The sequence below is a fragment of the Ursus americanus genome, chromosome 18, assembly GCF_024610735.1.
Source record: "Ursus americanus isolate L20-20 chromosome 18, mUrsAme1.1.p, whole genome shotgun sequence".
NCBI classification, from domain to species: domain Eukaryota; kingdom Metazoa; phylum Chordata; class Mammalia; order Carnivora; family Ursidae; genus Ursus; species Ursus americanus.
This window is the reverse complement of record NC_142144.1, coordinates 33,242,307-33,500,164: the sequence shown is the minus strand read 5'-3', so window position 1 is coordinate 33,500,164 and position 257,858 is coordinate 33,242,307. Positions and strand designations below refer to the sequence as shown.

General features: G+C 45.1%; 4 protein-coding genes and 1 long non-coding RNA gene across 12 annotated transcripts; 2 read left to right on the top strand and 3 right to left on the bottom strand.

The window, feature by feature from the left end:
- The first annotated feature begins 9,953 nt into the window (after positions 1–9,953).
- On the top strand, positions 9,954–25,399 carry POLR1E (RNA polymerase I subunit E). Its single transcript, XM_045780581.2, has 12 exons — positions 9,954–10,139; positions 10,680–10,783; positions 11,976–12,052; positions 13,623–13,708; positions 15,556–15,614; positions 16,395–16,539; positions 18,968–19,075; positions 19,675–19,771; positions 21,648–21,781; positions 22,686–22,767; positions 23,510–23,641; positions 25,053–25,399. Exons 1-12 carry the CDS (start codon positions 10,064–10,066, stop codon positions 25,210–25,212), a joined length of 1,260 nt encoding a protein of 419 aa, XP_045636537.2. The 5' UTR covers positions 9,954–10,063; the 3' UTR covers positions 25,213–25,399.
- Positions 25,400–34,768: 9,369 nt separating this feature from the next.
- On the bottom strand, positions 34,769–38,091 carry LOC148108583 (uncharacterized). Of its 2 annotated transcripts, XR_015727406.1 has the most exons (3): positions 37,961–38,091; positions 36,422–36,765; positions 34,769–36,330 (listed from the first exon to the last, which is right to left on the bottom strand). It is a non-coding gene; the product is annotated as an uncharacterized LOC148108583 (long non-coding RNA). The 2 variants fall into 2 exon arrangements; XR_015727405.1 differs by having other exon boundaries at positions 34,769–36,765.
- A 42-nt stretch (positions 38,092–38,133) lies between these two features.
- On the bottom strand, positions 38,134–87,879 carry FBXO10 (F-box protein 10). 5 transcript variants are annotated; one of them, XM_045780537.2, is made up of 12 exons: positions 87,739–87,874; positions 84,809–84,927; positions 63,289–63,879; positions 59,518–60,351; positions 55,021–55,170; positions 52,626–52,762; positions 48,621–48,691; positions 46,684–46,836; positions 45,417–45,686; positions 43,402–43,715; positions 42,119–42,300; positions 38,134–40,101 (listed from the first exon to the last, which is right to left on the bottom strand). In XM_045780537.2, the coding sequence occupies exons 2-12, from the start codon at positions 84,881–84,883 to the stop codon at positions 39,927–39,929; spliced, it is 2,952 nt and encodes a 983-aa protein (XP_045636493.1). In that variant the 5' UTR covers positions 84,884–84,927; positions 87,739–87,874; the 3' UTR covers positions 38,134–39,926. The 5 variants fall into 5 exon arrangements, with proteins under 5 accessions (XP_045636493.1, XP_045636495.1, XP_045636497.1 ...); XM_045780539.2 differs by lacking the exon at positions 87,739–87,874 and adding an exon at positions 87,370–87,728; XM_045780541.2 differs by lacking the exon at positions 87,739–87,874 and adding an exon at positions 87,370–87,728 and having other exon boundaries at positions 63,289–63,458.
- Positions 87,880–98,941: 11,062 nt separating this feature from the next.
- TOMM5 (translocase of outer mitochondrial membrane 5) lies at positions 98,942–103,527 on the bottom strand. Its single transcript, XM_045780640.2, has 2 exons — positions 103,297–103,527; positions 98,942–99,545 (listed from the first exon to the last, which is right to left on the bottom strand). The coding sequence occupies exons 1-2, from the start codon at positions 103,415–103,417 to the stop codon at positions 99,511–99,513; spliced, it is 156 nt and encodes a 51-aa protein (XP_045636596.1). The 5' UTR covers positions 103,418–103,527; the 3' UTR covers positions 98,942–99,510.
- Positions 103,528–132,440: 28,913 nt separating this feature from the next.
- FRMPD1 (FERM and PDZ domain containing 1) lies at positions 132,441–254,541 on the top strand. Of its 3 annotated transcripts, none has more exons than XM_087869555.1 (17): positions 132,441–132,570; positions 202,801–202,905; positions 218,685–218,842; positions 219,721–219,823; positions 222,908–222,953; positions 228,294–228,428; positions 230,112–230,219; positions 234,039–234,134; positions 238,970–239,095; positions 239,958–240,077; positions 240,911–241,047; positions 242,429–242,555; positions 242,695–242,790; positions 244,688–244,870; positions 246,058–246,205; positions 248,336–249,142; positions 252,036–254,541. In XM_087869555.1, the coding sequence occupies exons 2-17, from the start codon at positions 202,805–202,807 to the stop codon at positions 254,417–254,419; spliced, it is 4,875 nt and encodes a 1,624-aa protein (XP_087725681.1). In that variant the 5' UTR covers positions 132,441–132,570; positions 202,801–202,804; the 3' UTR covers positions 254,420–254,541. The 3 variants fall into 3 exon arrangements, with proteins under 3 accessions (XP_087725681.1, XP_087725680.1, XP_045636559.2); XM_087869554.1 differs by lacking the exon at positions 132,441–132,570 and adding an exon at positions 160,914–161,037; XM_045780603.2 differs by lacking the exons at positions 132,441–132,570; positions 228,294–228,428 and adding an exon at positions 160,915–161,037.
- Positions 254,542–257,858: the final 3,317 nt, after the last annotated feature.

Below are 257,858 nucleotides of genomic sequence, written 5' to 3'. Positions count from 1 at the left end.
GATTTGAAGTAAAAACTGACAGAATTTGCAGGGAGAAACAGTTCTACAATAATAGTTGGAGATTACAGTGTCCCATTCTCAATAATGGATAGGACAACCGGACAGAAGTAAGGAAATAGAAGAAGTAACACAATTAACCAACCGCATCTAGTAGACATATCCAGAATATTCTACACAACCAAAACAGCACACACATCTTCTCGAGTGCACCTGAGACATTTTCCAGGATAGACCATATGTTAGTCTACAGGTTAAGTCTCAGTAGATTTTATTCTTTGTTTTTTTAGATTTTATTTTTCTGAGATAGAGCAAGAGCAACAGAAAGAGAGCATGACCGGGGGTGGGGGCGGCAGCTGGGGAGGGTCAGAGGGAAAGGGAGAAGCAGGCTCTCCACTGAGCAGGGAGCCCAACACAGGACTTGTTCCCAGGACCCTGGGATCATGACCTGAGCCGAAGGCAGACGTTTAACCGACTGAGCCACCCAGGCGCCCCATAAGTCTCAGTAGATTTTAAAAGATAAATATTAGAAATCAATAACAGAAATAAAACTGGAAAATGTAAAATATTTGTGGAAATTAACCAACATACTCTTAAATAACCAATGGATCACATTAGAAATTCCAATGGAAATTCGAAAATACTTAGAGATGGGGTGCCTGGGTGGCTCAGTTAGTTAAATGTCTGACTTGATTTTGACTCAGTTCATGATCTTGGGGTTGTGGGAACAAGTCCTGTGTCGGGCTCAGCAGAGAGTCTGCTTGGGATTCTCTCTCTCCCTCTCCTGCTGCCCTTCCCCCTGCTTGTGCACCCTGTCTCTCATAAATAAATACATAAAATCTTAAAAAAAAAAAAAGGGGCACATGGGTGGCTCAGTTGGTTAAGTGTCTGCCCTCGGCTCAGGTCATGACCCCAAGGTCCTGGGATTGAGCCCCTCATCAGGCTCCCTGCTGAGTGGGGAATCTGCTTCTCCCTCTTCCTCTGCCTCTCCCTCTGCTCATGCTCTCTCGCTGTCTCTCAAATAAATAAAAGCTTTAAAAAGATAGAGATGAATGAAAACAAAAACATAACAGGCCGAAACATTTGGGACACAGCCAAAACAATGCTAAAGAGGGAAATTTATAGCTAAAAATACTTACATTAAAAAGCAAGAGAGATTTCAGAGGCACCTGGGTGGCTCAGTTAAGTGTTCAAGTCTTGATTTTGGCTCAGGTCATGATCTCAGTGTTGTGAGGTTGAGCCCTGCAGGAGGCTCTGCACTGGGTGTGGAGCCTGCTTAATATTCTCTCTCGCCCTCTCCCTCTGCCCCTCTCCTCTCTCTAAAAAATAAAAAACCAAGAAAGATTTCAAATTAACAAGTTTTACAATTTAAGAACTAGGAAAAAAAAAATATGGGGCACCTGGGTGGCTCAGTTGTTAAGTGTCTGCCTTTGGCTCAGGGCGTGATCCCAGGGTCCTGGGATCGAGCCCCGCATCGGGCTCCCTGTTCTGCTTGGAGCCTGCTTCTTCCTCTGCCACTCCCCCTGCTTGTGTTCCCTCTCTCAGTGGCTGTCTCTCTCTCTGTCAAAAAAATAAAATCTTAAAAAAAAATAAACTAAACTCAGAACTGCAGAAGGAAAAAACTAATAAAGGTAAATGAAATAAAGAATAGAAAAACAATAGAGAAAATTAATGAAACCCAAAACTGGTTCTTTGAAAAGATCAACAAAATTGACAAACTTTCAGCTAAATGAACTAAGAAGAAAGAAGAGACTAAAATTACTAAAATCAGAAATGAAAATGACATCACTACTAATTCTGCAGAAATAAAAAGGATTATAAGAGTATTATGAACAATTATTTGCCATCAAATTAGATAACCTAGATGAAACAGACAAATTCCTAGAAATCCAAAACCTACCAAGACTAAATCACAAAGAAATAGAAAACTCTAAATAGACTTATATCTAATAGACCTGTAGCCTGGAGGGCTCAGTCGGTTAAGCATCTGCCTTTGGCTCAGGTTACGATCCCAGGGTCCTGGATCGAGCTCCATGTCGAGCTCCCTGCTCATCAGGGAGCCTGCTTCTCCCTCTCCGTCTCCTGCTGTTCCCCCTGCTTGTGCACTCTCTCTCTGTCAAATAAATAAATAAAATCTTTTTAAAAAATTAACTCAAAATTGATCTAAGACCTAAATGTGAGACCTAAAACTATAAAACTACCAATAGAAAACATAGTAATAGGACAAAAACTTCATGACATTGGATTTTGGCAACAATATTTTGGATATGACACCAAGGGCCCAGACAAAAAAGAAAAAATAGACAAATTGGACTTTATGAAAAATTTTTAAATGTTGTGCTTCAAACACAATATCAACAAACAGGCAACCCACAGAATGGGAGAAAATATCTGCAAATCATGGATCTGATAAGGGACTAATGTCCAGAATATAGAGAAGTAAAACTCAACAACCCCAAAACAAAATAAAACAAAAAACATAATTCGAAAGTGGGCAAAAGACTTGACTAGACATTTCTCCAAAGAAGATATACAAATGGCCAATAAGCACATGAAAAGATGCTCAACACCTCTGCTTGTTAGAGAAATGTAAAACAAAGCTACAATGAGATACCACCTCACGCCCATTAGGATGGGTACTGTCCGAAAAATAAAAAATAACAAGTAAGGATGTGGAGAAACTGGAACTCTTGCACCCTATTGGTAGGAATGTAAGTTGCTGCATCCAATACGGAAAACAGTATGGCAGTTCTTGAAAAATTAAAAATAGAATTATCATATGATCCAGCAACTCTGCTTCCGGGTATATACCCCAGAGAATTGAAAACAGCATCTTACAGAGATATTCGTGCACCCATATTCATAGCAGCATTATTCATAACAGCTAAAACATGAGAGCAACCCAATGGATGAATAGATAAGCAAAACGTGGTATATACATGCAGTAGAATATTATTCGGCCTTAAAAAGGAAGGAAATTCTGACACGTGCTGCAACATGGATGAGCCTGGAGAACATTATGCTAAGCAAAATAAGCCAGTTACAAGCAAACAAATACTGTATGATTCCACTTGTATGGGGTAATTAGAATGGTCAAAATCATAGAAATGAAAAGTAGAATGGTGTTTGTCAGGGTTTGGGAGGAGGGGCAATTGGAGAATTACTGTTTAATGGATATAGAGTTTTCAGTTTTACAAGATGAAAAGAGTTATGGAGATGGATGGTGGCAATGGTTGCACAACATTATGAATGTTTAATACCACTGAACTGTGCACTTAAAAATGATTACAATACGTGGTCCCTGGGTGGCTCAGTCGGTTAGGCATCTGCCTTCAGCTTAGGTCATGATCTTGGGATCAAGCCCCACATCGGGCTCTCTGTGCAGCGGGGAGCCTGCTTCTCCCTCTGCCTGCCCCTGTGCCTGCTTGTGCTTGCTCTATGAAATAAATAAATAAATAAAATCTCTTAAAAGATTTAAAAAAAATTATTACGATAGGGGCATCTGGGTGGCTCAGTCCGTGAAACATCTGCCTTTGGCTCAGGTCATGATCCCAGGGTCATGAATGAATATAATATCAATGATATAAGCATACATGTGTACAGAGAAAAATCTAGAAATAAAGAAAGCAGAATCTTAACAATGTTTGCCTTTAGGTGGGGAAGGGATCACAAGTCACTATAATTGCATTCTTTGTATCCGCATAGGGCTCCTCGCTCAGTCGGGAGCCTCCTTCTCCCTCTGCCTCTGCCTCTGCCCCTCCCCTTGCTCATCCTCACTTGCTCTCTTGCGCTCTCTTGCGTGTGTGCTCTCTCTCCCAAAATAAAATCTTAAAAAAACTGATTATGGTGGCAAATCTTATGAGTATTTTGCCACACACACAAAATCTAATTTGGTACTGGCATATGAATAAACAGACAAATCAACGGATCAAAACAGAAGGTCCGGAATAGACATAAATATGAAAAGAATTTGCTGTATGAATAAGTTGGCATTTCAAAGCAGTGGAAGAAATATAGATTAATTTTTGAAAGAGACTGAAACTGGAAGTCTTGGAAAAATATGTTGGATATTAATCTGGCTTCTTACAACAAATTTATTGTCAAATGAATCAAATATTAAAATATTTTAAAAACTAAACTCTAGGGGCGCCTGGCTGGCTCAGTTGGTGGAGCGTGCAACTCTTGATCTCAGGGTTGGGGTTCAAGCCCCACATTGAGTGTAGAGATTACTTAAAAAAAAAATAAAATCTTAAAAAAAAAACTAAAAAAAGAAGAAAACATGGAACATGTCTATTAAAAAAAAAACTTTTAAATATAAAGACACAAATAGGTGAGAGTAAAAAGGATAGGGAAAAAAATCCTGCAAACACATCTTACGAGAAAGCCGGAGTGACTGTTAACGGCAGCTAACGTGGACTCTAGGACAAGATCTAAGAGATAAAGAAGGACAATTCAAATGATAAAAGAGTTAATTCATCAAGAAGAGATAACAAGACTGAATGAGTATGATGCTAGTAACGTAACAGAGCTTCCGAACAAAGGCAATAAAACTGACAGAACTAAAAAGAAGTTCGGAAGACTTTTAACAGTACCCGCCCTCGAGTATGCTTTTCTTTCCGTTTTTGTGTTCCTCCTAGGTAGTTCAGTCCGAAGGGCAAGAATCTTGTATTTTCATTATTATCTCCGGAAGTGCCTTGGATAGTATTGAAGACAGATGAAGATTTTAAAAGACCTGAAAAATGTTTGGAGCAAAATTTGACAGTGTGTATTAAGGATTTTTTTTTTAATGCTCCTGCTCTTCTATCTATTAATTCAAATCCTAGGGCTCCATCCAAAGGAGGACATCCAAAAACAGCAAGACAGTTTATGCTACAAAATTTCAGCACCTGAAGCTAATGTGACACTGTATGTCAACTATACTTCAATTTAAAAAATTTAAAAATGAAAATATTAAACCCCATGGGAATTGAAAATGTTTATTCTTTGTTCATTATGTGCAAACCCATAATAAAGCTTCTTCATCATAGTAAAAAAAAATAGAAGTTCACTGAAATGTTGCATGTAACTGAAAAAATTGGGAATAACCTAAACGTTCAACTAGACGATTAGATGTATAAACTCTGTGGCAATATTCAATAGATTATCATGTGAGATTTGAGAAAATGCTTACAAGATAATGTTTAAAAAATTTTAAAAGGAGGATACAAAATTGAATACAATATAAAAAATGAATACAATATCAATGATATAAGCATACATGTGTACAGAGAAAAATCTAGAAAGAAAGAAAGCAGAATCTTAACAATGTTTGCCTCTAGGTGGGGAAGGGATCACGAGTCACTATAATTGCATTCTTTGTATCCGCCGCCCCTCCAATATTGTACATCAAATATGTCTTGGTTTGATAATTTTTTAAAAATCTAATGTGTTGGGAAAAAATTAAATAACTGAACAGGCTAAATCCGACGTGATTAACAAGTCTTCATATAAAGCTCTGAATGTTTGTTTGTTTTTTTAAATGGCGGTATGATGTGATTTAGCAGAAGCAAAATCAAGAATTTTTGTTTATTGTTAACTCCAAATAAGTTAACAGTGTAAGAAGCTTAGAATACATGCACGTATTGGTTTCATTAGGAGAGGCGACTAGGCGATACCAGAAAGGAAGTGATGGATCCTTTCTGTGCTACCCAGCCCGGAACTGGAGTGTTGATCCGTGTGGGGTCCCACAGTGGTAGAGGGACCCGGATATACTGACGCGTGTCCAGCAGTGGTGACCTGGATGAGGAGACACCTAGAAACTTCGGTGTGTGACATAGCTGCGGGGCTGGAGGGAGTTGCTGAGAAGGAGAGCAGCAGATAAATGCAAAGTGTGATCAGAGTATTGAAGCTTTTGGAGGGCCCAGGGCAGAGGAGTGTGTCATGTTCTGTGTGGCTCTGGAGAGCAGGACTGGAATTACAGGGGGAAGCGACAGAAGGTAGATTCAGCTTCTTGTAAGGAGAAACCTGTCCGCGGCGAAGGTGGCCTCATAAGGAATGAGCTGTCCACGTCTACAGCGTACAAGCAGGGTATGCATCAGGGATAGGAAGGGAGAGAAAGGAAAGACAGAAGGGAGAATAGGAGAGTGAGGCAAACAGAGAAAGGAAGGAAGGAAAAAGAGAGGCAGAGGTGGAAGAAAGGGAGAGAAACGGTGAGGCAGAAGAAACGGGTGGGAGAGAGTCCACGCTGAGTTGCGGCAAGCGCTGCAGGTCCTCCCGAGCCATATCCGGAACGGCCAGCAGGTGGCGATATGACCCAAGGAAAAGAGGACGACCTCCCGCGGCCACCGCCCCCCCCCCCCCGCCCCCAGCCTTATTCTTCCCTCATTGTAAACATCCGTTCCTGCTCCTGAAAAATGAGGCTACGAGAGAACTCCAGAAGTCCTTGAATTTCCAAACTAAGCTTATAAACAAACATTTTATGGTAAATGTCGCCTGTGATTACCTGATTCTAATTTGGAAGAGGCCTTTGTCGTTTTTTTGCATTTTGGTCACTGCTGGAATAGGGCTCCCTCCGTTTGCCCCATCCCAGTTACATACACATGCGTTTATATATATATGGTGTACATGTGTTTTGAATCATTGCTAAATAACTAAGCATAGGGGCGTACGACAGTCTCCTTCCCAGTCACCCTGCCATTAACACTTTGCTTCTGCAAACAGAAACGCTGTCACTTTGAATTCTTAACTGTAATTCTGGGAGTCTGCTCTCAGTCCACGTGTGTTTTCTTCATTCTCCCACCCAGCCATAAAGCAGCCAATTCTGAGGACTTTCCTAGACTCTGTCTGGTAAAGATGTGCCTAAAAGGGAAACAATCTTTTACAACAGTGCTTCCCAACCTTGAAGTGCACACTAACCACCCAGGATTCTGAGTCAGAAGATGTGATAGGGCTGGAGATTCTGCACTGCTAGTTCCCAGATGACATTGATGCTGCTGGCCCAGGAGCCACACTTCGAGTAGCAAAGCTATACATACATGTGTCCCTATATCAGGAGGGATCAGGACACCTCTTAACTACAATTCCCTCCATGTAGCCATGCTGTCTTCTTTTCACCCTTTAACTTTGACTTAACTGCTCATGTTTTCATTCAGCCAATCAACATTTACAGAGAATCTACTGCCAGTTAATTTTAAGCACCATTAGTAAGCATCTTTGAGCTCCAGTCTCGAGGTTCCTAGGATTGGTGATGATTCAGATTGATTCCTTGACCTGTCAGTCATTCAACATTTATTGAGGATCTACTTACGTGCCAGGCACTGCTCCAGGAACTGGGGATGCAGCAGTAAAAAACCCATAAATCAGGGTGCCTGGGGGCACAGTCAGTTGGGTGTCTGATTCTTGGTTTCGGCTCAGGTCGTGATCTCAGTGTCATACTCTCAGGGTCGTGGAATTGAGCCCCATGTCTGGCTCTGTGCTCAGCACAGAGTTTACTTGAGATTCTCTCTTCCTCTCCCCCCTACCCCTCCCGCTTGTGTGCTCTGTCTCTTTCTCTCTCAAATAAATAAATCTTTAAAAAAAAAACACATAAATCTGTTTATTGCTTAACTCCCAACTTGTTTATTGTTAACCTCCAGTAAGTCTGTTTCCAATAGGGGAAGGTAAATAATCAGGCAATTAAGCTCCTTTCTCCCTCCCCCTTTTTCCTTTTCTTTTCCTGAACAACTCAATCCAAAAGCCATTCAGGGGGGTCAAGCAAAGTAGCTTTCCACTCAGAGGAATAGGGGAGCCTGCAGTGGTCTAGGGCAGGGGTGCGGGAGCCCAAGCAGGATGAGCAGGTTATTCATGTGGAAAGTGTGGCCTGGTACAGACTGTCTGAGCCCAAGCAAGGTGAGAAGGGCATCTGGGCAGGGGGACGCCCTGGTGAGGGTTGTCAGAGTCTGAGCAGGGTACGGAGGGCATCTGTAATGGTTAATTTCATGTGTCAATTTGACCGGCTTCTAGGTGCCAGAATAAACATTATTTCTGTGTGTGTTTATGGGGGTATTTCTAGATGAGATTAGCATTTGAATTAGTGGATTCAGTAAAGTAGACTGGCCTCACCAGCGTGGTAAGCATCATCCAATCCCTTGAGGTCCTGAATAGAACAAAAGGTGGAGGAAGAAGTTTTCCCATTTTTTTTTCTTGCCTCATCTGTGAGTTGGGACATCTTATCTCATCTTCTCTGGTCATTGAGCCTGAAGTTACACCATCGGCTTCCCTAGTTCTCAGGCCTTTGGACTTACACCACCAGCTTTCCTACTAGCTTACACATGGCAAATTGTGGAACTTCTCAGGCTTCGTAATTGTGTGAGCCAATTACTCATGATAATAAACCTCTCCCTCTCTCTCTAAATATATAGATAGATATAGATCTCCTACTGGTTCTGCTTCTCTGGAGAAGTCTAAACTAATACAGCATCCACATAGAGGCCAGGGCTTGGTTTAAGGTGTTAGAGCCTGAATGGGCTAATAGGCCTCCATGTCAGGTGATGGTGGTGGTGGTAGTGATGGGAGATGTGTTACTTATGGGAGGACTGATCAAATAAATATATTACCAAATAAGTATATTAAGGCTAATGGAAACCAGGTTTCTCACTGTCAGCGAAGGAAATTACAAATATGGGAGGAAGGAAAATCAGAATAAACCCTGTGGCGCTCAATTGGAATTAGAGGTCAGTATGATCTCATGGCTTTCAATATGGATTTAGATATCCTAAATTTTAGAAATACATCACTGTTAGTTGTAAAAGTGTGTTTACTTACATGTATTCCCTAATTCAGTTCATTCAGGCCTGGGAGCCGTGACATCCCCAAAGCAGTCCATACCTACTACACAGATCTTGGTATTTTTAAATACCATTCTCTACCAAAAGAAACCAGAACTCCTTGGAGAAATGGGTGATTCGAGGGTTGGGACAGGGAAACTCCAAGACAAGCTGAAATATCTTGTGCCAGAAAGTAAGGACATGTTCAAAAAAATGATGTGGACGTGTTAAAAGAACCCAGAAACCAGCTTAATGGAGTTCCTACTGGCTCAATCTGATAAAACTTGAACTTGAAAATAAGTGACAGTAGATTCTAATCTATTGAATAAAATGGGAATCTATAAGTCTAGACTGATATTAATAAATATGAGTAAATTGGTAGTGTGATGAGCAGGATGTTTACTTAGTTTCTAAGTACCTGCTCACAAAATAAGGGACAGATACAAAGGGAAATTACAAAGGGAAAAGAGTAACCACAGCGTTGAAAACTGTAAGTGGTGTAAGTGGTCAAAGTTACTATAACCAGTAATGGGACAAATCGAAATTGTGGGCCACCTAATACGCTACAGTGAGCATTATATCTGTGATATTCCTGCCAAAGACGCATAACTTGAAACTAATCACTTGAAAACAGTAGACAAATCCAGACGAGGGCCATTCTACAAAACAACTGGCCTATAATCTCTAAAATTTATAGTCAGAGTGAGGAACTGTTCTGGGTTGAAGGAAACTGAAGAGCGATGACAACTAAACGCAACCTGTGTTTTGGAACAGGTTCTTTGTGAAAACTTTACTGGGACAATTGGTGACGTCATTTGTTGAGTCCTGAAAGAAGGCAATGTGGATAAAAGAGATGAGACGACCTGAGTTCTTGCCCTTCAAAAACACCCTCCTTTGAGTCCACGTTCAAAGGTCCTGCTTTGGCCCTCCTGCTGTGGTAACTGTCCTGGTCCCACACAACCCTTTACGCGCACGCGGATTGCTGCGCCTTGGAGAGGCTGGCGGAGGAGAGGACTGGGATCCGGAGGGGGCGGAAGCCCCGCCTCTTCAACCCGAGGGGCGGGGCGAAGACTGGGCGGGGATGGCACGCCTCCGCGCTCAGGCAAGGAGCTAATAGGGGGCGGTGTCGGGTGGGGCGGAGGCACGCCGTCTCTGCACGCGCGGGGCGGTGCCGGCGAGGCCACGCCTCTTCCGTCGCTCAGCTCTGCGACCGCGTGTGGCCTGCTAACGCTTCCAGCGTCTGGTTTGTCTGAACTTTTAATCTTGGCGTCCGGACTGGCGAGATGGCGGCGGAGGTGTTGCCGAGTGCGAGGTGGCTGTACTGTGGGGAGCCCGACGAGAGCCAGAGAGCAGTACTGGGTAAAAACTGCGGAGCCGGAGCAGAGTTCCCCGTAGCTTCCTCCTTTCCGTTTGGGTGCCTCTACAGCCCTCCTACCCTTGTCGGGCCCCTTTCCCAGCTCGGCCCAGACCCCCTCCAGTCTCCTCCACTACATGGGACTTGGCCAGGACTCCTTTGTCATCCCACCACCTTTCTGTCACCACCTCCCAGCTGATGAGGACGTCCCAGGCACCCTCCTCCCCAGGGCTGTACCATTCATCCCCTCACCCACTCACACCTGCCCCGCTTCCTTCTCTCCACGGGCAGAGATTCCCGTCTCTTTAGGTATGGGATGGGCCTCAGCGCCATTCCCCTAGTTATTTTCTTCTGTCGCAGCCCTTCCCCATCTTCTCTTCCCAGCTGGATCAGGACCTCCTTCAGCCCCCTTCAGGTCAGGACCTGGGCTTCCTTACCATTCCCATTTCTTCAGTCCCTCCCTCCCAAGGACCAGTCCGGTTCCTCCCCACCATACACTGTGGGTCCTTCTACTCTCATTTCATTCTTGGGCTGCAATCTTACAGTCCAGTTCTCCAATGGGAAGCTGCAGAATCCAGGCAACATGCGTTTTACTTTGTACAAGAGCAATGACTCCACAAACCCCAGGAAGAAGAGTCAGCGGATCCTGGTAAGTGCTGCAGCGGCCAGCTGCCTCCGCTCTGCAGGTCTCTGGAGGCCTTAGAGGCCCTTAGGTGTGGGTGGATGCGGGAGGGAGTGAGTGAGAGGAGAAAAGGGAGGATAGCAGATGAGCCTTCGAAGAACTCCTGTGAGTCCTAGCAGGTTGGGGTCTGGGGACAGGCTCCATTCAGTTATGTGCGTTTGGTGAAGTTCTGGCCTTTCCTTGATTTGTTCATTCGGCAAGCGCTTATTGAGCACCCACTGTGGCCGGGCGCTGTAAGCCTCAAGGGAAACAGCTAAGTCGGACCTGGCCCCACGCTGAGGGAGCGCCTACTCTTGAGCAGGGTTTCTCAGCCTGGGCACAATGGACATTTTGACCCGATTATTCTTTGTTGTGGGCCAGACCCGTGCATCGCAGAATGTTCAGCTTCCCTGGTCTCTCACCACTAGATACCAGTAGCACCTCCTCTGTGTGGCACCCAGAATGTCAGACATTCCCAGATGTCCCCTGAGGGGGTTTGCCGGGTTGAGAACCACTGATTTAGAGAGGTGAGAACTGGTTTTGAGTTCATAACTCATACAAGCAGACAAGCTCAGAGCCTGAGCGAGGGAGAGCGAGCTCAAAGTCTCTGCTTGCCAGAAGGCCTTCCTGGGGGAGGGCGCGGCAGAGCTGAGCTCTTAAGGAAGAAGAATGGTTTGACAGCTGAGGTTTCCTATTCCAAGGGAAGAGGGTAGCAAGGACAAACATAGGGAGCTTGGCTGTGATTGAGGAGTGGATCAGCTGTTTCCATAGTCCTGCCAGCATATAAGGAGCAGTCATGGGAGGGATGGGCGACGAAGTTCAGGAAGGGCTTGGACTTTGGGCGCAGGAGGTTGCTGGCAGAACCATTTTATTGCATGCCTCTAAGTGCTGGGAGCCCCGGACCTCTCTCCCAAGGCCTGCGGTGCAGCTCTGCCAAGAACTTTTCAGACCAGCTAGAAGCCAGCACTCTCTGGGGCGTCCCTTTCAGAAGTCCTCTTGCCTTTCTCCCAGGGAGATAGTGGGACTTGGATAGTGGGGCTGGATCATCTCCCAGAGGCTCTCTGGTTCTAATCCACTGCAGTTTGGATTCTAAAGCTTTTGCAAATGTGGGAAGGAGGGACAAGATGCTTAATACCTTTCAACATCGGTTGTAGTGGTGCTTTTTCCCTTTACGTTTTAGGCAGCTGAAACAGACAGACTTTCCTATGTGGGAAACAATTTTGGGACTGGAGCTCTCAAATGCAACACTCTGTGCAGGTAGGTGTGGGGGAAGGGACACGAGAAGGGGGGATAGTGATGGTGAGCCTGGCACTGTTGTTTGCCATCTTTATTTTAGGGGCGGTGGGGGAAATCTGGAGAGGTTTACAATGTCCTTGTGTTCCCAGATCCAGGGGCCCTCACACCAGCATGCAGACATGCCTGAAAAGAGAAAAATAAGTTACATTTGTTGGATTTCCTAAAACCTCATTCATTTGTAATTTTCTTTAAGCTAAGTTTTTAGGGGCACCTGGCTGGCTCAGTCGGTGGAGCATGCGACTCTTGATCTTGGGACTGTGAGTTTGAGCCCCACATTGGGAGTAGAGATTACTTTAAAAAATCTTAAAAAATAAAATTTTTAACTGATATATAATATAACCTAACATTAGTTTCAGGTGTACAACATAACCATTAGATATTTGTGTATGTTGCAAAACGTTCTCCACAATAAGCAGTCATCCATTACCACACACAGTTACAATTTTTTTCTTGTGACGAGAACTTTTAAGATTTACTCTCTTAACAACTTTCAGATATACAATATTGTTAACTACAGTCACCATGCTGTACATTATATCCCCAAGGCTTCTTTATTTTGTAACTGAAAGTACCTTTTGACCACCTTCATTGTTTTGCAATATTCTTTATAACTGTCTTGTTCCCAAAACGCGGCCTTCTCCACTCACTTGGAGTGTGTGATCAATAGGCCAAAGCTTTCCAGAAGTTTCTGCTGAACTAACAAGAAAAGGATTTGGTAGCATCAAAGGCTCCAGGGTTTCCATACAGCTCTGCAACTGGCTTTGGGCAACTCTGCCCTTCACTAACCCCCAGGCTCCCCCTCAGTGCTTGAAGACTGTCCACCCGAACAGCTTGTAACTGTCAGGCACTGGCGTAATGCAGACAGTGTCCCTCTCATAGTATCCAACAGTGAACCACAAAAAGGCCCTTTCAAAATCCCCATGGAACCACCCTGAAAGAAGTCAGATTAATTTGTATATATATATTTTTTAAAGATTTTATTTATTGATTTGACAGAGATAGAGACAGCCAGCGAGAGAGGGAACACAAGCAGGGGAGTGGGAGAGGAAGAAGCAGGCTCATAGGGAGGAGCCTGATGTGGGGCTCGATCCCGTAATGCCAGGATCACGCCCTGAGCCGAAGGCAGCCGCTTAAGGCAGCCGCTTAACCGCTGTGCCACCCAGGCGCCCCTAATTTGTGTATGTTTAAAACTGTTAACACCGCATCATGCCTTTAGAGAATCATGCAGATTCTCTAGTTCGGGCTGGTCTTCTCCCCATAATTCCCAAAGTTTTACTTGTCTTTGCCACCATAAACTTTATGTATGCAATAAATGCTAGTGTAATTCCGGATTCTTACATCCCCAGGGGGTTTCCCACTACAGCAGCGAGCCCAAATGTAATTGGCTTACAGTTACTCAGCTGCAAGTGTGTGCTCCGCAAATGTATTGGGGCAGAAAGACCGGTGAGAACTTTATGGCAGGAAAAAGGAAGTTGTCAACAGTATGTTTTGAATACTCCATTGTCACTGGTATTGTTCCTACTTTATTCAGGCACTTTGTGGGAGTTCTGAACAAGACCTCTGGCCAGATGGAGGTGTATGATGCTGAACTGTTCAACATGCAGCCACTGTTCTCAGGTAGGGCCCAGTCAGGCAGGCTCACAAAAACACTGCATGTTTCAGGTTGGTTGGACGAGTTCGTCTTTGGTTTGTAAAACACATTTTGTAGTTATTTTTAAAAGGGCGCCTTCCGCAAATATTTATTGATGACCTACTATGCTCCAGGCACGAGTTAGGGGTTGGAGATGTAGCAAAACAGACACAGGTCCTGTCCCTGCGGCGCTGACAGATTTGAGATCAGGAAGTCGTCTTAGTTAAAGCCACTTGAGCAGTGTCAGAGCAGAATATTGGGGGCACGTCTGATACTTTTTTCATTTAAAGGCCTTTCTTAACTCTTCACTGTTCTCGTCGGAGTAGAGGTTTTAGGGTCTTAAGCAGGTGATGGGGGTTACGTATAGGTTGGACAGTAATTTTCATGTTAATGAGAAGTCTCTGCACTTTCCAGTTCAAGAGATCCATTTTTTCTCTAATCCAGCGGGAGAGCTTGCACCGCTTCTCTGCTGTGGCATCTTAGAGAACGCTCGGGGCTAGAGTGGGATCTTCCAGAATGATAGGTCAGAGGGTCAGACTCAAGGGGCTCCTGTTCCCTAAATCTTAAGTACTGAGAACCACAGTGGGGAAGGGCGTGGGTGAGGAAGGATTGTCAGGGTCATGGTGGATCTGCCTCATACCTTCCCAGGCAGTAGTTCCAGCTTTATTCCCTCAGAGCAGTGCCGGTCCTTTTAAGGATCTGAAGGACCTGGACCTACCTCCCAGAAACGTACATAATATACAAGAATATATGTGAGATTTTGCATATGATTGTAAAGGGCTCTTGAGTCCTGGAACCCATCTGGGACTTTTCCTAGGGGTCCAAACAACTTGCTTTGCGAACAATACAGCTACATCTAAGTTATCCTTCAAATGCTTTTCTGACTTCTAAGGAGGCAAAGGAAATTGTTCATTAATCTGTTGATTAAATCTGTTTTTACATGTAAAAAATGTGTAAGTAATGGTTTATTCTGGCCAGCGTATACATACACCCATGCACGCACATGCAACAGTTACTGATTCCTTACTGTATGCTACGCACTGTTCTAAGCACTTTCAATGCGTGGCATCCTTTACTTCATGTAACAACCCTCTGGTTGTTTTATCAATGATGAAACTGGCACAGACTTTGATGGGGACATACTGCTGATATGTATGTATGTTATAATACAGTATAATATAATATATGCTATAATATATTAATACATACTAATATTATTATATATTAGTAATGTTAATATAATTCATATTATAATTACATTAAGTTATATTAAGTTGTATTGTATTATGTATATTTCATTTCATCTCGTATGTATGTGACCTGGGAGTAAAACTCAGACAAGGTCACTAGAGCTTACGCTCCTGTCCCGATTGTACTAGATTGAATACTTCCTGGGAGATGAGAGAGCTTCATGGAAGTAACACATACCTCACATTTATGCCTGCTTTTAGGTCTTTTATAAGGAGGGCAAAACTATTTACTGGAAGAGCCGAGGACTTGGTTTCTAATCCCATGTTGGCCGCTGCCTGGTGAACTGACCTGGCCACATCATTTCATTGGAAGGCTGTTTCCTTATTTGTAAAACGAAGAGGTTGGACTAGATGCCTCTTCACTTGACTCCTTCATATATTCTCCACATCCTCTAACTGTATACTAAAGCCACAGACTAAATGTTCACAGGACCCATCGTGTTAAACTCTGGGAAGTCCTGAAGTAAAGAAACCTGTTTTTCTTAGATTAACCCTGAAATAAGTATGCATCACTATTATAATCTGTGGGCATTACAGCTGGCTTTTTTCCCCTCTCTGTTTTTGCTTGTTTTGTGTTTCGATAGATGAATCAATTGAGAGTGAATCGACACAAGAGAGTCAGACCAAAACTTTTAGAGAAAAGGTAAGTGTGACAGAACTGAGACATGGGACCTGAAGCACGTTCCTTCTAGGCCTTGCGTTTCTCCGGCAATAAAACGCGCTGGCTGAACACAGGCTGCTCCCGCTCATTCGGCCTGTGGTTGCCCGGACAGTCTACCCGCAGGGGCCTCTCGGCCTCACAGGGCGCCGTCCTCCCGTCTGGGGCAGCTACGCGCAGCTCCGTGCCCGTGTCTGGACCTGGTGCCCTGGGCTGCGTCGGCGTAGCGTGACACTTGGTTTTGGATTCAGTGCAAATTCAGAAAACACTGGTTGTAGCCTGGAAGCTTTCACACTAAAAGTAAACTTCAGGATTTTCAGCGTAGGCCGTTCCTCCAAAGCTCATCTCCCCCCAGACGGCAAACCGATGGAGTCTTCAGCACTGCCTGGAGCGCTGTGTTGAGAACGGCGTGAGGCTGTGTTCGGGCTCAGTGCGAAAGCGTGCGTGATTAGCGACGTCTGCTGCGGGTGTAGGGCTGGAAAATGGCAGGCTGCGCGCCAGATTTGCCAGTCCTCATTCTAGGCCAGGCTTTTCACTGTGCAAACGGCGACACCGTCGATTTGTAAACAGGCCATGACAGTTGACAAAGCGAGTACTTCAGATCTGTTAATACAACAGACCTGTGAGATAGAGAGGTATGGTTCAGCCCAGTTTACAGATGAGGTAATCCTGGCTCAGAAAGGCTGAGAGTTTCCCCGCAGTCACACAGCTAGGAGTGGTAGTGCCCAGCCTGTCCCTAGACAGACCAGATTTGTCTGTGCGCAGATGGATTCCTGCATCGAAGCCTTTGGAACCACCAAACAGAAGCGGGCTTTGAACTCCAGAAGAATGAACAGCGTTGGCAGTGAATCTCTGAACTGTGCCGTAGCTAAAGCCGCAGAGAATATTATCGATGCCAAGGGTGTGACTGGTAAGCAGTTGGACTTGGGGTAAGAGTCTGCTCATAGAGGCCGCTTCCTCTTCTCTTGAGATCTTTTACCTGCCCCACAGATGGAGATAAGGGGCATTAGAGCTGGTTTCCTTCCTGACTCTCACTGAGTGCCTCCTTGGGAACAGTCTGGAAATAGTAAGACACGTCTGCCCTCAGGGAGCTCACAGTCAAGTGGAGGAGACCACTGTGGGGACGGGTGTGTGCGCGCCATGTGCTGGGCTCCAGGGTTCCAGCTGGCGGGGCGCAGAAGGAGAAGGCCTGTCTCGGAGTCACAGGGAGGTTTTGGGCAAGAAAACTGATGTGATGATGTTGAACTGAGCCTTGAGAGACAGTGCGTCACTTTGGGATCGGTGGACCTTTTTCTGTTCCTAAACTCATCAGCAGCTTGAGCATTTAATTGTATTATTTAAAAATGTATTTATTGCTCAACCGCATTATAAGAACATAAGAGAAAGTTTACATAAGAGTAGTTTTTCTATTAAAATGGGATTTTAGGGGCACCTGGGTGGCTCAGTTGGTTAAGTGGATAACTCTTGATCTCAGCTCAGGTCTTGATCTCAGGGTCGTGATTTCAAGCCCCACATTAGCCTCCATGCTGGGCGTGGAGCTTACCTAAAAATAAATAAATAATTAAATAAATTAAATAAAATGGGATTTTAGTAATTTTTGGAAAATCTTTTCAAACCCTATGATTATATAAATATTTTCTTATGTTTTCTTTCAGTATTTTCACAATTTTACTTTTTACATTTAAATCTTAATGAAGATTTTTTTTGGCATATGGTACAGATCTAATTTTATATTTTCTAAAGGATTAGCCAGCTGTCCCCAGATCCTTCCTTTTCTTTGTAGAAGATGATTTAAAAAGCCATCGTTCTCGCTGTAGCACATTCTCTGTTCTGTTCAATTGTCCATTCTGTTCCTGTGGCAGCACCAGGCTCTTTTGCTTTCAGTAGCCTTATCTTCCAGCTTATTTTCTGATGGGGCAAATTCCTCCTTTCTTCCTTATTTTTCACAAACATTGATTAGAGTAGCCTTTTTTCCCAGGTGATCTTAAGAATTATTTTGTCAAATTCCCTCAAAATCCCATTGAGAATAAAATGGAGAGAATCAACATCTTCTTTACAATATTATGTTTTCTTATCCAGGAACATAGAAATGTGTCTCCATTTATTTGAAAGCATAAGTAATTTTTTTTTTTTTAAAGGGAACTCCAGTTCTTTTTTTTTTTTTTTTTTCAAAGATTTTATTTATTTGGCAGAGAGACAGACAGCCAGCGAGAGAGGGAACACAAGCAGGGGGAGTGGGAGAGGAAGAAGCAGGCTCCCAGCGGAGGAGCCTGATGTGGGGCTCGATCCCAGGACTCTGGGATCACGCCCTGAGCCGAAGGCAGACACTTAACAACTGAGCCACCCAGGCGCCCCAGCGTAAGTAAATTTTTGAGGTTTTTTTGTTCAGTTTACTCTCAGCTGTCAAAGGATATTTAAAAAGAAAAGAAAAAGGGGCGCCTGGGTAGCTGAGTTGGTTGAGCGTCAGACTCATGATTTAGGCTCAGGTCATGATCTCAGCGTCCTGGGATCAAGCCCCACGTTGGGCTCCCTGCTCGGAGGGAGCCTCCTTCTCCATCTGCCCCTCCCCCCACCCGTGCTCTCTCTGTCTCTCAAATAAATAAAATAAAACAAAAAAATAGAATTCACTCATTTCCCATCATTTTACCAGATGAACTATTAGAATATTCCTGTATTCCTCTCTGTCCGTGTCTATATGCTTAATTCTTACGTGGTTCTTCTTGTAGGGTCATTTACAGTTTTATTTTTTTTTTTTAAAGATTTTATTTATTTATTTGGCAGAGATAGAGATAGCCAGCGAGAGAGGGAACACAAGCAGGGGGAGTGGGAGAGGAAGAAGCAGGCTCATAGCGGAAGAGCCTGACGTGGGGCTTGATCCCATAACGTCGGGATCACGCCCTGAGCCGAAGGCAGACGCTTAACCGCTGTGCCACCCAGGCGCCCCTATTTACAGTTTTATATTCTGATTTTTTGTGTTTACTCACAGTTTGTGGACAAGTGTTCTGGAAGTTAAGCTATGAAAGTCTCTCTTCCTCACTTTCAGCTTCTCTTGTATTGTAAATATTTATTAGCACACCTGTCCCTCGCAGCTGCTGTGCGGGTTACTTGAGGGGGACCACGCTGCGTGCACCTTCTCCAGTGCCTAGTTAGCTTTGTGTCATGAGTGGACGCCGGCCTGGACCCATCAGCCTGATGGGGAGGTCAGGCCGCATTGGCAGAAGCATTCAGATTAGGAGTTTCTGGACCATTTAGAATCTTGAGCGCACAAGTTGCAGAGTATTGGGGAACCTGAATCCCAGCAGGTTGTTACCGACACCGTCTCTTCCTTTATTGAAAAGCTCTGGTCAGTGACGCCATCCATGATGACCTGCACGATGACTCCCTCTACCTTCCTCCCTGCCACGCTGATGCGACCAAGCCTGAAGACGTGTATAAATTTGAAGACCGTATCCTTGCTGCAGTAGAAGTCCTGCTTTATTTCACAAGTTGGGAGGTGCATACGTGAGTGGGCAGACAGGCTCCCGAGGATGTTGGTGGTCCCACAATGCTCCCAGAAACTACGTCCAGATCTTTGCATTTGCCCCAGCGCTGTTGCTGGGAAGTCATCTGGACTTCCTCGCTAGCTGAGGGACTAGCCCTCAGCCCCTGGGATTCAAGCCCATTCCTCAACAAAGTGCCAGATACCCTCAAGCTCTACCCCGTGGGGGTCACTCTTTATGACTAAAGTCAAAATAAGACTTTTAAGTCAGCCCTAAGTCTAGCGCAGACTGATTTGTAAAAAGTAGAGCATAGAATTTCCCTACTTGTGGGTCTAGTCAGAGGGAAAATGGCCGCAGTGGCTTTGTGATAAGCCGAGGCCGAAAAGCCCCGGCAGGGAATGGACTCTGGGCTGGGAGTCTGGGGAACCGAGTCCCTGTGCTCAGCCCCAGTGGACTATGTGGTCTTCTCCGATCTGGGCCTCAACTTTCCCATCTCTAACGGCCACTCTGAGGTGAGCAAGCTGGTTGGACGTTTTGGCCAGATTACGTTCTTGACGTGTAACTAGTTCTCTCCACCACGGAATATGAAGCTCTTCGGAGCCCATCTGAAGCTTTCAGGAATGTCTCATCAGAGGAAATCCTGAAGATGATCGAAGAGAACAGGTACCCCCCCCGCCCCTTGGGTAGATGGAGTGTCTGGGGCAGTGACGTCAGAACACGACAATAGTCAGACATGAAGCGGACCTTTGGGGTTTCTGTCAGTGAGGGCCTATGTCTTTTCAACATTTAAACATGAACAAGCCAGTGTTTTCTTGAAAATGTGTGGGCTTTCAGGCCTCTTGTCCCAAGGCTGTGGGTGGCATTCAGGGGAGAGAGACGTGGCCTCAGAGTGCATGTAGCCTGTGACGGACCAGAGGGTGGTGAGGCCTTGTGGTCTGGGGCTTGGAGCCGGAGCTGGCCCATGTCCCCAGTGTTACGCTGATAGTGATTGTCACCAGTGGGGCCCAGCCTGCAAGTAGGTCCCAGTGGAAGTGATGGTGTGCTGAGTGAGCTTTTATACATAAAGTTAAATTTATGGGGGCACCTGGGTGGCTCAGTTGGTTAAGGGTCTGACTCTTGATTTGGGCTCAGGGTCCTGAGATCCAGCCCTGCTTCGGGCTCTGCGCTCAGCAGGGAGTCTGCCTCTCTCCCTCTCTCTCCCTCTGCCCCTGCCTCCGCTTGTGCGCATGCTCTCTCTCTCAAATAATCTTTTTAAAAAATTAAATTAATTTATTTAAATACTGTATATTTTTAAAAACTCAGATTATCTCCCTTGCCTCCTTTGGCCCTTAAAGCAGCTTTTCTTTTACGATGATAGTGGAATTTTCTTGCTTTTGAGTTTTTTCTTTTAATAATTTCATCTTAAGAAAATAAAAAATTGCCAACCCTAGGTTGGGTCCCGATTTTTGAAAGTGTTTTTTTTTTTGTTGCTGTTGTTCCAAAGATACATTTCCAGGGGCGCCTGGGTGGCTCAGTCCATTAAGCGTCTGCCTTCAGCGTGAGTAGTGATCCTGGGGTCCTGGGATCAGGCCCCTTGCGGGGCTCCCTGCTCAGCGGGAAGCCTGCTTCTCCCTCTGTGCCTTGTGCTCTCTGTCAAATAGAGTCTTCTAAAGAAACAAAGGTACATTTCCAGAAAAGCTTATTGCCGGTTCTTGGTTGTCTTAATGTAACTGCGGCTCCGTAGCAGGTGCAGGAATGAGCTCTGGGCGGAGCGTCTGGAGAACTGTCCCTGAGCTCTGCCCGCCGTGCTGTGTGCTCGCCCCTTCTCTGAGCCTCAGTTTTCTTATTTGTAAAAGGAGGCTGCTGTAAGATGACCTTGAAGAGCCTTCTTATGCCTGTGAGCCCAGGGTCCTCACGGTGGTAGAACAGTCCCTAAAAATAATAGCTGACACTCACGGAGCGCTTACGTGTGCCGCGTACTGTTCTAAACGCTTTCCTTGCATTGTCTCATTTAATGCACAAATAAACACCTACACGGAGGCTACTATCTTTGTCCTAGATTTTTAGGTGAAGGTGATGTCCAGAGATGTATAGAAGATTGACAGAAACTTGCCCAGGCTGCTAAACGGCAGAGAGGGGGTTCAGACGCAGGCAGCGTGACTCAAGAGCCTGCGCCCCCGACCACCGCAGCAGGATGGGGCTGACTGTGGCCCGTGTGCCAAGTCTGGTCTGCTGCCCGTGAATACAGTTGTATTGGAACACGGCCGTGGCCATTCGTGTGTGTCATTAGTGGCTGCTCTTGCACTGCACTGGCAGCTTTGAGTAGATGCAGCAGAGACTGGACGGCCCCCAAAGCCTGGACTGTTTCTTGACCAGCCCTTGAGTGCCCTAGCACTGAACTGTGGTCCCTGTGCTACAAGGAGCGTTGGTGGGATGGCCCTTCCTCGACTCTTGAGCGCGTATCAGCTGTGGAGGATGCCCGCCGTTTTCATCTGAGAGTGTGAAGGGCTCCTGACAGAGTTGGTCTTACGCATTCCTCCCTTGCCCCCCCTTGTTTTAGCCACTGCTCCTTTGTCATAGAAGCGCTGAAGTCTTTGCCATCAGATGAGGAGAGCCGAGACCGCCAGGCGCGATGCATATGGTTTCTGGACACGCTCATCAAATTTCGAGCACAGAAAGTGATTAAGCGGAAGAGTAAGTCCATGGTAGACATTTTATTCTAGTTATTTCCAGCCTGTTATTTGTCCGTTAGACCAGCTCTGATGAGAGAGGAAAATGCAAGTGCTTGTCTAGATCTTTATTTCTGTGTAACGGTGAGCTTCCTGTGGGCACTGCTGAGAGGGCTGGCCCAGCCCCTTCCTCATCTGAAAGTGGGGACAGCCTGGGTCGTACGACTGTTCAGAGCTAACATTCTCTACTTCTCTTCTGCATTGGGCAAAGTATAGTATCCAGTCAAAGCAAATGAAAATTTTAAGGGACGGTTGGACAAGCATCTGTCCTGCGGGGAGAAAAATAGGCCTTGCTCACATGAAGGCTCGTGGCAGGGCTGTGTTGTGTCAGCTTATTTCCGACTGAGGAAGAAGAGAGTCCACCTCCCCTGGTAACCCATGTCACCCACGGCAACGGCCTCGGGTGCGTGCGCTGAACTCCTGTCTGCCCGGAGTCGGAAGCCCACCTGTGGTTTTGGGCACAAGGTGGTGCCGTCTTACGGTGCGTGAGCTCCCGAGAGTACGTTTTCAGTACTTGCTTGCTGCTTATTTTCACATTCCAGTCTCCTTTCCCTCTTCCTGGGCTTTCGCCACAGTCGGTGTTGCATCTTGCGAGTTCTGTGACTTTAGACCTCATTGGGATCTGTTTCTCCTTCTCGCCGCTGCCCCATCACAGGCATCCCTGGGGTGCGTGCGGCCTGCAGGCTGAAGCAGCCCTGAGCACATTTGCATCGGCAAGTGGCTGTCCTGTTTCCCAGGCCCCTGCTTCTCTCACCACATGGTCCTGTTCCTTGCGGTCGTGCAGCTGCTGGCCTCTCGTCGCAGCTCACAGAGGAGGTGTGGTCCGAGGGTTCGGGAACCAAATGAGCAAACTTGCCTTTGTGTCGCAGGTGCCCTGGGGCCTGGAGTCCCCCACATCATCAACACCAAGCTGCTGAAGCACTTCACTTGCTTGACCTACAACAACGGCAGGTCGGGGCTTGGCTTCGGGGCTTCTGCCTGTAAAGGAGAAAGCAGGGCCGGGTTGGGGGGGCGCCCCTGGAGCGTGGATTGGCTTCTGCGTCCGCAGACACTGCTGAGGAGGGCACCCGCTGCCCTTTACAGGGGCCTGGGGTCAAGTCCGTTAAGGAAACCCTATATATTATCTGCTCTGTCCCCCTTGGAGACGCTCACGTTAGGGGCTCTGGGAAGTCCTGGAGACTTCTTTCAAGGAACCCTTCCTAATATCCCACAGAACCCGTGTTCCGCGGGAAGGCAGTGTAGCAGGAAAGGGCAGGCCAGTGTGATGCGTTTGGGAAAAGGACCCCAAGCAGTGCATCTGGCCTTTCCTGCCCTTTGCTCGGAATGTTTCCTGCTCTGAGTGTGCTTGGAAAAATCATCAGCAACTGGGTTTGGGATGACTGTTTTCCCAGCGGCCCTGCTGAGCAGCGGGGACAGGCTCGGAGGGTCCTTGTCATTGCGAGACTCTAACTGTGCCTAGGCAAAGTATAGGTGTGCTTTCCCTGTCCCTCTTGGAGGGAACACTGGGGTTGGTTCACTGCTGCACCGGGTGTGAAGGCGGTGACAGGACCTGGAGTGGCGCTCAACTTTCTTCTCCCCAAGATGGGAAGACATTGAGTGGGCATGAGAACAGGTTTGGGTGTTTTATTTTGCTTTTGGAGTAATCATCTTAGAGTTGAATGCTGTCTCTCCTTCACTGCCACTGCTTTTGTAGCCTACGGAACTTAATTTCGGATTCTATGAAGGCGAAGATCACTGCATACGTAATCATCCTTGCTTTGCACATAAGCGACTTCCAGATTGACCTGACGGCGTTGCAGAGAGACTTGAAGCTCAGTGAGAGAAGGTGAGCACCGCAGACTCACAAGCTCCCTGCAGGGCGCTTAATGTATTTCTAGTACTACTGAAAAGCAGGACGCCCGTCTAGGGAACTGGGGAAGTGTAGTGTGGACAAGACTTGGGGCTGGGGGACAGTTGTCAGTGCATGAGTGAGTAAACGGGAGAGCGACCACACATTCTGGAGTGTCTTGTCTGTGCGAGGCACAGGGTTAAGTCTGTGATCTCCGTGATTTCCCTCAAAAACAACGGGAGAACCCTCAGTTCAGAGAAGTCACTCAGTCAGAGAAGTGACTTTCCCAGCCTCACACAACCAAGAAGGGGAATAGTTGGGCTTCAAGCCTGAGCCTTCCCACAGCATTCTTTTTTTTTTTTTTTTTTAAAGATTTTATTTATTTATTCGACAGAGATAGAGACAGCCAGCGAGAGAGGGAACACAAGCAGGGGGAGTGGGAGAGGAAGAAGCAGGCTCATAGCGGAAGAGCCTGATGTGGGGCTCGATCCCATAACACCGGGATCACGCCCTGAGCCGAAGGCAGACGCTCAACCGCGGTGCCACCCAGGCGCCCCTTCCCACAACATTCTGTCCCTGTATAACCGAGCAGTCTCTGACACTGTCCTGAGGGGTGGAGCCCGGGGCTGGAAGTTGTAAGAGAACCCAATTTCAGCTTAGCAAAGAGAACTTCCTCTGAGTCAGATGGAAGGGGCTGCCAGGTGACGTGTTGGAAGCAAGGTGGGGCTGCCATTTGTCAGGAATGTCATATGCGGGCTTCTGTGACCCAGCAGCAGGGACAGACTTGGAGGGTCCTGGGAGAGTTGGCAGAATTGGGGTCTTGGGCCCTTCAATCTAGCCTTGCTAGGAGGGATTCAGACTAAGTAGGGGGCAGAACTTCGAGGATCACGAACTGTGGGATATATTGGCCTTTGTCAGTAATTTAGGGACATCTGGTATCCAAGGCTGCTGATGGTGTTGCAAGAAAGCCTGTGAGAACACCCTTGTCTGGACTCTTCTAGCAGTCCCTGGAGGGATTATCCTGAGGGCTGTCCACAAATGGCATTCTCACAGGCAGTGAGTTTAAAAATAAAAGAGAAACAAGATACTTGGAGCCTGTAAAAGTTGTACCAAAATTCTAGCAAGTGCTCAGTCCTGGTTATCAGAAGTAAACAGTTATTAATAGTGTCTAGATAGCCTGGTTTTCTATCACTTATAATAAGGATATTTTCTAATGGTAAGACATTAAAATGAAATTGTCTTTCTGCTGGCTCACGATCTTGTTTCCGTCTCTGCTTTGCTCCTGGTGGCCGCATTGGGGATTCTTTCCGTGGCCAGGAGCGTGAATGTGCTGCTCCCTCCTGTCAAGCCTCCCTGAGCAGACCTACTGAGGACACTGTCGCCCATTTGTTCTGTGTTTGTTCCTTAGGATGATTGAGATCGCGAAAGCCATGAGGCTGAAGATCTCTAAAAGAAGCGTGTCTCTAGCAGCCGGCAGGGAGGAGGGTCACAAACTGGGCACTCTGTCCATCCCGCTGCCTCCGGCCCCGACCTTGGAACGCCAGTCGAAGCGGAGGAGAATCACCTAGAGGCGTGCTTTCCAGATAGAGCATTTTGGCCACACACAGCCACTACTTCTGTTCATTTCCATTTTTATTTTTGAAGTGAGAGGGAAAAAGAAGCCTTGCCTTGGCGTGGGTATGAAGCCAGAAGGCAGCATCTCAAGTTGTGCTTGTCCTCAGCGGAAACATAAAGCGATGGCCGTGTTGGACTTGACCTCTCTTCCTTGGTGTCGCTGTGATGACGAATGGCAGCTGGGGCCGTGGGGGGGGGGCTGGGGAAGTCAGACTCCTCAGATCTTACAGGCTGCGGCCTAGGGTGGGTCTAACGGATAAATGTTAATAAAGAGAAATGTGAAGTGCCGTGCTTGGACTGCAAGGGCCAGTGGAGTCCATGGTGAGGAGGGTGCAGCCCAGCTGGGCCGGAAGAGGAGGCCTCAGGCTTGACCGGTAGCTACCTGTGGGTCGCCTGTGCCGTGGGGCTGCCGAAGGAGGCCGGTTAGTGTGAGGCCGCCGTCACACGGTGGAGCCAAATCAGAGGAAGTGATGAGCCCCGCCGGTGGCTCTGCCTGGCTCTGGCCACACAGACGGCAGCGGGCAGCTCTGAACGCACGTTCTTGACAGAGATGAATCAGAGTGAAGGACGGAAAAATTGTTCTAGAACTCTTTAAAGGGGGATTTAATGCATGGACAGAAAGCTATAGAATTGTGAAAGGGCTGCATGCGTGGGAATCAGGAGGTGACCCCTGGACACACACTGCAGTTGCTCCCTCAGGCCAGGCGTGGACACGCCGCTCCTGCCCGACCCTGCTGCTTGGAGTCCTGAGGCCGGTGACTGGGCACCGCAGTGCTGAGTTCAGCCACCCCTGTTTTCAGTACCCACATTTCCACTCCTTCGCTGGTCAGCACAAACAGCCAAAAGATCAAGAGGCTGGCCTCTATCTTGCTTCCTTCTGTGAGCGTTTGACCCTTGAACAACCCAGGGTGAGGGACACCCACCCCTCACGTGGTCAACAATCCATGTGTCATTTTGACTCCCCCTCCCCGCCCCCGAACTTAGTAACAGCCGGCTCTTAACTGTAAGCCTTACTGGTAAACAGTGAACACATACTTTGTGCGTTACACGTATTACATACAGTGTTCTTAAAGTAAGGTGGAAAAAGATGATGTTAGGAAAATACAGTACTTTATTTATTGAAAAAAAATGCGCATGTTAAGTGGACCCATGCAGTTCAAACCCATGTTGTTCAAGAGTCAACTGTAATTTCATGATTTTCTACCAGGCACGTGTATTACTTCTATAATCCCCAGGGGAAAGTGAGTGTTATTTAGGAGGAAGAGAGAAGCTACTGGAGAGCATTGTTTGAGGTTCAGTGCGTTGAAAGCAAGATGGGCACATCGTTTATCTTGCAAATGCCAGACAGGTAGTGTTTTCATAAGGAAGAGTGGTCTTGGGTCCATTTGTGTGAGTGTATTTATAGACGTGAAAGCTTTGGGGGAAGGAAATAGATCATTTAATCTTCATCATTCCCCCATCTGTTGAGAGGGAAAATGTGTTTGAGGTTGACCTACCTCCCTGGAAGGCCTGGCGGCTGTTCACTTTAACCCGAGTCAGCTGGGCAGACCCAGCAGGAGAGCTGGCGCGGATCAGTGGGGCTTCGGCCCGTGGCCGCCTCGGGTCACCTTGGGCGTCACGTCCTGTGTTGCCCCTGGCCCGGCGGCAGCCAGGTTGCCGTCAAGAACCTGTGGGGTCTCCTCTCTGGGCTGGGACAGGTGGCCGAGGTGGGGAGATGGGAGCGGCATCTGGAGGGCTGCTGGGCCTGTGGGGCTGAAGGGAGAGGCCAGACCCCTGTCGAGGGCATGGCTGAGGCTGCCCAGGGTCCGCAGGGCAGTGGGTGCCCGGCCACTGGGGGACCGTCCAACCCCCATGGCCCGGCGACCCACTTTACTTGGGCTCACTGACGAGCTATGGGAGGGTCATTTGATACCTTCTCATGGCCAAGATCTTGGGACGGTGGCCTTTCCTCTTTAAAAAGAGCCTCGTGCTGGGAGGCCCCGGAGCAGTGTGGGCAGGAGGGGAGGGGCCGGCGTGGGGAAGAGGGGCAGATTTCTCTCCTTGGACGACTCCCCTCAGCTCTGCTCCACTGGTGAGTTGTGTTCTCATTTTGGGACATGTCCTGCTTTCTCTAGACGGTTCGCAGAAAGGGAGCTGGTTGTTTTATTTGAATTATAGTATTTTTGCCATACATTTTAAAATGTTTCCGTGGTATATTCTCGAGCACTAATTCTTTGTGAAACCTGTTTAAGTGAAGGCTCGTTCAGTCTTCACAGTTGCAATTATTTACTGTGGGTTCTTCTCCAATTGAACTTTAATTCTTTCTCATGTTTTCAGTTTCCAAATCGCAGTATCTTGAAGCATTTTCTATAGAGATGGGATAATATTTGGTTTTGGAACTAAATTGCCAACAGGTTTTCTAAATAATGAGATCATAGGACGTAAGGCCTCACCCTGGAGATTTTTCAGGTTGAGCCTCTCTCTGTGGTTCTGATGGTGCAGTGATGTCCTGAGAGGGTAGCGAGGGCTCTTTGGTTACCCAGCTGACCAGTGACAGAATCGGACTCGAACCCAGGTCTCCTAACACTCTTGTCCTTAACTCTCCAGTCTACCCTATAGGTTTTAGCGTCTGAATTACAGGTGAGAAGGAAAAATCACGGTACGATTTTGTTTTTCCGTGTGCTTTAATCTGATTAAAAATGAGTTTTCTAGCTTTAGAAATGCCTGTGTCGAGGGGCACCTGGGAGGGGGGGGCTCAGTCGGTTAAGCATCTGCCTTCGGCTCAGGTCATGATCTCAGGGTCCTGGGATCGAGCACCCTGCTTCAGACTCCCTGCTCAGTGGGGAGGCTGCTTCTCCCTCTGTCCCTCCACTTCCCGACCCCATGCGCTCTTTCTCAAGTAAATAAAATCTTAAAAAAAAAAAGGAACGCTTGTGTGGTGTACCACAGCTACTCCTCCTACCTTAAACCCCTTGATTCATGTGCCTGTCTACATGGAGGATCCTTAAAGTGTGGTCCCTATCAGCATTGCCTGGAGCTTGTTAGAAATGCAAAATCAGAGCCCCGCCCCAACCTGCAGCCACACAGACTCCGGACATAGGGCCTCACCTGTGTTGTCACCAGCTCCGCAGCTGCTCCGTAAAGTCAGAACCACCGCCTGGCAGGACTGGAATCCCACCCTCCCTGTGTTTGACGCTGGTGCAGTGACGTGCATGCCCCTGGGGATGTTAAGCCGTCTTCGCTGAAGAAGGAGCTTCTCCGTTGCTGCCAGTTTTTGATGATCACCCCCCTCCTCACTCTGCTTCCTTCCTTCCGCACAACCCACGTGCACACGCTCACACACATCCCGCAGGAGTGGAAGATCCATGGGTAAATAATGATAGTAAATAGGGGACTTGAGTAGAAACGGGTTTGTAGACCCGAGTGTCCCAAGCACTGACCAGGGTTTGTACGTTTCCAGACTTGCTGTCTCTGTAGGCACAGTGACAAATCCGACTGCTGCTGACCATATTGTACTGTTTTCTGCCATTTGTTGCTTTAGTCATTCAAAAATTGTAGTACCTTCTGTTTGCATGACATATGTTCAGTGTGAGGAGAAAATGTATTTGGGTTTATCAGGAGGTAGAGAATATGTTCAGAAATAACAAGCCAGCCGGGGATAAATATGTGAGAATCATCTCTAGTAAAAGGTTGTGAAAGCCTGGAGATGGTGGGCAGCACATGTGTTATGGAGGGCATCACGGAAGACTTCATGGAGGAGGTAGCATTGGAGTGAATTTCACAAGGAGCCAGGGTTTCGACACGGGAAGTTTGGGGATGGGTAAAGGACATCGTGGGCAGAAGTGGGAAGAAGATAAAGGCATGGCAGGGGCTCTCAGTGCATTTTGGGACCAGGGGTTATTTGAAGGTGATTAGAAGGAAATGAGTCTATTCAAGTAGGTCATTGCCAAAAGGAGGATCTTCAAACACCCCCTGGTTCTTTATCCTGAAGGCAATGGGGAGCCATTGAAGGGTTTTGGATAAGGGAAGGCATGAGCAGAGCTGTGCTTTTAGTAAAATTAATCTCCATCAGAGTATGAGGCAGACTAAGGGGGGTGAATGGGAAGTGGGGAGGCTTTGTTATTTTGAAGCTGTTTTGCAGCAGTATGTTGATACATTGAACCATCATCTTAATGTTTAATTAGGAGGTAATTGCTTTTCTTATGGTGGTCATTGGATTTTGAAATAAGCTTCCAGGGCCTAGATTATTGTCCAGGGGAACAGTTCTAATTTCATAATGAGGAATCCAAGAAAATAGAAATTGCTTAACAGAAGGGCTTTATAAGGAAACTTCCAGAACTAACTCCTTCCTTCCTTCTTTGTTTTTCGTTTCTAACATTTTCTTTCAAACAGAAGGATTTGTATTCATGTTCCTCAGTAATGACCTGGTGGTGTCAGGTCACATAAAATCTAAACAGCAAGCTGAAAGGTAGCTCTTTCTTGCTTCTTCCTCCCCCTCCTCCAAAGCTGTTTTCCCTCTGCATCGTGGGCTGAGTTTGTAAAGCACCTGAACCTGGCTCATTTCATGAGGATCTGCCTTCTTCCAGTGGTGGCTCCGGTGGGAACAGTTGTAGCAAACTGGGATGTCAGGAAGTTACAGACGTGCCGGGACTTCTAGTATTGGTCGTACAGACAAGACTGTCGCTGTTGATTATTTTCAGTAGGGCTGTGTTTCCGGGGCCTGGGCTTTGGATGGCTGGCACTGCTGGTTTTCATCATTCAGCCGGTATTTACCGAGCGTCTATTAAGCACTGAAGGATCACAGTGACTCAGGCCCCTGAGGCCCTGCTCACAGGGATCTTCTATTCCAACAGGGGATATACGTAAATAGTCGAATATAGTTTTGAGAGAGGGAAACTCTGGACAAGTGGACAAGCCACAGAGGGAAGAGCATACCAGCAGTGACAGCGACACGAGCAAAGGCTCAGTGGCAAGAGCAGAAAGGAAGAGGATCCATGGGGCTGGAACTCCCTGGAAGATGGAGCGCAGGGAGACAGAGGACAGACAGCAAAGAGGCTGGAGAGCTGAGTGCGGCTGAACAGGGGGGCCTTGAAAGGCTATAAAAAGCACGAATCTGTGAAAATAGTAGCTACCATTTACAGAATCCTTGTCACCAGGCACTGTTCTAAGCGGTTTCCATGCATTAACTCAGTCCTCACAGCAAGCTTGTGAGGCAGGTACTGTTGTTGTCCACATTGTACCACTGGGGAAACTGAGGCACCAAGGGGTCAAGGAAACCAATAGTCACAGATCTAGTAAGTGACAGAGCAGTGATATGAGCCCAGGAGGCCTGGCTCCAGAGTCTGCACCGCAGAGCCTAATCAATTATCCTAGAAGTTAAGGGGCAACATCATAGGTTTGATACAGGGTCAGATTTGCAGCTTAGAAAAATTGCTGTGGGGCACCTGGGTGGCTCAGTTAGTTAAGCAGCTGGCTCTTGGTTTCGTCTCGGGTTGGGAGCTGAGGGTCCTGGGATCGAGCCCCGAGTCTGGCTTCCCGCTCAGTGGGTAGTCTGCCCCAGGATTCTCTCTCCTTCTCTCTCTGCCACTCCCCCCGCCCGTGCTCTCTCTCTAAAATAAGTAAATCTTAAAAAAAAGAAACAGATTGTAGTGTGGTGCAGACATGGCTCGGCAGGACAGCAAGACTGAAGCAGGGACAGCGGGTGCTGCGTGACCCACGTTAGACCCACGTAGGAGCCCAAACGTGTGTGATGGCAGCAGAGGCGGAAGAAGTGGAAATGCGGGAGGTGGTCGGGGGTCACAGCAGCGGGGCTGGAGAGTGGTTGGGTTCGGAGGGAGGGTACAAAGGCTCTCAGACCAACACCCCCCGGGTCCCCGGCTGGGGGAGTGGGGTGTTCCTGGTGCTCCTCCTGGTGCCTCAGATGCGCCCCAGGGTGAGCTGGTTCGTGTCTGTCCCAGGAGAGCCCTGCAGACCTCTGAGCTCTACCAGACGGAGCATGGAGTCCAAGGTGCAGGCCTTTGACCGCTTCCAGGTCTGCAGGCAGGAGCGGAGGGAGTGGAGGGGGAAGGGACAGGGCTGCTGGTGGGCACCGGCTCACCCCTGTGCCATTCCCCTGGGAGCCTGTGTTCTGTCCTGGGAGTTTGATTCTCTTCTTAGAGACAATCTCTCTGATCCTAAGACAGGTGTCATTGTGCCCCAACAGTAATGGCATTTAAAAAGAAGTGAGTCAAGTTCACTGCCCAGACCCAGCATCCGGCAGATCAGAGTTGTTGTTTTGTATCTCCTGCCTGTCTCTGCCCAGCATCCCTTCACAGCTGTGCCCAGAGCGTAGATACGGCTTTATTGCCTATGGTTTACACCTTAGAATGCTTCCTTAGGGCTGATCTCTGGTCGCTGGGCCCTGTGGTGTCAGTGACCTACCTCTGAGCCGAGGTGGCATTTACTGACCATCCTTAGCACTGCTGCGAACGGCTGCCATCCCCCAACAGCTGGTGTGATTCCCTGCGTGGTTTGCTCTAAAGGGGGCAACTGTGCAGGAGGGAGAAGAGGGTTCTGGGCAGAATGCTTAATTAGGGCTTAATTAAGCCAGCCAGAGTGGCCTGTTGGTTGGAACCCTCGCACGGGGTCCCGATTGGCAGGCGACACCTGGCGCTCTTGGCTGTCTGACAGCCGTCAGCCGTTCCCAAGGCCCAGGCGGCGATGGGAGGACACACGCCGTCCCGCTGGCTGGCGGGAGCCGTTTTGTGGGCTCCCCGGAGCATTTTAGACGTCCCTGTCTCGTGGGCCCCACACCCTGCCTTGTCCTGGCCAGGAGTTATTTATCTAGGTGTCTCATGGGCTCTGTCACACCGGGGACTGATGAACCGGTCTCCTCGACCACGGCCAGCACCAGGCTCAGCCGCAAGAGGTGCTGGGTGAGTAGAAGGAAAGGCATTGATTTGGGACCCTTCCGTTGAGTGGAGATGGTGCAGATCCTTCAGGCTGGAGTCTGAAGACCCAGGGGCTAGACCTGAACCATGCAGAGACTGGGACCCCCAGTCCCCAGCCAGTGCCGGCTCTCTGGGAGGATGAGGACTTTCAGGGAGGACTGGAGACCTGTGTGGCCAGGACAGAGCCTGATGTCTCAGGTCATGGAGACTGGAGCTCTGTGCAGCGGGTGGGGCCCAGCTCCGGAAGCCGTTCTGTTTCTGGGCTGCCCTTGTCGTGGTTACTGTGTATCGGCGGATGGATTTGGGGATCCCGCCTTCCTTGGAGCAGCTGTGGGAGCCTTCGGTCTGAATTTCCCAGGCAGTGCACTTGCTGTGGGTTTTGTTTTTGGGGCCTGTGCTATCACACGTGCCCAGAAGCCACTGAAAGTTAGTTGCTGAGTAAGCACGTTTGATGACTCAGTGGATGGTAGAAAGCAGGTCTGGGCTTTGAGTTGAGGTTCGCCGTTTTGTGAATTACGTCCCAGTGGCTGTCCAGAGATTTTTTCTTAACCAGAGGAGGACATTTGCAAAAACCAACAAGTCTATGGGGAGGGTAAGAACTTCATACTGAATGTCAAGGGCACTAAGGACCGTGGGATCTGGTGGCGTCTGAGCGGGAAAGCCCTCCCTGACTTCGAGGCCGCCCCGGATCCTCTGTGGCTGTGCAGCAGCGAGGGCAGCAGGGGCTTGTTATCACCAGAGTCCCAAAGGCCACGTCTGTGGCCCCTTTCAGCGTGGACCTTTTGGCTGTCCTGGCCGTGTTTGGCATGGGTTGCTCACATGTCCTTTTGGTAAAATATATAGGCATAAACTGTACCTTTAAAAAACCATTTAAGAATCCGTTCACAGTGTTGTGCCACCATTACCACTATGTTCCTGAGATTTCTCATCACCCCAAAAGGAAACCTTGTACCCATGAAACAGAAACACCCTATTCCCTCCTCCCCTGAGTCCCTGGCAGCCAGTCGTCTGTGTTGTTTCTCCATGGACTTACCTAGAGATTTCATGTAAATGGAATCACACATCACGTCGCCTTCTGTGTGCGGCTTTCACTTAGCATAAGTGTTTGAGGCTCATCCAGGCACGTGACAGTACACCTGACCCTTGCACAACGAGGGAGTTAGGGGTGCCCACACTCTGTGCAGTCAATAATCCAACACCTCCCAAACTTCTCATAGCCTACTGTTGACTCGAAGCCCAAACAGGCGATTAACACATATGTTGTATGTTCTGTGTATTATGTAGTGTATTCTTACAACAAAGTAAGCCAGAGAAAGAAAAAATGTTATCAAGAAACTCATATAAAGTACATTTACAATACTGCACTCTATTTATTGAAAAAACCACATATGAGTGGACCTGTGCAGCTCAAAACTACGTTGTGCAAGGCTCGACTATACGTATGCAGGAATCTAATTTGCACCCAGAACCCTAGCAGCAAGGGAGTCTGGGAATCAGTGTCAGCTCTCCAGCCTCTAGTTACAGGAAGGCCCCCCTAGGAGACCCAAGTGGATGCTGACTGTCACCCAACCTTACCTGCCACTTGGGCAACTGGGAAGTCAGTGTCTAGAGGGCGCTGTGGGAGCACGAGCGAGACCTGGAGAGACAGGTATGGGGCCAGCGCTCAGAGTTAGAGCTTCAGTGTGCTTCTGAGGCAGTGGGAGTGGCCGAGGTCTGTGGTCCTCAGCACTGGGGAGCCAGGACCAGGGCAGGAGGGAAGAGAAAATATAGTTCTCTCTGAACATGCGACGGGAGGAAGTTCACACAGCAGCTGGGCCCACCGTGAAGGAAGACATGGTGGAAATGAGTCTTGGGGTGACTCATTTGGGACAGGTCGTCCTGGCATTTCTTGCGCTCCGGGATGCGGTTAGCAGGCTGCTTCTGAGCTGGGGGCATGCCTACCGTGCATGTTTTCCAGGCTCTGCTCGGGTGTGTCTCCTTTGCGTCTGGTCCTGGGTAGGGGCATCAATACATTCTTTGTCTCCCTCCAACAGAGGTGTGAGCAGGAAATCAAAATATCTCATTTTCTTTTAAGCTGTTATGAAAATCAAGGATGTGACTCTGCATCGGAAGAAAGAATGTCCGGGTCTGTGTCTGGGAAGAGAACTCCTGGTGGGCCTAGAGGGTAGAATGTGTTTCCATGAATGCTTTTAGATTCTGATGGGTGTGACACTGTGAGACTGAAGTTCCAGGTGTGGTGGCATCACAGCCTGTGAGCAGGACTCTGAACCACCTCTGTGCAGGTGCGGACGCGGCCTGTCTTCAGGGCTCACATGGACGCGTGGGACTGACGGGCAGACGTCTAGGACGGCATATTAATCCTTGTGTTGGCCTTCGTACAGGTGCACCTTGCCAAATGCGGGGTGTGCGTTCTCAGAGGTCTGAAAAGCACATTTCTGCACATCAAGGGGTTTGTGGATCCATCTGAGTAAGTCTTACGAGAGAGAACCTAGCCCGGTGTCTGACGTATAAGCAGTCGGTGTCTGTTGAATGAGCCCCAGTACGTGAACTGCACCTTCTTTCCAAGGCCGAGGCATTACGCAGTGGACACTGTGGAACAATGGAATCGTACTAGGTTTTATTTCTAGCCCTAAACAAACCATTTATTTACTAATACATTCACAGAGGATACCTTGATCCCACGAAGTTTTTTGCCATAATGTCTCCTGATGTCCTTTTTGAAGGGAGACTGCGGGCTAGATGCTTGTACCTGTAGTGAGATTTGGAGTCTGTGGAAGCCCTTCAACTTCTGGGTGTCGGTTAGCAGAATGAAGTCTGTTCCCTGGAGGGAAGTCTCTGCCTGGGGCCCTGACCCACTGGATGCTGTTAACAGTGATGAGGTCAAAGAAGTTATATTTAACAGCTTACAGGGGACCCCGACCTGGAAATAGCTAATTAGATAAAATTCTTTAAAGTGTCCCCTTTTAAAAGCTTTTATTTTTACATAAAGTCCTAATTAGAAAGCAGCTGCAAGAACGGCACAAAGAACTGTACCAGATTCTCCCACTGTTGATGTGCTGTCCCATTTATTATTTGCTTTATACATTGATGTATTTCTTTTTGAGCGATTTGAGAAAATTTGAGAATAGCATCGTACCCTTTCACCTGTCAGAACAGCAGTGTGTGTGTCTTAAGAACAAGGACTTTCTCTTCCACGACCACGGCACGTTCATTGATAGCAGAAACAGGACAGTGACACCATACTAGCCACTAGCGTCCGGCCGCTGTCCATCTTCAAGTCTTGCCCATCACACTGCTCTGGTCTTCATCGTCTCTGAAACAGTTCCTTGGACTTTGCTTTCTTGACCTGGCTGTTTTGAAGAGTGAGGTCAGTTATGTGTGGGCTGTCCCGCAAGTCGGGTTTGTCTGGAGTTTCCTTGTGTTTACATTCAGGATATATGTTTTTGGCAGGAATATCAGACCCGATACTGTGTTCCAAGGGCATGACATCACGGTAGAGGCCACGTGATGTTTGTCCTGTACTTGTGATGTTAACTGTTTTTACTTGTTACCGTCATGAAGTCACCATGAGTTTTAGCCTCAACTGAGGATTCTTGGTGAATCAATTACCAAGATGGCTGCAAAATGATTTTCTAACCTTATCATTTCTTATACAGAGGGAGCCTTCTTTTCTCTCCTGTTAAAAGAGTTTTCCTTCAAATGGTGATCAGGATAGACTTGGAGATTCTCATTTTAGTCTATGAACTTTGGTACTATTATTTTGATGTTCAGATTGTACCACATTTGGCCAATCTTAGTTCCTACAAACTAGCTTCTGTATCCCCATTTTAAGGGTGTTTCCTTTCTGGCCCAAGATATTCTGGCCCTCTTGTACTTTTCCTGCGCTAGCCCTGGGATCAGCCTTTGATCCAAGGAGCCCAAAGAAATGACATGAACGATGGGCCCAAACCAGGAAGTGAAGCACCATCCTGACAATTAGACAGACGGGATCTTTTAGCCACGCTCAGGCAAAAACAGTGTTCCAAGCAGGTGTTGACAGCTGTGTTAGGAGTTGCTCAGACCGCACCAGGAGGGCCGTGCCAGGCTCGACTTCACTTAAAAAGGATGCTAATCACGGTGAATTGGTACTGGAGCCCCATGGCCATAAAAGCACCATTTAAAATTCTGGACAAGGGAGAAAGAGCTAATGGGATGAGCGTGTTCAAATTGGGAGAAACTGCTTAGGGCTGGCCCATCAGGTCCCGCGGGAGCTTACCATGAGGAGAGGAGGCTTTCTCTGTGTTGTTGAAAGGAATGGGCCCCAGGCTGCAGAGGACTGGGTAGGATCGTGTGCTGTTCGAAGATACAATGCTGGCTCGTGTCTGGTCTGGCCACACCATGTCCACCATTCCCTGTACTCAGGACCTCTTCTGGACACCAGGACAGTGGCCTCAACAGGATTTGGAGACCCCAATGAAGCTGTGTTGGTCTTTGTTGTGCTTGTACACGCTCATCAGTAGGCATCCATGTTTGGGCCTGACTGGCCAGCAGGAACGCCACAGTTTAAGCTGCTTGGGTGGGGCTGGCCTGTTGTACGCTGTCCCAAGGTTAAGCCTTCACCTGTGACAACCCAGTGGAGGGGAGCCCTTAGCTACTGCAGCCTGAAAGCAGGTGACTCAAGGAAACACGGTACCCTTGGAGAATCCTATCTTCAGATCTATGATTGCTACCCAGAGAGCTGGGAGATCCTTCCTGAGATGCAGGACAGGACTCCTCCACTCTGCCTTCGGGCTCTCCCAGGCACAGCCAGACCACTGGAATGGGTCTCGAGCAATGACCAGGGTGGTGAGATGGTCTGCAAAGTGGCATGTACAAGAGGAGGCCAGGAGGAGGGCGATCCCCACAGGTATACGGCTGCTGTCTGCAAATCTCCGGAGGGTTGTCACACAGGGAAGACTTGTCCTTCGGGTGCTCCACAAGGTAGAGATGCTGGGAGTGGGGTTGGGTTTATTTCTTCATCCATCCATCTACCCATGCAACCGACACTTAGTGAGTCTTGGTCTGTGCTGGGCATAGACGATCAACAGGGCCTGATTTCACAGGGCATGGGGTTCTATGAAGTGATAATGAAGTAAGATCCTCAAGTATGGGTAGGATTTAGCCAGGGAGATAGATTTTGCCTCACTTGAGAAAACAATCAGAACAAGTTCTCTTGGGCAGGTGTGGCCTGCTAGCCCTGCCCACTCATGTGTGTCTCTGCTGTTCCTTTTTCTGCTGCCAAAGCTTTAGGCAACAGCCTTACCCACCCCTCTCCTGCCTACAAGCTCTGAACATTCGACAGTGAACTTTCACCTGCTGGGCCTTAACAAGCATCACCATTCAGAGCCTCAATCCTTCTGTAAAAAATAGGGCAGTGACCTCACCAAGTCAGTATTTGGCATGCTGTTGATGGAACATCCGACCATTTTAGTGTATCAAAATACATGAGGTTTTGCCGGTTAGGATAAACTGCAGTAGCGTATTTCCCCCAGATGTTTGGTTTCCACAAAAGTTTAGTTGCTTGTGGCATTGTATTTTCATTTTAATAGTTTTAGATGTGTATTAGAAAATACTAACTTTGCATTTAATAGTGACGTAAACATTTCTTTTTAGTACAGCAATTCTGGCAGACGTACCACACGGAGACAGGGAAACGCGGGGCGGGGAGGGTAATACGGGACGTCTGTATTACCTATCTGCTCGCTTGTTCTGTAAATCTAAAACTCTTCTAAAAATAATTTAAAAAGAGGATTTGAAGAAAAATATTAAGTACTACCTTTCTCCTCAGGTGTCATGCAGATACAGGAAAAACGAGTCCATGGTCTCAGAACGTTCTGCACACTGCGAAGTCCTCTCCTCAGGTCCTGTTAGCCCACAGCTGCAGGTGGGGGCGGGGGCCGCAATACGATCCCTGCCCCGCGGCCAGCCAGACCTTGGGGCCCCGAAGTGTGGGAATGCGCTGAATGGCTGTGACAGTCCAGGCATCGGTCTCCTTCAGCCGTGGGAGCAGTGCCTCAGGAAGGCCGAGCAGGTGCCCGCACCCAGCCGCCCGGGAACTCGAGCATTTACCCAGACCAAGGAAGGTCCCCCGAGAGGGCTTCTTTTAAAATACAGAACTTTATTTTGGTTGCAGAGATTTTCATAAGCATCTGGTTCCCAGAAAAGTCATTACAAAATAACAAGGGCAGCATTTTGCACAGCAGCTCACGTTGGGGCCACCAGACGGGGGGGGGGGGATGGGGGGGCTGGTGCTCCTGTGCCCACAGTCCTGAGGGGGAAGCCGGTGCTCCTGGCTCCCTCCAGCCACCCCCTCCACCCTGCCCAGGAGAGCAGCACCGAGGGCCTGGCAGAACCAGCCTGGGAAGCCACTGGCAAGGTGCACAACAGCGACCCCAGCAGGCTGGTGAAGACCCCGCATGAAAGGCCGAGTGGGAGGGGGGTTGTTCCGGCTGAGCCAATCCTGCGTTCAGCCCCCGTCCTCAAGCAGGTGGGATCTGAGCCCACCTGGCTCTGGAACCTTGACACATTCACAGTACAGTTCAGTACAGCCCTTTGGGAGGCCTTCCTCCCCTCAGGCTACTAACCCTATCCCAACCCTGGGCTAGGAACTGAGGACAGACTGGGAGACCTGGTCCTACCTCCGGGAGCTCACAGGCAGGTGAGTGGGACAGGGATGGACCTGGAAAACGCAAAAGCAAGGCAGAAAGTGCTCAGTACCTGAGAGGGGCAGCAGAGCCTCAGAGGGGGAAGAGCATGGTCACTGCAGGGAGGGAGCCCTGTGGAGAAGGCAGTGTCTCAGCTAAACCTCAAAGACTAGGTGGGACGTGACATGTGCAGATGGCAAGAAGGGCATGGCAAGAGGGCAGAGCGTGGGCCAAGGCACAGAGTGGGGAACCGTCGCAGGGTCAGTAAAGGCAGGCAGTTATCCATGAGAGAACACGGATACAGACGAGGGGCCCTGGGCACCTCCATCTCCACCTGTCTGGTGCCAGGAGGGGCGGCTGGTGGGGGTGTGCGTAGGACCCGAACCCTTGCGCGGCAGGCCCCGAGCCAGCATCCTCCTGAGTTTGGGAGCTCCCTGCGGGCAGAGTGGAGCCTCGAGCATCCCTGCCCCGCCCCGCCCCGCCCCTGGGCTGCTCAAAGGAGGCCTGGGTTTTCAGCTTGCCTTTCCAGAGAGGCTCCCTGCCCCCACTCACAGTCCACGTTCAAGTTGAAGGGAACCCAACTCAACTCCTCCAGCCTCTGCAGATAGCCGTGAGGGTGTGGCTGTGTCCCTGCAGGGATCGAGAGAGGCCCGGGAAAGGGGAAAATTCTGGGGCCGTCTCTTTCCACCTCACTAGAATCACCTCCTCCCTCAGGAGTCAATCTGCTTTTCCCTGACTAGAGTCTGGGTTTGGTGTATGTAAAACACTTCCCTGTCATTCACACAGAAAGACCTAATCAAAGCTTTAGTATCAACTTTTCCCAACTCTCCATAACCTCTCTAAGAGCTTGAGTGATAGAAAGCCCATCAATCTGTTTATTAGTCCCCAGGAAGCCTGGAAGCCTGTTTTCTCTGGGGTACGGTGAGTAGGAGGACCGAGAGGGGCCTAGAGCCCCTCAGATGCTGCTGCTTCCATCCTAACATTGCCTTGACCTCCTAGCTCGGCCGAACACCCCTCAGAGCCTGAGTGCAGCGTATGGGGTTGCTGCTGCCGGAGTCCGGACAGCCCTCCAGCTGCCCCACTCCGAGGCTCCCATCCTTACAGAATGGTGCAGAAGACGCTGCGGTTGCTGTGGTAACCACCTTCCACGCGGGCTGTGATCCTAGTTGCCATGGCTGTTACCTTCTGCCCACTGTGGGCTGCAGAGGGGCCTCGGAGAGAGCTTTCCAGGTGAGGCCGTGCCGGTGGGTTCACCAGGCGCCACGTATCAGACCTGGAGGTGCAAAATGACAGCCCGTGAACTGAAGCATTTGCTGAATGCCCCGCATGATCTCACCTTTGGTTCAGGATCACTGGATCCAGGTATCGGTTTTGCCTCCAAGTCCGTGAAAGCTCAAGGTGGTGGGACAGGGTGAAGTTAAGGGACAAAAGTCCTGCATTCTAGTTCCAGCTACACTTGTAATTCTGCACGTAACCATGGACCGGTTCCCCCTAGAAGCCTCAATTTCCCCCTCTCTATAAGGATCTGGAGAACATCAGTGACTTTTTCTTCTCTTTCATTCCCCCCCGACCCTACTGTATGACATGCATGTGTATAGAAGCGTTATTCATAATCACCCCAAGTTAGAAAGTTACACACCCCTTCAGTCGATGAACGGATAAGCAGTGTGGTACATCCCTATAATGGAATGCCACCCGGCAACAAAAAGAATGAGTGACATGTGACACCACGGGCAAATCTCAGGTACACGGGGCTGAGAGAAGCGAGACTGGAAAGACTACATACTGTAGGATTTCTTATTTATATGACATTCTGGAAACTGCAAATCTACAGGGGACAGAAGTTGGTGAGTTTTCAGTCCCTCAGGTTCTTCCGGAGATTATGAAGGGTCAGGAAAAGCCTTGGTCAGGGCTTTCTGTCATTTGAGTTATAAGGAACCAGCTATTAACACCAAATCCTAAATTGCTTAAGCCAGTGACAGTGTCTTCTGTGCATTTTTATGATGGTTACGTTACGAGCAGGACTGTAAAGGTGTGGATAGGTGGAAGCTGGCTACTGTAGGGTGAGTGAGAAGCCTGGAGGTATGTTCAAAGAATTGCCGGCATGTGAGTTTGGCAGCAGAGAGCGAGCCTGGAAAGGAAAATTAGGACCCCCACAGTGCACGGTGCATAATGCCAGGCTGACAAGTCTGTGCTTTCTGTATCCTGGGGTCTCCAAAGGGGCAGGAGGAAGCAGACCCCAGGGAGTCCACAATATGATCTGCTGGGATGTAGATAAGAAAAGATTAGAATTTCTATTTTTTTATACTTTATAAGTTATGAATATATAGAACATACATGAGTTCTCCTCAAAAACCATTTTTACTGAGAGTGTGTGTAATTAAAAAAAAGGAACAGAGAAAAAGGGCTGCATCAGAGGCTTCTGACCAAAACGTGACAGGGCCAGAGCTGATTCAGACAGATGAATCTGGCAGGAGGCATAGGACAGCCTGCGGGTGTGGGGCCGGGACACGAGGCAGGAGGCTGCCGCCACAGGACAGGGCTATTGGCGGTGCAGGAGTGATGGCAACGGCCGTGCAATCATGGCCTTCGTAACCATAGAGCAGAGCAGCAAGCAAGCAGAACAGAGGCCACCCTTAGACAAGTGCAACAGCAGCCCGGCAACGGGGCCACAGGTCGGGGTGAGGGGTGCCGAGACGTGAACAGGGGTGATGGCGGTTGGAAGAGGAGGGGTCGGAGTTGAGAGACCTAGTAACTGACTGAACTCTGATGTTAGGGAGAAGGTGGTCGCAGAGGTTTTGCTGCCAGAATGGAGTGGAGGGAGGGTGAGGTCACTGAAATGGGGGCCAGGGAAGGACAGGGCGTTCGGGGCAGAAGCGTGGAGCCGCTGCTGTCCACAGAGGCAGAGGTATTAAAGCAAGTGCCCGCAGCAGCGATAGCAGTTAACATTTTGGGAAGACCAGGCTGCTAGGTCCCGGGACCTGGTTTTTACCTCGAATTGGTGCCACAATGCAGACCTCGGTAACTGCATTGTAGTAAGGCTCCAGGTGGCGGGTAACTTGCCCGAGGTTCCACAGCCAGTGACTGGCAGAGCTGAGATCTGCAACCTCACACCCCAGACTCTTAAAGCCCGTTCCCTCCCAGGGAGGCGGGCACAGGGCCTCAGCACCGGCCTGACACCAAGTCCAGGCACAGGCCTGAAGAGCTGGCGGGACCGCAGGGAGCCTGGCTTCTCCAGTGACCTCACTGTGCTGCTGGAAGGCTGGTGTAGGCAGACTGCACACACTTACTTTTTCTTGAACACCAAGAACTTGTTGTTTTGCAGGATACAGTCTCGGTTGTTGGAGATCTGCTGAAAGATGGTTTTGCTGGTCTTGCCCTGGAAGATGATGTTCTCCTGCACCAGGGCCTTGGCGCGGCCCCGCACTGCGATGCCGTAGGCCCGGAACGAATGGATCCGGTTCTTTATTACCTGGGAGAGACCGTCAGAGCTTGTCATACCTCAGGGACTCCTGGACTGGTGGGGGGGGGGGCAGGTAAGGGGAACAGCAGTTATAAAACGGAGGGGAAAAAGCATGCTCGGTAGGGCAGCACTGTGGCATGGGAAATCAGGGAAGGGAGATCAAGATTAGGTGGGGAGAACCAGGGAAGGCTTCCAGAAGGAGACGATGGGTAAGCTATAGGAGCTGACCAGGTACAGAGCAGGGGACGGCTGTTCCAGGAAGAAGGAACAACATGCAAAGGCCTAGCAGAGAGGGGGGGCTGTACCACAGGCAAGGACCAGGCAACTTGACTTAGGCAACAGTGTCCCCCCTTTGCTTCCACAGTATTCAGATGTAGAGCCAAGGAATTCTTTACTCCTTGCCTAAGTCACTACCCCTGAAGCTGCAGAGCCAAAGAAAACGCTTTGGGATGGTAATTTCACAAGTGCAGGGACTGGGTCGGTTGGGCTCAACACTGAAACCCCAGCACCCAGTGCAGAGCTCTGCAGACAAAGGGAGCACAGAGCTCACTTCTGGCAGAGACACAGAGGCAGAGGAGTAGATGCAAAGCACTGTGGGAAGTGCTCTGTGAGGTGGGTGTAGGTATAAGCACCCCTGGTGTCCAGAAAAGGGGTACCTGAGACAGCCTCGGGGGTCGGGGGAGGCTTCCTGAAGAAAGTGACAGTCCAGCTGCAGGACTGAGGCAGAGAAAGGGGAGAAGGGTATGCTGGGTGTACAGGGAATTGTGTGCACAGAGGTCCTCCTCATTAAGCACCTACTGCATACCAGGTCCTGTGGGAGACTGTTCTGTTAGCAGGAGGGCTGAAAGAGCCCTGAGCTTGACCTGGAAATCACAACGATATGCCCGTGGCACCCCCACCCTGGCTCCCTGCAGGTAACTCCTGTCCCTCCTTCAGGGCTCAGTTCATGTGCCCCCTCCTGTGGGACGCCCCACCTGTGTCTCCCCAGCTGGGTTTGGGCAGGAGGAATGATGTCCCTTGTGGGGCTTCTCAGTGGACAGAGTACGAGGGCTGTCCCAGGGCTGAGCCCTGTGCTGGCACCATGTGTCATACACACGCACACATACACACCTTCGTGTCGGACCTGGGCAAGAGCTGCAGCCCGCTGCCCCGGTTGCCAATGATATCATTTTCGATGACGACGGTGCTGTCGCCCTTGGTGATGATGCCATGGCCTCTGTTGTCATAGATACCATTGCCACGGAGCTCCACCTTGCACTGGGCCTCGACCTTGACCCCACTCTGGCGGTTGCAGGAGATGCTGTTGTTGGCCACGCGGGTGAGCTGGCTGCTCTGGGCCACGGTGATGCCTCTGTCCCCGTTAGCGTGGATCACGTTGGTGATGACGTGCAGGGCCTCGCTGCTCTGGACGTACAGGCCTGAGGCTACGGGTGGAGGGGTTGGGGAGCAGGGTCAGCCCTGACAACACCAGTCAGGAAAAACCTCCATGGCATTGTGCACCCGAGAGAGGTGGGGAAGAACCAGCCACACTCAGAACCAGCCCTTGAGGGTTACATCTTTCAAGACGGATGACAAACCGAGCAGGAGAAAGCCCAGGAACATCAAGGAAACTCTGTTCCTTCTGAACTAAGTGCTCAGTAAACAGGGAAAGGTGAGGCAAGACTCCTTGGGCTCAGCGGCTCCTGTGCCCCAGGCTCTCTTCCTGTGCTTGCATGCCTCCCGTGTTGCCATCCCGCTGCTATGCGCACCTCTTGTGACGGGGCACTCGCTACCCGTACGGCTGCCCACTCCACCTCCACACAGAGCTACCTGCTGGACAGTTGCTCTGTTTTTCTTCCTGGACTGAGCTGGAATCTGCCTCCTTATTGTTTTGGGACATTTTCTTCACAAGGGAAATTCTGTAATTTTTGAATAGAAAAATTTATAAGCTAAATATCTAAAATGTGTTAGAAATTTTGGAAAGAAAATAGTGTTTGGGGTTGTATATACTTAGAGACACTATATGATTTTAGAAAAAAAGTGTAAAACTCAGCAGGCTTAGAGCTGCATGACTTGATCAGGAAGAGAGAGTGTGGGGCAGGGGGACCTGGGGGTGAAGAGGAGGGGACTCCCCAGGGGTGACATCCGCCCACCACAAGAGCAAGAGGCACTGGCCGGGCCGGAGGACGCTGTGCAGATGACAACAGGGTCACATGGGAGCCATGAGTCTGCAAGTTCCAACCCCTTGGTGCCACCTGCCTGCTGCTTCTCCTGGCCTGGTGGGGAAGAGCAAATATAAATCAAGGATCTGTGAATTTGTGTGGCTTTGCTTGTCCTACAGACAGCAGGGCCACACAGAGAAAACCCTGAACTCGTTTTCTGTTGGCTCCCTCTCCTCCTGCCCTCTGCTATTCCCAGGGCAAGAGCTCGCCAGTGCCCAGGAGCCTCCTTTTAAGAAGACTGCCTCCATCAGCCCACCACAGTGGTCCTGAATCAGCCAGGTTTGGGAGCCCGGCGGTTAGCTCAACTCTGTACATTTTTGGTTTGTTTCCCCTCAATTCAATAAACACCGAATGTCTATCAGTTTTTATCCAGTTTAAGATAACTTGTGGATTTGAAACACACTTACTCTCTGTATAAGAAAGAATAATTGCCAATTAAACCATGGTATGCCATCAACTGCAAATGCATCATGTCCTTAGATGTTAAAATGTGGACAATGCGTCTCAGAATGGATTATAAACGTGTGTGCCGGGTGTGGGATTTGATGGGGCCGGAGTGGGGTTTGGTTCTTTGTCTCACATTCATAGCCTATCAGAGTTAATGAAATAGCCACGGAAACAGATCCTGTCCCAGGCCCCCCAGTAAGTGCCAGGGGGGTGACAGGGTAAGGACAGAGGGCACATTCACAGTCGGATTTGAACTTCAAGTTGTTTGGGATGTGTGGATGGGGGAAAATGAATTTCAGGCAAGAGAAACAGCATGAGCTAGGCAGGGCTGGGGGCAGGAAAGAATGGATTTAAGTTCAGGGAAGATGATGTCCAGAGGTCTGGGCTATTGGGTGAGTGGCTGAAAGAAGTGGCCAACCAAGTGAGAAGGGTGCCTAAGGCAGTGTGAGCACAGAAGGCTCTGGAGGAGACACTTACCTCCATTGTGATTAATACTGTTAGACTCAACAAGAGCTATGGTGACAGGCCGGCGCAGCGGGTCGTCGTCCTTCTCCAGCTCGGTCTCCCAAAGGATGGCATCTCCGTCCTCGCTAAAGTTCTCCTGGGCCCCATGACCTCCAGGGAACTCCCCAGAACCATCCTTCTGGCTAAACACTGCCACTCCATACAGGCCATTGTAGCTGACATGGTTGCTGGTAACATGGGGCAGGCTGGACGACATCATCCACACACCACAGCCCTTATTAGCTGGGACAGAGAAAGGAGCTGGTCACGGATGCTGAGCAACAGGTGAGGCAGTACCTGGTATCTCCCCAAGAGGACAAGCAAAGATGGCACTGGCCTGGGAGACCGAGACCCTGGTATGCTACCGGCCTCGGACAAGTCACTGTATGGCCGGAGGCTTCTCCTTCATGCGTAAGGGGTAACAATCAGGTCAGACTCACAACCAGGATCATTCCATAGAGTGTAAAAGTGCTCTGAGAACTGTGAAGGCCACACTTCCAGGTCAGAAGCACACAAGCCCAGAGGGACAGCACCAAAGGGTCCTCAGAGTTCATCCAGCCCAACCCCATCCTGCAGAGAGATGGAGGTGGCCTCCGTCTGAGTCCCAGCCCTACCACTTCCTAGCTGTGTGACCTTGAGCAGGTTACTAAACCTGTGTCTCAGTTTGCTCATCTTTAAAATGGTGTTAATAACCATATCTACCTCAGAAGGCAGTCATGAGGATTGGATGTGATCATGCATATAAAGCAGTTAGCAAAGAACACGTTAGCTATTATTATCATTATTATTATCATTATTATTATTATTACAGATGCAGTCCAGAGAGTAAGGCTTTGCTCAAAGTCACAGCATGAGTGAGAACAGTTTCCTTTCTAGGGGTATCTAGTTCTCCCATTAGATTTCTAGTTCTTTGGATCAGGGTATGAGTTAGATGCCCATGTGTCAGAGCCTGAATGGCCCTGTCCTTACACAGCTCCCACCTTCCACTACTTTAAATGGGGATGAAGCTCTCTGCTTTGCTGATCCTGTGCATTACAAGGTGATTTGGGAGAGGCTTTTGTATTCTGAGAGGCCCATGTGGCTGTGGCCTGAGACTGATGCTGTTCTTCAGGGTGTCTTTGAGGTCCAGGGACAGGCAGTGACTTTCTCAGGATCCACCAGCTACAGATGGAACCTGGGCTTCCTGCCTCCCTGGCTGGGCTGGACCCCAGACCCCTTCCCGCAGGAACGTGCACCTCACCATAGATGGTGTTTCCTTCTATCAGTCCTTTGCCTTCATCCCCCACGACCACACCGTCTGAGTAGCCAAAGCAGATGAGGTTGCTCCTGAGGACCGGGACTCCCCCACGGCGGATGTCCACACCTCCCCACTGATTCTCACGGATGACGTTTTCTATGAAGAGGTAGAAGAGAGGGTTACAACCCAAGGGCTACCCACACTGGCCATGAGGACTGGGGCGGCTGACAGAAAGGACCTTCTGGACCAGGACGGCCAGGCTGCCCCCTGTTAGCAGTCAGCACTCCGAAACTTGCCTGGTGTTTGACTTTTTAGGGACCTGAGTGCTGTTGGCTTTCCTCAAGGGCAAGGTTTATATCTATCTTGTGTTCTCTCATATCTCTAGGATCCACTGCATCCAGTGGCCTTCATTCAGGACCAATGACTAAGCATGAACTGGCTTTAGAGTCCCTGGACCAAGGCCAGGCAGGGTTGCCTGTCCTGGGGGCTGGTTCTGGGAGGGCTGAAGCAGAATCCAGCCATTTCCCCCACCAGCCTGGGGAGGAACAAGCTGGTCCTTGTCAGCCTCAGCTCTGGACTGACCACAGCCTTCCTCTCTCTCATCTACCACCTCGCTGGGAGTGGGCCGAAGAGTCACAAGTCAGGGGGGTTTGTGCCGAGACCTTGATGCCCCCGGCACTATGGCCGGGGACTCTCAAGCTCTTGGGACTAGAGTGCAATAGCCCAGGAGACCCTGTGTGACTGGTCCCTTCCTGCCTCTGTGACCCCATCCCACCCCTTGCCCCTCTTCACCATACCCAGTCACACCCTGCTTCCCAAGCATGCTGTGTTCCACAGGCAGCCCTGCATGGAATTCTGGTTCTCTTCTCAGGCTTTGTCCTGTCACTCAGGTGTGGCTTACATGTCACCTTCTCAGAAAGGCCTGCCCTGACCACACAATCTTAAATACCCACACAGTCCCTCTATCACCTTATTTTAATTCCAGTAAATTATATTATATACAGTTTACACATTATATATTTGTATATAAAATATATCAAATATATATGAGTATATTTACATAAATATATAATAAAGTTAATAATACATAATTATTTAATCTCTAGGGCACTTATCACCCAGATACATTTCTTTTGTGTGTTTATGTGTGTGTGTGCTTTTATTTGTTTCCCCTCCTAAAATGTCAGTTCCCGACAGCAGGAGCCCAAGGGCGGCTGTTTCACAGATCTGTTTTGTTCACTGTTGTATCCCCAGCTCCTGCACACAGCGTGTGCTCAGGAAATGTCTGATGGATAAAGGACATCTGGGTTTAGTCACAGGGATTCACCGGGTCAATCCCTTATGTCCCAGGTATGGCTGTGCTCTGTGCTGAGGCTACACTCACGTACCATATAGACTTGATCCTGGTCTTAGAGAATGTGCTATCTTACAGCAGAGGAGACTGACCGTACACAGATCACTAAGAAAGTAGGATGTCCTGCAGAGCACGCCTGCCGGGTACAGTGAGTCTGTGTGCACAATGGGAGGTCAGGGCAGGCTTCCCTGAGGAAAGGACATTTAGGCTGAGACCAGAAGGATGGGCAGGAGTTGGCCAGGCAGGGGGGAAATGGGGATGGACTTCCAGAGCAGGCACAAGCCCGTACAAAAGATAGGAATTCAGTCTGTGTGCCATAAATGTTTCTGACAGTGTTATGTGAGCCATCGAGTGAGATCCTGTAAGCAGTGGGCCTGGCAAGTTGCAGACAGACACTTCCTCCCTGTCAGGCCCTCCTTGTGACAAGCAGGGCCAGTGCATGGAGCCGGCATCCCAGAGTGCTAGCCCACTATTCAGAGGTGGCCAGTCTGTCAAGGTGAAGGACTGGCTGGGGGGAGGGCCAGGGATGTTGACTTGGCTGCTGGCTGCTCGGCTGGCCACGGCTCTAGGCAGTTCCCACTCCTACCTGTGATGAGGCCTTTGCCGTTCTCGTTCACTGCTATGCCAGCTGCACGGCCCTTGAAAATGTGGTTCCCGCTAAAATGCAAGAAGAATAGAGTAAGACCAGACCGATGTCATGCGTCAAAACCAAAGCCTGCCCAAGGTGACCTCTTTCTTTTGTGGCCTTCCCCAGATGACTCAAGCCCACAGGGGCATAAAGCATTTTCTGAAATCCTAAAAGCCAGGCATTTAAAAATCGCGAGTTATCCTGGAGACAACTTGCTCCAGAACTAAACCTACAACTATGCCGTACGAGCACAACGATATTCACGCTTCTGTGGCCTCTCTTGACTGTCGCTCACATACAAACACGGTTTGAAACGCAGGTCATCTTGGTGCACAGGTGACAAGTCTGGGTAGCGGCAAGAATTCCTAGGAGACTGTGTTAAGCTTATTTGGGCATGATTTGTGTCCAAAGCCTGAATCAGATTCTCTGCGTGTAATGAGCCCACAATCATCTGTTTGTATCCAACAGCTACTCTTAACTTTTCTGTTAACCACCTATCCACTGAATGACAACATAAAATAATGATATGCCTTAAAAGAAGAAAAGCAGGCTTTTAAAAAAGGCGTTTTAAGAATACTGGACAATGTGGAAAAAAAAAATATCAGACAATGTGTAACCAACATGAAACCTCATGGGCTGGGTTAGCCACATAAGGAAGATACAGGAAAACACACTCCTGCTCAGAGAAACACACACAGTCCTCACTACCATGGAAAGGCCTTGTGAATGAAAAACCTGAGCATGCTGAAGGACATGCATTGCTTTCCAGTCTCTGCAACTTGGTTTCCTGCCTGTTAAAACAAGGCCAGTCACACCCGGACGTTAGCACAATTGGGTTATCCCTGGAAGATACATTTGCTGTTTGTTAATTTACTAACAGGAATGTTATGACCTCCTTTCTTCCTGGAAGGGTACCTGCCTCCTGTCTTAGAGGCAACTCTCCTAATTTCCATCATGTGGCTGAGGGATTTAGGTCCAAATCTTTACCTGGCTCTTTAGCCACAGGGCTAACACAGGGCCTGGCACCCCACAGAACTTCACTGAGTAGGATTTGGCTAAGTTTTCCATTTCTTAGGAAATGGCTAAGTTTTCAATTTCTTAGGGCAGGGTCCGAATGCTTTATGCCCTTGGGGAAAAAACCCAGCAAATTATGCTGGTGCTGGGGAAGCCAAATGTCAACTGCACCCATACCATGCATTTGAGTTGAACAAATGAAATCCTTGGTGAAAAACATCCCTATTTTTGCCCTTAGATCTGAAGAGTGTGCTCTGATCTGGTTACAGCTCAATCAACAGATGGTTACTGTGGGTTTTTAGAATTCATGGTCAAAGACAGTCCCTGGGCTAAGGCACGCTTCATCCATATTTCTGCGAGCTGTGCCATAGCAGCAAATGCATGGCTAGTGTGTTTTCAATATAAATCTCACTTACATCCAGAAAGAACCCATGGCCACTTGGAGAAACACGTATGTGTGTGCACAAGGGAGGGCAAAGTAAAGATAGAAGAGGTATCAGAAAACATTTAGGAAAAGGGGGCAGATGATTGTTCCAAGAACCAAGGGTAGGATGTGAACTGCGGATGAGCCTTTCTGAGCCCTGTGCTTCCTTGCAGCCAAAGCAAAAAGAGAAACACAAAAGGTTATAAAACTCTCACTGGCAAAGAAAACTGCTGTGGTTTGCCTTAACCAGGCCACTTCAGGGATCTCAAAACTAATTCTGTACCCTCCCCAGATCCCTACCCTCCATCACAAAGAAACATAAAGGGAAAAAGTACAATGTATTCTCTCAAAGAGATTCTGTTGTGTGTTCTTTTTTAAGATTTTATTTTTAAGTAATCTCTACACCAAGTGTGGGTCTGGAACTCACAGCCCCGAGATGAAGAGTCACACACTCCACCAACTGAGCCAGCCAGGCGCCCCTCAAAGAGACGCTGTTTTAAAAACCAAGACACTGATGCGACTGTAACAGTCCTTGCTCAAAACTCTTCAACTGTTGCCGCACCCACAAGGTCGAGCCCGACTTCCCAGATTGGTGTATGGCTGCCGCAACAAATTACCACAAACGTAGTGCCTTAATTAGAGCAATGCAAACTCAGTACCTTCTTGTTTAGGAGGTCAGAAGTCCACAATGGGTCCTACGGGGCTAAATCAAGCTGTCAGCAGACGTGTGTTTCTTCTAGAAGGTCTAGGGGGAATCCATTTCTTGTCTTTTCCAGCTTCTAGAGGCCGCCCAGATTTCTTGGCCTCTGGCCTCATCACTCTGACCTCTGCTTCTGTTGTCACATTTCCTCCTCCCAACTCACTGTCCTGCTTCCCTCTACGGGTCCTTGGATCACACTGGGCCTGCCTGGCCCCACTTCAAGGTTCCTCGTGAACACATCAGCAACGTCTCTTCTACCATGTACGAACACATGTTCACAGGCTCCGAGGATTAGGAAATGGATGTATGTGGACAGCCATTATTCTGCACATCCTACTCGCTGAGGTTCTGTGTTCCAGCCACACCCTGCTTTGCAGGCTGATCTACTGAACCCCTGGGCATCTCGTGGCAGACACACAGTTGTTACCATTTTTCCAGGACACACCCTGAATTTCACTGCCCTTGGGCCCAGAATACCATCTCCCCAGCCACACAATCCTACTTACCCTTTAAGCGTGACTCCATGTCAGCTCCCCTCAGGCCCCTCCCTGACCCGCTCAGCAGGGCTCGTGGCTGGCTCCTTTGGCACTTACACGAAGGCCTACTGAAGCCCTCGTTCTGGTGAGGCTTCCCTCACGGTTATTCGTGTGTCTGTCTCCAGCATGAGACTGTCAATTCTATGGAACAGAGACTGTTCCTACAAACTTTTTATATCACTGTCCCCTTACATAGGGAATAAACACGTAGATGTGTGTTAAAGGAATAACACACATACAAACACATACTCTTTAATAATGCAGAAGACGGAAAAAGAGCTCTGGGACCACTAACTGTTTTCAGTAAGCTGCCGGCACCAGTAGTGAAAAATAGATGCCTAACAGTAACAGGACTGGTTCAAAAAATAATAGAATATCAATGGAATAACAATGGAATGTTCTGAAACTTTCCAAAACTGATGAAGGCCATGCAATAACATGGAAGAATGTGTATGGAATGATCAAGGGGAAAAAACACTTCAGAATATATTTGCTGCACGTCTGTGCCAGTTATTTTCCTAAAGCGAGACCTAACAACTCGTGTCAGACGTATTCTCAAGCCATACTGGACTGTTAGCTAAGCCCTGAATCTGGTCTGTTGCCTGTGCTCATGTGGTTTCCTTTAGTAGGAAGGTCCACTCCCCATCTCTGTGACGGTCCACGTCCTACCCATATTTCAGAGTCCAACTCTCAAGCCCCCTTGGAAATGAGGCCGTCCCACATCCCCTTAGGAGAATGATTCCCTTCTTTGGTGCCACTTCGATAGCATCTGTCACAGTCTGCCGCATTCGAGCTGGGACGGCAGCTCCCCGGTGCCCGCAGTGCCCCTGTCCCCTTGCACCTACAGCTCGGCCTGCTAGTCTGTCATGGCATGTTTTGTGCTGAGGCCAGATCTTAACAGAGCATCCCAGGTAGCCACTTTCAACCGAACAGACTTGTCAGGTGAGTTAAAACCTTTATGCCATCTCTATCTTAGAGCATGTTCTCCATGCTAGAGTAAGCTCTGGGGGGGAGTGCCCTGTTTACCTTCGTTATTATTATCAGAAGTGCTCAGTAATGTCTGTTGAATAGAATGGTTATACCTCGAACTGGAAGGGCATGCAAACGAAAGCACTTGTGTTACTATGGTGGGAGCAGGGTGGAGTCTGGTCTTTGCTTGTTTTGCTATACAGTTGTGTTAGTAAACAAAAGTGTTTTCAAATGGAGGAAAGCCAGGGAGTAGGAAAGAGAGAGATCAGAGAAGAAAGAAGGGACCCTGTGTGAGGATGGTCTGGGTACAGCATACATACCTCACAACTGGATTTCCATGGTACAGGATATAAATGCCAGCTTCCTTATTCGAGAAGATTTGATTGTTCCGGATGATGCCTTTCCCATTGCCAAGGACGACAATGCCAGAACGAAGGCCGTGGTGGATCTGGTTACACTGCAAGGGAACATGAGACAGCACAGAAAACAGATCAGACCAGCCAGCAAGAAGCAGAGTGCTCAGTCGCTGCCCCACCGCAGGGCCAGGGTGAGCACAGCGGAAAAAACATCGCCACTGAAGACCCCGAGCTAGCATAAGACCACGTGACTGGACCGCGCTGCTGCCCCACTCTGCACGCACCACTGAATCCAGAGAGAGGAGCCTGCACCACACAGCCTCTTGCTCTCCACCCGCAAGGCATGCCTCTGAAAGCTGCTGAGCCTCCAGAGCCCTCCTCCTCTCCCCCAGCCGGGCCACACCACCCAGGGGCCAGCGAGCTCACCTCTCAGGGAACGGTGGCCCCCAACACAGGACAATGTTGGCCACGCATAGTCCCAAGGGGGCCACCTTCCAGGAACGGGGAGAGCCGTTCGGCTCCTATTCCTCACTTCCCACTCAGGGAGGGCCTGTGGAAAGGTGAGGCTCGGGGGAGCCAGATTGGTCCATGGGGCATGAGATCACAGAACGCGTATGTGCTACAAAGACGCTTAGATTTATTTCGAATATCTCTTTGTACGAATGGGGAAGTAGGCCCAGGGTCATACAGTGTGTGGCAGAGCCAGGTCTGAAACTTAGTTTTCGTGTTTCCCAGTTACCTGCTTTTGCACAGTGACAAAATTTTTAGATCATAATAAATGATAATAAAATTCTTTCACTCTGTTAATTTACAGCCTAAATACATTCCTGTACTTAAACCAGGAAGTTAGCGGCTTCTCTTCCAAAACGATTTCACAAAAACAAAGTTCTAGCTTGCTTGAAAATGTTCCACACTGTAAGCTCTCCTATTCTTATTCACTTTCCAGATTTTCTCCTGAAGGATTTGGCAGACTCACCCGGGCAACCACTGCCTAACAGAAATCCCTCACAGGTTGAAAAGCTGAGAGAGAGAGAAGCGTAAGCAGTGGCATTTCCATCCCCCGCCCCCTTTCACAAAGCCAGGACAGAAACATAACGCCCCCTTCCCCCTCCACCTGCTAAACTGGGCTGTCCCCTGTCCCCGGGAAGGCAAACTCCTCTCATCTCTCTAACAACAGTGGCAATCATTTCCTCAGCCAAGGCTACGCATCACATGCCAGCTGCCTGGCAGAAACGCAGTGAGAGGAGGGGTTGAAAGAGGACACTGGCTAGGCATGTCTTTTCAAATATACTTAGGAACTTTCCTTCATCTGCATTTTGCAAGGGCAGTCTATATAATGGGTAAAGAACATCAGCCCTGAGTCAGACTGCCTGTCAGCTGTCATTAGTTGTAGATTTGGGGCAACATCCTTAGTCTCTTTGTGCCTCAATATCTTCATCTATAAAATGGGGATAACAATAATTCTACCACACAGGGTTGTGAAAAGATTAAACCATAAATAAGTAGATATATACTCTCAGGGAAGCCCGGAGTAGAAAAGGCGGCTGTTCCCTCATGTCACTGGTCCCATACTCTACCATCGTTTTTTTTTTGTTTGTTTAAAGATTTTATTTATTTATTTGACAGAGACAGCCAGCGAGAGAGGGAACACAAGCAGGGGGAGTGGGAGAGGAAGAAGCAGGCTCTTAAGTGGCTTTCACATTGGTGTAAAATCAAACTCACATGACTTCACAATATCCATGAAACAAATAATCTTCAGAACTAAATATCTTAAATGTCCTTTTTATAGTGAAGAATGATCCAACTTGGTGCTTTATTTTTGATCGAGGTATCTTGTAGGGCAGATATATCTTTATTCTTATCAAACTCAAAACCAACCAGAGCCTATCAGGGCTGAGGAAGTATTCCGTGAAATTTCCCTGTCCATCCAGTCCTGTTTCTTACTGACAAGGAGACTGCAGGGAGGTGACATATTCAAAGCCACTCCTAATACATGCAGAAAGGAGGAGGCACAGAGTCGTAAGGACACACAGAGAAAAGGGCAGGAACCATCTGCAAACAGGAAGCAATATAAATTCAAGATGGCGGGGGCCTGGGTGGCTCAGTCAGTCAAGCGCCTGCCTTTGGCTCAGGTCATGATCCTGGATTCCTGGCGTCAAGCCCCTCATTGGGCTCCCTGCTCAGCGGGGAGTCTGCTCCTCCCTCTGACCCTCCCCTGTTTTGTGCTCTCTCTCAAATAAATAAAATCTTTAAAAACAAATAAATTAACTCAAGATGGCAACATTTATTTAAATAATCTCCGAAAAGGTCTGAGAACCAAGAGCCACTCTGAAAAGAGCATGAAGACAGAGAGAAGTACCAGTATGAGTGGGTTGGACTTTTTCCGGATGTCTACGCCTGCCTCCGCATTGTGGTAAATGTTGTTGCCAGCGATCAAGCCTCCACCCTCCAAGCGAAGAAAGATGCCTGACGCTCTGCAGCGGTGAATGTCATTCCTGAGCATGACAATCTAGGCAGAAAAGAGAAAGCCATTTGTTTTCTTGTCACAGGTTTTTTTAAAAAAACCACTTGGGGAACACTTGAGTCCTTTTCTTACCATCTGCTATTCCACCGGCAGGCAAGAACTGCCCCTCCCCACCTTGTGTGCTCCCAGGAGCGGAGCGAGCTCCGTGCCCTGCCTGGCTTTGCCGCGCAGGCTCCTTACCAACCGCAGTGGTTTTTTTAAAATAAAACCTGGACTGAAGCTTGGCCCTGTGCCCCGTATTCACAACTTGCGAGCAGAATAACTGGATGACGAGACAGAAGGGACCCTCAGAGAAGATGGGATTTGGTGGTCTTCAAACTCTATGTGGACTGGGGTTAAACGAAGATCTCCCCAGGTTCCAAGGGCACAGCTACAATGAATGCAATCAACTTCCCACATGTGCCTTTGCTAAAATTCACCTGCTTGAGAAAGTACCTGAGAATAACCTCCCACCTTCTCTTTCACTTTGTAAGACAAAGTCCTATTCTTGTCCATTCTGAATCTTTCCTGGGTGTACGATCCATGGGTGGAAAAACCACTGGTACTCCAAACTACGGGACAATTACAAGTACTGGTACAAGGAAGCCTCCTTTAAACAAGGTACCACAACCCAGCACACAGCTTATTTAAGGGGATGTATTGCCACTTACATTTTCTTTCCCTATTTAATAAGCATATTAAAAATTCAGAATATATTTGTATTATTTTAAGCAACTATGTATTAACAGTAAAAATATATTACGTTAGGATAAACGATATATTACACTAAAAAGTCTGGGAGAGATAAAGTAGAACAGAAGTACAGTTTCAAGGAGAAGCCTTCTGTTTAGGATACAGAAAGTTGGTAAGAGCATTCATTGCTCCCACGCTTACAAGAATAGAATCAGATAATACACAACAACACAGACTCTTTCTTGAACCCATCAGAGAACTGAGGTGGCAGGACAACCAACGAGCCTGAAATCCAAGGAAAACAGGTACTTCCCAGGAGACGAGATGCGAGCACGTGCTTGCCTGACAGATGCAGGTGCCTCACGAACCTGTAAGAACCCAGCTACGAGTTTTAGCAAACTTTTAATGGCCAAGGGTGAACTAGTGTGAGGGTGCGGAAACTCTGGGAGCAGGCGTGTCTTCACTTCTCCATGGTCCTCGCTAGGCGTTCACAGGGAAAGACTGGGGACAGCCTCCCCCATGGCGCAGGCATGGGGCAAAGCTAGCGCAGCCACTGTGGGAAAAGCACTAAGCCCCTCTTGGAGTTTTCCTCCCAACTTTCCGGCCAAACAAGCCTGACGCAGCTGGCGGAAGGGCAGCAAACTGTGTCACTCTCAAGGAAGGGAAAGAAAACCCCACCTCGGGCCCTGATCATTACAGCCCCCTCTTGCTGGGGGTGAGGCAGGACCACTGGAAAGGACCTACCTCCAAGACCCACAGACAGAGCACCTACCTAAGACTAAGGACCAACTGGTACACGACAGAAACCCTAGCACCAGGGCAGCGCCACCGTGAAAGCTGCCTACTGCTGGGAGGGCCAGGCCGTGGAGACAGCCCTCTCTGAGGAGCAGAGCAAAGCCTACGGGCAGACCAGCAGAAGGTAAAGAACATGAAGCCTAGAGTATTTGGAGCATAATGATAACAAAACTCAAACCAGCTCCATCCTCACTAGATTGACCCAAAACCTGGTCCTCTAAAGGCCTGGCAAAAGAAGAGGTATGCCCATCTCCCATCTCCACACATAAATGCAATTGACCTCAGTCTCTATACAAGATACACAAAACAGCAAGAAAAACATCAGTTTTCTTTGTGGAGCCCGAAGCAACTGGGGTCGTTCTGCCGGCCCTACTCCCCTGGGGATGTTCTAGAGGGCTGGGACGGGCGGCTTCCCTCTGGCCACCGGATCGAGGCTTTGCTCCTGGGCATGGGACCGGCTCAGCAGCCCGGCACCCCCGCCCACAGCTCCCTGTAGGAACGTCACTCAGCATATGGTTGTACCTGATGCTGGGTACTCATGAGATACATGGATTTTTTTTTTAAGTCAAAAATCCTGAATATCAGTTTCTTAGGTTCCTTGCTAGACACTTACTAAGGATTTACAGGCTGCACATTTCCTGCCCAAAGCCCTGGGGGCAATAGTTTAAAAGGGCTATAAGTAAGGCTGTGTAACTTTCCATTTCTCCTTTTCAATGACTCCCAACTCACTGCTCCAAGTCGGCCTGGCAGGGCACATTTCTCCCCAAAGCTTCAGACCCAGGTAACCAGATGGCCTCTCTGCTAGATGTTGGAAATGCCCCAAACTCAGCATCTCTGTTTCCACACCCTAACCTCTCGTGTTCCTGCTGTTGCCTCTGCCACTCAGGCCAGAAACCTAGGCCTCACACCTTTGACTGCTCCCTCCTAAAGTCCTCCCATCTACCTTTCCAGAATGCCCTGTCCCCTCTTCTCCATCTCTGGACCACAATTTTCCACTGCCCCTTACTGATCTTGCCCCCAGTCTTGTTCCCCTCCATTCCATTCCCCAGATAGCTGGCGGATGAGCTTCCCAAATACAGATCTGACCACAGTTCTCCCTGCTTTAAATCTGTCAGTGAGTTTCCCTTGCCTTCACGGCAAACTCCAATCTCTGTGGCAAGACCTCCGTGCCGCAGCTAGCTGACTCCTGCTGACTCTCTGGTCTCCTGTCGCAGCCCTCAGCTCATGCTCCGGCTGCTTGAATTATTCCTAACTCCCTGAAAGTGTGGTGTCCCTTCTTACATCTGGCCTTCAAGCACACTTCCGCTGTCTCACAGCTTCACCCTGCCAGCTCCTGTTCCTCCTGGGCAGCTCAGCCCCAGGCACTGCTCCTCCAGGAAACCCTTCCTGGAGGCTGGGCTCCTGTGCCACGCACAGCACCTCTATCACAGCGGACTGTAATAGAGCTTTTAAAAAATAAGCATAAAAATATCTGTTGAGCACTTGCTCTGTGCCACTTTATATGTATGACCTTAGCTGATCCTTATCACATCTTGGAGGCAGATAGTATCGTTAGTCCGAAGGACACATAGCTAATAAGGGGCAGAGTCAGAATTTGACTCAGAAGCCACACTCCTAATAACTATGCAAGAGGGAAGACCCTCCTGGGGGCTCAGCCAGATCCTTTCATCGTGGTACCTGAGAGCAAAACGATCACCCATCCTTTTGATCTGACCATTATCTTTTATTCCCTATATAGTAGTCTGATGTTCTTTCAGAGACCACCACCTAAAATCCTCTTTGGAAGTGGGCTGGCAAAATGCAATTAAATGTGATTGTTTAACCATTCTAGCAGCCTGCAGAGATCTGCAAGACTCACATGTGACAGGTGTACGATGCCCTTCAGCTTACTAGGTGCTCTGCCAATATTGAGGCACTGGATCCTCACAAACCCCCAGTGAGAGATGCACGGCAGGGATGCTTAGTTGCATTTTACAGAAGAGGACGGTAACACTGTGGTGAGTCAGTGCAGAGGTAAGACTCAAACCCAGGAGCTACACCACACTTTCTTCCGAAAGGCCATGGCTTTCCTTTCAGAAGCCTTTCCTGTGCTCAGTGGTTTGCAGGATCTGTGGACTATCCTGCGGCGCCCCGAAGAGCCTGCAGGGTCATGACGGCATCAGTGGCAGGACTGACTGCTCTTAGCATGAAGTCTCAATGTCTCTCAAAAGGGCTTTCCAGGCCTGGGGCGAGGTGAGCTCTGCTCACCTCCTCGCTTCATTTTCAACCACTCCTCTATCCTCAGCACACAGCCTCACACCCAGGCCCCAGCACAGAACATTCTGGCCGCCTGTAATGCCCTCACTCTGCACCCTTTCACTACACCTTTCCTTGGCTGTCCTCTACTCATCCTACACAGCTTAGACCCCTCTTCTGGGAAGGCTTCTCCAGTTTGGATCAAAGCCAGTGATCACGTGTCCCTCAATTTTCTCTCAGCCAGGCTAAAGAGCCCTTGTTCCTTCTACTAAGACCTGGGGACATGTTTGAGAAGCAGCATGACATAGTGAAAGGAGTTGGAAGACCTGGGTTCTAGTCCCAGGTCTGCCACTAACTTGCTGTGTGACCCTGAGAGAGTCACATTTCCCCTCTGAGCCTGTTTCCTCTTCTGTAAAATGAGAAGAATAGTTTCTCTCTGTACACATCAGATGACGGACATAAGGCAAGGCTGTGTTGTAAGCTGAAAAGATGATTAAAAAAAAATGCAGAACAGCCCCACCAAACCCTTCCTGTGTATAGCTGCAGGAACCTTCCCTCATTTATCAAAATCATGTTACTAATGACCCAATAAGGCCTCTTGGGTCTGCGGAGTAAACTTTACGACAGCACCTTGCTGTTATGTATACACCGCACTGCATAAGTCAGGTTCCGGAAGACGTTTCCTTCCATCTTGGCTCGGCCGTAGGAGCAAACGAAGACGCCTCCCTTTCCGTCCCGGAAGAGGCACTTGCGGATGAGGCAGCCCTGCACAGAGCTGGCCAGTGCCATGGCCTCCTTGTCCTTCTGCAGCTCCTGCTGCAGTGAGTTCAGCACTAGGCAACTGGGCAGCTGAATGGATGCTCCTGGAAGTGGTGGGCCGAGAAAGGAGCCCCCCAGTACAGGGCGTGGGCCCTGCACTTGGTAGGACAGTCTGTATGTGAGCTGGTCCTCGTCCTCATCCTCACCACTAGGACTCAGGCCTCCATCGCTGCTGTCTGGGGTCTGTGCCACCCTTTCCCCATCACTGCCCACCTCTGCCTCCTGTGAGCCAGCCTTGGAGCCTGGCTTTGGGGAGGTAGAAGCTGGGCTGGTAGGGCTTTGGCTGCCCTCAATGACAATGTCACAGGTCCTTGGGCTCCAAGCCTGGTCCCTGCTCTCCAGGTCTAGGGACATTAGAGAGTCCGAGTCCTCTGTGGGGAGAACGCTGGGTGAAGACTTGATAAGCCCTAGTAGATACTTGTAGGCCCAGTTCTTGTCTGCAGATGGGTGGCCCTCAACAGTCACAGAGTTGTTTTCACTGCCCACAAATTCACAGTTTTCCAGGACACACAGGGGCACATTGTGCAGGAAAACATGGGTGTTTTTGAAGGTGCAAAACTTCACTTGGCAGGTGCCTGGGCCATGGACCTGGATGTGCCCATTCTCAAAGTTGCAGTTGTCAAACTGGACATGACCCGATGTTGTCTGAGAAATAGAAAAGAGAAAGTGGGTGATACAGGCATAAGAATTGTTTTGCTAGTCAGTACTCTAACTGCTCTTTAAGGAGGGTGGAGCTTGGAGAGGCCATTTGTCCTGCTGATCCTGTTCTCCTCCTCCCCAAAGGGCATGTGTCAGCCCCCCCGCACAACAGGAGGCTGCTCTGCAGCAGAGGGAGGATAATTTGGAGTTGCCTGCCTTTCCCTCCTTCCAATCCTAAAGAGACTGGAAATGGATAAAGGCAAAAAAGTTCACGCTCTGCAACAGGGTCCTTCCTAAAGACCTCAAATCTCAAAGTAAATTCTCCCAATACTCAATTAGTGTCTAGTGAGAACATGAACTTTGAGGGGTGAAGATGAGGAAGAGTGAGGAAGCTGGATGCTCACAGGGATGCTGGGTGAGATGGTGTCAACACAGTAACACAAGAGGTGAACCAGCAGAGCAAGCCTCACTCCAGGATGATCAGGAATGACAGGGAGAGCCTTGAGCTTTTATAAACCCAAGAATTGGCTGGGATTTGATCACAACTTTACTGTGACCCCTGAAGGGTGAGGGAGTCCCAGCTCGGTATCTCGGTTACATGAAGAAAGTGTGAGATAGTGAGGTGTCTCACTAGGTCTCACCCCTTCAGCACACCTCCTCACCATCCTCTCTCAGCCCTGTAGCACCCCACAGAACATCGGCTTGGCATCTGAACTCAGGACAGAGCCTGGCAGAAGCTGACAGAAGACAGGCCAGGAGGGGCTGAGCCCTGCCTGGGCTGCGACAGGCAGTTGCGGAGGCCCAGCTACAGGTTCTGGGAAAGAGTCCAGCCTGTGTGGCAGTGTGTGTGTGTGTGTGTGTGTGTGTGTGTCACAGCAAAGGACAACAGGCTGTGTCCCTAAAGAGGGGGACAAGGTATGCTGCCATGGCCGGGCAGTACTGAGCAGGAGTTACGATGGGCTCTGGAGTTGGACCGCACGGGATAACTTCCAGCTCTGCCTCTTTCAAGTGTGTTACTTTGGATAGGACTTCATCTCTCCAAGGCTCTTTGTATCCAACAGGGGGCTTGCCAGCTACCAAAGCGCAAGGTAGAGAGCCAGGTACAAAGTTGGCACCCACTAAAAATTAGCTCCCATTACCTGGGGCCAGGGACGCAAAGAATGGAGACTCCTCTGGGGTGGGGAAGTGCTGAATCCCACACACCACTCACCTGAGCCCCTTAGCTCCTAGGCCTGGCTGAGAAGCCCAGCTACTCTACATTCCTGAAAAAGAACTGTTTCCGGATTTCACACTAAATTCCATCAGACGGATTTGAACCGTAAAATGAGGAAGTGTTTCATGATCCCACTGAGTAATCCAGACACATCCGCCCCTGAACAGTTTTTACATTCTCTAGCAGTGAGCACCCTGGAGATTGGCCCAGAACTTACTCACCTTAACCCCTATAAGCTCTTCCCTATGGCTAACTTAATTTTTTCTTGCTGCAATTTAAGTCTATTTCTCTTACCGGGTCCTCCCTGTAGATGAACACCAGCTCTCTGGAGAAGCAGAGCCATTGCTGGGGTTCTCCTCAGAAGTCACTGAAAACCACTGTGAAATCACTCTGGCCTTTGCATTCTACAGGCAAGGTCATCCTAGCCCCTTGTCCTGTTTTCAGTTAAAAGACGATCGCAGATGGAGTGCTAATATGGCCGGGGGCGGGGGGAGGGAGAAGGGAAGCTGAAACGAACATATTACTATAAGAGTAAAGGTCATATGAAATGTGAGGGGTCTTGAATCAAACTCTTCTTCTGGGTCTGCAGACAAGCACAGGAGTTGTTCATCAGTCCTTCTGAAACATTCTAGGCCTAAAAAGCAGGCTTTTAAGTTTCCAAGGAATCCAGCACAATGTAATTTCAAAAGTACTTAGAATTTGAGTTCTAGCCTAATTATCCACCTGAGAAAGTTACTTAGCATCTCTGAGCTTTAGTGCCCATAACTGGCAAAATGGGGATAGCATGTCTACTGTCTACTACAAAAGTTTGTTGTGGGGATCAAATGAAGTCACAGATGGAAAGTCACCTAGATTACAAATATAGGCTTTGGATCCTAGCTCTGTCCCTTACTATGTCTGAGACCTGGGTATGTCACTTAATCTTGCTGAGACTCAGTTTGCTCATCTATAAAGGGAGATGGCACTACCCCTCTTACTAATGGCTGGAAAGCATACACCAGGCACATGGTAAGTGCACCGTACGTCACTGGTCATATGATGATCATTATAAACCCAAGAGACAATGTGTTGTGACTGGTAGTAATAGTGGCAATATAATCATTACTGACTAGGTCTGCAGTCCGGATATTATAATGTGTCTAGGCAATGTAAAGCTGTAGACTCTTCTGCCAGGAGCTACCAACATGTCAATACATACTCTGCTTTGAATACAGCTGTCCTCTGTGTTCCTAGAAGGTAAGTGTTGGGCTGGTATTTCCTGACCCTCTCCCCAGTCATCCTTGGTAAAAGCCTGACTTTCTCTGACCCTTCTCCACAGGGTGGGGCTAATGTGCTAAAGGTCATTGGTCCTGCAGAGCCTCCCCTGGATTTAGCCGTCTCTAGGCATGGAGTGCTTCCTGCTTCCTGTCACCATGTGGCATACGTTGGACCTGACTTTCCCCTCAGCTACTCCACTTGTGGTGCCAGTTCATCCAGTGTAGAAGGGGAGAAATACAATGCAGTTTGGGTCTTGAGTCCTTGGCTTATTTTTTTATACAGTTTTGCCAGGAATAAAGCAGAATATTGGTCATTACTGACCCCTTATCCATTTCTCAACTGGTGCAGAACTCAGAGGAGTGTGTTATAGGAACAATGACAAAATCCTCAATTCCAAAAAGGGGTTACAAACCCACTGAGAAGAGGCCCAAGTCAGGACCGGAGAGGCCACCCATCTGGATGTGGGCACCCACCTTAAACATGAAGGGTGAGAACCAGGCCGGCATGAAGACAAGGTTGCACAGGCGTGTGGTGGAGCAGTGCTGATCGATGCTCGCGAGTAGGGCCACCTCACCCAACTTCCCGTGGCCTACGATCTCCACGGGCACCTTCAGGATGATTTCACCCTGCTCTTCATACACACCTGGAAATAGCACAATTCGGTCATACAGGCTGGCCATGGCCAAGGCACTGCCCAGGCTGTCAAACTCACGGCCTGGCCCTACGCTCAGGGTACGGCGTTCCCTCCTCCGGCGAAATAGAGAAAAGCAGACAGAGGACTCCAAGTCCAGGGCATTCTTGGTCCACGTCTTGGAGGCAAGGTAATGCTGCTTGAAGGCCTCTCTCCAAGACTCAGGCTCCACATCAGGCTGGTTGGGCCAGTTGGGGTGGCGGCATTCGGTGCATCCCAGACATAGCTGTCGCCAGCGGGTGCTGTCGAGACTGAGGATCAGTTCATACCAAGCCCTGCATACCAGGCTGCAGCGGCCCAGGTCGGGCAGGTGCAGGTAGGCTAAAATCATGCGCCATAGCTCCAGGGGGAGGCCGCCAGCCTCCATGGTCACCTGGGAGACAGACACAAAAGAGTTTTTTTGCCGACCCTGCTTATAGCTCTCCCTTCTTGAAATATTCCTTGCCTCTCCTGACCCTAAGGGTGTGCAAGTGCACAAGGCCCATCATGGGACTCCATCCTCTCAACTAGAATTCTCCTCTGGGATTTTTCTACCTGGAGTCAGCAGGGAAGACTCTTTTCTCTTGGTCAGACACTCTATGGGTATGACCCCCGAACTGCTGTCAGCCATGTTCCCCACTTTGTAGTACCAGAGCCAAGCAGAATGAAGAGATGAAAGATAAAAAATGAAAAAAAGAAAGAAAAAAAGTGATCACATGTGTATGTGTCCTGATGGTACTGATTCAAGATTCCTGGAGCTGCCCTGGAATCTTTGGTTCTTTCTTCAGTTCTATGAGGTACCTAATGACCTTCTAATAAATACCCTTCTTTGCTTAAGCTGGTTTGACTTGGGTTTCTACGACTCATCACTGAGATTTTGGACTGGTACGGAGGGAACCCACCCTTGGCTGTTACAGTTCTAGAGCTCTGGATTCCCTAGACTCCCAGGGAAGGGACCTCTATTTCGTCACACTAAGAGGAATAAGACTGAGGCAGTGAGTGTCCATCTGTCTGCCTCTCCTGTTACCAGATCAAATAATTACCACTCTTTTCCCATGTAAGGCAGCCTCAGGAAAGACTGATGCTGGATCAGAGGCTGTGGGTTTTGGTCCTGGCTCTGCTACTGGTTACCAATGCAACCCTACTATCCTAAACACCTACCCTACTGGCTGCCCAGCCATCTGCCCCCTTGCTCTCTGCTCCCGCCCCCCCCAACAATTTACCCCACATATTTAGAGAAGCAGGGCTCCCTGGTAGCTATGTCTGTAGACCAATACTACCCCAGACCCTTGGCAGCAAAGAGTTGGACTCTGGATGGCTCCAACTGGGCCACTGAGGTCTCCAGGGGAATAGGAGTTGCAATTCTAGAATCAGGTTGACTTCCTTCCTGAATGGAAGAGACTGAATGGCTTCTTCCCTAAGATATAAACTCAGGAAAAGTTGCTAGTAACCATTTTTCTCTGCAGGGGGTTAGCGTGGGCTGGGGCAGAAGAAGTTAGTCTACCTTGAGAGAAGAATGAATAAGAGACAGAAACAAACAGAGAAAAGGGCAGAAACCAGGGGCATCCCAGTTTCTCTGTAGCACTCCAGGTCATGGCTTCAGCCTATGCTCAAAACTGAGCTTTATCTTTGCCTTTTGAATTCTATCAGCTAGCTCTGTACTCCTGTGATAAATTCTTTTTGCTCAAGATGGCTTCATTGAATTACTGTTATTTATACCTAGCTAAAGCCCTCTCATTAACGACTGTCCGTTTCCCCACCTAAAACACAAGGGGACTGTGTTAGATGACCTAGAGCAACTTCCAAGTCTGAAACCCTACAAAGTCTCTAGACAACTAGAAACTAAAGTTGGAAACAGGGCAGATTCCACAACAGACTGCAATCAAGTTGTTAACCTCTTCAAGGCCTTGGTTTTCCTCTCCATTTTATGGGCATGATGATCATACCTGTCAGCTATCTGGCCAGGAAGGCTAGAAGCACAGATGTGTGATTATGTCTCAAGAATTCTGAGCTTCATCATAACAGGTCTGGCTTTAACTCTACAGATTAGTATTAGGGCCTGGGTATGTAGGCTATTCTATAGCAATCACCTAGTAAGACTTTACTCAGTCCTTGACAGCCCTGAAGAAAAGCTAGGCTCTGGACTGGTAAGCATCACAGAACAAAGGTTGGGTTCCTCGTAGCTGTGACTCCCCCACACGAACACTGCTTTATTCCCAGTGGTCTCCGTGTTACCCATGTCTCCTGCTCTTCGCCTCCTTCTTTAGCCATATCTTTTCAGGCTTTTTAAGAGAAAACTGTTCTTCTACTCCTTCTCTAACTATTCTAAGGAGGTAATTATAGCTAGGTGATCACATCCATTCCCTTGGCTTCAACTGTAAAATTCGAATCTCCAGGTCCAATAGTCTCTCTCAAGCTTTCCATACACACTCAATTGCCTGTTGAACATTTCTACTTGGATGTTCCACAGATACTAGAAACTCAGCATTATATCCAAAACTGAGCCTCAACTTCTCTATTTCAGGCCATTACAAAATAACTGAGACTAGATTCTCCCTCCTGCCATGAAAAACTATAAAGTTGGATTGAATATATACTTTCAGGCATTGAACAGTAAACTGCACAGGACCATCATCTTTGAGAGAAGGGAAACATAGCAGGGGAGCTTGTGATCGCTCTAGCTTTCATCCGTAGGTACCTTCTCATTGTGGGTAGGGAGTTGGCACACAAGCAGAGTGGCGCTCTCTAGAGATCACGCAAAGCTGGGAGATAACGGTAGTCCAGCCCAGAACAGGGAGTGTTCACACTGAGACTCAGAAAGGATATGCCACAGGAACAGATTCAAATTAGAAGAAGAAAAGCAAGCGTGACAGAATCAAAGGGTTCTGCCAGTAACTTAACTGTCTGTTAGAATACTACTTAACACTAAAAAAAAAAGTAAACAACATAATCTAGATTCCCTCAACATGCCAGCCACAAGACAGTGTGGTATGGGTATAAGGAAAATAGAGTCTAGAAACAGACCAATTTGACAAAATATCAGTGCAATTCAATGGATAAACAAAAGCCTTTTCACCAAAAGATGCTGGAAAAACTTGACATTCATATGAAAAAAAAAGAACTTCTGACATATACTATGTACAAAAATTTAAGACCTCAATACAAAAACCAAATCTATAAAGCTTTTAGAAGAAAACATAAGGGACACCTGGGTGGCTCGGTTGGTTAAGTGTCCAACTCTTGGTTTTGGCTTGGGTCATGATCCGGGGGTCACAGGATCTAGCCGCACTCAGGACTCTGTGCTCAGCAGGGAGTCTGCTTGAGATTCTCCCTTTCCCTCTGCCCTTCCCTCTCCCCAGGGAGACACACATTCTCTCTCTCTCTCTCAAATAAATAAATTTTAAAAAAGAAAAGAAAAGAAAACCTAAGAAAATATGCAACCTCAGGATAGGCAAAGATTTCTGAGAACACTAATCATAAAAGACAAAAATAATAAACCGGTCTCTCAAAATTGAAATTTTCTGCTCATCAAAAGACATCATTGAGAAAATGAAAAGACAATTGAAAGAATGGGAGTAAATATTTGCACTGTACATACAGGACAAAGGGCTTATATCCAGATTATATCAAGAAATCCTATAGCTCAATAATAAAAACCACTCAACAAAAAATAGGCAAAGGTTTGAACAGAAACCCCACAAAATAAAAACAGCCAATAGGTTCAACAGATGTTCAACATCATTACTATTCATTACTTGATTTGTATTAAAACCATGAGATAGATGTGTGCGTCACACTCACTACAATGGCTGAAATGAAAAAACACTGAAAGCATCAAAGCTTCGAGATGTGAAGCAACCAGAACTCATACATTGCTGGTAGGAGCATAAAATACTACAATCACTTTAGAAAGCCATTTAGTAGTTTCTTCTGCAATTAAACACACACCTATGCTATGACCCAGGAATTCCACTCCTAGACATTTACTCAAATAAAAATGTACATGTACACAAAGATTTATGAGAATGTTTACAGAGACTTTATTCTTTTTTTTTTTTTTAAAGATTTTATTTATTTATTCGACAGAGATAGAGACAGCCAGCGAGAGAGGGAACACAAGCAGGGGGAGTGGGAGAGGAAGAAGCAGACTCATAGTGGAGGAGCCCGATGTGGGGCTCAATCCCAGGACTCCAGGATCACGCCCTGAGCCGAAGGCAGACGCTTAACCGCCGTGCCACCCAGGCGCCCCTACAGAGACTTTATTCTTAATAGTAAGACAAACAAAAAACTGGAAACAACCCAAATGTCCATCACCAGAGGAGTAGATAAACAAATTGTGGTGTATTCGTGCAACGTGATACTATTCGGCAGTAAAAGGGGATGAACTGCTAATATATACAATAAACAGGTAAGCCACAAAAATACGTTAAGCAAAGAAACCAGTCGCAAAAGAACATATTGCAGGATTCTATATAGGTGAAGTTCAAAACCAAAATAATCTATGGTGCTAAAAATCAGAACAGCCCTTGAAGGGGTCGCGTGGAAACTTCAGAAGTGAAGGAAATGTTTACATCTTCACTGCTATGTTAGTCACATGGGTGCATGCATCTGAAAAAACTCACTGGATTGCATGCTTCTGTTCTGTGCATTTTATTGTATGCAAACTTTATCTCAAGTTACAAAATAGTGTAGATTATCATCTCTCCAGGCCTACACTACATGTGCCAGTTAATGAGACCATCATCTTCCACCTTGCCACCCCTGTCAGTAACTAGGGAAACCTCCTTGATTTCTCTTCCGCTCTCTCCCAGATATTCTCTCAAGTCGTGTGTTTCTACCTCCTTAAGCACTCTCAAATTAGTCCTTTCCTCTCTCCTCTCTCTGTCACGGAGTTGTTTCTGGCCTCACTGTCTTTAGTTTGGATTACCACAGTAGACTCTCAACTGGTCTCCCTGGAACCAGTCCTGCCTCCTCCATCCAATCCACTTCACATACAGCCACCAAGGGAAGGTTTCTAAAACCTAAATGTGGGCATGCCACTTGTCAGCTTAGAATTCCTCCATGGCTCCCCATGGCTTCCAGCATAAAACCTGTACAGATGACAGCTCATGAGCTGGTCTATTTATCTAGCTTCATCACAGTGTTCTTCCCACCTACCCTCACTCTCCCAACAGCACCTTGCTGGCGGGGCCTTTCTGCATCCTCTCTCCTCAGATATCAAGTTCCTCTTCTGGCCTCCCATAGCTACCAGAGAATAGTTCTAACACAGCCTTTTCACAGTATGAATCAAAACGGAGTACATGGAGCAAATGTATAGTGATTAGTTTTATAAGGCAAACATCCTGTTCACCACCACCGAAATCAGGAAACAGACTTTTATCAGCTACTCCAGAAGCCTCCCCATGAGCCCCATTCCAATCCTCCCCACAAAGGTGAACATATTCCCGATTCTGTAGTAATCACTTCCTTAGGTCTTTGGAGTTTTATCCCCAGTATCCATCCTTAGATTCTAGAGTTTTACTTTTGTCCTCAGGATTTTAGCTTGATATGTGTTTGGTTTTCATTCTACCCACAGGGTCCCCTTCCATCCCTCTCTTTTCTTTACAAGTTGCCTGCTGAAGAACCTCAACCATCTGACCAGTTTCTCAGTCTGAATTTTGCTGACTGCATGCTTTCTCACGGGAGAGTTCAACTTGTTGCCCTGTTGTCTGTATTTTCTGCACATTGGCAGCTGGGTCCAGAGGCTTGATCAGACTCACGTGCAATCCCTTTAGCAAGGCTACACGTGGTATTGTATGTTTTTATCAGCAAAGTCCACAAGTCTGGCTGTCTCTTTCTGACGTTAGTGTCCACTGATGCTCAATGCCTAGTTCCATTAATTCCCTGGAGGTAACAAAACGGTGATAATTCTAACTGTATCATTTGGTTGATTTCTTTGTTGAAGTAATTATATTAGGAGATGCTTCTCTTCAACTACCGTTTGGTTACCCAGTTGCACTGTACACTTAGGAAAGGCCTCTTTCATTTCCCAGGTTTCAAGACAATGAGTTGGTTCTGTTATTTTTTGAAGGTAACCAATCTGTGTTTAAAGTATTATGAATTCATGGATTTAAACCTATTTTACAGGTTTCAAGTCTTTGAAACTGCTATTCATACTAAAGCTCAAATTGAGACATTTTTGGCCTCAGTTTGGTTCCTCTGTCATTTTGACACAACCTCACTAATCTTTGATAGCTTCCTTGCCATGTGGTATGTCAAGATGTTCCTGGCTCACTTTTTACATTTCCTGCCCAGACATGGTATTAGACGTTTCTCTAAGAAAAAAATTTTTTAAAAAAGATTTTGTCAGAGAGAGCAAGAGCGCGTGCACAAGCACAAGCAGGGGGAGTGGCAGGCAGAGGAAGAAGCAGGCTCCCCGCTGAGCAAGGAACCCGATGCGAGACTTGATCCTGGGACCCTGGGATCATGACCTGAGCCAAAGGCAGACACTTAACCAACTGAACCACCCAGGTGTCCCTCTAAGAAATATTTTAAATTGAAATTTTTATTGAGATAATTGTAGATAATTGTAGGTTCATATGCAGTTAAAAGAAATAATACAGAGAAATCTCCTGCATACTTTTTCAGTTTTCCCCAGTGGTAGCATTTTGCAAAACTATAATCACATCCAGCATAGTGACATTCATACAATCTACCACCTTATTTGGATTTCTCCAGTTTTACTTGGACTCATTTTTGTGTTTGTTTGTCTTACGTTCTATACAATTTATCACCTGTTCGGGTATCCACTACCAGAGTCAAGACACTGAAAAGTTCCGACACCACAAGATCCCTCATGTTACTCTTTTATAGTCATACCTACCATCCCGATGCTTCTTCCCAGTTCTTAATCCCTGACAACCATTAATCTGTCTTCCATTTCGAAAATGGTGTCACTTCAAAGATGTCATACAAATGGAATTATACAGTACCTAACCTCTTGGGACTGGCTTTTTTTCACTGAGCATCACTCCTTGGAGATTCACTCAAGCTGTGTGCATCACTAGCTCTTTCCCTTACAACGCTGAGGAGGACTCCACGGCACGGACGTGCATACCACGTGCAGCTGCAGAACCTTGACGAAGGCATTCCCACATGTAGTTCCAACTCGTTATCAAAAATAGAATATTACTACCACCCCAGGATATTCCCTCATGACTTTTCTGTCAATTCCTACTCCAAATCCTACTCTAACCCTAAACACTGTTGTGACTTTTCCACCATAGACTAGCTTGTCTGTTCTAGAATCTCATATAAATGGAAACACGCAGTATGTATTCTTTTGTGTTAAGGCTTCTTTCACTTAGTATAACATTTTTGAGATTCATCCCTTTTTATTGCTGAGTAGTTATTTCATCGTATAATATAATGATATATCGCAGTTTTAAAAAATCACTTCTGCAAACAGAAGACTGAACTGTTTCCAGTTTGGGGCTATATCATGAATAATGCTGCTGTGAATATTCTCACACAAAAAATTCTTATACAAATCTTCAGTAAATACTTACAAGTGGAATTGCTGGGTCTTTTTTCCAAGCAAGTTGCACCATTTTACACTCTCACCAAGAATGTATAAGAAATACCATTGCTCTACAACTTCACTACCACTTGTTGCTCTTTCCAATTCTATCATTCTGGTGCGTATGTGATGGCATCTCATTTGGGTTTTAATTTTCACTTTCCTCATGACTAAAGATGTTGAACACTTTTTCACGTGTTTAATGCCATTCATGTATCTCCTTTCAGGGGTGTGTTCACATCTTCTACATTTTTTTATTGGGTTGTCTTTTTATTATTCAATTATAGGACTTTTTAATATATCCTTTGCCAGATATATGTTCTGTGAACATTTTCTCCCAGTCTGTAGCTTGTATTTTCATTTTCTTGATGGTGTCTTTTGATGAGAAGTTTTAAATTTTGATGAAGTCTAACTCACCTTTTTCAAATGATCGATCCCTTTTAACTGAGAAAGCTTTGCTAATTCCCATGTCATGAAGATATTTTATTTTCTTCTAAAAGCTTTGTGGTTTTAACTTTTATATTTTGACCTATGATCCATCATAAATTAATTTTTGTTATGGTAGAGGCAGTGGTTGAAATTAATTTTTTTATGTGAGTATTCAGTTAGCCCAGCACCACTTGTTGAAAAGAATCTCCTCTCCCCAGTTGGGTTGCTCTGCTGTCTTTGTCAAAAATCAAATGACAGTAGTGTGAGTCTATTTCTAGGCGACTTGTTCTGTTTCATGGATCTATTTGTTAATCCTTATGCTAGCACCTCACTAGCACTACATTTCTGACACTTTTCCTTTGCTTTTATGAATTGTGCTTCTGGTGTCAAGTCTAAGAACTCTTTACCTCGTTCTGGATCCTGAAGATTTTCTCCTATGTTTTTTCTTAAAGTTTTATAATTTTATCTTTCACATGCAGGTCTGTGACCCATTTTGATTAAGGTGTAAGGCTTAGTTTGAAGTTCATTTTTTGGGGGCCTATGGTTGTCCAACTGTCCCAGCACCATTTGTAGAAAAGCCTATCCTTTCTCCATTGAATTGCTTTCGCATTTTTGTCAAAAATCAGTTGAACTTATTTTTGTCCTGGTTTCTTTTAATGGAAGTAATATTTCAAGACCACGACCAGCGTATTAGGTTTAGTTCTACTAGGCTTGGTCATTGTTTCTAAGGCTTTTCAGCAGATTTCTGTGTCCTCTATTAGATTGTGGGGGTTGTTGGGGATAGGGACTCGATACTTTGATCTGGGAAGGTTCAGTACCTGGTGCTGACCCCCTTTCTCTACTCCCAACTAATCAGAGCAACAGAAAAGACAAGAAAATCATTCTAAGTGAGAGGACCCCTAGGTTACTCTAATACCAGGTCCACTCTTCCCAGATACAAGGAGAATGGGACTCTGGTTTTTCCCAGGTTCTGGATTCTTAAAGGAAATGATGCCAATAAGTAAACCAGGGGAGGTACCTACACGATTTATTATTACCCACAACTGACTTGACCAGAGTCACTGGGAAAGAAACAGGTCAGCGGAACTTCTGGTAAGATTAAGTTAACTCTTCTATATTTAACTCTCACAGAACTTCTTTCTCTCACAGCTTCCTATTTTCTACTCCACATCCCTCTCAAACTTCTTCCCAGACCTTTTGTGGCTCTGCCTCTAACTATTCTTTTCCTAATTTGAATGTTGTTCTTCTCATTATGACATCATTTGCATGAGGGAGGAGCTCTGATGCCAGGGCCACTCTGAGTGGGTTAGATGCAGTTCACTCTCAATTAGGCCCTCTCCTCCAACTCTGTTTTTTGGTTCACTTCACTTCAAAGATAATAAAAGAAATGTTATTTTGCTGTTTCCCCATAAGGTCTTGGTGACCTGTACAGGATTCTCTGAATTTAAGGACTTCATAGATCACATTTTTTCCAGCTAGTTCCAACCCTTCACACAGTCCCTTTCTTCTAACTAGCTCAGATACAGCCTCCTTCTCCCACATAATGATGCCCCCCTCTGATCATCCTTTGTCCCATTTGGTTTACATGTATCTTTCTAAATTTTTCATCTCCCTATTAAAAGGAGCTCATGTATAATATTTTTTTATTTATTTGACAGAGAGAGGGACAGCCAGCGACAGGGAACACAAGCAGGGGGAGTGGGAAAGAAGCAGGCTTCCAGTGGAGCAGGGAGCCTGATGAGGGGCTCAATCCCAGGACCCTAGGATCACGCCCCGGTGTGAAGGCAGACACTTAATGACTGAGCGACCCAGGTGCCCCTATAATACTTTTCACAGCTGTCTTTGCTTCATTTATTTTTTCCTTATTATTTTGCACTTCAATTTAAAACCACAAGAAGAACACTCTTATCCTCCTTTTAACAAGTTCCTATATGAGAGGCGTCTAGGTGGCTCAGTCGGTTGAGTATCTGACTCTTGATTTCAGCTCAGGTCATGATCTCAGGGTTGTGAGATTGAGCCCTGGGTGAGGCTCTGTGCTGGGCAGGGAGCCTGCTTAAGATTCTCTCTTTCCCTCTCCCTCTGCCCCTCTCCCTCTCTAAAAAAAACAAAAACAAAACAAGTTCTTATATGAAAATATACAAATTATCAACCACCAAAGCACCTCTTCCCGAAGGGTAAGCTCTTAAGGAGGACCTTTTGATTATTAAGAGCTTTGACTTATTTCTTAGGCTCCTTGTTCTGTCTCTACTTCCCACTTTCCAATTTATTAGCTTCTCTGACTAGAACTGTATGCTGTTCTTCCTAGGAGCCCCATATAATGTGTACTTTCTGACATGCCTTATCTATGACGTTCTTTCTTTCTACAAGGGACAACTCTGAAAGCTGTTTGAGAGCGAATCAGCTAAACTTGGGGGGACCTAAGCTGTATGGCCTTCCAGGTGAGAGACTTCCATATGGCCTTTTGTAGTTCTGCCTAGTAGGGCCTTCTCTGGGACCTACTGCTAATAATGGTCACTATTCCAATTCTCAAGAGGTTATAAGAGACCCAAATCACAACTACCCAAATCACAACTACCAATCCTGATTAACTACATCTTGCCTCACTGCTGACTTGAACCTTGCTCACTATGTAACAGTGTTCAACCCAGTCAACCTATTGTATGCGACATCCCACAGCACCCAGCACTGCCAATTTCTGTCCCAGATGAGTTTCCCAGTTACCATAGCAGTCCATCAATAAAGAATACACTGGGCCATCACAACTGAATTACAGGGAATCTTGCAAGAACCAGACACATCATTTAATACCTGCACAAAGTACATGTTTACTAAGTGTTTTTAAGTAAATGAATAGGTGGAGGTGAATGTCCACATGGCCCCCCCCCCATTTTTAGATAATTCATTTTCACAAACTTATGTTTGTGGTGTCTGGGTGGCTCAGTTGGTTAAGCGCCTGCCTTCGGCCCATGTCATGATCCCAGGGTCCTGGGATTCCTGCACCCATACAGAAACTCCCGTGTAGAAATTCTTACAGTTCTACCATGAATAAAAAATTAAAGAATAAAAATCTCTTTTATTCTTCAGTTGTTTTGCAAATATAGCTCTAATGGAGTGTGGGGGACACTGGGATGAGAAAAAATTGATAGGAAATGGACAACCTGGGATAGCAAGAATTGAGCACTACTGCAGCTTACAGAGCTCAAGAGGAAAGAATATTTTTAAACCAGACTTGGAGAGACTTCCCCTAACAGTGGTTCTTAAAGCACGGCTCTTGGTCCTCTACTTCAGAATCATCCAGGGCTTGCTCCTAGCCCCACCTCAGATCTCCAGAATGAGAATCTCTGGAGTGGAACCAATTATCTGCATGCTTACCAAGCTCCCTTGTGACTGCATGAAAAGGGCCCCCATTCCCCACTTTGATGCAGCATCCTCAATAAACCGATCTCCTCAGCTTTCAACCCTCTCAGGGATATGGCCCTCCCTGTATCATCTTAAAGTCAGAAGATCTAGACCTTAAGGCTCTAGGCTTCAGTTTCCTCAGATATACATTGGAGACCCTGGTACTACCTCAGAGGATTTCTGCAACCATGAAAAGTTCCAGTGTACACTGCGTTGGGCATTAGTGCCTTTTACCAACTATTCTCAGTTTCCCATCCCGGGTACTTGATAGGATTGCACTGACCCCTCCAGTGGCTGGGTGGGCCACATGGCTAGTATTAATCAATGAGTTTTGAGCAGAAGAGGTGTGTGCTACTTCTGCCTATGCAAGATCATCCAGAGCTCTGTTTTTCTCTGGCATAGCAACTCGCAACATTTGAGACCACGGCTACTCTGGGAGGATAAGCAGAGTCCTCATGCTAACCCAAAACAGACGCACATCAAACATAATCCTTTGTTTTGGGTTAAGGTACTACGAATTTAGGGACTGTCACTACCGTATTACCTAGTCCTTCTGGACTGATAGAGCATGTGAAACTCTAAAGGGCCCTAGTAGGAAGCTCCTGGACCCTGTGAGATGCCCATTCCATGGGACTCTGCAGCTAACTTTAGCGTACTTCCCAAAACCGAGCCAAAATCTAGCTCTTGGTTACTTCTTCAGTTGGTCTCTGTTCTGTTCCCCTGGAGCTACTGGAGTTCTGCTCTCTTATACATGTTGCATGTTGGTATAGGCCTTGGAAGCCAAACATGGAAGCTTGTATTCTGTCCACTGTAGGTTCCTCAGGAAGGAAGTGGCTTGATCAGAGCTCTAGTTCAAGGAGATCCATCCACGAGAGGTAGGTCAGGTAGAACAGTGAAAGCAGAAACTCACAACTTAGCAAATATTAAATGACAGTTTCTTTCCTTCAGGATTATGTGAGGGCCTCCAGAGGATTTGGGGCAAAGGTACCTGGTACAGAAACTACTGGAGCTTCAGTTTTCTTAGGATTCCAAGAAGCCCACCCCACAGTGGAAAGCTAAGGGTCTTGAGGCAGGCCTGTCAAGGGAAGGAAGATATGCCAGCAGAGGATTTTCCACCCTTCAGCACTTGCCTTCCTCCAAACTTGGCCACACCCCCAACTCTAGCAACACCCCATGGGCTGAATCTAGAATGAGGCTGACAATTCTACCCTTAGGACCCCTCTGAACTCAAAGAGGATTTCCTTTTATTCAGCTGTCACACTCCCTGTTGTTCCATTGGCTTTATTTACTGTATCTTTACACTAATCCATGGGGATCCATGCAGCAACAGGGATTTCTATTACCAGGTAACACTAAAAAAAAAAAAAAAAAAAAAGTATTCAAGTTTTGCCCTTCCTTTTTGCCAATGGGACCTCTGAGCTATGGAATTAAAAGTAACAAATGTCCCCTAGGGCTTGTGCACCTGGAGTGTGAGCCTGTAAAGAGCTGGAGAAACAACAGTGGGAACCTGTTTGGGATGGGAGGGAGCAGGTCCTGAGGTAGGCCTCAAGCTGTTCCCTTCGTGTGTTCCCAAGAGTGTGAGAACTCAGGGCTTCTGTGTGGACTCTCCTAACCCTCTGGGCCACCGGGTGTCCCCAGCCTCAGTGGGTGGGGCAGAGGCCACCCTCTTGGGATGTGAGTCCCATAAGACTTGGCTCTCAACAAGCAAGCTCTACTGCTTCCCAGCCTTGTGACTTGAGCAAATCCTTTAACCTCTCTGAACCTATTTTCTCATCTGTAAACAGGCTCATGATGTCTCTCCTGCTACACTTCATGAGGATTTTGAGAATTTCCAAAGAAAATTAATCATTTATTCAACAAATATTCATATATTGCTTATTATCACACTAGGCATTGTTCTAAGTACTGACAAGCAGTGAACAAGACTAAGTCCTATCTTTAGAGACAGACAATAAATTGAAAAAATAGTAACAAATGCTACAAGGAGAAAATAAAGCAGGCGAAAGGGTATGCATGCATGTGTGTGCCATTTTAGATAGGGTCGTCAAGGAAGGTCTCTGAGAAAGTGACATTTGAACAGAGACCTGAATGACATTTGAAGTCATGGGATGGGATGAGATCACTTGAGAGAAAGAGAGAGAAGTCTGATGACCAAGTCCTTGCCAGGCCAACATCTAAAGGGCATGAAACGGAAAGGATTCTGCACACGAGAAATCGGGAGTGAATACCCTTAGAGAACTGTACAGGACTCTGGTCAATGTGAGGCACTGGAAGTGAAGCTTTGCTTTGTTGTGCTGTCTAGACTCCCACTGCTTTTGAGAGAATGGTCTACTGTCCAGTTTGCTGAGCATGATGATGGGCAGGCAAGGTGGGGTCAGGACTATCTAGTGACATCTGTACAGTTCGCTTAGGTTTGTGTGAGTGGATTTGTGGGGCGGGTGGGAGGGACATGAGGGGGTGCCCAGTTACACCGTAAGGACCACCTATGTGAGAAGTGAGACAGTGTATGCAGATGCAGAGTGACCAGGTGATACAGGGTCTGAACACCCACTATGAGGAAATGCACTGTGATGAATTATACACATTCTCTGCCCTCAAGGAGCTTATCTTTTTATAAATACTACGCTTTTTTTTTTTTTTAAGATTTTATTTATTTGACAGAGATAGAGACAGCCAGTGAGAGAGGGAACACAAGCAGGGGGAGTGGGAGAGGAAGAAGCAGGCTCATAGCGGAGGAGCCTGATGTGGGGCTCGATCCCATAACGCCAGGATCACGCCCTGAGCCGAAGGCAGACGCTTAACCCCTGTGCCACCCAGGCGCCCCAATACTACGCTTTTCTTGATTTATTGTCTACCTCCCCTGAGCAAGTCCTGTAAAAGCAGAAACTTCCTACCATTGCTTTATATTATACCGAGAACTCTGCCTCGTCCATGGCAGGTGCTCAGTAAACATCTACCAAATGAATGAATAATCACCATCATCACTATCTGGTATGTTAGAATAGCTGAGGCTATTTAAACCATTAGCCACTGAATTCCTACTGTGACACAGATCCTTGTGGAATAAAAAAAGAAATGAAACCTGAGTATGTAGTCCATACTTACTACACATAAGACTGTGTGGTAAAGCACTGTGAGGCAATCAGGAACAAGATAAAGACTCTATCCTCAAGTCTGGTAGGAGACAAAGATATCTTTACCCCCTCAAAAGCCCCCAAACCACAAAACCAATGTAAGTGAAAAAGTGCTCAGTGCCATAGGAGGAAAGCCTTTGTTTGAAGAATATGAATGTGATCTCCAGGTAGGGAATTCAGCCAGTAATAATAGAAGGCAACAAAACCAGCAGCAGCTACCACTTACTCAGCGTGAATATTTGAAAGACACCATATTGAGCACTTTTCATGCATTATTTCACTCTAGTCTCTCAAAATCCCTCCAAAGCTTTGCAACTCAGAATGCTGTTCCTAGGCCCTAGGAGCTGGTTAGAAATGCCAACTCTTGGGCACCACCCCATACCTACTGGATCAACTGGCATTTTAACAAGATCACCAGGGATCTCGTGTATACATATGTTTGAGAAGCTATAATCTAAAGTATCACTGTCTTCATTTTACAAATGAAGAAACTAAGTTTGGGAGAAACTAATGTGACAAATGACTTACCCCAAATTATTCTGCTAGAGAGCAGCAGAATCCCCCTGTGAACCAGATCTGACCCCAAAGACTAGGTTTTTAACCATTAGGCCAAGCTTTATGGATGAGCTGGCCTCTGAGCTGTACTCTGATATGGGTAGGGCTGGGGCATCCAGAGAATCCAGGAAAGGGGACTGCAGGCAGAAGAAAGATTGTCAGCAAAGCCACAGGGAAAGAAACCTCTAGCCAGGCTGAGGACAACTCAGTAAGAAGCTCAGTGTGGCAGCAGCTCCAGGAGTCTGAAAGGGTCAGGAAGAAAGGCCAGCTGGATCAGTTCACAGAGCTCTCGTTAATTTTGCGGCAGTGGGGAACTGCCTTGAGTCCCAGCATAAAAGGCCCTACCCCATAATGAGAGGACGCAGATAAAAGGGACTCAATAGGCTTTTAGTTCGGGTTCCGCCTCTCCCTCACTGGCTAATCTTGAGGGCAGGGGACTTCACAACTCTGCTGTGTACATTATACAATCAGCTCCCATGTTCTTCATTGTTTACTGAAGAAAATGCACGTACTTCCTACCTAGGGGAGGCCGTATCAGTATCAAAGTGGCAGGAATTTTGCTTTTAATAAAAGAAAGGGGTGGGGGGGATTCTAGGACAGCTCAGAACTCTATCTAGATCGATGAAGGGAAAAAACATACATCCTTCCATGTTACGAAGCATACTAAACACCAGTGTAAATAACTACAAACTGAATTAACAAAGCAACTGTAACAGGTTAATTTTAGATCTTTCTTCAAATCAAAGTAAATTTCTCTAGAGTTTTGTGGATTTTAGTTTGGAAGTACGGACTAAAATACTGTAAACCAAAAAAGAGCCCTACTATTGCCCTACATACCTATGCACATACTACTGGAAATGAGACAAAATTTAAAACTTTGAAGATGACAAAAAATCTCAGCTGGGCTTTTCATCATTTCTTCAAGCCTCAGCTCTCCTCAGCCTGAAAAATAACCAGCTGTTTCTTATTTTAGCTCTGAAATTTGATGGCATAGACCAGAAGGCTGTGTTCTGATGCACGCTTGCTGCTGAGTGTTGTCGGTAGCAGTGACGGCCCTCTCTTCCTCCTTCAACGCCCTGCCCATTCATGGAGGTTCACCTACAGAGCGCACTGGTTCGGGAATCCCAAAACCTGGGTTCTAGTCCTGATTCTAATCAACTGGGTGACCTTGAGGGGGCAGGGAACGGTGTGTTGAGGGCTTACTAAATGCCAGGTGCCTTTTATAAGTCATCTCAATGAGCAATTATAACAACTTAAGAGGCAGTGGTCTTCCTATCCTCAATCCCAGGAATAAAGTTACTCTGCTTTTTATTTAGTTCATAAGTGAGACAGCTGTGGTTCCTAACCTGGACTGAGTTCGGAGCCTCTGTTCCTTCCGCTCCAACAGCCTGCCTCCTAGTTCCCTTCCTGAGCTTCTGGGGTTCTTGAACTTGTGCAATGATGGAGGAGGACCTTCTAACTTCACCATATAGACACATAAGCTCACAGATCATGAAATAAGGATGAATCTAATCCTGCAATTATTATGCATTAGAGCATGAGAGTACTCGGCCTCCTCCCAGGCATGGTCTGTGGAGGGAACACCTGATCAGGGCCGTTCTCACTACCTCGTGCCTCCCACGTGACCACACATGGCTCCCACATTTCTCCTTAATCGCTCTCAGCTTGAGGCAATTCCACACCAAGTGATTGTTACTTTACACCCCAAATTACACATTCAATGGAGTCAGACCATCCTGTGTCTCAGCTTATCTATAAAAGTGGGGATAATAATACCTTAGGGAGTTGTTATGAGGCTGAAATGAGAGGATGGCTGAAAATCACTTAACATTGTGCTTGACGCATAGTAAACACACAATAGATGGTGATGAATTCCTTCTCCCTAGGACCTTTTCCTGTCCCTAAATTCCTTTCTTTCATTGTAAAGCATCTGAACCAATCCTCCAATATCTTAGAAAAAAATTAATTATAGGCAATAATTTAGGGTTTTCTGTTGTGACTTAGGGAACAAGGAGACCACAGAGGGAGTGGAGCCACAGCCGAGCCCACTGCCCTGCTCCCTGGCCAACAATGCAGACACTGACACGAGGTCCTTAAATGACTCTAATCAAAGCTGACAAACTAGTCTACCACTAAGTGGGATGGGATAAAGAAGAGATCAAGTGGTCTAAGGTCCCCATACTGTCCAAAAGAAGAGTAGGGATATTTATCACCTCCATAATTTATCAACTTTGGTTAATTAAAATTTCAAGGGTAACCATTAAAGAAGAGCAAGTGCATAATGTCCAAACTAGAAGGAAAAAGAGCAAATGACTAAAAATATCCCAAAAGGAGGAAAGAGCTAAAACAAAACGGAGTACTAGCAGGACAAATACATTAAAAGGATATACAACATTAAGACAGATTTAATCTGAAGTACATCAGTAGTGATATTAAGTAAATATGGACTAAATTTTCCAATTAAGAGACAAAAACAGGTGATAAAAAACCAAAACCCACATGCTATTTATAAAAGACATATCTAAAACACACAGCACAGAAAGAATGAAAAGAAATGGATGGAAGAAGATATACCTTGCATAGATTAATCAAAAACAGATGCTGTAGGTACACTGGTATCAGATAAAATAGAGTTTAAGGCCTCCCCCGCCCCCAAATCAACCGACCAAACAAAAACCCACCATTCTTTAGAGATAAAAAAAGGCAACCTTATAATGATAAAAGGTTAATTCACAAGGAAAATGTAATAAGTTTATATTTGTATACACTTGATAATATGGCTCAAAGATAGAAAGCCATAAAGTAAAAGGTGAAAGAGGCAAATTCATAATCATAGTTGGATATTTTAACACATTTCTCTTTTTAATAGCTAGAATAGGCAAAAATAAACCAAAAAGGATAAACAAGATTTAATAAATCTGACCTAATGGAATACACAACACTGAATCCAGCAACTGCAGAAGTCATATTACTTTCAAGCACACATGTAACATTTATAAAAATGGACCATAAACAGAGCCCTAACAAAAATTTCAACAAATCTCAAGAGATTAAAATTATATAGAACAAGCTCATGAACCATAATCAGTTAATAAAAGATAACCAGAAAATATTCATATCTTCTAAAAATAAGAAACACATTTCTAAGATACCTATGAGTCAAAGGGGAAATCACAATGGAAATTAGAAAATATTTAGAAATAAATGGCTAAAATACCACATATCAAAACTTGTGAGCACCTACTAAGCAGTAGTTGGAGGAAAATGTGCAGCCTTAAATGGAAAGAATCAAAAAGGATACAAATGAGGGGCACTTGGGTGGTTCAGTTGGTTAAGCGTCTGCCTTCAGCTCAGGTCATGATCCCAGAGTCCTGGGATGGAGCCACACAACAGGATCCCTGCTCAGCAGGGGCCCTGCTTCTCCCTCTGCCTCCGGCTCTCCCTGCTCTCCCTGCTCTCCCTGCTCGTGCGCGCGCACTTGCACGCGCACGCTCTCTCTTTCTCAAGTAAATAAATAAAATCTTAAAAAAAAAGATACAAATGAATGAACTAAGCATCAATCTCAACAAGTTCCAGAAAATAACAACAGCAAAATATTTCCAAGGAAAGTAGAATGAAAAAAATAAAAGAGCAGAACTTAATGAAACAGAAAACCAACTTACTATGGAGAATATCAATGAAGACAAAAGTTGGCTCTTTGAAAGGAAACTCTACTGAAACTAAGGAAGAGTAAAAGGGAGAAAATGTAAAAATAAAACTGGAGCAAAAAGGGGCACATCACTACAGGTATCACAGACATTACAATAACAAGGAAATATTATAAACAATTTTATATAAATAAATGTGAAAACTTTAAAGGGACCAATTGCTGGAAAAATATCACTGAGTAAAACTAAAGGAGGAAAAACTTAAAATTGTGTTAGAACAATTAAAAACATTGAATCTGTGGTCAAAAATGACATAACAAAAGACAACGAACTTCCAGAACCAGATGGCTTTGTCACTGAATTTTCCAAACATTCAAGGGACAGAGGAGAGGAAACTAGAACGGGTGGTAGATGAGGAAGGTAATGGACATTAGTTACATTTTTGCACTGGCTGTGTCAGCAGGGATTGTAGTTTGTTCCACTAACCTTCCTCTTGTAAATTTTCCCAGAAATTGTGACCAACCAGAATCCTGGAGCTGTATCTGGGTGGCATGAACTTAACAGAAGAATGTATCTCAATGGAATGTAGAGAATACTATTGGTAACCTAACCAGAGTTTCTACTAGCCAGTACACATACCCTCCTGATAGGAGTGTCAGCTGGTAACAATGCACGAATGTCCCTTCTCTGGAAAACTGCCACCTCACCTGGTTATACCAATCTTCCCCTCCCCCCCCATCCTGCTTCCCTCATTCTCCTTTTCCTGAACACGATTTCCAATATACTACTTGAACAAGAATCCCCATTTCAGGCCCTGCCTCTACAGAATAGGATCTAAGATATAACTATTTAGGAGGGTGAAAAGAGAGTCACAGAGTAGGAGAAGATACTCACTCTTAAAACATAACTGACAAGGGACTAATAACCAAAATATATAAAGAATTTCAACAAATCAACAAGAAAAACTGAAAAACAGGCAAAAGACTTGAACAGACAATTCACAAAAGAGGCTAACCAATTAATCAATTAAAAAGTGTTCAACATTAGTAGTAACCAAGGAAAAGAAAAGTAAAACCACAGAAGATATTATTATAGACCCACAAGAAGAGTTTAAAAATTTTAAATGGACAATACTGAGTATTTGCAAGGATGTAAAGCAAATGGAACTCTGACATACTGCTGGTAGGAAAGTAAATGGGTACAATCACTTAGAAAACTGGCATTATCTAGCAAAGCAATTCCACTCTGACACATACCACCTAAGGAAGCTTCACAAACACAACGGAAAATGTCTAAGGATGTTCTTGGCTGCACTGTTCTTGGTAGTCAGAAACTATAAGCAATACAAGTATCTATAAATTATAGGACGAATAAATATATTGTGACATATATCATGAAACATCGTTAGCAATGAAAGTAAGTGTGGTAACCTCATGGATGCAGCACACAAAGCAAAAGAAGCGAACACAAAACGCACACAGTATGATTCTATGTATGAAGTTAAAAAACTAGTAAAATTACACTGCTTAGGGATGCAAATATAGGTGACAAAACTACAAAGAGAAACAAATGATTATCACGTAAATCAAGGTAGTAGTTTCTTCTGGGGAGGAGGTTATGACTTGGAAGGGGTGCTACTGAGAATTGGCAATGTTCCACTTCTTTACATGGGTGGTGGTTCCATGTATATTTCCCTTAGAATTGTTAAACTATGTATACGTTTGTGGGGTTTCCCTGCATGCACTGTTATATCTCATATTTTTAAAGTTTAAAATAAAGACAATGAGGGGTGCCTCCGTGGCTCAGTCGGTTGAGCGTCTGCCTTCAGCTCAGGTCATGATTCCGGGGTCCTGGGATCAGCCCTGTGTGGGCTTCCCTGCTCATCGGGGAATCTTCTTCTCTCTCTGCCCCTCCCCCCACTTGTGCGGGGGAGGGGGGCACCTACGCTCTCTTAAAGTCTGAGCGCTCTCTTAAAGTCTGAGCGCTTATGTACGCGCTCTGCCTTTCTCAAATAAAGTCTTAAATAAAGACAATGAAATAAGCATACTGATTACTGTTTGATTCTTAGAAAAGTTGAGAGTACTTCATTTTTAAATTAAAATCTTGCCTCTAATTCCCTAACAGAGTACATGCCATTTAAATTTGCAATAACGCCTATTTTTCCTGGGATTACAGGTGGAGAAAAGGTCTCCTGGGAACAGACATTTGCTTTGCCAAAAGTCACCAGAGGACCCCTCTTCTATATGAAAAGTTGAGTAGGCACCCAAAGTCCTAGGGTAGCTATCTGCCTTTCGAGAATCCTTAGTAGGCAGAATTCCTGGAGAGGAAGTAAAATCAATTTGCCAAAATGCCTTGGGTTAGGATTAAGAACAGATTGAGCCTCCAAATTGACAAAACGTTTGAAAATAGGGTGATCTCCTGAATGGTCTGTGGTGACCCTGACCAAGGCTGCTAGCACAAAAGGCCCCAAATCCCCCTAAAGAGAACTCACTAGAGGACTGGGGGAAACCAGCCTGGTGACATGCTCAACACACTGCCCAGAATGCAATGCTTTAAGGGAGAATGGCTAAGCATGTGAGCACAAACTAAAAAAGCTCTAACCTTGGAATCCAAGCATGGGATCAAGCTGGCAGGAACCTGGTCCAATACGGGCGTTGAGCAGCAGTGACCACACATCCTTGGAGCGTGCAGGACAGCTCTTCAATAGTGATACCATATAGCTGTGTCAGAAATAACAATGTGGGTGCCCTGCTCAGACTCTGGAATTCTCTCTCCTCTGGAGAGTGGAAGTCAGCCTGACTTCTTCGGATTGTTTGAGCCCCCAGGGAGCTTGGAAGTGGGAGACATCAGAATTCTCACCAATAAGGGCATTAAAGGACTTGGGAGATTACTTGGAAAAGTAAAGAAATTTTTGACTGCATCAGAACCCAACTGGTGAAATGAGACACACAGGTTAAACATCTGAAATAGACAAATTCTTTACCAAATATTTCTATTATCTACCTTTATATACACAATACTATGTGTATGAGTAGGAAAGTAATACATCACTAAGCTAACAGAAGGAGGGTAATGAGAGAAATTAGCAGGCATTTCAAACAAAGCCCATGATAGGTTACTTAAGAGAAGATTCATTCATTAAGGCAAACTGAAAGAACAAATGCTTCTTGTACCACCTATTACTACTCTGTGACTGAGACATGTAAAAGGAACTTGTTTTTTTACATCTTTCTTGAAGAGCATCTTAATAAGCGATATCTTCTCTCTCTCTCTCTTTCAAAGTAGTCTCCATGCCCAGCGTGGAGACCAACATGACGCTTGAACTTACGACCCTGAGATCAAGACCTGAGCAGAGATCACGAGTCAGATGCTTAATTGATGGAGCCACCCAGGCATCTCTAGTATGTGATGTCTTCTTGGTTGGCCAGGACCCTCCCTCCCACCTCTGAAAGCTCTCCCTGGTTCCTAATCTATACCTTTAGCAGAGGCCCAGATCTGCCCTTGCATGTGGTAATGCCCTCAGACTATCCCCCCAAAGATTCTGAGTTCCCTAAACCCGGGTCTATCTTTGTTTTTATCTCTGTTTCTATTTAGTCTCACTCCTCTTGTCCCTGGCACCAATACATGTTTGTTAAAGGAAAGAATGAAGGAGGAAAAAAGGAGGAAGGAATAGTATGAATGCACTGCACTGAGAGAAAAAAACAAAACAGAGGACCACCACTAGAAACAGAAACCCACAGTGAACTGGCGACTGCTTGACCATGTATTACTTAACAGCCACTTGTGCTATCATAAAAACAATTCATCTGATAACCATGGAAACCAAAAGGAAGGCACTATGGCGAGGGTGGCTCTTTTCAGAAGTCTAAAAACAATAAGAGGCCTGAAACCAGAAAGACAAAGAAATCCAAGTGCTCCAGGCCAGAAGGAAATCCTTTCCTAAAACCCCTGACAAAGCAGCATTTTCTTCAGTTTCTAGAGGCTTCAACAAGGGCTCAGGGACTGCCGTGAACGATCATGAAATAATTCAGACATCTCTGTGTGCTTCTGTCCCTTGGGGCCAGCTGCTAAGAGGAAAGCTCACTGGGAGACAGAACTTACTGTTATTATAAAATGTACTGAGAACCAGCAGAGGGAGATAGATTTCTCTTCTAGCTCCTAGTAGGTGTACAAGCACACAGTAGGTCTCCATAAATACTTGTTGAGTAAATGAATTAACTTAGAACTCAGGGAAAGCACAGCATCTGGTTAACAGTGTGCGTTCTTTCTACCACCCAGGGCCAACATTCTGTTGGGTACTGAGAATTAAAGTCCTGTCCTCATTCTGGGTCCAGTTTCTCCATGTGCAAAAGGAGACAGCTGGATTAGACAGTTTCCCAGGCATCTTCCTACTCTAACAGTCAATCACTGTACTGTGCTTTTTTTGGTGGCAGCACATGCCTGGCACTTTTCTTTCCCCTCAGAGGGAATCTGATACCCATCTGCTCCAGTACATGAATGTTCCCATCCTGCCTGACTCATTTGGTAGGAACAACAGGTTCACATGCCAGTTGTAAATGAGAAGGCAAAGGGGGCCCAGAAAGAGAAAAGGGGAAAAGATCTCACTTGGCCTCTTTCTTAGGAAACTGAAACAGTACTCTTTTTAGGACTAAATATATACAAACTGAAGTGTGATTATTCTAAACACCCCCCATGTGACGCACTCTCTAGTTCACTAAATTAATTGAACAGTATTTATATTACTAATTGAACACTTCGGTGCCGGACACTGTGCTAAGCCCTTTGCACTGAACTTTACAGCAACCTCATGAGCTACGTACTATTATTATCTACTTTTAACAGATGAGGGTTTTGTCTGGCTCAAGGTCACACAGCTGGTAACTGGCAGAACTAGGACTTGAACCCAGGTCTAACTGACTCCAGGGTTCCGGCTCTTCAAAAGGCTTTCCCACCTGTTCTCCACTGTAGTCCTAAGAGGGAGGCAGGGCAGGTGTTACCACCTTTACTTTAAAGACGGAGAAACTGACTCTGAGAGACTTGCGATTTGCACAGAACACAGAGGACACTTAATAGTGGGTGCCCGGCCCTAGACGCCCCTGCCTTCCTCGGTGAGGGCTCTTCCCACCCCAGGAATCTGCTTCTTCCTCTTCGACTTCACTTACACACTCGTAAAACCTCAAGACTGAAGGCAACCGCGGAGATCACTTTCCCGGCCGGGTCGTTTTACAGGCTGGGAAAACGAGGCACGGCTCTCCTCCGGCGCGGCAGAGCCTCCAGGTGCCCGCGGAGTGCGGGAGCGCCGGGCCGCGCGCGGCCTGAGGGCACCCCCTCCCGGTCCCGCCAGGACCAGGTGCTCAGCCCCAGCCGGGACCGAGAGGCGCCTCCTCGGCGGGTCGCCTCGGGAAGCGCCCTAGGTCCCCGAGAGGCAACCTCCAGGCGCCCGGGCCGTCCCCTGCTCGGGGCCCCCGGCATCCCGGGGACGCGAGCGGGATAACTTCGCCCTCAGCCTCCGCGAGCCGGCCGCCTCTTACCTCTCCGGGGGCTCTCCAGGGCGCTCGCCCACAGCAGTCCGGGCCGTGGGAGGCGGAGGCGGAGCCGGAGCGGAGCCGCAGCCGAGCCGCGCCGCGAATATTGCGGCGCGCGGCCAGGAGGCGGGCGGACGCGCCGCGAGCCCCGCCCGGGGGCGGACAGCTGCGGGGCTCTTGCGGGCGGGCGCCGTCACGTGACGCGCGAGGCGGGGGATGCCGGGAGCCGGGCCGGCGGCCGGGGTGAAGCTCCCAGACCACCGCAGAGGAAAAGGAGTCCGGAGTCTCTGCGGGGAGGGGTCGGGGAGCGGAGCGAGAGGGAGACGCCAGGGAGACGCTTCGGATGCTGCCGAGTCGAGTTTGTGGAAGGACGATTACGGCTTCTAGTGCGTGGCCCCAGAAGGGCAGAAATAGAATCAGTGGGCGGAAATTGCAGGGAGGTATGCTGGGGTCAGTACCAGAAAGATTCTTCCAATCACCAGAGTTATCTGTCAGGGTAATGGGCTGCTCCAATAGGTGGTGAGCAACTTGTGCGTGTGCACGCTGGAGCACATTCAACAAACTGACCACTGGCTATGGCCCAGGCAAAATATTGGGAGTATATATTAAGTTATTATGTGTATAGTGTTTAACACAATGCCTGGCACACAGTAAATGTTGCATAGGTATTGTTGCTGCCGGTGTTATGCGCACAGAAATGAACAAAACTTAAGTCACAGGCTCCTGTCCTCTTAAAGTTAATTCTTGAGTGGATAAGGTAGTCATTAATCACATAGCATTTAAATAAATATGTATTTAAAATCACTGAAGGAACCTTGATTTTAAATTATGGGACAAGGTGAGGGTGGTCAGGGAAGATTTCTCAGAGGAAGGTAAGGAGTGAGCCAGATGGAAAAGCGGCAGGGAAAGCCTGAGTGAAGGCTTTTGGGTGGGGTTGGTGAGGCAAGGCAGGGTAGAGAAGATTGCTCTTTGGGTAAACTGAGGATGTCCAGTTTGCAGCTTACTGTGTTAAGAGAGAACAGTGTAAGTGAAGTTAGAGAGATAGGTAGGTGCCGGATCATGCAGCACTTAGTAGGTCATGATAAGGATTTTAAAATTTTATGTAAAAGGAAGCCACTACTGAAGTGGTGGAGGTTGGTTTGATGCCTCTTTAAAAAATTATGCCAGCTGCTGTGTGGATAATAGATAAAAATAAGAGTGGAAGCAGGGTTAAGCAGATTGGTTAAGGCTTGGACTGGGTTATTGGTAGTGAAGACAAAGAGAAGTGGATTTGAGATACTTTGAGGTAGAGTCAAGCCAGTTTGATGTGTGATTAGGGGGATTCCTAGTCTAGCTTAGTTCACTGATTGGGCCCATGGAGGTGCTATTTATTTAAATGGTTAACTGTTGTTAAGAGGAACATATTTGGAGGTAGGCGATCAAGAAATCAATTTCGGACTTGTTAAATTTAAGATACCTGGGTCACCCAAATGAAATGGTCAAAAAGGCAGTTGGATATAGACCCTTGGATTTTAATTAATTTTTTAATGCAGGCCTTGAACTGACCACCCTGATATCAACACCTGAGCTGATATCAGGAGTCAAACGTCTAACAGATTGAGCCACCCAGGTGCCCCATAGACCCCTGGATTTTAGAAGAGAATGTCGGCTACAGAAATCTAAACTTGAGAATACTGTGAAAACAAAATTTTTACAGTGGATTGAGGTTTTTAATAGCTGACTCTCGTGGTCCCATTGACCTCTGTCCTGGTTTTATAGAAAGTATTCTATAAAAATGAATTCCATCTGTTATTACCATATGATGAATTTGGCATTACAGATTCTGGATGAGGTCCAAGTTGTCAAGCAGCTGCTTTCCTCTATAAATTGAAACAAAAAACACCCCAAGCCTAAAGCCAACGATTTCTTTTGAGCAAAGACGCAAAGCTGTACACACAGTAGCCAGATACAGTAGAAAGACTACTCTGACTTAGGTCAGATCAGAATAGGGGTGGTTCACACTACAATGAGCTGGATGATTTATCTTATTGATGACTGGCAAAGCTATGACATGTTTAATTCTTTGAAAAGTGTCCCATTGTATGAAACTGGCAGTCTAGATATATGTCAATAAGCAATCAAAAGCCTGGCTTTCTGGATTTGTGCCAGCCAACATTGTTTTGCTGCTTCTATAGAATGGCTAAGCCCTTCAGGAGTGCAACAGGAGCTCTCTACAAGAGCATGCTGTCTGCCTTTCCCATTAATGGTGCCTCACTTGTTCCATGGAAAATGTGATTTTAAATTGAAGTACTTAAATAAGAGAACGTTTGTAAACTGCCATCGAGCTCTCCCTTCTGCCTGCACCTCTTTCATGTATGCCTCTGTCCTGCCACTTTCTGGTCTACTGACTTCTCTCCTCCATTGGACTAGAGAGGACTTGCTCCCCTTTGCAGCCCGGCATAGTTGGTATTTATTGTAAAATGATTAAGTAAACATACACCATCTCAGCCATGTGAACTTTACTTACCTCGCTTTACAGAAAAGTAAGGCTGTGATTTGCCCAGGGCCAATGTAGTAGACGTGTCCTCCTTTTTGGCTGCCCAGTTATCTGAACTCCCTTCCTACATTTGGGAATTCCCCAACTTCGAGCTTATTGGGTGGGAATCAGAGCATGCCTTTCACTATAAAAGCTGAGATCCAGATATTTTCTCTGCTTCTCCACATGACCCTGATACTACAAATTAAATATTCCCTGGACTATGAATTGGGAGCCAGAGACAGCGAAGTGGAGACTTGGCATTACTCTCTTTGATGACCATGGCAACAGCAAGATGACGTTCTTAGGGCAACATTGGCTGTCATGAGAGTGCAGGATTCTGGGACTGCGGCTTTGGTTAAGTGGTGGCATCTAATCCTCAGCAGAGACGGTGGTATCTTCACCGCACCAGGTTGTGTGGAGTGACCAAGTAACAAAGGGTGATGTTCCAGTTGCCTAGTCTCTGAGCCTGATTCTCCAGGCCTCCGGGTGATGCTAAATCATCTATAATCCTTTCAGTGAGTTATTTTTCTCTGTAAATCTACTCAAACTGGATTTGGGTGTTTCAAGTAAAAAAAAATCTGACTCATATAGTCACATAATAAAGAGCAGAATTGAAGCTAATAACCTAGGACTTTTAACTACTAATGCTAGTGCTCCTTCCTAACACATAAATCTTTACCCTCCAACTACCCATTTTATGTTACATATTGATGTTTCTAATTCACTTTGTTCACCAAGTTTACCCTTTTAAAGCCAGCTGATTAACGAACATTTCAAACGACTGCATGGCAAGGCAGCTGCCAGCGCAAGTTTGAAATGCAGCAGTATCATTGTCAGTACAGCTGCTTATGTGGTGTTTTTTCTGCATTTTTGTCCTTTATAGACATAAGTGGAAAATGAAGATACTATTACTAATGTGGCTGAGAAAAAGATGAAAATTATCAGACATGCTTAAAGCACATCTTTAGCCTTAGGAGAATGCTTACTGCATTAAAGCCAGCTGTTTTCTTTGTGAAGATAACAGTTTGACAATGTTTCATAAAACATTTCATCAGATATTGTTTAAAAAAGTGATTTCGTAATGTTTTTACATCTCAGCAACAAGTCTATTCAACTTTTATATACACGATTTCTACATGTTTGTGAACTTGTACAAAAGTAGGCAAGTAGCACGACCTATGCTTATCTGTAATAGTGAGTTTGCACACGTAACCTTTAAGTCACAACTGTGCCGTCTCCTGTGTGATGTCCATAATGCAGGGCAGGGAAAAGGCCTTGTGCTTTATTTTAATTTCTTACTGTAGACTTCAAGAAAATAGGTTAATGATGGTTGCTCTTGTGTAATTTGCAACTGCAGTATATACATTAGCCAGCAGATGTCAGGATGCGCTCTTTCTTATGACTAAAGTGTGAGAATAAAACAGGAGTTTCTGAAAGGACTGCAGGTTTTCTTGCTCTTCCGTGCTCAACACACTTGGGTCACACTGGCCTTCTTTCTTCTTTAAACACATGCTTTAACGCTTTTTCGAAGTCTCCCCATTCTTTCATCTGGCCAATTGCTATTCATCCAATCTCACTAGATGTGTCACTTCATCAGGGAGCCCTCCCTGCTTCCTCCCCAGCCCAACAGGTCAGGGTTCCCCTATTTCAAGTTCTCACAGCTACCTGCACGTCACCCCACAGCAGTTTATATAATATGTAAATACTGATGAAATTAGGTAATGTCTGCCTCCCTTGCTAGACTGTAAGCCTCTTAAGGATAGGTACCGTGACTGCATTCCCTTCTGTATCACTCAGCTACCAGTGTCGGCTCCTCTGTAGTCACTGAGTAAGCATCTGTGAATGTGCACACCTCCAGCAAACAGAATGGGAATTATTTTTCTGAGGCCTATACAACAGGTATTGTCCAGAAAGTCAATAATTTTTCCACCTCCAATTCAGCTGTCATCTATTCAGCCCCTTCTTTGTAAAGATTCTATGTGGGAAGAAAAACGTGTGAGATAACACTTGCATTCAAGTAGTCTTTCAGGAAGAGAGAAAAAGACAATGATAGAAACCTTCTTTCCTTGTCGTGGCAATTCCTGCTACAGAGTACCCACGTTCAGATTCTTACTCGTTTCCAGTGAAGGGTTCTGTCTGCGACCCAGCCCACCCTGGTCACAGGAGCTGTGAGCAAGTTCAAGAAGGAATCTTTCTTAGCTTCCAAATCTTTATCCTAATCTGTGTGCCTGGACAATTCTTTGACAATACACTTTTAGTTTTTAAGAACAGCACTCAAGACTCCCACTGTTAGGTCTTCTCAAGGCTAAAAACCTCTAATTCTTTCAATCACTTCTCCCGTAGCAGGCTTTCCAGTCACATCTGGTGACCTTTAACAATGTTGTCATATTACAAATGCAACCTAAAATTGCTTTCGTTTTCAGTTTTGACTCTTATTCCTCAATCAGTCCAGAATTTCAGATTTGGAAGGGGCCTTAAGGTAAACTCACTTACTGGTTACCCAAAGCAGATCCTGGACCAATGAAATCACCTGGATGCTTTTAAAAAATAGATTCCTGGGCTCCATCCACAGCAATTCTAATTCAGTAGATTTTTTATTTAAAAGCTCCCATGTAAAAAAAATTTTAAAAAAATAGAAGTTTCCCACATGATTTGGTATGGAGCTTGTTTTGGAAAGCACCTCTGTACACGATGCCTGGCACTGCCTTACAGAATATACTCATTACCAGTGTTCTTTCCCCTGTTATACTTGAACCTCTCCTGTGCCAGGGAGCCCACCACCAAGAGGTACCTGTGTATGAAAATCCTTCCAAACGTTCACAGTATGCATTCTTTGATTCCTAGGTATCTGACACCCGGCACCCATTTACTCTTAAAATTATTTGTGAACAGAACATCAGTTCCTCATAAACATGAAAACACATTTATCTTAGAGTCCCAACACGAGTATTAAAAATATGCTACTTTACCATCTTTTTAGACACGAATCAGGAAGAATAAATGGTATTCTGATCTGTATTATCTAGCACAAAGTTTAGTAGAGTACTTGCTAACAGAAGTGAAGGTTAGCTTAAAGAGGAAAAATAAGATGTTAAACTCAATGCCTTTTCCTTCAACTAATAGCAAGCATTGTTTCACTAAGCTAGTAACAATATCTTATTAATAATTTTTTTAGATTTAGTAGGTTTAAGATCTTATTTGCACTTTTACTTTCGCGTTCAGTAAAGATTGTCATTTGCTTGAGACCAATGAAAACAATGGTTATTATGAACACTGAGTATAAAATTTTAGTTGATATAAAGATGCACTAGTAAGCCTATTCAATTTTACTCAGAAGTACAATGGAGTTATATAAAAGCTCAATTTTACTAATATTGGGATGAGCAATTCATTTGATCATTTCCTACATTTTCTTTTCTAATTCTTATCTACATTTCTTAAAACTGTTTTTTGCAATATTTTTATTATTTTAAATTATCCATGTATTGCTTCTCTCCCGTCAGCTCAAATAATCAGAGGCAATGCAATTTGAATTTTGGGAAGAAAAGCATCTTATAAACTCCCATTGCTTTATCACATGCAGCAGCAGTCTCCATGTTTCCACACTGTCCCATAAAAATTAGTCTTCAGTCTCCTGGTATCATGAACGTATTTGCACTTAGCAATTTTCTTTCCTCCTAAATAAACATATAAATTGGGGGAGAGTAAGCTGTGGTAGTAGGTCAGATGTGGTCCTTGTCAGACCATGCCATACATACTTAGCTGCAAAACCAATAAACTCTAATATACCATCTCTTGTGCTAAGAGCCCGAAAGGCCACACATTGGTGATATTTCTCTCTCCAGAAAACAAAATGAATGGATTGTTTTGCAGAACAGGAACTTTTACCTACACAGAAAGTGCAGGAAAGATATTTGGGGCATACAGAGGTCTTCAGGGCTACTGCTCTGCTGCTCCCACTCTTGCAGTTGACCTCAGCAGCACTGACCCCTCTATTTACTTCTGTCCCTCAGCTCCTTCCTGCCTTTTCCTCCTGATCCAGCTTAGATGCCTCGTGCATTATTTCAATCCCTCCCTGACCCTGTCATTTCACCTCGGCCATGTAGCAAGCCCCAGCCCTGGATGAACCCACCTCTCCACCTTCTCCGAGCCTACCTCTGGACAGCAGAGCACTGCTAGAGAAAAAGGCCCACATCCAGGCACTGCAAATTCATAATCCCCTATCTTAATTGGGGTACTAATCTCATCTGGCAAGCTTAGCTTTTTCTTGTTAGCTTACTCTTACAGTTCCCATTACTAGTTAAAAACTTCTCCACTCTATTATTTAATGAACACTGAGTGCCAGGCAGTCTTCTAGGTACTAAGATACTACAGTGAACATAATAGATGAAATCCCTACCCTCACTAAGCATATACTAAATGAAGGGAGACAGATAATTAACAATATAAATAAGGAAAAGTATAGTAAGTGCCATTAAGAAAAATAAAGAAGGGGATTATGGAGTGCTGGAGAGGGTATAATAAAAAATACGTTCTTGAAATATAACGTAACTATGGAAAAATGACATATCTTAAGTATACAATTTGCTGGATTTTCACAAGTTGAAATATCCTATAATTTTCAAAGGAGCTGGGAAAGGTCTCACTGAAAAAAATGCCATTAAGCAGAGACCTGAAGGAGAGGGAGTGAAACACCTGAAAATCTAAGGGAAGAGCATTCCAGACAGAGGAGACAGTGCAAAGGCCCTGAGGCAGCATGTCTAGTTTGTTTGAGGAAGCAACGAGGCCAGTGTAGCTGGAATGCAGTGAAGGAGGAAAGAGTCATAAAAGACGAGATCAGAGATGTAATGAGGACCAGATTGTACAGAACCTTGTCAGCAACCAGGACTGTGGCTTTTACTCTGAGCAAGACAGGAAGTCACTGGAGAATTTTAAGCCGGAGATCCAGTAATAAAAAAAAAAAAAAGGTCTGAGGACTGAAGCCTCGGGTACTGTAAGTTTCAGGTTAGAAATACAGAGAACATGTGGGACGCCTGGGTGGCACAGCAGTTAAGCGTCTGCCTTCGGCTCAGGGCGTGATCCCGGCGTTCTGGGATCGAGCCCCACATCAGGCTCCTCTGCTGGGAGCCTGCTTCTTCCTCTCCCACTCCCCCTGCTTGTGTTCCCTCGCTCGCTGGCTGTCTCTATCTCTGTCAAATAAATAAGTAAAATCTTAAAAAAAAAAAAAAAAAAAGAAATACAGAGAACATGCAAAAGAATCTGAAGAGAGGATAAGTGGAATAGAAAGGGTGGAGAGAAGGAAAATTAGGAAATTAGTGTTCTGGAAGGTTTGCAAGGTGGTTACAATAACAAATAGCGTGTTGAGTGCTGTAGATAGGGTGAGACAGGTCAGTGTTAACCCTGACAAGAGCAGTTTCAGAGGATCACTGGGGATATAAACTTAACTGGAGTGGGTTCAAGAGATCACCAGAGAGGGGTGCCTGGGTGGCTCAGTCATTAAGCGTCTGCCTTTGGCTCAGGTTATGATCCCCGCATTCTGGGATTGAGCCCTGCATCGGGCTCCCTGCTCAGCAGGAAGTCTGCTTCTCCCTCTCCCACTGCCCCTGCTTGTGTTTCCTCTCTCGCTGCCTCTGTCAAATAAATAAATAAAATCTTAAAAAAAAAAAAAGAGAGAGATCACCAGGGAAAGGAAATGAAAATAAACCACTTTATTGAGGCATTTAACTATGAAAGACAGCTGAGAAATGGCATGGTAGATAGGGAGGAGTGAGGATTCAAGAGGACTATGGTGGATGTTGTGGTGAGCGACCCAGATCTCAACTTTAGGACCAAGGTACTCATCCCCCAGCAGCTAAGAGTTTTGGCTGCTAACAGCGCAAAGCTGCACTGGTTTACATACTGTCTATGGCTGCCTTCACGCTGCAAAGAGAGTTGACAGAGCACAGAACTCACAACGTTTAAAATATTTACCATTTGACCTTTAACAGAAGGTTAAAATGTCTAGCTGATTTCCTTTCTGTCCTATCTCCAACACTCTCTGGCGCCCGATCTTGTAGGTAAAGAGATACGCTTAGTCAAGCAAAGCAGAAGGGAAAAAGTTCATTTTTTTTTTTTAAATTTATTTATTTGTCAGAGAGAGAGAGAGAGAGAGAGCGCGCACAAGCAGAGGGAGTGGCAGGCAGAGCAGGCAGAGGGAGAAGCAGGCTCCCTGCCGAGCAAGGAGCCTGATGCGGCCCTTGATCCCAGGACCCCAGGATCATGACCTGAGCCAAAGGCAGATGCCCAACCAACTGAGCCACCCAGGCGTCCCTAAAAGTTAACATTCCTACACTTGTTCTTCCTTCCAAATCTAGGCCCAAGTTTGCCCACCTGTAAACTACTGAACACACTGTAACTGAAATGCTAACTTACTTGGTGGAAGAACTTCAAAGAGCAGTGATAAAGCAGTTAAAAAATGAAATTCAGTGATAGCAGGAAGAACACTAACCTAATTGAGGAGCAAAATTCTAAGATCGTATCCCTCTACAAAATCTGCTTGTGGATTAACATTTTCTCAATTATCCGCATTTCTTTCTATGCTCCATTTTAAGTTTACAAAACTCAAATAATTCTTTACTATTTCACATTACACATTCAAACCAAATATATACACATGGCCACATGTTTTCAGATGTACCGTGTCCAAACTGTTCATTACAAGTATTAGACACAACACCCTCTCCCTGTGGAGTTCATGGCCTGAATTTTAAAAACTCAGCAATAAAAACTGCACCATCACATTTTCCCTTATTCTAGCCTGAACATATGCTGGAATCCAGAGTAACAATCATACATCCCAAGAAAAGCACTTAAGGATAGGATACAATAAATAAACATTAAGAGCCCCTAAACCTTGGATAGCTATTATTTATTAGCTACAGAATCTTTACTCCTCATCTGTAAAATTAACAGTTATCAGTGAATTTAAGTATTTGCTAATGTTGAAGTTTGTATACAATTAGAATATAAACATGCTATCTCACAACATCTGAAAATATGAATGAAACCTACTAACGCAGCGAATGCTAGCACAAATCACTTCTAATCACCTTATGCCAAACACTAACCATTAACAATAAATATCATTTACCAAATGTCAGGCACTGTGCTCACGGCTCCACTTGCATTCTCTTACTTTATTCTTACATACTTTGAAGCAGACAGATGTTCCCACTACGCTAATTTTACAGGTGAAGAAAATGAGATACAGGGGTTCAGTTGCTAAAAGTCATCCATCTCCTATGTGTTGGAATCAGGACACGAAATCAAGCCTGCTTGTCTTTAGAGCCAGTGATGGTGACCGTGGTGCTATACGCCACACCTCCTCAGGTCAGGAATGGATATAAATTACCAACACGAAACACAGCATCACAGGGTAAAAATATATGCTGTTTGAGTAAAGATGGTAGATTGAGCACATGCATCTACTTCCACTGCCTCCTGAAATTCCATTAAACGACAGCAAAGATTTTTGTTTTAAGGCATAAATCTAAAAGAATGGGAAGAGAGGAGACAATAGCAGCAAAAAGCTAGAAGTTGGAAAGCAGATGGACAAGTAGTAAATAACATGGTAGCCCCCAAGAAAACGGAATCCTGAGTCAGCAGTAGAAAAGCAAAACAAACAACCCAACTTATATCAGAGAATCGCTAAAAGTTTCAGGAACTGGTGCCTTCCTCTACCTTGGTAGGAGTGAAGAGGTAGACACTAAAATAGGGACTGGTTGAAGGTTTAAGTATTCAGAATGCTTTCTGCAACTCTATGTAGCTAAGCAGCCTCTTTTGCCCCGTTCCCTTCCCAAATTAGAAGTTTATTTTCTGAAAAGGGTAAAAACAGAGGGTTCTCTGGATTGTGGGATGCTAGGCAGTTATGGGCAAAGGTACTGCACGCATACTCAAATGCATACTGGACATGAGATAAAGAAAACAAGATACAGGGGGAAAAAAAAGATCCAACATGGGAAAAGAAGAAAAGGAATTCCCAGGATTGCAGTGAAGGGAGATCCCAGAATACAGCCCTACATCAGGCACAGGAGACCAGAGTCCAGACTGGCACAGGTCAGAAAGCTCCAGGAAAGACTTATTTGGGAAGATGAAACGGCATGCCTAGTGAAACTTAACACTGTGATCAACTAGGTATATGGCTAAGAGTCTAGTTGATTTAGTGGTAAGTGTATAGAAAATGAAGCCTAGGAAAAACAAAAAGATATACAGGAAAAGAAAACAAACAGTATTTAGAGTCCTCAAGAAACTGATTCACACAAAAGCACGCTAAGTATATTGGAAAGAAGAAGAAATGAGAAGAGATAAGAGTGATGGAGGTGAGGAAAGAGACCTACTCCTTCCATACACAGAGAAGTCAGTAGGCAATACCTAAAAAAAAATCATAAAATAACAATACAATCATGCTATTTAGAGACATGAAGGTAAATACCAATACAATTAGCTAAAAAGAGGTGAATGTAGCTGTCTCCAGGAAAAAGGTTAAGGACTGTCCCCCTTCCCCAAAATACTTAGAGAACTATCTGACATAAAATGGCATTTTTTCCTTTAGTGGTACTATAGATTCCCTGCATCAAGCAGTAATGTTACCTTTCACAAAGACTGCTTAAATAATGTCACTTTATCAGCATCAGCAAATCCTTCAGTCCAAAACAAGAGGAACTCAATTTAATGTAGTTTGTAATAATTACAACATTAAAGAGGTCTGCAGCAAAAAGTAGGTTAAGAGAAATAAAATCCCAATTTTTTTCTTAGTTGCTACTTTAATTAAAAATATAGGCTGATGGTCCTGTGCTTCAGTGTTGTGGCTGTGAAACACAACTAATCATAAGGAACTCTCCAACATATATTCTCCAGACAGAAGTAAAAAGGTACAGAAATGACTAACGAGACAGTGCTAGTGTAGATGTAATTCCCTTATAATTAATACTTGCTAGAAAATGGAGTTTGACATTACTTACAATTATATCAACATTCACAGAGGCTGAACATCACAGGCATATGGGTGTATTATCACCCAAGATGTCTTTACTTCCCAAGTAGTTTTAAATTTTAGCTATGAAGGTCAGTTACCGGAGCCAAACTTGTTCTTAACAAGTAGAATTTTTATGTCCATTCAATCAAAGAGTCTCTTACATCTTTCTGGGCCTATTCTTTTGCAGATAGGAGTAGAAATTGTAACTGGGTTCCTCATATCATGCATTCACATGTGCTGCCCATCTTCATATGCTGTCCAATTTCTTTAGGATAAAAGGTGCTGAAAGAAAAATAAACAAACCCAGAATTTCAGATCTATTAGCCCACAAGTTACATTACGGAATTTATAAGACTGGGGGAAAAAAATCTTACAGATTTAGTTCACTGCATTTTTTAAATGACTCCAAATAATGGCCAAGCCTCTGCCTGCATAACCTAGCAAAAGAGACTCACTGTCCTTCCCGTGTCACGAAGCTCCGACTATTCGAAGGTGCATTCTTATACCATATAAAATCTTTTCTCCAGTTAGTTCTTTCTCTTAGGACCATAAAGAGTAAATTCAATCCTCCTTCAAAAGACCATCTTTTTACTTTGGGTGATTTAACTGTCAAAGGAACAAAATGGTAGGAGAAACAAATTGGCATATTTCACCTTTTAAAACGTATTTGAGGGGCGCCTGGGTGGCTCAGTCGACAGAGCGTCCAACTCTTGATTTCAGCTCAGGTCATGATCTCAGGGTCATGAGATTGAGCCCTGCGTCATGCTCCCTGCTCAGCACAGAGTCTGCTTGAGATTCTCTCTCCCTCTCCTTCTGCACCTCCTCCCGCTGTCTCTCAAATAAATAATAAAAAAAATAATAATAACACATATTTGAAAAAAGGCAGAGGGTGGGAGAAAACAACACTGCACTGGGGAAGCAGAAAAGGGAGACACAGATTTTGGTTCTCCCACTGATTAGCTCTACATCACTTATGTAATCCAAATCACATATGATACAGTCCTACTTCAGTTTTTGAGGGTCTGGTAGGAGGGTACAAACAGAAATGGTTAGAAAACAAAAATATTGTCACAGGGATCTAAAGAAGTGTTATTACTATCCTGTGTGAAGTGCTGTGGCCAAAATAAGCAGATGAAAAGATGCTTAACATCAGTAATCACTAGGACAATGCAAATTAAAACTACAATAAGATACCAACTAACACCCATTAGGATGGCTACTACCAAACTACTGGCAAGGATGTGGAAAAATCTGGAACCCTTGTGCACTGTTGGTGGGAATGTAAAATGGTACACCTGCTATGGATCACAGTGTGATGGGTCCTCAAAAAACTAAAAAATAGAGATATCTGCATATCCATGTTACAACAGCATTATTCACACTAGCTAAAATGTAGGAGCAATCCGAATCCAAAGATGGATGAATGGATAAGCAAAATGTGGTATACAATGGAATATTATTCCGTCTTAAAAGGCAAGGAAATTCTGACATATGCTATGACATGGATGAACCTTAGGACTCTTTGCAAAGTGAAAAAGCCAGTCACAAAATGACAAATACTGTATGATAACACTCATATGAGAGCCTTAAGAGATGTCAAAATCATAGAAAAAGTTTCAGTTTTACAAGATAAAGAGTTCTGGAGATGATGGTGGTGATGGTTGTACAACATTATGAGTGTATTTAATACCACTAAACTGTACACTTAAAAATAGTTAAATTTTGTTATATGTATTTTACCATAATTTAAAAAATTAGAAAATAAAAGGGCCCGTGACCAAAATGGCTGCCAGAAGGATCTTCTTTCTCAATACTCATATTAAAGTAATAAAACATATTGTTAACATTAAACTGTAGATACTGAGATCCATTGAAAGTTGACAAAGTCAGCAGTATGTCCACATGTTTCTAATTCTTACCAGATTAAAAAAAAGGTAACACCCATCAAATGAATGGATAAACAAATGTGGCATATCCACACAATGGAATGTTACTTGGCAATAAAAAGGAAGGAAATACTAACACATTCTACAATATGGATGACCCCTGAAAACAAGCAAAGTGAAATAAGCTAGACACAGAAGGTCATATATTCTACAATTCCATTTATATGAAAAGTCCGGAACAGGCAAATCCACAAGGAAAAACTATATTGGTGGTTGCCAAGGGAAAGTGAAGGGGGAAAATGGGGAATGACAGCTAATGGGCACGGTGTCCACTTTAGAGGTAAAGAAAATGTTCTAAAATGCATAATTCTGATTATGCTAAGAACCACTAAATTATATACCCATCATTTTTAAAAGTTTTTCTCTTTTTAGATAAAGTACAACTGACATACAGTACCCTACTAGTTTCAGGTGTATGTCATAGTGATTCAGTATTTTTATATATTATGAAATGATCCCCACAATAAGTCTAGCTACCATACGAAGTTATTACAGTATTGTCTATATTCTCTATGCTGTACATTCTACCCCTGTGACTTACTTCTTTTGTAACTGGAAGTCTGTACCTTTTAAGCTCCTTCCCCTACTTCATCTATCCCCCACTCTTCTTCCCACTCACAATCACCAGACTGTTGTCTGTATTTATCAGTCTGTTTCTATTTTGTTTTTAAATATTCCACAAATAAGTGGAATCATATGGTATTCATCTCTCTCTGACTTATTTCACTCAGCACAATAGCCTATCGGTCCATCCATGTTGTTGCAAATGGCAAGATTTTTATGTCTAAGTAATATTCTATTGTATATACGCACCACATCTTTGTCCACTTATGAATAGACAGGTTGAACTGTACACTTTAAATGGGTGAACTGTATACTATGAATTATATCTCCATTTTAAAAGAGGTAATGTGGAACAGTATTCTGTATGTTTTTTTAAGAAAACCAATTCATATAAGATACAAAGGTTACTTAAAAGAAGCAAATATTTTACTGGCAGCTAAGTCAATAAAAAAGATAAGAGGAGAAAATAAGTTGGGAGTTGCAAAAAGCTATTGAAGGAGCAGGATTTTTGTTTCTGTTCAGCAGAGCTCCCTCTCCTGGGGAAGCAGGGTAATACCATAGTCAGTGATGGGGTACCGGGTTTAGCGAGCTCTGGCCTAGGCCCAATTTGAACCTTCTACAGGATGACCTTGGTATGGCTTTCATTTTGAATCACCCCTGCCTCTCCATCCAGACCTGTCAGTAATACACAGCAAGGTGCAACGAAAAGAGTACTGAACTGAGAATTGGGGGGTGGGGTACAAATCACTTCTGAGATTTGTATCCGTAAAACTAGAGAAGTGATCTACAAAGCTGCACCCATCTCCAATATTCAGTGTGCCTTTAACTCTGATATTTTGTGTTAAGACCGCCTTTGAAAGGCGAGTTCTCATTTGCAAAAGGGATATACAGAATGTTAAGCCCGGCCTCCCTCAAAGCGTTGTCAAGACCAGCTAACGCAAATAAGCTTCTGTTAAGCGTAAATTCAAATAAACCTTCAGGTATTATTATTAATCCTATAGATTCCTACTCTTTTCTTCTCATTCCTTCAAAAAAAATTATTTACTTCACTCTCTGTACAAATAAACAAAAGCAGCAAACCTTTTTGTTATTTCAGAGATCAGCACTGAAGGAAGGAAACTTGGTATTAAGAGCTCTGGATTCTAGATCAAGATCGTCCACTGAACCGCTGCGTGACCTTGAGCCAGCCATTTCTCTACTCTAGCCCTCAGTTTCTGTCGGCAAAATGAGGGCCGCAGCTCGGGAGGGGAGGGGGGAATAAACCCTTGAGGTTCTTTCAATTCAAACGCTCTTAAAGCAGGCGAGGCAATCGCCCTCGCAGTCCGGGCCAGCGCGTGTACTTCTGACCCCAACCCGCAGACCCTAAGCCGCGCCTGCGCCCGCTGATCTCGACCCACATGTCCCACCCTCCACGCGACCGCTCAGCTAGCTCAGCTCGCGGGTCCCCAAAGAACCAGAGTTGGGTGGGTGGTGTCCGCGAGCTCCCCGCGGGTCTCATGGCCGCAGCCTAGAAGGACACTCACTGACTCGCAGTAGGGCCACGTAGATGAGGAAGTTCCGTATGGACGAGATCACATCCTCGCGCATCTTCCGTTTCATCTCCTCGGGGTCCAGCTTCGGTGCAAGGCCCTCGATCCGGAACATCTCGGCTTTGCCTCCCTGGCTTCCAGCTGCCACGCTCGGCTCTCCTCGGAGGCTGCCTGGCGCCCGGAACTCGGCCCCATCCCATTTCCAGTTCCCGCCCCTCGTTTTCGCGCGCGGTGACGGGGGCCTGCGAGGGACAATCCTCATCCCGCCCTAGAGGTTCTGCAGGGGGCTGCCTGAAGAGGGCGTCGCAGTCTGGACCACGCAGGACTCCGGTTCCTTCCGGCTGTTGAGGAAGCTCCGTCTGGAGCCCGGCGCGCTACGCTGCAAAGTGCTTTTACGCCTCGGAGGGGACAATGCACACAGATACCACCGTAAATAACAATAGCTACAGTTCTACTCCATGAATTAGATATTAAAACCTTTATTTCCTAGATGATAAAACTGAAGCACAGAGAGCTTTAAAACAACTTGCCCAAATATACTTTAAAATACCTTAGGGGAAAAAAAAGTGTTGAGGAAGGGAGATGAAACGATATTAGCAAAATGTTGAAAATTGCTTAAGCTGGTGATTAATATATCATTTTAATTTTTCTAATCTTTCTATTTTGAGCATGTGTGAAAATTTTCATAAGTTAAAAAAGATGAAGATGATGAAACTTGCTGTGATTACACGACTAGTAAATGTAGTAAGTTTTTTGTTATTGTCATCCCCATTTTATTTTATATATATAAATGTGTACTTTAATATATATAATATAAATATTTATATATTTAAGTAAGCTCTATGCCCTACCTGGGGCTTGAACTCAGGACCCTGAGAGCACATACTGTACTGACTGAGCCAGCCAGACACCTCTGCAATAGGGTTTTGTATTTAGATTTGTGGGACCCAGACAAAAGTTTTCAACTCCATATTATTGCTGTGTTCTCATTTTTGGCGTTAAGTGGTCCTTGTAGATTTGCCCAGTAGTACAGTGTATAAAAACAAGTTCAGCTCCTTTCAACATTTTACCGATGAGGAGAGGAGGGCTGAGAAACCAAGTGCACTGCTTACAGTCATCCTGCTAGTGATAAGCAGAAGCAGGGTTCTAATGCAGATTATAATGCCAAGTTGCCCTCTCTTTCCCCTGCACCCCACTGCTCCTTTGTTAGTCTTTAACCATTAGTGCCTGCCTGGATGGGCCTCACTGGAGTCAGGAGGTAGAGGTTTAGTGCAGTCAGATTTCCTGTCACAGATTCATCAAAACAGTGCAGGCCCAAATTTTGCATGTCAACTAGCCATATATAATTTTTGGACACAAACCAGATGACTGAATTGCTCACATAATTCAAAACCAGAATGTGCCTGGGGCGTCTGGGTGACTCAGTCAGTTAAGTGTCCGACTGTTGATCGTGGCTCAGATCATCATTTCAGGGTTGTTAGATTGAGCCCCGCCTTGAGCTCTACCCTGGGCATGGAGCCTGCTTGGCATTCTCCCTCTCCCTTCTCCTCTACCCCTCCCACCTCTCTCCCCCTCTCTGATAAACAAAAAGCAAAAACCAGAATGTGCCTTCCTGACTGCACATTGCATAGCAACAGTGGATTTTGGATGTTAGAACAGTAATTTAATGCAATAACTGATAACTAAAGCCCAACTGCCCACCTTCCTGATTGACAGAATGTAGGACATTGGGGCAAGAAAGAGAACTCATCTGCATTTTCAGGCTTTGGTAACCTCTTCTATCTATAATTCATGCATTGGAATAGAGGCAGCTCTGGAATGGAAGGGACTGCTCCCAAGGAGCATCCTCCATTCAACACTTTGAGAGTGTTAGGAAGCCCGCACTGACTCTGGAAAGCAGCAGGGGCTGTGGAAGGACATGGCCTCCAGATTTGGCACTGCCACTATCAAGCCATGTGACCAGGGACACGTCTCTGTTTCAATGCAACTCCATTTCTTTAGTTGTAAAGGGAGAAGATATGATTAAATGCTTTTGAGAGTCCTGTTCAGTTCTAACAGTCTGAGCATTTTCAATTCTAATCGTGTCATCTAGGGCATTCTGGTCTGGAGTGTATGGATGTCCAAATCTGATCAAATGTGGTCAGGCATCAAAACAGCCAGTGTTTGGCCAGCAGTAGGAAGAATGTAACAATAAAGCGTATCTCATCCATCTGAATAAGCGAGGCAAAGTGAATTGGCAAGGAATGAGTTCTTATGTGATTCCAGTAACTAAGATCCCTGATGCTGACTGAGTTTCGATAAACAGTTCTCATATAGAACTACCGTATTTTCTTTACTGAGATGAGTTGAGTAACTTGCCTGGATTCAGAGGAACCAAAGAGGGGAGAGATTTAGCAAAAAAAAATCATGTATCTTGGTAAAAAGATCCAATTTTTAGCATTTGAATTTTATTCATCCAATGCTGTATCAAGCAGCACTTGTTGACTGGACAGGTGACGTGGTGGCAAATAGCTGACCTGTTAAAGGGCAATATTATTCTCATAACAAGTCTCTTAGAAACTAGGTGTGGTGCTTGCCAGCCTACCTGTAGAGAGACAGGAAGGTAGTGAGGAACTGGTTCTGGATACAATCTAGAAGGGTGAACTGTGTTTGTTTCAGAAATATTCATCCTGATCAACTTTGTCCTCCCCTTGCTTGGCTCCTCCACCTGAAATGGAGGAAACTCACTAAAGAGCTTAGGCTCCTTTTTTGTCTTTTTTTTTGGTGCCCCTCCGCTTATGGCCTGTAGGTGGTGGTATTGTCCACTGACCCTCTGTTTAGGTGCCGCAAATGGAGCTCCTACCCTTCAGGAAATTAGCAATGGAGTGAGCTGTGCCATAGCTTGAACTCTTCATTTTTCCCCCTCATTGGAATGATTAGGGGATTGGGTCTAATCTTTAAAATCACTTGCAGCTCAAAAATGCTGAAAATATGTGTTCATCTTTCCTGTTCTTCCTTCCTCACCTTGCTAAAAGCAAAGGATTCCCTATGGTTGTGCAGTGAAAGGCAAAAATGAAAAGTATGCACACATAATTTAATATTGATGTTTGCAGTCTGATCATAGAGGAAATGGTGGCTGATGTCATAGCCTGTCTTGTTTTCCATTTTGATCCCAGGAGGGATTTAGGAGCTATTTCCTTTGCCTTGACTTCTTAGACAGTACTGCACACAAATGTTTGGTGCGCACAATTTACCCATAAGAGAATTAAGTGTTTTAATACCATCATTGGGGAGGAATTTGTATTTACAGGGTCAGAGATTGACAGATGATGCATGACTGGGGAATAATTCTGACATATAATTACAGGAATCTTGTGGTTTCTAATGTATTGGGAGCTATAGGTTTTGGGTATTGAACAGTTCAACCCCTTCACTTGACAGATGAGGAAACTGAGGCCCAAAGGGAATCTAGAGGTATAGCTAGTTGAGACTAAGGTAGGTCTCTGGGCTCCCAGTCCAGCACTTTTCCCCATGATCTTGCAGATTTCAGTACTTAGTGAATTCTCATTGATAATCTTCCGCTCAGAGGTAAGGATTGGAAGAATGAGGTATTGTTTGACCTGAGCTTGGGAGGGACAGGATAAAGGGTGGCTGCTATTCATCAAGAGGCTGATGGCAGTACTTCTTTCCATGTTTCCACCCCCATCAGCAGTAGTTAACCTGGACGGTGTTATTAGACAATTCCACGTGTCTTCTTCCTCATTTCTTCAGGAGATGAACATGGTCTGCTGTTTCCCAAATCAACTTCATTTTAAAGTCCACTCAGGACCCACCAAGGGAAGGACTGCTCTGTGATAGATGTTAACGAGAGTCCTCACCCAGTAGATGGGATAGCTTACTTCTAGAAATTACTACCCAGCCAGAAGAAGTCCTTTTGGACTTTAAAAGATGAGTAGAATTTTGATAACCTTCACCTCACTGGCATTTGCTTTCTCTAATACCCTATTATCTGTTCTAATTTTTAGGGCTTTGTTGCCTGGATGATTCATGAGTGTTTGATCTTTTCAAGTAGACTGGAAGCACCTCAAGTACAAGAAACACACACTTTAATCCTCCAAACAACGGGACAGATATTTATACATGGTAAAAACTCAGAAAGTAACCCCTGAGTGGATGAATGGATGAACTTCATACCTGCTAACCTTTAGAATTAAAATATTGGTACCTTTGGTTATCACATTGAAAGGAAATTTTCCCCCAAAGAAATTTACTTAAAATCCTATATAACATTTTTATGTAGTGATTTATTTTTCCATGTTTTTGTACAACTTGTTTTTGTTTGCCTAAATAAAAATAATTAAATAATGATTTTAAAATACATTAAATAAGTTTTACATATCATAGGCAAGATTAAAGAAAGAACTTTAAAATTTACTTGCTTTAATTTATTTATAGCAATATAATTATATGAAACCACATATAATATATATTATAACCATATTATACTTTAATAACTTCTTTTTTCACCAAAGTGCATGTTTATTTTTATACAATTTAGAAAATAAATACTCTTCTTAAAGATTTATTTTTATTATTTATTTGAGAGAGAGAAAGCAAGAGCGGGAGGGGGAGAGGGAGAGAGAATTTCAAGCAGACTTCATGCTAAGTGCTGAGCCAAAGTGGGGCTTGATCTCATGACCCTGAGATCATGACCTGAACTGAAATCAAGAGTCAAATGCTAGGGGCGCCTGGATGGCTCAGTCGTTAAGCGTCTGCCTTCGGCTCAGGGCGTGATCCCGGCGTTCTGGAATCAAGCCCCACATCAGGCTCCTCCACTGGAAGCCTGCTTCTTCCTCTCCCACTCCCCCTGCTTGTGTTCCTTCTCTTGCTGGCTGTCTCTCTTTCTGTCAAATAAATAAATAAATAAAATCTTAAAAAAAAAAAAAAAAAGAGATGCCCAACTGACTATACTACCCAGGTGCCCCTAGAAAATGCATAATTAAGGGAAAAAGAAGAAAAGATCAATCCCCCACAATTCCACAACCACTATTGATATATTGGGCGATCATTCTATCAGCCTTTCTTCTTCTATCGTATACACATGTAGCCCTCTCTCCTTCTTTGGGCATGTGTGTATATATATATGTCCACACACCACCTATATATGTGTTTTTTTTACAAAGCTGGGCCATATGGTATATGCTATTTTAACTTGCATTTTTCATTTAAGTTATATTGACTATCTTCCTATATCTTTAAATATTCTTCTAAGCATCATTAATGGTGGCTGTATGGTATTCCATTATATGGATGTACCAAAATTTATTTAACTAATTCTCTACCTTTGGGCATTTAATGTGCTTTCATATTGTTTCTATAAATAAGTTCCAGGGAACATGACTGTAACACTATCTTTGTGCACACATAAACATTTTTCTAATCATTATAATCATTACCCTAAGTTCAGAGTTCTCAATTTTTACTCTTTTTTTTTTTTTTTTTTCCTGAGGAAAAAGCTTTCTCTGGCCAAGAGTGTAGGTGTCTGATCTCTAGACTTTTGAGAACTACAAACAAGGGGTGGAAATTTTTGTTTGTTTTTAGAGGAGGTTTGCTTCCTTGTGCTATAAGTTCTAATTATTTTGTGGCAGGAAAATAAAACATACTGAAAGTCTAAGTTTGCATTGACCTAATAATTATTATTACCAGACTTCTCCCTGCAGAGATTAGAGAGCTGATTTTGTCACTACTCCCACCCTACCCCCAGTACTCAAAACACATATATATGCTATGGAAATGTGTATACAGCTGGGTATAGTTTCTTGACTTTCATAAAAAGTGCCTTTTTTTTTTTTTTTGCCTGTAGCATCATAGATGCTCCATTAATATTTTTAAAGTGAAAGAAGGGGAAAGAAATAATTTTTTATGGATTCAATGATTGCAGGTCCAGTCCTACACTGATAGATGAACTCTTACCCCACGTCAGGAGCCCTTTGAGAAAGCAAGAAGTGAGCTCTTTCTGTCCAACCTCCACAGGACGAAGGTAAGGCTATCAATATCCATTCTCCACAGCCTGTCTCTGACATTTTCAGGATGACAGACCTGCCCGATCAAAGCCAATGAGTAGATACCCACAAGCGTATTTTCTCATCTTAGAAACAAACACAGAGCTCCCTAAAGGTAGGAATACATTTTGATCTTGCATATTAAAGTTGAATTGCTATGCGGTATACAGATTGTGAATGAAGGAACGGGCCAATCTTCTCATCACGTAATATTTAGACTTCAGTTGGGGAGGATAAAGGCCAGGCCTTTATTATGTGAACTTACCCTAGTGTCTTCTCCAGAGGGTCTCTCAAAGTCCTTCTCTGATGCTTGGCCGCTACCTTCGATATCCCTGCTTCTGTTAGAGCATCGGCAGTGGCAGAGAGCTCACACTTTACTGGGCAGTTTCAGACACCTGTGGATAGGCAGCTCTTTTCCTTAGAGCCAAGATCTGCCCCTCTCTACCATATTCCCACTGGTTTTAGTTATCGTTGTCTTTCAGAGTGTCCAGACCTAGTCTGATCATTCTTCCTTATGAATGTGTCAGGGCAGCTTGGGTCTTCCTTTATGCTTGTTTTCTCCAGGCTAAAAATAATTTTTGCAGAATTCTCTCTCTCTCTCTCTCTCTCTTTTTTTAAGATTTTATTTATTTATTTGACAGAGAGAGACAGCAAGAGAGGGAACACAAGCAGGGGGAGTGGGAGAGGGAGAAGCAGGCTTCCTGCTGAGCAGGGAGCCCGATGTGGGGCTTGATCCCAGGACCCTGGGATCATGACCTGACCTGAAGGCAGACGCTCAACCACTAAGCCACCCAGGCGCCCCTGCAGAATTCTCTTACAATTTTCAGTTTTCCCTTATGGACAACCTTAACTTTTCTAGTTAGCCATGATGGACTGATTTACTCTGAGCTATCTGGCCTCACACCTGCCACCACGAGCCACTTCCCTGCCCCCCTCCCCGACAAAGGGGACATATTAAGTCCTTGGCAAGGACCTTTGGGATTCAAAACCAGAGACTCTTTATTCCTTACTCAGAAATTGTCCTTGAACAAGAAGTGGGTGCCTGGGTTATCTGTCTCTTCCCTTAAGGCTCTCATAGCGGTGGGTGGAATTCCTTGACCACCCATTTTAGCTCCTGACATTTGCATTGTAAAATGGAGGCCAGCTGTAGGAAATGTTCAGGAGAGGTAGTGTGGTGGCAGTAAGAAAAATATGGACTTTGGAGTAAAGGTTAGGTTTAACTTCCAGCTCCTCTATAAAGTTGTTCTGAGACCTTGTGCCAGAATCTTTCTGGGTTTTTGTTTCTTCATCTGTGACAGAGAGATCTAATACCTACTTCAAAGTGTTGTTTTAAAAGCTAGATAAGATGATGTCCTGTAAGTGCCTCGCCTATGGTGGGCATTCTTTAAATGGTAGCTACTACTAATCGTAGCATATAATTTTTCTCCAGAAAAATTATGGCTTCGGCAATACTCTAAATGGCACAAGTAATTTTTTACTGCCACAGCACCTGCTATCACTTGTCAGCTTCATCTCAGTTCTCTCCGGCCTCTGATTCACAGTAAATCTTTTTAAAATTATGATCCATGCTCCTGGTTCTCTTGTCCTTACCGCCTATTCATTTTGCAGCCTGATGGCAGATTGGGCTTCTGGCCCTACCGATTCTCTGAAACTGCTTCCTTTAAGGGAAGTCCTTATTGCCAAATCCAAGGGACCCTTGTGGGCCTCTACACGCCTGCAGAATTTGACACTACTGGCCACATGACCCTTTCAGGAAAGCTCTCCCCACGGATACCACATTCGTCTAGTGTTCCTCCAGCCGCTCCACATCCTCCTTCCACAGCTCTTCCTAGGCTCAACTCCTAAACGGCCACTTACTTACTTTCTTTTTTAAAAAAGACTTTTATTTACTTAATTGAGAGAGAGAGAGACAGAGCGAGAGAGAGCATGAGCAGAGTGGAGAGGGAGAAGCTCAACAAGGAGCCCGACACGGGGCTTGATCCCGGGACCCTGAGACCATGACCTGAGCCGAAGGCAGCTGCTTAACCGACTGAGCCACCCAGGCACCCTGGCCACTTTCTTTAAGGTTCTTTCCTGGACCCTCTCCTCTTCTATTCTCATGGGCAGTCTAGTCTGGCTTCAATTGCCATCCTTAAGCTAATGATTCACCACATATGTCTCTAACCTGTAATGCTCTCCAGAAACACAGACCCATATACCCAACCAACCTACTGACTTCACCATTTCCTTGGATGTCCCATGGGCACTTCATACATCACTGTTCAGAGTGCAACCAGTCATCTTCTCCTCCTAATCAACCTTAACTCCTGTGCTGTGTTGCCTAATGACTGATACCACCATCCAGTCCATTCAGCTGCCAAAACCAGAAACCTTGGAGTCAGTCTTGAGTCTTCCTTCTCCCCTTGGCTCTATATCTAATTAACCATCACGTTCCATCAACTCTGTGTCCTTACTATCTCTAAAATTCATTATATTCTTTTTATCCCTTCCAACCACTTTTTTTTGCTTTGGCCACCCACCAACTGGTCTTCTTTCTTCTGTCTTCTCCCTGCAGTTGTGTTTTCTGCCCAGCAGTCTAACTAACCTTTACAAATATAATTTTTATACTGTTAGTCTCCTGGAAAAGATACCTTAATTATTCCTCATGGTACTCAGGAAAAAGTACAAATGCTTCAGCCCTGTTTAGAAGGCCTTTTCTTGATCTCATTCCTATCTTCTTCACTAACTTCGACACTTTCCACTCCTCTTCCCATACCTGGGTGCCTCTTTCACTCTTCCTCTAGCCTTCTCTTTTCCCCACCAATTTCCCACCTCCACATCTGCATACTGCAACTGGCTGTTCCCTGACCCCACCAAACTCTTACTTCTGGGTCTTTGCACATGCTTTTCTTTCTGATGAAAATGATCTTTCCTACCTCTTCATCTGGATAACTCCTAGTGTCATTCAGAAATCACCTTAGATGTCACCTCCTTCAAAAAGTCTCTACTAATTTAGTTCAAAGTCATGTGCAATGTTGGCTCCTCAGTTGTAAGAAATGTTTCATAGTAACAGAAGATGTTTACACAATGAGAAACTGGTGTGAGGGATATATGGGAACCCTCTGTATTATCTTTGCAACTTTTCTGTAAATCTTAAAACTATTCTAAAATAAAAATGTCCCTTAAAAAAGTCTCCACTAACCCGCCTGTGCTCACTTAGCTGCTGCTTCTGTGTTCTCTAAGACTTGTGCCTGCTGTCCCAGAGTCAAGGCACTTAGCACAATATCTGGCCACTGTCTGTGTGCCTGTTTCCTCCACTGAAAAAGGATGGGAATCATGATTTCCTGTTCATTTATTCCTGGTAGCATAATGCCTCGCAAATGGGAAATGTTCACAGAGTATCTCCTGAGTAAATATTTGTTGTTAACAAAAACAATACATTGTTTTGGGGTGGCACAATACCAAGCTTTTGTTGTAGGGTAATCTGAAATTATAGGCCTAGAAAAAAGGACTTAAAAGCATCAGATATTATAAATGGCTTGTAGGCTCTGCTTGCTTCTCAATGTGACAAATTTGGCAGACATGCCATGCTGGGTACACCGGAACATCACATGTGTCCCTACACACTGCGTATGTTTCCAAGAGAGTCACGTGACATTCATTCCTCTGCAGGTAAAGAGCCCGGGGCCAGTGAGGCTGGATGAGTTCACTCTGTGTGAGCCTCACAGGCTGCTGGCACATCCCAGGAGGGTGTGGACTGTGTGGCAAATACATGAAAGCCAACTAGGGCAGAGAGCACAAGAACCAGTTGGAAGAAGAATGACACCACAGGAGGATGAATCTCCAGTTTGACAATTCGAGTCCCAACTCTTTCATTAATGAGCTGTGTGACCTTGGCCAAATGTCTTCCTCTTTGTAGGCTCCAGTGTCTGTGTTTGTAAAATGAAGACTTGGGTTAGCTGGTCTCCAAAGTCCCTTCCAGGATTGGTGCTCTGGGACTCCGTGGACACGGGTGGAAGGAAGCAGGTAAGTGTGTACTAGGAGCATAAGGGCAACTGAACCTTTGCTTCCAGGTTAGCGGCAGCCTTCAGCAAAAGGAAAGCAAGCTAGGACAGAGATTTGTTGAAATCATCCTGGAAGTAGAGACCTCTGGGGCACAATAGTTCACCATTGTGTCTTGAGGATCTAACTCAAGTCTGTCAGAAGGAGGCAATTCCAAAGATTGGAGGGGGTGAAGGTGGACGGCGGAGCAGTGGTGATTTTCTCTTAATAATAATATGATCACATTTGGGGAAAGTTTTTATGTTTATTGGCAATAGTATTGATTATTCCTTTGCACTGAAATTATCCAAAATGTCGGGATGCCTGGGTGGCTCATTCGATTAAGCGTCTGCCTTTGGCTCAGGTCATGATCCCAGGGTCCTGGGTTGGAGCCCCCCATCGGGCTCCCTGCTCAGCGGGGAGTCTGTTTCTCCCTCTCCCTCTGCCTGCTGCTCCCACTCCCCCTGCTTGTGCAATCTTTTTCTCTCTGTGTGTCAAATAAATAAATAAAATCTTTAAAAAAACAAAAAAAATTATCTAAAATCTAAGTGTTAGAGGTGATGCAAGGAGTACCACCAGGAACATGGGTGGTAGGCATGACAACAACACGTCTTTTTGAGTGGAAGTGTTAGGTGGGTGAATTGAAATTATTTGGAGTGTGAGGCTATCAAGTCATGGAAATTCAGAATTGCCTTAGCCAAGTAAAAAAAAAATCCAGTTTATTTTGAAGTTTATCTGTCTTCAATGGGTAGTAGTGGCTTTGATAATTAAAGATTCCTTGAGAAGTACGAGGAAAAGTATAGTATGTATTTGCCTAATTGAACAAATACATCATAACCAACCATTACTAGTTAAGATCTAGTATTCAGTGGAGAACTTAGGATGACTAGAGAAGAAAATAACATGATTCAGAAAAATTCCTGGGAAGATTCCTTTTTGCTTACCGTTCACTGGTATCCGAATTTCTGAGAAGCATGTGGAAACTCCTGCCTTTGGCTCTAAGAGAACTGGAAATACGTGGGCACAAGGTATGCTCAGGATCCTGGCTCAGGTGACTCCTTTCAAATCTTGTCCTTCCTCTGTGTTGACCAAGAGTTTCCTTTCCTTCTTAGAGAAATACTTACATAATGATTCAGTTGGGTTCAGAGAAGGTAGACGATCACTTATTCTTTTTTTTTTTTAAGATTTTATTTATTTATTTGACAGAGAGAGAGACAGCCAGGGAGAGAGGGAACACAAGCGGGGGGAGTGGGAGAGGAAAAAGCAGGCTTCCCAGCGGAGCAGGGAGCCCAATGCGGGGCTTGATCCCAGGACTCTGGGATCACGCCCTGAGCCAAAGGCAGACGCTTAACCGACTGGGCCACCCAGGCGCCCCAATCACTTAACCTCTTAAAAGCTTTGAATTTGAATCCTAGTGGCTAAGGCACCAGCCAAAGGTTAGGGTGGAGATGTGTCATTCTTGGCCCTCAGCATTGGGATGGGCCAGGAGCAAAGAAAAGCCCCTCCTGAGAGGTGAGGAAACCTGTCCGATGCAGGGAGAATTAAGGGAAATGGGCCAAGCTTTAGGCTCCCAGGGAAGAGGAGCCAAAAGTCACAAATAGTTAAATTTATTGAGTATTTGCTCTGTACCAAGCTTGGTTCTAAATCATAATGATCATAATCAGAATTGTCGTCATAATTCTCACACCAATGCATTGAGGCAGGCTTGTATTTCCATTTTCCAAATGAAAAACTCAGGTCCAGAGAGGTAAGTATTCACCCACAGATAATCAGGTGGTGAGTCGTAGAGACAGCACAAACCCAGACAGCTCCACTGCAGTCATTGCTTTTAACCACTCGTGCCCAGGTGCATATACAGCCTTTCAGTGTTGTGTGTGACCTGCATTCTGTGTCTCCAGCATCCATCCTGGGGCTGAGAAGGTAATGGGTTTTGTTGAGTGTTCCCAAACTGAACGGAACCAAAGAGATTCAGCCTGAGCCCAGACCTGTTGCCTGGAGTCTGTGGGAGGCCCTGTTTGGCTCAACAAAGTACTGAGAAAAGCAGAATGCTAGCCAGTACCTGGGGGCGGGCAGCAGAAGCCCAGTGCTGCCAGCTGATGTGGGATTCTGGGCAGGATTTCCCCTTACTGCACAGGAAAGGAGAAGAAAACCATGGGCACTCAGGAGCCTGGGGCTAAGGGGTGTGAGGAAGCAGATGGGTCATTCCATGGCATGTCTGAGAACTCGGTCTACACAATCCCGTGTGGGGAAATGGCCACTGTGGATATAGAGTTGAGTCATGCACATTCTGTGCTCCAGAGGAGCCCCACGTTGACACTGAGAAGGGCTGTCTCTGATAGGACCCCCCAAATTGCCTTAGGATCCCTGTCCTGTTTTGTAGGGCAGACAAAACTAAGTCTAAATCCTACTGTCTCTCTTGGTGGGATTTTATATATTCAGCCCAGTGTCCACTAACTGAATTCAGGAGACAGGTTGTATAATTTTCAAGATTCCTGTATGAACTTTCTGGATCGAGGATGTAGGGGCTAAGATGATGGCAAGGATGGGTAGACAGAACTTGCGAAAGGATTCTGCAATTAAAATGGCTAGAGAGATTGTTGAATAAGAGAAAGAAGAGGGAAAGAAGAAAGAAACCTTTTCCCATATTCATAAAACTCTAGGACCTACTTATCCCAGTAGGGAGACGAGGACATTTATTCTCAGTGTTAGCCATGGAAACTTCTTTCGGGTCAGGTCTCTTGAATAAGGAGAGATTTCGGTAGGCTGGGGACTCATTTGGTGATCGGAGTGATGTCTGCTTGCTTGGACAGTCCCCGTTTATGCTTATTATACTGGTGGCATTATTTATATTGCCTTGTTTCACTTGGAAAAGTATCCTGGTTTGGATGTTAAGTTTTACGGTCATGCTGTCCATGTAAAAAAAAAACACCCTTGTATTGTTCTAGTGAACCTGAGTTCTAAATTTGAAGCCCAATAGATGTTGGGATAAACACCTCTTCCTAGAAAGCTTTTTCTTCTGTCACCACCATGCCTGAATATGGACAAAACTCTTTCCTTCTCCTTCTCGGCTTGGCTGGAAAAATATAAAACCAAAATTTTAAAAATTAATAGGAAACAAAAAATATTTCCTTTAAAATAGAAAAACAGACATAGGGTACCAATTCATTAAGTTCTTGCCACAGATCAACTTGACGTGGCTGAGGTTAGAGTCCCCAGTTTTTGGATCTTTTAGCTCTCCTGCACCCAGAGTTCTGTCAGAGTGAGGCTGGGGTGGGGTGCCTATAGGGAATGCCCATGTCCTGCTGGGCTATGGGACCCCGAGGTATTAGTCCCCGAGGTATTAGTCCCCGAGGTGTCCTATCCTGACTCCTGGGGGAAAGGAGAGAGAAGAGTTATTTTCTCATGTGGAGCCACCCCCGGAGATCCACTTGAAGCCTGGTCACAATGAATGTAGCAATTATTAGAAACTTGCAAAAGGATCAGGGAGAAGGAATGAAATTGGTGTTTCATGGAGTTTAACTGAGCATTACCCTGCTCATTAGCAGCAATCAACTCAGTTTATGTGGCCTCATTTACAGATGGAAGAAAACAAGGATTCAGGGAAAGAGCCTTTCTTTTTCTTTTTCTTTTTTTTTAAGATTTTATTTATTTATGTGACAGAGAGACAGCCAGCGAGAGAGGGAACACAGCAGGGGAGTGGGAGAGGAAGAAGCAGGCTCCCAGTGGAGGAGCCTGATGTGGGGCTCGATCCCCGAACGCTGGGATCACGCCCTGAGCTGAAGGTAGACGCTTAACGACTGCGCTACCCAGGTGCCCCGGAAAGAGCCTTTCTTTTGTGTCCTTTCCTCTCTCCCCTCTCAACAGCACATCTACCCATCGGTGGTGGTGTGCTGCCATTGCTAAATCCATCAGACAAGATCTGTGATTGTACGTGACCTTAGTCATCTATTTGTTACACACTCATTTTTGGACTGTTTGAACCACTTCATCACCTCTTTCCTTTGGATACAGCTGGAGATTAGGCAGATTATTAATAGACAATTATGGAGCATTAACTCTGTCATCGATGTTGAAGAGAATTACAGGGTCAAGGATTTTATAGTTAAAATTCAAAGAGATATAAAAGGAATGAGAAACCTCAGACATTGTTTAGGTTTTGATGCCAGCAGCGCATTGCTTCAAAGATCTGGAAGTGTGTAATAAAACCACACCAGCTCTGTTTCCACTTTCTCAACATAAAACAGCTAAAGATCACTGAATAAATTAACACAAGATAGCAAGGGTGTGCTTCTCCAAGAAGATTCGTCTAAGAAGCTTGCTATTTCGGGAAGACATGAGTCGTGGCCTTTGTGAATCAATTTTAAAAGGAGCCAGATGAACTTGTGGCCAACGATTCCATCTGTAGCTACTGAAGTCAAGACATGATAGGTGGTCATTTCTTACGTGTCCTTCCATTCAAACCTCCTGTGTCACAGGGGCCACATGAGTGGGCTGGGAATGTCTTCCCTGCGGGGTCCTTGCTGGTATTCAGTTTCTCCTGATAAACTGCTTCATTCTCCACATCAGACCCTCTCGGAAACCTAAAATAAATTCTGGGTCGATGGAGTAACATACTGATTATTTAAGACATGTGACATTAAGCTAACTAGGAAGACTGTTGAATGCATGCAAAAGCCTTCCAAATTTTAAACTCTGGGGGCTAGAGACCAACTCCAATGGCACTGCCATTGCTCAAGACTCTTCTGTAAATCACCCAAGAACTGACACCACAGACAGTGATCAATCTTAAAAGCAACCACACTCATAACTTTATAGTTATGATAGAAATACTGACTGAGAGAACTGAAGTTTCCATTAAAATAATGGCTAAAACGTATCTAGGACATATTGAGAACTTTACATGCGTTGTCTTGTTTCATCCTCCCTGTAGTAAGTACCATGATGCAGGCATTATTATATTCTTATTCCAATTTCACATGTGACCACTATTACAGCCCAACCTGCAGAATTCCAGACCAGATATCCGACTGTCTCCTCAGCATCTCTGTTCGGATGCGTAATAGGCATCTTGAGTTTAAAATATCCAAAACTTGGCTCCTCTTAGTCTGCCTCTTATTGTCCTGCTTCCAACAACCTCATACCCCTACAGCCTTCCTCATCGCAGGTGATGGCAACCCCTGCCTTCAGGTTGCACAGGCCAGAACCCTTGGAGTCAGCTTTGACTCACCTCTTCAGTTCACACATCACATCCAATCTGGTCAGCAAATCCTATAGCTTCGGCTTCACGCTGTATCAGAATCTGGCCACTTCTTGCTCCTCCACTGCAACTTCCCGGGTTCAAACTACTGTCCTCTAGCACCTGGATGATTGCAGTGACCTCCTCTGCCCTTGCCCACTGCGAGTCTATTCTCCTCACCATAGCCAGGAGTTCCTGTTAAAATGAAAGTTCAAAACCCTCCAGCAGCTTCCCATCTGACTCAGAGTGGAAATCAAATACCTTGCAATGGCTGCAAAGTCTCATCAGGGGCCAACCTCTCTTCTGATCTTTACCTTGAGTTTACAGACTGAATTTTATGAAATCTTTTGTTCTTATGCGAATCTATGTGTTGTTCTGGGGGAAGCCCATGTGGCTTGTTACCGGATTCCTTAAGGATTCAAAATTTCCCCAAAGCTTGAGAATCACTGCTTGGAGGAAGCCTCTCTCTTGAAAATCCAATTTAAAGAAGGGATTTATTCAAATTATAAAATGATTTGGAAAAGATTCTTTGTTTGATGTAAGGAGTCACTGAAAATGTCTTGTGTGTTTGCAATACAATGCAATTGACAAAATTGAATATATGTACTTATTTTAGTAGACTCTTTGTGACCCAAGTGTATCAGTTCTAAGAGGATTCAGAGTAAATCCCACTATGATAAAATCTATGTGTAACAAAAAGATGTTTGAGCCTCCGGCTAACAGTTCTCTTATTTCAAATAGTATCAAAGCTGCATGCATAGCTTTGGGCCTGTTGTGAGTAAGGTGCTGTATTTGGACACATTTTTGACATATTTCAGTGCCCAGAGGCTAATGCAGAGCTTGGCACACAGTAAGCCCTTGATTTCTGTCTTCTGTATCCTCTTCTCCCTTTACCTCTCATCCTAGAATTTGTAGCATTTCACAGATCTGGTTTTAATGAAATTGAACCCAAAGTGATTCTGTCAACCAAGGAGAGAGACCAGTGATGATTCCAGGTGGATCAGCCAGGACATGGGTTCTTGAGCCACTGAGATCCTAGCAATTCAATTCTCTCCTCCACTGGACCCCAGCATGTGTGCAAAATATGCTGAGGCCCTTGTCTTTTGCCTGATTCCCTTGACCATTTATAGGCATAGAAACCCTGACCTATATCCCCAGGGTGTTATGTGGATTAACCAGTAAACCATAAGTAATTGCAAAGTAAACATTAATTGTTGTTATCACCATCAGTTCCAGTCTGAGTTCCTGACCCCGAGAGAGAATTGCTCATACAGTGGATCTCTGTGGGATTGCAGAACACCTCACAGACTTGTGAGGGATGAGACCTTCTTTGAAGTATGTTAGGAGTACTCCAAACTATTTTAAAGTACTTGAGTTCATGCTGGAGAAATGTCCTGTTTGTAAGTGACTGCAGGGAACCAGGTCACTGTCCCTAACATCAGAAGGGGTGCCATAGGGCAGAGGATGTGGATTTACCCTTTTTGGGTCCAGAGGATGGAACTAGGACCAGTGGGGAGGCAAATGTTAGCCCAAGAGTTGGAGGAACTTAATAGCTGGAGCAGTTCAGCTGCAGAACGAGCTGCCTGAAAAAGCAGGGAGTTTGATCCAGTCATAGAGAAAATCAAGCAAATTTCAAGCAAATTGATTACCTGCCATGTGCATGGCATTGTTTCAAGTGCTGGAGGAACACAACTATGAACTAGGCAAGTACCATGCTCTTAGAGAGCTTCTGGTGTAAGAAGGAAGATAAATCCATCCATCCATCTGTCCATCCATCCATCCATCCATCCAGTCAATGAATATATATTGAGTGTCTGCTATGTGGCAGGCATCTTAGCACTGGAGATACAGCAGTGAACAAAACAAAGATTTTTGTTTCTTTGTTTTGTGGTAGGTGATATTGACAATAAGAACCCTTAAAGCATGAAGTTAATGTTGCCCTTTGAGAATGAAATTGGGAAAAGTTAACATGAAACAAAATCAGTTGATGGATGGGGATGTAATAATAACTAAGAAAGGTTAAATACAACATATGAAATCATACTTTGGTGACTGGAAGACTGTTGGTGTAAAGGGGGTGGTCTGCCTGAAGCTAGAAGACAGGGGGTCAGAGGAAAAACATCTGTGAATTTGTTCCTAGCATTATCTGAAGACAGGATAGTCGACCAGGGATTGGAAACATCAGTCTGTCACAGCTCAGTGACAATGGCCACTGAGATGATTCAATTTATACTTTTTCAAGCATCCCCCGTCCTCTTCTGGCCAAGTCCCAGCTCAGGTGTTGACTTAAATTTAACTTTCCCAGAAAAGCCTCATTTGCATTCTCACAGTACTATGTACTTCTCTTATTTATTTATTTATTTATTTATTTATTTATTTATTTATTTATTTATTTGAGAGAGAGAGAATGAGCACAAGCAGGGGGAGTAGCAGAGGGAGAGGGAGAAGCAGACTCCCTCCTGAGCAGGGAGCATGATGCAAGGCTCGATTCCAGGACTCTGGGATCATGACCTGAGCCAAAGGCGGATGCTTAGCCGATGAGCCACCCAGGCACTCTTGTACTTCTCCTTCATGGCACTTGTCACAGCATTGATTTTTTTGTTTCTTAGTGTCCATCTTCCCCACTAGACTGGAAGCTGCATGAGGGTAAAAGCCCTGTCAGTCTTATTGACCGCCATATCCCACTGCCTAGCAGAGAGAGGCACTTAATAAATATTTGTCAAATGACTGAATACATAAATGAAGACTGAATGAATTTGATTTCCCAGGAAGGTTTTCCTATAAGGGAAGAATGCTCTGAGCCAAGAGATGACTTCTTTTTCTGGAATTCTTGGAGGTCTCACTCTTATTGCAGAATTCTAACATAAGATAGAAAATGTGAGTGAAGAGGAAATGAGCTATGGGACTTCAGAGATGGAATGGCAATTATGAAAGTGGTCATGGAAGAGAGGGCACCTGACCTGAGTCTTGAATCAAAGATGGCATTTGGTCTGTGGAGTGGAGGGATGAAGGGAAAGAAATCATTCTAGCCAGAGATGGCCAGCATGAGCAAAGATAGCAAGCTCGGAAATCAGAGTACATGTGGGGAGTAATGGGACAGAACATGGGCAGGCAAGCCAGGGTCCCAATGAGATAGGTGGGAGAAAGAGTTTGGGCTTATTCATCCGTTGGCAGGCTTCTCCATAAGGGAATATTTGCATGGTGGTGGTGGTGGTGGTGGTGTCTGCTCCTTCTGCAGTATTCCAAAAAGAAATGGTGTCAAGCAATGACCAGGATGGGATGACTCCAGGAGAAGGCTAGCTGGCTGTCTCCCTAAAGGTCTTCATAGTGGGGTATTACCTCAAGGAACTTGTGGAGTCCAGGTTCTGGTCCTCTGCCAGTTAGGCTCAGAAGTCTGATTTGTTAGCATTCAAGGGTAGGTCTAAGCTCACAGTGCTGCCGTATATAACCTAGGATGCCAGTTTAGTAATTTACAAGGAAAACTACAATTGCTGAAGGTATGGAATGCTCAAGTGCTATGACAAGAGCATTCTAGCTCTGTAAGCAGGCTGTATAAGAAGTCATATTATAATTACATGTCAGTTTATTTACTCACAATAAGAAATAAAATTGCCAAGGCTGCCCAAGTCCAATGGCTAGTGTATTCATTTCCTATCTAGATGGGAAAGCAAACTCAAATCAGATTGCTCGATAAGCTTACAGTTAGGACAAGGGGAAATCATTAAAAGGATGTTTAGAGACATCTGACCTAGACCTCTATAATGGGAAGATACTTGTCACCAGAATTACGTGGGTTGCGTTCTTAACCAGAGCCCCTCTATCCTGGATGGTATTAGATGGGTAATGCCAAGGTTTGCTTGTCTGTCCTCCTTTCCTTGTGTTTTCATGGCTAGTCAATATCTCTTTTGACAGATGCTTTCCTTCTTCAGCTGTATTAATACTTTCAATCAGATTTTTGTCAAGTTGTCCTGGTCTGAGAACCTTTCTGTTTCTTTAAGGTGACTTAGCAAATCTCTGCTGTAATCAATTATGTGTTTGTGTCCTCATTAAACTCTCAGAGGACTTTCTCATTTCTAATTCTTTCAGGACCACTCAGGGTTTCCCCTAGTACTGACAACACTTGCCAGTGCTGAGATTCTAGGGCACCCCAAGCCCCAGATGGCTTAGAAAATCTTATTTAACATTGTCAGAATTTCACCAACTAGATATAACCTCAGTATTCTCAGCCCCTGCCATTCCATTCATGTGTTTCTTTGCAATCAAAACACATGTTCAAATCTGTTATTTTATTCAATCATTCTAAGAACTCTTGAGGTAACTAGGGCCAGGGTTGGCGTTGCTCATGGTCACCTAGTTTTTAAGAGGCAGAGACAGCGCTCAGACCCCAGATTACTTTTGCGTACATCCTGTTGCTTCACCAAGAAAGGGAAGAGAGTTTTCTTTTAAATTCTACCTACATTGTAAAGAACAATCAAATAACACTATTGTTTAGTTTTTCCACTTGAAGGTCAGGCACGGAAGTCAGGTGTTGACTTGAAAACCATGACTGAGGATTTTAGTATCAGAACTAGGACTTGATTAGCAGTAGACATGCCCAATCCCATCCCTACCTCAAAGAAGCAGAAGAGTGGGATTAAATGGACCCCTGTGGGCAGAGCTGGCCGGAGCGGTAGGAACAAAGACTAAATCACAGACTGGAATGGCCATCAGTGAGTCCAGAGCTGGAAAAGAGAAGGCTGGTATCCTTGAGGAATATTGCTACCAAGCTGCAGGGAAGATAGGGTAAATGGCCCCTCTCGGCCTTTCTAGAATCAAAACATTCTTTCCAAATTTCTACAAGAATACATTCTTACTCTTGGCTTTCTTGTCCCAGATTTCACAGAACCTACCTCTCTTTATGATAATAACTGTTAATGAGCACCCACACTGAGCCACGCTGAGGACTAGGGACGTTATTTTGCTCATAATAGGCTTGAAGACTGTATTGCCCCTATCCTACACCCAAGCAACTATGAGCCTTAGAGGCTGAGTATATTGCCCCAGGTCATTCACTAACATATGATGGAAATGGGGTTCCAAGACAGGTCTGTTTGGATGCAAAACTCAAGCTTTTCTCATTGTGTCTTGCTGACCCTCCACACACTCATGTCTCAGAAGGAGATGTCACAGTTCAGGCCTCTTATGTCTGTCCTCCATTCCTGCTGGTTAGAGTAATGAGAACAAGAGACAAGAAAAGCAGAAAGTGTTGCATTTTATACATGCTAGAGCCAGGCTACCTCGGTTCAAATTCACATTCTACCAGCTGCTGGCTGTGTGACTTAGGGCAAGTCTTACCCTCTCCATGTCTGTTTCCTCACTTGTAAAATGAGGATAATAATAGTCTTCACTTTATAGAGTCATTGTGAGCATTAAATATGTTATTATAACAATAGTGCTTAGAAAAGTGCTTGGCACATAGTAAATGCTCAATAAAATTAGCCATTGTCTTTTGATTGAATTGAGGCCTTGGTCTCAGTCCAGTCTGACCCCTTTATTGGATTTGGGAGACCCTGCACTCTCATTAATTCCATAATTCTAAGCCATCTCTTGAGGTGGGTTACTTTCTAGGTGGGTCCTCTTAACCATTGTAATAGATCCCTACTGATTTAAACATGAGACCTCATCTAGAATTCAAGAACCACACCGTGAGTGATCCCTACAGTTTGCCACCACTCTACCCTCCTCCTCCCTTTCTTAGAAATGCCTGACTAATATGACTGTGGGTTTACTGGAGAGTTACTCTAGTGTGGGTCCCAGCAGCCCTCTGGTCTTTAGCATTCTCCATGAGAACCCATTCTTTGCATGCTTTGGAGCTCAGCAGGCTCCCTGGTTCTTCTTAGCCAGTGATGTTCCAGATGCCAGAGCTGGCAGGAAAGGGTGGGGCAGCCCCAGCTGACTCCAGAGAGGAAACCAGGTCTGTCCACCCAGACAACTGCAGACCAATTAAAATGGTGCATGAGCTAATTAAGGACTGTGAACCAGGCATCACTGCTCTGAGGTGCCCCCAAAATGCCAGATAAGCAGAGCCTTGGTCAGGAGCCTTCCTTGACCTGGAATTGGGTGACTTAGGTGACAAGATTAAAACAAAAAGAACAAACACCTGCAGGACATAACTTCATATATTCAAATGGAATCTTTAAAGCAGTTCAATTTCAGAAATATTTACAAAATCTAATTAGGGCAGAGAATAGTGCTGGACATTACAGGGACACAAATGGGTGACACTTGGTCCCTGACTTGAGGGTATCAGCTCTCCATCCCCACTGCCACTTCTCACCAGCACCTACGGGCCTTCCCGCCTGGACTACTGCAGTCACCCTCTCACTGGTCCCCCTCTTTTCTTTCTTCAACCACAATCTTACAAGACAACTTTGGTCATGTACTCAACACACAGATTGGCTTCCCACTGCCTACACGTTAAGTGCAAATACCTCACCAGTACTTAAAGTCCCCATGGATTGGTTCAATTTCGTCTTCCATGGTTTTCCTCTACTTATGCAGTTCTCCTCCACCATGGATGATCCCTACAGTCTTACTGGTCTACCACAGTTCCCTCAAGGACACTGTCCTCATTCTTTCTCCATTTTCCTGCTGTCCCTGAATCTGTTCCAAAACAGAGCATGCCTTCCTTTTTGTCTTACTAGACAGATCTTGCTCACTTTTCAAAACTCATCTCAGTGCCACTTCTTTCCTGAAGTATTCCATAATGTTGGCCTTCTCTAATGGGGTGTCATCCATCCCCATGGTACCCTCCATTGCACTTGGTTTAACCTCTCATGTTGCAGAGTTTTCCTCCTGTGTGTTGCCCAAGGAAGTGGGTCTGGGATAGGCTTTGTCATTTTCCTCCCCCACAGTGTAGCTAGGACAGGACTCATGTGGGGTGAATTATACTGAATGGAATGGAGGAAATAAACCCAGCCCAATGTGACTGATGGAAGCCAAAGTGCCACAGGGTTCTCTGACAGAGCTCTAAGGTAGGACAGAATTTGGGTTGGAATGGGGATGAAATATATCCAAACAGGAAAGACCGGAAAAGGTTTTTTTTTTTCATGTAATCCTTCCCTGATTTCTCCTCCTCTAAGTCACGTGTCCCTCCTGTTCCTGACCCTGACTGTGGTATTCACAACCCACTATTGTAATTGTATGCTAATTTGTCTGATTTATTTACTAGACTATAATATCCTTGAGGGCAGGGACCAAGCCTTAATCTTTGTTACAACCTTGTGTCAAATCCAGTGCTTGACACTTAATAGGTGCTGAACAAAATATTTGTTGAGGGAGGAAAAAGAGTGTGGAAGGGAGGGAAGGGAAGGTTTATTTATGTAGGGATGGGACAGGATGAAGGCCACAGAGAACAGAAGCCAGAGGTATAGTCCTATGTGGGGATCCTGCCATATTGTCTTGGAAGATTAGCTTGATACAATGAAGGTGCTCACTTGCTCCACACTGCTTTCTGTAGGTGCTGACACTGAGTAATAAGAAAAAAACCCCTTGTATTCCCAGATCCTTCCCACCCCCACCCCCACATCCTGGAATTGGTGCTGATACATTCCTCAACAGAAGACAATTAGGAGGCAGTTGGCAGCTGCTTTCCATCCCTGTTCTATAACAGAGGGTCATTGTGATTGCTGGAGATTTCGCAAAGACCAAATGGCCACTTAAGGTAGCTCTTTAAAAAAAAAAAAATCAAAGGCTTCTAGATGAAGATGAAATTCCTTTCCCTTGCTTCTACACAGATAGGCAAAACTAGGGGAGGAACACTCACTTTTCTCTGCCTCTGGGTCAGAGAATCACAGCACGGGGGAAGGAGTGAGGCTTCTGGCATGACCGAGAGCCAAGCATAACTAGCATTTTCACCACTTATGGCACACAACTCAAGACAAGTGCCTTAATCACAGAGGCTCATTTTCCTCATCTATGAAATGGGAATAAATAGTATCTTTTTCACAGGACTCTTGTGGGACTATCATGTGCCATAAATCACTTAGTCCAGCTCCCAGCACAGAAAAAGCCCTCAGTACATGGTAGCTATCGATCATCATGATTATTTAAAAAAACTATTTAGGGTAAGGATTCAAAGGCTTAGTGAAGTAGACAGCTGTTATACGATATTTCAGAAATCCTGTTATATGTTCCAGTTGTCTGATAGAGCAGTTTCAGAGTACTTGGTATTCCTTTCAACTCCTGTTTTTATCTTATCCTTCCCATAAGCCTGTGTTTATATGCTATAGGAAGTATGTTTTTTTTAGCAATAATTAAATTCCTTACTGGCTCCTGTTTATCCTCCGCTTGTTTCCTACTACCCCTGGCCCTATGTATTGGGAGCACGTGATACAGCACCTTTTGTACTAAAACATCTTAAAGACTTGTGTTTGCAATAGCTTTGCAAGAACTTTGCGACTTGAACTTTGCAAAACCCAAATCCAAATAGACAACATTCTATGCTTTGAGTTAAAAAACTTACTATGCTAGTAAGATAATTTGACATCCAATATTTTCATTATTTACTGTAGTTTTTTATTTTATGTTTTCTCAGTTTGCTTGTTCTCCATTTGGGTACAGTAAGTAAAACCCTTTTTTCCCCCACATGTGTCTACAGTGATAGCTGGAAATTTGTGGAGAGAGAGAACGATTGGTTCTTCATCATAACATTTGATAGTAGGAAGGTAAAGAATAGAAAAGATGAGGAAGAGAAAAGAGGTAGGTAACAGGAACAGTCTACCCTGAGGTTGACCTTCAATAACTGTTGGCCAAATACAAGAATCAGTTGTACCAGAGGGTTAGACTACAAGTTCCCACAGAGAATCAAGACACGGTAGCTATCAGGTAGCCACACTATGGGACAGCACCCAGAAAAACCTGCACAAAGGATTTCACAGAAAAAATGGTTCCATGACTCTTGGGCTCTCACTCAACATCAAGGGTCAAAAGATACCATTGTTGAGGCTTTCGAAGAGGACTTCTTTGGTGGGCGCAGTGAGTGTGCTTAGTGCCACGGCTGGCCCCAGGGAGTAAGGGATGTAGATGCCCACCTTATCTCACCTGGCCTCAACAGGACCACTCAGAGCTTGGGCTGTGTCCTGCAGTTGGAGGCCCAGGGGACTGGGTCTGAATCCTACCCTGGAAATGGACAGAAAAAAAGAACAGTCCTGGCTATCACTGTGGCAGCAGAGCAAAGGTTGCTGCTGCTTCCTGATTGGCCAACGCTCCCAGAATTTGTTAGATCAAAGAATGCTCCAAGGAGCAGATATGGGCTCCTGCAAGCGTGGGCCTGGATGTGACACACCTGAGATCTGTTTAATATGGAGTCCATAGATAGGCCCAGCTGAGAAGCCGGAGGAGGACTGTGTGATTTCTAGGGCCTGGGACAAGAGCTCCTGCCTGAATGGATTGTTTTTGCTTAATGAAAGAATCCTCAAGTGAGAGATCACCTGGGGTGGGGGACAGGGCTTGGAGGAACTCCTAGTAATATCGTACAAGAAAAAGTCCATTCTACAGCTGCTAGCTCTAGAGAGTGTGACACCACTTACCAGGGTCCCAATCAGACACGCGCTTTCTCACCTTCCCTCTCCTCCTCTCTTTCTCCAGGAGGGGTTCAAAATCCCAGTTAGCAAGATGGGAGTGTAAAGAAGGGAAGAGAAGATTCATACCCTGGTTTCTCACCTGCCAAAAGCCCCTTGAATGAGATTAGAAGTTTCTGTTACTACATGGATGTGGATATTTTAATTTACTGAGTTGAAACTGTGTTTATAATTGTGACTTCAAGTGAAGGAAGAAAGTTTTGGCTACTCAGGAGGGACCGCCCAAGCTCAGGGCATGCTTGAGTTCCTGTCTGTGGCCAGGGAAGCTCTCGCCCCATTCCACCCCTGATAAGTTTAGAAGGCAGTAGGAGATGAAAAATAGTGTTTTCATTGTTTTCCATGAGTTCGGGTTGTTCAGCTGACTGGCTACAGAGTGAATATGAGTGTTGTTTCTATTTGGATGCACTGTGATTTCAAATTTAGGCCTTTAAAAAGCTGAATTCTTGTAACATTTTATTACCTTTGGAAGGAATGCAGTTGTGAGTGGCAGATTGTTCTGTAGCTCTTAGCTCTATTAAGATACTATGTTGAAATTCATACCACTCTGCCTGTTTCCTGTTACCTCAAAAGCTGCAGCAAGGGGAGTGTCAGCCATGTCTGTTCGTTGGGCCCCTAACCTCCTTTTACCCTTAGTACTTTCATGACCGGCTTAAAACCTTGGCCAGCTGTTTGGCTGAGAAGGCGCTGCGAATGCATTCATACTCAGGTGTAAATGAGTTACAGAATTGGCTGTATGCTTTCCAGGGACAGTTTTGCTGTTAAAGCAAAAGAAGGGATGAGCTCAAAGAAGGGATGCCTCCGTGGTGGATTTTGGGCACCTGCAGTAGGCCAATGTCCATGGAGATTTCCTGGGGAAGGGGTGTCCCAGCTCCTTGGGAACCATACTTGATGTGCCCCTGAGCTCTGGGCACCTGGGCAGCTACCCAGGTGTATACCACACTCCAGCTTCCCTTGCCTGAGAGAGTGACCGTGAAAGCACGTTGTAAACTGTAAGGTACCGTGCAGATGTGAACAGGTATTGTTATTGGTATTGTTACTCTAATAGCTATTAACTCCTGACTACAGACTTTTAAGTGCTTCTTAAAAGGTTAGTTACCCACACAGAGGCCTCTGTGTCCTTAGCAAATTATCTCATACCTGGAATTTTTTAATATCCCAAAGGGCTAGAAGCAAGTCTCACACATCAGACAAAGTGCTAAAAATCAAAGGTCTAGCCCCTCCACAGGGCATTTCTTCTTTCTCCTTGTCCACTTCCACCTGCCCAGAAGCATTTCTGCTTCAGATCCTATCAGTCCCATCTTGCCACTGAAGCAAAAACTCTCGCCTGGCCGGAGGTTTTTCTGTGTGTTCGAAATGATAAGAAACAGCTGTCCTCAGATTAATGCCATCATCCCTGTTATGATTCAGCCATTCAGCTTGTGGCTGCAATTGTGTGTTAGATGAATGTCTTTCTAAATTCAATCACCCCAAAATAAATACATTGCAGTAGCCTCATTAAACAAAATTGGATGCAAGGAAAGGATGGGGCTGACTGATAGGAAATGAGAAAGAAGTAGAACATTTCAAAGCCGCATGCATCCAGTTGCCCTTCAGAAACCTCTTCTAGGACCTTGCTCAGCTCTGGCATCTCTAGTTTGTTTTCCATTGTTGTTGTTTTTAAAGATGCTTATGTAGGTGGTACCATTTTCCCCAAAGAAATATTTTTTTGTTTTACGAGAGATCTTTTTTAAATGAAATAGTATATGTTCATATTAAGAGACAGTCATACAAAACAGACAAATATGCAGATATGTTTATATGCAGCATCTCGTATGGGACATTCAGCATGCATTGTCCAGCTCGTTCAGCTTATTCAAATGATTTTAAAGTCTAACCACAGTAGACACTGTGTTAGGTGCTGAGGGGATATTGAATCCATTCATCCAAAAGATACTCGCTAAGACCTACTCTGGGTCATGCCCTGTGCTCACCATTTGGGGTACCACCATGAACCAAACTGCCACTGTTGGGAAAGATGCTTAGTATGGGGTGTGGGGTAGGATGGACACAAAGAAGTACACCGAGAGGTTCCACTTGCTAAGTGCCAGAAGAAAGAGATGCAAAAAAACCCATGAGAATTTAGGAGAAAGTGGTTCTTTATCCCTGAAAGGAAACAGAAAATCTCAGGCAGGAGGCAATGTTTGGGCTGGACCTGGAAGCCTGTGGACAGTTTGAAAGTTAAGGCCTTTCTAGGCTAAGGGAACAGTGTAAATAAAATTACAATCATGTATTTTGGGGAGGGGTTGGGAAACAGCACAGGTACACACAGGGGAGTTGTAGATAAGGCTAGACACACAGGTGAGAGCCCTGCGTGCTGGCTAAGGAGCATGAACTTTATGCCGTAGTCATTTGAGAGCCATAGCGGGAATGACAGGATCAAAATTGTGCACCAGGAAATTTAATCCTGTAGAAGGCCATGGATAGAATTGATTGGAGGGGGGAGGCATGAGAGATGGGAATCCACTCAGGAGACCGTCACCAAAGTTCAGGCCAGGGATAAACAAGGGCCGAAGGTAAGATTGTGGCAAATAAGCCCTGGAGAAACATACATTAATTATTAAAAGGGAAAAATCAATGAGTTCGTGACTGTGGATGTTTTAGGCTCACTGTGTTCCTCTGGGTATTAGATTTATTTATACAGGTCAGAGCTATGTGGGAGAGAGGTGTGCATGATTCAGGGTCCTCGCAGGGAAACAGAATCTAACTGAGGTGGTTCAAGAGATTTTAAGGAAGGCACCATTTGTAGGGGGGTGGGTGGGATTAAGAAAACCAACGAGGGGAAGTGAGGCACCCAGACATTAACAAGAGGGGAAAAGTTAGCACCCCTGAGGGGCAAGGGCAGAAAATGGCAATACTGGTTTCCAATGAGAATTGGAGTCCTGGAGGTGCCGTGGTCTAGAAAGGACAGTCAAGAGAGCAGGGAAGAAATATGCTTACCTCTCTCTGTCGTAGCCTTTTGCAGTACTGGTTCCTCTCACTGGCCAAACTCTCCTGAAAAGGTGACTAGTTACAGGGGTGGGCCTTTCAGGGCTCAGAGCAGGGGGAAACACAGGCAGAAAAACATACAGGGCAGAGGGCAAGGGGGAGCAGATGGAGAATAACCAACCTACAGTGCCCATTGGTGCCATATGTTAGGGATCTTTCATGTCTTGGAGCTTCTTAAATCCTAGGCATTTCAAACCGAGGAGTTTCAATATGAGATCTGATTCTAATTGACAGTTATCACACACTTGATAATAAAAACGCATAATAATAATCTATATAATGAAAGGTGAGGGCCAGGCTTGGACACATAATTTCACTGCTGAATCTCAGTTTGTCTGTAAAATGGTGATATTCATGCCTGCTGCACCCACCCTGTAAGGTACTTATGAGAAGAAAGTGAGATAAGGGTTATAAAAGTGTTTTTTAGATTAATTTTTGGCATAAATCACCAGCAAGACGTGTAGGATCGTCACTGTCGTCTGGGATCATTCCTTTGTATTTGTGGCACTCCCCGCCACCCCCAACACAGTGTCTGGCCCAGAGGGCAGATCACTGTCTGTGGCATAGAATTAACTTCAGTTCTGACCACATACCCTTTCTCCCATGATTCACGCATGACCTTTTTCATTCAGCTTCATTCCTCTGGGGCTTTTTAACCTCTTCAGTGTATCCCACTGCCTTGATAACCTGTCAGGAAAAAACTAAGACCGCTCAGGATTAAAATCCATGGAAAATATTAAACTTCACTTCATCAAGGGAAAGTTCCGTCACATGCTCTCAGAGTGAGGCATCGTTAGGAGTTTTGACCACGCACCCCAGGTCTGAACATGGGATTTGTTCCCTGAATGTACCAGTTGCCTTCCACAGCTTAAGACGGCTACGCACACGAGTTTGGAGGAGGTGGCAGTCTGAAAGATGAAGAGCCCTTCAAAGCTGTACGAAATCTTGAAATCCCGTGGGTGAGAAGACCGGGTTCTTGTGCTGTAATTGCTTTTCTTAGTCTGGAGCTCAGGGATAGGCCCTCAGTGAGCTCTTTGGCTGGTTCCATCTCTAATACGTATGGTTTTGCATTCAGATCTCTGATTCTGCTGAAGTGTGTTGGAGGAAGTGCAGGCAGAGAGCTCCCTGCTGGGAAGCCACGTGAGGAAGTCCCGTGGCTTCCTGCAGCAAGCCTAGGGAGACTCCTGCATGGTCAAGAGGACTCCTCATTTGGTTCCAGACAGCACGGACAAAGGAGGCTCACCAAGGGCCTCTCCTTCCTGAATCTTGACCAGTTCTTCAAGGTTTTAGGGGATCTACTGGCCACAGACCTGTGTTGATATAACAGGTAAATAGCTGAAGGAAATGCAGGTGTTGGGCATGGAGAGGAGATAACTGAGGTGGGGAGTGTGGCGTGGTGTTCACCCTGCAGCCATCTCAGGGAGGGAGGGGACAATCTCCTCCAAAGACGACAGCTCCTTGTGTCCACGGCTCTGCCCCTCCGTGCCCCGCGTGACCCCCTTTACTAGGTTGGCTGTGTGAGTGGCGCTACTCAAAGTGTGGGCTTTACATCAACAACTTCAGCAGCACCTGGGAGCCTGTTAAAAAGGCAGATTATACGCCTCACTGCAGACCTACTGAATCAGAACCTCCTGAAATCTGGTTTCAGCAAGGCCCCCAGAGACTTTGTGTGCACTTTGAAGTTTGAGAAGCCCTGGTTTTCAGTACAGATACTGCCCTGCTCTGGAGGGTGCAGGTCTTGAGAGTAAAATCATATGCAGAGAGGTGACCGTAATTTGTCTTCATTGCCCTTAGTGTAACAGAGATTCACACGGAATGGGCTTCTAGAACAACTGGCAGTTCCTCCGTCTTCCAGGCCACCTTCACTAATTCAGTTTTTTTTTACATTTGCCCAGAGTGGTTTATGTCAGCTCCGATGGTCCCAAAGAAGCACAGTCCCGTCCCGTCTCTCTCCACTCTTTCAACTCCAGGTTGAAACAGCAGTCTGCCCGTTCCTCTGAATTCCAGCCCAATCCCTTTAGCTCAGTTCCCTGAAATATAGAGCTTCCCTGGCCTTTCTCCTTCCTGGATCAAGGGCTATGTGAAATCCCAGGAGATCTCTTTGCTTTTTTTTTTTTCTCCCCCTCTTTTAAGTTTTTCTACTTTGTTCTCTACCTTCTGTAATTTCTGAAATAATAACTCCCCTGACAAAATTTTATTCCTTCCTCTTTATATCTCTGGCATCTTCACACATCACTGTCCTCTGTGGGTCCTCCCCTTTCCTCTCTGGTCGTTGTTGGGTTTCCATTTTAAGCAACTCAATTTTATTTCATCATGCCTTCCTCCAAAGTGGGTTACTCGTACATCATCTCTTTAGTTTGGGGATGCTGTGTAGAGGAGGGTACATGCTCAGGCACTAGGATGAAGTCGCCAGATTTGGGCTGGGAAAATATATAGCCTCTTCTGGCTACAAGGTAATGGGAAGAATGGGAGGCTCCTAAGAGTTATCAGCAGGGTCCAACCAGGCTTCATGCAGCTCAGTTCAGCTAACATCTATGGAGCACCTACCCACTGAGAAGGATGTGTATGAGGTGTTCAGGAATAGGGCCATGATGGAGAATGGCAGGATGAGGCTCAGACGAAAAAGAAAACCCAATCCTGGCAGACCCCAATTACTAATGAGGCATGCTCGTCTGCACATCGTGGACACTTCAGAGCATCTTTGTTAAATGAAGAAAATAATTTCTGGACTAACAGGCCTTTGATTATGTACATTTTTTCACCTAATTGCTGTGAATTTGGGTTTCCACAGAAAGTTCCTTTTTGGTAGTGTTTTCTGTTGTAGGGCTCTGTGCACCAACACATCCAGTCCTGCTTGCCTTCCTTCTGCTTCTGTGGTAATGGATGGGGCAGTGGCAGGATGGAGTCTTCCTGGAAAATGTGAAGGAGACACTTGGACTCAAGACAAAAAAGAACTTGTAAACATATTAGTCTTTGGGGAAATCTTACTGCAAATTGCTCTGAAGAATGTAGACTGAGAGAGAAAGGACAGAGCAAAAGGAAGGGTGAGGAAGGAAAAATCCAGTTTTAAAAGCAAACAGAAATAATGCTTAGTTTAGGTGGGTTTGTGACACCAAGAAACCTAATGACCCAAGAAGTCTCATTTGATTATTAGCAATTATCTTTAAAATTTAAATATAAAACTTTATTTTTTTTTTTATTAATAATGATTTTTTATTATATTATGTTAGTCACCATACAGTACATCCCCGGTTTTCGATGTAAGGCTCGATGATCCATAAATATAAAACTTTAATTTTTAGGTACAAAGTGCTCATTGGACCATTTATCCCTCTTCTCTGTGTTGGCAACTCCTGTAGCTAGCCGAGAGGAGGCCACAGGGTGTAGCATCATGAGGAGAAGGGACTTAGGTCTCCTAGTTCAGCTTCACCATAATCTCAGTGTGTAATCTTTGGCAAGCTCCTTCCCTTCTCAGGGCTCTAGTTTCTTCTCCATCAAATGAGTAGTTTAGACTAGGTCAGTGGTTCTAAATGCGTGGTCCCTGAACCAGCAACATTGGCATCATGTGGGAAGTTGCCAGAAATGCAAAATTCCTACCGCATCAGAAATGCCCTCCAGGTGATTCTGGTGAATGCTCAAGTGTGACACTCTTTGGACTAGTCATTCTGTGTTTCTGTAAATGAAGTCATTGAAGCCCATGCAGAGCAGAGGTAGGCAATGGAGGCAGATGTCAGGGCTCTAGGCCACCGATTCACAGCTGTTTGGCTGTGGAGAGTAGTGGACCTGCTCTGCATGGAGTGAGCTGAGTCACAGCTCCCATCCTCCCCTTGCTCCAGTGCCAGAACGCCCATCGTAGGCACACTAAGTGCGTGTCTGGGACACTAGCAAAGCAGGGCCACCCACCAATGGTATTTTTGTTTGGAAAAAATTTGATGCTTGATGTTTTCCAAAAAACATTCAAGTCTTTCTCATAGGAAAAATCAGAATGTTGTTAGACCTCTTTATATTTACTTTATAGCTTAGTGATTTTAAAAAGTATTTTGAAATTCTCAGGGCAGGGATGGGGACGTGATGGGCACTATATGACGTTTTCAAGGTTGAGGTATTTAACGTTCTTCGTCCTGCTCTGCCTTTCTCCTTGCTCTTCTGTAAGGTATGCAGTAAGTAATTCACCCTACTTCATAGACTCTAAGAAGCTCCTCTTTTTTTTTTCAAGATTTTATTTATTTATTTTATTTTAAAGAGAGAGAGAGAGTACGTGAGAGCAGGGGGAGGGGCAGAAGGAGAGGAAGAGAATCTCAAGCAGACTCCACGCTGAGCTCATGCGGGGCTTGATCTCACGACCCTGAGATCACAACCCAAGCCAAAACCAAGAGTTGGATGCTCAACTGACTGAGCCACCCAGACACCCCTAAGAAGCTCCTCTTTTTACCTCTGAGACTGGGATGTATCTTACAATTGATGGTGCCTTAGGTCCAATGAAACATGGTATATTGTTGGCATTGTTGATGTTCCTCAGAAGCCATTCTGTGTCAGGCTCTCATCCATATCCTCTCCTGAGGTCTAAAATTCCTGCATAACCCTTGCATCTGGAGTGAAAGGTCATGGCCAGGGTGCACCATGGTGCAGGCATCCTGATAAACTCCAGCAGAAGGGATTTACTCGGTTCTTTGTAGAGCTCCCACCGTTGTGGTGTCTTTTAGGTTATTCAGCACTGGGGATTGGCAGCTTCCCCTGGGCAGCTCGACTCCTTTTGGGCAATGATGAATGTTCTAGAAGACAGTGTAGTGGTGGAAAACGTCTTAGATGCACACCTGTCATCAAGGAGCGCACTTTGTAATGGACACAACATAAAAGTCAACAAGGAATAATAATGTAATATGCTAAATGCCATAACGGAGGCAAATAGAAACTTCTACAGGAGGGAAATCGAGTTGGTGCGGGTTCGTTGGGTGTGACTTCACAGAGGAGGTGACAGCGCCTGGCTCTGAAAGAATAGGAGATCACTAAGTGGAAAAGGAAGGCAAGAAAAACATGCCTTAATGTACTCAGGATACATTTACAATGGGTGAATTTTGGGGTATGTAAATTATACCTCGAAGTTGTTTTTAATACCTTTTTCAAGGAAAGTGCTTTGAGCCTCAAGTGCAAGGTCCATTTGGCAGTGATAAACAAAGAGGGTGCCGTGAGTGGTGAGGGATGAGGCAGGAGGGTTTCGTTGTTATCAGATTGTGCAGTGTCATCTGTCGTACTAAGGAGTTGAAGAAATTTAAGAAGGGTGTTGAGTAGGAAACAGAGATTTGGAAATCGGCAGGATAGACTGTGAGGCTGTGAGATTTGTCGCTATCAGCCAGAAAAAATCGCCGTCATTTAGCAATACATGTAGGTCTGATTTCCTTGGCAGCCCAGGTAAAAAGAAATGTGTGGTGAGTTAGATAGCCTTCATTAAGTGATAAAGGGAAGCAAGTCAGTTTGTCAAAAGAGACAAATTATTTTCCTAGTGCTAAATTGTAAGGAATTTCTAATGTGCACTTTAATATTGGGGTCTTCGAACAGCACAGTTTGAAATAATAATTTCACATGTCTTTATACTAACTCCTGACTCCATGGCGATGGTAACTGTGTGACTCCCCCCTGTAACTCTGGAAGTCAGGGCTCAGAAAGTCCAGTGGAATGACAGAGTGACTCTCAGAGGTAGTGGGAGGCTCAGTGCTCGGGACCCTCTGCTTCCTGGAGAGGAGACTGACCCAAACCCCACCAGCTGGTGCTGTGCTCAGTCATTAAGGACCCACAGGGAAGGCAGCATTGCAGTGATAGTGTGGAAAGAGGACACCCTGCAATTAACTCATCAAGGGACTTTGGGTTAAGGTCAGCTGCATGTAACAGAAAATCTGAAACAACAGTGGTGTTAGCACAACATGGATTAATTTTCTCTCACGTATTTTCACAAAGTGAGCCCACCCATGTGACCAGCGACCAGATAAGAACAGAACATTACTCAGAGGCCCTCTTATGCCTCCTTCCAGACTCTAGCCCTACCCAAGGGTAACTACTATCTTGACCTCTAACCCACACAGATTAGTTTTGTCTGGTTTTGAACTTTGTTAAATGAAATCATTAGTATGTACTATTTTCGTCTGACTTCTGTTTTAACTTCTTTTAAAATTATACACAAGGGCACCTGGGTGGCTCATTTGGTTCAACATCCGACTCTTGGTTTCAGGTCAGGTCATGATCTCATGGGTCGTGAGACTGAGCCCCTTGTGGAGTCTGCTTGAGATTCTCTCTCTCCCTCTCCTTCTGCCCCTCCCCTTGCTTGTGTGCACTCTCTCTCAAATAAGTGAATAAATCTTTTAAAAAAATAAATAAGTAAACTAATACATAGAGAAGACTAGAGACAAATATGTAGTTTAATGAGTTCTTATAACCTAGATCAGGAAATAGAACCCTGCGGCCAGCCCAGGGCCCTCCATGTGCCCACTGCAAGTCTCAACTCCATTCCAGTAAAAAGTGATCGCTGCCCTGACTTTAGAATGATCATTTCCTTGAGTTTGTTTATAGTTCTATCACCTAACTCTGTATCCCTAGCCACTATATATATATATATATATTTTTTTTAAAGATTTTATTTATTTATTTATTTGACAGAGAGAGAGAGAGACAGCCAGTGAGAGAGGGAACACAAGCAGAGGGAGTGGGAGAGGAAGAAGCAGGCTCCCAGCAGAGCAGGGAGCCCGATGCAGGGCTCGATCCCAGGACTCTGGGATCACGCCCTGAGCCGAAGGCAGACGCTTAGTGACTGAGCCACCCAGGCACTCCCCTAGCCACTATATTTTAATCCTGCCCATAAAATATCTTGCCCATTAAAGTTGATTATGTCACTTAAATCTCTTTTAATCTACCAGCTTCCCTTCCATTCCGTTCTTTTTCTCACAATTTGTCTGTTGAAGGACCTGGACCATGTGACCTGCAGAGTTTCCCACAGCCTGGATTCTTAGTGTATGCACACTCATGGCACAGTATGATGCTGTCCCCTGTTCTTTGTATTTCCTGCAAAACCGGCAGCTGGGTCCAGGGGCTCTACAGAGTTGGCTGGGATCCCATTGGCAAGACCCTCAGTGGTGTGGCATTCTTTTATCAGGAGGCACGGGTTGTTCAGTTGCTCTCCTGGTGTGATGCTGGCAGCCAGGGTGCTCAATGCCAGGAGCCATTAATTCACTGCACGTTGCAAAATGGTGATGTTCTATCATTTCTCTTTTACTTATAAGTTGAATATTTTTGATTAAGAGACATTTCCCTTCACTGACCCCTTTTTACTCAGAGATATCGTCGGCAGTGTGCTGGAGCCACATTTTACCAGCCCTTGAGGGTCACTTGTTCACATCTCTCCCCAACCCTGTGTTCATTGATGTCGCATTGGTAGCTTGAAATTGACCATCGTGGGAGAATTTACACCAAGGACATTGGCAAATGATGCAGATCAGGGCTTTCCCCCTTGGAGAGTCAGTTGTTAGACATTCACCAGCACACCTGTGGGTACAGTTTATATAGGAAAGAGAGGTTAAATACTCCATTCTTCCCCTTTATTTACCAGATTTCAAAATAATGAATTGGTTCCCTAGCATTTTCCAAAGATGATCAAATTGGATTTTTATATCATTATGAATCATGGATTTAAATATATGAGGTGAGTTTTAATACAGTGCTCTTAGATCCTTATTGAGGTTCAGATTGTCCCTACTTTGGCCAGTGTGTGGATATGATAGCTGGGGCTCCAGCAGCTAGTTAGGCTTGTGATTTGTTTGAGTTTATAGTCACCATCTTACTATTTGTTTTCCATTTGTCTCACCTGTTTTATATTCTTTTCCCTAGTTTTCCTCACTCTGGTTTGGATTAATCAACTATTTTTTATTATTCCTTTTTCCCCCTCTCTGAACTTCTTAATAATACATTCTTTTATTATGATTTTAGTGGCTACCCTAGAGAGTACAACACATATCCAGGCTCCTTTTACCCTTTTGTTCCCTAGTCTTTAGCATAGGTTTCTGTCTTCAAGGTCACCTCATGGTCCCAATGGCTGCTCCAGCTCCAGCTATCATACTCACATCCCACACAGCTGGAAGGAAGAAATGGAAAAGGGCAAAAAGGGGCACTTCATTAAAGAGCTTTCCTGGGAATCTCTTCCCATGGCTTCTTAAATCCTAATGGGTGTCTTTATCTGAAGTGCAGGCTAGGAAATGTAAAGTTCCAGTTGGGCACAATATCCAGGCTCTGTTCCTAAGGAGGAAGTGTTGGATGGATACTGGGTAGTCAATGTGCAGTTGCTGCCTTACTTTCTCTCTTTAGACCTCATCGGAAAAAGTAGGCAGTTAGACTGGAAAACAGCTCAGGCAATTTAAGAATTCTAAGCAGGATCAAAAATACTTTTATACCTCTGCCTTCTTAGTAATTTAACAACAAATCAGCAAACTTTTTTTCCTTAATGAAAATTCTGTTATCTTCCTGACCTTTCTAAAACACACTTTTATGTTGTGAAGAAAATTCAGTGTCAAAATCTAATAGAGAAGTGCACAATTGAACAAAGCTCTCCATTTGGCTTTAGGAAAACAAGATATTCTATGCCCTCTCTCCCCACCTCTTACAATGATCTGTATTTTGTCATCAAACATTTTTGAGTCAAGAGACTTCTTTGAATACTTTGGACGAAGATGGTTAGAGTAGTGTTGTTCAAGTGTTCCAGAAATGCAGCTGGGTGAGAGCAATGCAGTGATCTGTCTGTAGATGGGGATGGATGGTGTAGTTGCAAGTGTGCAGAATGATACATTGAGAAAGAACTGAAGGGCCCAGAGGGACCGCACATGTGACCAATTTTCCTTGGAAGGAAATAGAGGAGTTAGGGATTTTTGGAGAGTCAGGATTGAGTAGAGCCGGCTACAGATCAGGTTGCTCCCCTCTATGGATAATCCTGAGTCAGGTCTACCAACACGACATTTGATAGGGCCTAGTTTACTCTCATTGGTTGTGAAGTCAGGCATTACCACCCTTGCCAGTGTGGGAGGGGAGGAAGTCTAACCTAACGTGGACATCTCACTTCACTCCTAAAGTCTTCTTTCTGTTGCCTCCAGCTCTGCTTCCCAGCCATCTCCAGGCCCCTTGGTTGTGGCTCTGCCCTGTGAGGCCCACGGAATAAGCCTAATTGTCTTGTACATGGGTCTCCAGAGAATTGAAAACAGACATCATCTTCCCTCATATTTCTGATTTTCCCCCCTCTAAGAACTCCAAATCCCCATGGGGGACTTGCAACTATGGATAACACCTTTCTGTAACAGAGCGCGTCTGCAGGTGTTCGCCTCCGAGCGGCGGGGCGTCTGCAGTGTTGACTGATAAACTGTCCCGTTACACACCTGCTAGGAGCATGTGCCCAGAGACGGCCACCTTGCGTGTGTCCTAGAGCACATCCCTATGAACTGAGGCTGCTGGGGCTGTGGCAGCCCCACGGAGGCTGGAGGCCCAGGGATGGAGAGGCCCCATACTTTTCTGGGTTTCCTGGACAGACTGCCGTTGCTGATTTGGATCCAGATTTTGAGGTTGCACAGGCAGTTTGTGAGCAAACTAAAAATGCTCACCATATACTGCGAAGATGGCCCACCACGGACAAGTAGAAACTTTCGTTTGTTTTTCTGGTAATGGCGAACAGCTGTGTGCAGCCATCCAGAGGCTAGTTCCTCCAGAGACTATAGCCCGTGAAGTACCTTATCCAGACAGGGACTCGGTCTACGTCCAGGATACAAAGATGACCTTCCCATCAATGACTCACAGAGTAGCAGAGCTGGGAAGAAACCTGAGGGATTAGCTGGGTGGGCCCCTTTCTGGATGAGCAAATGATGCATAGTTATAGCCACCGCTGAGTACACTGTCTGCTCTAACTGGTCATACAGATCGATAGTCCTTTCTTCCCCCTTTTCAAAACAGTCGTTTCCATGGAAAAGAAACCCATAATCTCGGCTAGGAGACTTCTGCCCCCCCAGAATCTCTGTTTCCTCATCTGTAAATTGAGGGGGTTGTCCTCAAAATATCCAAGCCCTGTTTTAAGTTCTATGATACGTGAGACTAGAGTCAGAGATTGAGCTAGGGATAGGATCCAGGCATTCCAGGTCCCAGCCTAGGGCAAAGCATATACCCCTTGCCTCCTAGCCTCATCTCACCCCCCACACAATGAAAGAGAAAGAATCCTTCTTTGTCTTTTCAGAACTGTGTAATACAATTATTCTGATTACTACAGAGAGCACTTACCACTAAACATGAGGATTCATTTTCTGTAATGCTGATATTTCATATCAAGATCCTTTTAGGCTCAATTAGCCTCATGGCAGATAATGGAGGCAGTTGCAACCGTTGCAATTTGTATTTTTAAATATACATGCAGCTGTTTAGACACCTTTTGTTTGTTTCTCAATGCGGCTCCATGGGAGAGGCAAGTGTAAAGGTGCTTATAAAAAAACTCAATCTTAATAATGAAAATGTTGCCTGATTAGCTTAAGTACTGACGGCAATATTATTGGGCAGGTGCTTTATAGATGATGCCCCTGAAATCTGAGCAACATTCAAAGAAGACCGAAGACCACAAACTTAAACTGATACAAGTATCAATAAATATCGATAAATACACGAAAGCATATTTTAGCTTCACTTGTAATCAAATAAATGCTAATACCTTTCTAAAGTAATCAGATATCGTTTTGTTACCTTTAAAATTAGTAAAGAAGGTTTTTTTTTCGTGATGATCAGTTTGGCAAATGTGAGGCAAAATGCGTGCCTGTCTATACACGGTGAGTCCGTTCATCCCTCCTGGAGTGCAGTTGAACAATTGAACAGTGCGTATGAAGAGCCCTCTGACTCAAGAATTCTACATTTATTCGTCTTTATGCGAATAGTCTTTTTTTCCTTTTCTGTCCAACTTAAAGCCAAAAGATGAATATATTAACACTATATATTAAGACACTCAAAAAAAAGAATTCTACATCTATCTATCTATCTATCTATCTATCATCTATCTATCATATCTATTTTTTTAAAGATTTATTTATTTATTTATTTATTTGAGAGAGAGAGAGCACGCACATGAGTGGGGAAAGGGGCAGAGAGAGGGGGAGGGAAGCAGACTCCATGCTAACAAGGGAGTCGGACGAAGGGCTCGTCGTGGGGCTCAGTATCATGACCCTGAGTTCATGACCTGAGCCGAAATCAAGAGTCGGTTGCTGAACTGACTGTGCCAACCAGGCGCCCCAAGAATTCTACTTTTAGAAATTTACTCCAAAACAAAATCAAGGAAGCAGATGTTGATTTATGTACAAAGGTGTCAATCATAGCATTCTTTAGGGGAAAATTGGAAACAAGATGTCTAAAAATAGGTGAATGATTAAACAAATTACAGTATGTCTTCATGAAAGACCATTTTGAAGCATTACTGATCATGGTTTTGAAAACAGTTAACATGGAAAATGTTAGGCTATCACATCCAGTCAAAAGAGTAGAATACAAAATTGTATGCCAGGTAGTCAATTTTGTAAGAAACAAACTAAACAGAAATAGAAAAAGATGATGGTATGTGGTAAGATTATGGGTGTTCTTTTCTAAACTTTTCTGTATTTTCTAAATTCTATACCATGGATGCGCATTATTTTTATAATCAGAAAAAACAAGCATTATATAAAAGAAAAGAAAGGCCAAGGGGTAAGGTAAACCCATGATGGTAGAAGGGCTTGCAGAAGCTATAGAGGTGCACCTTGCCCTTCCCAGAGCAGCTCAGAGACTTCCTTATTTTGATGCAGAGCCCCAGTGGACAAGGGAAATCCAGTCTCACTAGCCTATCTTTAGCCAGTTGTAGATTCACCTTGCTCTTTCCCAACACCACTTGGGGCTGCTTTCCTGAACGCAGTCCCTCACCACTGAACCACCTTAGCATTTCTCATTCTTCCATGTTTCACGAATGTTTCAGGAACACTGTGTTCTAATCTGCCCCTTCTTCAGCCCCTCTGAATACAGACTCTGCTGCAGGAAGGAGGTAACGAAGTGCAGGAAGACCACTGCCCCCTCCCAGAAGAAAGGAAAAGCATCAGGCTAGTCACCTCCGTGGTCTGGAGGCAGGGGCACCTCAGGGGATAATGTGTTCCTGCCATTCCCCACTGGCTTGACTCTCCCCATCCAAGGCAGGGGCACCTCAGGGGATAATGTGTTCCTGCCATTCCCCACTGGCTTGACTCTCCCCATCCAAGGCAGAAACCCCAGTAGGGAGCAGATCATAGCAGCTCCCTATGGGAGAGGTGACAGCAGCCCACTACACTGCAAGGAAAGCAGTGCTCAGCTTGGGGTAGTGCTCTCTCCAAGAAATCCTGGGGATCAGAGGGGGTCCAAAGACAGGGACCAGGATGAGGAAGGACCTTTCCTAGAACAATTTGGAACTCTGAGGGAGCTTGGCCAGAGAAGTGAGGACTCAGAGTATTCAAATATCTCAAGAGCGTCTAGAATGAGTGGGGTAAAACCTACTTTATATGTGACCCTAATGATAGAAGCTGAATCAACAGGCAGAACCCACAGGGAGGCAACTTTTGACTCAGTACAAAGAGACACTTACATTTGTAGAAATGTGCTTACATTTTTGTTGTTGTTGTTGTTGATTATATAAACTTGCACATGGTAAACCATTAAAAAACCACTAAGGGATATACAGTGAAAAGGAAGTTGTCTGCCCATGTCTGTCCCTCATATACATGTCAGTCCCACGGGCAAACTACCCGCCCGCCCTACCACCAGGCAACCAATATTGGCAGTTTCTTGTATATTCTTCCAGAAATAGTCTATGGTCTTATATGGTCTATATACAAGCTTACTGTAAGCACACGATACAGACTATTCTATATATATCTTTTTAAATTCAAAACTGTTTAAGATTATTCTCTATTAATCCATAGAGTACTATCAACTTCTTTTCTTCTTCTTCTTTTTAACGAATGTATGCAACTCTTTGTGTGACTAAATTGTAATATATTAAGCTCTCCTCTTAGTGAGCATTTAGGATGCTTTCAGTTGCTAGCCATTATAGAAAACACTGCAGTGAGTATCTTTGTGTGTATGGAACACATGTGAAAATACATTTGTAGAATTAATTCCTAGAATTGAAATTGCTGGGTTAAGAGATTTTTTCAATATAAAAGTTTAAAAACATTTAATACCATTATGCAGTTCAAAATTGAGAGGATACAAAGGGTATATGTGAAAGGCTAACTTTCGTTCCTGTCCTTCAGCCTTCTAGTTCTTTTTCCTCAGTCGACCAGTGGTATGAGTTTCATGTATATTCTTGAATAATGATTTCCTTCCTTTTTTAAATGGTAGCACATTGTATTCATGATTTTGTGCCTTGCTTTGAAAAAACTAACAACATATGAAAATGGTTCTCAATGGGGAGGAGCCAAAGAGCTTTCTGTTTCTTTTTTTATAGTTATATGGCATGTGCCATATAACTATATGTATGTGCCATAATTATGATGGGCATTTTGGTTGTTTAAAATGTTTTGCTATTGGTACACATTTAAAATTTTTTCATAGATATTGCCAAATTGCCCTTCACAGAAAATGTACCAATTTACACTTCCGTCAACAAAACATGAGTTTGTTTTCCAACATCTTCAACAATGCATGTATTATGAAGCTTCTGATCTTTGCCATTATGGTAGGTAACACGTGATATCTCAGTGTTGCCTTTATTTCCGTATCTCTTATGAGTAAGGTTGAGCACTTCTGTAGATGAACCATTTATAATTGTTTTACCATAAATTAGCTATTCCTATCTTTTGCCCATTTTTCTACTGGGTTGTTGGTCTGTTAATTACTGATTTTTAGAAATATATATATATGCAACAATATTATCCCTTATTTGTGCATATATATATACATACATACAACAAAATTATCCCTTATTTGTCATCTGTGTCATAAATGTTTTCCTTACTTTTCATTTATCTTTCGACTATGTTTATGTTGGTTTCCCCCATGCAGGATTTTTTATTTTTATGTAATAATGGCTATTCATCTTCTATTTAATGTTTATGACCTTTCTTGCTCCAAGATTAAATTAGCCTGTATTCTCTTCTAGTACTTCAGTGGTTTCATCATGAAAATATTGGATTCATTTGGATTTTATTTTATTTTATTTTTAAGATTTTATTTATTTATGTGACAGAGAGACAGCCAGCGAGAGAGGGAACACAAGCAGGGGGAGTGGGAGAGGAAGAAGCAGGCTCCTAGCGGAGGAGCCCGATGTGGGACTCGATCCCGGAACGCCAGGATCACGCCCTGAGCCGAAGGCAGCCGCCTAACAACTGCGCCACCTAGGCGCCCTGGATTTTATTTTAAAATGAAGAGTAAGATATAGGAAGTAAGGTAGGGATTCAACTGTTTTATTTTTTCAGATCGTCATATAATTTATTTAAACTTCAGGGCTGCTTAGGGGGCTCAGTCGGTTGGGTGTCTGCTCCTGATTCAGGTAGTGGTCTCAGGGTCCTGGGATAGAGCCCTGCGTTGGGCTCCACGGTCAGCGGGAAGTGTGCTTCTCTCTCTCCCTCTCCCTCTGTGATCTCTCTTGCTTTCTCTCAAATAAGTACATAAAATCTTAAAAAAAAAAAAAAGCTTCAGAGCTATTTGAGGGTCAGGATTATGTGTGATTCACCTGTGTTTGTCATAGTACCTCTTACTAATAATAACTAGCACTTGATGAGAACTTACTAGGACCAGGATGTCCAAATATCTGTGTGCTGAGTGACTCCAAAGTTCTTGAACTTTCTAGGACACTACTCCTATTATAGCACAGTGCCTTACCCATACTTTCCCAGTCAATGTCATTTTAGTGAATGAATAGATGCGGTTGTATTTAATTTGGGCCCCATCAGGCTAGCAAAGCACAGCAATTCATAGAACCCAGTCAGTCTAAGCAGATTCCTCTACATATCCAGCAGGGGGTTGGGCCATTGCATTGGAATAAGCATAGCTCTGCCACTTACCTCTGACCTCGAAGCAATAGTTTAACTGTTGTGCACTTCTGTTTTACTCATCCGTGAAACGGGGTTAACAAAACCTAGCTGGGAGGAGTATTGTGAAGGTTAAATGAGATATTGTCTGCATAACGTCTTGAAGGACATCAAGGTGCTGTGCCTTAAGGGATTATAGCTCAAGTGTGGATAATGCAGATACCATTAAATGCACATGCCTAGTTCTACGTCTCTTCCTGGTAGGACTGAAAGAAGAGGAGGCTGGACAGGGGACAGAATTGTGGAGAGATAGGGGCTGTAAGTAGCTATTTCTGTTCCCCAAGTGACCATTCTCTAGGCACAGACTGAAATTCCCTCTGGAGTCACACTAATGGACATATTAGTATCAGTTGACAAAGTACCGCGTGCTCTTAATGTTCTCCCATTAAGCTTCATGGAAAGTGGCAGGAATTCATGGACCATTATAGGAAATCTTCTATGACTTTAGCCTCTAGTAAACCGTAAGCTCTGGAAGGTCAGGCTGTGCCCCCAACTGTATAATGATGCACAAAACATCACTTATTTTAAGACAGAAGTTCTGTAAAATCAGGTTATCCTTGTCAGTACTAGAATCAGAAAATCATCTTTTATTTTTGAAAAAAAATGTTTTAGTAATGGATTAATTTGTGAACACTTGCTGTTTGGTTTCAAGCTAATCAGCATGTGTGACAGTCATTAATCAGGGTCTAGACTATAAGAATGCATCATTTCTTCAGTGTCATTGTGGTTTTTCATAATCCACACCTTAAATTTCGGTACTTTCAGCATTCCTTCACAAAAAGTGTCATCTCTTTTTATATTAATCAATCCACATTTTTTAAAAAGGGAAAAAAGAAAAAAAGAGAAGGAAGACCCAAACTCCACAAATTGTGAAAGAAAAGACAGATTTAAAGTGTTAAGACATGGAAGTTTTTTTCTTTTCTTTTCTTTTCTTTCTTTCTTTCTTTCTTTCTTTCTTTCTTTCTTTCTTTCTTTCTTTCTGACAGAAAGCAGGATTGGGGGAGGGGCAGAAAGAGAGAGAGAATCCCAAGCAGGCTCCACACCCAGTGCTGGACCCACGTGGGGCTTGATCTCATGACCCTGAGATCATGACCTGAGCCGAAATCAAGAGTCAGACGCTTTGTCGATGGAACCACCCAGGCACCCCAAGATCTGGGAGTTTCAAAGTGTGTAATAATAGCTGCTTTTTTATCAAATGTCTACAATACCCTGATTCTCTGCTAAGTGCTTTATCCTTATTTAATTTAATCCTCATAACAGTCCCCAAGGTCAGTGTTAACTATTTATTATGATGTGAAAACTGAAAGGTTACGTTAGTTGTCCAAGGTCACAAAGCTAACAAGGGCAAGAGCTGGTATTCAAGCCACATCTGACTCCACCCAGAACATCCCTGATTCAAAGAAAAGACTAAGACACAATGTCTCTGTACATAGTCCACCTTAACAAAACACGAATAAAGCCTTGTTTTTAACAAAATCTAGGTCATCCATCTCTCTCCCTGTCTTACACCGAGGATGGGAGGGAATGTCTCCAACACACTCCCCTGTGTCCAGGGCCTCTCCAGGTCCTATTTTCAGAATTCAAGGCTATAAAATAGTGTTTTAACTGAAGAGGGTTTGGGCTAGCATCTCCCCCAGATCTCCCTTCAGTCAGGCTTGCTCTGCTTATCCCTGTCTTCTAACTGGGCTTCTATTTAATAGGATCTGAATTGAGTAAAGGATTCCACTGGTCTTCCCTTCACCAAAAGTTAGAAGAACACTAGGGCATCTGGCTGTCTCAGTTGGTAGATTGTGCAACTCTTAATCTTGACGGTGTAGGTTTGAACCCCATGTTGGGTGTAGAGATTACCTAAAACTAAAATCTTCAAAAAAAAATTCCTTCAGCTTCAGGTATTTAATAAGTCAAGGTGCCATAGGGGCACCCGGCTGGCTCAGTCATGAGACTCTTGATCTCAGGGTTGTGAGTTCAAGCTCCATGTTGGGCATAGAGTTTACTTAAAAATAAAATAAATTTAATTTAATTTAATTTAATAAAAGAAAAACACTGATGTAGCCCAATTCTTTCTTTTATAGATGACACTCAGACCCAGTGGGCTTGAGTAAAATCACCGGGAAAGGTAGGACAGATCCTTTTCTCTTTAAGGTTTTAATGGCTGGGTCACTACAGGGAAACTATGGAATAACAAAGACAACCACCATGGGAAATATGTTCCAAGAGCCTTTCTGGCTTGTTGACCCAGTAGTGGATGGTGGCTGACCCGGATTTAAATTCTGGCTCTGTCATCTACTACTGGATTATTTCTAGCAAGTTACTTAACTTTGCTAGGTCTCTTTATCTGCAAAAGGGACACCCTAACACCTGCTTGTTGGGGTTTTGTGATAATTAATAGTGTATTTAGCATGTCATAGGTTTTCCTTTCCATCCTCAGAATCTTCCAGCTTTCATTCTCTGTCTGGGAGCTCTCTTCTCACTCTCCTATTCAGGGAGCTAACTTGTACTCACTCTAGTTTCCTTCACTTCTTTCCCTGGGTTTGAATCTAAGGTCTTAGATTCTTACTAATTAAGTGATCTTGGGAAAGTGTCCTCATCTATAAAATGGGGGTCCTAATAACATATACCTTGTAGAATTATAAAAATAAGATGACATGAACTGCTTAGAATAGTGACTAATAAATACTAGGTCTCAATAAATTTTAACAAGGGCAGTTTGTGGGGTCCACAAAATAATTTTGGAGGACTCTCTTTCCTTCATAAATAAGCTATTCACATTGCCTGGAAGCTTAGGCTCTTTGTGCTTTATTCTTGGAGTTCAGGAATTTCACCAGGGCATGTTTTTAAAAGTCTGTTCTGGCAATTTCTCGCTCGCTCTCTTTTATTTATTTATTTATTTATTTATTTATTTATTTATTTATTTATTTGACAGAGAGAGAGAGAGCCAGCGAGAGAGGGAACACAAGCAGGGGGAGTGGGAGAGGAAGAAGCAGGCTCATAGCGGAGGAGCCTGACATGGGGCTTGATCCCATAACTCCGGGATCACGCCCTGAGCCGAAGGCAGACTCTTAACCGCTGTGCCACCCAGGCGCCCCTCTTTTTTTTTTTTTTAAAGATTTTATTTATTTATTTGACAGAGATAGAGACAGCCAGCGAGAGAGGGAGCACAAGCAGGGGGAGTGGGAGAGGAAGAAGCAGGCTCACAGTGGAGGAGCCTGATGTGGGGCTCGATCCCATAACACTGGGATCACGCCCTGAGCCGAAGGCAGACGCTTAACCGCTGTGCCACCCAGGTGCCCCCGCTCTCTCTTTTTTTAAGATTTTATTTATTTATTTGAGAGAGAGAGAGTGAGTGAAAGAGAGAGCACAAGTCTGAGAGCTCGGGGGCAGGGGAGTGTGGAGGAAGAGGGAGAAGTATGCTCCCCGCTGAGCAGGGAGCCCAATGTGGGGCGCAATCCCAGGACCCTGAGATTATAACCTGAGCCCAAGGCAGATGCTTAGCCGACTGAGCCACCCAGGCTCCCCCTAATCCTTGTCTTTTAATTAGTATATTTAGGCTACTTACATCTACTGTAATTATTGAAATATTAGGAGTTAAGTCTGACATTTTGTTATTTATTTTGTTCCCTGCCCTCCTGTCTTGCTTGCTTCCCTGTGGATTACTTGAGCAATTTTTTAGAATTCCAATTGTAATTCCCTATGATGTTTTTGAGTGTATCTCTGTAGGTTTTTTTTTTTTGTAAAATATAAAGTTGTGCATACATAACTTACCACAGTTTACTGATGCTGACATTTTACCACTTCAAGTGAAATGCACATTTAGATCCCTTTACCCTCTCTCCTTTTTAATGTAATTGTCTTAAATTTTATACACATTGAGAACATCCAACAATATTATAATTTTTGTTTCCAATACCAAACATAAATTAGAAAACTCAAGAGGAAAATGACATTTTATTATATTAACCAATATTTTTACCCTTTTTTTTTTAAAAGATTTTATTTATTTGACAGAGAGAGAGGTAGCAAGAGAGGGAACACAAGCAGGGGGAGTGGGAGAGGGAGAAGCAGGCTTCCTGCTGAGCAGGGAGCCCCATGCAGGGCTCCATTCCAGAACACTGGGATCATGACCTGAGCCAAAGGCAGATGCTTAACAACTGAGCCACCCAGGTGCCCCATATTTTTACCCTTTCTGTTATTCTTTCTTTATTGCTGATATTCTAAGTTTTCATCTTTTATCCTTTCTTTTGTGTTTGAAGAATTACCTCTAGTCATCCTTTCATTGGTTACAATTTCCCTTAGTTTTCCTTCATCTTAGTTTTCCGCTTTCCTTTCTGAAGGATATTTTTACTGGATATAGAATTCCAAGTTGATGGTGATTTTCTTTCAGCACTTGAAAAATGTTGCACCACTTCCTCTGTCCTCCATTTCAAATGAGAATTTGGCCCTCATTGGAATTGGTGTTCCTCTGTAAGTCACTTGTCATTTCTCTCTGCTATCAAGATTTTTTATTTTTTATCATTAGTTTTCAGGAGTGTAATTAATTATGATGCCTTGATGTGATTTTTCTGTGGTTTTTTGTTTTTGTTTTTGTTTTTGTTTTTTTAGTTTCTCCCTTCTGGAAGTTGCACAACTTCTTTGATCTAGACTTTTGTCTTTTGCCAAATTTGGGGAATTTTCAGCAATTATTTCTTCAACCGCTTTTTCAGTCCCATTTTGTCTCCCCTGTCCTTCTAGGCTTCTGATAATATGAGTGTTAGCTGAACTTTGTTCTCTTTTTCCCCCCAATCTATTTTCTCTCAGTTGTTCAGATTGGGTGTAATCTATTAATCTGCCCTTAAATTCACCGATTTTATCCTTTGTTACTGCCACTCTACTATTGAGTTTATCCAGTGAGTTTTGAACTTCTTTTGTTGTATTTTCCAGTTACATAATACCCATGTGGTTATTTTTTAAAATATCTATTTCTTTGCTGGTATTTCCTATGTTTTCATCTGAGAACTCATGATTGCTTGTTGAAGCATTTTTAGGATGGCTACTTTTTTTTTTTTTAAGATTTTATTTGTTTATTTTGACAGAGAGAGCCAGCCAGCGAAAGAGGGAACACAAGCAGGGGGAGTGGGAGAGGAAGAAGCAGGCTCATAGCAGAGGAGCCTGATGTGGGGCTCGATCCCACAATGCTGGGATCACGCCCTAAGCCGAAGGCAGATGCTTAACGACTGTGCCACCCAGGCGCCCCTAGGATGGCTACTTTTAAAACATTGTCAGATAATTCCAACATCTGCAGCTTCTCCATTTTGGTGTCTGTTGATTGTCTTTCAGTCAAGGTGAGATTTTTCTGGCTCTTGGTATGATAAGTGATTTTTAAAATTGTATGTTGGACATTTTGGGTTTTATGTTATGAGATTCTGGATCTTATTTGAATTCTGTTTTAGCAGGCCCCAACTGACACTGTACTAGTAGGGAAAGAGAACCCCGCCTCGTGACCCCTTGGTGGGAATGGAAGTCCTAGTCCCTACCCTGCCTCTGCTGACACCATCCTGGTGCAGAGTGCGAGATGTGTCTTGTGGCCCCAGGGCAGGGGTGGACATCCAAGTTCTCTACTTAGCCTCCACTGACCAGGGGTGGGAGAGTAGGAGTAGGAGTGTTGTGTGTAATTTTCTACTCTGGTGTTTGACTGGAATGGGGTACCTATTGTCACAAATGCTCCTGTCTTGTTAGACTACCCTTTCCCATTCCTTTGGCTATGCAGAGCAGACTTTTCTTGAGGCCTTTTTTTAATCTGTCCTGTTGGCATTTCCTTGTCGTGGGCTTGTCTAGTGCCTGGTCTGGGATATATAGGATGCAAAAAGAAAATCTAGGGAATTTGTTGCCACGTCATTCTTTGAGTCCTGAGGTGCCTATCCAGTCTGCCTTCTCTCTCCGTCATTCAGAATTTTCTTATGTTTGTTTTTCACATTATGTCTAGAGATTTTAGCTAAATATAGCAAGAGGAATAGGGAGAAATGTGTTCCTCCATCTTGTCCAGAACTGGAAGTCCTAGGTATATGATTTTATTTTATTTTATCTTATTTTTTTTAAAAGATTTTATTTATTTATTTGAAAGAGGGAGACAGCGAGAGAGGGAACACGAGCAAGGGGAGTAGGAGAGGGAGAAGCAGGCTTCCCGCCAAGCAGGGAGCCTGGTGTGGGGCTCCATCCCAGGACCCTGGGATCATGACCTGAGCCAAAGGAGACGCTTAATGGCTGAGCCACCCAGGTGCCCTTATCTTATAATTTTATTTTTTTAAAGTAATTTCCACACCCAACGTGGGGCTTGAACTCATGGCCCTGAGATCAAGAGTTGCATACTCTGTTGACTGAGCCAGCCAGGTGCCCCCCTTGGTATGTGTTTTTAAATTACTGCTGGGTAGCATTCAATGAGTCTTTTCTATCTGAAAATTCAAGTTCCTTAAAGTCCCTAAAATTTTCTTCTGTTACTTCTTTGGTGATTGCTTCTCCCCCTTATTACTTTTGCTCCATTTGCTACTCTATTATGTGTATATCTTCTAGATATTTCATACACATTTTTAACCTTTTCACTCATTTCCATTTCTTTGTATTTTCGGTTTGGTACTGTGGGATTGTTCTCCTTTTTGTTTTTGTTTTTTTTTTAAAGATTTTTATTTATTTATTTGACAGAGATAGAGACAGCCAATGAGAGAGGGAACACAAGCAGGGGGAGTGGGAGAGGAAGAAGCAGGCTCATAGCGGAGGAGCCTGATGTGGGGCTCGATCCCATAACTCCAGGATCACGCCCTGAGACGAAGGCAGACGCTTAACCGCTGTGCCACCCAGGCGCCCCATGTTCATTCTATTTTTCATTTCCACAGTTAACATGTTTAAATTTAGAAATTGTCTTTTCAACTTCCCCAAACCATGTGTCTTCATTCTGATTCTGTCTTTCTAATCTCTACTTGAATCTCCTTAAGATTCTTACTTTTAAAGCTTACTTTTTCTTCTTTTAAATCTATCTCAGTATGAGTCCTCTCTTCTAGCTATTTAGTTTGGTCTTCTTCCTTCAAGCTATGGAGTCTCCTTAAATGACCTCTGATCCACTTTGGCCACTCATGTTGGCACCTGGGCAAGGCAGGCTACTGTGGCCTCTTGGGTAGCAACAGTGCAGCAGTTATGAAAGCAAAGGAAGCTGACACCTCTCCAGTGGTCTAGTGGTGAACAAGGCTGGTCGGCTGGGCCTACCATGCTGAGGTGAGGTGGGAGAGGCTTCTTGGACTTTCAAACACCCCATATGAATAGGGAGGGGTTGGGCTGCTGTGTGCCATTGTGTAGGTTGTCTACTCTACAAGATTACCTGGTTGAGAGGATCAGCAGGAGCTCAAATCCACTTGCTGAGTTGTGTACCATGGTATGGAGCTACATCTGTCTGAAGGAAAGGAACATTATTTTCTTGTTTTCACAAAGGCATCTGAGGAGGGGATGCTTTTTTTCTAATCCACATAAAGGCACTATATGGCTAGTAGCCCTGGGAGGGGTAGTTTGGCCCAACTGTGACATTCCTCTCTCAGGAGACAGACCTCAGAAGATTCAGGGGTCTTCCCCCCCAGGGCTATGTGCAGGAAGTGGGCAGAGGCAGTTTCTACTCACTGCAAAAGGGTCCCACTCCATTGGGGCCAGCGGGGCCTCTCAAGTGGCCCCAGAATCCAAAGGCTTCACTGTAGGCTCACTAGCAAGCCAGGCAATTCCCAGGCTCCTGGGCATTGGTCCTTCCCACAGTTTTAAACAGTGTGGCAGAGACGGCATCCTTCACCAGCCCTGCACTGGTTCAGACTCCCTTTGCATGTGTGACATCTCCTTTATGTTCCAGCTCTAGGCCCCCATGTCCTACCCTCTCCATTCCCTGTATGTCTCACAATATGACTTAACCTCTGTAGTGAGCTGGCTGAGATGGGGAGTCAGTTTATAGGATGCAGGCCCCCATCTTTAGAGGATCCCCCTGGATATCATTCTAAAATGATTTATGAAATGTCTCCACATTGCAATTCTGTTGCTGTCCTCTTCCTCCCCACAAGAGTAGAGCTCTGTTACCCAGATAAACTTGAATTTGAATCCCCTTTGCCAGCTGTGACCTCATACAAATAATTTGACTTCTCTGAGCTTGTCTCAGTTTCTTCTTCTGTAAAATGGGGGTAATAATGTTTGTGTTGACTAACTCAAGGAGCTATTGAGAGAATACAATGAGGTGATTGTTTTGTCTGCCTGTGTTTTATAACCGTGAAATGCTATGAAATGTAAAGGAACAGACCAAAGTGATGTTGGAGGGATGGTGGCATCTGCCCCTTGGGCTGTGGGGAGCACAGCGGCGGATTCAGGGCAGAACGGAGCCCGTGGTAATTGGAGCAGATGTGGTGGAAAGACCAGAGTAAGGCCATGCTAGACCCTGGCCATAACCTCAAGGGCACGCCATCGGAACTGATCTCCCAAAAGCTGAACTAACAGAGAAATAGAGAATTTTAAAAAGAGTTAAAAAGGAAAAACCTGCTGAAGCCACTCCTATATTTTCAAAGCTGTCCCTCAGAACACTGAAAGATTTATCATCTGAGAAATGAGATTAAAAAGCTCATCTGATGAGAGACATAAGGAATTCAAATATTTTCAAAAAACTGTAATAATCATTCCCAGCTCTATCCCATCCTTCCCCTCTGTTTCCAACCCAGTCATGAAGTCCATTGCCATGAGCAATAGATTAGAGTACCAATTTTATCAAGAAGCAGAGAATGTGATTAGGGAGAGGGAAAGAAATGTAAGCAGACAAGGCTGATTGGGAGAGCTGAGGAAGCAGTCCAGAAAGGAGACGTGTTTGCCACATCCCCATCCCCCACCCCCCTAAAAAAAAGTAAAAATGGGTCGTCTTTAGGAGCATGACTGGGGTAAGTGATCAGACACAGTTTGGAGAGTACTGGGAGACGGGGCTCCTTTCCCTAATGCACGGAAAATAGACTCTCTCCCCTAACTCCCTATTTGTTGTATTCTACAGTAAACTGGACAGTTCATTTTTAAGAAATGAACAGTGAATGTCTGCTTCTGTGTTCTAGAATCTTAGGAGTAAGAACATGTTGTTTTTATGTCATCGTTTCTCTCTGTAGAGCAACAATTTACTTGTCCTCAAGAGGTAATATAATCCTCATGATAAGCACACAGTTTCTTTTGCAGAGAACAGCCGGACAGCTCTTTCTGACTAGGTCACACTTTCACTTCCTTAATCTCAAAGAATCATTTGGTCTGGAGCTCAGGAGAACTTGGTCTATAAGGTATCATTCTCTCCTTTTCCAGGGGAGGAGATGGTAGCTTGGAGAGGTAGGGTACACAGCAGGGTAGGGACAGAGCTGGGTTCTAGAACTCTAAAGCACTGCTTTTCTACGAGCAGCTCACCACAGGTGCAGCCTTGGGTCTTATCTAGGGCTATTCCTAACGGTCTACCTGCAGTACTCCAACAGTCCTTGAGTCTTGGCCCTCCCTAGTCTCAAATAAACTGTCTTTGTTAGACTTCAGGATTCAGTAGGTCTTGAATACTAAAGATATGTACTTAGTTTTTTTTTTTTTTAAAGATTTTATTTATTTATTTGACAGAGATAGAGACAGCCAGCGAGAGAGGGAACACAAGCAGGGGGAATGGGAGAGGAAGAAGCAGGCTCATAGCTGAAGAGCCTGATGTGGGGCTCGATCCCATAATGCCAAGATCATGCCCTGAGCCGAAGGCAGGCGCTTAACCGCTGTGCCACCCAGGCGCCCCATGTACTTAGTTTTTGTGGTATAATAACACTCTCATAACCAAACCATGCCATTCCCCACCCAGTCTGGATTTGTGTTTATGCTGCTACACGTCAAAAGGCATGAGTCCATAGTAGGCAGTCAACAATGTTGGATGAATGACCTTTCGGAGGCCCATTAAGGAATCGTGTCATTTTAGGTCTGAAAGAAACCTTGAAGGTCATTCGCTCTCACTTCTCTCTTCTGTATGTAGCCTGAAGAGTGAGGGGACTTGGGCAAGTAGCAAAATAGTAGTAGAATCCTTTTTCTCCCCCTGTTTCTCAGACCACTGTTCATCTGTTCACCTGCACTGCTTCTTATTAATTTGATATGAAGGTGTTAAAATGGCCATTGTACTTGTGTTCTGATATACAAAATACAAGTTTCTAATGTCTACTTTAAAAACACTACTCCATACAAAACGACAGGGACAGGTTTAAAGCAATTTTTTTTAGCCATATGGAATTTGATCATTCTGAGGAAGAGCAGAAACTTGTCCTGAATCACTACAGACAGTAAAGCTGAAATTTGAAGCAGTAAACGATTCTATTTTGGGAACAATAGATACAAAGTCAGGAACGGTTAGGCATTCCAAGAAGGAAATTGTATAGAAAAGCTAACTATTAAGTCAGCTCTCAGAAGTATTTGAATGCAAAGGAGATTAATACAGATAAGGGGAAGGTATGGGCACTTAGCAGATAACAAATGGCACACTCATGCCGTAGAGAAAGCAAAACTTTTAGCTGAAATGGTACTTATGGGAAATAAATCCAAACCTCAGATGTTTTAGTCAGGAAGTCTCATTAGGATGCAACACAGCTTCTCATTATGGGTTATTACATAGTGTCACTAAAAAAAGGAGAGACATCTGAGAGGGACAAGGCGTGATCAAATAGCCATATAAGAAATTGCAGTCTTGCTGCGTCTTGCTCTGTGTTAATATTGGATCATTTGATGGTATTCTCTCACCAAAAATGACTTCAGAGTGACAAAAACAGAGATTAAAAGTGGTCTAGATTGAAATGACAGCTGTTAGGGTAAAGTTCTTTTGAGAATCATCTGTATATTTTATTCATCGATTTATTTATTCATTCAACAAATATCTATAGAGTCCTAGGGAGACAAAAATAAATAATTGTCTTTCTCAAGGAGGCATGTAAATAATCATTGTAATGCGGGGTGCTTGGTGCTTTGTTTGAAGAATAGCCCAAGCACAGCGCAGCCACAAAGGAGGGGCTGGGGAAGACCTCATAGAAGAGAAGATACTTTTGAGCAGGATGTAAAGGAGGAAGAATTTGTCTGGCAAGTTGTAGGAAAAGTGGGAAAGGAGGAAGCGTCCCAGGGTGAGGCATTAGCTTCTGCCAAGCACTTAGCTGGAGGGCATTCAGAATCCCAGGTGAGGCCCCGCACAGCTACTGCTGGGCTGCCGCATCTTAGGTGAATGAGTGCACTGCCTGGAGCCTCAGTTTCCCTCTGTGAAAAAGGAGCCTGGAGTCCTCACTGCATACACTGAGTATAGGCATGACTACGTGCTGGCTAGCAGGGAGCGAACGCTGTTTTATCTGTAGCCCCTCTTTTCAGAAGATCCCCAGGTTTCAGGTATTCTTATTAGGCTCCCTTTGCAGAGGAAGAACAGAGAACGGAGGGGCTGTGGAACTTGCCCTGAGCCGACACAGGTTAACACGTGGCTGTGCTGGGATTTGAGGAAGGGCGTTGGCTCGGGACTGTGTTTTTTAGCACTGTGTTCCATGCCTTTCATTGCGTGAACTATTATATGTAAAGCACTTAACATGGTCCTGGCACATAGTATTGTTAATAAATTGTAGGGCGCCTAGTTGGCTCAGTCAGTTAAGCGTCTGCCTTCAGCTCAGGTCATGATCCCGGAGTCCTGGGATCAAGTGCGGCTTTGGGTTCCTCGCTCAGCAGAGAGACTGCTTCTCCCTCTGCCCCTCACCCCACTCATGCTCTCTTTCTTGCTCTCGCTCTCTCTCTCTCAAATAAATAAATAAATAAAAATTTAAAGTTAGTAAATTGTAGCTATTTTTACTCTTGCGAACTATGGTGTGCCCTAGGAACGTGAGGTATTTGGCGTGAGGGAATAGGGTGATGTCTAGATGAGGCTGTTACCCTAACAGGTCAGAGTACTGAGGGCTTCATGCTGTGCTAAGCACTTAGGATTTTCTCACAGGGTCCAGAAGAAACAATGGAGGTATCTTGAGCAGGAGAGTGACTTGTCAGATTCATGGTTTGAAAAGATCCCTGGCAGCTTGAGGAAGATGAATTGCAAATAGGCTAGACGAGAGGCATTTACTACAGCTTCGCCAAGAAATGGTGAGCCTCCAACTAAGGAAGGCCCAGGCAGCAAGCAAGATGAAGAGAAGACATGGATACGAGGTGTTATGGAGACAGTTGACTGGGCTTTGTGACCGGTAGGGTATGAGGGCCAGGAAGGGGGAAGAGTCTAGGATATTCCCCTTGGTTTTGGTTTCAGTGCCACTACCATTTGAGATAGGGAAGCAATGTAGAAGGGGTAATTTAGGGTAATTTAGGGGAAAGTGAGTTCAGTTTTGGCTCTTTTGAGACTGGGGCACCCGAAGAGGATTCAGGAGATGTCCAACTGGCAGTGGTCTCTGGGTTTGGAGCATAGAAGAAGGTCTAGGCTGAAGCCATGCATCTGATAGAACTGCTCAGTGAGAGAGAAGAGACAAAAGAGACCAAGAGGGCACATGAGCAATGTTGGCATTTAACCGGCCGGCAGACAAGGACGGCTGAGGGAGAAGAGTAATCAGAATGGGAAACTGGGCAGAATGGGGACCCAGGAGCCAAAAGGTGAAATTGTTTACACAGTAAAGCTCCTGAAGAGGCAGATACTTCTGGCAGGGGCAGCTCGGAAATTGAGAGGGACAGGACAAAATTCTGTGGGAGAAATTTGTACTCGCTGGATAAGAGGGGTGAGTTTTTGTTTTCCTTTCTGACAAGTACCCTCTTCAGTCTTTAATAATCTGCATTAGGGAGAGTGATTTGGTTATTAGTCTTTATCTATAACACATAATTAAAAAAATTAAACTCTGTTTAGAGATAATTATAGATTTGCATGGAGTTGAAAGAAATAATGTGGACAGGTACAACACTTAATTTTTTAGAAGCTTACTTTATTTCCACCATGGCTTCAGAATTTTCCGTTTTTTGTCCACTTCCCTGAATGGTGCTTATCCTGAGGCAGTTTGGTACACTGTATCTAGAGTGGGGACAAGTGAGGAAGCAGACCCCAAGGAGTGAAAGGCTAACTCAGCCCATGGATCTGGGTGGCAGAGGGGTTCGGGCATTGAGAGAAGAGGGATCTTTGGGGCACTGAGAGAAAAGAGATCTTGCAGGAAGCTAGGAGGCCTCAGAGAGCCTCTGAGGAGAGAGGTTTTGAATAGAGGCCTAAGATTTGAGGTAAAAGGAGGTAGGGTCAAGTGCCTTTCTTCACCTGGGCCAGGCAGGCTCCAACTGTTGCAATGCTATTTTTGTTTTTGTTTTGTTTTTTTTGATGAAGGACACCCTTATTAATATATATTTGTGCTCCATTCCATCACTGGAACGACCTGATGGTGCCCTTCCCTACTCAAAACTCCTTCTACCTCTCCTGCTTCAGCTCTCAGCTCCCATCCTTCCCTCCCTGGGATCCCTCTCATCTTCGGGTCTTTGTTCCTGTAGCCTCTACACAGAAAGCTCTCTCCACATTCCTCCCTTTCACTGGCCAACCTCCTCGGCCTTTGTGGGTTTCTCTATAGAGAGAGCATGCCTTCTTCCCTCGCTCAGCCAATGCAGGTGCCTCCCCTTGGCACCCTGGGATCACACTACTGTTACAAGAAGTGTGCTGTATTCACAGCCCATTAGACAGTACATTCGAGAGGACAGTGATAGTGCTTTATTCGAAGCTTTATCTCCAGTGTCTAATGCGGGGTAGGGATCTAGTAGGTGTGGAGAAGATTCTTCAGCAAGGAAAACAGTTTTCAGACAGGCATGCGTTTGGGTCCAGTGGATAAAGCGGTGCTAGGAGTGGAGCCAGAGGAGTGGTTAAGATGGCCCAGGGAGTCAGAAGGGGTCTGAGTGCACAGTCCCAGGGCACCCCAGCATTTTAGGGCGTTCGGGTTTGAGGAGCCTCAAGGAGACCAAGGTTAGAGAGCCTCAGGAAAGCTGAGGGACCCCAGCATTCCAGCGCTGGAGAAGTCTGCAGAAGCAGGGGAGGAGGGCCGTAGTGCCAAAGTGGGTCCACCTCTTCCATCCTCCCTCAGCCCTCAGCTTCTGTTGAGAGGAGGGCAAGTTGGAGTCCTCTGCATCCCCCTGAGTCCCACATAGCTGGAGTTCTTCGGGAGGCCTTGGAGTATGACAGCCAGGGGAAGGGTGGGGTGAAAAGGAGGTCTTTCTCTGGAACTCTTCTGGGTTCCAGTTCTGGCCCCACTGCCAGGCTGAGTGACCTTGGGGAGCCCCTTTCCTCTCCGGCCTCAGTCTCCCCGTGGGTACTCGGCGGACGCTGCGGGCCCAGGTGGGGAGCCGCGGGAGGCCGGCGGAGGCAGGGCCCGGGTGGGAGCAGGACCGCCCACTGCGGCGGGCCGGGACCTCCGGGGCCCGAGGAGGCGGCGCGCGGGGCTCCTCCCCCGGGCCGAGGGTCGCGGCGCCGGCAGCTGGCGGCCCCGCAGCTGCAGCCTCAGCACCTGCCGCGGCCAGACGGCGCGGGCGCGGCCGGGCCCTGCGCTCCCCCCCTCCGGCTGCAGCCGCGGCGCGGGAGGCGGAGCCCGAGTCGAGCCCGAGCCGAGCCGCTGCCCGAGCCTTGCCCGTGTCGGTGCCCGCCGCCGGGCGGGGCCGCCCCTCGCCGAAAGCGTCAGCTCTCCGGGTCCGCGACCGCGCGGGCGGAGCCTCCTCTGCAGGTAAGGGCGAGGTCCCGGCGCCGCAAAGTTTTGGGGGGACTGACGGTCCCTACGCCCCGGGCCTGCGCCTCCGGGAGCTGCAGGCTTCCTGTCCCTGGGCTTCCTCCGCGCCGCCCCCCGCTCCGTTTGCACCACCGGCCCCGGGTGACCCGCGCCCGCCTCTAGTCCTCGTGTCCCCATCGCTGTGGGAGGCGCGTCGGCGGGTTCGCTCAGGGCCTGCAAAGGTTAAATTTCTCACAGTATCAATGTGTTGCTTAAGTTTTTGAGATCTGCACGGTGGAGTGCAAAGAGCGGCAAACTGGGAGGCGGGAGACCTGGGTTCAGGTGCGTCCACGGCCAGCGCCAACTTTCTGAGTGACCTCGGACCAGCCAGCCCTGCCCGGTCTCGACGGCCACACCTGGACCAGGAGGGGTTCTCCAGGGATGACCATCTGAAGGGCATGCCTGTGTTGCCATTTTGTGAGTCAGGGGCACCCCTGAGTGTCTCAGCTCCAGGGCTCCCTGGGGGGTGGAACCCACAGAAGTCAATCTGGGGCGGGGGCGGGGGAAGAGGTCAGGTCGCTAACCAGCAGCCGTTTTGGCTGAGCTGTAGGACGGTTGTTGAGCCAGTCTCTGGAATAGAGGATGCTCCCAGAGCTAGGAGTGCAAGCCCTGGCTTCTGGTGACCCCTCTGTCATCCACTGACTGTGTGACCTTGGACAAGTCCCCACCACTGGTTTTGCCGCCCACGAAGTGGGGAGGGAGGAATGTGCACTAGATGATGGTTGCGGTCCTTCTGCAGTAAAGTCTGGAGAAGTAGAATCTTCCAGGTCTCTCTATTTAGGGTTAGTTTGGGTAGAGAAGCTCTTTCACTAAACATCCACCCAGCACTTGCAAATGGGAGTTTAGAAAATAAAGGAGGCATTTGCAATGTGCTTTGGGAGTCCCGAAATAGACATGGCAAGGATTGGTGAATGCTGGCCTTCCCTCCTTCAGTGCTTTGGCCCATCATAAAATATTCAACAGCATAATGATTTGTTTTCAGAGTGGCTTATAGATCAGGAAGCGTTTCTGATTGTGAGTCGGTTATTTTTGTTAAAACCTCAAAATAGTTGTTTGGGGAAAAAATAAGGCACTGTTGTAGGGGTCCTGACATAGAGGCCAACATCTACTTCTTTCTAGTCTAAAGCGATGTTTTCCAATCAAGATGATATAGAAAATTACTCTAAATCAGGCATTCTTTGTTCAACATCGACATAGTTGGAGAAGCCTACAGTTTGGCAAGTCCGTATTTTCCAGGACAGGTGCATTCTGGTGCAGCCACAGCAGAACAAGCATGAGGTCCTAGAAGGTGAGCTTTGTTCTTTTGCCCAATCTCCTGTCCCCCTTGGGTTGCAATTAGCATCTCCCTAGTGTTGGGTGAAATCCATTACTATGAAAGGGTTCTTATGGAAGTGATTTTATTATTTTATTTCCTTCCTAGACTTCCTGGTTTTAAGTTTCAAGCTTTATGAAATTAGAGAACTTGTAAGAGTGTGCTTTGTGACTGGGGCAGGAACACGGCAGAGTTGTGGTACCTACGTTTGCATTTTCCCAGCCATACTCTGTAGTTGAAGCTAATTTGTACGGAGCCTTTCATGGTTCAGATGCATTAGAATGCCACCAGTCTTTTCCCTCTTCCTTCTTCAGTGGTTCAGCAAGCACTTTCTTACTATTCATTCAGGAGAAAACAAATAGGAAAAATATCTATAGGCCCTCCCCTCAAGGAGCTCACGGTCTAGTGAGGAAGAAAGAGGAACTTAGCGCGGGCCATTCTGGGAGTTATTACTGGGGCCCTCTATGGACACTGAGGAGGGCGAATTCTAACTGGGGATCATGGGGAAGACTGCACTGTGGAAGGTGGAAGGAAGAAGAGGATTTCAACAGGTGGTGGAAAGTGGAAAGGCCATTTCAGGTCAAGGGACTGGTGTGAGCCAAGGTACAGGGTCAGGAAAGGTTAGGGCTCAGGAGAACAGCGGGTCGGTCAGGTGGGAGCGAGAAGGCAGAACACTTCAGAGCAGAGGACAGTGGGGAGAGGCTCAGGAAGCTCCCAGCCTGGGCTTGAATCCACACTGGCTTAGGGATATTGGGCCTCTGAACCTCACTTTTCACATTTGTAAAAGGGGAATAATCGTACCAAACGCACAAGGTTAAATGAGATCATGTATAAAGTGCCTAACAGAGTGTTTGCATAACGATAGATATTTGATAATAGTTTCTTTTGTCAGAGTGTTCACGGGCAAGCTCTGTCAGTGTTGCTAGACACCACTGAAGCGTATGAATGGTGCCTTTTGTTTTAGCATAGGTATTGACTTGGAACCTCCCCATCAGCCTGGAAGGTCCTGTGCCAAGGCGATTTGTATTTGAGGTACCTCCTGATTCAAGGGCAGGGGCTTTTTGTTCTTTGGGGGTGCTCAGAGCAGACACTGACATCAACAGCAGACAATGCCCTGTAAATACTGCTAGGTGGTGGGAAGCCACAGGGAGGTTGATCAGAACATGCAATCCCTGCCTCCCACAAGCTTATCACTATGTGCTCAAGGACCCAGGTGGGGGGATTTGACAGTCAGACGCAGTTATAAATACATCAGCATTGTCCATATATGCTGGGAACCATCTGCCTTAGTGTGAGTTGCTGGGGATTTGTAGTAGCCAAGGAAGGAGAATAGGACAGGAGGGTGAAGAAGGACATCGCAATGCTTTATGAACCTGCGTATACCACGTGGCAGCCTTAATACTGTCCCTCATTTGTTCATGCAACAGTTATTCATAGAATACCTGCTCTGTGCCAGGGAATGATTCTAGGTGCCTCAGGAACACACTGGAACCAAAGAGAAGATCCCTGCCTTCCTGGAGTTTATATTCTAGTTGGGGAAACATCATAAATAAGTAAACACATCAATAATTACAGGCTGGCTAAGAGCTGGGAAGGAAATGAGCAGGGTGAAAGGAGAGAAGGTAATGGGGGTGGTCGAGGAAGGTCTGCCTGAGTCAGTGGGAGCTAAAGGAGAGAAGGGTCAGTTGGGACTAGAGCAGGGGTGGGGGGCAGTGTGCCCTCCAGCTCAGTAAGAGGCAGTGTGGCTTTGGTGTGAGAATGCAGACTCTGGCCCACAGTGTCTGAATTTGAATACCGGCCTACTAACAAAATATATGCCATTGTCAGGTTATTTCATCTTCTGGGCTTTGGTTTCTTCCTCTATAAATTGGGCATAATAACCCTACTTGATAGAGTTGTTTGGGAGTTAAATGAATTGATATATGTAATGTGCTTGAAATAGTGTCAAGTACGTAGCAAGCATCAAATAAAAATTAAATTAAGAGGGTGAGGTGGCAGTGAAGGGGGAAACAGCAAATGCAAAGGCCTGGAGGTCTGAAAGGATTTGTGTGTTCTAGGACCGGGCAGGCTATGTTCACGGATATTACCTCCACAGTTATCGGGACACTCCAGAGCAGGTTCTCTGCTCCCTCAATACAAAACTGTATTTTAGGAGTCCTGAAAAGAGGAACACCCAGCCACAGCACTCTTCCCTGCCTGGCCAGGCCCAGAGTGGCGTGGTGAGCTGCCACCCACTTTGGGAACATCCCACTGTAGACCCACTTCTTCAGGATCTCTTTCCCTCCTTCCCTTCATCTCTATTTTTCTTATCCTCCCTCTCCTGCCCCTTCCTCCTTTCCTCTCTGTCCCTCCCTCCCTCGCTTCTTCTCCCCCCCCCCTTTCCCCCATCTCCTCTCATTGCGAGCCCCCGAAGAGTAGTAACCCTGGGGTGCTCACTGATATGCAAAGGGGAAGCATGCTTAGTGTCACCAAAGCCAGCCTTGCCCACACGCTCTGTGATACCCCCTGGCCGGCATCCTCCCACTCCCACTCTGGAAATTCCGTGGCAGTGGGGGGGGCACCACATAGTCACCTACGACCTTACTCTCTCCCTTGATCCCTCTTTACTGAAATCTAGTCATTCACCATTTCTATTCCATTGTCAGTTGGCTCTGTCATTTTTACTTGCAAAATCTCTGCTCAGACATGTCCCCACATTTCCATTCTCTCTCTGAACATTGGCCTTCTGTTTTGTCTAATGTATGGCCCAGAGACCTGCAGTGGGTCCCGTGTGTAGGGATAATGAAGTCTAGAGTCCTCAGGCAGGCAGACATGACGGTCTGTCTCCATCAGTTCTCTCGGTCCCCCTCCTCCCTCACTGTGTCTTCCACAGTTAATCCCTCCAGCCTTTGCCTCTCCATCTGGCCCCTCAGCCTGCATGTACCTCAGTCCTGGTGGTCATGCCCACGCCTGAGGGCCCAGCTCAAACCCCGTTTGGCCTAGCAGCTGTCTTCCCAACCCCTTCATCCCAGGGTTCTCATCTTTCCCTGATCTCCTGCTGAATTTAGTACCGCTCATAGGGGAGCCATCACCATCAACAGGGGAGGACTTCGTGTGTGGTCACTTGTGCATGTGGCCATGGCCTTGAGAAGTCCCTGGGAGGCCAGACACAATGTTCCTGTGACATCCGCCCCACAGCCTTTCTCACGTAGCCTAGCCCTAGTGCAAGCTTGATATGTGTTTGCTGCAGTGGATTGATAAAGCCTGTGATTTTCCTGAGATCTGTAATGGTTTGTGTCATGCCAGAAACACGATGCTGACGCTCTGGGCTTGTGGTCTCCAGCTGAACTCACTTGAGGCATTTTGATGCCTTGAAATGTAGGTCCTTCATTTGATGAAGAATTGGTCACCTCCAACAGGAGTCTGAATTTTGAATTTAGCTTTCCTGTGTGGCCTATTTTTAATAAATATACAAAAAATGAGCCTCGAAGCTAGACAAACTTCTCAACAATTACTTACATTATAAAAGGATTTTTCACCAGACCAAAAGATCTGGTATGGAAAGTTTTCAAATACCAAACATGCCTGTGAACAACATTCGGTATATAAAATTTTGATTTACGCACAGCTGTTGTAGCCATACTTCTACTATAGTCTAAGATATGCACCAAACTTAATATGCATTCATAGAAGAATAATGCTGTCTTAAATTTGTTTGGGTAACTACAGACTACATTATGCAGCTCTGCAAATATGAGGGTTTTAAAAATAATGAACTATCTGCCTGAAGGACAATGGAAAGCCCTATTTGGTGCTTGGCCAACTAATGTGACTGCAGTAACCATTAATTTCACTGAAGTGACACAGTATTTTCAGGGACCCACCTGATGTTTGGAGACATTTTTGCCAGTAGTATGAAATGGTTTGGGCTTCCAGTCATTTCACAAGCTGGCTGATAAATGATGTGTGTTGTTAACACCGGTTCTTTTAGAAAAAGTGGTGGTGGGGGGGGGACACTAATTACAGGATAGAAAAGATAGGGTGGCAAATCTAAAAATATGAAAGTCTATTCCTTTGATGTCTCTTGAGGAGTGATCTGAGAAGCTCAGCCATTTCAGCAAAAGGGTAACATGGCAAATTTTCAAAATCCTGAACGGAAAGAGCTTCAGAGGAATTCACCCGGATGCACAGTGCTTAGTTCTCTGAGATTTTGACTTAAGAGAAGACAGATGTGCAGGCAGATGAGAAATGCTGTGCTTCCGGTTCTCTAAGTATCCAGAATGTAGGGTGTAGGCTAGCACTTGTTACAACCAGTGATAAGTCTACCCCTCCCCCCCAAAAAAAGCCCTCTTGAAAACCCTGTCCAAAACTGTCTCCAAAACTAAGTTTTGAGCATCAACATAGGTAAGCCTCTGAGTTACTGCTTTCTTGTTTTCTTTGTTCCAAATGTAGAATTCAGAAGAGTGCAAAAGGAAACGCAGTTATTAAAATAAACATGGAGTCTGGGTTCTCTCTGGTTTTCCCTGGAGAAGGGCATCAAGCCCAAAGGTCCCTTGGTGTGGGGGCATGTGCTCTTGGCTCCTGGTCAGGTTAAAAGGCGATGTCCATATGGACATATATGCTCTCCCTCTTTCTTCTTTCCTGTGTGTCAGAGACATTTGTGTACAGGAGCAGGGCAAATTATTTCTTTTCTGAGCTCATTTCTGGATAGTTGCGGTACTTAGTTTTTTTGTTTTTTGTTTTTACAAAGGCTGTGTAGTAAGTTCCTTAGAGCTCTCCCTGTCTATATGCCAAAAGCCCAGACTCAGGCAAAATATTTTATAGGCTATTTTAACTAACAGTCATAGACCTCCATACAGAGTTGCCAGCTCTGGAGATGATCAACTATAGCCTTTTCTGGTGCAGGAATTCCCCTAGCGCACCCAGTCGCTTTCTGCTTGGACCTGCCAATCCCCGAGGCATTTCTATTCCATTGTCAGTTGGCTCTGATTATTAGAAAGTTCTTCATTATGCTGAAGTAGACTCTCCCTCCAGGCTGTGGCTGCTCCATTGTCCTCGATTCTGCCCTTTGAAGACCCACACGAAAATCCATTTCTTCTTCCCCATGAGGGCCATTTAAGCCATTTGGACAATCAAAGACAGGGATCAGGTCTTTACTTCTTAAGTTAGAATGCCCCTGTTTATCCAGTATCCCAAAAAAGACAGAGCTAAGAGTTGGACACAGTGGCCATGCAGGTGAGGTCTGACCAGCGTGGAGGGGAGCAAGAACATGACAGCCTCACGTCAAAGTCCGTTTTTTGCAATTAGCACAACCTGAGACCTGGTTAGGTTCCCCGTGGGCCCCCCTAGAGTTTGCTGGGGAACCGCACGCACGCTGGTTGCCTGTAGAGGAGAGTGTCCGGGACCACTGGCTCATGTGGAGTGGCTCTGGCTGAAGCAGCCCCCTCTCTGGGACCCAGACCCCTCATCAGTCTCCTAACTTCTCAGGCACTGTATTAGTCTCCTGTGGCTGCAGTGGCAAATCCCTGCAACCTTGGCTAAAGACAGCAGTGTATTCTCTCACGGTCCTAGAGCCCAGGAGTCTGAAATCGAGGTGTCAGCAGGGCTGCACCCCCCTTTGGAGGCTTTAAGGAAGAATGTTCTTCTTTGCCTCTTGCAGCTTCTGGTGGCCACTGGCATTCCTTGACTTGTGGCCAATCGCTGCCGGCTCTGCCTCCCTAGTCACATTGCCTCCTTCTGTCTGTGTCAAATCTCCCTCTGCCTCACTCTTATAAGGACATTTGTCATCGCATTTAGGGCCCACCTGGATAAACCAGGCTAAGCTCCTCACCTGAAGACCCTTCACTTAATTACATCTGCAAAGATCCTTTTTCCAATTAAGGTAACATTTATGGATTCTGGGTTGGGGGTGTGGACATAGTTCTTAGGGGGCCACCATTCGGCCTTCGGCTTTCTACTTTCTCTACTTATGTGACTGTCTTCTCTGGCCTGTATTTGAACCCAGCTGTCCAGGGTCCCCAGCCTCAGGTCTTCATTCTGCAGGTTTCTTTAGCACAGTGGCTTCTGCTCTGAGGGGCCCTGTTCTGCAGACGTGGTGGGTCTTTATGGTCCTTTGGTCCTCACCAGCATGCCCTGGCTGGTCAGTGGAGTTTTTATCAATGGGAAGGAGAGGCTGTGGCTATTAAAATATTCATGACCAGTTCTTGGACTTAGGGGAGATCCCGTAGTGAACGTGTTCTGGATAGAGAAGGGACACAGAGGAGAGCAAATGTCCTTACATTTTCCCTCTAAGTTAGTCCGAGATTGGCTCATTGAACTTGAGGCAAATTATTTACATTCTCAGCACCCAAGTACATCTCTTTTTCTGTGAAAAACCAGGAAATGCCTCTTTGCAGCTTTTGGAGTGTGTTGGAGTGTGATCTTCTTGCCCTTTAAGTAGCCTGTCTCGGAAGTGCACGGCCTTTTACCTGGATTTTTCAGTCGCTGCAGGCTGATGGTCTCTCCAAATGCAGTGCCAATAAAATAGGCTTTTCTCCAAAGAGCATCACTTTGTTTGCAGTTGCACTAGAGTGCCAAAAAGGCCTAGGGCCAGCGGGAGTGTTGGGTCTGGAGAAGCTGGTGGAGCTGAGGAGAAGCAGCAGGAGGAGGGCTGCCTGAGTAGGTCTAGCACTGAGCAGCCCCAGGCTGCGTGTGGCTCACACCTGCCCAGAGCCTCCTCCCTGACTGCTGCTTCTCTCAGTTCGGTATGCTTTGCTAAGCGAGATCTGTGCAGGGATGGGGGGAGGAGGGGGTGAGAAGCAGGGAGGAGGCAGATGACTCAGACAGCCCTGCCCCACCTGCAGTTGGCAGTGAGTCTAGAGGGCAGGGTGCTGCGTGTTCCAGAGAGCCATGGGAGCCCTGCCAAGGGCTGGCCATGCCTTGGGTGAGATCCAGGAAGATTTCCAGGAGGGACTGGCATAGAGCAATACACTGAAAGTCCCTCAGTTGTGTCCCCCCCAGGACTCCAGACTGCCCCCTCCTGGGTCATTCAGCCAGATCTGACCCGGAAGAGCTTCAGGTTTGAAAAGGATCTTCAGGATCAGCAGTAAGGCAGCTAGTCCAGCTTTTCTTCCTGGAGCCCTAAGGGCAGGGGTAGGGGAACAGTTCAGAGGACTTGGCTTCTTATTTTGCTTGCTGGGTTTGAAGAACAGTGATTTTCCATTTTGACAAGGCTTGACGTAGCCGCCCAGAAATATCCCCACATCAAAATGCCCTGCTTTGTCTGGGAAGTCTTTTCCAGGCTGGAGGAGCACCTCCCCTGAAGTGCTGAGGGGTCGTTCCGTGTAACCTGCCGCACTTGACTGTGAGCCTCTACCAGGCAGGGGTTGAGCCTGGTTCAGTCCAGAGCCCAGAAGAGGGCCTGGTCCTGCGCCCAGGCTTGGTGCATGGTGCTGACTGATGAAGCAGGAGACGTGATTATACTGCCTGCCTTGCATCTGTCTCCAGCTGCCCTCAGTGCTCCTTACAGCCCCCTGTGGTACCCTGACTCTGGCCGTGGGTCTCTGTCTCATACCTGCTTCTGCAGTGGGTCTGGCCTGTCAGCCGGGTGCTAGCAAGGGGTGGTGCCTGTTCTCTGTACTTTCGGGGGCAGGGAGGCTGCAGACCTAACATTCAGGCTCCAGAGGTGCTGTCTGTGGTCCTGGGACATGGCCAAGGCCACCTGTAAACTTGGTCCCTTGGTCTACCTAGCTCTTCCTTGGTACCCTATAGCCTCAGGACTAGGGGAGAGTGCCAGGGGCTTTTGACTCAGTCAGACCTGGGCTTGCTAGCTGCGTGAACTGAGACACATTATTTACTTGCTTATTTCGTTGTTTATCTGTGAGTGTTACACTTACAGAAGACACACTGTCTTCTACCTATCCATGTAAATATTCAATAAAGGTTAATTTCCTTTTTACGCTATCTGAAGGGCTATCAAGGAGAAGAGAGACAACTTCTGCGGGTTAGAGGCTGTCTAAAGCCAAACCTTGTTTCCCCCCCATCCTTTCCAAGTTCCATCAAGCCCTTCAGCCTAATTCCTCAAGCATTGCTAACATCTTTGATTTCTTCCTCTCTTCCACCTACTAATTATTATCAACTCTCTGTGTATATTTGAAGAAGTTGCTTCCCCTGTCTGGGCCGTAGTTTTTTTAATCTGCAGACTGGGTTATTTCTAGGGTCCTTAGTAACCCCAGGACTGCATTTAATTCCACCTCACAGAGTGAGCATCCACTATGTGAGAGGTGACTGTTCTAGGCCCCAGGGCGCAGAGGGGTGGAGAAGGTCACCAGTCTTGTTGTAGAGGTCACAACCCAGTGTGGGGACAAACAAGCAAAGCAGCGGGATAAAAGCTCTGGTAGGGGATGAATCCAGAGCTGGGGGATTCCGAACCAGAACAGGGAGAGACTAGTCACTTGAGGAACGTATGCGCTCTTTGCCCTCGGGGAAGAATTATCTAGAAACATTTGCCACTGGCAGGAAAGCATTAATGATGGAGACCGGTGCCTCCCAGGTGGCGGTAGGATTGTCGCTTTGAGTTGGAATGATCAGTTGGAAAATCCCAGCAGAGATGGCATGGATCAGGGGCCTTATCTCCTCTTTTCCTCTTGCTTTCCTGCAAAGAAAACGAAATCCAAATCTCCAGAATATATTGACCTTTATGCACAGAAGCTCTTGGGATACGCAGCGTCGTTTAACAAGTACCGTTTGTGTGCCTAACTGAGAAATGTCTAAGCAGATGCAAAATTACATGCCTGAAGAGAATTAATCTATTTTTTGTCATGATTGTGTTCAGAAGCTAATTTTCAAAGACAGTTTCAATTTTCCTAGCTGTCTGGATGATAGTTAGAAGCACACACCTGTGCACTCCCATCCCTTCTCTTGTATTTATTCTGCCCCATTTAATTTGGTTAGATTCTATAAGCTTTTATTGATTGCCTGTTATAAGTTAAGCCCAGTGTTGAAAGGCTATGGGTATGACAGAATATATCACTATCCAGAAGATTCTTTCCTAGCTGGACTGATATGACTTATGCCCAGGAATCAGCAAACAGAGCCATCTATTCATTGGGGATTGCTGAGCACACTGGTGTGAGTGCCAAGATTTTGGCTCCGGGCAGAGAGGTCTGGAGAGAAGGATGGTGAGAAGGGTTCTCAAGGTTTTTGGAGGAGTCTGCATTGGAGATGGGCCAGGGATTGCAAGCAGAGGCAAGGTACAGGGAAAAGAACAGGTTGGCAGGTGAATTCAGCAAGAGCCAACTTTTCATTCTCAACCTCAGCCCCTCATTCTCATGTCTTAAGAATGGAAATAACATCCAGATGGCCAACAGGCATATGAAAAGATGCTCAACATCACTCATCATCAGGGAAATGCAAATCAAAACTACAGTGAGATATCACCTCACACCTGTCGGCATGGTTAAAATGAAAAACACAAGAAACAACAAGTGTTGACAAGGATGTAGAGAAAGAGGAACCCTCACGCACTGTTGGTGGGAATGCAAACTGGCGAAGCCACTGTGGAAAACAGTATGGAGGTTCCTCAAAAAGTCAAAAATAGAGCTGTCCTATGATCCAGCAATTACACCCCTGGGTATTTACCCCCAAAACACAAAAACACTAATTCAAAGGGACACATGCACCCCTATGGTTATAGTAGCATTATTTACAATAACCCAGATGTGGAAGCAGCCCAGTGTCCATCTGTAGATGAATGGATAAAAGATGTGGTCTATGAGGGAAAGATGTGTGTACAAGGGAATGTTATTCAGCCATAAAAAGAATGAAATCTTGCCATTTGCAACGACATGGTTGGAGCTAGAGAGTATAATGCTAAGCAAACTAGGTCAATCGGAGAAAGACAAATACCATATAATTTCATTCATATGTGGAATTTAAGAAACAAAACAGGAGCGCCTAGGTGGCTCAGTCAGTTAAGTTTCTGCCTTCTGCTCAGGTCATGATCCCAGGGTCTTGGGATTGAGCCCTGAGTTGGACTACCTGCTCAGTGGGGAGGTTGCTTCTCCCTCTGCCCCTCCCCCCACCTCACTCATGCTCTCTCTTTCTCTCTCAAATAAATAAATAAATAAATAAATAAATAAATAAAATCTTAGACAAAAAAGAAACAACAAATGCGCAAAGGAAAAAAAAATAGAGACAAACCAAGAAATGAACTGTAAACTATAGAGAACAAACTAATGGTTATCAGAGGGGAGGTGGGTGGATGGATGGGTGAAATAGGTGATGGGGACTAAGGAGTGCACTTGCAATGAGCACTGAGTGATGTATGGAAGTGTCAAATCACTATATCGTACATCTGAAACTAATGTGTCATATTAGTATGTTAACTATACTGGAATTTTAAAAAAAGAGCGAAAATATTTCTTTCATATGTGATGCTTCAGCAGGCCTCAGGACCTTTGCTCATGCTATTCCCTTTGCCTAGCCTGCTCTTTCCCCTCATCTACCAGGAAAACTCTGAGGTAGTTTTCAATTTAAGTGCATTTCTGTTCAGGCCTCATTGACCCTCCCTCCCCTGACTTCTCATGGTGTTTTGTTTATAATTCTCTGTTTTTATGGTTCCTAGAGCATTCCAGACCCTCAAGAGATATCAGGTGAATAAACTGATGACTGAATAACTGATTTGGGATTCTGTGTCTGGCTTAATTGCTGGAACTGTGAAATGTTTGCTGAGAAAGGAGTGGAAGGCACCAAGGTGAAAATTCAGATGGCAGGTGCTGAGCCAGAAGAGCACTGAGGTGGGGTGGGGGAAACACCCTTTGGAGGGAAATAAGACATTGGCTTTCTAATGAATAGAATGCACACACTTAAAAAAAAAATACTCTGGAAAAAAAACACTGTAGACACAGAGCATTTGGGGGAAATCTGACTCTGGAGTAATCAAAGAGGACAATACCCAAATAAGGGCAACACCCCCTTTATAAACTTACTAAGGTAGGGGTCAGTGAGCAATTAGGGGAGGTAGCTCTTCCACTGACTGAGAGAGTGAGCCTGCAACAGCCCTTCTGAAGAGCAGTTTGGCTAGATCTAATGTGTATAAACTTTACCGTTTTTCATCCAGCAGCACTACTTAGGAATTTATCCTAAGAGAATAGTTAGCAGTGTATTATGCAAAGATTTATCTCAGCATTGTAATGCAGACATCACTAAAACAGACCAAATGTCCAGCAATGGGGGGTTAGCTTTAAATATGGCACTGCTAGCAATAGGATATACAAACTAATGCTGTACAATCATAAAGATGTAGGTAAATGTTTAAGGGGTATTGTTCTAGGGGAAAAAATCAGGCTATAAACCAGCATATACAGAAAGTTCCCAATTGTGTTGAAAATGTGTATTTTCACACAATGCGGCTGGAAGAATAATTAGCAACTTGTAGATTGTAGCAGATAGTTTTTATTTTCTTCTTTCCAAAGAAGAATAATTTCAAAATTTTCTACCAGGCACATGTATTACTTTTATAATGGTGGGGGGATGAGTGTTATTTAAGAAGAAGAGAGAAGCTACTGGAGATCATTGTTTGAACTTCAGTGCATTGAAAGCAAGATGGGCACATCGTTTATCTTGCAAATGCCAGACAGGTAGTGTTTTCATAAGGAAGAGTGGTCTTGGGTCCATTTGTGTGAGTATATTTATAGACGTGAAAGCTTTGGGGGAAGGAAATAGATTGATTTTTTTTCCCCTTGAACTTTTGAAATTTTTCTTTCCAGTCCATTTGTAATTGAGCCCGTGGAGGTATTCTTATTTCTTCCTTTCTTGGGCACTGCATTAGACCTAAAAATGTTAACTGGCTTAGGATGTGGGTTTTGCTAAAATGACTCCCCTTGAGGTCTTCACTGGACTCTCTCGAGTGCTTAAAGCTGGGGTCCCAAGGAAGACCACCTTCTGAAATCTGTCTTGCTCTTCTGCCTGGTTCTTTTTGCCCCTGCGCTCTGGTGACCCCGGATAACCGGTCAGAAACCAGCCCGGCATCGTTGGGATCGAGGTCCCCATCAGCCCCAGGTAAGGGGCTCAGGGTGAGGCACCTGCGTTGGACGCCGTGTGTTGGAAAGGTTTATGTAGAGGCCAATCTGGCATCACCTTATCCTGTGGACGTAACATTAGTCTGCAGAAAAAGAGATCAGAGCTGGGTAGAATCTCTTTAAATATTAATAATAGTGATGCCTTTTGCCACACATTTCCAAAGAGCTCGGAGGATTTCAGACATTACCTCATCATTAATTTTCCCAGTGTTCTTAGGTGAGAAGCTGATGGCAAGTATTATGGTCTCCATCTGGGGCAGAACGTAGCAAATGCTTCAGATAGTGGGGCTGAACTCAGGAGTGGTTCTGACCAGATACCAACTGATAAAAAGAGTCGAGGCAATTTTTGTGGCATAGTCTTCGACAGTTGTCGTGCATTTCACACACATGAACTTGCCTTCCTGCATTTTGCTCCATGGCATTAATGAGGGTCTACTGTGAGCAAGGTGACATGCTGAGCAGTGTGGCTAGAGGTGAAGTTTAATCTCCTTAGTCCCATGCTTTAGGCCTTTGGTGATAGGGCTTCTACCCGCCGGTCCTACCCTGAGTCCCTCAACCCTATTTCACATACCATTGGTCCCCGCATCCCTCTTCCTGGTCTTCAGCATAGCCTTGTGCCACCTCCCATTCCGTGCACTTTCTGTGCCCTTCTCCCCAGCCCTGCAGGTGTGATTCCTACCCTTCGTGGCCGGGTCCCCTGCCCCACAAAGCCTGCCCTGATACCGCCCTACTGTTTCCACAGCGGGACGTGAGCTCCCATCACCAAACAGTACCAGCCCCTCTGCTGTGGCCCTTACTAATCTCTGCTTGGTATTTTCGTGATTTATGTGCACTGCTCACTGACATTTCGTGGCTGCAGGATGGTCCCTGTCTCTCAGTGACTTGCCCCCATTCGATATGCAAGTACTCATCGGATAAAGGGGTGACACAGGCATCATTCCAGGCCAGCGTTCAGCAGTTTGTGCTAAGCCCTGTGGGGTGCAGAGGACCAGGGGCACCAATAGAACCCCACTGGGCCTGCCCCCCTCCTCTGGTGCTGATCACCGAGGCCCCTGGCTGCGACAGGCTGTTCTGTCCGCTCAGCACCCGCACCCACACCCTGTTCTATCCCATCCTTGTGGTTGAAAGTCATTCTCTCACGGCGTTCTGGGGAGATGGCAAAATAGGGACGTGGAGTGGTCTTGAGCAGGTGACCTCTCTGCTTCTGTCTTTGTGGGCCTCTGTTGTGCAAGGCCTCCTCCTGCCGGGAAGGCTTTATCCAGAGCCTTCTCTGTTCCTGAGCCAGCTCGAGGGCTGGCTGGGACCGCCGTGTGCTCCACCTGAGGCAGGTTGTGTGAGGCCGGGCAGGTCATTTAATCTTCCTGTGGCGTCATTCCCCCATCTGTTGAGGGGGGATAATGTGTTTGAGGGTGACCTACCTCCCCGGGAGGCTGGGAGGCTTATCGACTTAATGCCAAGCTGTTCACTTTAACCCGAGTCAGCTAGGCAGACACAGCAGGCGAGCCGGTGTGTATCAGTGGGGCTGCCACACAGTGGCCTGTGGCCACCTCAGGACAACTCGGGCATCACATTCTCTGTTGCTTGTGGCCCGGCGGCAGCCAGGTTGCCGTCAAGAACCTGTGGGGTCTCTCTCTGGGCTGGGACAGGTGGCCGAGGTGGGGAGATGGGAGCGGCATCTGGAGGGCTGCTGGGCCTGTGGGGCTGAAGGGGGAGAGGCCAGACCCCTGTCGAGGGCATGGCTGAGGCTGCCCGGGGTCCGCAGGGCAGTGGGTGCCAGGCCACTGGGGGACTGTCCAACTTGGCCCCCATGGCCCGGTGACCCACTTTACTTGGGCTCACTGACGAGCTATGGGAGGGTCATTTGATACCTTCTCATGGCCAAGATCTTGGGACGGTGGCCTTTCCTCTTTAAAAAGAGCCTCGTGCTGGGAGGCCCCGGAGCAGTGTGGGCAGGAGGGGAGGGGCCAGCGTGGGGAAGAGGGGCAGATTTCTCTCCTTGGACGACTCCCCTCAGCTCTGCTCCACTGGTGAGTTGTGTTCTCATTTTGGGACATGTCCTGCTTTCTCTAGACGGTTCGCAGAAAGGGAGCTGGTTGTTTTATTTGAATTATAGTATTTTTGCCATACATTTTAAAATCTGTTTCCGTGGTATATTCTCGAGCACTTATTCTTTGTGAAACCTGTTTAAGTGAAGGCTCGTTCAGTCTTCACAGTTGCAATTATTTACTATGGGTTCTTCTCCAATTGAACTTTAATTCTTTCTCATGTTTTCAGTTTCCAAATCACAGTATCTTGAAGCATTTTCTATAGAGATGGGATAATATTTAGTTTTGAAACTAAACTGCCAACAGGTTTTCAAATTTATGAGATCATAGGACGTAAGGCCTCACCCTGGAGATTTTTCAGGTTGAGCCTCTCTCTGTGGTTCTGATGGTGCAGTGATGTCCTGAGAGGGTAGCGAGGGCTCTTTGGTTACCCAGCTGACCAGTGACAGAATCGGACTCGAACCCAGGTCTCCTAACACTCTTGTCCGTAACTCTCCAGTCTACCCTATAGGTTTTAGCGTCTGAATTACAGGTGAGAAGGAAAAATCTCGGTATGATTTTGTTTTTCCGTGTGCTTTAATCTGATTAAAAATGAGTTTTCTAGCTTTAGAAATGTCTGTGTCGAGGGGCACCTGGGGGGCTCGGTCAGGTAAGCATCTGCCTTTGGCTCAGGTCATGATCTCAGGGTCCTGGGATCGAGCACCCTGCTTCAGACTCCCTGCTCAGTGGGGAGGCTGCTTCTCCCTCTGTCCCTCCACTTCCCCACCCCATGCGCTCTTTCTCAAGTAAATAAAATCTTAAAAAAAAAAAAAAAAGGAACGCTTGTGTGGTGTACCACAGCTACTCCTCCTACCTTAAACCCCTTGATTCATGTGCCTGTCTACATGGAGGGTCCTTAAAGTGTGGTCCCTATCAGCATTGCCTGGAGCTTGTTAGAAATGCAAAATCAGAGCCCCGCCCCAACCTGCAGCCACACAGACTCCGGACATAGGGCCTCACCTGTGTTGTCACCAGCTCCCCAGCTGCTCCTTAAAGTCAGAACCACCGCCTGGCAGGACTGGAATCCCACCCTCCCTGTGTTTGACGCTGGTGCAGTGATATGCTTGCTCCTGGGGATTTTGAGCCGTCTTCGCTGAAGAAGGAGCTTCTCCGTTGCTGCCAGTTTTTGATGATCACCCCCCTCCTCACTCTGCTTCCTTCCTTCCGCACAACCCACGTGCACATGCTCACACACATCCCGCAGGAGTGGAAGATCCATGGGTAAATAATGATAGTAAATAGGGGACTTGAGTAGAAACGGGTTTGTGGACCCGAGCGTTCCAAGCACTGACCAGGGTTCGTACGTTTCCAGACTTGCTATCTCTGTAGGCACAGTGACAAATCCGACTGCTGCTGACCATATTGTACTGTTTTCTGCCATTCGTTGCTTTAGTCATTCAAAAATTGTAGTACCTTCTGTTTGCATGACATATGTTCAGTGTGAGGAGAAAATGTATTTGAGTTTATCAGGAGGTAGAGAATATGTTCAGAAATAACAAGCCAGCCGGGGATAAATATGTGAGAATCATCTCTAGTAAAAGGTTGTGAAAGCCTGGAGATGGTGGGCAGCACATGTGTTATGGAGGGCATCACGGAAGACTTCATGGAGGAGGTAGCATTGGAGTGAGTCTCACAAGGAGCCAGGGTTTTGACACGGGAAGTTTGGGGGTGGGTAAAGGACATCTTGGGCAGAAGTGGGAAGAAGATAAAGGCGTGGCAGGGGCTCTGAGTGCATTTTGTTGGGACCAAGGGTTATTTGAAGGTGATTAGAAGGAAATGAGGCTATTCAAGTAGGTCATTGCCAAAAGGAGGATCTTCAAACACCCGCTTAAGAGTTGGTTCTTTATCCTGAAGGCAATGGGGAGCCATTGAAGGGTTTTGAATGAGGGAAGGCATGAGTAGAGCTGTGCTTTTAGTAAAATTAATCTCCATCAGAGTATGAGGCAGACTAAGGGGGGTGAATGGGAAGTAGGGAGGCTTTGTTATTTTGAAGCTGTTTTGCAGCAGTATGTTGATACATTGAACCATCATCTTAATGTTTAATTAGGAGGTAATTGCTTTTCTTATGGTGGTCATTGGATTTTGAAATAAGCTTCCAGGGCCGAGATTATTGTCCAGGGGAACAGTTCTAATTTCATAATGAGGAATCCAAGAAAATAGAAATTGCTTAACAGAAGGGCTTTATAAGGAAACTTCCAGAACTAACTCCTTCCTTCCTTGTTTTTCTTTCGTTTCTAACATTTTCTTTCAAACAGAAGGATTTGTATTCATGTTCCTCAGTAATGACCTGGTGGTGTCAGGTCACATAAAATCTAAACAGCAAGCTGAAAGGTAGCTCTTTCTTGCTTCTTCCTCCCCCTCCTCCAAAGCTGTTTTCCCTCTCCATCGTGGGCTGAGTTTGTAAAGCACCTGAACCTGGCTCATTTCATGAGGATCTGCCTTCTTCCAGTGGTGGCTCCAGTGGGAACAGTTGTAGCAAACTCGGATGTCAGGAAGTTACAGACGTGCCGGGACTTCTAGTATCGGTCGTACAGACAAGACTGTCGCTGTTGATTATTTTCAGTAGGGCTGTGTTTCCGGGGCCTGGGCTTTGGCTGGCTGGCACTGCTGGTTTTCATCATTCAGCCGGTATTTACCGAGCGTCTATTAAGCACTGAAGGATCACAGTGACTCAGGCCCCTGAGGCCCTGCTCACAGGGATCTTCTATTCCAACAGGGGATATACGTAAATAGTCGAATATAGTTTTGAGAGAGGGAAACTATGGACAAGCGGACAAGCCACAGAGGGAAGAGTATACCGGCAGTGACAGCGACACGAGCAAAGGCTCAGTGGCAAGAGCAGAAAGGAAGAGGATCCATGGGGCTGGAACTCCCTGGAAGATGGAGCGCAGGGAGACAGAGGACAGACAGCAAAGAGGCTGGAGAGCTGAGTGCGGCTGAACAGGGGGGCCTTGAAAGGCTATAAAAAGCACAAATCTGTGAAAATAGTAGCTACCATTTACAGAATCCTTGTCACCAGGCACTGTTCTAAGCGGTTTCCATGCATTAACTCAGTCCTCACAGCAAGCTTGTGAGGCAGGTACTGTTGTTGTCCACATTGTACCACTGGGGAAACTGAGGCACCAAGGGGTCAAGGAAACCAATAGTCACAGATCTAGTAAGTGACAGAGCAGTGATATGAGCCCAGGAGGCCTGGCTCCAGAGTCTGCACCGCAGAGCCTAATCAATTATCCTAGAAGTTAAGGGGCGACATCATAGGTTTGATACAGGGTCAGATTTGCAGTTTAGAAAAATTGCTGTGGAGCACCTGGGTGGCTCAGTTAGTTAAGCAGCCGGCTCTTGGTTTCGTCTCGGGTTGGGAGCTGAGGGTCCTGGGATCGAGCCCCGAGTCTGGCTCCCCGCTCAGTGGGTAGTCTGCCCGAGGATTCTTTCTCTCTCCTTCTCTCTCTGCCACTCCCCCTGTGCATGCTCTCTCTCTCTCTAAAATAAATAAGTAAATAAATCTTTAAAAAAAGAAAAAGAGATTGTAGTGTGGTACAGACATGGCTTGGCAGGACAGCAAGACTGAAGCAGGGACAGCGGGTGCTGCATGACCCACGTTAGACCCCCGTAGGAGCCCGAACGTGTGTGATGGCAGCAGAGGTGGAAGAAGTGGAAATGCAGGAGGTGGTCCGGGGTCACAGCAGCGGGCTGGAGAGTGGTTGGGTTCGGAGGGAGGGTACAAAGGCTCTCAGACCAACACCCCCCGGGTCCCCGGCTGGGGGAGTGGGGTGTTCCTGGTGCTCCTCCTGGTGCCTCAGATGCGCCCCAGGGTGAGCTGGTTCGTGTCTGTCCCAGGAGAGCCCTGCAGACCTCTGAGCTCTACCAGACGGAGCATGGAGTCCAAGGTGCAGGCCTTTGACCGCTTCCAGGTCTGCAGGCCGGAGCGGAGGGAGTGGAGGGGGAAGGGACAGGGCTGCTGGTGGGCACCGGCTCACCCCTGTGCCATTCCCCTGGGAGCCTGTGTTCTGTCCTGGGAGTTTGATTCTCTTCTTAGAGACAATCTCTCTGATCCTAAGATAGGTGTCATTGTGCCCCAACAGTAATGGCATTTAAAAAGAAGTGAGTCAAGTTCACTGCCCGGACCCAGCATCCGGCAGATCAGAGTTGTTGTTTTGTATCTCCTGCCTGTCTCTGCCCAGCATCCCTTCACAGCTGTGCCCAGAGCGTAGATACGGCTTTATCGCCTATGGTTTACACCTTAGAATGCTTCCTTAGGGCTGATCTCTGGTCGCTGGGCCCTGTGGTGTCAGTGACCTACCTCTGAGCCGAGGTGGCGTTTACTGACCATCCTTAGCACTGCTGCGAACGGCTGCCATCCCCCAACAGCTGGTGTGATTCCCTGCGTGGTTTGCTCTAAAGGGGGCAACTGTGCAGGAGGGAGAAGAGGGTTCTGGGCAGAATGCTTAATTAGGGCTTAATTAAGCCAGCCAGAGTGGCCTGTTGGTTGGAACCCTCACACGGGGTCCCGATTGGCAGGCGGCACCTGGTGCTCTTGGCTGTCTGACAGCCGTCAGCCGTTCCCAAGGCCCGGGCGGCGATGGGAGGACACACGCCGTCCCGCTGGCTGGCAGGAGCCGTTTCGTGGGCTCCCCGGAGCATTTTAGACGTCCCTGTCTCGTGGGCCCCACACTCTGCCTTGTTCTGGCCAAAGTTACTTATCTAGGTGTCTCATGGGCTCTGTCACACCAGGGACTGTCTGATGAACCGGTCTCCTCGACCACGGCCAGCACCAGGCTCAGCTGCAAGAGGTGCTGGGTGAGTAGAAGCAAGGCATTGATTTGGGACCCTTCCCTTGAGTGGAGATGGTGCAGATCCTTCAGGCTGGAGTCTGAAGACCCAGGGGCTAGACCTGAACCATGCAGAGACTGGAACCCCCAGTCCCCAGCCAGTGCCAGCTCTCTGGGAGGATGAGGACTTTCAGGGAGGACTGGAGACCTGTGTGGCCAGGACAGAGCCTGATGTCTCAGGTCATGGAGACTGGAGCTCTGTGCAGCGGGTGGGGCCCAGCTCCGGAAGCCGTTCTGTTTCTGGGCTGCCCTTGTCGTGGTTACTGTGTATCGGCTGATGGATTTGGGGATCCCGCCTTCCTTGGAGCAGCTGTGGGAGCCTTCGGTCTGAATTTCCCAGGCAGTGCACTTGCTGTGGGTTTTGTTTTTGGGGCCTGTGCTATCACACGTGCCCAGAAGCCACTGAAAGTTAGTTGGCGTGTAAGCACGTTTGATGACTCAGTGGATGGTAGAAAGCAGGTCTGGGCTTTGAGTTGAGGTTCGCCGTTTTGTGAATTACGTCCCAGTGGCTGTCCAGAGATTTTTTTCTTAACCAGAGGAGGACATTTGCAAAAACCAACAAGTCTATGGGGAGGGAAAGAACTTCATACTGAATGTCAAGGGCACTAAGGACCGTGGGATCTGGTGGCGTCTGAGCGGGAAAGCCCTCCCTGACTTCGAGGCCGCCCCGGATCCTCTGTGGCTGTGCAGCAGCGAGGGCAGCAGGGGCTTGTTATCACCAGAGTCCCAAAGGCCACGTCTGTGGCCCCTTTCAGCGTGGACCTTTTGGCTGTCTTGGCCGTGTTTGGCATGGGTTGCTCACATGTCCTTTTGGTAAAATATATAGGCATAAACTGTACCTTTAAAAAACCATTTAAGAATCCGTTCACAGTGTTGTGCCACCATTACCACTATGTTCCTGAGATTTCTCATCACCCCAAAAGGAAACCCTGTACCCATGAAACAGAAACACCCTATTCCCTCCTCCCCTGAGTCCCTGGCAGCCAGTCATCTGTGTTCTGTCTTCATGGACTTACCTAGAGATTTCATGTAAATGGAATCACACATCACGTCACCTTCTGTGTGCGGCTTTCACTTAGCCTAAGTGTTTGAGGCTCATCGATGTTGTAGCATGTGTCAATATTTCATTCCTTTTTATGGCTGAACAATACTCCATGGTATGGATACACCAGTTTGTTTATTCATTCATCCACTGATGAACTTTTGGGTTGTTTCCATCTTTTGGTTCTTGTGTGAACATTCATATAGAAGTTATTATTTGAACATCTGCTTTCAATTCTTTTGTGTATATACCTAGGAGTGGAATTGCTAGGCCAATGGCAATTCTATGTTTAACTTCTTGAAGAAAGGCCAAAGTCTTCTCCTTCTCCCTTTTGAACCTTCTCTCCTGGCTCCTCTGGTTGCTCTCAGGCCTCTTTGACCATTGCTTGTCAGTGTTCTTCATGACTCCTTTGTGTCTTCAGTCCCTCAGATGACAGTCTCACGTAGGACTCATTCATTCCTTCCTTAGCTCTGTTCATTCTGTCCTAGTGGTGCTCAGCTCTAGCTGCACATTACAATTCCAGGGACTCCTTTAACAAACCCTGCCCACACCCCTTTCCAGACCAGTTAAATCAGCAATTTTGGGCAGGTGGAGCCTGGGCGTTGGTGTTATTGAAAGGACCTCCATGATTTTGATATGCAGCTCCTTTCAGGATATTCATTTATTCTCATGGTTTCAACCTGATGACTGTCCAATTTTTTAAAAAAGATTTTTTTTTAAATTTATTTGACACAGACAGAGAGCACAAGCAGGGGGAGCTGGAGGCAGAGGGAGAAGCAGGCTCCCCACTGAGCAGGGAGCCCAATGAGGGACTCAATCACTGTACCTTGGGATGATGACCTGAGCTGAAGGCAGACTGAGCTACCAGTCACCCCATGTCTGTCTAGTTTTTATTTTCAGCTCCACCTATCCACTGGACATATCTGTAAATGTTTCTAGGTACTTCAAATTCAACCTCTCCCAACCAAACTCATCTTTCCTCCCAAACCTGCCCTTTTCCCAGTGCTTCCCCCTTTGGTGAAAGGGACATCATCTCCAGTCATCCAAACCAGAAACCAGAGTTATTTGTGCCTTTCCTCTCTCTGATAATCCAATTTCCACTGATTGAGTCATTTATTTAATAATTTATTACCTAGTAGTTAAGAATAAGGGCAATTGGAAAGAAATGCAGTCTAGGATTTATGTTAAGAAGATATAAAAGACACAGATGATGCAGTTAAGTAACAATATAGATAAGAGGATAATCTGAAATTAACATTATTATAACTGCTCTTATGAAGGACTTCCTGTGTGCCATGGGTTCTTAGTACTTCAGAGAGATTCTCTAATATGCTGGGAGGTAGGTGAAGTCAGCCCACTTCACAGATGTCATACGGGTTCAGGGAGGCTGTGCTATTTGTTCAAGGATGTGTGGCTAGCACATGGCTGGTGAGAGTTGGAATTGGAATCCAGGTCATGTCAGGGCCCGTACTCTTGGCATGAGAGGTCCCTGGGGAAGAGCCTTGAGCCCAGCAGTACTGTCAAAGCATAGAAGAAGGGTCAGGATGTGACCACCAGATGAGATCATCAGTCCCCCTGAGAGCGTTTTGGAAACTGTACAGGATGGTGCAAAAGCCTTGCAGCCTTTGCTCCTGTTTCTCGCAGATGGCGTCTTCCGTTCTGCTCTGATTTACAACCGCTGTTCCCACCTCTGATTCCCTTGGTGAATTGCAGACCCCATGCAGGCGAGAACTATGCCTGCCAGTCTCCATGTCCCCCTCTGCCCTTGTGCCTCGCACACGGTTGCTGATCAGTAAGTGTCCCTTGAATGAAAGTGTGGATGTGAGAGTGGACTCAGAGGTAGAAAGGGAAGCAGGAGCCATGACGATGTCTGTCTAGGTGTGTCACAGCCAAGCGCTTGACTAGAGATTCAACTTAGAGAATTGGAAAGAAAGGGGAATTCTGTGGCCCTCTGGCGATAGGAGTGGGAGAACCTATAATGAGATCTCCAGGTGAATGAACTTCAGCCCGACCCCAGACTTGAGGCCCCATGGCCCTGATAATCTGATTCTTTTTTTTTCTCCCTAGCATTCTTAATCAGTTTCTAACATCCTTAATCAATTTCCATTGTTATGTGTATTGTTCTCACCTATCGAAAGCCTCAACTGGAATGTAAGCTTCATGAGGGTGTTAGTACTGTCCATTTCATTATGCGCCTCTCTTCCCCATGCCCCCAGCCGAAGCAAACACTAATTACTGTCTGCTGCTGGAGATCTGCCTAGTCTGGACTTCCTCATGATGAGAATCCTATCAGTTGTGGCTTCTGGTCCCTGGCTCCTTCCACTTCAGCACAATGTTGTCAAGGTTCATACATACTTAACCCCTTAAGTTTACGGGTAGGAAAATTGGGACTCAGAGAAGGAAGGGGCATGACTTGGGTCCCTTGTGCTGCTGGTAGCAGAACAGGAAGCCGGTTGCAGGGCTTCTGCGTCTCTATCCGGTGCTGTGTTCCTGTCCAGGGTGAGACAAGGGGCTCAGCAGCCACAGCTGACTCAGCGATGATATTTGCCATCTGCCTTCGAGGCTGCTTATCCAGCCCCTTTAAGCATAGCTGTGGTGAGCTGACACCTTGCAGATAGCCTTACTGTGCTCACTGTAGCACACGTTCCCACATCCTTTCCAGGGCTCACTGTCCATCCGAGAAAGTGGATAACTTGTGTGACCAGCTTGCAGTCTTCTGCATGGAGTGGCCTGGGAGTCCATGCCCTCCGATCACTAGCAAGAGAAAGGCACAGCCTGGGTCCTTTTTCGTGCTGGCTGTTCCTCTTGTTAACCTGCAGCTCCCAGAGGACCATGCAGAGGCCATCTGTACTGAGCCAGAGAAGAGGCTACGCCCTCCTTCAGAGATGTCTAATCCTCTTCGGCACATGTGAAATCTGAGCAGCATGACGGTGCCCCGAAATCGTGTTTCCCAGAGGCTTGTCTTTGTGCCGCATGGCACCCAAGATGGTTTTAGGTGACACGTTAATGAACATTTTTGTTTAAGTAGTAACATGTTTATTTTAATGCATTCCATGAAAAAAACCTATCTGGCATGATCAGACCTGTGATTTAGTGAATGTTATTGTTTAGGATGAAGCTACAGAGGGAGTATCATATCATAGATCCCTCCTTACACAGATTGTGTTTGTTACAGGTGTGATAGTCTGGCTCTTTGTTGACATGGCAAGAGCCATGAGGGCAGTTTGAGGTCAAATGTCATTTGGGGACTGCCACTCTGGGGTGATGATGATCCATGGGACTTTCTCATGGGCCACCTGCTGCATCTCATTTACACCTGGTGCAAGGTGAGTTGGCAGAGGCTCCTGGTGACCAGAGCTCCTTTATATGGCTGAGGGATTTAGAAAACTGGCAGAACCCTCCATGAGACACTGGTTTATTGTTTATTTCCTTAGGTCTCTGATAAATTCAAAGCCCTTTCTATTAAAAAAAAAAAAAAAGAATTCCCGCTGAAAACAAAGACTGAAAGAGGGGTAAGAAGGGAAAATGAAAGAGGAACAGAAATAATGTGTGGTGTTGTTTCAAAATAAATGAAAATAAAATAATTTCATTTGACTTTTGACTCTTTTTATGACCACAAATGAAATGACTTGTGAAGTCAGAATGTTGGAAGCTGTTGCAGTGAAAGACTTGACTGGGATTCCTACGTAGGAAAGAGTTTCCGCTCTTAGAGTTGCAATTAGAGTTGAGGAATAATAATGTGGCATAATGGGTAAGTTCCCCTTCCTTTCTCATCTTAGTCTGAATTCCTTTTAGAATATTAATGCAGATGTGAGGCCCCGGCCCATTATCTCTTACTGAGCTGTGATCACTGAAATGAACCAAGGCAACATCAAATGATTGACATTAGAAATGCAAATAGGAGTTTCCCTAAGTATTTATAAATAACTTTTTCTTTTGCCTTAGAACATTCAAGAATTAAACTTGCCTCCTCTTCTGGTGTTCTGATCTTACCATAGCATTTCAGACATCCATTAACTGCCATTATTAATTCAACAAATGTCAACTGAGTGCAAGGCATTCTGCTAGACCCCTGTAAAGAAACAGGACATCTTTCTCCTCCTGTCAAGGAGCTTATAATCTAGGGGGCAAAAAACAAGACCTCAGTCCATATAAAGTGAGGAAACACAAGACAAGAGCATAGATGAATAGGTCACAGGCTGGATGGAGGAATAAGACCTAACACAGAAGCTCTGTGATTCGGGAACTAGGAAGGACATGGTAGACCAGTAGGCAGAAACCCATCCTGGATGTGGTGGAGCTTGAACTGGGTTTTGGAGGTTAGACAGGATTTGAATAAGTCTCAGAGAGTGGGGAGATCATTAACAAAGGCAAAAGGAGGGGCTTCTAGGGCTGTTTTAAGGGACTGAGAGGCATCGGAATAGAGAGTTACATGATAAGAGGAGGATGGGGCTTGGGTCCCCTTGGCCACTTTGAAGATCTTTAACTTTGACAAGCCCAACTTCCTTGTCCTCAAAAATGGAATAGTTACAGATTCCCATCATGTGGGGTTCTCATGAGTAGTAAATGACATGCTACAGGTTATATATGTGATAGTTTCCTTCCTTTTCCAAATTGGTCAGGAAAGCAGTAGTGGGAGATTGAGTAGAACAATTGGGAAGCAGTTTGATTTTGGGAATGGGGAGGTTTGGAGTACCTATGGAGGGAAGTGAGGAGATAATACAGTTTTAGAATTAGCAGATACTTAGAGAAATTCACTGCTATGATAGATAGCCAGAGGTTTGGTGACTTATATAATTCCAGGCTTAATTAGAGACAAAGCCTGGAAGAGAAGACAGGTCTCCTGACTTTTAGTTCAGTGTACTTCTCAACATTCACTAGGTTTGACCCAGAGAGATGTTAGAAATGCAAATTCCTGGGTCTCACTCCAGACCACTGAATCAGAAACTCTGGGCCCCAGCAATTTGTGTTTTAAACATTTTTTAAAAATTTACTTATTTTAGGGGGCGCCTGGGTAGCGCAGTCGTTAAGCATCTGCCTTCGGCTCAGGGCGTGATCCCGCCGATCTGGGATCGAGCCCCACATCAGGCTCCTCCGCTGGGAGCCTGCTTCTTCCTCTCCCACCCCCCTGCTTGTGTTCCCTCTCTCGCTGGCTGTCTCTCTGTCACATAAATAAATAAAATCTTTAAAAAAAAATTTACTTATTTTAGGGGTTCCTGGGTGGCTCAGTCAGTTAAGCATCTGGCTTTGGCTCAGATCGTGATCTTAGGGTCCAGGAATTGAGCCTCACAATGGGCTCCCAGCTCAGGGGGAGTCTGCTTCTCCCTCTCCACCTCGCCCTGCTTGTGCTCACTCTCTCTCACTTACTCTCTCTCTCTCAAATAAATAAAAATAAAATCTTTAAAAATTTTTATTTATTTGAGAGAGAGAGAGCCTGCGTGAGCTGGGGAAGGGGTAGAGGGAGAGGGAGAGAGAGGATCTCAAGCGGACTCCTTGCTAAGCGTGGAGCCTGATGCAAGGCTCCATCCCACGACCCTGAGATCATGACCTGAGTTGGACACCCAACTGACTGAGCCACCCAGGCACCCTGTGATTTGTGTTTTAACTAGCCCTCCAGATGCTTTAATGCTTTTAGGGAACCAGTGTTCTTGGTTTTCCTAAGAAGGAATGCGGGGGTAGGATATGAAAAAAACAGGTTCCTTATCGGAGTTAGGGTATTACTTAGCACCATAGGAAATGGTGAAGCTCAGTGCCTTCTTTTTTAAAAACTGAGAAAAAGTTTCATATACCATAAAATTCACTCTTTTAAAGTATAGAACTCAGTGGCTTTTAGTATTTCACAAGGTTGTACAATGACCACGGTCTCATTCTAGAACATTTTCATCATCCCCCAAAGACACCCCTTATCCATTAGTAGTCCATTCTCCTTTCCCCTTCCCCACAGCCCCTGGCAACCACTAATCAGTTTTCTACATGTATGGATTTGCCTATTCCGGAAATTTTGTATAAATGAAATTATACAATATGTGGCCTTTTGTGTCTGGCTTCTTTCTCCTAGCATGTTTTCAGGGTTCATCCGTGTTACAGCATGTGTCAGCACTTCACTCCTTTTTATGGCAGATGTAAATTTCTTATACTTCCAAGTTTTGCCTCAGACAAATTTGGTGATACAACTGAGCTCACACTACCTCAGAAAAAGAGGTTTCTTTTGGTAACATTTACATAGAACTTTATAGTTCTCAAAGAATTGTCACAAGTAATATAATATAAGCCTTAAACCAACCCTGGAACATAGCTGGGCAAGGATCATTGTAATTAGTTTTACAGGTGAGAAAGCCAGCTGAGAGGGAAGTGTTCTGTGCCGGTCCAGCGTACCCCCATGGCCATTCACTGATGGGTGAGTAGGAATTTAGTGGGTGACAGCCAGGGCATGTGGACAAAGCAGAAGAAACAGCATCTGCAGAGACATGAGGATGTGAGAAATCAGGACCTATTTGGAGAACAAGAAATGATTCAGTTTTGCTGGAGGGTCCAGCGTGAGGGAGATGAGACAGACAGGTGCGGAGGGGCCAGATCACAGAAGGCTTGACTATATCTTGAGACCAGGAGGGAGGCAGGGGGCTGGAATGGTTGAGTCCAGTTCCAGAAACAAGATAATCTGATTTGAAATTCTGGTTCTTGCCACTTCCTTACCATGTGCTCTTGGCCAAATTACTTTAACTTCCTCATGCCTCAGTTTCCTTTTTGTAATGAAGGTTGTCAAAAGCATTAAATAAAGTAAGGCATAGATAAGGCATGTAAATTGCTTAGCCCACTTCTTGGTTCATAGCAAATGTTAGTATTATTAATATAGTTGTGTTGTGAATATTAATGTAATTCCTGAGGTCAGACTTTATCCTAAAGATGAAGAGGGAAAATGAGTCACATGATTAGAATGACATGCTATATCACTTTGGTAGCCATATGGAGGGCAGATAGATGGAGGGTAAAACTAGAAGCAGGGACTGGCTAGGAGGTTATTATAAGAAGTTACAATCAAAGTTTGAATATGGCTGTAGCACTAACAAAGGGAAGAAAGTGAGAGATTAAGATAACTGGAGGCAGGGGTGCCTGGGTGGCACAGCGGTTAAGCATCTGCCTTCGGCTCAGGGCGTGATCTCGGCGTTCTGGGATTGAGCCCCACATCAGGCTCCTCCGCTATGAGCCTGCTTCTTCCTCTCCCACTCCCCCTGCTTGTGTTCCCTTTCTCGCTGGCTGTCTCTATCTCTGTCAAATAAATAAATAAAATCTTTAAAAAAAAAAGAGATAACTGGAGGCAAAGTCTATAGAACTTGGGGAATGGATTAATGTGGGGCATGAAGTGGGGTGAGTCGAGAATGATTCCCAAATTTTTGGCTTGGGCAGTTAGAAAATTAAATGGTAGTCTCCTCAACAAGATGTTCTGTTTGGAGGAGGGGATTTGAGGAATGGAGCAAAGAAAGATGGTGGATTCTGTTTTAGATATACCTGGCTCAAATGCTTATGGGACATCTTGGTAGAGATCCTAGAGAGGCAGTTGGTTCTCAAAGCAGCTGAGACTGTGGGAGTAAATGACATTGCTTATGGAGAGTGTCTGGAGCAATGAGTCTCAAACTTTGCTATACACTGGAATCACTTGGTAGGGGGGAGGTCTTTAAAAACCACCATTGTCTGCCTCGCACCCTCAAACATTTTGATTTAATTGGTCTAGGGTATGATCTGGGATTGTTAACAGCTCCCTAGGTGATTTTAATATGTGGTGAAGTTTGGGAACCACTGGCTGAGAAATAATAGGTACCATTTATTTAGATGACATCGGAGCTGGAAACCAAAACCAAGAATTCGATGATGGGGGAAGAGGAGTTTGCGGAGAAGGCTGAGTAGGCGTTATGTGGTGTGAGATGCTGAAGGAAAATAGGACCGATGTCACAGGAACTGAGGGAGGAAGATCAAAAAGTTGTAACACTTTATGTATATTAGTTTAAGAGAAAATGCTAATTTGGTCATTTATTTCTCTCCTTATTCGAAAGACTGGATATTTGCCAGGCATTTTGGTTTCTTGTGTGTGTGTGTGTTTCTTGCGTCAACAGTTGATTTATATCCTTGGACCTTGTATATATTGGAAATTAGATGTTGTAAAAAGATTTATATTTTATTACTTTTTTTTGTTTATTACTGGTATATAGAAGTTCCGCCATCCCATTTTGTGTTTCATTCATCCATTTGTCATTTGTTTATTTAACAAACACTTACTGAATTTATTGAATATCTATTTATGTTGGGAGCTGGAGATACTAAGATGGCTAAAAGAAAAAACTCTGTTCTAAAATTTGGGGGGGGGGCAGGTAGGGACACCTCGGTGGCTCAGTCGGTTAAACAACTGCCTTCAGCTCAGGTCATGATCCCAGGGTCCTGGGATGGAGTCCTGCATCGGGCTCCCTGCTCAGCGGGGAGCCTGCTTCTCCCTCTGCCTGCTGCTCCCCCTGCTTGTGTGTGCTCTCTCTCTCTGACAAATTAATGAATAAAATCTTTTAAAAAAATAAAATTTGGGAGGTATGTAATTATATTTTTTATGTTTCAAGTTTTTATTTAAATTCTATTTAGTTAGCATATAGTATAAAATTGGTTTCAGGAGTTAAATTGTTTATCATCTGCCCAAGACCAATTTACAATCTGGATTATTCCACCTCCTAAATCATAGACTCCTAGAAGGCACATATAGATTTAGTCCCCATCCAATTTTGACTGTTCCCTGTAGGATCCCTGACCTGCTAATATCTTTTGTAATTCTTGTACACCTTAGTTATGAAAATCTCTTTCTCCTTCAAGGCAATGCAGTGCCCTTTTGATAGCTCTAATTATGAAAATTCTTTACAAGATGGGCAAGATAGATAAAGCTGATTCCATGGTTTCATGGAGATTCATGACCCTGTTCTGTCTACTTTTGTGTATGTTTTAAAATTTCCTTAAAAGATAGAAAAGTTCTTTACGTTGAATTGAAATTTGTCTTCTTGAACTTTGATGAATTGTCTCTTTAGGGCTGTTCAGAACAAGTCTAGATTCCTTTTACACGTATAATCCATTCCAATATTTGTGATTGTTCAAAAATTCTCCTAAGTCTTCACAACTGAACAATTTTGCCTAGGTTATTTTTCTCCAATATTTTGAAATTGAGTCCCATATGCAGTCATGCCACCTGTTGTTGGCACTGATGGTTTAAGTGCCTTTGCTGTATTTACCTCTCATTTCTCATTCATGTTGCACTGGCTGGCAACTCCAATATTGTAATGAACATTGTAATTTAATTTTCTCCTTTAAGTGGAATGCTTCTATTTTTCTTTCTAAAATAATATTGAATTGCCTATTTTTTTAATCAAACAAGATTAGCTTCCAGCATCTTGTGATCATTTACTTTATTATTTTTTATGAGATAAAAATTATTAATAGTTTTCCTTAAATTGAGATTTTCTTTCTTAGGATAACCAGCTTGACTATGGTATGTTATCCTTATAATGTGGATTTTGCTGGAGGTAGTTTTTTAAAATTAAAAAAGCAAGCATATTAAGAATTCTCTATATATAAAGAAGTAGAACAGTAAAATGAACTTTTACATACCCATCTCCCAGCTTAAAGAATTATTAACATTTTCTGTCTATGATCTTATTTAGGAATTTTTTGAGTATTTCATGAGTGAGATTGACCTATGTCCCTTTTAGTGAAGCTTTGTCAGATTTTATTTTATTTTTTAAGATTTTATTTATTTATTTATTTGACAGAGAGAGAGAGAGCACAAGTAGGGCAGAGAGGCAGGCAGAGGGAGAGGGAGAAGCAGGCTCCCTGCTGAGCAGAGAGCCTGACGTGGGATTTGATCCTAGGACCTTGGGATCATGACCTGAGCCGAAGGCAGATGTTTAACCCACTGAGCCCCCAGGTGCCCCACTTTGTCAGATTTTAAACGCAGGGCTATCGTGCCGCCTGGGTGGCTCAGTGGGTTAAGCGTCTGCCTTCTGCTCAGGTCATGATCTCAGGGCCCTGGGATAGAGCCCCAGATCAGACTCCCTGCTCAGTGGTGAGTCTGTCCTTCTGCTTCTCCCCCACTCCCCCTTGTGCTCTCTCTCTCTCTCTTTCACTCTCTCTCTCTCTCTCAAATAAAATCTTTGAAAAACTAAAAAATAAATGCAGGGCTATCTTTGCATTATTAAAAGAACTTGGTAGCATGCTATCATTTTCTCTGTTGAAGAATATTGTCTATTAATTTTGGGGAGAGTTTGAAATAATTTTTTATAAGTACAGTAACACATCAAATTCTATGTAGGGCACCTTTGTCCCCACAGACTTTTTAAAAAATTCACTTTCTAAATTTCTTCCGCAGATATAGATTTACTCAGAATTTTTATTTCACATTTTTAGTCCTGGTTCTTTGCTTTTGGAGGCGAAGGTGGTGAACTACCTCAGTTTTCTGGAGTTGATCAGCCTTGTGGAAACCACAGAATAAATGAGCCATATACGCTGAACACTTTGTCAGGTACCTCTCAGTGCTAGGCACCTCCCACCACCAGTCAGAGAAAAGAAAGGGGCTGACCCTTTCCTGAAGGGGGACTGCATTTCACTCAACTCTCATTCTCGGTCATCTGCGCTGAGTGTTTTTTTCAGTAAATGAGTGTTTCTTGAATTGGACTTAAAAAAAAAAAAACAAATAGTATCTTCAGCACATCCAGGAAAAACCAACATCAACCCCTCTAGTCTCTTAGGTTCCCAGAGGCTACCGAGGGTTTCACTGCTGAGCTTCCTAACTGTATCTTCCTGCGTGGGTCTTAAGAGTCTTCTCCTGTTAAAACCCTACATGGAAAGTATACATCTTCCACTATGCCCAAGGAACTGGTCTAGGAAAATCCTTTGATAGGTAAGAATGCACTTGCATACTAAAAGGTTGATGTGGAAATCTTGGAAGACACCATTTTGTGAGGCTGACCTTGTTACCCAGGATTCTGCCCCTCAGGAAAATTGAAGGACTTACCAGGAAGACTCTAGAAAGATAAATTCCTAATATATCTTCCAAAGTCACCCATATTTACTTAGCTTATCTAAATTCCTTGTGCATAACATATAGCACTCTCTAGTATTTTTTTCTCTAATGTTTGTCTGTCTTTGATCATTTCTCATTTTAATAATTGGTACCCTTGGTTTATTGGCTTTGTCAGTCTTTGTAGTTTTTAACCCACATTATCTTTGTCTCTATTAAGTGAAATTCTATACTAATTTTCTAGTTTATTTCTGCTTTTGCTTTAATTTTGCTCATTAACTCATTCAACAAACATTTGTTGAGCCTAGGTGACAGATCCTGGAAGAAAATAGAGATAAGACATGTTCTCTATGCTCAGGTTGCTGACAGTGTCATAAAAGGAGAGAAGAAATAGTGAAAGAAAAAAGAAAACACTAAGCTGACAAAAGACCTTCATTAGAAGGTTAAAAAAATCACAGAAGGGCTCCTTGGGATGTCTTTCAAGAACAGAGTTTCAAATATCACTTGTAAAGCTTTTATATTCCCCGGGGAGAAAAGGAGCAAACTTGAGTCTATACTGGAATCATATGCTGCCAAACATATGAGCCTAATCTCTTCTTTTCCAAGTAATCATATTCTTTTCCTCTTTTAAAACAGGTTTGAGGATGATTCTTCAGTCTTTGAAGTTTAAGAACTTTAGTTGCTGTGTAAGGAGCCTTCCTCAAGGCCTATATTGGAGAGTTTTTTTGTGTGTGCTCTTTATATTTGAAACAGGTATTTTTCAGCTCAAGAAATTTACCTTTGACTCTTTGATTTCAATTTTGTGCATTGCTTTTGTCTTTTCTCTGCTGGTCTCTATTATTTGGAAGTTGAATATCCTCAATCTGATTCTATGTCTGATAGCTTCACTTGAATTGCAAGTTTTATTTTAAAATTTCAATTTAGTGTAAGTGATTTTTGGCTCTTCAGTTTCTCTTCTATCCTTTGCTGCCTTCATTGATTATTTTCATTTCTCAATAACTGGTACTCGTTGCTTGAAGTCCTCTACTATAACCTCTTGTATCCCTGTTGTCGGATTTATATCCTTAATTGTAAATGTGCTTTTAAGGTAGCTGTCTCCCTGGTAAGTCTTCTTTTCCATTTGCAAAATACTTTGAGAGAGTTTACCTTTTCCTATTACTTTGTTCCAGACACCAGAAGAGTGTTTAGTTTGGGGATTCATGCCCCTTATAGGATTTTGCCAAATTGGTGTGTGACCAGAGGAGGGTGATCTAAAGTGATCTTGTCATATGAAGAACTGTGGAAGGAACTGGGGATATTTATTCCGGGGCAGAGGAGACTTGAAGACAATAGGATTGCTATGTTCAAATCCAGAAAGACCAATGTAGAGAATCTTCTAGATGGTGGTGAGGGGTGGGGAGAAGTGGTCAGAGAGCAGCTCTACTGCTGAGGATTGAAGCTGCACAGAAGTAGAATTTAGCTTTATGTAAAGAAATTTCTAGCAATCAGATGGGTGCAGCAGTGAATGACAGAACAATTAGAGGCCAGAAGACTTCTTGGCGGTGGGATTGCAGTAAAGATTCAAGATTGGAGATTAGCTGGGCTCTTATTTTCTTCCATTAGCCCAGCAATCCAGAGGCTAATATTAAAACCATTAGCAGTTCATTTTCTTGACTTTAAACTCTCCTGCTCAGACCTTGCTGAATCAGGGAGCACTTTTAATGGCTTGGTTGATGTAGTCATTTGTTTGGTCTTCAGGGATCCTTGGATGAAGGCATGTGCCTTACCCACAGTCCAGATATATAATACAAATTAATTCTCATCATTAAATCCATATATGTTTATATGAATCAATTAGCTAAATTATATTTGGCAGCAGTTTTATAACAGTTCCTTGTAAGTAACCATTGCAGTTTCATGACCTTCAAAAGGAATGGAAAAGAGCGCCTGGATAGATCAGTAGTGTTAAGCATCTGCCTTCGGCTCAGGTCATGATCCCAACGTCCTGGGATCGAGTTCCACATTGAGCTCCCTGCTCAGCGGGGAACCAGCTTTTCCCTCTGCCCCTCCCCCCACTCATGCTTTCTCTCTCTTGCTCTCAAAAATAAAATAAATAAAATCTTAAAAAAAAAAAAAGGAGTGGAAAAGATTTGGATATGTCCTTTTGGATATATCTGAGATCCCTGACATCTCTGTAGTCCTTTGGAGACTAAAACAGCAGAGAGGTAAGAGATTTTGTATCTTCTAGTGCTGTGGCTACTTCAGGATGTCCAGGTGATATGGGCCTTTGAATTTCAAGATGGAGCACAGCAAATATCATCTTGCCTGGTATCTAGGTCTAGTTAGAGACCTCGGGCTGTGTGGGTGGAAGGAGCCACAGAAGTCATCTAGTCTGTATATTCCATTGCACTGTCCCTCCTACATCCATGCAGTTATTTAGTCTCTACTCGACTACCTTCACTGACCAGGATCTTGCTAATTCTGGAGCAAACTCATTCCATCCTCAGATCACTAGGAACATTAGAAAGGTCTAGCCTTAGCCTGATTTAGGGTCTCCTGCTCTGTATCATTCCCCCATTAATCCTGGCTCTGCACCTCAGAATCATGTGGAATCTGTCTCTTTCACGTGGTGGCCTTTTGGTGTTTTGTGAACCAGGATCATATCGGCCTCTTTCAGATCTTCATCAGATAAATGTTCTCTGATTTTTTTTTTTCAAGGAGTCTTCATATGACTTGGTTTTAAGTCTTCTTACCATCCTAGACCTTTATAGGAAGGTGCTGAAAGCGTGATGCTCAGAAATAAGACAAAGTTAATATCCATATCCTAAAATTGTCACCTGACTGAGGCAATAAATATTTGAAAACAATATCCTGTGGGCCTTGCTGGACGTTTATCCTTCTATCCTTTGTGATTAGTCTCTCCGTGTTGTCAGAACACTAAACCTGCATTCTTGACCCTCCATGGTAAGTCTCACAGAAATAATGATGTGATTTTGTGTCCTTGGCAAAGGGACATTAAATAATCCTTATAATAAAAGAGCTTTTTACAATAACAAGAAGGCAAACATTTCAGTAGAAAAATAAGGAAAAAATAGAAACAGGAAATTAACAAAAAAAGAAATATAGGTGACCACAGCTCATGAAAAATGTTCAGATGTACTTAGTAATCAAATAAATTCACATAAAAACTATAATAGGCTCTGATATAGAAAGATGTCCATGATATATTCGCAGGTTAAAAAATATAGACTACTGAGTATAGAATAATTCTATTCTGTGGACTATTTTAATATATGCAATACAGATGGGTATAAATTTAGGGCAAAGTTGGTGTAAATAGCCACCAAATACTTTATATAATTTTTAACGTGATGTAATTGTGTGTACATTTACTTTTTTCTGTATTTTTCCAGGAAAACATATTTCAACCAATAATTAGATGCTACTTTCCATCCTATCAGCAAATATTTTTTTAAATGTTTATATTCAGTGTTCAAAAAGTCTGGCAGGGAGTGAAAACTGCTACCTTCTTGGAAGCAATTTGACAATACACATCCAAATTCTTAAAAATGACACATGCTTAAATTCATTAATTTCATTTTGAAGAATTTTTCCCAAGAAAATATCTGGGAAGTAGCCATTTACCATGAATAAGGATGTTCATTGTAAAGCTTTTATAATACTGAAAAATTGGGAACAGCACAAATGTCCAAGGATAGATTTACTGAATAAATTATGATATGGCCAAAGAAAATAACACTATATAACAATTTCAAATGATGATGTAAATACTTAAATATTAATATGGAATGATATTCATGAACTATTGAGTGGGAAAATTATATCTCATTTGAATAAAAATATGTAGCATCTATAAGCATAGAAAAGTGAAAAATTAGCAGTTGATAACTGGGAGGTATGACTATAGGTGATTTTATTTTCATTATATTTTTTCTATGTGTTTTACTGTAAGCATATGTTCAATTTTTAAAATTGAGCTAAAATAATTATAGCTAAATAGCTAAAAAAAAATAAAATAGTACTAAATTCTTCTAATAGAAATCAACAGTCCCTGCCCCACTTCCCCTTAGCATCTAATTTCATTTCTTAGAGGGAACCTCTTTCAGCTTTTCTAGCTGTATCCTCTGATTTTTCCCTCCCTATTTCTGAGATTTCTGAGATCTATTACTATTTCCTAATTTATGAATTTTAGACATTATTTATTACGGTGGGTGAGGACTTAGCTCTTATACCACTACAATAACTTCCCTTCACCATATCCTCGCCAAATTATATCTGCTGTTTTTGAGAAATCATTTTTCAGTGTTTACATTATTATGATGTTATAAATATTGTTCATTTCTGAGACAAGTGATGAGCTAAAATTTGGTTTCCTTGGGCACTTGGGTGACTTGGTGGAGTGTCCAACTCTTGACTTTGGTTCAGGTCATGATCTCAGGGTCATAGATCGAGCACTGTGTCAAGCTCTGTGCTCAGTGGGGAGTCTGTTTGAGATTCTCTTTCTCCCTCTCCCTCTGCCTCTCCCCCCACTCATGCATCCTCTCTCTCTCTCTTTCTCAAAATAATTAATTAATTAAAAAATAAATTAAATTTGGTTTCCTTTATTGTACATTTTTTTATAATTCCCTGTTTTTGATTTGCTTAGTTTTCCATGTGCTTTTTGCTAATTCTTTTCATATACTCTCTGACAGCCTTTCAGTGAATTTTTCTGCAGAAACCCTTAAGATGATCTATAGTCATGTTTTTTTCCCCTAAGACCTCAGTCTTCATGCACCAGTCTATAAAGTTGCTCTCGAGGTCTCATGTACAGGTGTTACCATAGTACATCCCTTCATAGTCATCTTGGGTGTTCCCTTTGCCTCTCGTCTGTATCATCCCCAATTTCCTGGATCCCATTTCTTCTTTATTTATTTACTTCCTTGTTTTGCTGAAGCATGTCCTCTATGAGCATCCTGAGAAAGGGCATATGAAAGGTAAATTTTTTGAGATGTGAACATCTCAAAACATCTCTACTATTTAATTGGTAGTTTGGTTAGGTATAGAATTCTAAATTGAAGTAATTTTTTTTATTTTTAAAAGATTTTATTTTTTTATTTGACAGAGAGAGTGTGCACAAGCAGGGGGAGTGGCAGGCAGAAGGAGAGGGAGAAGCAGGTTCTCTGCTGAGCAGAGAGCCTGACATGGAGCTCTATCCCAGAACCCTGGGATCATGACCTGAGCTGAAGGCAGATGCTTAACTGACTGAGCCACCAAGCACCCCTAAATTGAAGTAATTTTTGAAGTCATGGCTTCAATGTCTTCAAGGTTCCATTGTTACCAAGAAGTCTAATGCCATTTTTATTCTCAATTGTTTGTATGCAATTTATTTTTTCCTCTGAAAATTTTGAAAATATTCTCTGCTTTTAGTTTCTGAAATTTTACAGTGTTATTTCTTGTTGTGGGTCTTTCTTCACTTATTATGCCAGGCCGTTAGTAGATATTCTTAATCTGGAAACTTAGGTTTTTCAGGGAAATTTTATTGAATTATTTTATAATTTCCTTACCTCCATTTCCTTTGTTCTCTCCTTCTGGGATTCCTATTAGATGACTATTGGATTTCCTGGATTGATACTATACATTTCTAAGCTTCTCTGTTTTCCCTGTCTTTGGCTTTTGGTTACTCATTCTCAAACTTTTCATTGAACGTTTAAATTCTGGCTCTCTTATTTTTAATGTTCAAGTGTTTTCATTCTCTGGTCTCTTTTTTTAAAGAAAATCCTCTTCTCGTTTCATGGATGTAGTATTTTTTTAAGGGTCTATAATTTTTCTTGTGTTTCTTGCATTATCTGTTTCTTCTGAGTTCTTCTGTTTGATACGTTTTTCATAATGTCGGCTTCTCTCAAATATCCATTCATATGTTAGAAACTTTGTATGATGTGTGGGGCTCATTGAATAACGGATTTCAGTACATCATGATCAGGCAGCAAGTTGCCAGAAGTATCAATATCTGAAGATATTTTCTGTGATTCTTTTCAGTTCTCCAAAAAAGGATTCTCTAGTCTTTTGCTTGGGATAAGAGTTCTAGCTGCCAGTATTTTGGGAACTGGGCAAAGGAAGAGACTGAAGGTCTTGTCATTCAGTAAGAAAAGTTTTATTTAATCCTTCTATTTTCAGTCCTGTAGTCTCTATTGTGCCTGGTCTTCCTAAGTCTGGAGCCTCTCTGGTTTGATTTCTCCAGGGAATAGGCCTCTTGTCTCTAGTAAGGTGGAGAAGGGGTCGTTATCTAGGTGGGCAAGTAGCATGGGCTGGGGCCTGTGAATAAAATTGCTGCTTATAGAAATATATTTCCATATTTCCAGCCCTATGCTTCATCCCTGCTTTCTCCCATACCTGTTGCCTCTAATTCTTGAGCCATCTTGGTGAAAATAAGCTCATTTTTCATCACAATCCCTCTCTGAAAGCACATAGGTTTCTGTTTCTTTTGCTCTGCTCAGTTACCTCTCCTGCAATTGGTTTCTATCTTCCCAACATTTTCTACCTCTCTCATCTATTGTCTTCTCTTTTGTTTTTTGTATTCTATGGGTTTAATTCCCTTTATAGTCCTTTGCTGTAATTGATAAGGCTTGGGAAAGAGAAGAGATTAAGACGTAGTTTGAATTCACCATGTTTAACCAGAAATCTGTCTCTTTTATAATTAAAAAAAAGCAAGCTGCCTAGAACTGAAGACAGTGTTCAGGTCTGATGTCCCCACTGTAGAAGAAAGCTAGACTGACACATCCCTTGATCTAAATAGAATGTATTTTTGGTTGCAGCCTGTTTTTTTGTCCATGAATTTGTATTTGGCTGCCATTTAACTGAGAAGTGTAAATCTCCCATGTTCAAAGTGGTCAGGTTGGGTGTCCTGCTTTCATTTTTTTATACCCTGGCTAGTACACTTGTGGGTAGATCCCACTATTACTCTGTTGATTGTTGATAGATTCTATTTGCTAACATTTTATTCATTTACTTTGATATTCACAAGAGAGGTTGTATTTTTACTTTATTGCACTGTTTTTATCAGAATTGGTATCAATGTTATACTGGCTGCTCAAAAAGATTTTGGGAGCTTTCCTTCCTTGAACTCTAAAACAGCTAAAACAGCATTTGGGGGAAATTTGGGGAAAAATAAACTAAGCTGGTTATGGTAACATGGTATCCAGGATTGGATCCTGGAACAGAAAAGGAACATTAGTGGAAAAACTGGTGAAATCTGAATACAGATTAGAGTTTAGTTAATATTATTGGACCAGTGTTAATTTTGACAAAGATACAAAAATTAGGTGAGATATTAACGTTAGGGAAAGCTGAATGAAGGATATTTGGGAACTTCCTGTATTCTCTCTGCAACTGCTTTATACATCTAAAATTATTCCAAAATAAAAAGTTTATATTTAAAATATTTTTAAAAAGTGATCAGAGCGAGGGTCATCTTATAGATTTGTAAGAATTCACCTTTGAATCTGTTCATGCCCAGAACTTTTTTCTTTTCTTTTTTTCTTTAAGATTTTATTTATTTATTTGACAGAGATAGAGACAGCCAGCGAGAGAGGGAACACAAACAGGGGAGTGGGAGAGGAAGAAGCAGGCTCATAGCGGAGGAGCCTGATGTGGGGCTCGATCCCACAACACCGGGATCACGTCCTGAGCCGAAGGCAGACGCTTAAGCGCTGTGCCACCCAGGTGCCCCCAGAACTTTTTTCTTTATCAACTTTCCCTTGTAATTGTCTTTCTAGAATTTCTCTGTCTTACAGGTTCATCTTATTTATATTTTCCTTGACAACCATTTGTGTCATCAAGGTTTTAAAATTTATTTGTGTAGTGTTAAGCAACATAATGTCTTATAATTCATTTTTATTTTCTTTGTATCCATAGTTATTTCCCAATGTCATATCTTATGTTGTGTGGTTATTTATTGGGTTGTGAAATTAATTTGGTGAATCGAGACCAGTATTTTAAAAAGTGAAATGAACAAGAACAGAGAAATATATACTGTTTTATGAGACTTTAATCTCAAGCACATGTATTGTTTTCTTGGTAACCTGACAGTATCTATCAAAGCATAAGTACTTATAACTTTTGACCTAGCAATTCAATTTGGGAACTTATCCAGATATGTAATTGCATACATACAGAAATGATATATGTGAAACATAATTCATTGCAGCATTATTTATAATAGCAAAAGATTGGCAGTAATCCAAATGTCTATCAAGAGAGGGCTACTTTTTAAATCACAGTACATTCATACAGTGTAGTACTCAGGGGTTGTCAAAAAGAATGAAGAGGGGCACCTGGGTGGCACAGTCGTTAAGTGTCTGCCTTGGGCTCAGGGTGTGATCCCAGCGTTCTGGGATCGAGCCCCACATCAGGCTCCTCTGCTAGGAGCCTGCTTCTTCCTCTCCCACTCCCCCTGCTTGTGTTCCCTCTCTTGCTGGCTGTGTCTCTGTGTCAAATAAATAAATAAAATCTTAAAAAAAAAAAAGAATGAAGAAACATTCTATGTATTGATGTGGAAAGATACCAAGGATATATAGTTTAAGGAGAAGAAAGCACAGTGCAGAACAAGGTATATGATGTACTATCCTTTGTGTTAAGAGGAGGACATATAAAATCTTTATTTATACTTGCTTATATAGACCTAAAGAAACTCTGGAAAGAAAAAGGAGAGCAGTGATTATCAATGAGTGTGAGAACTGGCTGGATAGAGGCAGCATAGAAGGGGGATTTTTTACTATCTTTTTAAAATTATTATTTTGGCAAGAACACACTTAACAGGAGATCTGTCCTCTTAATAAATCTTTAAGTGCACAATACAGTAATATATATATCTTTTTTGTATAGTCTAGGGTTTGAATTATACAAATGAATTACCTGTTCAAAAATTCAAAATATTGAGCAAAAGAAGCAGCAATCAGAAGAATAGGCACGGTGTGATTAGAATGCTTCCATGTCCATGCAGCTCCCAGTGTAGACAGAACTGAGTTGGCTGTCCAGGGACACATGCACGGTTGGGGGCAGCAGGCTGTATCATGCTGTAAGGGGTGTCTCTTACCATGGGTCACAGTCACAGTTTGAGAAACCTTCTCTATTTTATTCCCTAATCCTTACGTTTAACTCTTTAAGATTGCTAATCTGTTTCCCACAAGACCGTGGACTCCTTAGGCAGAGGGCTGCTCTAAAGTTGTTCACTCCAGGAAGATTGAGGACCTGTTTATGTTAATTTCAAAGAAAGAGAGCCCTGGTTATTTGATCAGCATGTCATTAAATGGGCAAATACAGGAAACATCACAGTGATTTGTCAGAATCCTCTTCCAAATATTTTGGTTAGCTTCTTAAGAAAACTCTCCTTCCTTTTAGGTAGATGGAAGAGGTGGAGACCAGTTTATTCCAGACACGGAAAGCGCACAGAATAGAACAAATGGTGGCAAGATGGCTACGACGTTCACGGGACAGCTCGGCCCGGTAAGGCTCCTGGGCTAGCAGAGATTTCTGCCTGTCAGGATCTGGTGTCCCCGTGGGAAGAGGTTTTGCCAGTCTTGGCAGCACCCAGGGATCTCTGTTTCCAGTTTGCTTTGTTCTTACACCATATGGTAGGGGAGGCACCAACAGATCAGCGATTTTGCTGGAGTGCCTTGCTGTCTGTCCGCCTTCCAACTCTTCCCTCTGTGTCTCTCCACATACACCCACAACGTACGCTCACACCAAACTCATATACACATTTACAAACACTCGCACACAAATGGACTTATCCGCGCAGGCATACTCATCCACACTCACATGTGCGTCTACTGTCTGGAATATACACTCCTGCACTCGTGAACACACACTCACACGTGCTCTGTCTCTCTCTCTCACACACACACCCCTTGTCTTAGTATTTGCTGTGAGGGTCAGGCAGTCTGCTGTTTATACTCTTTCCCTGTCTTTGTTTCCAGCAGCTGTTCCTTCCTTGCAGTCCCTATTTCATTCTAAACAAAATAAAATGAAATCAAGTACAGATCTGATTTGACTGCTACAGGAGAACTTAAAATATGTTCTGTTTCGAAGCGTTCGTTTTCCATCTCAGATTTCCCATCTGGCCCTGCCACAGAGATGAAATATCATGTGTCAGGTGTTTCTGAGACACACATTCTTCCAAAGGAACTGGAAACAGCTGTTGTGCTGCCGAGCATATAAACCTTGCTCAGGACTGGGCCGCCCTGAGCCAAGGCCTGGGACTCTCACAGGCTGCGGTGAGGTTAGGCTGCTAGAATTAGACCTGTGTTACAATTGAAACACCTGAGGCTCGGGGCGCCTGGGTGGCACAGCGGTTGGGCGTCTGCCTTCGGCTCAGGGCGTGGGCTCGGCGTTGTGGGATCGAGCCCCACATTGGGCTCCTCCGCTATGAGCCTGCTTCTTCCTCTCCCACTCCCCCTGCTTGTGTTCCCTCTCTTGCTGGCTGTCTCTATCTCTGTCAAATAAATAAATGAAATCTTTAAAAAAAAAAAAAAGAAAGAAACACCTGAGGCTCACCGAGTGACTTGTTTAAGATCGTCCCCACCCCCTGCTCAGAAATCGCTGATGGGTCCCTAGTTTTTAGAAGATGAGCATTTTTGGTTTGGCATTCAAGGCTCTCTATGATTGACCTACAGTCCTTTACAGCTGTTTGTCTTACTGCTCTTCCTCCTTCACATCGTCCACCAGCTAAAAGGAACTATTCATTGTTCTCCTACTCCAGGCACCCCCTTTGCTCCTTTCACCCCTCAGGCCAGGCTCCTGTGCCAGATCCCTTCCTTCCAACTTCATGCATACAGAACCCACCCACAGCTCAAGGTCTGGCTGAAATGCTCAGTCTCCTTTTTTTTTTTTAAGTTTTATTTATTTATTCGACAGAGATAGAGACAGCCAGTGAGAGAGGGAACACAAGCAGGGGGAGTGGGAGAGGAAGAAGCAGGCTCATAGCGGAAGAGCCTGATGTGGGGCTCGATCCCATACGCCAGGATCACGCCCTGAGCCGAAGGCAGGCGCTTAACCGCTGTGCCACCCAGGCGCCCCTGAAATGCTCAGTCTTCTAAGAAGTGTTCCCTAGCCCACAGTTAGACCTAACCACTCCCGTGGGACCCCAAGCATTTGCTCGACATCAGCACTACGCCCCTCCTGGTGTGTTCTACTTATTTGAGCACATCTCTTTTTCTCCGTCTGGACAGTAAGCTCTGAGAGCAGGGCAAGTATTGGCCTTGTCTCTATAACCCAGAGCTGATTGTGTCCTGGGAGATTGATTGGAAGTGGTCAAGTAGTACTTGATGGTGAGTGGGAAAACTGCTAGGTACATTGTTTCTTAAAGTGGGTTTTGCAAAACCTAGTCCCGTGTAATGCTGCTCCACTAAAGGTTTGGAAGCAATGCAGCCCGTACCCCATTCCCACCCACCTCTGCTTGCATTTTGCACACGGTGCATTTTAGCACATTTAAGCCTCTGCGATTTCCTGCGGAAAAGAGATCTGTGTAACTTTAACTTGATGGTGCCTAAATATTTGACATTGGTACTCTCTAACATCCTGCTTTTCTCATAATGTAAATAAAAGGTGACATTGTCCTATAGGAAGTTTTTTTTTTTTGAAGATTTTATTTATTTGAGAGACAGCAGGAGCAGAGAGAGGAGGGAGGGAGGGGCAGAGGGAGAAGCAGGCTCCCAGGGAGCCCCCCCAGTGTGGGACTCGATCCCAGGATGCTGGGATCACGCATGACATGAGCCAAAGGCAGATGCTTAACTGATCCACCCAGGTACCCCAGGAAGTTGTTTTATCCAGCATCTTTTTTGAGATGTATTTTACATATCATGAAATTTACCCACTAAAAGTATATAGTTCAGCGATTTTCAGTATATATTTAGTATATGCACAAGAGTGTACAAAAATCACCACAATCCAATTTTAGAACATTTTCAATACCACAAAAGGAAATCTCATACCCATTAGCAGTCACTCCGTATTTGCCCCTCCCCCAGCCCCAGGCAACCACTCATGTACTTTCTGTCTCCATAGATTTGCCCATTCTGGATATTTCACATAAATGGAATCATATAATAGGTGGTCTTTTTGTGCCTGGCTTCTTTCACTGAGCCTTATGTGAACAAGGTTCATCCGTGTGATAGCATGTATCAGTGTTTCATTTTTATTACCAAATAATATTCCATTATGGAATGTTTTCTTTGTCCATTCATCAGTTAATGTACACTTGGGTTGTTTCCACTTTGGGGCTATTATGAATAATGCTGCTATAAGCATGTGCGTACAAGTTTTTGTTTGAACATATGTTTTCATTTCTCTTGGGTATGTACTTGGGAGTGGTAGAGATGGATCACGTGGTAACTGGGTGTTTGACCTCTCGAGGAGCTGCCAGACTGTTTTCCAAAGTGACTGTACCATCTTACATTTGCCCCAGCAGTGTGCAAGGGTGCCATGCCTCCACGTCCGTGCCAATTCTTGTTATTATCTCTCTTTTCTGTTGTGGCCCTCCTAGTGTGGGTGAGGTGGAATCTCAGTGTGGTTTTGATTTGCATTTTCCTGATGGCTAATGATGTTGAGCATCTTTCCATGTGTCTCAACAGTCTTGTTTTCCAAGTGCTTGAGAGAGAGAAGCAAAAGAGGGAAAGGGTCCTGGCAATATGCGTGGAAAACATCATTCCTGGGTTTCTTTCTTTCTTTTTTTTTTTTTTAAGATTTTATTTATTTATTTGACAGAGAGAGAGACAGCCAACAAGAGAGGGAACACAAGCAGGGGGAGTGGGAGAGGAAGAAGCAGGCTCCCAGCAGAGGAGCCTGATGCGGGGCTCGATCCCATAACGCTGGGACCACGCCCTGAGCCGAAGGCAGACGCCCAACGACTGAGCCACCCAGGTGCCCCTCATTCCTGTGTTTCTAGGATACATTTGGCCTTGCTTAAATTGCTTCCCATCTCTAATCTCACAACCTTGATACAGGCTGGGTTCTTGAGGTCCTCAGATTACTTGAAAATGATCAAGAACTGAAAAGCGAAGTTTGGGGGAAATAATTGTAATTTCCTCAGAGTGGAGTAAATGGTACCACCAACCACCAGCTGCTTAAGAAACGTGGGAGTCATCCTGACTTTTTCTCTCTGCACCCACCCCATCAGCACCTCCTGTCAATTCACCTTCAGACGTGTCTCAGATCTGTCCACCTCACTGCCATGATCATTAACTCTTTCTCTGATCCAATCAATTCTCTACCCTGAAGCTGAAGTGGACTTTTCAAAATACATGCCACTCCTGTCCCACATACTCACCCCTCCACACCCCAAACTGGTCAAGGACTCACTTGTCATTGTGCCACAGCCTGTAAGCCCCTTTATGATCTGGCCCCAGCCTACTCTCCAACCTCATCTTGTTCCTCCTGCTTCCTTGGCAGAGTGGGTCCCCTCTTTGTTTCTTTCAGACTAATTAACCCTCATAACACTTATGATAATATATCCATTGATTACTTATCCATTGTCTACCTCCCCCTTTCCCCCTGCCCGGTTATTATACGACCTTTTTCCTCTCAGCTTACTTGCCACATATGAGACCGAGGACCATGACTCTCTTGTTTTACAAAGTATCTTCAGCCCTGGAAGAGTGCATAGGATGTAGTAGATGTTCAATAGATTTTTATTGGTTAAGGGCTTTCATAATGAGGAATTAAATTATTTATTAAAATATATTTAGGGGTGCCTGGGTGGCTCAGTCAGTTAAGCATCTGTCTTCAGCTCAGGTCATGATCCCGGAGTCCTGGGGAGCCTGGTTCTCCTTCTCCTTCTGTCCCTTCCCCTTGCTCATGCTCTCTCGCGCACGTGATCTCTCTCAAATTAAAAACTCTTTAAAAAACTGTATTTAAATTTTACATCCTTCCTTCTTCCAAAGAAAATTTTTGATGACTTACAGTTTTAAAACATCTAGAAAATTTTAAATAAAGACAGAAGCGCTATACATTGTAAACCAATTAGATGTTGGATTTAACATTTGAGTACTAACGTTGGATTTGACAGCCAGGGCAAGAAATGAAAAAAGTACATTAACATGTTTTCTCTAGTCCAGAAAAAGGAAAGTCAGAAGTTCACCTGCAGTCATATCATTTACATGCACCTTACAGCAATCCTGTTATTTTTTCCAGACTTTCAAAAGCTTCCAATCATTTCAGCCTAGTTGTACTTACTTTACCTATGATTGCCATTTTTCCCATAAAATTTAAACTTTATTTCTGACTCTAATTGAATTGTCTCGGAGCAAATTAGTCAAAATAGCCATTTCCATTTCCAAACATTGCTGAACAAATTGATAACCTTTATGGACCTGGGGTTATGGTAGAGCTCTGTAATGTATCTTAAAACAGGTGTTTTTCTCTGGAGGAGTGTCAGCTTTCAAAATTGCTTTGATTTCTTAAATTTTCAATTAAGTTTCAGCGGGTGGCTATTATTACAATTGGTCAAATTCAGACAGTGGTGCTCAGTTAGAATGAGTGCGCATGCTCGGGTAAGGGCAAACCTAGTGAAACCTAAAATCATAGGAGTGCAAAACTATCCGGATGTGGTGAGGATGACTATTCTCCCACTATCTACGTTCATATTCCAACGTAAAAATAACATGTGTAGTGTCAGTGGTCTTTTAGAAATAGCTAACCCCAAAGGGGCGCCTGGACAGCTCAGTCAGTTAAGTGTCTGCCTTCAGCTCAGGTCATGATCCCAGGGTCCTGGGATCGAGCCTTCTTCTCCTTCTCCCTCTGCCTGCTGCTCCCCCTGCTTGTTCTCTCTTTCTCACTATCTCTCTCTGTCAAATAAATATATAAAATCTTAAAAAAGAGAGAAAGAGCGAGCTAACCCCACAAATGGTCACTGTGACATGTTCTGAATTTCTGTATAAATAATGCAATAAAATCTACTTAATAAGAGCTGCAACATAGTGACATTACATCATAACCTAATTTTTAACCGTTTTTGCTTCGAACTAAATTGTCGTCTTTTTACTACCTTTTATAGCCATAGAAATGACATGAGAAAGACAGGTTTGATAGATTGGGGAATGTATTGGAGAAGGGGCATCCTAAAGATTTAGAAATTATGTGAAGTGTTCTATTTAAGTTATGTAGTGTTTACACAAGTGTATGTTTTATAATTACTATTTTTTTAAAAGATTTATTTATTTATTTGACAGAGAGAGACAGCCAGTGAGAGAGGGAACACAAGCAGGAGGAGTGGGAGAGGAAGAAACAGGCTCCCAGCAGAGCAGGGAGCCCGATGCGGGGCTCGATCCCAGGACCCTGGGATCATGCCCTGAGCCGAAGGCAGATGCTTAACAACTGAGCCACCCAGGCGCCCCTATAATTACTATTTTAAGTGCACACATATGTTTTATATCATATATTGCAATTTACTGATACATATTTAATATTATCCTTAAATTAGAAATGAAGACAGACTTAGTGGGAAAGGAACACAGAAAGCGTCTGAGAGGCTGTAATGTTCTATTTCTTGGCATATACACATGAGCACATATAGTGCAATATTTTTCATAATAAAAATCATCTTATATAAAAAAAATAATACACTTTTCCACTTAATTATACCATTTTCCCCCTGGGAAAATTTCAGCTTTTATGTAGTTAAATGGTATTCTCTTGATGATTTATTTGATTGCTCCTAAGCTTAGAAAATCCTCATCCCATAATTAATTAAACTAATTTCCTATTTAATTTAATAGCTTAAAAATACCTTATGTTTAGTCTTTAATTTGCAGTTTATTTTAGACTATGAGATAAAGATCTAACTTGATTTTTCCCAAAACAGTAAGTAGTTATTTGCATCACCATTGACTATGAGTGAGCTTTCCTTTCTTCGATGATTTATGGCCCCTCTTTTATCATCTACGAAATTCCTCTTTCTGTGAGTCGGAAGTTGGATCTCTTTCTAGGCTAACTATTCTGTAGCATTGATCTGTGTGTTTTCACACCCTTGTGTTCAATTTTCAATTTTTTTTTACCCTTACCTGCAATTCCTGCATATAAACTTTAGAATAATGTTATTGTATTATTAAAACAACTCAGCATAAGATTTACTGAATTCTCTCATGTTCCATCTAGAAGTATTAGTTTTACAGAACAAGATTTAAAGAAACATGAAGAGCTTGATGCAGCTTGGTGCTTAATGCTTGGTGCTTGGTTTTATCCTCAGGGCTTAAAAAGATTTCTCTCAGCTTACCTTGAATCTTAATACTAATGAACACACATGCACGTGTTGCAGACACATGCACGTGCCCACACACGTCCACACGGGACACAAGAACACACCTACCTGTGTGCGCGTGCACCAGTATCGTGGCATCTTCGTGTCAGGAGCCTTCCCTGTTGGTTTTCTATGTTTTCCGAATGTACTCGTTCACTACAACCATAAAAAGACTATTTCCTAATGACAGGCATGGCCTTCTTTGGCCTTTCTAATATCCCTAATGATGTAGAAAGACCACTTTAGGGACGCTTGGGTGGCTCAGTTGGTTGAGCACCTCCCTTTGGCTCAGGTCATGATCCAAGGGTTCTGGGATCGAGTCCTGCATTGGGCTCCTTGTTCAGCAGGGAGCCTGCTTCTCCCTCTGCCTGCCGCTCCCCGTTCTTGCTCTCTCTCTCTTTCTCTCTCTGGCAAACGAATAAATAATATCTTTAAAAAAAGAAAAAGACCACTTCAAGTATCAACTTTTGCTTCTTGACCTAGGGGCAAATTGGGAAGATCTGAGAACAGGCTGGAAGGCTCCCGCACTGCACTTTCAGGTTGCCCTCATCTTCCGAATCTCCTTTTTAAAGTAATAGTAGAGGGGCGCCTGGGTGGCATAGCGGTTGGGCGTCTGCCTTCGGCTCAGGGCGTGATCCTGGCATTATGGGATCGAGCCCCACATCAGGCTCCTCTGCTGTGAGCCTGCTTCTTCCTCTCCCACTCCCCCTGCTTGTGTTCCCTCTCTCGCTGGCTGTCTCTATCTCTGTTAAATAAATAAATAAAATCTTTAAAAAAAAAAAATAAAGTAATAGTAGAATAATTACTTCTCTCAACTGTAGGCCTTGGCCCTATAGCACTATACTCCCAGTCTCTTAATTGCATGGTCCCTAGAAACTGTCATAAGCATAGTCCTATGATTATGACCACATGCTACATTTCTTTCTGGTCGGGACGGCTCCCTCTATTTCTGCTTTCTTCGAATAAACTTTAGATTAAAAATCCAGCTTATACCAGACTTTAGCTTTCAAAATCATTCAGGCTGAATGTCTAATACAGTGTTTAAACATAGATTCAAAATAGTTTCTCAACATCCTGCTGGAACTCAGAGATGAATTCTTTGTTGTTACAGGATAGAAGTGAAATATATTTTCTGATATATCAGAGAACAGACAAAAAGCCAGAGAAGAGCGGACGCATAATCTATTTCCATGTGGTATTTTTTCTTTTTCAGTGTTGATCACTTCGGTATGAACAAATGTCCTATAAAATAGAGAATTTGTCTACATGAGACAACTTGAATGATAAATGTAGCGTGTTTGTTTTTCTAGTCCCACTGTAGGCTAGACCAGTTACCTGACAGGAATTCCGCTAGTGGGGCCACAGGTCTTATGCTGTTCCAGTGTAACATCATCAGAATGATCTCAGATTTGTGGTTTGAAGCCATTACACAATGAACCAGACACAGGTTTCTGGATTATCAGTGCTCAATCTGATATTTGTAAGATGCTTCAGAGGAGGAAATTTTGCTGCAGAGAGCATTTCCTTCAGCTCCCCATCCAATATTAAACATTCTTTGTGAGGAGGCCACGGTTTGGTCATGTTCTTAAGCAATCCCTTTCCAAACAAAAGCCGAAACGTGGCCTTTGGGAAGAATGTCAAATGCAGACTTTGGGTCAAAGCCACTGACACTGTGCAGGGATAAGTCAACAGAGTGGGGCCTTGTTTGTCTACCATTGTTGAGGAATGCACCCTTCCAAGGGGAAAAGTCGGATAACTGAAGACTATCCGAATGAATTCTATTTTAACCCTGTGGTATGATTTTCTTTTCTTTTCTTTTCTTTTCTTTTCTTTTCTTTTCTTTTCTTTTCTTTTCTTTTCTTTTCTTTCTTTTCTTTTCTTTTCCATGTGTAAATAAGCCTTACTTTATGCCTACCATTGAGTTTAACACATGGGACAAAAAAGACATGGTTTTTGCCTCACAAAGTATAGTCTAGAGAGGACCAGAGACTTCATGTTGGTCATTGTAAGTACTATGTATATTTCTAAAAGAGGTGTGCATGTTCTGTGCAGAACAGAAGGAGATAGTTCTGCCCAAACCAGAAGATAGAGAAGGGGTTGAGCATATTGGGTAAATTTCTGGAGAGTGTGTCTTATCAGGGGTTATGAGGCTGGGGGAGGATTCTAGGTAAAGGGAAGAGCTTGTACAAAGGCCAGTGTATTTGAGTAACTCACAGGAGACTACTTTGGCTGGAACAAGCATATCCAGAGAATGAATGGTTGTCGAGGCTAGAGTGGTGGACAGGAGCTGTGTTAAGCCATATCAGGGATTTTGGATGAGGCCATTCAGTCAAGGGAGACACCTGAGCAAGGTTGCATTTATAAAATCAGTCTGGTACTGGATGCAGAAGTATTCAGGAGAGACAAAAGTGAAAAGTGAAGAGACCAGTTTGGAGACGATTGGAGAAAGCTGCCTGTAGGACAGGTAATGGCGGCCCGAAATGGACTGGTGGGCAAGCAGACAGAAATGGACATCTTTAGAGATCTCTTGATGTTGTGACTGATCAGATAGAAGGGATGAGAGCAGGGTAAAGTCAAGAAAGACTCCCAGGAGTCCTCATGATACCATTTACTGAGCTCTGGGACATGGAAGAGATGGGTCCTAATTAGTCATAGGGCTGAGCTGTATTGCCAATTAAGCAAACAAAGGAAAATGACAAATATTGAGCTCTGTTACTTACATTCAAGTTGTCTGCTATTTATTAATGGTTATGCGTACATTTTCACCTTTGCCAATCATTTGAAGTACTGTTTTGTATCTTGCTTTCTGTGTACAGTATTTTGCTCATGTATTCACCTAATAAGCATAAATGCTTCCTATGGGCAAAAGATTTTCACTCAGCACTCAAGAGAATTTTAGTCTAGAATAATCCAAGCTCTCCCTTAGGAAGGGGATCTGAACTATGGTTTAGAGGATGCCCAGAAAGGTTAGGTATATTCTAAGCTGTGTTTCCATGTATGTCTAAAGTTCTGAGGTTTGTGATTCTTCATTGATAAAGAATTTTAGAGTGATTCTTTACTATGCTTAGTTTATCCACTGTTGAGTTATTTTGAGTTTTTCCACTATTCTAAATGAAGCTGTGATAAATATTTTTGAATATTTAAGAGGCAGGGTGTTTAGAGTTCATACTCTATTCTGGGACTTTACTAGGCCCGAGGAACACAGAATAAATAGATACTACCCTTGTCTTTTAGGAACTCATGGTCTAATACAAAAAATTTACTTTCTGTTTGAGGTTATTACTTTGAGGAATGGCAGTCAGAATGGTAACAGAAGGTCAAAGAAAATTATCAAATTTTAATACATGTTACAATTTCCCTAATTTCTAGAGAAATTGAATAGCCAATTTATATGGTCAACCTTAAATCCCAAGGCCTACACATGTTGGGCTTTATTATTTTTATTTATATTTGGTGCTTTACTTGACATGTAAGAGTACTCTATAGCCCTTTCCATTGTGCTTCTTTAATTAATAAGGTTGTACATTTTCCGTGTTATTTATCAACTTTATTTCTTCATGTGCAAGTTGTCAGTTCACTTGCTTTGAACATGTGCAATCTGGGTATTTTACTGCATGTATTTATGCCCATTCTTCATATATTTTTATTATAGCCAGTTCCCCTCCCCCCCGAATTATATATTTTTTTAACTGATTTACCTTGGGGCACCTGGGTGGCTCAGTTGGTTAAGCTTTGGACTTCTGCTCAGGTCATGATCTCAGGGTCCTGGGATCAAGCCCAGTGTCTGACTCTGCACTCAGCAGGGAGTCTGCTGTCTCTCTCTTTTTCCCTCTGCCCTTCCCCCTGCTCGTGCTCCCTCTCCCTCTCTCTCTCTCTCTCTCTCTCTCTCACTCTCTCACTCTCTCAAACAAATAAAATATTTAAAAAATGAACTTAATTACCTTATTTTCAACAGCTTTATTGAGATACAATTTACTTACCGTACAATTCACCCACTTAAAGCATACAATTCATTGGTTTTTAGTGCACTCACAGAGATGGACAACCATTACCACAATCCATTCTGGAAGGTTTTTTCACCCTAAAAAGAAACCATATATATTGGCAATCGCTCCCCATTTCCTTCCAGAATTCTCCTGCTTTCAGCCCTAGGCAACCACTTTTTGTCTCTATTTTGTCTCTGATTTGCCTGTCAGATTAGATCTGTCTGGACATACCCCATAAAGTGAAGTCACACAGTGTGTGTTTTTTTGTGGCTGGCTTCTTTCACTTAGTAGAATGTGTTTCAAGTGCATCCATGTTATAGCCATGAATTCGTATTTCATTCCTTTTTATTGCCAGATAGTATTGTGGAGTGGAATATTTCTTTGTCATTTCATCAGTTGATGCACATTTGAGCTGTTTCCACTTTGGGGCTATTATGAATATTGTCGCTATGAACATTTGCGTACGAGTTTGTGTGGACATATGTTTTCGTTTCTCTTACGGATACATAGGAGAGGCATTGCTGCGTCATATGGTTTTCAACATTTAGTCTTTTGAGGAACTGCCAGATGCTATCAGGGTTCCATTTTCTCCACATCTTTGTCAACACTTGTCTTTCTGTTTATGGGCCATCCTAGTGAATAGAAAGTGGTATCTCATTGCGGTTTTGATTTGCATTTCCATGATGGCTAATGATGTTATGCATCTTCGCATGTACTTACTGGTTGTTGGCATATCTTCTTTGGAGAAATGTCCACATATATTGTTTGCCCACTTTTTAATTGAGTTATTTTTCTTTTGTGTTATAAGAATTCTTTATATATTCTAGCTGCAAAGTCCTTATCAGATAATATGATTAGCAAATGTTTTCTCCCATTCTGTGGGTTTTTTTCACTTTCTTTATTGTGTCTTTTATTTTTTTAAGATTATTTATTTATTTTAGAGAGAGAGAGCACATGCAAGCACAAGCCAGGAGAGGTGCAGAGGGAAAGGGAGAGAGAGAATCCCAAGCAGACTCCGTGCTGAGCACAGAGCCGGATGTGGGACTTGATCTCATGAACCTGAGCCAAAATCAAGAGTCATGTGCTCAACTGACTGAGCCTTCGAGGTGCCCCTTAATTGTGCCTTTTGAAGCACAAAAGTTTTTAATTTTGATGAAGTTCAATTTGTCTGTGTTTTCATTGTCGCTTGTGCTTCTGGTATCGTATCAGCTAGTACCTAATACACATTCAGCTACTCTGTTTCAACGAGTTATTGAATGTTTTTCGAGGCTGTGTTTTGTGTTTTTATCCTGTAACTCCATTAACCTTACTTTTTTAGCGCCAGCAATCCTCTTTGTTGATCATTTTCTAGTTGTACTGTCATCATCTGTTTAAAAACAAGTGGGACTTTTCCATTTCCTGTGTTTATTATGCTTCTTACTGTTTTTCCCTCTCTGATCACTATTATGCACATTTCCCCCAGTATATTAAATGCGAGAAATGTCTAGAGTATCCTTCCTGTTGCTCTTTTTAAAAAGAACGTAAATGTGATTTTTTTGGCACTCAGTACAGTATATTATTATTTGGAAAGGACCTTTCATGGCTTTAAGGTTTTGTTTTGTGTTGTTTTTTAATCAGGAATGGCTACGGGCTTTATTCACTCTACATTTTCAGTCTTCTGTTTCTTCCCTCTCATTAGATCTTTCTGCTGATGCTTCTCAGTATGATCCATTTGCTTGCGTAGAAGAAATCTTCTCTTTGCCTCTAAACTGGCGGGGTCAGGTCATCATCTGTTCAGACAGCCTAAGTCAGCTCTAAGCGGGGGTGTCAGGAGCTCCTTGATGGATAATGTGCATGAGGTCTCGTACTTGGGTTTGTCACATGCATTTTGGCTCCATGAAGCAGTTTTTGTGTTTCCCGATCCTTGTGGAAATTTGAGATCATTATCAATGACAGGTGGTTTTCAGATAAGTGGGGTCCTGTTACATTAAGCAGAGTTCCTGACAGTATTTGGTAAATGGAGGAGAATAAATGATAGGGTTTAACTGCAGAGCCCCAAGGGAGCTGTTACTCCTCTACATTCTGTTGTTTATTATGACAGTAAACACCTCATCCCATCCCCATTTGGCCTTTCTCAGGAAGGACCACTGATTCACAGGGGGGAAATGTCATTTGCAACAGACAAATGAGAAATACCTCATGACTTGCCTTGTGGGTTTTTTAAATTATTATTATTAATATATAATGTATTATTTGTTTTAGGGGTACGGGTCTGTGATTCATCAGTCTTACACAATACACAGAGTTCCCCACAGCACATACCCTCCCCAGTGTCCATCACCCAGCCACCCCATCCCTCCCACCCCCCTCCACTCCAGCAACCCTCAGTTGTTTCCTGAGATTAAGAGTCTCTTATGGTGTATCTCCCTCTCTAGTTTCATCTTGTTTTATTTTTTCCTCTCTTCCCCTATGATCCTCTGCCTTGTTTCTCAAATTCCACATATCAGTGAGATCCTGTGATAATTGCCTTTCTCTGACTAACTTATTTTGCTTAGCATAATACTCTCTAGTTCCATCCACATCATTGCAAATGGCAAGATTTCATTTTTTTGATGGCTGCATAGTATTTCATTGTATATGTATACCACATCTTCTTGATCCATTCATCTGTCGATGGACATCTGGGATCTTTCCATAGTTTGGCTATTGTGGACATTGCTGCTGTAAACATTGGGGTACAGGTGCCTCTTCGGATGACTACATCTGTATCTTTGGGATAAATACCCAGCAGTGCAATTGCTGGGTTGTAGGGTAGCTCTATTTTCACCTTTTTGTGGAACCTCCATACTGTTTTCCAGAGTGGCTGCACCAGCTTGCATTCTCACCAATAGTGTAGGAGGGTTCCCCTTTCTCCGCATCCTCGCCAACATCTGTTCTTTCCTGACTTACTAATTTTAGTCATTCTGACTGGTGTGAGGTGGTATCTCATTGTGGTTTTGATTTGTATTTCCCTGATGCTGAGTGGTGATGAGCACTTTTTCATGTGTCTGTTGGCCATTTGGATGTCATCCTTGCAGAAATGTCTGTTCACGTCTTCTGCTCATTTCTTGATTGAATTATTTGTTTTTTGGATGTTGAGTTTGATAAGTTCTTTACAGATTTTGGATACTAGCTCTTTATCTGACAAGTCATTTGCAAATATCTTCTCCCATTCTGTCAGTTGTCTTTTGGTTTTGTTGACTGTTTCCTTTGCTGTGCAAAAGATTTTATCTTGATGAAGTCCCAATAGTTTATTTTTGCCCTTGTTTCCCTTGCCTTTGGCGATGTGTCTAGGAAGATATTGCTGCAGCCGAGGTTGAAGAGGTTGCTGCCTATGTTCTTCTCAAAGATTTTGATGGATTCCTGTCTCACAGTTAGGTCTTTCATCCATTTTGAGTCTATTTTTGTGTATGGTGTAAGGAAATGGTCCAGTTTCATTCTTTTGCATGTGGCTGTCAAATTTTCCCAACATCATTTGTTGAAGAGACTGTCTTTTTTCCATTGGATATTCTTTCCTGCTTTGTCAAAGATTAGTTGACTATAGAATTGAGAGTCCATTTCTGAGTTCTCTATTCTGCTCCATTGATCTATGTGTCTGTTTTTGAGCCAGTACCATACTGTCTTGATGATTACAGTTTTGTAATAGAGCTTGAAGTCCAGAATTGTGATGCTACCAGCTTTGGTTTTCTTTTTCAACATTCCTCTGGCTATTCGGGGTCTTTTCTGGTTCCATACAAATTTTAGGATTATTTGTTCCATTTCTGTGAAAAACGTTGATGGTATTTTAATAGGGATTGCATTGAATGTGTAGATTGTTCTAGGTTGCATAGACATTTTCACAATATTTGTTCTTCCAATCCATGAGGATGGAATGTTTTTCCATTTCTTTGTGTCTTCCTCAATTTCTTTCATGAAAGTGCTACAGTTTTCTGAGTACAGATCCTTTGCCTCTTTGGTTAGATTTATTCCTAGATATCTTATAGTTTTGGGTGCAATTGTAAATGGGATTGATTCCTTAATTTCTCTTTCTTCTGTCTCATTGTTGGTGTATAGAAATGCAGCTGATCTCTGTGCATTGATTTTATACCCTGCCACTTTACTGAATTTCAGTATGAGTTCTAACAGTTTTGGGATGGAGTCCTTTGGGTTTTCCACATAAAGTATCATATCATCTGCAAAGATTCAGAGCTTGACTTCTTCTTTGCTGATTCAGATGCCTTGTGGTTTTGAGAGAAATAAAATACAAACTTTCAACTTACCTGCTTTTAGATTTACAGAGATCATATATGTTTTTAAAGATTACTGTAAGGGGAATCTTCACTCTCTTGGATTTCATATTGGAATACTCACAGTTACCAAGTTGAAAGTTCAGGAAGTGAAATTCATCTTAAAGCACAAAAGAAAAATAAATCACCAGTGAAACAATCCGTCTATGAAATTAGTCAGCTTCGGACATCCAAACTGAACAAGACCTCATTCCTATTCATGCTCCCTGTTTTTCCTCTTCTGTACCTCTGCTGAAGCACTGCCTCCTGCCTGATGCCTGGCCATGCATCCCCACATCTCTGCATCCCCGCATGCCTGCATCCCTGCATCCATCCACTCAGCAGCAGCTACTGAATATCTTCTGTGTGCCAGAATCTGGGATGTGTAGATATACCCTCAACATCTCTCAAGGTGCAGCTCAAATGTCCCCTCTTCCGGGTAGCAAATACTTTCCTGATTCCTTATCCCCTATCCCACAAAGTTAGAGCTGCTCTCCCCCTTCTCTCCCCCATAGCCCTTCATGACATCTGTTTTAGAGCCTGGTGCTCTGTTCTACTGGGTGTTTTCCCTACTGGTGTCTGTGCCTCAGCTGTGTCAAGAGGAGAGTTGGGGTGTGCTCCACGCTACATCTTCCTCCTCCAGGATGCTTAGGGCTGTCCCAGTTTGTGACCACTACGTACAATCCCCTCTGTCTCTTTTTTATAATACTCCTTCTCTTCCAGGGCTAAAGTTGCTGCAGCTGATGGGCCCCCCGGGATCCCAATCCAGACCCTCACCCCTGTGAAACACACAGTAAAAATAGAGAAAGATGCCCTCCTCCAGGACTACGGATTTCACATTTCTGAGAGCCTTCCCCTCACAGTGGTGGCCGTCACAGCAGGTATGGGCTGACTGGGAAGCAAGAAAGGAGTTTGATTTTTCAGGAGGGGGAGAAATAGCCCTGGATCTCTTCCCATCTCTCTTCTAGAACCTAATTTCGAAAATGCTACCCTAGGAAGTTAGAAAAGGTACATCTAATTCTGACCTAATTCTGTCTAGAGGTTGTACCTTCCTTTGGTGCAGAGAGGGAGGAAGCCCCATGTGCACCTGCTGATCAGAACCCCAGGCTCCTGCTGGCCTGGACCAGGGCTTTGCCCGCCCGTGGCTCCCTGGTCAGTCTCAGTGCAGTGACAGTATTTGGATCAGCCCTCCTTTCTGAAACCCTGCATGCTCCGAGCTGGGGAGAGTTGCTGGCCAGAGAGTAATAGAAATTATTGATTTGTTTTCACTTGAGTCTTTGTAAAATATAGGTTCTATCAGGGTGAAGAAGAACAGGCTGGAAATGTCTAGTGTTTGTTTTCATACATCAGCTATGTATTGATGTTAGATCTGGAACTAGTTAAAATCTACGGATTTCAGTTTACACACACACACACACACACACACACACACACACACACACACCCAGAGTTCTTTAGAGATTAATGTAGTAGATTCACTGGCCAGCTCTCTTGGTTCTGGGGGTTTCTGCTAGTTTTCTTTCCCAGAACAGTCTCCTAATATCCCTTGAAGGTGATGGATGGTAGGTACATTATCCACATTTTGTAAACAGGAAGATAGATCCACGTGAGCCCAAAGATGGCCAGGGGTAGGGTTGGGGAGGGGAGTGAGCTGGTGCCCAGGGGACTGGATCAACCTGCCATTCAGTTGTGCTGCTGTGACACATGGGGTCTGGGCCCTCCTGGCATGAACACCAATGACTTCTTCTCTATCCAACAGGAGGCTCTGCTCACGGCAAGCTTTTCCCTGGTGATCAGATCCTCCAAATGAACAACGAGCCTGCCGAAAGCCTTTCCTGTGAACGAGCAGTCAATATACTGAGGTACTAAATTGCCTCCATTATCCGCAGAGTCACACCGATGATCACAGAGCAAAGATGGGTGACAGGAATGACATAATTGATCTCCCCAGGGTTTTAGTAGGGTCCCGTCTCCTGAAAGTGGTGGCAGCGGCCGTGTTTGAGAATTCTGTCTCGGTTACTTGGTGCTTCTTCTGCCTAGAGAAGCCACGGGGAAGGACAGGGTGCCGTATTTATCAGCCCCCTGCTGTGCTAGACACCGGGCTAGGTACTGCAGGCAGTATTATGCCTAAGTATAATACACGGGCTCTACCCGGTGAGGATTTCTAGGATCGTTGTAACATATGCCAAAGATTGAACTAAATTGGCGCCGCGTCTGTTAGTTCTTCTTTAACCCTTCTGATAGCTCTTCTTAAATGCCTGGTTAGTGTATATGTAGTTTCATTGATACGGCAGCTGCCGCCTTCTGCCTGGTGGCATTGTGACTTGTGTCAATGCCTCGCTTTCTGTCTAGACCGGGATTTCCCTCAGAGCTGGCACGGGATGAGTGCTCGGCTGAATGAGCCAACAATTGCTGACCCTGGTTTTAAAACAGAAGAACGTCAGCGATAGGAGTGAAGAGGGCTGACAGACATCTTAGAGGCACCTACAGGCTTCGTCTTTCCAGTTTGTCACTCAACACTGTTTCGATGACTTTAATATAAACAAAGAGACATGAGAAATAGAGTTACACGAAAGCCAACTTGAAGATACTTATTATGCCTTTGTGTGAGCGGTGTTGGGTGGTTTTCATTTCTGAGGGCCTATCATGGACAGCACACACTGAATGATGAGTAACAGTGACAAAGAGTGAGACAACACGAAAACGCAGGATGCAGTCTCCGCCCTCAGGAGGCACAGTCTCGCTGCGGAGGGACACACAAGCAGCTTACGATTTATAGAGAATCCGTCAAAGTGTAGAAAATAGAATCGTTTCAACCAAGCCCAGTTTTGCTTCCGGATTGCCAGAGAATAAGTTGAGTGGGTGGGACAGCCCAGATAGGATTCGATGATTTCGTTTCTACCAAATGAAGCATGGTGATGGAAATCATGAAGTTTGCTTTCCCAGTTACTGGGTGATTTTCTCAAAGATGATCAATGCCCGCAAATTAAGTTTAGATTTTCAGTGATGCTATTATTTCTGCCAGGCTAGATCAAACTCCGACTAAGAAGCAAAATTATTCGCAGTTTTAAGCCGTAGGCCGGAATTTGGGTGTGTGGGTCACATTGAACCCAGTCTGTTTCCTGAGCACCTTCTGTGGGCAGGGCGCCCTGTGGGCCAGAGGGACTGCGCTCCCCATGCGCTGCTGGCCGGTAGTGCAGGAGTGACTCACGTGCACCCCAGGGAGGCTGAAGGCAGACAAGCATCAGGAGAAGAGGAGAGGGGCTGTAAAGGCTACAGATTCCTCCAGCTTGTGGGGAAGCTGGGTTTGACAAAACAGAGGAGTCCAGAAGGATCTCGTCAGTACCTTTAGTGCTGGGTAGAATTCGGCCCACAAAAGTGGAGGTGAAGGAGGATCCCGGCAAAGAAGTGATAAGCAGCAAGTACTGGGTGGGGAGGTGGAGGGAGGGGGAGATGCCGAGCGGGTCAGTTTGCCTGAGGCACCAGATGCCTAGAGGACAGTTCTGGGAAGTGAGGCCCACCTGGTGAAGGGTGTCGAGTGCTGGCACAGCAAGCTTGGGTGTTAGTCTCTGTGTGGAATGGCGTCATTGAGGACTCCTCAGCGGGGAAATGACTTGCTGTGTGTTGTGCACCTGTGCTCTCTGCCACACTGCCTGTGGGAATCCCAGGACTGCTTTCTTTCTTTCTTTCTTTCTTTCTTTCTTTCTTTCTTTCTTTCTTTCTTTCTTTCTTTCTTTCTTTCTTTCTTTCTTTCTTTCTTTTTTAGCTTAGCTGCCAGTACCATTTCCACTTATAAAGGGAAAAAGCAAGCAAAACATGGCACAGCGAAACCTCTCCAATCCTTCCAGATATCTGTGAGACCTAAATGTCCTTTTGAGAACACTAGGACCTTGGTTTATTGTAGATTATCTCGGGGAAGGCCTGTTTATATATAAAATGGAAAAGAGGCAATCCCTAGACACTTAGAAACCACCAGCTGATTTACCCATTTGAGGAAGCAACATACCAGCAGCAATTGGCCTAAATGTTCATATTGCAAGAAGTCAAATGCAATTATTTGCAAACAGCTTCTCTGTGTAGCAATGGCAAAGGAAAAGGAAATATAGATTGAGTTTTCAATTCTGTTTTCTAGTACAAAATGGAAGTGTGGCCCGCATCTGGTTGACTTTTATCACTTTGGGGATCTAAGATAAAAACAAGACAGAAATGTCTAGTGTCTTGGTATATGATTCGGCTCATGACACTGCTTTTGTGTGCCCAAACACCACAAGCTGGTTGGCTTTTATCTGATAAATGTGATCCACATTCATTCATTCAATCTAGCGAAACGTTTAGCCTAAGTTGTCCAAAATATCAACCTAAGTTATCTATGTTATTGCTATGTTTTCTCTTAAAAAGTTTTTTTTGGGGGGCGCCTGGGTGGCGCAGTCGTTAAGCGTCGGCCTTTGGCTTGGGCGTGATCCCGGAGTCCTGGGATCGAGCCCCACATCAGGCTCCTCTGCTGGGAGCCTGCTTCTTCCTCTCCCACTCCCCCTGCTTGTGTTCCCTCTCTCACTGGCTGTCTCTCTCTGTCAAATAAATAAATAAAATCTTTTAAAAAAATTTTTTTGGACATAAACCTAGCTAGTGGTCATACCAACTGCATGAGTTCCTCATCATACAAATGAAATTAAGTCTGACTGAATTAAGTGGCTGTAGCTACAGACTAGATGGTAGAGGCAGGTGTGTGAAGATTCTCGCAGGCTGGGGAGGGGGGAGGCACTCTGGGACAGCTTCAGCTCCTCTGCTTCCCTCAACGTCTTTCTCAGTGTTGCTGAGACAAAGAAGCTGAAGCAAAAGAGGCTGCTGCTTTGTAATTCTGTCAGTCTTTTTGACACACACACACACACACATCCAAAGTGATGAAATGGTTTTATTTTTATTCTTTTCTTTTTCTTTTTTTTCAGGGAAGCTGAAGACTCTCTTTCAATCACAGTTGTTCGCTGCTCGTCGGTAAATCTCTTTCTGTGTCCTGTTACTTTTACCTTTCTCAGCCCCAGAACCCCATACCCTCAGTGGGATATCCCTCAGAGAATAAACAGAGAAGGCAAATGGCAGAGGGGACAGCAGCCAGGCCGTGGGTGGGCAGGCAGTCAACATTGCCTGAAGACAGCCAATGCATCGGTCTGTGGGTGAGACAGGTATGGATCGGTCCAGGCTTCCAGAACTTGTGGTCCAGCTAAGGAGAAAGATCTAGGATTATGCAGAGCAGAACGATGACAAAGGCACCAAACTACAAGTTTTAAGATAAGTTTGTGTGTTACGACTTTGGGCAAGTCATTAATTTTCAGTTTTCACTTCTGTAAAACAGTGATGATGCCAATACTTGTCTTGCCTCTCTAATGGGTTGTTATGAGGACCAAGTGAAGTACTAGATGTGAAAGTGTCTTGTCAGCCCTGCGGTTCATCACCAGGCAAGGTGTGGCATGGACAACACACTGAGAGGAAATAGCAATCCTAAATACCACAGGCCAAGGAGCCCTTTCTCTGTGATACAGGGAAAAGTGTATAATCAAGTCCTAAGAGAAAGAACGACCAAGGAGGAAGAGTTGACAGAAAATTCTCATTCTCAGAGACTTTAATGCATACCTCTTAACCTTGGCCATATAAAGATAAAAAAATAAATAGAGGCATGGAGAATTTTAGTAATGCATTTAATAATCTAATTGACCACATACCACTCTATCAAAAAAACTCAGTAAATTCTCCAGATAAACTATATAAGTCTCCTTTCCAGACTATAATGAAATAGAAATTAATAACTACCAAAAACTTAATGAAAACTTTCTAGCCATTTGGAAATAAAAATGCGATCTCCCAAGTAAAGATGTGGTCAGATAGAAAAGCAAAACCACCATTAAAGACTAGTTAGAAGAAAATTTAAAATTAGCAGTGTGCTCTTTAAAATTTATGTGCAGTTAAAGCTATACTCAGAGTAAGATGTATAGCCTTAGGTGATTTAATTATTGAATAAGGAAATAGGTCAAGTGAATATTCAGTGCAAGAAGTTGTAAGGAAAGACTATAAAACAAACATAAAGCAGAATCAAGAAAATGATAAAAATTAAAATCTAAATGATGCTTTGGAAAACAAAAATTGTGAAGTTAATAAATAAATCCCTGGGTTAGTTCTTTAAGGGGAAAAATAAGAAAAAAGGAAATCTTTAAGGAAAGGAAATAGGTGGACCCAATGTGAAGGAAAGTAGAATATTATGAAGGATGTAAACTTTTTTTTAATATAAAAAGAGATACAGACCATGTTCTTTGATGGGAAGACTGTTATAATTACATTGGTTATTCTCATATTAATATATATTCTTACTGCAAATTCAAACTCCTGTTGGGACTTGTATTTGAATTTTGGCAAAGTTTATTGAAGTGAGACTTATAGCACAAGCAGGGGGAGTGGCAGGCAGAGGGAGAAGCAGGCCCCCACTGAGCAAGGAGCCTGATGCCCAGGACCCTGGGATTATGACCTGAGTCAAAGGCAGACGCTTAACCAACTGACCCACCCAGGTGTCCTTTATCAAGAAAATCTTTAAAAAAAAAAAAAAGTAATGCGGTGCCTGGGTGGCTCAGTCAGTTAAGTGGCCAACTCTTGATTTCAGCTTGGGTCATGATCTCAGGGTAGTAGGATCGAGCCCTTTGTCAGCCTCTGCACTCAGTGGGAGAGTGTGCTTGAGGAAGTCTCTCTTTCCCTCTCCCCCTCCCCCCTGCTCCCTCTCTCTCTCTCTCAAATAAATCTTTAAAAATAAAAAGAAATTAAATTTTAAAATTTTAAAAAAGAGTAATGAGGATGGCCTTGATGTAACAGATTTTAAAACTAATAAAGCTAATATAATTAAAGCAGTATGATATCGATGAAATGGTTGAACATGTCAGTGTAATCAAACAGAAAGTCCTAGAATAGGTGCTGATATAAGAATTTAGTATGTGGAAAATATGGTATCCCAAATCACTGGAAGAAAAGATGATTATTCACAAAATCATACTAGGACATTTCTTTAAGTATTTGAAAAAAAAAAGTCACACCATTTGACGTAATAATTAAATATTAAAAAAATAGTAGAATGTAGGCAATATGGATGAGTGTCTATCTGGCCACAGGTTATAGAAAGAATTCCTAACTATATAGGGAGTGGGGGGAAGCACAATGAACAAACAGCTATTTGATTATGTGAAAAAATTAAATTTCTCTGGTCCAAAAACTTAAGAACACTAAAAAGCAAAGAAACTGTGTTCTCTTCTCATTTTTGGCAAGTACTGTTTTTTGTTTTTATTTCTTGGAAATAGAATAGGGGGAAAAAACCGACCTAAATAGGATTAAGATATTTGCCATAAATATGACAGACCAAATGTTTTATGGACAAAAACGGAGATTCTTCTAAACAGAATTTGTCTATGAAAATGTGAAACCAATGTACAAAAAACAGTATACTGAAAGCTAATCAGTATAGATGGTTGTGCAGGTGGTAGAAGATTCTTTTTATTTAGCCGATTAGCATCTCAATGGAGAACATCTTAATCTTAATTAGGTGGGTTTTTTCCCCTGCTGTTTTCAAGAAATGAAACCAAAACACTTGTTAAGTAAATAAGAGGGAAACAGCTTATGGTTGCATCCTTTTAAAAATGAAAAGTGTAGGGAGAGGAAAATTAACATGTTCCAGTAGGACTCCTGAGATTCCTCCGAGGTTCCCAAGCAGAGGAGGATGTGAATGCTGGGCTCCTGGGTTCCTGCAGGGAAAGCTGATACTGGCCCATGTCCTGAGAAATGCCCTGAATGCTGTCCAGCCCACTCAGGCCTCTCATCAGGAGTTACGGGATCATAAGACGAATGATCATATATGTCTTGCTTCAGCAAGGATGCTCATCTTTGCCACAGCAGATTCTTAGAGTTCTCAAGTGGCTTGAAATTGATTAGGAATGATAAAATCCAAAATTGGGGGGGCAGGGCTTGACTGGCTCACACGGTGGAGCATGAGACTCTTTGTCTTAGGGTTGTGAGTTTGAGCCCCACGTTGGGTGTAGAGATTACTTAAAAATAAAAAAAATCTTTAAAAAGTAAAATAAAATCCAAAGTTGGAATAGTAATTACTGCTTCTGTAGGACATAACATTTTATAGGGGAAAAATATATATATATTAGTTTAATTATCTAGTGCTATATTTATATTCATGGTTTATAATATATTCTTATATTAACACTAATCTTTAATGTCTTACTAAATCTTCACCAAAAGAAAATCCTACAAGGTAGATATATTTGTTATCCCCCTTTTACAGATAAGAATGCTGTGGCTTCACATGCCCGTGGTCTCACGTGCAGAAATCAGTGGAGCTGGGTTATTTTCCAGGTAGTCAGATTTCAGAACCCACAGTCAAAAGCATTATGCTAGTCTACCTCCTTAAACCCTGCTGTCCGTATTTTTTAAATTGTTTTTTAAGGGGGGTGCAGAGGGGGAGAGAGAAAGAGAATCTTGAGCAGACTCCACTCCCAGCGCGGAGCCCAATGCGGGGCTCAGTCTCACAACCCTGAGATCACAACCTGAGCTGAAATCAAGAGTCAGACGCTTAGCTGACTGAGCCACCCAGGCGCCTGAACCTGCCGTCTTTAAGAAATGATGTTGGCCAATCTAGGGCGGAGAGTAGTAAAAAAGATAGAACTTTTCAACTTGTCCCTTTCGGTGCCCTTTTAAGCATTAGCTCTTAGTTCAGCAAAAACATGCACAGAGAAAGTTTTTATCAGCTCATGTCCACTCTTCTCTGATGGATTAATTTAGAACCCAGGGAGAATCTAAATGTCCTAGACTAATGAGGAGCTCCTATTCTTTAAAGTGTCTCTTTTTAATATTAGATGGCTCAAGTGAGTGGTTTGCAACATGTTTTAGATGCCAAGGTATACAGATAGCAGAGCTACTATTCAGGTATAAAAGCATAGGACCCACGGTGGGGCTTGGGGATTGGGCATTTCTATGACAGAGTGTGTATTCTTTCTCAAAGCAGCTAGTTTCATGGTTGGGTGGTTCCAAATATGAAAGAGGCCCTTCTTCCCTGTGATTCCCACCAACTCGTGCTCGTCAGGGCAAGTCTACCTTGTATGAAATAGATTGGCAAAGATTTGGAGCTGTGGCCTTCTCTTCTCCAGGCTCACTACTGTTCCATCAACTCTTCATCATAAAATGCTTGTTATGTCTGAATCCTCACTTCCCCAGTAGCTCTCTGGACAGATCCCAGTTTCACGGCGGCCTTCCCAAATGGTGGCGCCCAGAAAGGAATAGAGTTCCACCTAGAGTCAACTGGTGAGAGTGCCCAGGGCACGGAGAGCGCACTTCTGACACCCACCGAAAATGCTAGCGAGGCCCAAGATGAGGTTAAGATTTAAGGAGGCCCGGTCACACTGTTGGCTTGGGTGAAACTTGCGGTTGACCAAAAACTGAGGCTGGGTTCCAGATGAATTGCTTCCAAGCCCCCATTGCCCATGATGTGCAATTATTTTTTTAATCTTCAGTGCCACACTTCACAGTAATCCCTGTCAAATCATGTTGCTTTGGCCCAGTGTTCTGGCATGCTGAGATTTGACAGTCAGGGAATTACAGAACTGAAGGGGATGCTTGTAGTCATCAGCTGTACTCATTCTCCCTTCCTGTCAGGGATCCACCTCTTCCCACGCCTCCCCCACTTCCTCCACTACCCGGCCAGTTACTTTTCTTTAGTCTGATCCAGCTCTGGGCCTCACTCTTGCAGGATTGCTGTCCCCAAGGCGAGAGAGAATAGCGGTTGCCCTCCCCCCCCACCCCCCCCCCCCCCGCCACAGATTCTTTTTTTCTCTGCATCTCTCCCTGTTCGGCCCCTGGTTTCTCATTCCTTTGAGTCTTTAGGGTAGTGACAGTTGCACCTGTCACTTTAACCCCTCACTTTACTCTGTTCCCTTCAGCTCTTGACAACCCTGCTCTCTTACACCCTCTTATGCTTGTTGTTAGGGATTTTTTGGCCTCTGGCCCACAGCTGCCCCTGCCCTTCAAGTTTCCCACACACCTCTTTTAGATACCCAGTTCCTTTACCTTTCCTCCCAAATTTCTGCTGCCTGAGATCTGATGATAACTTGTAGCTCTGTGTCATTCACAGGTTTGGTGAGTACGCTTTCTCTGACTTCATCCAAGGCATTGCTAACCATCGTCGTTGGAGACTGAGCTCAAGGGAGCCTGAGTTGCTTAGTTAGAAATCGGGACAATTTCGAGCATAGGTCAACTAGTTTTGAATCCTCCTAATGGCTCTGCATCTGGCCTTCTCCACAGGGGGATTATAGGAGACCTTATCAAATACTTTGCAAGAATGAAGGAATACTGCTATATCCACAAGACCCTGCCTTACCAATCTGGAATCCCATCTTCAAAAGAAAAGTGAACTTGGTTGGCTCTGACTTATTCTTGGTAACTCCATATTGGTTATTAGTGATCAATGACTAAAAGCTCTCTGACCACCTCTTATCTTGAATTTTTTTTTTTAAAGATTTTATTTATTTATTCGACAGAGATAGAGACAGCCAGCGAGAGAGGGAACACAAGCAGGGGGAGTGGGAGAGGAAGAAGCAGGCTCATAGCAGAAGAGCCTGATGTGGGGCTCGATCCCAGATCACTGGGATCACGCCCTGAGCCGAAGGCAGACGCTTAACTGCTGTGCCACCCAGGCGCCCCTCTTATCTTGAATTTTGCCAAGAAATAATGACAAGCTTACCAATATGTGTTTTCCTTCATCTTCTGTGTTCATTTTCTGGGAAACTTGATACTTAGCCATCTTTAGTCTCCTAATATTTCTTCCATTTCCTCTTCTGTGGATGATGCCAACTGTTACCAGCCCCGAGATTCACTGGCATAGGTGTCTTGAACTCATTCAAAACTGTCTGATAGTTTTGTCACCAATTTTGTGTTGTAACTTTATTTCTTCCATTTTTTCTGACTGGAAAATCATTCTGCTTGAAGAAGAAAGCAAATTGATGTTAAGTGATTTCTGGAGTTGAGGGATTACCACACAGGTATACCTCTCCCCTGGCAACATTGTTATTTCCCCTTCTCCTTTTACTAAATTTTTAAAAAGCAAACTATATATTTGAGATACTGAATCATAGTCATGAACCCTATTACACCAAGGCTCTAGTTACCTGTAAGATCAAGTTTATCTTGCATTAAAATTTCAGGGTCGCTTCTTCACTTCAGGTTCTTAATGACATTGGTCTGTTGATATGTGAGGCTATGAGCATTGTTTTCTGTAGTTTCTCTGATTGTTGTTATGTCTCTCTTCCATCAGCTACATAAGATGTGGTCCAGAGCTCCATCTTGAGACTCTTAACACATGTACCTTTCTAGAGCCTGGCCTAAAGGACTATCCAGACCAAGAAACGTAGCATGCCAGGCTGGGAATAACATGTCAGGATTCTGTCTAGGAAGATCACATCGTGTTGGTCTAGATCATGCAAGTTGCTGTTCATTGTGTCACAATTTAACTTCCTACAGTCTAGACTAGGAGCTTCATCACATACTCATATCGACCTGTGATCACTCCTTCTACCTCTGGGGAAAGAGGGTACCATGCAAAAGATGAGAAGAGCAAAGATGGACCAAGGATGAATCACAGGGGTCAGAGCTTCAGGGAGCCCTGGAGTTATTTGGATCCAACTCTCACATTGCACATAGGAAAACTAAAGGTCAAAGAGGAGCCATAACTTTGCCAAAGTCACACAGAGTTATTTTGTTTTGATTTACACACACACACAACTGGTTTTCTTCCATAAGAATTTGTGTTTGAGGTAGTTCTCATAACTGTTGAGTAGCAGAACTTGGGTCTTCTTGTTCATAAGCCAGCTCTTGTCTTTGTCATACACAACCATTTTGCTACCATATTGAATCTTCGACTGTTCTAAGACACATAAGAACATTGTCTGGGTTGGGATCCCTGGATGTTATGAAAAGAGATCTTTAGTAGGATGCTGTCCTTCTCTGTAGGTTTTAACTGAGGTCTCAACAGCTGTCAGAGTTTGTGCTTTTGTTTTTAAGAGATGAGAAGATGTGTAATGGCTTTTACAGAAGTCTAAAATGTGTCATGTTAATGTTTTGCAGGGAGTCCCCAAGTCATCCTTCCTGACTGAGGAGAAGAGAGCCAGGCTAAAGACCAACCCCGTGAAGGTGCACTTCGCTGAGGAAGTGCTTGTCAGTGGACACAGCCAGGTGCGTCACTAGTCAGGAGCTTGAAATTACTCTCCATGAAGCTGGCAAGCTGCCTCCTGGCACCTACCACTTTGAGCCTCTGGATTCTTGCAGCACAGAGAGGATACCAAGGGAGTATAGTAGGTTTGCTAGGGGCTCTGAGCACCCTCAGTAAGATGCCTGCAGACCATGGACAGGGAAAGCCAGGGAAAGAAGCATGGGGTGTGACTGTCTGTTATTTTGTGACTCCATTCTCTTGCCCATGAAATGTCAGTAGGTTCCAAATGCTAATTTCTCATTTTGAACCTTCAAACCTAGTGTTCCCTCTATATCGATAGTAGTGATGGTAGTGGTGGAGATTGGCTCCCCCCCACACCCGAAGAACCCATTATGTGTTGAACTTCTATTATGTGAACCTAAACTTTTTGGGCACATAATCCTTAGTCATCACAATACCCTGCAGGGGAGGTATTTTAACACAAGAGGAAGCAAAGGCTTAGAGAATTTAAGAGAATTAACCTCTGAGATCATATAGCAACAAAACATCCGAGCCCAGGTCTGTGTGATTTCAGTTCTTTTGTTTTCCACTGTAACATGCTGTCTAGTCCTTTTTGATATGGAGACGTCCAGGATTGGGGGTTCAGAGGACAAATTTGTAAAGGGAGAGTATTAGCTGAAGTTTGATGTTTTTACTGTGGACTCTTGGATTAAAGACTCATTTATTCGTAGTGCACACATTTTCTTCCCAATGGTCTCAAACTATTGCCATTCTGAACTCAGCAATCAATATTAGACTTTGAAACTTTCAAGTCACAGCTTGTCTTTATCTGGTCTTCCCGCTGTAGAGACCAGCAGGTGGGGCGTTGTGGCGATTTTAACGAGGGGTCCAGGCGATCTCGTTCACATCTGTAGAGTCCTCATTTTCTACCTCGCCTGCTACTTAACAGGCCACACCTTCATTAGACCTGAGAGTGGAAGGTGGATTTGTCCATGAAGGGGACAGTGGGAGGCCTAATGTGTTAGAAAAGACCCGACACCCTGTCACCTGGTCATGTTTGTGTCTCTGTGTGTCCATGTTTGTGGAAATGGATTGAACCTCTTTAGCAAATTAAATTTAGATTCGGTATGCATTTCTAAGAGTAATACACAGTGATGAGAAGTAGGGGATAGAACCAGCTCAAAGGACAGGTAGAGAATAAGAGTTCTACAGATGTGAACCGGATTACCTGGATCCTATGTTAAAATGGCTACCATCCCGCACTCGCTGGTATCGTGAGGAGACCAAGTGAGGACAGGTTTTGACCTGAACTGGGTACAAAAACTGGTTCAGAGTTTTGGTAGGTGTGGGAGTTTAGAGAAAGAGGGCTCTAAAAAGGTATCTCTGGGGAGACTTGCAGGTCAGAGCGCCAAGTCTCTGTGTCAGCCGCATAAGGCAGAGACAGCAAAACCAGTGAGAGTTCCTCACTGTCACCTACCTATTCATCCTTTCATGAGTTTAAAAAATGATAAAATTGGAGCACCTGGGTAGCTCAGTTGGTTAAGCGTCCAACTCCTGGTTTCAGCTCAGGTCATGATCTCAGGGTCCTGGGATCGGCCCTGCTTAGGTTCTGTCCACACTCAGTGGGGAGTCTGCTGGAGATTCTCTTTCTCCCTCTGCCCCTGCCCACATGCACTCCCTCTCTCTCCCTTTCTCTCTTTCTAAAATAAATAAATAAATAAATCTTTTTAAAAGATAAAAAAAACAGGGGTGCTTGGGTGGCTCAGTTGTTAAGCGTCTGCCTTCGGCTCAGGTCATGATCCCAGGGTTCTGGGATCGAGCCCTGCATCGGGCTCCCTGCTCGGTGGGAAGCCTGCTTCTCCCTCTCCCACTCCCCCTGCTTGTGTTCCCTCTCTTTCTGTGTCTCTCTCTGTCAAATATATAAAATCTTTAAAATTTTTTAAAAAATAAATAAACAAACGATGGTAAAATTGGTTGTTAACTTTTTCCCCTGAAAGCAGTTAAGGCCCCAGAAGAATTTAAAATAGTAAGCTAACATTTGCAAAATGCTTAACTTTGTTAACAGTTAAAGAAATGCGGAGGGAAATATGAAGAAGTGCCAATTTACACTTAGTAAATTAGCACAAATAAAGCAAAAAAAAAAAAAAAAGTGTAAGGCCTGACGCTGACCAAGTAGCCACAGTCATGCACTAACCAGTGGCTTTGTAAATCGGTTTCATCTGTTTTTATGTCGGAGGGAAAAGACAAAACATAATGAATGCCATAAAAAAGTGGCCCAAGGATCACATTCCTATTAATTTAGTCTATAAAATAATTTAATGCAAAAATCCATGTGTTCAAAGATATCTATGGTACTAATACTTAAAAGAAAAAAATTTAAAAGAATGCTCAATGTCTAGGGCCGAGGAATGGTTAAATCCATTCTTGATATTTCAAACCAATAGAAGATTAGAAGTCCATTAAAATTACAAACATTAAAGCCCCAGGAAAAAGTGTATGAAATACGTGTTGAGTAAAAAATGAAGATGAAATGGTGCATGCTCTATTATGGCCGCTCTCTAAAAATGATTTACGGGGTTAGATAAAAATTGGAAGAAGCCTTAGAGAAAAGTAAATGGTGGTAGTTATGTGATGCTGCTATGGATGTATTTTTTGGAAGTCCCAGATAATAAAGTCCCAAGGAAGAAATTTTGCCCTTGGGAAATCCAAAGATGAAGGTCATTCTGAACACCCAAAACTGGAGAAGTGAGGCAAGAACAGAGCAAGCAGTTTGCAGTCTGTCATCCCTGATTGTGAAGGAGCATTGCGATCTGAACATACCCCCCTTTTCCTTCATAAAACTACTGTTTTTTTTTTTTTAAGTCATAGAGAGTGATGAGTGTGAGTCTTACCGAAAAGATAAGAGTGCCCTTCTAGTTAGAAGATGCAAAATTCTCATCTGAGGCGGACTGTCCTTTTTTTTGCAAAAAAAATAGGCTTCTCTACCCAGGTGGGCTTTATACCTAAACTCTTTCCAGAGATTAAAGCTGGGGGCAGTTTTAGCTCAAGTCTTGGGGACTCTAGACCTGCTTGCTCACTAATTCTGGAGGACACCAACCCCCAGGGTCCTCTTTATTTGCAGTTAAGCACTCAGACGTCACTTTTATGAGAGCCAGCCCCGGGGGGATTCTCTAATTCTCTTGCCTTGCCCCACCCCAGGAATTCTGGCTGGCACGGGGTTACCAAACACACATCAGTCCTGTGCCTGCTTCCCAAAAAACCCTCCAGGAGTGGCAGAATCCCTTAGGAGATTCCATAAATCTGGGGCGATGGTTGGAATGCGTGAAGGTGGAAGTAACCCTCTGCCCTTCGGTGGTGCTTCACTACAGGGAATACAGCTGGAAAATGGGGGGTTCCAAGGGAGCTTCCCACCCCGTCAGCCCCCCCCCACCAGCCCCACCAGGAAAGGCCCTCTGGGGTGAGTGTGCAAGCTTGTCATCTGATTTATTAAACTGTATCCCATGAGGGTAGCAAGCATAGGTACTGAAGTGGCAGCTGGTGGTTGTGAGACCTCATATGGGCTCATGCGGTGCCATCAGGGTCGCATGCATCGTGACAGGGCCCACTCTTCTCCACCTCTCATGTCTGACACTTGTAGTGGATATCCCCGGAACATAGCATGCCTGTGTCTGTGTGGCATCGACCTGGTCCATTGGAGAAGTTTCCAGATGCCAGGAATCAGCCCATGACATGGTGAGGAGGCCAGGGAGGATCCTGCTCTCCACATTGGATGGGGGCAGGGGAGCTGAGGAAAGGAAAGCGGAAGGAAAGGCCAGTTTCAACACTACTCTTGTATTTTCCAGGGTAATTCTCTGCTCTGCATGCCCAACGTGCTCAAGCTGTACTTGGAGAACGGACAGACCAAAGCTTTCAAGTTTGAGGCGAACACGACTGTGAAGGTATTAAGAGTAACCTTGAGTCTCTCTCCCAGTGAGAATGTGCTGGCTCCCAGGACCCCCAGGCGTCGTGCCCTGCAGCTGCCTTGGTGCTCCTACAACCGTTATGGGCTGGGGACCTGCAATAACCCAAGCTCTGTGTTACCTCTTAGTTGTACAACCACCCAGCAAGATGTGTTTTATCACCATCTTCCAGGGCCGGAAATCAGGCCTCAGAGGAATGAAGTACCCAAGGCCTCTGACAGCATCTAAGCCTTCATTCACCCTTACCACTGGGCTCCCTGCCTCTTGTATGTGACTCCACCGGCTCCCCAAAAGACTAGTGCAGCTAGAAACTCAGGCAACGTGTCAGGGCAGGCCCAAGATCTGTATGTTCTGTTCTGGGTTGAAGACAGTTCAGCTTATACCTAACAGGTTCCTCCGTAGGAGGGAGCTGCTGCAGGGGTGAGGGTACAGACTAGGTAAAGGGCGGTTTTGTCTTGCAGAAGCTTGCCATCTCGTTGCGGGAGGGTAGACATTCACGGAGTCCCCGAGAGTCCAGGGCAGGATGAAATAAGGGCTGCAAAGACAGGGACCAGGAAGTGCTCTGCATGCAGGGGAACGAGCACCATCTGCTCCTTCCTGTCAGTATGGCAGAGGAGGCTTTGCAAAAAAAGCTGGACCTGAGCTGCGCTTTGAAGGGCCACCAAGAATTCAATAAGGGCAAGTGGGGGACAGGGCTGTTGGCGGGGGTTCAGGGCGCACATCAGTCTGAGGAAGTCACATGGACTAATGCAGAGCCAGGAAGGCAAGCGCTGCCCAGGAAGTAGTGATCCATCCAGCGGAATGGGAGCACAGGCCATTTTCTCGTGGGAGGAGCGGGAGATGGCCCAGGCTGGCTGTGGAGCACGCTGCGTGATGGGAGACAGAGGTTGGATTTTATTCACAGGCAGTAGGGAGTGGCACGACAGCTTCTGAACAAGGGGCTAGATGGTATTCGAGTGAGGCCCCAGTGAAGAAGCAAATAAAGGGGGTTCAGGTGGGCCAGTGCAGCCGTAGGTGATGGACAGTAGCCGAGATACACACTCTCGCACACACCCACACACACCTACCCCCCTCCCCACACACACATACATGCACACAGCCCGTGTTCCTCTCTGTCACTTTCCTTTGGCAATTCCTAGAGCTGCTCCGAATGCCCTCTCCCATTCTTGCCCCCGCGTGACTCAGGAGAAGCTGGAGAAAGCCTCTCTGAACCCGGGAAGCCCTTGCTCAGAGAAGGAAGAGGGAGGAATGGATTTGTTAAGTGTTTACTACAGGCCTGCTCCCCCAGTAACCTTGTGAAGTGATGAGTGTTCTCTACCATTTTGTAGATGAGATCACAGGCCCAAGAGACCTCCAGATTGTCAAGGTCAGCTAGCTCGTAACTGGCTTCAGACGTGGTCTGTTTATGAACCCTGCCCTGGTGCTTGCCACACTACCATTCTGCACCAAAGTTTTGCAAATGAATTAGACAAGGTTTCTACCTCTGCCATCCTTGATCCAAGTGCCTTGGGATGAAAGGCCTGATTTATTTAAAGTGAGCCCCACTTTGTGGACAAGAAGACTTTGAGAGGATTTACAATAAAAGCATACACCTCGGGATAATTAGCTCCCAGATGATAGACAGACAGAGTTGGGGAAATGAGCAAGGTTTTAGCTGGTATAATACTGGTTAATTGTACTTATCTGTAGTAACCAAATTTTTAAAAGTAAATCTTTTAGCTCTTTATGACAGAGGGGGGTAGGGGAGCATATAAACAAATCCTGTGAGTCAAAAAAAGGAAAAATCACGTCCGTTCAGATTGACTTTTCCTCCCTGCTCCCTTACCAAAGGAAGCAAAGTTCTTGCAGTAGAAAACCCCCTTTCTCTGACTCAAGAAAAATATTATGTCATTCGACCCAGTGAGCAATTGTGTGCCTGCAAAGCTGTCAGGGACACAGCACTCATTTACCCAGGGTCACACCCAAAGGGAGCCCAGAGCCTCGGGCTGGGGCTGGGGAAGGTGGGGGACCCGGGGATAACTCACTGTGCACTGAGAAAAGTGCAGCGTGCTCAGGATCATGAAAGTGGGATATGAAAACGGTATGCTGAGGCCTCAGGGCTCAGAGAGCTGCCAGCTGGTGAACAAGGAAAAGCCTCCAGGGAAGCCAACTTGGAAAGATGGGCGGACCGTTGACAGGAACAGGCCCTGTGTGGCATGTGAAGACAGCATCCCAGGCCTGGGGAATGGCACCAACAGAGACCCAAAGATGGGAATGTTTGACATGAGTAGAGGGCTTGTCCATTCTGGAAAACAGGATGGAGGTTCCTCAAAAAGTTGAAAATAGAGCTACCCTACAACCCAGCAATTGCCCTGCTGAGTATTTACCCCAAAGATACAAATGTAGTGATCTGAAGGGACACCTGCACCCCAATGTTCATAGCAGCAATGTCCACAATAGCCAAACTATGGAAAGAGCCCAGATGTCCATCGACAGATGAATGGATCAAGGAGATGTGGTTCACGTATACAACAGAATACTATTCAGCCATCAGAAAGGATGAATACTGAAGATTTGCACTGACATGGATGGAGCTAGAGGGTATTATGCTAAGCGAAATAAGTCAATCGGAGAAAGACAATTATCATATGATCTCACTGATATGTGGAATTTAAGAAACAAAACAGAGGATCATAGGAGAAGGGAGGGGAAAATGAAACAAAGCAAAACCAGAGAGGGAGACAAACCATAAGAGACTCTTAAGCATAGGAAACAAATTGAGGGTTGCTGGAGGGGAGGGGTGTGTGGGGATGGGGTAACTGGGTGATGGATGTTAAGGAGGGCATGTGATGTAATGAGCACTGGGTGTTATATAAAACTGATGAATTACTGACCTCTACCTCTGAAACTAATAATACATTATATGTTAATTAATTGAATTTAAATTTTAAAAAAGGAAAAAGAGGGCTTGCGAGCACAGTGCATCGGAAGAGGCAGCAGCAGATCAAGTGGGAGAAGTGGATTGGCACTTGATGCTGGAGAGCTTTGAGTGTGACGCTGAGGAGTTCGGATTTGGGCTAGCAGGCCATGGGGGTCCCTGACTATTCTTGAGCAAGGGAGCGCAATCAGGACACAGTCCATCCTAGGCTTAGCAACTTCCTGTAGAGCAGGGGTCAGCACACTTTTTCTGTAAAGGGTCAGATAGTAACTATTTCAGGTTTTATAGGCTGTAGGGTCTCGGTCACGGTTCCTCAACTCTGCCATTATAGCAGATGGACACGGCTGTGCTCTCATAGGACTGGAACTACGGAAGCAAGCAGTGGGCTGAATCTGACCTTTGGGCTGCGGTGTTCCAACCCCTGTTCTAGATGCAAGATGGAGGTCAGATGGGTAGTAGTACAAAGTGGAGAAATGGGTGAGCTCAAGCCACGGTAGACATGGGAAGATGGAGTGGGGGACAGAGTCAGGAGACGGGCTCTCCATCAAGGCCAGTGCAAAGCAGGCATGAGATAATGCTGAGGTCCAGAAGCAGACAGATTCTTCAGGACATAGTCACTGGTGAGTTATGGAGGGTGATAGAGCAGGCAGAAAGAGGATTCACACTGGGGGTCATGAGGAGCAGGTAGCCCCTGAAAGTTTGGCACTTACTAAACCTGAGCGTCTGGCAGGACATCTCTGATGAGTCTGTGATGATTATTTATTCACTGAGTGAAAGTTTACTGAACGCCTTTGAATGCCAGGCTCTGGAGCACAAGACAGGCAATGTTCATATTCTCAGGAGTTTACCATCTAGTGGGGGAAAGACAGTAAGCCAGAAGACAGCTATTAGCAGCTAGCATGTATTGAACTTGCCATCCGCTAGATACTGTTCTGAGTGCCTTAACTGGGGAAATTCATACACAACAGCCCCATGAGATAAGTGTTGTTATTACCATTTTACAATGGAAACACTGAGGCATCGAGAGTATAAGGAATTTAACAAGGGACACACAGCTAGCTGTGATGGTCTGGGTCTAGAACCCATTCACTTAACCTTACTGTCTCTTACTAAAGAATATAGCTTTATTGAAGCACATAATATTAAATATCAATGACAGAAATGAACGGGACCCTGAGACAGAGAATGGCCGGAGCAATCACATTTAGATACAGTGAGCAGAGAAGGCCTCTCCGAAGGGAGGGAAACAGCCTTGTGAAGAGTAATGGGAAAAGTGTGCCAGGCAGAGAGCAGCATGTGCAAATGCCCTGTGGCAGCAAAGACTGTGTGATGACAAAAGGCCGCTATAGTGAAGGAGGGGAGTGTGGCATGGCAACTCTACTAGCATAGCCCTAATGATCGTTCCACGCTATCAGCCACTCTGAGACATAGGCATCATTACCCTCCATTTTGCAGGAAGAAACTGAGGTTGAGAAATGTTAGATTGATGTCCCAGTTGCAGCAGGGGTAGGTGGTGGGATTCTGTCTGGTTAGCAGTTGAGGATGCAGACCCCAGCAAGAGGATGATTCCAGAGACCCTGAAGAGAGGCATAAGCCCCCAGTGCATGGCTTCAGCCTTCCAATCGAGCAAGACAGGATGGCTGTACAGGGGGTGCTGGAGCCCCGAGGCGAGGATAGCTGTGGGTGGAGGGCCACGAGGGGCGATGAGAAGTCCCACCTGCAACGTAGGAAGGTTCGGCTGCCTACGTTGGCAGTGGACCCATCAGCACAGGCGTTTTTTCTCCCTGGCGGCACTGAGGAGCAGAGAGAAGGTCAAAGAGGCCCTCCCTGCTCTGGGCCTGAGCTTGAGGGCCAGCCTGCCCCTCAGGTGACCCTTCTGCCTCTCTGTGCCTGGCAGGACATCATCCTCACTGTGAAGGAGAAGCTGTCCATCCGCAGCATGGAGTACTTTGCACTGGCCCTGGAGGAGCAGTACAACATCTCACGGCTGCACCTGCTGCACGAGGAGGAACTCATCCAGCAGGTACACCTGTTCCTCCTCGTGAGGAGATCTGGGCTGGGCAAGCCACACACCTCACCCAGAACCTTCGGGGCTAGGGCTCAGCACATGTGCAGTTTTGACGCACTTTCTTATGCCCTCACTCAGCCCGGGGATGACAGGGCGAGAATCAGGGCTGATTTTCATATGATGTATGTGGGGTCGCATTTTGTGGATGTGGAGACAGTGACTTAGAGAAGGTGACTTACTGAAGGTAACGAAACCAGTAGAGACCCATCTTTTACTTCCAGCTCTGATGATCTTTGAGAAGTCAGGGAAGCATTTGTTGCTGAGTCTAAGCCCTTTTTGGAGACTTACCCCTGAGCTGGTCCCTGATGGATGGACAGGGCACAGTCTGTCTGTAGCCCTCAGTCTTTCAGCCATTCAGTGATTTGTTGTATCAACTTTTTAACACTTCTATTCCATTAGCATGGAAAAAGAAAATCAAATGAAATCCCCAAGATAGTTGAAGTAGAAAAAAAATGAGGGGCATAATATAATAACAATGTATACTAGGCTATTATTTGTGGAAAAGAAAATAATACACATAGGTAGAAGCATATATATATACACAGACTGTCTCTGAAAGGGCAGCTAAGAAATTGCAAGCAGATTTCTTTTGGAAAGGGGAACAGTTTGACGGGGTCAGTGGGAAACTTTGCTCTTTTGAGCCTTTTACATCTTACACCCATGGGAAAGTCAGCAGCAAAGGTCGGCAGCTGTCTTGGGAAGCACTAAAATTGAAATCTATGGGGACTTTCTTCTTATTATTTCAAGTTGCTTTGTGCAATAGCTGTGAGAATAAAGGCGGTGAGAAGATTAACTGTATCTCCCTTACCCATTGCAGGTGGTAGAAAGGGAGGAGTCACATGACTATCGCTGCCTCTTCAGGGTGTGTTTTGTTCCCAAGGACCCCCTGGACCTCTTGAAAGAAGACCCTGTGGCCTTTGAATACCTCTATCTGCAGGTGACTGGACCTGCCCTTCCTAAAATAACAGTGGTCGTTCTCAGAGATGGCACATTGGGTTATTTTGAACACGAGCTTAAGGCAATTAAGCAACTCCCTGGTAGGAATTATCTTTATCCGAAGGAGAAGAGGCCTGATTATCCCCTCACAATTTCCCTTTCTGTCACTGAGTTGCTATGTTAGGAGATTTGCTATGTATTAGTGAAATTTAGGCTTAGTCCTCAAGCCTGTGGATGATACATTTTCTACTGCTATTTAGAGTTATGGTTTTTATGGCTACAAGGGGCTTAGTGCTTCAAAGCCTTATTTTAGAAATGATGGAACTGAGTCTTGGGATGGTCACATGATCTGCCTGGGTCATGCGTTTGGTGGCGGAGCCAAAACTGGTTGCTTGGCCCCTAGCCTGGTGTTCGCCCTTCTTTGCCTGCTCGGGTGAGATTTATCATGTCGTTTTTATACTGATGAAAAAGAATCATTTGGGAGGCGTGACCATATTACAGATGAGGTAACTCAAACCAGGTGGATTAACTTGCCCAAATCTCACAGAAATGGTGACAGCAAAGAACAACACTAGTTTATAGTTGTATAATGCTGTGTTCCGGTGCCTGCTGTCATATGTTACCTAACTGAAACCTCACAGAGACTGCGGAAGGTAGACTTGACTATCCTCATTTAGCAACGGGAAGGCGCCAATGTTCAGAATCTTAGTGAGTTAACCAAGGTCACATGGCCAGAAGTTGGCAGAGCCGGTCTCAAAGCCTTTCTCCTGAAAGAACTAGAAACACACTCCATCTATTCTCGTCTCCCAATTCCTCTGATGTAATCTCTCCTAGAGCTGCAGTGATGTGCTCCAGGAGCGCTTTGCTGTAGAAATGAAATGTAGCTCTGCGCTCCGACTCGCAGCCCTGCACATCCAGGAGCGGATCTACGCATGTGCTCAGCCACAGAAGATCTCTTTGAAGTACATAGAGTGAGTGGCAGGGGACTTGTAGGTCCCATCAACAGCAGCTGTGTTGCATTTATAACCTGGCTGGCCCCTGGCCAGGATGGCCAGATTCCACAGAAAGCTGATACTCACCTACCTACCCGTCCATCTGTCCATTGTCTTTCCATCCATTTCCCTCCCACTGCCTCTGACCCAACCCAGGCCCCCCAGATTTCAGAATCTGGCTGCGCCCTCTGGGGCAGAAGCCAACAGCAGATGGAATGACACAGGATCCCTTTGTATATTCCCAGTTCCTGAGAGAATGTCTTGGGAAATCAGTTGACAACATCAGTGTAAAGCTCTTCTGAGGGCAGAAATGCCTTGGAAATTAATTTTGTGTGAGCCATTTGTGTTGCATTATATTCCTATTAGGGCAGTTTCAAGTCCTGGGATTCCAACACCTCCTTATTCTTAGCCTAAATTTTCATTCTGCTCTGGGCAGCATCACCCAGGTTTGTTAACCCACTCACCAAATCTCAGCTCTGTCCTGTCTGGACATCAAAATCCATTGGGGAATCATATTTAAAAAATAAAACAGATTCTTGGTCCTGTTCCTCAAATATTGGATCAAATCTCCAGGGAGTGGGACCTGAGAATCTATGTTTTTAACCAATTTCTTGGGGGAATTTTGAGGCTGTTAGGCTGGTACCATTCTGAAGCATGACTAGGAGATTCACAGGTGCTCTGTGTTGCCTTGTGAGAGTATGTTATACATGTGTGATCATTATTTCTCACCCACATTGTAGGAAAAAGAAGATTGAGATCTGTTCTGATTAATAGAATATCATACGACACCGGGGCACCTGAGTGGCTCAGTCGGTTAAGCATCTGCCTTCAGCTCAGATCATGATTCTGGGATCCTGGGATTGAGCCCCGAGTTGGGCTCCCTGCTCAGCGGGGAGTCTGCTTCTCCCTCTGACCCTCCCCCCTCCCTTGTGCTCCATTGCTTGCATGTGCTCTCTCTCTCTCAAATAAATAAATAAAATCTTAAAAAAATAAAAAATCATACCACACCAAAAGTAATCAGCTCCCAGAAAGATAGGTGGGGTTTAATTCCTGAATGGTTGTGGTTTTTATGGAGAGAGTGTGTGTATTAAATATATATAAATATATGAAATTTATAAATTTTATGTATATTTATACACACATGTATATATATATATGCATATATCTTCTGTTGAGAAAGAAGCTCACGTGTGTGTGTGTGTGTGTGTGTGTGTGTGTGTGTATGCATATATCTTCTGTTGAGAAAGAAGCTCTTGATTGCAGTGTTCTGGGAACACTCAGTTCCTGAATCAAATGTAATTCTGCTCTTCATTAGAGCCAAGTATACTGTAAAAATGGTGTCTCCAATATCTCATGGCAGGAAGGACTGGGGAATAGAGAACTTTATATCTCCAACTTTACTCCGAAACATGAAAGGCAAAGACATCAAGAAAGCCATTAGCTTCCACATGAAGAGGAACCAGAATTTGCTGGAACCCCGACAAAAGGTAATGTCGTGGCTTCTGCCAACACCAAGCCTGCCCCCACCCCCAGCTGTCTGTTGTGAAACCTCAGGGAAAGCATTTTCAGTACTGTGTGGATTCTAGGCAAGCAAATAACTCTAAGTCTTTTTCCCCCCTATTTAAGCAACTTATTTCTGCTGCCCAGCTACGTTTAAATTATCTACAGATCCTTGGGGAACTCAAGACATATGGTGGAAAAATCTTTAATGCTACTCTAATGGTACGTATTCTAGAAATGTGGACCCCTACTCTTATGAGAGACTGCAGAGGTCCTCTGAAGATCAGTGTATCTTTCAGCCTAAAATTCCTGAGCACCCTGTTACGTACTAGAATTTGGGAAGCGAAATATTACATCATCAAGGAGTGTTTATCATGCTTGGTGCCAGCCCCGTAACAGATGCTGGGGGAGGCAGAACTCAATAAGACATGATTCCCACCCTCAAACAATGAAACAAAGTACCCAATAGACCAAGTGAGGCCATGAGAAAGGAGTGGGACTGTTGCCGTGGAGTTTGAAGACAGAGGACACCCCTGCCAGCTTTGGGTTGAGTATGGGAGGGGGAAGGTTGGATTTGGCCAGATTTCAGTATGGAAGAAAGGGCATTCTGAGGGAAGGGAAATGTACGTACACGGTTTACTCTGGCACTTTGGGTATATGAAGGCCAAGAGGAAGAACGGGAAATCGTGAAAGAAAGATGAGAGTGTTAGATTCACTGCCAGGCTGGGGTCCTGATTGTTCAGAAGGGAAGAACTGAGGGTGGATCTGAGAAGGGAAAAGCAAAGCGAAAGAGCCTCTGCCGTGGTACTCCTTCCTCCCCCAGCTTGCTTTCTGGAGCCTAGGCCTGGAGCTCTGTGCTTTTCAGCAGTCCGTGACTGGGGGGCTGTGGCTTACAGGGACTCTCCCTCATGGCACTGTTCAGACAGCCCCAGAACCCTCCAGCACAAAACCAGACAACTGGCCCATTACAGGGTTTTTAACATATTAACAAAGCTCCTTTCAGTGTGTATTTGGTGTGCTTCTCATTTACAGCGATGGGTCAGTTTAATCAGATTACTGACCTACCACTGTAGATGGAAAAAGAGAATCAATGTTTGGAGAGAAAGGAAGAGCGTCAGATAGGGGAAGGGAAAAATAGTTGAGTCTTTGTACAGGTGGGTGACAAAAAGGTGGAAAAGAGACTAGATCACAGAAAGGAAGGCTTGAAGGTACAAGAAAAACTTCCACTTTTCCCACGGGCTAATCCTGTCCTCTCCCAGCTGTCAAGTTCCTGTCCCCAGCCTCCCTTGACTTTTCCTATCTAAGGTGGGAACTGGTAATGGGAGACGCCAGCCACACTGAACTGGCTCTCGGTGCTTGCTGGGCACGCGGGGCTACCCACGTAGATGAATACCAACTCTGTTGTCAGGGAGCTTAACGTGAATTCGACACTTGGATACGAGTAATTACAGTGAGAAGTGGCAGCTCAGCGCTCTCAGAGCAGTACAGAGGCTGTGGTGTGGGAACAACACAGAGGGGAAGTGCTACTCTGGCTTGAGGAGACAGATCAAGCAGATGTTTTCCATAGGCACTAGATTTTGATGGAAGTTTTTTTTTTTTTTTAAGATTTCTTATTTATTTAATTGAGAGAGAGAGAGAGAAAGAGAGCAGGAGCAGGGGGAGGGGAAGAAGCAGACTCCCTGCCAAGCGGGGAGCCCGATGTGGGACTCAATCCAGGGACTTCGGGATCATGACCTGAGCTGAAGGCAGACGCTTAACCGACTGAGCCACCCAGGTGCCCCTGAAGGAAGCTTGTAAAGAAAGGTCAGGATTTCAGTAGGGTGCAGCACGACTATGGGCATGTAGGTGTGAAAGCACAGATTGTGTGTAGGAAACAGGCAATAGTGCCGTGGTTTGGCTCTCTGTTGTGAAGTGTCCTGTGGGAGGTACACTTCATTCAGCTGTGGGTGGGGCCCAGATCGGGCCATGGCCTAGTTCGGCAGTCTAGGGAGGAGGGGGTGAGGGAGGGTCTGAAATAAAAATCATGGAGTTTTGCAGAGAGAGGTGTCCTGTCTTGCATGTGCAATGTATTTTCACTCACTTGTGAATGAAAACTAATTCCTCTCCTACCTGGATGCAGTTACAGGATAGAGAATCGTACATTGCCCTTCTAGTTGGAGCCAAATATGGGATTAGCCAAATTATCAGTAGCAAACTCAACATCATGTCCACATTGGCAGAGTTCGCAAACATCAGCCGTGTAGAACTGACAGAAGAGTCCGAGAAAGTGAGCATGGTCAAAGTGTATCTTCAGGATGTCAAGGTAATGCATGGGGAAGAGATTTTTTTTTTAATAATAATTTTTTATTATGTTATGTTAGTCACCATGCAGTACATCCTTAGTTTTTGATGTAGTGTTCCAGGAGTCACTGTTTGCGTATAACACCCAGTGCACCATGCAATACGTGCCCTCCTTGATGCCCATCACCAGCCTATCCCAATCCCCCACCCTCTCCCCTCTGAAGCCCTCAGTTTGTTTCCCAGAGTCCATAGTCTCTCGTGGTTCATTCCCCCTTCTGTTTACCCCCGCCTCTTCATTCTTCCCTTCCTTCTCCTAAGGGAAGAGATTTTGAATCCAACTTTTGGAATTTGGGGCTCAATTATCCTAGGGTAGTTTATGAGAATATGGGTATGAACAAAATCTAATATCCAGCATTTGCTGAAGAGGATAAATCATCCATCCTGTATCATCAAAAGGAAAGTAATGAACAGGGTTAATTTTCCTGGGAAGGTCCTAAAAGGGTTTGGGTTTTATTATGTTTTATTTTGTTTGTTCGTTTGTTTTTTGTTTTTGTTTTTGGTGTAAACTGAGCTTGGAATATATACTTTCCTGATGGGTTTAGAAACTTAGATGGGAGCACCAGATGATTTTAACACATGTATGGGACCAGACTGGCTGCCCGAGAGTTTTGAGTGGCAGCAAGGAGAACGGGTAGATGATACAGAGCGCTTCCTGAGCCTCTCTGCGAGGCCCTGCATTGCCCCTCCTTTGCTTTAATTCTGACATGCCCAAGGATGCATTATTAGTTATTGTGGGTTTTTTTTTTTTAATCACCCTCTTCTTCCTTCTCCATTTGCTCTCCATTTCTTTTTCCAGGTCAGGTGTTGAAGGGGCCCCACTACATGAATGAGCAGGGTGGGATGGGGTGGTTGGGATGGGGAGGCTGGACTAGGGGGTGAAGAGGCAGGAGACATTGTAGAGATTCAAGCGGAGGAACCCTCTGTGAGTGTGTGTGTGTGAGTACGTGCATGTGTGGTTGTGTGTATGTGTGCACGTGTGCATGTATGCTTGTTTCGAGTCTTGCAGGTGAGAATAGGAGACACCAGGAGGCCTGCCTGTGGGCTATGGCTGGACTTACGTGGAATCTCTCATTGGCCCCACGTGGCCTTGTTGTCAATCTTCAGACTGTCCCTTAGCCCTTTATATAAGAGCTCTCTTTACCTTCAAAGGTTCTGACATTGCTGCTGGAATCCAACAGTGCAAAAGACCTGGCCTGCCTGATTGCTGGGTACTACCGGCTGTTTGTCGACCCAGATACCTCCATTTTCCTCTGGCCGGGAAGCAAACAACAGGTGCACCGGGTGTCTGCTGAAGAAGGTGAGGTGCTGAGGCTGGCTGCTATAAGGACAGGCCCTTTGCACAGCCTAAAGGGAGGGGGGGAGTTGAGTTGAGCTGAGACTCCCACCCAAGTGGATGAGAGCTATTTTTCCATTTATTTCCTTGTAAGCAGTTGATCTTTCTAAAAATCCTAACTAGAGAGGCTTTCTTTGTATCTGAGAGTCCCCTAAAGCCATGAAATGCTGTTGAACGCCTCTGATTCCCTGTAGTATTTCCTAAATCATCTCTAAGATCCACTGTATTTTATCTTTATTTTAGCAAAAAAGATGTCATTTATTCAGAAAGTACAGATGACCTAGCGTTTTATTACATGTCCAACAGAATGCTCTGTTGCATTCTCTTGAATTATCATAGAAATTCTCAGCCTTACGTGGTTAGAAGAAAGGGGGTACTGGCGATAGAAGGAAATTGAAATCGTATATAAGGAATGAGGTAGTGGAGGCCAGATGAAATGAACGGTCTCCCAGGCCAGCTCCCAGTTTCAGTCAGGCTTTGGCTTCAGCGCTGTTGCTGCAGCATTTTCCCACTGGCTTGCTGATAAATGCTGGAACACTCCCACTATGGCTAATTTCAAGCTATCCACGTGATGTCATTGAACGCGGAGATGGGAAGAGATGCTCAGCAGCACAACATTATATAGCATTTCCTCCATTTCGGTCAAATAGGCAAAAATAATATCAAGAGATTAGATGATAGTAAAATAAAGTAAAATAATTAGGAAGCGATGAGTTTTGGGTACTTGTTTTGGTTTTAACATGGTTTATGAACAAGGGATGATATCTTAGAGTCTAATCAGACAATGCAGAGTAGGAGCAGTTGTGAAGGTCTGGTGGTGGGAGGGTCTGCTTCTGCTGGGGCAGGTGGCAGTGGGAGGGAAGGCATTCGGGGGTGGGGGGCAGGGCGGTGTTTGAAGTAATCTTGAAGTTAACCAGGCAAAGAAGAGAGGAGAGATGATTTGAAGCAGAGGGGACAACATGGAGGCATGACACAAAGGGCAAGGTCATGATCTGTGAGAAGCTCTCTGTGGTAGCTGGAGCATGTGAAGCCTGTGGGGGATGACCAGGCTGCTGAGAAGGGGGTGGGGGAGCACACTGTGAGAGGGTGACCAGGCTCCTGAGGAGGGGTGGGGCTACACCGTGAGGCGGTGACCAGGCTACTGAGGAGGGGTGGGGCTACACTGTGAGGGGGTGACCAGGCTGCTGAGGAGGATTTGGGGCCATACTGTGAGGGGGTGACCAAACTGCTGAGGAGGGGTGGGGCTGCACTGTGAGGCGGTGACCAGGCTGTTGAGAAGGGGTCAGGGCCACACTGCGAGGGTGTGTCCAGGCTGCCGAGGAGGTTGGGGCCACACTGTGAGAGGCCTTAACTCCCGTGGGAGAACTTCCCTGTAGGCAGAGGAAGCCATCAGGGGGTTTAAGTAGAGTATGATGTGATCAGAGAGAAGTTTTTAGAAATATCACACTGGAGGCTATGGTAGAAAACAAATTGGAGACCTGGCTCAATGCCCTCAACCTTCCTGCCATCAATCCTTCCTGAGTACCAGCAGCTAGATGAGTTTTGATTGTCCTAAAAGCCCTGTAGCACTAGTGGGTCCCCAAGGCCAGACTTCAAAATGGTGCCAGTCTCTTGCCCTCAGAATCCCACAGAAAGTTGCTAAGAATACAGATTCTCAGCCCCATTCCCTAGATATTTGACTTAGTACATCAGGGTTAGGGCTGAGAATCTGTTTTATTTTTTAACTATGATTCCCCACCTGGGGATAGGACAGAGCTGGGATTTGAGGTGGGGCCTAGCCAACCTGGGTGATGCTGCCCATAGCAGAGTGAAATCCAGCCACATAACTTCATGTTTCCATGAACACATAGCTCTCCTCAGAAGTAGTCCTGTCTCCATTCCACAGTTCAGGTAGATGTGGGAAAGTAGCCCTGATGTGTGAGGAGAACGTGGACTCTGGAACCCCACGCGTCTTGGGTCAGCCAGCCAATATGGCATGATCTGGTCTGGCCACCCTGGAAAATGGGAGGACAGGCAGAGTGAGGGGTGGGAGGATATGTGCCTCTGCTAGTCCCTGAATGCTGCCTTGTAACCCTGGGCTCTCTTGCATGACAGGCTACGAATCCAGGGTGTGCAGCGACTCAGAGGAGTCCTCTGAAGTGGACTGTGTGCTGGAGCCTCTCTCTGACAGACACCCGCTGAAGCTGGGCCCCTGCAGACCACTCGAAAAAGAGGAGCCGCCTCCTGGGGACAGCCCCACACCTGAGGTGGCCAGGAGGGGCCCAAGCATCTCTGGGGCCAGCAGTGTGACAGACAGCGCTGAGTCCGAGGCGTCCGACTCGGCCAACACTGAGAGCCGAGGCTGCAGGACCAGTGGCTCCAGCGAGTCCATGGATGCCCTGGAAGAGGATGACTTGGACACTTGCTCTTCCAGCAGGTCTGGCTTCTTCCACTCCAGCTTGCTGGCGTTCCCAGAGACTCTGGGTTCTAATGGCCAAGAGGAGAGAAGCAGGATTGAAACCAGTGGCTTCCTCTGTCTCCTGGACCTGGCCCAGAAAGCCAGTCCTCTGTGCCAGAAGACGGAGTTCTCAGAGAGTCCTGCTCCTGAGACTTTCAGCTGGGGACCAGAACTGAGTGCAGTGAGGCTGGACCCCAGGCTATATGAGGGCAGCCAGACCGACTACTATAGCCTGTGCTCCAATGTCTCCCTGGCCAGCCACCTGAGTGACAGCTCAGAGAGCACAGCTTCCCGGCAGGGCGGAGGCCTCCCAGCCTGGGATCAGCAGGGCTGGACTGAGGCCCAGCCCAGCTCCACTCTGGAAGCCCTGGCCCCACACCTGCCACTGGCCTTGGAGGACGGTAGCTCCGATGAGGAATACTATGATGCCGCTGACAAGCTCACACCCCCAGGCGCCCTCTCAAGTGAGTCTTCCCCCAGCAGGTCTGCAGGCTTGGCAGGCAGCTCCTGAACACCCAGCAGGGGCAGGGACCAAGCTTGAAGGGAAAACACATGAGTAAAGCAGGGTCCTTATCCTTGTTTGAGAAAGCCCAACAAGGCTCAGTGGACCAAATTGTAAGCGTCATAACTTCAAGTCAGGGCTACGATGGAGGTTCAGAGAACTGTAGGTGAGCAGAGATGGGACGCACTAATTCAACAGCGGGAACTAGGAAAGGCTTTGCAGAAGAGGTAGTAAATGGGCTGGGCCTTGTGAAATGGACAGAATTTACACAGAAAAGGGTTTGACAGGAGTGCTCGGCAGAGGCAAGTGGCTGCGTCATTATTGACCCCGACGCTACATTCAATGAGGCTTTGAAGCAAGAAGAAACTGATAGGCCATTGGTGGCCACTGAAGAGACTCAGACGTAAGAAAAGGCAGGGTATCTGTCGGTCCTGTTTCTTTCTGCTTCCTCATCCTTTCCTCCACAAAGAGTATGGGGTGTCTTTCCACATAGAGGGACTTCCTGAGTTGACTTGAGATCCTTGCAGGACACTTACACACACACACACACACACACACACACACACACACACACGCACACACTACATGCTGAAGGAGAAAAAATTGGAAAATAGTACATAGACATTGATGGTGACCCAGCAGGAGCTGGGGAAGCTGCAACCCGTTTATTTCTGTTTCAGCCCCTCCCTGTTGTTCCCTGTCCTCTGGTGGTTTCCTATTGCTGGTGGAAGAGAGGCCAGCTCCTGAGCAAATCCCGTGAGGCTTCTCGAGGTCCCCTGTGACATGGCCTCTTTCTCTTTCTCTCCTTCCTCCAAAGCCCTCTTTCTGCATACCTACCACACAGACCTCCTTGCCATTCTTGAAGAGTGCCACGCTCTTTCCTACCTCTGGCCTTTGCAGTGCTGCTCTTTCTGCCTAAAACACTCCTCACCTTGATCTTTGGCTGCTAATGCCCACCCATCTATCAGGCCCCACCTGGAAATTCACTTCCCCCGAAACACAACCCAGACTGCCAAGACTGGGGCTATGTTTTCACAGCCTCCTGGGGGCTTCCTGCTAGCCCTTAGCATTGCCTATAATTGTCTATTTATTTGTGTGATTTTTGTGTTGATGTTTCTCTTCCTCACTAAAAAAAAAAAAAAACAAGGATTCCTTAGAGTGTAAGGACTGTGTGTTTCACACTCAGCCCTGTGTGCCCAGCACATAGTGCCTGACAGTTTTGCTAAATGAATGAATGAACTCTCCACCATCTACCCTGAGTTCATTAATTGACTATACCCCTAGAGAAGGAGAAACTTAGGAGCAGGTATGCACTGTTCTCCAAAGAACCCAGCCAACACCATCCTTGCCCTCAGCTTGCCTTGCTGGGCCAGCCATTGTGCAGGGGTCAAGACGGGGGCACAATAGAGACCAAAACATGGGTGGGCATCAAATCACCCAAGGGACCAGATTTAAATACTACAACTTCTTAGGTGGTAGCCTCCAAGATTGTGATTGAGGAAGCCTGAGGAGCAGCCTTGGAGTAGATAAGGTTTTTAATGAGGTGTAACCAAACTGGAAACAACTGATCTGAGTCCTTCAGATTCTCAAGTGCTGGGATATGATCCTGATTCCTTCTGGCTGATTCCCTGGACTTCTTCACAAAGTGCTTCTCCACTCAGAAAGGTCCACCCTGGTATGCACAAAACCCCTCACACCTGTGACCAAGCCGTGATGCTTTTTTTTTTTAAGATTTTATTTGAGAGCGAGTGAGTGTGTAAGCAGGGGGAGGAGCAGAGGGAGAGGGACAAGCTGACTCTGTGCTGAGTGCAGAGCCCGACACGGGCCTTGATCCCACAACCCTGAGATCTCGACGCAAGCCGAAACCAAGAGTCAGACACCTAACTGACTGAGCCACCCAGGCGCCTGGAGTTGTGACACTTTTTGTCAAGAGAAAGCTCCCTCAGAATCCTCACACATGTAGTGACAATAAGAACAGGGCTGGTAGCAGCTCCTGTCACTGACCTACTGTTAGGCACAGTTCTGGGAGCTTGATATGCACCAGTTCACTGATCCTGCGCAGGAGTGCAATGCTGGCGGCTACCACAGGTACTGACTGACTTGGGTCTACATGAGCACAAAGAAAGAGTGCTAGAAAGATGTCAGATAGGTTATAGAATTGCTGGCAAAGGTGAAGAGCTGGTTTAGACACAGGCAGTAACCAGGCCTGGAGACTGTGTGACAGGATGCCTCATTGTATAATCAGGAGAGTGTAGCTGCAAAGGATGGGCTCTACTTTTTATTATTATTATTTTATTTTTTAAAGATTTATTTTTTTGTTCTACAGAGAGAGAGAGCCCAGTGCGGGGCTTAATCTCATGACCTCGAGATCACGACTTGAGCCAAAACCAAGAGTTGGACGCTTAACCGACTGCCTGACCCAGGCGCCCCTTATTAGCATTTTAAATCTATGTGTTCAAGTGTGAAAATCTAGGAAATTTGTGGCTTTCTAGGTCGTAAATCTGGCTACTTGGCTGATGTGGATAGGGAGCAGGCATGAAGAGTTCCAACAGACTGTAACAATTGGGGAGACTTCATTCATCTCATTTTCATTTTGGTACTGATTTTTATTTCATTTGGTACTGTGACCAAAAGAATAAAATGGGTCATGGGCAACCAAGAATCAAAAAATGTCTCCCACAATTACTATCCCCACTTATTAGATGAGCAAATTGAGGAGGTCAAGATTTAGCATGCCCAAGGATATCCAGCCCAGTCAGGATTTGAATCCAGGCAACCCTGAGTCCTGAGCCCAAGTTCTCTAAGTTTCTCTGTTTTTCTGTGTTTCATGTAGTCTTTCCTTTCTTGATTCTCAGGGTCCAGAGCTGTTCCTGCTGCAGAACCCAGTGCCACAAGCTCGAAGAATACGGTTAGCACTTGCACCCCTGAGGATAGCCTGAATCCTGCGCCAGATGGAAGAGACCCAAGCAGAAGGGCAGGGGTGAAGAAGTATGCCAAGACACTGAGGAAAAGAAGGTCTTTCCTCCAGACCGACTACACCTGTCAGGTCTCATTTCCCCTGGTGCCCTCAGCCTCCCTGGAGAGTGTGGACGACGTGTGCTACTACAACAGGGAGCCCTATCTGGCCCTTGGCGCACCCTCCCCGACTGTGTCCTCTCTGCAGGACATGCAAGGTGAGCCCGGCCTCCTGGAGACCAAGGCCCTGGGGCTGCTGGGTCCCTTGAGGAAGACCAAGAGCAAAAACCCAGCCTCCCGGGTTATGGAGATGGAGCCCGAGACCATGGAAACCAAGTCAGTCATTGACTCTCGAGTGTCTTCTATTTCTGCCATTCGCCTCCGGATTGGCCCCAACCATAAAGAGAGTTCTGGGGATGCCCCCCTGACTGCCACTGTTGCCAGTTTCCCAGCAAGTACCCCTCACTGTTCCAACCCAGGCTCACCTGGTCCAGACAATGCTCAGGAAGAGCCTTCCCAAACCTTGTCTCCATTTCAACACCCGGATGGTAGTGCCCCCAAAGAACTCACCCTAGAGCTTGGGGATGGCACCTCCTCCCTCTCCAATGCTGACCCAAACCCAGGTAGATCCTGCCTGCCCATCAGCCCAGGGCCGCACAGTGCCTCTCAAGCAGACACACTAGAGCTGGGAGGGGTCCAATCTGAAACAGGACTGGGTTCTTTGTTTACAAATCCTATGCAAGAAACTGCCCCCAAATACACAGAGCCTTCGTTGCCTCCTCCAGTCAGGTCTAGAAGCGGTGAATGTGGAATAAATTCAGGAGAGAAGATGGCTTCTTTCCCTGCAGAGGAGGAGCAGCAAGGACAGCGATCTCTGGGACACGATGGAGAAGTTACAAACAAAAATGGCACCAGTTTGTTTCATGATGAATCTGGGCAAGTTTCAGGCAACTCCGAGGAGGACCCGTCGAACGCTGTGGGACAGACTATCGGTATCAGTGCTCCAGCTGGTGGGATCATAGCCTCCCTGCCCTTGAGGCCTCCTGTAACAGGAACTGAGCAGACCCTGCCACATTCCCCCACGGACCCCGCCAAAGGACAAAAAGAAACCCCAAGCCAAGCTTGCCAGGCCCAAGAGCAAAAACTATTGGAAGAGCTGGGTTTAGACCCCGACTTCTTGCTTGGGGACCAGACCATTCCATCAGACTTCCCTCTGCAAGGGGTCAAGGCTGAGCCACTTAGCCATGTGACAGGGGAAGATACAGCCTCTAGGGACCCTCTGCAGCAGATCTCTTTTAATCCAGGTCCTTCTCTGCCAAAGCCACTAGCATGTCCCCAAAAGGAGCCCCACTTAGAAGGTTCAAACCATTGTTCACTGTCAGAAAACAAAGGCAAAGGCCCTAGTATCTGTCTTCCTGCTGAGAAGTCTTTCCTGTGCTTTGCCCCAGAAAGCCATCCTAAAGTTTCTGCCAACCTCAGGATGGCCACATCTTTGGGGTTCGTGGGTGCAAATGAAACGGTGGCCCCTAGGATTGGGATGGAGCAGTGCAGCTGCCAGTTCTCCTACGCCACGTGCTTCCGGAGCCTGCAGCCAGACACAGAGGAAGAAGACAGGGACTTGGAAGCACACCCCACAGCCCCCCTCACCTCACCACCCTCTGCAGGAAGCCGGCTGGCCCTGCCCTGGAGGCCTGCCCGTGCCCACAGCTGCAGTGCCGAGCCCCTGTCGAGGAATAGCCACATCTGGCCAGAGTACTGCTCCAGGGCTCTGAGACGGCTGAAAGCTGCCCCTGCCGGCAGCCCAGAGGGCTTCATCCAACTCACAGAGAGCTTACTGGAATTACAAGATATTTTAGAAGCTTCTTGGGGGAATGGGAACAGACACCCCCCCGAGAAGTGCAGCTGGCACTTTTCAGAAAGCCGGAGCCACCTCTGCATTGGTTCCCAGAAGCTCCTGTCGAGCTGTCAACATGTGATCAGAATGGACCAGTCCCCCGAAGAGATGCAGGGCGCCGTGCGGGACACCTTCCAGCACCTGGTGCAGCTGGCTGGCCTGTGCTTCCAGCTCACAGACTGCGGCCGCTGCTCCGGCCGGCACCGGGAGGCGGCAGGGAACCTGAGGGATGTGGTATACACCTACCGTCAGTTCGTAGAGGCTGCTAAGCTGACCTGTGAGAGAGGCTACCACGACCTGAGTGTGAAACTCTTGGCCCGTCAGTGCACGGCCCTCACGGCTGCCGTGTTCTGTTTGACCCATAAGTTCCGGGCATCCGCTGCCCTGTGAGCGGGCCACTGGCCCAGGCCCCTGCCCTGCCCTGGACACTTTCCCGAGAAGCCCCTCCATTCCTCCGCCCACCCCTCCAAAATGTTTACTAGAGTATTCAAATAAACTGCTGCTTCATCCTGGCCTGACTCATACAGAGTGATGATAAGTTTGGGTCAAAAGCACTCACTCGTATTCATTCAACATTCACTGGAGACGTCCTCTGGGTCAGGCCATGTGTAGGCACTTAGGATATAAAGATGAATAAGACAAGTCCCTGGCCGTGGTCAGGGTGCTCACAGACCCACAGGGGGCATACAGACAAGTAAATTGCCCTCAGTAAACCATACCCTACTAGGAGTTCACCCAGGGGTGTGGAAGCAAGAGGAACTCACAAACTGTTCCAAGATGACAGGGATGAGGGAGGAAGGTGGGGGTCACTGAAAAAGGGTCTTGACTGCTCATATCACTCTGATTTGGCAATAACTCCTTCACAAATAGGAGTGAATACATGTCATATTTGATAGATTCTACCTTCACAAGGTTTGGTTTGCAGTGCAGACCTGGCCCGTAAGCCTGGTATTCTGGGCCCCCTCACTATGACAAGCATAGGTTGCCACTAGGTGGCAGTAAGTTCTTAGTTGCATGGTGACCCACATCGAGGAGTGTGTGCTCTGGGCTTCCTGGGAAATTGACTGCACACCAGAATACTGCACCCTTTTTCTGTTGTAAATATCTAAAACAGCAAACATTAAAGCCATGAATTAGAGTTGCCTTTTTAAGAGTAATACTAGAGCAAAAGAAATATATTTAGTACATTTCTCACTAATCGCAGTGGAGCCAGTTAATCCCAGTTAATTTTAGCAGGACATTGGACAAGCTACTTAACCCCCCCTGTGCTTTGGTTTTCTCTTTAAATATTAAGAGTTCCTGCTTTGCAGTGTAGAAATCTAGTAAATAATCTAGTAAATACTCAGTAAAAGTCAGTAATAACCCCCAGACTTTATGGATGCCCCTCCTAGGGTAAAACCATTTCCTACATTTTGTTTTCAGACTCCAGGAAAACTGATTTCAAGGTACCCTTGGGATGTCTTTTTCCCCTGGCTCCTCTGTCCAGACCAAAGCTGGCTTAGCTGCTCACCTGGGGTTATTAGAGCTCATTCGAGGGGTCTCTTTGTCTCTCTGGTACTCCTGATCAGTTTTGGGTCTGCACGGGCCCCTAATTCCTCTCCACCCAGAAAAATCAGGGGGCAGAATGAGAGTGTTACGTACCTAAGATCTTGGCAATCGGAGGAAAGCAATATTTTGGGAGAAGACCTCTTGTCTTCTAACGTCCCTTGTTAACTAACCAGTTAACCAGTACTTGTGCCAGGAAAAGATTTATTTTCTTAGAGGCCTGTTTCTTTTCACACAATAGTTTGAAGAAAATTTAAGTAAGGCTCTTGAACTTCGATTTGAGGAACAATAGGACACTGAAATAATAAAATTGTATGATATTAAACAGGACTTGAACACTTACCAGCAGAAAGCTCTGTGAAGAGTTGCATAATCTGTATGCTTGCAAGTTAAAGCAAGGAGCTCAGGACTTCAACTCAACCAGGGCTTGAATCCTGGCAGTGTTACTATATGCACTGCTCTGGGCCTCAGTTTCCCCAAATGACAAAAGGAACTAGTCTCATTTTGTGAGGGCCTACAGTGTGCCGGATGCCTTACTTAGATACCTTGAATACATTTTCTTATCAATGGGACAACACCCTAAACTTGAGATTGTTATGTAATACACATTCCACATCACTGTGAGAAATAATCATGAAGGCAGGAAGAAGACTGTGAAGCTTCTGACACAGGCATTCAAATGTTTATTTCTGTTTGTCTTCGCTTCCTCCCTCCTCAAATCCATTAACTTTCTTGGGTTGCTACTGTATGGGGTTAGTAGTTTGCAGTTCCCACAAGGAGTACTAAGTTCAGAAGTTCCAGGAAATCCCTCATTGTTGAGAAGCTACAATGAGGGGTGGGGTGGAGGATGGTCCTGTTCAGCACTTTCTTTGAGATCCACAGCCCCCTACATGAAATAGGCAGAATGGGATGCAATTCAAGTGTCAATTGTTTAATGACTAAGAAACTAGCAGACCTTTGCACTTCTCCATCCTTTTTCCACTCACCATCACATTGGCTGATTCATTTCTTTATACAAACATTCGTTATACCCATTACAGGTGATGCCTGATGCAGGATAATGGATGTAAGTAATTGGATGAGAATCCTGTCTTCGAGGGCTCCTGGTCTAAGAGATAAGATGACATGTAGAGGTCCAGCCTTAACAACATCTTAATTACAAGGAATCACTAGCAAGTGGGAGAAGACTTGTCTCGAGAGACAAGCGCATACCCAAGTACATCATCCAATCCAATCATAAAGAAAGTGGGATCATCCATCATCTCCATAAGTCCATAGTTAACCCCATGCAATGGGGGATGCTCTGGCTTTAAAAGAACAATTTTGTCATCCTAGCCACACGGAGTTGGTCAAAGTGCTAGCTGAGTGATACAATTGCTGGGGAATTAATCCCATTTTCTAGCTGTTTAATTAATCATATGCCCATGGGGTCCAGTTACTATCGCCACAGAATAACAAGCAAGATTGCCTGTACATGAGCTATTGTGGCAATTTCTCTGAAGTTTACCTCAAGTTGTCTGGCTTCGATAAACAACATTCAAAGAGAATCGGAACTAAAATTTAGCATCCACAAAGGCATGTTATTGACACATAATTTTTCTCTCTATAATAACCCTCATTTCCAGAGATAGCCAAATAAGACTAATTTGCTTGAAAAACAAGTCCAGTTTTAACAAAGGCATACTTATTTACATAAGGTCAGCAAGAATGATTGATCACATAGATCTTTTAGAATCTGCTTTGCTAGAACTTTTATAAGGAACCTCTAGGTTGAACTTTTAGTAGCCTCTCCAGGCCAGAAGCCAAGCCAGTGCTTGCCATCAGACGTGCCTGCGATACCTGTAGATGTGGGCGGATTCCTCTCCACGAGGTCCCCAATATATCCTGAGGTTCCTGCACCTGCCAGGAGGTGACATTCTTTACTCACCTGGTGAGGCTGCTGGGAGCTCTGTAAGCAAGGTATCAGGCCAACATTTCCAAGGGGCTTTATGGCTCCAGGTTTGATAAAGTCAACCAAAGTTCCCCAAAACTGTCCTCAAACAAAAAGGGCTTCTTGATGTTTCATCCCTCATAGTCATTTATCCTAGAAGCCACCTCTACTGACATACAATTGCAAACAAAGGCTTTAACCAAGCATACTACGGCCCTCCTGGTAAAAAGAGCCTCAAAGCTCACTATGGGACGTACAGGACTTACGTTAGGACTGCAATATAAAATAAGCAACACAGTATGCTTGCTCAGCCGGACTCTAAGCGATGCTTCCCAGGCACCGGATGCACTCAAT

Excerpts from the sequence above, each read along its gene's own strand:
- POLR1E (XM_045780581.2), top strand. The coding sequence starts at position 10,064 with ATGGCGGCGGAGGTGTTGCCGAGTGCGAGGTGGCTGTACTGTGGGGAG. Across the intron at positions 16,540-18,967 it reads CGATGCCAAGGGTGTGACTG|CTCTGGTCAGTGACGCCATC; the intron begins GTAAGCAGTTGG and ends TTTATTGAAAAG. Across the intron at positions 21,782-22,685 it reads GAAAGTGATTAAGCGGAAGA|GTGCCCTGGGGCCTGGAGTC; the intron begins GTAAGTCCATGG and ends TTTGTGTCGCAG.
- FRMPD1 (XM_087869555.1), top strand. The coding sequence starts at position 202,805 with ATGGAAGAGGTGGAGACCAGTTTATTCCAGACACGGAAAGCGCACAGA. Across the intron at positions 222,954-228,293 it reads CAGTTGTTCGCTGCTCGTCG|GGGGATTATAGGAGACCTTA; the intron begins GTAAATCTCTTT and ends CCTTCTCCACAG. Across the intron at positions 242,556-242,694 it reads TGCTGGAACCCCGACAAAAG|CAACTTATTTCTGCTGCCCA; the intron begins GTAATGTCGTGG and ends CCCCTATTTAAG.
- FBXO10 (XM_045780537.2), bottom strand. The coding sequence starts at position 84,883 with ATGTGTGGTCACTGCTGCTCAACGCCCGTATTGGACCAGGTTCCTGCC. Across the intron at positions 52,763-55,020 it reads AGTCCAACCCACTCATACTG|TGTAACCAGATCCACCACGG; the intron begins GTACTTCTCTCT and ends GTTCCCTTGCAG. Across the intron at positions 40,102-42,118 it reads TTCTTGGTGTTCAAGAAAAA|GTCTGATACGTGGCGCCTGG; the intron begins GTAAGTGTGTGC and ends TTGCACCTCCAG.
- TOMM5 (XM_045780640.2), bottom strand. The coding sequence starts at position 103,417 with ATGTTCCGGATCGAGGGCCTTGCACCGAAGCTGGACCCCGAGGAGATG. Across the intron at positions 99,546-103,296 it reads CGTGGCCCTACTGCGAGTCA|CACCTTTTATCCTAAAGAAA; the intron begins GTGAGTGTCCTT and ends TTTTTCTTTCAG.